We start from the raw sequence: 263759 nt of genomic DNA, 5'->3' as shown, positions 1-263759 counted from the left end.
ATATAGTAGGTGATACATATGATTCATAGACAATATCTGATACATAGATACAGATGTGTGGATGGATGGATGGATGAATTATGGAAATAGCTATGTAGACAGATGATTGATAACATACCTATACAGTAGATAGATACCAGCTAGCTAACTAGCTGCATGACAATGAAAATAGATATACGGGTATCTATTATCAAGGACGGATGAATTCCTTGTTTTAAGCCACCCAGTCTGGTGTAATTGGTTATAGCATTCCTGAACAACTCAGCTCTTAAAAATTTTCTAGTAAAGACAGTCATAGTGAGACATACTTAGATACTTCAACACTGAATCAGCAGATAAAGAATTCGCCTGTAATGCAGGAGATACAGGAGATGTGAGTTTGATCCCTGGGTCAGGATCAATCTCCTGGAGAAGGGCATGGCAACCCACTCCAGTATTGTTGCCTGGAGAATCCCACAGACAGAGGAGCCTGGTGGGGGCTACAGTCCACGGGGTCGCAAAGAGACATGACTGAATCGACTAACACACATGCATGCGTATGCAAGTATGCATTGCTATTTCCAGAATTCTTGCTGTTATTCCCCTCCGGTTTAAAATGGCTATGGTTTGCAAAGCACTTTCAGGCACTATATACCACTGAGACTTCCACAGTGCCCTTGGAAAGGCTGACGCTCCACGCTCCCCAAGAAGGGGCCCCCGGGTTCCATCCGTGGTCAGGGAACTGGGTTCCGCGTGCTGCCACTAAGAGTTTGAGTGCTGCAAGTCAAGATCCCATGTGCCACGGCTAAGACCCCGTGCAGCCAGATACACAAATATTTTTAAAAGAATACAACGAACAAACTGTATTTTGATTTTTACAGTCATAAAAAGGTTGGGAGCAGAGAGCACTGCTAGGGAGAAACCTCATTCAACTTTCCATTATTTAAAAAATAAACACACACACATGGCTTTTTGGAAGAAAAAAAAACAAGGCTATTTTCTCCATTTGGAGAAGGAAATGGCAACCCACTCCAGGATTCTTGCCTGGAGCATCCCATGGACAGAGAAGCCTGGCGGGCTACGGTCTATGGGGTCTCAAAGAGTCAGACAGGACTGAGCAACTGACACATTTTCTCCATTAAGATCTGGCAACGTGATTTTAAAAATAATGATAAAGGAAAACAAATCCAAGAGACTTCCTGTGTACCCTGAAGGTTCCTGCAGTCTCTCTCTCTCTTTTTTTTTATTGCTTTATGGTATATAAGCATCCGCAAAATATGTCAGGATAATTCAATGATACTTTTTCTGGGTCTGGATGAAGGCTGGGAGTTTATGGGCTTCCTCAAGATCTTTTTCTCGATGATTATAAAAATAGATTCTGTGTAAAAGCTTTTTTTTATTATTTTTATTTTTCTTCCTGGACAATGGCAGGAGCCAGAGGTCTATTTTAAATTACTAGTTAAAAGAGGAGCTTAAAAGTACAATTTTCAGGGGACAGGATTACTATCCACCACTATTTCGTTTTCTTTTTGTTGATTCTGGAAAGTGAGACTCTTTGTCAAAGCCGGGATTTAAAACTAATAATTAAAAAAAGAAAAAATAACCGCCGAGATTTTTCCTACAGAAAATACCGCGCTGAGTCCATTTCAAAATGGGGGGGAAAGTGATCTTTCTTGACGTCTTTCCAGCAGAAACCAGGAAAGTGCTCACAAGGCCACCCACCATGAGGCCAGGTTGCTGGAGAGACTAAAAGAATTAGCCAGAAATGACAAATCCCACAGACAGAGGAGCCTGGTGGGCTACAGTCCACAGGGTCGCAAAGACTCGGAAAGGACTTAGCAACTAGGCAAGAATAACAGTGAAACACAGATCTGATCGGGGGTGAGGGGCCTTTGGGGAGGAGAAGACCAAGTTTCTAATGTTTTCACACAGCAAGCTCGCACTCTCCTGAGTTTTTGTAAATCCTTATTCTGTAGTACACGTTGTATAAATAACTATAATAACAAATATAGGGAAAAATGGAAAGCATAAAACACAAAAATTCCCAATCGCACTGGGCTGTGTGTTAGTCGCTCAGTCGTGTGCGACTCTGCAACCCCGTGGGCTGCAGCCCGCCAGGCTCCTCTGTCCATGGGATTGGATTCTCCAGGCAAGGATACTGGAGTGGGTTGCCATGCCCTCTTCCAGGGCATATTCTCAACCCAGGGATCAAACCGGGGTCTCCTGCATTGCAGACAGATTCTTTACCGTGTGAGCTACCAGGGACCAAGGGAAAAAAATACTCTGAACAGGCTCAGATTTTGGTAAATGTATGCAAAAATTATACACACACAAACAGACACACATTGGAAAAGACCCTGATGCTGGGAAAGATTGAAAGCAGAAGGAGAAGAAGGTGACAGAGGATGAGATGGTTGGATTCCATCACTGACTCAGTGGACGTGAGTTTGGGTGAACTCCAGGAGTTGGTGATAGACAGGGAGGCCGGGCGTGCTGTGGTTCATGGGGTCGCAAAGAGTCAGACATGACTGAGCAACAGCAACAATTATTTCATGTATTCACACACAGACACACATATACACACATATGTTCTGTTTATAAACCAAACTATATGGTGTTAGGGCTTCTCGGGTGGCAGGAGGGGTAAAGAACCCACCTGCCAATGCAAGAGACATAAGAGACCTGGGTTTGATCCCTAGAGCAGGAAGATCCCCTGGAGAAAGGAATGGCAACCCACTCCAATATTCTTGCCTGGAGAATCCCATGGACAGAGGAGCCTGGTGGGCCACAGTCCATGGGGTCACAGAGAGTCGGACACGCCTGAAGCAATTCAGCAAGTATGTGTAGTGATCGATGCGTTTCTTTCCCACATTAACAATATGAATGCGTTTCCCCATGTCGTCAGTCAGACTAAGACCCCATTCAATGCACATGCCGTTAAGAGTTGAATCCTCTCTTGGTGGCCATTCATGGTATTTTCCACGTTTGGCCATCTCTGCAAAGGCTCTCCCATAAATCTCTGAATCCCGAGATAGATCACTGCAACCGTGAAGGGTGTGAACATTTTTAAAGTTCTTGCCAAGCATTCTGGAATTGCCTTACAAAACCGTACACGGCTTTCCAATCTCTGCTGCCACTGTACTGGCATAGAAAGATATTGTGTTTCCACATGTTCTGCCCAAGAGCTGCTCCCATTTTTAGAACCCCTAATGTCATATTCAAAGATACCCGTGTATTTTCTGTCTTTCATGCTTCTTCATTAACAAGTCAAAATACATAACCTGTCCATTTCACGACAGAATTATTTATGAGCTTTTGAGCTGTTTACACGATGTCTGAGCAATGACAGTAATTTACGTAACAAGGCATCTGAATGTCCTAAATGCCGCAAATACACAACAAGGCATTAATACTTGTTCTAAGCATCACAAATACTGTTTATTTGTTTTTTTTTAATTTGATTTTATTTTTAAACTTTACATATTGTATTGGTTTTGCCATATATCAAAATGAATCCGCCACAGGTATACATGTGTTCCCCATCCTGAACCCTCCGCCCTCCTCCCTCCCCATACCATCCCTCTGGGTCGTCCCAGTGCACCAGCCCCAAGCAGCCAGTATCGTGCATCGAGCCTGGACTGGCGACTCGCTTCATATATGATATTATACATGTTTCAATGCCATTCTCCCAAATCATCCCACCCTCTCCCTCTCCCACAGAGTCCAAAAGACTGTTCTATACATTGGTGTCTCTTTTGCTGTCTCATATACAGCGTTATTGTTACCATCTTTCTAAATTCCATATATATGCGTTAGTATACTGTATTGGTGTTTTTCCTTCTGTCTTACTTCACTTTGTATAATAGGCTCCAGTTTCATCCACCTCATTAGAACTGATTCAAATGTATTCTTTTTAATGGCTGAGTAATACTCCATTGTGTATATGTACCACTGCTTTCTTATCCATTCATCTGCTGATGGACATCTAGGTTGCTTCCATGTCCTGGCTATTATAAACAGTGCTGCGATGAACATTGGGGTACACATGTCCCTTTCAATTCTGGTTTCCTCAGTGTGTATGCCCAGCAATGGCAGTTCTATTTCCAGTTTTTTAAGGAATCCCCACACTGTTCTCCATAGTGGCTGTACTAGTTTGCATTCCCACCAACAGTGTAAGAGGGTTCCCTTTTCTCCACACCCTCTCTAGCATTTATTGCTTGTAGACTTTTGGATCGCAGCCATTCTGACTGGCGTGAAATGGTACCTCATAGTGGTTTTGATTTGCATTTCTCTGATAATGAGTGATGTTGAGCATCTTTTCATGTGTTTGTTAGCCATCTGTATGTCTTCTTTGGAGAAATGTCTATTTAGTTCTTTGGCCCATTTTTTGATTGGGTCATTTATTTTTCTGGAGTTGAGCTGTAGGAGTTGCTTGTATATTTTCGAGATTAGTTGTTTGTCAGTTGCTTCATTTGCTATTATTTTCTCCCATTCTGAAGGCTGTCTTTTCACCTTGCTAATAGTTTCCTTTCATGTGCAGAAGCTTTTAAGTTTAATTAGGTCCCATTTGTTTATTTTTGCTTTTATTTCCAATATTCTGGGAGGTGGGTCATAGAGGATCCTGCTGTGATGTATGTCGGAGAGTGTTTTGCCTATGTTCTCCTCTAGGAGTTTTATAGTTTCTGGTCTTATGTTGAGATCTTTAATCCATTTTGAGTTTATTTTTGTGTATGGTGTTAGAAAGTGTTCTAGTTTCATTCTTCTACAAGTGGTTGACCAGTTTTCCCAGCACCACTTGTTAAAGAGATTGTCTTTAATCCATTGTATATTCTTGCCTCCTTTGTCAAAGATAAGGTGTCCATATGTGCGTGGGTTTATCTCTGGGCTTTCTATTTTGTTCCATTGATCTATATTTCTGTCTTTGTGCCAGTACCATACTGTCTGGATGACTGTGGCTTTGTAGTAGAGCCTGAAATCAGGCAGGTTGATTCCTCCAGTTCCATTCTTCTTTCTCAAGATTGCTTTGGCTATTTGAGGTTTTTTGTATTTCCATACAAATTGTGAAATTATTTGTTCTAGGTCTGTGAAGAATACCGTTGGTAGCTTGATAGGGATTGCATTGAATCTATAAATTGCTTTGGGTAGTATACTCATTTTCACTATATTGATTCTTCCAATCCATGAACATGGTATATTTCTCCATCTATTAGTGTCCTCTTTGATTTCTTTCACCAGTGTTTTATAGTTTTCTATATATAGGTCTTTAGTTTCTTTAGGTAGATATATTCCTAAGTATTTTATTCTTTCTGTTGCAATGGTGAATGGAATTGTTTCCTTAATTTCTCTTTCTGTTTTCTCATTATTAGTGTATAGGAATGCAAGGGATTTCTGTGTGTTGATTTTATATCCTGCAACTTTACTATATTCACTGATTAGTTCTAGTAATTTTCTGGTGGAGTCTTTAGGGTTTTCTATGTAGAGGATCATGTCATCTACAAACAGTGAGAGTTTTACTTCTTCTTTTCCAATTTGGATTCCTTTTATTTCTTTTTCTGCTCTGATTGCTGTGGCCAAAACTTCCAAAACTCTGTTGAATAGTAATGGTGAAAGTGGGCACCCTTGTCTTGTTCCTGACTTTAGAGGAAATGCTTTCAGTTTTTCACCATTGAGGATAATGTTTGCTGTGGGTTTGTCATATATAGCTTTTATTATGTTGAGGTATGTTCCTTCTATTCCTGCTTTCTGGAGAGTTTTTTTTATCATAAATGGATGTTGAATTTTGTCAAAGGCTTTCTCTGCATCTATTGAGATAATCATATGGTTTTTATTTTTCAATTTGTTAATGTGGTGTATTACATTGATTGATTTGCGGATATTGAAGAATCCTTGCATCCCTGGGATAAAGCCCACTTGGTCATGGTGTATTATCTTTTTAATGTGTTGTTGGATTCTGATTGCTAGAATTTTGTTAAGGATTTTTGCATCTATGTTCATCAGTGATATTGGCCTGTAGTTTTCTTTTCTTGTGGCATCTTTGTCAGGTTTCGGTATTTAGGGTGATGGTGGCCTCATAGAATGAGTTTGGAAGTTTACCTTCCTCTGCAATTTTCTGGAAGAGTTTGAGCAGGATAGGTGTTAGCTCTTCTCTAAATTTTTGGTAGAATTCAGCTGTGAAGCCGTCTGGACCTGGGCTTTTGTTTGCTGGAAGATTTCTGATTACAGTTTCAATTTCTGTGCTTGTGATGGGTCTGTTAAGATTTTCTATTTCTTCCTGGTCCAGTTTTGGAAAGTTGTACTTTTCTAAGAATTTGTCCATTTCTTCCACGTTGTCCATTTTATTGGCATATAATTGCTGATAGTAGTCTCTTATGATCCTTTGTATTTCTGTGTTGTCTGTTGTGATCTCTCCATTTTCATTTCTAATTTTATTGATTTGATTTTTCTTCCTTTGTTTCTTGATGAGTCTGGCTAATGGTTTGTCCATTTTATTTATCCTTTCAAAGAACCAGCTTTTGGCTTTGTTGATTTTTGCTATGGTCTCTTTGTTTCTTTTGCATTTATTTCTGCCCTAATTTTTAAGATTTCTTTCCTTCTACTAACCCTGGGGTTCTTCATTTCTTCCTTTTCTAGTTGCTTTAGATGTAGAGTTAGGTTATTTATTTGACTTTTTTCTTGTTTCTTGAGGTATGCCTGTATTGCTATGAACTTTCCCCTTAGGACTGCTTTTACAGTGTCCCACAGGTTTTGGGTTGTTGTGTTTTCATTTTCATTCGTTTCTATTACTTGTTTTTTTTTTTTTTTAATTCATCATGTTTTCCAGTTTTGTTTGTAGAATGGCAGTTTTTGAAACGACAGCATTTTTAAATTGTAGGTTGAGAAATAAGAAAATATCTCTCATTTTTTTCCTCTTGCATTCATTTTTAAAAAAATTCTTTTGCTATGTTTTGAAAGTGCTTCGTTCTGAGATTAAATATTCTCCTCCGAGCTTTTAAGATATTTTTCACTTTCAAATATAAAAACTGAGAACATTTGTAACTCACTTAGCGCTAAGGTATGAGATGAAAAATCTAATTTTTTTGACCAATTTAACCATTTTTTCTTTTTTTTTTTTTTTTTAGGGTTTCAATCTTTATTTTGTCTCCATAATATTCAGCTGTCAGCATAATTTAACCATTTTTTCTAACACCAGGTATTGATGTGTTATTTCCCCAGCAATCAGAAGTTCTTCTCACATTAAATACACCCGCAGATGTCTGTTCTCTGGCTTATTGTAGAGTGTTTTATACCATATTTTAATGACAGTGCAAACCTCATCTGTTAATATGGCAGTACAAGTCTCTCAATATTTTCCACACTGTCATCTGCATTGTTGTCCAATTTTTCTTGGAGATAAATTTCAAGGACAAAGATTTCACAACAAAAAGTCATCAGCATTTCAATTGGAATTTTTTGAAAATACAGATTAGTTTTCCAATATTTGTGTGTGTGTTTTGAGGTTGAATCTTTCCACAGAAGGACATGAGTTGCACCTTCCATATTTTTAAAAACATTAAAAAATTTTTTTCAATCTTTAAGTTTCTTCCTTTATTAAAGAATTAAAAATTATTTATGAGAGAATTACTAAGGGACTTCCCTGGTGGTACAGTGGCTAAGGATCCACTTTGCAATGCCGGGGATGCCAGTTTGATCGAGGAACTAAGCTCTCACATACTGTGGAGCAGCTAAGCCCGTGTTCCAAAACTAAGCAGCATACTGCAAGGAGAGATACCTTATGCCCCAACTAAAGCCAGATGCAGGCTAATAAACGAAAAAAAAAAATCACTGAGCTAATTCAACAAGTGAGCAGCTAAAAATTTAAGTAGAGTGATGTGTTGATGTTACATGTCTTTGATGTGTTGGTATCCATAGAAGCGGATAGTAAGTATCTTCATATCTACCAGATGGCACCCCACTCCAGTACTCTTGCCTGGAAAATCCCATGGACAGAGGAGCCTGGTAGGCTGCAGTCCATGGGGTCGCTAAGAGTTGGACACGACTGGGTGACTTCACTTTCACTTTTCACTTTCATGCATTGGAGAAGGAAATGGCAACCCACTCCAGTATTCTTGCCTGGAGAATCCCAGGGACGGGGGAGCCTGGTGGACTACCGTCTATGGGGTCGCACAGAGTCAGACATGACTGAGGTGGCTTAGCAGCTGCAGCAGCAGCATATCTACCAGAACCTATTCTTCCTGGAAGTCTCAAACACTTCTGCTAAGTCTTCTCATTGAGGTCTTTTTTTACATACATCGTTTTCAGCGTAGCTACTTCATCGATCAGATGGTCTGTGACAAAATGTAGCTTATTCTCTTCCTCAGTTGTTTGATTTCTTATGTGTGTTTCATGTTCCACTCCACTGGTTGTCCCAGATGGGTGTCAGTGGTAAAGAACCTGCCTGCCAATGCAGGAGACATAAGAGACTCGGGTTTGAGCCCTGGGTCGGGAAGATCCCCTGGAGCATGGCATGCAACCTACTCCAGTATTCTCGTCTGGAGAATCCCATGGACAGAGGAGCCTGGCGGGCTACAGTCCACGGGGTCACAGAGAGACGGACACGCCTGAAGCAACTTCCCACACAGGCAGTACTGGCTATTCATCCCAAAATCGTGGCTGACAACAAAAATTCTTAGGGTTAATAGGAGGATAATGTGCCTGGAGGAGCATTGCCTACGTGGAGCTCAGAATTCTGCTTCTGCTTCTCAATCTGTCTGATGCTCTCAAAAAAGAAACAAGGACTTTTCTACTCAAGAAAATTTGCCTCTGGCCCCACAAAGCAAATATTAAGAAGAATCTTTCTGGAAATATAAATGGCTGATAAGCACAGGAAAAGATGCTCAACTTCGCTAATTATTAGGGAAATGCAAATCAGAACTACAATGAGAGAAAAAGAAAAAAACAGTGAAATATCACCTCACACCAGTCAGAATGGCCATCATTTTTTAAAACAAGGCTACATATAACAAATACTGAAGAGAGTGTGGAGAGAAGGGACCCCTCTTATACTGTTGGTAGGAATGTTAATTGGTGCAGCTGCTATGGTAAACAGTATGAAAAGTGAAAGTGAAATCTCTCAGTCATGTCCGAGTCTTTGCAACCCCGTGGACTGTAGCCCACCAAGCTCCTCTGTCCATGGGATTCTCCAGGCGAGAATAGTGGAGTGGATTGCCATTTCCTTCTCCAGGGGGATCTTCCCAACCTGGGGATTGAACCCAGGTCTCCCACATTGTAGGCAGACGCTTTACTGTCTTGAGCCACCAGAGAAGCCCAGTATGAAGGTTCTGCACACAAAAATAAAAGTGAAAAGAGAACTACCATATGATTCAGCAATCCTATTCCTGGGCATATATCCAGATAAAACTCTTAATGCAAAAGATCCATGCACCCCAATGTTCTTAGCCGCACTATTCGCAATAGCCAAGACGTGGAACCAACCCAAGTGTCCAGCAAGAGAACAATGGATAACAAAGCTGTGGTACATATATGCAATGGACTATTACTCAGCCATGAAAAAGAATAAAAGGATGTGTATCTGCAGCAACACAGATGGAACTAAAGATGGTCATACTGAGCGAAGTAATTCAGACAGAAAAATACAAATACTTATGATATCACTTATATGTGGAATCTAGAATATGACACAAATAAAGTTATCTATGAAACAGATGACTCCCAGAACAGACGTGTGTTTGCCGAAGGGGTGGGAGCTGGAGCATGCAGGGGTTGGGAGTTTGGAATTAGATGGGATCAGAGTCTCTAAGGGAGCCGTCTCTAAAGACCTGATTTTCCAAGATTTCCCCGAGGCCGTGAAACCTCAGCCGTGACCGAGTCACCCACCCAGGACTCTCCACAGACCCTGTGAAAATATAAACAACTGCTTCCTAAGTGGAATTCCCTACATCGAATGCAGAGAGACCACTTTTTCTTTAAACCGCTAGCATGCCACAGTAAACAGAAGCCGCTTCAGGAAGAACAGCCAAGCCTCAGAATTGAGTAATAAAGAATCACTCGTACAAGAGAAGCCTGAGATGAAAGCGCAGGATATATGATTTATAGTGGAATCTACAGTCGAGCCTCTGAACCCACCAATCTCATCAGAAACATTCTCTGGGTCGAAACTTCCCAGGTTCTGTTTTTTCCTCCCATTCCGGGCCTTTTGGTTTCCAGATTATATTATTGTTTCTGTGTAGAAGAGAACGCCAATGGAAAAGAACTCTTAACGAGTTCCACATGGGTTTGAAGAGAAAGTAATAAAAGCAAAACTTGGAATAATTCAGAGCCTCTCACTTCCCACCCAAACCCTGCATATGTGCCTGTTTAGGAACTTGGAAACTTTTCTCTTCCTCTCTGGCTCTTAATGGCTTGGGTTTATAAGGTACAAGGTAGCAATGGGTTTTGCTCTTATCCAGCGTTGTTTATGTTAGCTCCTGCGACTGAAGTGCCGTTTTTATCGCGTTTGCTGTTAAAATAGCTGAGGAGACGGCATGCCCGCATGTTTAGAAACTGAGTTACAAATTCTTAGCTGCAGAGTTCCAACAGTAGTCCGCTTTGCATGGAGTTCTTAGGAGAATTTTGTGTCCTTACGTATACATCAGATTCCCTCATTTGCATCCTCTCATGCTTTGTGAAGATTTACTATTGGTGATCAATTCACAATGTGGGGGCAAGAATGAGTGAGATATACCAGTGACCCCAGGGATGAAATAGACCACCAACTGAGCGTTCATTAAGAGGAGTAGTTGCGTTTTCTTTTTCTTAAAAGACTTTTTATTTTATAGTGGAGTATAGCCAGTTAATAGTGTTTTGATAGTTTCAAGTGGACAGCAAAGGGACTCAGGCATACATATACACAGATCCTTTCTCCCCCAGACTCCTGAAAGAATTTATAATCTTTATTTTACTGAAGTACAGTTGATCTACACTTGTGTGCATTTCTGCCCTGCAGCAAAGTGACTCACTTATGCACATATAAACATCCTCTTTCATATTCTTATCCATGATGGTTTATCATAATGTCGGACGGAGTCCCTTGTGCTTTACAGGAGAACCTTGCTATTTATCCATGCTGCGTATGTTCAGTTCAGTCGCTCAGTTGTGTCTGACTGTGTGACCCCATGGACTGCAGCACGCCAGGCCTCTCTGTCCATCACCAACTCCTGGAGTTTGCTCAAACTCACGTCCATCGAGTCTGTGATGCCATCCAGCCGTCTCATCCTCTGCCGTCCCCTTCTCCTCCCGCCTTCAATCTTTCCCAGCATCAGGCTCTTTTCCAGTGAGTCAGTTCTTTGTATCAAGTGGCCAAAGGATTGGAGTTTCAGCTTCAACAAGTTTGTGTCTCCTAGTCCCAGACTAAAAGTGGGAATCAAATGGGGTGAGAAAAGATTCTTGGAAGAAGGGTCAGTCCCAGAGGGTTGTGATTTGGTCAAGCAGAGATGGGGCTTCCCAGGTGGCTCAGTGGTAAAGAATCCACCAACACAGGAGATGCAAGAGATGCAGGTTCAATCCCCTGAGGGGTAGGAAGATTCCCCGGGAGTGGGAAATGGCAACCCACTCCAGTGTCCTTGCCTGGAGAATCCCATGGACAGAGGACCTTGGCAGTCTATAGTCCATGGGGTTGCAAAGAGTTGGAGACCCCTGAGCGACTAAACACAAGAAGTACAGACGGCGGGCAAACATCCCTGCCAGAACATTATCTTGAGAAAGAGACATGATGTGGATCCTGGGTCTTTGAGAAACAGTGAGTGTTTCAGTTTAGCTTAGAGCTGAGTCTCACGGAGCGTGGGGTGGAAGAGGACTCTGATGGAGCCCTCGTGCTGCGTTTCGGCAAATTGCCCTGATAGGAAGAAGTGCATAGTCGGTATGGAATAGCTGTGGGCTTTTCCGTTTGCTTTAGACTTCATGTCATCAATTATTTGCCAACTAAGAGCCTTCAAGGAAATTAATTGGATGGGGAGGGACTTCCCTGGTGGCCCAGTGGTTAAGACTTCGCTTTCCAATGCAGGGGGTGTGGGTTCAATCCCTGGTCAGGGAGCTAAGATTTCGCTTTCCAATGCAGGGGGTGTGGGTTCAATCCATGGTCCGGGAGCTAAGATCCCACTTGCCTTGTGGCCAAAAAAAACAGGAAACAGAAACGGTATTGTAACAAATTCAATAAAGGCCATTGTAACAAAATTTAATAAACAATTTAAAACAGCCCACATCAAAAAAAAAAATCTTTAAAAAAAAAAGAAAGAACATTAATGTGAACATGATAAATTGGATTGATTCCCATTTGGGAAAAATTAATGGGGTTCACGGGTTTGATCCCTGGGTGGGGAAGATCCCCTGGAGGAGGGCATGGCAACCCACTTCAGTATTCTTGCCAGGAGAATCCCATGGACAGAGGAGCCTGGTGGGCTACATACAGTCCATGGAGTCAGAAAGAGACACCACTGAATCGACTTAGCCTGTACACACAGGCACGTCCTTTAGTAAGAAGGGGGAAGTTGAAAGATGAAGTCGTTATTTCTTTTCCAGATGTTGAACTGAAACCATCAGGCTGATTTCATTAGAAATGAACTGGATTCTATTCACCGTCACCAGATTCAGAAATAATTGCATGTTTTTAAAAAAATGTATCTCTTCTGTTATTTCAAAGTTTAACTTTTTTGACTATTAGATACTTATAGATATGATCTGAAAGATCCACTGGAGAAGGTAGCCACTCCAGTATTCTTGGGCTCCCTTGGTGGCTCAGCTGGTAAAGAATCCACCTGCAATGTGGGAGACCTGGGTTTGATCCCTGGGTTGGGAAGATCCCCTGGAGAAGGGAAAGGCTACCCTCTCCAGGATTCTGGCCTGGAGAATTCCACGGACGGCATAGTCCATGGGGTCACAAAGAGTTGGATATGACTGGGCAACTTTCATTTGAGCTAAAGACACCTAAAGAATAATGGATACACAACAAGGCCTTATTACAGAGCATAGGGAACTATATTTAATACCCTATGGTAAAACATCCTCGAGAAGAAAACATACATATAAACTGAATCACTTTGCCATAGAGTGGAAATGAACAGTGTTACATTTCTACTGTAAAGTAAGCCTGGCATGCTGCAGTCCATGGGGTCGCAAAGAGTCAGACACGACTGAGCGGCTGAGCTAAACTGGAATCAACTGTACTCCACCTTAAAAACATGCCAGTCATATTCATAGACAGAAAGTCAAACAGTGGTTGCCAGGGGCTGAGGGTAGAGAGGAATGGGGATGGATTGTTTAGTGGGTACCAAGTTTCAGCTCAAGAAGATGAAAAGGCTCTTGAGATGGATGGTGGTGATGATTCGGCAATACGAACACACTAAATGTTACTGAACTGTGTGCTTTAAAAAAAAATGCTTAAAATGGTAAATTGTATGCTGCGTTTTAACACAATAAAAATGTTTTCAAGGCCTTGCCTGGCGGTCCAGTGGTTAAGACTCTGCACTTCAAATGCAGGGGGTCGGGCTGAGGGTCTGAGCCCTGCTTGGGGAACAGGATCCTATATGCTTTGTAGTACAGCCAACAAAAAAAAAAGTTTCAGTTATAAAATGGATACATGTGTGCGTGCTCTGTCGCTCAGTCGTGCCTGACTCTTTGCGACTCCATGGACTGTAGCCCTCCAGGCTCCTCTGTCCGTGGGATTCTCCAGGCAAGAAGACTGGAGTGGGTTGCATGCCCTCCTCCAGGCTGGCTGATACATACAGAGGCATAGACCAGAGATTCTTATTTTGATTTCAAGATGCTTTGGGGCAACCCCAAACATGTGCTGCTTGCAGACTGGGGAAAGGTTTATTAGCCTCCTATAAAATCTTTCTCACTTGGCCCGAGTGGAGGCCATAAAGACCCCCACCCAGAAAAACTGTCCGTTGCTACAAAAGCCAGGAATATCCAGAAGCAAAGTCCTGGCTGGCCTGCAAAGCTATGCATCTGGACGTGGGGGGACCCAGAGGGATTGCTCACAGAGGTGGCTACCCGGGAGGACCTTGGCTCTCCACCAAGGACAGCCAGAGACAGAGCCCGCCGCACCCCACCCGGGAGTCAGCAAGAATCACAGACGCAGAAAACAACAACTCTAGAGCACAGAGAACAGGGCAGTGATTCACACGATGCTGCTGTTGCTCCTGACCGTAGAAGCCAGCAAGAGGAAACAGGCAGGAGATGTGAAAGAAAAAAAGGCACAGGTTTCCTTGCAAAACCAGGCAAAAGAGAAAAGACCCCGTTGCAGTTGTTCTGTCACTCCATCACGTGCAACTCTTTGCGACCCCATGGACCGCAGCACGCCAGGCCTCCCTGTCCGTCACCAACTCTCGGAGTGTGCTCAAATTCACATCCATCAGGTTGGTGATGCCGTCCAACCATCTCATCCTCTGTCGCCCCCCTCTCCTCCCGCCCTCAATCTTTCCCAGCATCAGAGTCTTCTCAAATGCGTCAGTTCTTCTCATCAGGTGGCCAGAGTATTGGAGCTTCAGTTTCAGCATCAGTCCTTCCAATGAACACCCAGGACTGATTTCTTTTAGGATGGACTGGTTGGATCTCCTTGCAGTCTAAGGAGCTCTCAAGAATCTTCTCCAACACCACAGTTCAAAAGCATCAATTCTTCGGCGCTCAGCTTTCTTTATGGTCCAACTCCCACATCTGTACACGACTCCTGGAAAGACCCTGTGGGTACACACAGAAGACTCTCAAAGTGCGAATGTTCAATGCGATGAATGGAAATCTCATTAGTCTAAACGTTTCAGCGACTTTCGATGCCATCTCCAAGCCAACAAAGCTGTTGCTGACTGCCAGCCAATTTGCCAGGATAAATAAAGCCGGCTGGACCCCTCCTGGCTTGGAGAACCACTTTTCTGCTAAGGGTGGTGCCTAGGAAAGCTTGGGCTTTGACCAAGAGCTCACTGAAGCCACATGCCTATAGAATGAATCACGCTGAGGCCAGAATCTCTATAAACGCACCGGCAGAGAGAGGAACGGCGTGAATTATGTGGGTGGGCAGCACCAGTGAAGACTGGTAGGTTTGTATTTTCTTTTTCATGGACTGTAACCATGGAAACCCAAAAGGAAGGGTCAGGCAGAACTGCTAAGACTGCCGTCAGTTACGGGAAACCCTCCATTATAATTCGGTTTGGTTTTGTTTTACTCTGAGAGTAACGTGGTGCAAAAATAGCAGAAGTCAGATACGCCAGGGATGCAGAAACATTCAAACCAAGGTCCTGGGGCACAGCGTGGGGAGATTAAGTGCGGCATAAAAGGAATTCTGTCATTAAAGGGCTACCTGGGGCAGGGGGGTGGGGCTTGGCTGGGGCTCCAGTGGTTAAGACTCTGCCTTCCGATGTGAGGGATGTAGATTTGATCCCTGGTAAGGAAGCTAAGATCTCATATACCTCCAAGGAAAAAAAAAAAAAAAACAAGGCATAAAACAGGAGCAATGTGTGCGTGCAGGCTCAGGCGTGTCTGACTCCCTGTGACCCCGTGGACTGTAGCCCCGCCTGGCTCCTCTGTGCATGGCACTCTGCAGACAAAAATATTGGAACGGGTTGCCGTTTCCTCCTCCAGGGGATCTTCCTGACCCAGGGCTCGAACCCGGGTCTCCTGCATTAGCAGGCGGATTCGTTACCACTGAGCCTCCTGGGAAGCCCAAAACAGAAACAATATTGTAATAAATTCAAGAAAGACTTCAAAAAACAATTCACATCCAAAAAAAAAAAAAAATGGGGGAAAAAAGGAATACACTGGCATTATTCAGACAAAAACTTGCATCAAAATCAAACCTATCAAGACTTCAAATATCCTGAGGCTTCCCTGGTGGCTCAGTCAGTAAAGAATCTGCTTACCAGTGCAGGAGACCCAGGTTGGATCCCTGGGTTGGGGAAGATCCCCTGGAGAAGGATATGGCAACCCACTGCGGTATTCTTGCCTGGAGAATCCCCATGGACAGAGAGAGGAGCCTGGTGGGCTACAGTCCACAGGGTCACAGAGTCGGACATGACTGAAGCGACTGAACGTTTTACTTTATGACATTGGGTTTCAATTAACGCAACAAGTGTGCAGGGCTGGAGGTGCATGGTGATGTGTGCAAACATATACAAGCCTAGACAACACAACAAGGGTCTCTGTAGACACTTGGTTGCCGAAGATGTAGTCCCCAGCAGGCAGGTAACTGGCAGAGAGACTGGGAAACAGCAGGTAATAACATGTGAGTGATGCATACGCAGGAAGGAGGAGGGGAAGTTGCATTTGGGGTGGGGGAACTTAGTAAGGTGTCAGGGGCAAAATGACTCTTGGAAGCTGGGGGCTTCTCATTGAAGTAGTCCGTCACCCAGAGAAGGCAGAGAGGGGGTCGGAGGCAAGAGTGTGGTCAGAGAGAGGCAGGGGATGAGGGGGAAAAGCAGACAGACCCGGAGGACTTGCAGACACGAGACGGGGGAAAGCCGCGGGAAACCCACCAAAGCAGACACAGGTCAATGACCCTCTCATCGTTGCTGTTGTAGTTTGGTCGCTCAGTCGTGTCCAACTCTTTGGGACCCCATGGACCGCAGCACGCCAGGCTTCCTTGTCCATCACCAACTCCCGGAGCTTGCTCAAACTCACATCCATCGAGTCGGTGATGTCATTCAACCATCTCATCCTCTGTCGTCCCCTTCTCCTCCTGCCTTCAATCGTTCCCAGCATCAGGGTCTTTTCCAATGAGTCAGCTCTTCCCATCAGGTGGCCAAAGCATTGGAGCTTCAGCTTCAGCATCAGTCCTTCCAAAGAACGCCCAGGACTGATCCCCTTTAGGATGGACTGGTTGGATCTCCTTGCAGTCCAAGGGACTCTCGAGAGTCTTTTCCAACACCACAGTTCAAAAGCATCAGTTCTTTAGCACTCAGCCTTCTTTATGGTCCAACTCTCACATCTGTATGTGACTACTGGAAAAACCACAGCTTTGACTAGATGGATCTTTGTTGGCAAAGTGATGTCTCCACTTTTTAATAGGCTGTCTAGGTTCATCATAGCTTTCCTCCCAAGGAGCAAGCGTCTTTTAATTTCATGGCTGCAGTCACCATCTGCAGTGATTTTGGAGCCCAAAAAAATAGTCTCTCACTGTTTCCACTGTTTCCCCATCTATTTGCCATAAAGGGATGGGACCGGATGCCATGATCTCTGTTTTTTGAAAGTTGAGTTTTCAGCCAGCTTCTTCACTCTCCTCTTTCACCCTCATCAAGAGGCTCTTTAGTTAGTCTTCGCCTTCTGCCGTAAGCGTGGTGTCATCTACGTATCTGAGGTTGCTGTTATTTCTGTGATGATGTAGGTAGATAGATGATAAGACAGAGGCAGATAAGAGTGCTGAGACTCGGATGATATATACAGAGATGATAAAAAGATAGGCGATCGATAGTTGACATTGATAGGTACACATAGAGATAGATGATAGATAAATAGGTGAATATAGGTAGATGATATAGCCAGAGAGACATAGATGGATAAGAGATAGACAGACAGATGTGATCTCTGACGCTAAGTCAGGGATTCTCAGCCTCTGCACTGCTGGCATCTGGGTGCCGGACGACTCTCTGAAGTGGGGCGTCCTGTGCATTGTGGGTGTGGAACAGCATCCCAGGTCTCCCCCCGGGAGCCCCTTCCCGCAGCGGCGACAGCCAAGAGCGTCCACAGATAGTCAAAGGCCTCAGGGACGTGGAAATGCCACGGAACCACTCCTGTTTGACGGCTGCTCTCTGAGACGCCAGAGAACTCTTCCCGCAGCCGTAGACACGCTCCGCCTGACTGTCTCCATTCTATTGCTCAGAACTGCAACCTGGACCGGCTCAACCCCACGGGCTGCATGGAGCTCATCAGAGTCCTCGTGAGGGTTTCACACGCCCACCGTCCTAAGGCTGATACGGGGTGAACTCTCGCCCCTCCTTAAAGCTTTCTGGGTCCCCTATTTTGATTCTGTTTGACCACAGACGGGGCTCAGTGGTCAAGAATCTGCCTGCCAATGCAGGAGATGCCAGTTCGATCCCTGGGTCTGGAAGATCCCCTTGGAAGGAGGAAATGGCAAACCCACTCCAGTATTCTTGTCTGGAGAATCCCCGTGGACAGAGAAGCCTGTTGGGCTACAGTCTACGGGGGTCACAAAGAGTCGGACACGACTGAGCTTGCACGCACGTGACCACAAACACGTCTAAACAGGGCTCGCCTTTGCATGTGTGTCTCTGAGGGGATTAAGAACGCTTTGCCTCACTGCATCGGACAAAGCCCACAAGCAAGACACGGCCGTGCAGCGTGATCCAAGTTCCTTAAGATTTTCAGACTCATTATATAGCTCCTCTCTTTGCCTGCCAGGAGAACAGGCTTTCAGGAGAGCTAAACAAACCCAAGTCCAGATGTTGACTCAGCCCTGAAACTGAACTCCTTTCTGCCAGGATGAAAGAAATGCACAGGATCTGCCTCAACCCTATGGTTAAACCCAGAGGGCAACACCTCTACCAAACCCCTGAGCAATGAGGTCATTGGCGAGTCGGCAGTTTTCCAAGTAACCCACCCTGGGCCACAGAATTGAATGATTCACCAAACTGAATAATAAGGCCAGAGTGAATTCCCGTTACAGTTTAACAGCTTGGCCTTTTTCTTCTCAAATGCCCATGTGTGTGATCTCCATTTTATGGATCTGAATCTGAGTTTTAATAGCAGTCTGATTATTTTTTCGCTTCCCCTGGTGACTCAGCTGGTAAGGAAGCCGCCTGCAATGCAGGAGACCTGGGTTCGATCCCTGGGTTGGGAAGATCCCCCTGGAGAAGGGAAAGGCTCCCCACTCCAGTATTCTGGCCTGGAGAATTCCATGGACTGTATAGTCCATAGGGTCGCAAAGAGTCAGACACGGCTGAGCGACTTACACTTACTCTTTCACAAACGAAGTCTACAATATGGATGTATTGATAATTCAGGGGCTGTGGGTGAGAAACAACCCTTCCTCATTATATCTCTACAAATTTAACTTAAGTGAAGAAGCATCCGTTGAGAATCTACCCAACAGGGAAAAAAATCATTTTTTTTTTACATTGGGTTACTCTGATGCTCCATAAGCTGATAAAAGCAATTGATCCTCAGAAAACTGGTGTGTTGTTTCTTTAAAAGCCCATGATCCCCAGCAGGTCATTATTCCATCAAATTAAATCATTTTTCTACCCCTAATCACATGGCCAATGCTTTTGCTATGCTTTTCTTTTTTTAATGCAAGAAAAAAAATATACTCTCGTATATATTTAGTAGGTAGATAGTCAGGCTTCCCTGACAGCTCAGTCGGTAAAGAATCTGCCTGCAATGCAGGAGACCCTGGTTCGATCCCCTGGATCAGGAAGATCCCCTGGAGAAGAGAAAGGCCACCCACTCCAGTATATTTAGATAGACAGGTAGATATAGATGATTGTTGCTGTTGCTGCTGCTAAGTCGTTTCAGTCGTGTCCGACTCCATGCGACCCCGGAGACGGCAGCCCACCAGGCGCCCCCGTCCCTGGGATTCTCCAGGCAAGAACACTGGAGTGGGTTGCCCTTTCCTTCTCCAATGCGTGAAAGTGAAAAGTGAAAGTGAAGTCGCCCAGTCATGCCCGACTCTTAGCGACCCCATGGACGGCAGCCTACCAGGCTCCTCCGTCCATGGGATTTTCCAGGCAAGAGTACTGGAGTGGGAGGTGATTGGTAGAAAGATATAAATAATAGAAATGTAGGTTGCTAGATACAGATAGTAAATAGGAAGGTAGATACATAGGTAGAAAGATCCAGAAGATACAAAGATAGAAATACATGATAGATAGATAAAAAGATAGATGATAGATCTGTATCCAAACATAGGTAGATACACAGATACAGACAATAGATAGAGATTATGGAAAGATAGAGATAATACATAGATGACAGATATAATGGGGTGTCTCAAATTGCAAAAAAAAAAAATCACATCTCTCTTTATTCTCTGTTTTGAAAACCACAACACGATTTCAATATGGGTTTTGCTTTTTTTTTTTTTTTTTTTAAGAAAAAAATCCAGCTTGTATGTTACAAGCCATTTAGTAGTTGAGGAAGCAAGGAACTTGAATCTGCTTTTACGGACAGGAAGTCTCAGATGGGTTACAGATTCGGCTGTGTCTGAAACAACAAACGAAGCGTGATCTCCAGAGGTGAAGGCGACCACGGGTCGTCAAAAATGCAGCGTGCTCTTCTTCTGTTCGGGGAAACGTCTCTACATGGCCCTGAAAAAATGAACACTGTTCCCTGAGAAAGCATTGCTTCTAATGTTACAGACACACACTTCTAATGTTACAGATCTAATGTTCAGATCTGTAGCATCTGCATGTTACAGATTCAGATACACTAAATCAGAGTATGTGATTTAGTGAAACGTAAGCAAAATAGCTCTCAGGGTACAAAGGAATGGCGTAAAACAAGAAGGGTGTGCAAAGGTTTCAGGTTCTCGGTGCGTGTCCCAAGGAAGTTTGGCCTCCTCTGGGTTATATTTACTCTGCGACGGGTGATTAAAATATCATCTTGCCTGCATAGCTTCCACCTGAATGGGTCCCTCAGGAATCTAATATATGCCCAGCATCAGTACTAGACCACAGACCATCCTGTCTGCTGGTCGCCAGGTTAATCTCATGAATAGCATCCTTTGGATCGCCTTCACGCAGGGATAAACCCTTAATCACCACCCACAGTCAGCAGGAACACCACCTCAACGGAACCCAACCATTAACCCACACCCACCACCGCAGGGTCGAAATCATCTCTGAAGCCTCTTCCATTTCCTCCCAAACAAAGGTGACCCCAGCAAGGTCTATTGTGGTTTAATCGCTCAGTCGTGTCTGACTCTTTAGCGACTCCAGAGACTGTAGCCCATCAGGCTCCTCTGTCCATGGGATTCTCCAGGCAAGAATACCGCAGTGGGTTACTTTGCCCTCCTCCAGGGGGATCTTCCCCACCCAGGAATTGAACCCACAGCGTCTCCTGCAATGGCAGGCGAGTTCTTTACCACTGAGCCACTAGGAATGTGCCCAGCTAACGTTGCCTGCCCCGAATAAAACAGAAACGGGTTCTGAAGGCCACCAGATTTGAGCTTCTCACTTTTTTGTCCTCCCAGACGAGCTTTCACCACGGCCGTTTCATCACAGTGCCTGGGTGGAGGGAGTAGGGCATGGGGAAATCTCCTATGATTCTTTTTCCCGCCCCAACACTACTCTCTGTGAAATCCAACTTATTACAGCATACGCCTGGTATGTCCTGAGGACTCTTCTGGGGGCGGTGTATGTAACCGGCGTGTTGGACAAGCATGATTCACGGGGGTGAAAGCAGAAAGCAATTCTGTTTCATCTCCTAGTATCGCTTTCTGAGCTTCCCAGGTGGCTCAGGGGTAAAGAACCTGCCTGACGATACTGACAATCCGGGGTCGGGAAGATCCCCCTGGAGGAGGGAATGGAGACCCACTCCAGGATTCTCGCCTGGAGCATCCCATGGACAGGGTAGCCTGGCAAGGCTACATCCATGTGGTCGCAGAGAGTCCGACATGACTTAGACTGTACAACAACAACCCTCCCTTTCAAATATATTCGGAGGGTGAGAAGGGGCTTTTTTGGAGACATCTGGAGGGAATCACAGGTGGTCTCCTGACTTTTTCTTGCTGGCCTTTTTTTTTTTTCTCTTGCATCTTCTTCTTTGTCCTAACACCTTCTACAGTCGAATCATATCTTCGCAAGGTCCCAACGCTAAAGACACAGTCATGCCACATCCCAGGCTGTATGCCCGCTCCTGCATACTCACAACCTCACACACACACACACACACGCACACACACACACACACACAGACACACACACGCTGCCGTTCTTATCTGCAAACCAACATACTGCCTGTGACAGACAAATGCCAGCCACTTTAGACGGGATTTGTACTCCAACTTACTCCCCCACGGGATCAAGGGATTTGAGCTGGCTTCCGATGAAATCACAGCCCCGCCTGGTCCTTCAGCTAAAGACAGGGCAATGCCCAGCAGGTGTGAGACCAGAGAGACCCCCCGAGCTGCCCAGGCGCCTGGAGGAATTTGCATCTCAGTCTTTTAAAATCTCTTAAAAGGCACACATCTGAAACCCTGGGGATTCCTCCCATATCCTTAGGGGCTCTGAAGAGTTTTATTTTTTTCCTGCTGGAATCTTCTGTTCTTCATCGTGCAATGTATAAAAATGCCCTTAAAACCCAATCTGTATGTTTACAAGTGTTCGATCTATACATATATTTTTAAATGTTCATTTTGCTTTTTAACTTTTAATTTTGTATTGAGGTATAGCTATGAAAAGCCACTTCCCAGGTGGCTCTAGTGGTAAAGAACCCGCCTACCAACACAGGAGGTATAAGAGATGGGTGTTCGATCTCTTGAGTTGGGACGATCCCCTGGAGAAAGGAATGGCAACTCACTCCAGTATTCTTGCCTGGAGAATCCCATGGACCGAGGAGCCTGGTGGGCTACAGTCCACGGGGTCGCAAAGAGTCAGACACAAACAGAAGTGACTTAGCACGTGTATGCTACACATAGCTGATTAACAGTGTTGGGATAGTTGCAGATGTATGGCGAAGGGACTCAGCCAGGCCTATGAAACCCTCCCCAGAAATGCAAGCGCGCTCTGTCCACAAACCTCACACAACTCTCCCCAACAGGTAGTAACAAATGCAGGTCTTTGCGGGAAACAGAATGTCAGATCAGCCTTCTGTGTCACAAAAATTATCAATGAGTTCACGCCTAAGTATTTCTTCCCTTGGGAATGTTAGGTGTGGGGGAGAAACCTCAGCTTAAACAAGAGCTCTCAACTGCTAGTCTTATGTCTGTGTTTAAGCATCACCGACTCAATGGACATGAGTTTGAGCAAGCTCCGGGAGTTGGTGATGGACAGGGAAGCCTGGCGTGCTGTGGTCCATGGGGTCACAAAGAGTCGGACACGACTGAGCGACTGAACTGAACTGCATTTATTTGTATTGAAATACAGTTGATTTACAATGGTGTGTTAATTTCAGGTGTGCAGCAAAGTGATTCATAATGTAGGTATATATAAAAATGGATATTGTTAATCGCTCAGTCGTGTCCAACTCTTTGCAACCCCCACGGACTGTAGCCCACCAGGCTCCTCTGTCCATGGGATTCTCCAGGCAAGAATACTGGAGTGGGTTGCCATGCCCTTCTCCAGAGGATTGTCCCAACTCAGGAATCAAACCCATGTCTCCTGCATTGGCAGGCAGATTCTTTACCACTGAGCCACCTGGGAAGTCCATTTATCAGTTCAGTCTCTCAGTGGTGTCCGACTCTTTGCGACCCCATGGAGTGCAGCACGCCAGGCCTCCCTGTCCATCACCAACTCCCAGAGCTTGATGAAACTCATGTCCATTGAGTCGGTGATGCCATCCAACCATCTCATCCTCTGTCGTCCCCTTCTCCTCCCGCCTTCAATCTTTCCCAGCATCAGGGTCTTTTCCAATGAGTCAGTTCTACATATAAACTATATATGAGCCCATATATAGTTTATATATATATATATATGTAATTCGTACATGTAAGTATTTTTTTAGACTCTTCTGTCATAGAGGTTCTTACAAGATACATAATATCTGTGCTGTACAGTAACTTCTTGTCGTTTGCCTACTTTGTATCTAGTTTGTGTGTCTGTTAATCCCACAGTCCTGCTTTATCCCCCTCCTTCCCTTTTCGCAACTATAACTCCATTCTCTATGTCTGTGAGTCTGTTTCCGTTTTGTAAGTAAGCTCATTTGCGTCATTCTTTTCTACACTCCACACATAAGCGATATCATATGATGTTCGTCTTTCTTTTTCTGTCTTGCTTCACTCAGTAGGACCGTGTCTATCAATGATCAGAGTCACCTCTCTTCAGTTACTTAAAGCACACGTAGAAACGTCTAGGTTAATCGTATCCTATCCTTAGATATGACACAGACGTCACCCCGTTGAAAGAAGGAGAGAGACACTGAGCGGCACTCAGAGGTCAGGAATCTTGCAATCAGTCGCCCAGACGTCTTTGAACAACGTGGCTGGTTTCCTGGCACCCGGACCTGGAAACTTAGCTCGAGGTTATCAGAGTACAGGAGAGACAAGAGACTCAGCCCGCCTGCCAGCAAGACCACAGACTCTGCAAGGACTCAGCCTGAAGGATGATGCAAAGCGTTTTTTTGTTGTTGTTTTTTTTTAATCGCAAATGTTCACAGAACTGCTTTCAACTTCAGCTAAAGAGAAACCATGCAGGAAACAGGCTTTCCAGCAAAGGAGAAAAGAGCTCCTTTGTGGTAAATGAGGTTCTGTCCAAACGCTGGGCGTCTTTTTCAGAATAAACAAACTTCAAAGGACCTTTCCCTAATGCCAAGGAAAAGCACTGTTGAGAGGCGACATTTCACAACCTGGGTCTGTGATTTAAAATATAAAATAATGCTAATCATTAAGGAAAAAAAAGAAAGACCGTCTTGCCTTCCATTTGGAATCACTCGTATATGTGTAAACATACAAAAAAAAATTAGGATTTTACTAGGAAGAAAACAAGAAGGAATGTGCAGGAAGCAAAGCATTGTCTCCTTAAGGTTAATTGGTTAGATTTATCCATGATGTGTTGGTGGATTTAGTACCTAAGTCAAATGCCAGTCTTTGCGATCCCATGGAGTCCTCTATCCATGGGAGTCTCCAGGAAAGAATACTGGGGTGGGTGGCCATGCCCTCCTCCAGGGCATCTTCCCGACCCCAGGGACTGTACCCAGCTCTCCCACATTGCAGGTGGATTCTTTACCATCTGAACCACCAAGGAAGGCCAGATTCCGCCATAGTCATCTACTTTTCAGGGAACCCCTGGGTATCTTATGAGAATCCAGGGGGATATGTCGTGAGTATTCATTGGAAGGACTGATGCTGAAGCTGAAAACTGCGATACTTTGGCCCCCTGATTCAAAGAACTGACTCATTGGAAAAGACCCTGATGCCGGGAGAGACTGAAGGCAGGAGGAGAAGGGGACGACAGAGGATGAGCTGGTTGGATGGCATCACCGACTCGATGGACTTCATTTTGAGTAAACTCTGGGAGTTGGTGATGGACAGGGAGGCTTGGCGTGCTGCAGTCCATGGGGTCGCAAAGAATCAGACACGACTGACCGCCTAAACTGAACTGAGCTGATGGGGATATACGGCTTTTCTGGGGGAGATCCCCTGGAGGAGGGCATGGCAACCTACTCCAGTTTTCTTGCCTGGAGAATCCCGTGGACAGAGGAGCCTTGCGGGCTACAGTCCCTGGTGTGGTAAAGAGTTGGAGGCGGCTGAGCGACTAACACACAGTTGATTTACAAGCTGTGTTACTCTCCGGTGTACCGGAGCTCATTCTCGGGCACACGTGTGCCGGGCGGGGACCCTCTCTGCGTCCAGAGACGCTCTCTGGCTTGCAGTTCTCCGTGGCCATGGGGGTTGGGACGCTGGGTTCGACTCCCACAGCACCTCTGAGCTGCTGGTGCCGGCGGCCTTGAGGCAGAGAAGGGTACCGCCTAGACCCAAAGCGAGAGATACAGCCAGTGCCTTGGTGAGGTTTCCTGGCCCCGTGAGAACTCAGAAGAGCCAAGAAAGAAAACTTGAGTCCATCTTTTTTTTTGTTTTTAGTTTTATTTATTTTATTTTTGCTTGCACTCTGTTGCAGCGAGCCGGGGACGACTCTCCGGTGGCGGTGGGCGGGCTTCTCACTTCTCTCTTGGGGCTCCCAGGCTCTAGGACACGCGGGCTCAGTAGCTGTGATGCGTGGCTTTGTCGCCCTGCGGCGTGTGGGATCTTCTCGGACCAGGGATTGGACCCACATCCCCTGCATTGGCAGGCAGATTCGTATCCACTGGACCCCCAGGAAAGTCCTCACGTCCATCTGCAAAGATGCTGAGACAAGTCTCTCTAAGGGAGCACGCTGTTTCTATACACAATGGAGTATTACTCAGCCATTAAAAAGAACGCATTTGAATCAGTTCTAATGATGTGGATGGAAGTGGAGCCTGTTATACAGAGCAAAGTCAGTCAGAAAACACCAATACAGGATATTAACGCATATATATGGAATTTAGAAACATGGTAACGATGACCCCATATGCGAGACAGCAAAAGAGACACAGATGTATAGAACAGTCTTTTGGACTCTGTGGGAGAAGGCAAGGGTGGGATGATTTGAGAGAATAGCATTGAAACATGTATATTACCATATGTGAAATAGATTGCCAGTCCAGGTTCCATGCATGAGACAGGGTGCTCAGGGCTGGTGCACTGGGATGACCCTGGGAGATGGGATGGGGAGGGAGGTGGGAGGGGGGTTCAGGATGGGGAACACGTGTACACCCGTGGCTGATTCATGTCAGTCTATGGCAAAAACCACTGCAATATTGTAAAGTAATTGCCTCCAATTAAAATAGTAAGAAAAAAAAATTAAAACCACTGAATCTTGAAAAAAAAGTAAAAAATGAAAATCATCCTCTCTTCTACAGAACTATTCTTCCCCTTCTTTCCATCTCAGTTCACTCTCTCTTCCCAAATGAGCCCTTGCTTGTTGACTGACCTCTTGGACAGATAAGAGGGAAGGATTTCAGAATTTGTCTCCAACAAGTAATGCTTGCTTGATCTTCTGCTGTGCGTTAGTGTTTTTTTTTTTTTTTTTTAACTTATCTGGTTCCAAAGTCTGAGGACAAATGTCTGAAACACTGAATTTATTTTTATCTGCCTACATTACATATTTGGAAGAACACAGCCCTCTGAGTTTCGAGGCAAGAAATGAGGGAGATTTCATCTTCTGAGCTGCCTTGAAGCCAAACGTCAGCTTGCAGCGCTTCAGTTTGTATGTTTCGCTACAATTCTGCTGTTCTGTTGCTCAGTCATGTCCGACTGTTTGTGCCCCCATGAACCGCAGCAGGCCAGGCTTTCCTGTCCATCACCAACTCCCAGAGCTTGCTCAAACTCATGTCCATCAAGTCAGTGATGCCATCCAGCCATCTCATCCTTTGTCGTCCCCTTCTCCTCCCGCCCTCAATCTTTCCCAGCATCAGGGTCTTTTCCAATTAGTTGTCTCTTCACATCAAGTGGCCAAAGTATTGGACTTTCAGCTTCAGCATCAGTCTTCCAGTGAATATTCAGGGTTGATTTCCTTTAGGATGGTCTGGTTTGATGTCCTTGCAGTCCAAGGGACTCCCAAGAGTCTTCCCTAGCACTGCAATTTGAAAGTAACAAATCTCACTATAGTACACTTGCTTAATAGGAAAAGGTGTTTAACATAAAAATTTTTAAAGAGCAGGTCAGCATGTCCTGAATCTTGTTCATAAGCCTGGGGTCACATGGTGGTGAGAAATGGAATATTTGGATGAAAATGGGGGGAAATTTGTTTTTTCAAAGTTAAAAGAATTCTCTACTTGACAATCCCTGTTGAGGGGTAGAAATAGTCACTTTAGACATAATAATACAGGAGCAGTGTTTCATGTGATCAAAAGCCCTCCAATTAATTCCATATCTTTTTTTAACCTCTGTTTTTAGCATTTCTTTAAATTTATTTTTATTGGAGTATACTTGCTTTATGATATTTATTAGTTTATGCTGTACAGCAAAGTGAATCAGCTATAAGTTCAGTTCAGTTCAGTCGCTCAGTCGTGTCCAGCTCTTTGCGACCCCATTGAACCACAGTACGCCAGGCCTCCCTGCAACTCCTGGAGTTCACCCAAACCCATGCCCATAAAGTCGGTGATGCCATCCAACCATCTCATCCTCTGTTGTCCCCTTCTCCTCCTGCCCTCAATCTTTCCCAGCATCAGAGTCTTTTCAAATGAGTCAGTTCTTCGCATCCGGTGGCCAAAGTATTGGAGTTTCAGCTTCAACATCAGTCCTTCCAATGAACATTCAGGACTGATTTCCTTTAGGATGGACTGGTTGGATCTCCTTGCAGTCCAAGGGACTCTCAAGAGTCTTCTCCAACACCACAGTTCAAAAACATCAATTTTTCAGTGCTCAGCTTTCTTTATAGTCCAACTCTCACATCCATACATGGCCACTGGAAAAACCATAGCCTTGACTAGACGGACCTTAGTTGACAAAGTAATGTCTTTTCTTTTTAATATGCTGTCTAGGTTGGCCATAACTTTTCTCCCAAGGAGTAAGTGTCTTTGAATTTCATGGCTGCAATCACCATCTGCAGTGATTTTGGAGCCCCCCAAAAATAAAGTCAGCCACTGTTTCCACTGTTTCCCCATCTATTTGCCATGAAGTGATGGGACCACATGCCATGATCTTAGTTTTCTGAATGTTGAGCTTTAAGCCCACTTTTTCACTATATGAAAAATCAGCTGTGTTTGTATATCTCCCCTTTTTTTGGATGTACATCTTTATTTGTGTCTTGAGACATGGAATGAAAGTGAAAGTCACTTGGTTGTGTCCAACTGTCATCAATCCCATGAACTGCACAGTCCATGGAATTCTCCAGGCCAGAAAACTGGAGTTGGTAGCCTTTTCCTTCTTCAGGGGATCTCCGAAACCCAGGGATGGATCCCAGGTCTCCCACATTGCAGGTGGATTCTCTACCAACTGAGAGCCACCAGAGAAGCCCAAGAATGCTGAAGTGGGTAGCCTATCCCTTTTCCAGCGGATCTTCCTGATCCAGGAATCGAACCAGAGTCTCCTGCATTGCAGGCAGATTCTTTACTAACTGAGCCACCAGGGAAGCCCAAGAAATGGAATATTTCCTGCCACATCAGTAAAGAAAGGACGCTAGAGTCCTCAGCGACTGCAGCCACGGCAGATGGTGCGCTGGAGAGCCCTGAGGACACTCAGGATGTGGACACATGGGCTGCTGGCCCCAGATAGCTGAAATGAATATGAAAGGAATGATCTCAGAAAGTTCAGATTCTTGCGTCTTCCCCATACACAGGAAAGCACTCAATTCCTTAACTTGGGATACCTGGTTTTCTTGAATTCACAGGAACATTTTGACATTCCGACTACCTGCCCTTTGTTGCAAAACTTCTGTGTAACCTGGTGCCCTGCCCACCCCAGACCCCCTCGCCTTCTCAAAGCAGTCTCTCTCATAGCTGTCTGAAACCCCGTCTCCTGGGCTGCCCTCTATATTTTTGCCCCAAATCAAACTCAACTCACAACTCTCATAGTGTGCAATTTTTCTTTTCAACAGTGAAAATAAAATACAGTAGAACAAGACGAGAAAGAATTATTGCAGAAACGCACTCTGGCTTCTGTGATAAGTGGGCAGTCTAGCATAGTCTAGAGACGATGTATCAACAGCTTAATCTAGACATGATGTATTAGCCGGATATGAAGTCAGAACGGTGGCTCCTTCCAAAGATTCTGTTCCAGACAGTGGTGAAACCAGTCCATCCTAAGGGAATTCAACCCTGAACACTCATTGGAAGGACTGATGCTGAAGCTGAAGCTCCAGTACTTTGGCCACCTGATGCAAAGAGCTGACTCATTGGAAAAGACCCTGATGCTGGGAGAGATTGAAGGCGGGAGGAGAAGGGGATGACAGAGGATGAGATGGTTGGATGGCATCACCGACTCGATGGACATGAGTCTGACTTAGCTCCGGGAGTTGGTGATGGACAGGGAGGCCTGGCATGCTGCGGCCCATGGGGTCGGACACGACTGAATGACTGAACTGAATGATGTCTTCGGCGTGAAGTAATGGGGTGTCTGTCTGTGGGAACGCACAGATGTTCCTTCTCAATTCTCTGGATGCCTAAGAACACCTTCCACATATGCAGCAATATCTCAGTTACACCAAGTCTCCTGGTACAAGTTCAGTGACTTGCTTTTTCTCAAACCCAATTCACGGGTGAGCTCGGACACCATGGTCAGCCTCCTCTTTCCCCAACTGCAATAAAGATTCATCTCCCCCACCCCTCCAAAAACAACCTGTTCTCACTCCCTCAAGCTGGGGGCAGGGGTCTCCATTTCCTGTTTCAAATGAACCAAAAGCTCTTTAAAGACAAACCTCACACATGGCTTAAGCCGCCAGCCCAATAACATCCCCTCGTACTGCAAGGAAAATTCCAAACACAGGTTTTCTCTGTCAGGAGAAGCTGTTTGCAACCCATGTCTGCAAAGAAGCATCTCCGTTCGTGATGACATGCTGACTTCATCCATGCACACCATAGGAATGCCGTGAGATGGGATACAGATTCTGTTTTCAGAGCCTCCTGGAGAATGAGGGCTTTTGAGAAGGTCACCATCCTGACCCACTGGCTTGCTGCCTTGAATAACAGTCCCCAACATCAAACATCACAAATGGATGACAAATGCAGGCTAAGAATATAGGTAAAATTCAGATTTGTGTGTGTGCATTCTAAGTTGCTTCAGTCGTGTCCGACTCTTTGCGACCCCATGGGCTGTAGCTCACCAGGCTCCTCTGTCCATGAGATTCTCCAGGCAAGAATAATGCAGTGGGTTGCCATTTCCTCCTCCAGGGGATATTTCTGACCCAGGGATCAAACCTGTGTCTTCTGCTTGGCCGATGGATTCTTTACCGCTGAACCATGCCAAGTCATCTGAAGTACACCTAAGTCTGATGATCTGACTCCAAGAAAAGTTCTTCCCCCTGCAAAGTTATATTTGTGCAAACAAACTCATGTTTTGGGGGTAGAAATAAGACACACAATTTATATCTGCTTATCCTGGTTAAGGTATTTTATATGCACTGTTTTTCAGAAAAGGATCCGTGTGGAGAAAAAACTTGCTACAAACAGACCCTTATTAATAATGTTTTTGAGTATTTGTCTCTTTCTGCTTTTACTTACTGGATTGAGTTGGATAAGATGCATCTACTTCAAATAGCTAGAACCTCAGTACAGGACCTTATTTGGATACAATGTCTCTGCAGAGGTGATGGAGTGAAGGTCTGAGATGAGGTTCCTCCTGGATGGGGGTGGCCCTAAACCCAATGTGAGGGTCCTTATAAGACACACAAGAGGAGAGACAGGGACACAGAGGAGAAGCCACGTGGAGACGGAGGCGGAGACTGCAGGGAGGCGGCCACCAGCCCAGGGATGGACGCCTGGCACCCCCAGGAGCCGGAAGAGGCGGGAAGGACCCTCCCCTGGAGCCTCCGGACGGAGCTCAGCCCTGGGACCCCTTGACCTCAGACATCTGGTCTCCAGGGCTGGGCGACGATGCATTTCCATAGTTTGGATCCACTTGGTCTGTGGTCATTTGAAGGCATGAAACAGAGAGAACAAACGTAGGGACACCAAGAGAGAAGGGGATGAGATGAACTGGCCAATTGGGATTGACATATATACACTGTATGTGTATAGATGATACATTGTGTATGGTAGATATGGGATCATGATACATTGATACCATGTGCAAAATAGATAACTAATGAGAAGCTAGTGTATAGCTCAGGGCTACTCAGTGCTCTGTGGTCACTTAAATGGGAAGGAAATTAAAAAAAAAAAAAAAAAAAACAGAATACATGTATCCATGTGGGCTTCCTACGTGGCGCTGTCCGACTCTCTGCGACCCCATGGACTGTAGCCTGCCGGGCTCCTCTGTCCATAGGATTCTCCAGGCAAGAATATTGGAGTGGGTTGCCATGCATGCCCTCCTCCAGGGAACCTTCCCGACCCAAGGATCAAACTGAGGTCTCCTGCATTGCAGGCAGATTCTTTACCTTCTGAGCCACCAGGGAAGCCCAGTGGTAAAAGAAGCTGCCTGCCAATGCAGGAGATAGAAGAGACGCGGGTTCCATCCCTGGGTCGGGAATATCCCCTGGAAGAGGGCATGGCAACCTCCCCAGTATTCTCTGCCAGAATCCAACTCCAGCACCCAGGGATTCAACCTGAAGAGATGGACAGTGTCAGCGACGAGACAGCCTCTCATTTTTCTATGGACTGCCTGTTTATTTCAAGTTTAAGATTCTCTTTTATACTTTTACAAAAACATTAGGCCAGAGGTTTGACATTTTCAGGTCCCCCCTCTCCCAGATTTGTTATCTCCATAAATCACTGTTGCTCTTCAGAGTTCCTGCTTCAGTGATTCTCTCGGAATCAGCCTTATCATCTATTATCTACTTCCTCTAATGTGTCCTGTAGTTAACTTGTGATTACATTGTAGCTCATGCTACATTCCTCAGTTTACTACTTATCTTCCTAAATCCTGTTTGCCCCTAACATGCTGAGCTCACTATCTCTTAAAAAGGCTTCTGGCTATAGTGTCTCTAAAGATTCCTAACTTCTATAAGCTATAGTAAAATATGCTAACTTTACAACATTCCTTAAATCTTTAACTTCTATTTTAATTATTTCTAAGCCCTAAATTCAGTAAACTCCTTTGCCATAAACATTCTCCTCACAAATAGGCTTCAGATATCAATCCCTCCCATGGCCTCAAGCTATGGCCTATGTGCTCATCCTGGAACACTCTTTTGTAAAAGTCCTTGAACAAATGTTAATGATTAACTTTATGAATTATTTTCTGAGCAATGCTGCAGAAGGCTTTGCGCCTTCTCATGCTCCTCTCAAGAACAATAAGCACCTTAATATTCCCTTTCAGTCAACTCAGCCGAGGAGAAGAAAAGACAAGTCAGAATTACAAGGCCTAACTCCTTCATCCCGGGATCCGTGCCTGCGGAATGAGGAGAGGGGGCTGGGGACCGTGCCTCCATTTTGTCAGTAATGCCTAATGTGGCTCCCGACTGTTCTTGCCTGGGGAATCCCATGGACAGAGGAGCCTGGAGGGCTACGTACAGTCCATGGGGTCACAAAGACACAACTGAAGCTCCTGAGCACACAGGCACACCCATGTGCATACGTATGGCTGATTCACTTTGCTTTACAGCAGCAACTAACACAGCATTGAAAATGAAGCAACGATACTCAAAAAAAAATTTTTTTTTTTTTTTAAGATTTTGCCAAGCTGTGTTCAGAGTTTGTATCCCCACCAGCAACATGCAGGGGCCTCAGTCGCTTTCTAGCTCCCCGGCGCCAGGCCCGTGTATCTGCTTCTGTCACTGTCTCCCTCCCTCCGTCTCAGACTCTGTCTCTCTGCATGTACCCAGACGGACGGCCACGTGAGGACCCAGGGAGACGATGCTACCTGCAAGCCAGGAAGGACCCTGTCCCCAGAAACCAACCGTGATGACACCCTTGACCTCAGAGGGAACAGACTCCAGGAATGGAAAAATCCCAAGTGTCTGGTGAATAAGCCACCCCGTCTGGGTTCTCAGGTCCAGCAGCTGGAGCCGCATCCCGTGCGAGTCTCTAATCCTCTGACACCCACCCTTTCGTCTTCCTCAGTGTCTCATCTTCATCGTCCTCCACACCGTCACCAAGTCCAGGACAGACGATCCACAGCCAGTAGACATGCTTCCATCTTTTCCAGGCCAGGAGAGGTTCATGGAGCTCCTGAGACTTTTTGTGTGTGTGTGTCTTTTAATCTGCAATCATATGGCACATTACTCCCGACTCCGCTCAACTCGCTCAGATGACTTTGGACGAAAGGCTACTCCGTTAATCAGCTCCACGTCCCCTGAAGGTTGTTTTTTATTTCTCTTTCGACGTAGCCTTTTGGGCAAGACTTGCATCATTTTCCATCTCTCCCTGGAATCCACCCCCGCCAACCCAACCTCTCCAGGTCTCAGCTGGCTCACGCCTGTCTCTCAGCTGTGCGTCTACAAAGCCGGGGCGTCTTGGAATCTGGGATCTGAGGACACCAGAGATAATGCCGGAGTCTGCGAGAGCCCTGATGACGTGACTTGGCTGGGTACCGGGCTTGAACTTGATCCAAGAAGCAGTTCATACTCCAGCGACACGCTTGTGCTGGTCTGAAAAGGTCTAAGTGCTTCAGATTCACTCAGCGCGTATCCAGTGCTCCGAGATGCTCTAAACACTCAGGAACTGAGTTTACATTGTTCGTTTCCATCCCTGGGTCGGGAAGATCCCCTGGAGGAGGGCATGGCATCCCACTCCAGTGTTCTTGCCTGGAGAATCCTCATGGACAGAGGAGCCTGGCAGGCTACAGTCCATGGGGTTGCAAAGAGTCAGAGACGACTTATCACACACGCATGTGGTATGTCTCAGCATTGAGGTTAACCTGATGGACTCCAATACCAGGGTGATCCTTCTTCTATACATTGGATTGTTGTATTATCGTTGGGTTGAATTTGTTGTCGTTCAGGGGCTAAGTTGCGTCTGACTCTTTGTGATCCCAAAGACTGCAGCACTCCAGGCTGCCGTGTCCGTTACTTTCTCTCAGAGTTTGCTCAAATTCAACTCCATTGAGTCAATGATATCATCCAACCATCTCATCCTCTCTCAACTCTTTTCTCCTTTTGCCTTCAATCTTTCCCAGCATCAGAATCTTTTCCGGAGAGTCGGCTCTTCACATCAGCTGCCCAAAATATCATTTTCAGCATCAGTCCTTCCAATGAATATTCAGTTGTGATTGATTTCCTTTAGGATTGACTGGTTTGATCTCGTTGCTGTCCAAGAGACTCTCAAGAGTCTTCTCCAGCACACTTTGAAGGCATCAGTTTTGGGAGGCTCAGCCTTCTTTATGGTCCAACTCTCACATCCATACATGATTAGTGGAAAAAGCATAGCTTTGACTATACAGACCTTTGCCAGAAACGTGATGTCTCTGCTTTTTAATACACTGTATAGGTTTGTTATAGCTTTTCTTCCAAGGCCCAAGCGTCTTTTAATTTCATAAAAAATTTAATTTAATAGACTTTTTTAAAAGGTCCATGTCAAAAAATAAAAATACAAAAATACAAAACAGCAGTAATAAGACAATGATGAATTTCTGGGTTGTCACTCAGGTACGAAATCTAAAACCAGACAAACATCAGCAATAAAACAAAAGCAGGGAAATGACGAGGCCAATGACTGGGGTGTTTATCAAGCATGTTCCAGCCACGCACGGGGCTTTCCACTGGGCTCAGTGGTAAAGAATCCACCTGCCAGTACAGGAGACACGGGTTCGATCCTTGTGTTGGGAAGATCCCCTGGAGAAGGGAATGGCAACCCACTCCAGTATCCCTGCCTGGAGAATCCTATGGATGGAGGAGCCCAGTGGGCTACAGTCCACAGGGTCCCAAAAGAGATGGCCATGACTTAGCTATTGAAACCACAAACAATAGCAAGCCACCATGGACAACTGGGTTTAATCCCGCTGTGAGCTTTGGAGAGGCTGTGGGAAACGCCCCAGAAGCCTCCCTGCTGCGGGGTGAGGGAAGTGCAGTGTTGACCACCGAGACCACTCACACAGCTGCAGCCTGCTGTGGCCGGCCTCCAACATGTCCATCTGGCTGTAGCGGTCAGATAAAGACCCCAGAAAAACAGACGCAAGACCTACGGCTGGGAACGGTTGGGTCAGCACATGCTAACTTATCAGGAGAGGAGCGATTACTCACCGCTTAGTAAGAGAAGAGCTTTTGATAAAAAGCGCTGGAATTGCTGGCTTCCTGTATGGAAAAAAGATGAAAACCATCTGGATACACACACACTCATACACTTTCAGATGGACTGAAGTTAACTTCTGCAAGAAAAAAATGTTTGTTTCACTCTTTCTAGTCCAAGGAGATTTTTGTTAAAAAAAAAAAAGAAGACACAAAAATGTGAACCATTAAATATGCTGGCCACCTGATGTGAAGACCTGACTCACTAGAAAAGACCCTGATGCTGGGAAAGATTGAGTGCAGGAGGAGAAGGGGGCAACAGAGGATGAGATGGTTGGATGGCATCGCTGACTGGATAGATATGAGTCTGAGTAAGCTCCAGGAGATGGTGATGGACAGGGAAGCCAGGCATGCTGCCAAGAGTTGGACACGACTTAATGACAGAACAAGAGAGGATGCATTTGACCAAACTTACAGTTCAGTTCAGTTCAGCCGCTCAGTCGTGTCCGACTTCTTTTTATCAAGTTAAAAAGTGAAAGTGTTGGTCATTCCGTCCTGTCCGACTCTTTGTAACCCCCTGGGCTGTAGCCCACCAGGCTCCCCTGTCCATGGGATTCTCCAGGCAAGAATACTGGAGTGGGTTGCCATTTCCGCCTCCAAAGGGGTGTTTCTGACCCAGGGATCAAAACTGCATCTTCTGCATAGGCAGGCAGATTTTTTTTTTTTTTTCTTTCTTTCTTTCTTTTTTTTTTTTTACCATCTGAGTCATTAAGGAAGACCATGAAGATGTCTATATTCATTAAAAAACATTGGGAAGGATTTTCACGCATCAAGAAGAGGCATCATCTCCAAACTCCTTTTACAAAGATCTGCCAAAAAATCTTCAATCCATGAACGTGACATATGAGCAGGACACTTGCTCAGGAATCTGGGGTGAGGCGTGACATGCGCCCCGACACCATCAACGGCCTATTTATATTCCTAAATGGACTGCGGTGGGATGCACAGAGGAGAGTCCAGTGTGGCTGGCCAAGCTTCCTTTCTTCACCTGATGGTACTTCCACTGGGTCTGTCTTCTGTTTCTTTTTACCCCCCCAAATTAAGACTTTTTATTTTGCTTTGAGATATAGCCAGTTAACAATGTTGTGAAAACCTCAGGGGGGACAGAAAAGGGACTCAGCCATACATACACATGTATCCATTCTCCCCCAAACTCCCCTCCCAGCCAGGCTGCCACACGACACTGAGCAGAGTTCCCTGTGCTGGACAGCAGGTCCTCGCTGGTTCTCCATGTTAAATACAGCAGTGTGTCCATGTCCATCCCAAACTCCCTGACTATCCCTTCCCCAATCCTTCCCCCTGGTGACCATAAGGTTATTACAGAGGATTGAGCAGAGTTCCCTGTGCTGGACAGCAGGTCCTTGCTGGCTCTCCATGTTAAATACAGCACTGTGTGCGTGTCCATCCCAAACTCCCAATCTATTCTCAAGAGCAGAGACACATATTTATTGAACCCAAACTCACAGCAGCCTTACGACAGAAAGGAGAAAGGAGACAGAATGGTGTCTACTCCATTGCCGAGGCGACATGGGTTGGTGAGCAGAGAGTGGACAAGACAGAAATGGTCAGTCTGAGGACGGTTTTTCCTGGCCTCAAAGTCCATTCTTCTCTCCGTGTCTGCCCCCGCTTCCTCCTGCTCTGTGTGGGTGCATCCGGTTAGGAAAATATGGCCAGCCTATTGCTGCAAAGGGCTCAAGGATGAACTGTCCATCACCAACTCCCAGAGTCCACCCAAACCCATGTCCATCGAGTCGGTGATGCCATCCTCTGTCGTCCTCTTCTCCTGCCCTCAGTCTTTCCCATTTTAACACGGAGAAGCCATTAACTCGCAGGCAAATCTGATCTGACCCGTTGCCAATGCTGGCAACACCCTGACAAAGATGTCAACCTTTACGAAGCCATGCAGAACTTCAGGTGATTGATGAAATCTGCTGGGCTTCATTTCCTTTCAAATCGTGCTATCATTTTTGAAAGAGGTATGTTGTTTTTCTTCTGACTTCTTCAGGTTGTGATAAAAATCAATCGTATTTGAGGGTAAGTTGATTCCAAACCTGCCCAGGTGGTGCTAGTGGCTAAAAAAAACACCACCACCACCACCACCAACAAAAAAAACTTGTCAGACAATTGAGGAGACATAAGAGAGTGGGGTTTGATCCCTGGGTCGGGAAGATCCCCTGGAGAAGGGCATGGCAACCCGCTCCAGTATTCTTGCCTGGAGAATCCCAAGGACAGAGGAGCCTGGAGGGCTGTAGTCCATGGGGTTGCAAAGAGGCAAACACGAGTGAGCAACAAATACTTTCTGATTCCAAACCACTGTTAACTTTTCAGATGCGCTGTAAAAAAAAAAAAAATTCCTTTCCAAACGTATTCACGGAAAATTCCACGATCCTTTCGGCGTTGAATGTCAAAATGCGGAGTCGGTGATTTAAACAGGGGCGCTGACTTGGTGCCAACACGTAAGCCCTCTCCTCCTCTGGTTGAAAAATAAACAGTCGTATAGAAATGCTTGCTCAGCGTCTATGAACTTGCATATTCCTGGGGAACCACTGTGTTCGGTGAGGTTGGAGGAATTACAGAAACTGCAATAAATTCTTCCTTTAGTCACACAGCTGTGAACGGTCCCAAGGGCACGCTTTCAGGCATAATATACTTTTATAACTTTGAAATCTCACAAGAGGCCTTTGTTGCAAGGGAAACACAGAAGCCAGTACGAATATGAAAGATACATGCTGACTTGGGAATGTGTGCAGCACCTTCGTGAAGGCAAAGAGTGTCCCATGATTTTTTTGTTTTTTAACCACATCCAATATTTTTTGAACTCACGTGCGTGGCTCAGTTGCTCAGTTGTGTCCAACTCTTTGTGACTCCACGGACTGCAGCCTGCCAGGCTCCTCTGTCCATGGGATTCTCCAGGCAAGAATACTTGAATGGGTTATCCTTTCTTCTCCAGGGGATCTTCCCAACCCAGGATGGAACCTGTGTCTCCTTCATCTCCTGCATTGCAGGCAGATTCTTTATACTCAAGTCAACCGGGAAGCCCCTTCTGAATTCATAAAAATAGTCATATCTTAACGGTTTTGCTATGGGGTTGCACAGAGTCGGACACGACTGAAGCGACTTAGCAGCAGCAACGGTTTCGAAATCTCCAAGACTGTCTCAATTCGGGAGTACCATGGCTTCACTCATCTAACAGGTTCCCGCAGGCCAAAATTTCCTGCAGCCTTGGGGAAATTCACCTTTTAGGTAAAACAGGTCGTGTTTATAGAGCCTGCCAAGTCAACACCAGTTCTTTTAAAAGATTATGATTCAGCCGTAAACGTAGCTTGTCACCTACTCACCACGCACTTCGGAACTATTTACCTGGGTCCATAAAAGTGGCTGTGTTGGAATGGATGCTTGCGTCTGTCTCTGCTCTGAAAATTGTGGCTGTTCAGTTGCTCAACCGTGTTTCACTCTTTGCAACCCCATGCACTGCAGCATGCCAGGCTTCCCTGTTCTTCACCATCTCCCAGAGCTTGCTCAAACTCAGGTCCATTGAGTCAGTGATGCCATCCAACCATCTCATCCTCTGTCGCCCCCTTCTCCTCCTGCCCTCAATCTCTCCCAGCATCAGAGTCTTTTGCAATGAGTCAGCTCTTCGCATCAGGTAGCTACAGTACTGGAGATTCAGCTTCAGCAAATTCAGCTCTGCGTGTTAGAGTATGTTTCATATCACTAAGCTGTAGCTTGAGCAGCCACATGGCATGTGGGCTTAGGTGTTCCTGGGAGAACCCATTTCTTGACATCCCAGACCGTGGGTTCAATCCACAGGCTGCCATCCTAGTTCAGCCACCAAACCCCTGCATCTGCAGAAGTCATCTAGGTTTTCATCCGCTGTTTTACTTGGAAAGTCGGAGCCATGGCCATGCCTTATAACTCATTTCCAATTTCACCAAGTGCAAAGCTAAGTCGCTCAGAGAGAAAAACGGGTCTGCACGTGGACCCTGCAAAATGGTTTGCTTCCAGTACAACCAGCTCCTTCGCTCCTAAGCTTTTCAACCGTTCATAAGCGCTTGCCCCAGAAGATGGGAAGCCTGTTAGCAGTGAATTGCCTGTCTTTGTAAAACCTCCCAGCCAGGACAGGATTGAAGCTGACTTGGAAGTAAAGTGGATCTGCCAACTACACATTGGCAGTTGCCGAGGGCATCTTCCATCCACCTCGACAAGGATCCAATCAGCTGCTGCTGTAGCTCCTGACATTCAACACCCCGTGAAAGGAGCTCAGGGTGGACAGCAGACAGGAGACATCTGTGCTCTGGGTTCAAAACTGGCAGGACAGGCCTTCAGAGAGAGATTTTCAGAAGCTGATTTTATGAGCCCAATTCTCAGATCTCCTCTATCTAGACAAGTACGAAAATGATTCATGCTGACATCTGTTTCCCGAGACTAACAACTTAAAAAAAAAAAAAAAAATACGTGCTTGCCTGCATCGATTCCTGGTTCACCAAAGTCACATATATCCTGACCTTCCCCCCCGCCGCCCGCCTCTTTGGAGCAGCCTCTCAGAGCTACCTGACGCGATGTCTCTCAGGCGGCAGTCCTTATGTTGCCCCCAAATAAAACTCAACTCGAAACTCTCACGCAGTGCAGTTTTAAGTTGACAGATCATTAAAAAAAAAAAAAAAAAATTGCCTATGGGGGTGCTACAAGCTTGAGAAATTCACATGTACTTTATAATCCACCGAGGTCAATGTTCAAGCCCTTCCTAATCCCTCCATGAAAAGTTACAGCCGTATCTCATTTTCTTGTACTTCAGCTATTTTTTTTTTTTTTTAAGAAATTGAGGCTTCACGGCAACGCTGAGTTGGGCAAGTCCGTTGACACCATTTTCCCGGCAGCATCTGCTCACTGTGTCCCTGGCCTACGTTTTGGTAATTTGTCCAGTAGTTCAAGCTTTTTTTCATTTTGATCATATGCGTTAAAAAGATCTGCGGTCAGGGAGTTTTGAGGTTTTCCACAACTCGATACAGGCTCAGAGGATGGTTAGCATTTTTTCGTAGTGATATATTTTGCCATGAAGGTGTGTGCATTGATCTTTTTTTTTTTTTTTAAGGAAATAATGCTTCTGCATACTGAATAGGCTACATGCAGTGGTAAAGAATCTGCCTGCCAATGCAGGAGATGCAGGTTAGACCCTGGGTCAGGAAGATCCCCCGGAGGAGCACACGGCAACCCACTCCAGTATCCTTGCCTGGAGAATCCCATGGATATAGGAGCCTGGCAGGCTACAGTCCATGGGGTCACAAGAGTCGGACACGACTGAGCGACTATACAAGGTACTTCAGAGAGGAACTGAGGCAGAGCATATGGGGGAGGGGTTGTGCCCCTCCCCCAAAGCCGCAAGGGATTCCGCTGAATTACACACGGACACTCCCTTTCCTCATTTGATAATGCAAGTGCACTCATGCTCAGTGTAGCAAATACACCTACCAGGTACCCAAACCACCCAAAGCCAGCGCTATTAGGAACTCCTCTGCAGAAACAACCATTTCTTGGCTCCTGAGAGGTAACCCAGCCGTGACCCTGAGTGTGAAGAATTACTTCCCCGCAAAGAATCCGAAGAGGAGCACAGCAGCCTATCTGTCCTTGAACACCCTTCAACGGGAAATCCTTCCAGCCAAAAGGGCTCTTCTCTTGGCAAAGAGTAACCCCCAAGGACATCTCTCTGCCAAACAGAATTCCCATGCAACATGTGTGTTTACTTATTTGTGGGTTTTCTATGTAACAAACTATGAGAAAGCTGATCCTTTTTCCCGTAAGCACGACCTAATACCCTCTAAACAATCACATTTAATTATATACACCATATTTTGGAAGTATCCCATAAACTCCTCTTCTCAGCCTTCCCTTTTAAAAACAAAATTTCCTTGATGGTGAAAAGTTTGTTTTGCCTTTTGCCTAGAAGCAAAACTTTAGTGAAAACTAAAGTATGAAAATAAATATAACTTACATTAATTTTGTGGTTCAGTGACTAAGTTGTGTCCAACTCTTTGCCACTCCGTGAACTACATACATTAATGGACATTCCAACTTCCTTGGTGGCTCAGACTGTAAAGAATCGGCCTGCAATGCAGGGAGACCCGGGTTCAATCCCTAGGACAAGAAGATCCCCTAGTGAAGGAAATGGCAACCCACTCCAGTATTTTTGCTTGGAGAATCCCTTGGGCAGAGGAGCCTGGTGGGCTACAGTCCATGGGATCCCCAGAGTCAGACACGACTTAGCAACTAAACCACCATTTTAAATCGATCAAATTTAAAGCTAATATTTCTAGAATTTTTATGCATCACTTTCAACTTTTTCAGTAGTTTTACTAAAAGCTCCTTAGGACATCTAAGTTGTTTTTTTTTTAATGGATCACCGTTTGTCTTTGGGTCTTATTCGATTTTGCTGGGAAAGCTGAATCACTGCATTGTTTTCCCGAGTATGGAAAACTTGAGTTACTCCCATAACGATGAGATTACTGGCGGATGCTGTCTCCAGAGCAGCTGGTCATCATAAGAACTGCCTCAGGCTCCCCGGGAGGACGAGAAAGACACCAGGTGAGGATGTCGTGAACGGGTCTTCATTTTTGAAATCACAGCGATGCTTCATTCATAGGACGTGAACAGACTCTGGTTAAAAAAAAAAAAAAATTAATAAGAAGAACTCTTAAGTTTACACACACACACAAAAAAGAGCACAGTTTTCTTGCCAATTGCATTAGGTTCCTCTGAAATGGGACGCTGAGTCATCAACCACCAACAAAACCTCCCCAATAATTGACCAGATGAGAACCATAATGATCGGGCTGCTGGCTCCAGAGACAAACCGAGGTTAGGCTCCCCGAGCCTGAGGCTCCCCTAAAATGGAATTCTCCTCGGATCTATGCAATCCTAGAGATTCAAACCAGAAAGGGGAACCACCCAGCTGGCAACCTTGGAACCCCACACTCCTTTGCTCAAGACACAAGAGGGAGGAATTTTCAACCTCCGGCTCTCTTATCGCTCAAAAACCAAGTGAAGCTCTCAAAGCAGAATCCTTGGGGCCATCTGCTTTCCATCAGCCCGAGTGTCAGTTTTTGCAAGCACTATATTTTTTTTTATGAATTTCGGGGTGGGGGGTTGTCTATTGCAAGACCACTGCCTCTGTCAAAGGAGCCCTGGGGCTGGGTCTTCTCTGGTGGTCCAGTGGTTAAGACGTCGCCTTCCACGGCAGGGCGTGCTGGTTCTATCCCCGGTCTGGGAGCTAAGGTCGTCTCTGAGTTGAGCTAGCTCCTCTCCTCCTGGCTTCACAAAGAGGGAAGCGGTTTGCAGCCTGAGGAGTGCAGCTGCCCCGTTTCCATGGAAACAGCGGGGCTGGTCCGTCGCCTCCTCACTCCTGAAGTGCATGTGGCAACGCGCGTCAAAGTCCCCCCCTCCGCCCCGCCGCCCAACCCCGCCCAGGGCCTCCGCCCAGAGACGCCTCTGCAGCTTCTTAAATCCTCCTTCGCTTCCCTCGCGTCTCTCTGATCTCAGGGGCGTTACCCCTCTGCGCTGATTAACCTCGGGCGGTGGTGCTTCGTTTCAAGTCTGCAAAGCAGCTGTCCTGCCGTCAGAGGTGGGGTCCTGTCAGAGGCCTGTCGCCACGTGTGGAGTTTGAGGACCCTGGACGGGAAATCCAGCAGTGTAAACACACCCAGCGTTAGCAAACTGCCGGGCAACCGCATCATCAGAGCCGGCGATCTTAGAGGGATACAAGGTCTCAGGGGAGGAGCTTCGTAAAAGACCATACAGGCTGCGCAAAGCACCCGTTTGTTTCCATACCAGGAGTGTGTGCTCGGTCGCGTCCGATTGTGCGACCCCATGGGCTGTAGCCCCGCCAGGCTCCGCTCTCCCTGGGATTCTCCAGACAAGGATACTGCAGTGGGTTGCCATGCCCTCCTCCAGGGCATCTTCCCGACCCAGGGATCGAACCCGGGCCTCCTGCATTGCACGAGGTTTCTTTACCACCGAGCTATGAAGGGAATTATAGGAGCCCACCGCCCCCCCAACCCCCGCGCCAAACAAAACAAGCTTGATCTATTCCCTGCTCAACCATATTCTCAGGAGCACCCTCTGCCAGGAAATCTTGACTCTCTGGGCCAGCAAAGCATTCCTGGGCCAGAGGGTGGAATGGAAAGTCCCGCATTTCAAACTCTGCTTGTAATAAAACTTGGAAAAAGACGATCCCCACCCACCGTCTCAGTCCGCGGACTGTTTCTCCTGGACTGAGGTGAGCGCAGCGATCAAGGCTCACCGTCTCGGTCATTGATTGTGTTCCCTGGGCAGACGGGACCATCACTCAACATCTCTGCCATCGATTATTCTTCCTGGGATCTTTAGATCTCTGCTCCTATATCTCGGTCATAGCTCTATCCCCATTGTTTTTAAATTTAATTAATTACGCTAATTAATTAATAATTTATTAGCCGTTAATTATCAATCAATATAATATTATAAATAATTATTGAAACTAATGATTTTAAAATTAAAATAATTAAAAAATAATAGATGGATCATATTTACTAATGGCTGCACTGGGTCTTGGTTGCTGCAAATGGGCTTTGAGGCTTCTCATTGCAGTGCCTTCTCTCATGGTGGAGCAAGGACTCTAGGGTATTCGGGCTTCAGTAGTTTCGGGGCCCAGGATTAGTTGCTCCAGGGCATGTGGGATCTTCCCACACAAAGGATCGAACCCGTGTTTCTTGCACTGGCAGGCGGATTCCTATCCATTGAGCCACCAGGGAAGCCCCTACTCCCATTATTAATGTTCAGATCATCCCTGATTTGAGAGATGCCCTCGTAAGGAAACGACCCAATAAATACATCAGTTCAGTTGCTCAGTCGTGCCCGACTCTTTGCAGCACACCAGGCCTCCCTGTCCATCAACAACTCCCCGAGTTTACCCAAACTCATGTTCATGGAGTTGGTGATGCCATCCAACCATCTCATCCTCTGTCGTCCCCTTCTCCTCCTGCCTTCAATCTTTCCCAGCATCAAGGTCTTTTCAAATGAGTCAGCTCTTCACATTAGGTGGCCAAAGTACTGGCATTTCAGCTTCAACATCAGTCCTTCCAATAAACACCCAGGACTGATCTCCTTTAAGATGGACTGGTTGGATCTCCTTGCAGTCCAAGGGACGCTCAAGAATCTTCTCCAACACCACAGTTCAAAAGCATCAATTCATCAGTGCTCAGTTTTCTTTATAGTCCAATTCTCACAATAAATACATACAAAACCTCATTTCTGTGTAGAAAAGTCTTCTGCGAACTCTTGAACAGGTGGCTGTCATCATTTGGAATCAGACCGAGCATCTGTGAGTTTATTGGCTTTTTTTGAAGATGGCTCCATGGGCCAGATGCTTCTTCCCTCGTGGTTTAGGTTGTAAAGAATCTGCCTGCAATGCGGGAGACCCAGGTTCTATCCCTGGGTTGGGAAGGTCCCCTGGAGAAGGAAATGGCAACCCACTCCAGTGTCTTTGCCTGGAGAATCCCATGGACAGAGGAGCCTGGTGGGCTACGTCCATGGGGTCGTGAAGAGTTGGACACGACTGAGCAACTAGCACTCCTTGGGCCAGACACACATGCAGTTGGAAATAAAGTATTTGGAATATGGAAAAATCTCAGAACCAAAAGAGATAGACATCTTTGACTTGAGGAGATAAAGTGACTCACAGAAGAGAACAAAACTTGAAAGCAGGCATTAACATATCTCAGAAGAGACGGTGTGTCATCCGAGGAATGTGGTGAAATAAAACAAAGGAAGATAAATTCAGAGAGACCGAGGTCACAAATCACGCATTACGGTGCCTGCGGGGGATCACGCTGACAGCTGAGGTCAAGCCCACGCTTCTCAGGAGAAGCACCCGTTTTAAAAACAGAGGTCAACGCTCTAATCCTGTGGCATCTCAAGCCAGAAAGCATTCATGCCATTTCAATCGTGTGCCCTGTTTTTTATAAATAGTTTTTTACTTTTACTTTTTAATTGGAGGATGATTGGTTTGCAGTGTTGTGTTGGTCTCTGCTGTACAGCAAAATGAATCAACTGTAAGTACATAGAGATCCCCTCCCTCTTGAGCCGCCCTCCCACGCCCATCCACCACCCTGGTCATCACAGAGCCCCGAGCTGAACTCGCTGTGCTATACAGCGGCTTCCCACTAGCCATCTGTTTTACACGAGGTGGTGTGTATGTATGTCAGTGATACTCTTTCAATACACCCCACTTTCTCCTTTCCCTGGTGGCTCAGATGGTAAAGAATCCGCCTGCAATGCAGTTCGATCCTGGGTTCGATCACTGGGTCGGAGAGATCGCCTGGAGAAGGCAATGGCTACCCACTGCAGTATTCTGGCCTGGAGAATGCCATGGACAGAGGAGCCTGGTGGGCTACAGGTCATGGGGTTGTGAAGAGTTGGACATGACTGAGCGACTAGCAATCCGTGGGCCAGACACACACACACTTGGAAATTAAATATTTGCAAGATGGAAAAATCTCAGAACCTAAAGAGATAGACATCTTTGACAATACTCTACTGTCCTTGGGGTCGCAAAGAGTCAGACACATCTTAGTGATTAAACAACAGCAACATACAATATTTGTTAAAAGTGTAATTTCTCCAAGAGCCTTGGAGTAGTCTTTCGTCGACATTCTATATAAAACGGCACCGTGGTTAGGAACAAATCCCAGTTGTAACTCCATGAAAAATTATTCCCTAAGACGGATAGGATCTATTCAAAAAGAATAGACGGATTCAAAGAGAAAGGAAAATCAGTTGTGAAAACATTAATGGATGAACTAAAAGAGAAAAGAACATCAGATATGAAGACATAGCTCTAATCATTTCCTATGCCTGCCAATGACAAAATCCTTGGCAGGAAACAACCACAGTTATATTTTCATGTTTTCTCTCGATAATCACTTTGAAATGGAGCAATTATAAGTGAATGAGGATAATGCAAACTGTCTTATTTCATTTTTTTTTTCATACTGTCATGTTTCAAGGAAAGAATGAGGTCAGGCTGCAGGGTAACTGAGGTCAAGATACAGTCAGAAGAGTATAAAAACAAACAAACCACCCATTGCTAAAATATGGAATGTATTAGCATCCTTCTCCTTCCTTTTATTCGTTAGCAATAGAGATCAGTACAGGCTTAGGCCAAACCAGCAACTGAGTCATAATTCTGCCTTATTTATTTATTTATTGGCAGAAGGCTTGGTTCTGGGACTAGGGACTCGTAAGCAACATGAAATTCCTAGCACTTAACGAGTCAGTCATTACTGATTATTTACAACATAGCCTCTTATCCTTCAATCAGACTTTCCAGGTGGGATTTCTTCCTTCTCTGAGCAAGACCCACTTTGTGCAATACACAGATAGCATTCCAGGTTACTCCTTTTTCCCCTCTTTTTACATTGAAACTTGTTTCTGCCTGGAAGTTCTTGTAGCCTTTCCTTTCTCCAGGGGATCTTCCCGACCCAGGGATCAAAGCCAGGTCTCCCGCATTGCAGGCAGGTTCTTTACTGGCTGAGCCACCAGGGAAGCCCAAGAATACTGGAGTGGGTAGTCTAATCCCTTCTCCAGGAGATCTTCCTGACCCAGGAATCAAAACCGGGGTCTCCTGCATTGCAGGCGGATTCTTTACCAGCTGAGCCACAAAGGAAGCCCAAGAATACTGGAGTGGGTAGCCTAATCCCTTCTCCAGGAGATCTTCCTGACCCAGGAATCAAAACCAGGGTCTCCTGCATTGCAGGCGGGTTCTTTACTGGCTGAGCCACAAGGGAAGCCCAAGAATACTGGAGTCGGTAGCCTAATCCCTTCTCCGAGATCTTCCTGACCCAGGAATCAAAACCGGGGTCTCCTGCATTGCAGGCGGATTCTTTACCAGCTGAGCCACAAAGGAAGCCCAAGAATACTGGAGTGGGTAGCCTAATCCCTTCTCCAGGAGATCTTCCTGACCCAGGAATCAAAACCAGGGTCTCCTGCATTGCAGGCGGGTTCTTTACTGGCTGAGCCACAAGGGAAGCCCAAGAATACTGGAGTCGGTAGCCTAATCCCTTCTCCGAGATCTTCCTGACCCAGGAATCAAAACCGGGGTCTCCTGCATTGCAGGCGGGTTCTTTACCAGCTGAGCTGTCAGGGAAGCCCTACTTCTTGGCTGTGCTTTATTTCATTGATGAACAGTTAGTTTACAATGTTGTGTTAATTCCTGCTTTACAGAACAATGATTTGGTTCCACACATACGTACATTCTTTCTCAAGCTCCTTTCCATTGTGCTTCATCCCAGGATATTGAATCTAGCTCCCTGTGCTCTCCAGTAGACACGGTGCTTACCCATCCTGTAGACAACAGTTTGCATATGCGAACTCCAAGCTCTCAGTCCATCCCTCTCTGCCCCCTACCTCAACAAGCACCGGTCTGTCCTCTACGTCTCCGAGTCTCCTTCCGTTTCATGAATCAACCCTCAATATTCACAGGAAAGACGGATGCTGAAGCTGAAGCTCAAGCTCCAGAACTTTGGCCACCGGATGTGAAGAACAGACTCATGTGGAGAAGACCCCGATGCTGGGAAAGATGGAAGGTGGGAGGAGAAGGGGACGACAGAGGATGAGATGGTTGGATGGCGTCACTGACTTAACAGACATGACTTTGAGTAAGCTCCAGGAGTCGGTGATGGACACCCCCCTGGCGTGCTGCAGTCCATGGGGTTGCAGGGTGAGACATGACTGAGTGACTGAACAACAGCAGCATATAGATAAAATGTGTGTATAAATATATCTGTGTGTATATATAAATGTGTGTATATATGTGTATATATACACTGTGAGTATACAGATGTGTGTGCGTGTGTATATATATAGTGAATGTATATGTGTGTATGTTTATATAATGTCTGTGTATATATGTATATAATGCATGTGTATATATTTAATGTTTGTATTCAGTTCAGTTCAGTCGCTCAGTCGTGTCTGACTCTTTGTGACCCCATGTACCTCAGCACGCCAGGCCTCCCTGTCCATCACCAACTCCTGGAGTCCACCCAAACCATATCCATCGAGTCAGTGATGTCATCCAACCATCTCATCCTCTGTCGTCCCCTTCTCCTCCCGCCCTCAATCTTTCTCAGCATCAGGGTCTTTTCCAATGAAAAGTATTGGACTTTCAGCTTCAACATCAGTCCTTCCAATGAACACCCAGGACTTATCCCCTTTAGGATGGACTGGTTGGATCTCCTTGCAGTCCAAGTGACTCTCAAGAGTCTTCTCCAACACCACAGTTCAAAAGCATCAATTCTTCGGTGCTCAGCTTTCTTCACAGTCCAACTCTCACATCCACACATGACTACTGGAAAAACCATACCCTTGACTAGACGGACCTTTGTTGGCAAAGTAATGTCTCTGCTTTTGAATATGCTATCTAGGTTGGTCATAACTTTCCTTCCAAGGACTCTTTTAATTTCATGGCTACATTCACCATCTGCAGTGATTTTGGAGCCCAGAAAAATAAAGTCTGACACTGTTTCCATTGTTTCCCCATCTATTTCCCATGAAGTGATGGGACTGGATACAATGATCTTAGTTTCTGAATGTTGAGCTTTAAGCCAAAGTTTTCACTCTCCTCTTTCACTTTCATCAAGAGGCTCTTTAGTTCTTCTTCACTTTCTGCCATAAGGGTGGTGTCATCTGCATATCTGAGGTGATTGATATTTCTCCCAGCAATATTGATTCCAGCTTGTGCTTCTTCCAGCTCAGTGTTTCTCATGATGTACTCTGCATATAAGTTAAATAAGCAGGGTGACAATATACAGCCTTGACGTACTCCTTTTCCTATTTGGAACCAGTCTGTTGTTCCATGTCCAGTTCTAACTGTTGCTTCTTGACCTAATATAGGTTTCTCAAGAGGCCAGTCAGGTGGTCTGGTATTCCCATCTCTTTCAGAATTTTCCACAGTTTATTGTGATCCACACAGTCAAAGGATTTGGCATAATCAATAAAGCAAAAATATATGTTTTTCTGGAACTCTCTTGCTTTTTCCATGATCCAGTGGATGTTGGCAATTTGATCTCTGGTTCCTCTGCCTTTTCTAAAACCAGCTTGAACATCTGGAAGTTCACGGTTCATGTACTGCTGAAGCCTGGCTTGGAGAATTTTGAGCTTTACTTTACTAGCGTGTGAGATGAGTGCAATTGTGCGGTAGTTTGAGCATTCTTTGGCATTGCCTTTCTTTGGGATTGGAATGAAAACTGACCTTTTCCAGTCCTGTGGCCACTGCTGAGTTTCCCAAATTTGCCATTCAGTCATGTCCAACTCTTTGCGACCTCATGGACTGCATATGTGTATAGATGTACTGTGTGTTTGTACATGTGTGTGCATGTGTGTATGTGTGTATAGATATAATGTGTGCATATATAAGTATAATGCACGTGTATATATAGTGTGTATATATTTAACGCGTGTATATGCATGTGTGTGTGTGTGTGTGTGTGTGTGTGTGTGTGTATTATTGTGTGTGTCTGTGTATGCATAGACATGTGTCCATGCTGGCTGACTTTCTTTCATCCGGCTTTCTTTCATCCATCTCTACTTAAAGCATGCTCTGCCTACAAACAGTCTCCCACATCTCCCTCCCCCGCCACAGACAAACGGCAGGCCTGAGCCCCTGTCCTGCAGGCTTTCCTGGGGGATTAAGCCTGTTTCCCTTCCGCACCCCACTCCCAGGGGGCCGCCTCTGAGATCCCGGGAGGTCAGGCAGCTGCAGGAAAGCAGCCCCGAGGCTCTGAGCCTCCCCTGGAGCTCCGTTTGGGCCATTTGGCACTAACCTGCTACAGTTAGGAACACTGCTTTGGGGCCGCTTGACTGAAGCTTGTTTACATACAGAAATCCTCCCCAGCAAGTTTGTCTGCCCTCCGAGAGGCCAGGTCCCCCTCGTCGTAGTTCAGTCACTCAGTCGAGTCTGACTCTGTCTGACCGCCTGAATCGCAGCAAGCCAGGCCTGCCTGTCCATCACCGTCTCCCGGAGCTCACTCAAACTCATGTCCATCGAGTCGGTGATGCCATCCAACCATCTCATCCTCTGTCATCCCCTTCTCCTCCTGCCTTCAACATCTTTTAAGGGGCAGGGTGCCCCTTACTGGGTGTCTTATTCCCTGTTCAGGAAACCAAACCCAAGGTGAATTTCCAAGGCAGGCCCAAACATCTTTCTTCCTTCATGTGCATAATAAAAGGGAAACCATTGCTTGAGAAGAGTCACAGCGGAGCTCAAAGAATAAACTCGGGTGGTGACGCTGGGACCGATTCCCAGCCTGAGGGTGGCCTCTCCAGATGCTTGCCTTCTCTACAAAACCTCAGTCTCTTCATTTGCAAAATGGGATTCGTAACCATGACACCAGCCTCCCAGGCCTCTGTGGCTCACGCCAGCTGGAGCTTCTAAGGGTTTAACCCAGGGCCTGCATTATAAGTGAGCTGGGGCTGTGTGAGTGCTCTGCTCAGTCATGTCCGACTCTCCACAACCCCCGTGGACAGCAGCCCCGGACAGCAAATTAAAAAGCAGAGACGTTGCTTTGCCAACAAACGTCCATCTAGTCAAGGCTATGGTTTTTCCAGTGGTCATGTATGGATGTGAGAGTTGGACCATTCTAGCTGAGTGCCGAAGAATTGATGCTTTTGAACTGTGGTGTTGGAGAAGACTCTTGAGAGTCCCTTGGACTGCAAGGAGATCCAACCAGTCCATCCTAAAGGAGATCAGTCCTGAATGTTCACTGGAAGGACTGATGCTGAAATTCCAATACTTTGGCCACCTGATGCAAAGAGCTGACTCATTGAAAAAGACCCTGATGCTGGGAAAGATTGAGGGCAGGAGGAGAAGGGGACGACAGAGGATGAGATGGTTGGATGGCATCACTTACTCAACAGACATGAGTTTGACTAAGCTCTGGGAGTTGGTGATGGACAGGGAGGCCTGACGTGATGCAGTCCGTGAGGTCGCAAAGAGTCAGACACGACTGAGTGACTGAGCTGACTGATAGAAGTTTCACAGCAGTAATATGTAATTAGGAGATATATTATGCAAATCTATATTATGCAACACACATTGTATAAATACGTGTTATATCTTTTGTATCAGCAGTATGTATATACTTTTGTGTATGTCTGTATTTTCTGTGTTAATAGGAGGATTTACCGTAGGAGGGTGAGCACAATCATTGCCACATGATGAATGCACAGATGGCCTGTGCGGTCAGGCCTGTCTGACTCTTTGCAACCCCATGGACTGTAGACCCGCCAGGCTCCTCTGTCTGTGGAATTTCCCAGGCAAAAAATACAGGAGTATGGTGGCCTCACATTGCCTCCTCACATTAACCTCTCATTATTCAGGCCGTCATCATTTTGTCAAAAAGACAAAATGCCATCCCCTTCTCCTCCTACCTTCAACATTTCCCAGCATCGTATGTGGGCATATGGGACTTCCCAGTTGCCTCCAGTGGTAAAAAGCCTGCTGCCAAGGCAGGAGTCGTAAGAGACTCGAGTTCGATCCTTGGTGGGGAAGATCTCCAGGAGAAGGAAATGGCAACCCACTCCAGTATTCTTGCCTGGAGAATCCCATGGACAGAGGAGCCTGGTGGGTTACAGTCCATGGGGTCGCAAAGAGTCAGACACGACTGAGAGACTGAGCAGATAGATATACACATATATATAAATATATATATAAGATGTCACACATTATATCGGTTATATATGCATACATATTTATGCATCCTATTGCTTATATAGACAATTTATATCACTGTCTATTTGAAATCACCCTTGAGGGTTTTAGCAATTAAATTATGAGAGCATTTAGAATAAGAACATTTTGCAATCTTTGCTGAATATGGCACTTTCCCCAAATCTCATCTCACTTTTATTTTCTTAAGTGATTTATATCTTCTTAATTCACTTTTGAAGCAGCAGTGTTCACCCCTGGGATATAACGTAAGTGAAAATTTAGAACTCTGAATATTTTCAACTTTGATGCTGGCACTAATAAATTTATGAATATCTTTGTCCATACTTTTCCTCATTTATCAAAAAAAAAAAAAGGCTTGTGAGAAAACCAAACATTACATCATTATGTGTTGGAGTTCCTTATTCAAAAATTTTGAGCAGTCATCTTTTGCCTGGCCTCATATCTGGGCTTTATCGTGCCCTGACAAGAAGTAGACGGATTTCTAAGTCATCAGAACTCAGTACATTTGTTGCAGCATTTAAGCATTCATTATGGTGTGGAAGACATAACATCATAATTTATGTCATGTCATTAAGACCATTTTTCCCTACGGGTTCCTTTTCATGGACCTTGATACATCTAGCTCACGGGTCCTATATATGCCGTTAAGAAAAAAAAAAAACACTACCAAAGTTGCAGAAAGAAGATATTGAAATCTTAAAAAGTCAGTTATACGGGCACAGTGGTCCATGATGTCCTTCTCATTTAATTCCTTATAAGGAAACTATTGTTACCATGGAAACATGATTGACACTTAGGGTTCCAGGGGGGCATGGACCCACCCCCCACCCCCAAGGCTCTATTTTTATTCTTCCTCCTTATTCTGAAATATCTCTACTTTCTTTTCTTTTCTTTTGGGGTGCGGGGATTTTCAGAAAAGCATTTGACTGACAGGCATAAGGATAAGCCAGTGAGTCATATACCTCTTGTCGCTGTTCACTCGCTCAGTCGTGTCTGACTCTGCGATCCCATGGACTGCAGCACACCAGGCTTCCCTGTCCATCACCATCTCCCAGAGCTTGCTCAAACTCATGTGCATCGAGTCGGTGATGCCATCCAACCATCTCATCCTCTGTCGTCCCCTTCTCCTCCTGCCCTCAATCTTTTGCAGCATCGGGGTATTTTCAGATAAGTCAGCTCTTCGCATCAGGTGGCCAAAGGACTGGAGCTTCAGCTTTACCACTGGTAATCCCTCCAATGAATCTAGACGATGCGATTCATAGTCCCTCCAATGAATCTCCAGGGTTGATTTTTTTTTTTTTTAATTGACTGGTTTGATCTCCTTGCAGTCCAAGGGACTCTCAAGAGTCGTCTCCAACACCATGGTTCAAAAGCCTCAGTCTCTTTATTCAAACCTATTAGGTTTTGAATCGGCATTCTCTTTAAGAACCAGCAAACTTTTAACCATCAATTACAGACACGCACACATGCACTCCCAAGCTCCACTGTGGCTCCTGTTTCATCAGGGTCAGTTTTCCATTTCACTCTCCCAGGAGTTCATTCACGTTTTCCCTTCCCCCACTTTCCAGGTCTGATCTGTGAGTGGATCGTACACATAATCTGCATAGGTTGGCCAGCTCTAAACAGGTTTACACGCTGAGCAACGTTTCTCTGTAATTCGCCCAGTGCTCCTACTCTGTGGCCTCAGTTTTACTCCTTAAAAACCCACGCCTGCCCCTCGAGTTCACACTGGGAGTCTTTGTTCTGAAAGTAACCCGACTCTCCTGTTCACCACAAGGTATGAACGGATAGAAACCTTCCAAAAACACACAGAGTTTCCAGCCTATAGAATTAAAGACACACACCCTCCCGACATATGGTTTTCATCGAGAGGCCTGAAATAATTCAAACGAGGTCAGCGTTTAAAAAATTAATTAGTGCACCGCCTCTTGGTGAAAAAGCAAAGACTCGTCTCTTTTGCAGCAAACTGAGGCCATGCTCTTTTTTTTTTTTCTTTTCCTCTGTTTGCTTTTCTAGCTGAGCAGATGGTTTGCATTAAAAATGATCCTTGCTACGAAAATGCTTGTCTTTGGTGAGATTCTCCAAAATGAAAGTTGGAGTCTTGGGTGTGAGTACGAAGTAACTCAACCCAGCAAGTCACCACCATCTTTAAAAAAATTTTTTTTTTCCTGTCTTGCCTCTGGGTGACAGCATGTCTGAAGATCCCCAACAGACAGGCTGAGTTGCTCAGTCATATGCCGACTCTTTGTGACCCCCTGGATTGTAACCAACCAGGCTCCTCTGTCCGTGCGATTTCTCAGGCAAGAATGCTGGAGCGGGTTGCCATGCCCTCCTCCAGGGGAGCTTCCCGAGCCGGGGATCGAACCCACGTCTCCTGCATTGGCAGGCGGACTGTTTACCGCTGAGCCACCAGCGAAGTTCTTTGCTCTCTGTATACATGTACTTAAACGTCTGATTTTCTCCTGTTCGTCTGTCTCATGTTAATTTAATTTAGATTGCCTGAAGACCCTGGAAGGGTACAGGGGCAGTGTCTTCCTCCTCCAGTAATTGCGAGGGCTTCCCTGCTGGCCCAGACAGTAAAGAATCCACCTGCAGCGTTGGACACCTGACGTATCAAACACACGAAAACACAGGCAATCATTTCGTCACATTTAAAGAGGTCTCACAACAGATTCACGCCTGTTTTTGCAAGCATTATTGGACTACCCATGTGTTCTTAAAGTGAAAGTGAAGTTGCTCAGTCGTGTCCAATTCTTTGCGACCCCATGAATCGCAGCACGCCAGGCCTCCCTGTCCATCACCAGCTCCCGGAGTTCACTCAGACTCACGTCCATCGAGTCAGTGATGCCATCCAGCCATCGCATCCTCTGTCGTCCCCTTCTCCTCCTGCCCCCAATCCCTCCCAGCATCAGAGTCTTTTCCAATGAGTCAACTGTTCGCATGAGATAGCCAAAGTTTCAGCTTCGGCATCATTCCCTCCAAAGAAATCCTAGGGCTGATCTCCTTCAGAATGGACTGGCTGGATCTCCTTGCAGTCCAAGGGACTCTCAAGAGTCTTCTCCAACACCACAGTTCAAAAGCATCAATTCTTTGGCACTCAGCTTTCTTCACAGTCCAACTCTCACATCCATACACGACCACTGGAAAAACCATAGCCTTGACTAGACGGACCTTTGTTGGCAAAGTAATGTCTCTGCTTTTCAATATGCTGTCTAGGTTGGTCATAACACAGCAACTAAAGATCCCCTGTGTCGCAACTAAGACCTGGCAGATCTAAAACAGATCTTTTAATATATTAAAAATAAATATTTTACTTATTTATTTATGAACACAAACTGCATTCCACAACAGGGACTCTTTGTAACTTCTTTTTTCGACTCGATGATATTTCATAGTTTTTTTTTCAATTTATCACATAAATACCTGCCTGATCATTTTAAACTGCCGTATAATAGTCTATCAAATATATTTATTGTCACAGATTTATCAAATCTCCCATGGGTAAACATTTATAATACTGCTCTTTATTACAATCCTATGAACCTGGCGGCTCAGATGGTAAAGAACCTGCCTGCAATGCAGGAGACCTGGGTTTTGATCCCTGGGTTAGGAAGATCCCCTGGAGGAGGAAACAGCAATCCATCCCAGTATCCTCACCTGGAAAATCCCATGGACAGAAGAGCCTGGTGGGCTACAGTCCACGGGGTTGCAAAGAGTCGGACACGACTGAGTGACCGACACATTTCTGCTTTCCCTGGGTGCGTTGTAAACACACAGATAAATCTCAACCAATTAAATGAACCGTGTGTTATAACCTGGGGTCTGCGAGTCTCATCAAAGATTCACCTTCCTAAGACTTTGGGTTTGATCCAGAGCTCTGTAACTCAAGACTGCCCTTCAGGTTCTCTCAAAGCTATAAAAATCTCTTCGAGGAGCTAGAAGCCCAGTGTTTTATGAACAGGTAGCAGACACTTCCTTAAGCATGAAAAGGAAAAGATCGTTGGCTGCGGCTGTGCATTTCCACAGGTGATGCCTGTTTATGGTTTTGCGTTGATTTGTGTTTCCCAGGTGGTACCAGTGGTAGAAAACCCACCTGTCAATGCAGGAGACATAAGAGACGACGTTTGACCCCTGGGTCGGAAAGATGCCCTGCAGGAGGAAATGGCAACCCACTCCAGTCTTCTTGCCTGGAGAATCCCCATGGACAGAGGAGCCTGGCAGGGCTACAGTCCACGGGGTCGCAAAGAGTCAGACAGGACTGAAGCGACTTACCACGCTCGTAATTGACAAAACAGCTGCGTTTGGAAAGACTGTTGAATAATGACGTGTAACGATCTACCACTGGATCCTTGGGTCAAACCATCTTTTTAACAAACCTAAGGTAAACAGAATCATCATGCACACAAAACATATGCTTGGATGTTCTGAGCAGGAAGCTTGTTTCTGCAAACGTCCCGTCTGTGGACAGCCCGCCTTCTGGGTGGCTAGAATAGCAATGCCACACAGCCAGCAGTTCCTGTAAAGCGCGTCCACTGAGAGGTTTCTCAAGGTTTCCCACATGGCTAGCCAGCACTCAACTCTCAGACTGAAAACCAAGTCCGAGGCAGATGGGCCTGTTATAACGGAGTCAAGCAAGCGATGAAGAGAAAAACAAACCACGTATGTCAAGGCATATATATGAAATCTACGAAATGGTACAGACGAACCTAATTGCCGAGACGCACGCATAGGGAATGAATCTGTGGACCCAGCAGGGGAAGAAGAGGGCAGGATGAATTGAGAGAGAAGCCCTGAGCTCTGTACACGACGGTGTGTAAAACAGACAGCGAGTGGGAGCTGCTGTGTAGACAGGGAGCTCCGCTCTGGGCTCTGTGATGACCCAGAGCGGTGGATGTGGGCGGTGGGACGGAGGCTCAAGAGGGAGGGGATCTATATAGACACATGGCTGATTCACGCTGCTGTACAGCAGACACTAGCACAACATCATAAAGCAATTATCCTCCAATTAACAATTTAAAAAGTAATATATAAAGTAAGGCCTCCTGTGAGAATTTTAGGAAGGGCAAATACCTTTGATCACCCCAGGGTGGGTGATCACCTAGCAGACGGATGAGTCTTTCCATCTCCCTCTTTGATGAGACCTCCACGGACAAAAAGAAGACACTCAGGTGATGACCGACGGGTACCTGAAAAGGTCGTCAACATAGCTCATGACCAGGGAAATGGAAATCAAAACCGCAATGAGGTAACGCTTCCCACCTGTCAGAAGGGCTACTGTCAAGAAACCAACAGATTATATGTGTGGAAGTGGAGACAGCTTCCCACCTGTCAGAAGGGCTACTGTCAAGAAACCAACAGATTATATGTGTGGCAGAAGAGGTGGAGACAAGATAGATTTTTCTTTCTTTCTTTTTTGGCCAGGAGGCATGTGGGATCTTAGTTCCTCCCCGATCAGGGATCGAACACTCACGCTCTTCATTGGAAGGCGAAGTCTTAACCACTGGGCCCCCAGGTAAGTCCCCCCACCCCACCCTATTCTCTTTGAAGAAAGCTTTAAAGACTGTAAAGGGACTGCCTGCAATGCAGGAGACCCAGGTTCAATCCTGGGTCAGGAAGATCCCCTGCAGAAAGAAATGGCAACCCACTCCAGTACTCTTGCCTGGAAAATTCCATAGATGGAGGAGCCTGGTAGGCTACAGTTCAAGGGGTTTCAGAGTTGGACACGACTGAGCAACTTCACTGTCTTTCTTTCTTAAAGAAAAAGTGTGTTCTTCCACGACTGATTTACTGAGGGCATCTTCGCGCCAGACACTTAGCACCTCCCGAGGATGACAGCCTCAGAACTTGGTTTGAGAGGAATAAGCCGCTAAGCATCTCTGCAAACAGACATGTCTGTTATCTTAACCACCGTGGCAGGAATATTGCATCATGCTCTGATGTTGCAAAGCCTCCCCAGAGGTCAGAAGCAGTGAGACACAGGGGTGAACTGTTGGGAAAAAGTGAATAGCCAGATGGCATGGAAAGGGATGGGAAGGACACGTGAGTGTCCCTAATCCCCATGAAACTCTTCAGATAACCACTGGTAACGATAAAGACTTGTGGTAGCCTTGATTGATCGATCTATCCAAATCAATCCTATCTATGTAGCCATCCATACATCATATCTATCCATTCATCCATCATATTGATCTATCTATATCAATTCTATCTATCTAGCCATCCATCCATCATATCTATCTATTTATCCATCATATCTTTCTAGTCACCCATCCATCCATCATATCAATCTATCCATCATTAATCCTGAATATCTATCTATCCATCTATCTAGTCATCCATTCATCATATCTATTTATCTACCTATGTATCCATCAATCCTGACTATCTATCTATCTAGCCATCAATCCACTCATCCATCATATCCCTCTATCATCAAGTCAGAATATCTGTCTACCTAGTCATCCATCCATCATATCTATCTAGCCATCCATCCACCCATCCGTCCATCATATCTATCTATCATCAGTCCTGAATATCTATCTAGCCAGCCATCCATCTACCATCTCTCTATCATATGTATCTATCCATCCAATCCTGAAAATCTATCTACCCATCTATCTAGTAATCCATCCATCATCTATCTAGCCATCCATCCACCCATCCAACCATCATATCTATCTGTCTATCTATCATCAGTCCTGAATATCTATCTATCCATTCATCAATCATATCTATCTATCCATCTACCTATCTAGCCATCCATCCATCCATCCATCATATCTATCTAGCCATCATTAATCCTGAATATCTATCTATCCATCTATCTATCTGGTCATCCATTCATCATATCTATCTGTCTGTCTATCATCAACCCTGAATATCTGTCTACCTAGCCATCCATCCATCTATCTATCATATTTACCTATCATCAGTCCTGAAAATCTATCTACCCATCTATCTAGTAATCCATTCATCCATCATATCTATCTATCCATCCATCCATCCATCCATCAATCCATCACATCTCTCTATGCATCCGTCTGTCTACAGTGTCCGACAAGACACTTCCTAAGCCCTGGAGACAAGGCATCATTTTTGTTCAAGCGAAGGAGATTATCCTAGGATTTAACATCATACTTACATTATTTATAAATAATCTTTCTGGTTACTTCTGTCTTTACAGGACTTAAATGCAGACAAGCTCAAACAAACAAACAAACAAACACACACACACACAAAAAAAGCCTGACAGAAGTAAATTTCTCTTTTTTATATGTTTAAAAATATTCTAGATATCAGTCTTTATGGATGATGTAGCAAGACCGTGTTGATTGGATTCAAATGTCAAAGGTTAGATACTAACCCCCCACCCGACCCCACCCCCCCATTCCTGGGTGGGCCATGAATCCATTAGTAATGAATATGGGACACTCGCTCTATTTCTTTCACGTTGAGCTAACTGAGCTTTCAAAATAGCTCCAAGGCACAAAGCGTAATCGAATCAATCTAATCAGAAAGGTTTTCAAACAAGTCAAGACTGATTTCCACTCTTTGCAGAGGAGCCGCCCCGTTTGCGTAACTCAGCATTTGGCGGCGCGCCGGTGGTGGAATCTGAGAGCTCGCGAACAGACTTTTGATAGCAAAAAATCACAGTTCATGCTGGGAAACACATGGATATCACGAATGCACGTTGACGCCTTTATTTTCCGCAAACATCTGAGAGCGAGAGCGTGGGATTGCAAGACAGGTGAGGAGCTGGCTCCTGTTCCTCTTGGCTTCGCCCTTCCCAGGATGACAACACGAAGACCTATCTGGTTTCTACGTGTAGAAGCATGATCCCTCCCAGGGTGAAAACAGTCTCAGCTCTGTCATCCATCTCAAGTGGTGCTAGTGGTGAAGAACGCACCTGCCGATGCAGGAGACAGGAGTTAGATCCCTAGGCCAGAAAGGTCCCCTGGAAAAGGGACTGGCAACCCACTCCAGTACTCTTGCCTGGAGAAGCCCATGGACAGAGGAGCCTGGCAGGCTACAGTCCATGGGGTCGCAAAGAGTCGGACACAACTCAGCAACTTCGCATCTGTGCTCTTTTTGGTTGCCTGTGGCTATTTCAATCTGAAGTCCCTTTCGGAGATCCTGCACACACATTTGTTATCTGGATTTCTTTCTCCTAACCCTTGATTATGGGCTTCCCAGGTGGCTCAGTGGTAAAGAACCAGCCTGCAGGAGATGAAAGTTCAATCTTGGGTCAGGAAAATCCCCTGGAGGAGGAAATGGCAACCCACTCCGGTTCGCTGGCAGCCCATTCTTGCCTGGGAAATCCCATGGACAGAGCAGTCTGGTGGGCTACAGTCCATGGGGTCACAAAGGGTCAGGCACGACTTAGCAACTGAACGAATGAATTAATGAGAAGGGGTCCCAGAAAACTGAATGGAAGGGCTTTGGAAGAAAGGAAAAACTGAGATTTCCATAAAAATTCACACATCCAGGACAGACCCAACGCATCCCCACAGATCCCCTCACAGATTTCTGAATCACTCTACTGTTTAATTTAGTCAGGATATGACAAGACCCATAACGTTGCTGTGTTTCATTTGATGGCCCAAGGAGTGCTAGAGAGGACTCTTGAGAGCTCCTTGCATAGCAAGGAGTCCAAACCATATTAAAAAGCAGAGACGTTACTTTGCCAACAAAGGTCCGTCTAGTCAAGGCTATGGTTTTTCCAGTAGTCACATATGGATGTGAGAGCTGGACCATAAAGAAAGCTGAGTGCCGAAGAATTGATGTTTTTGAATGGTGGTGTTGGAGAAGACTCTTAAGAGTCTCTTGGACTGCAAGGAGATCCAACCAGCCCATTCTGAAGGAGATATGTCCTGGGTGTTCTTTGGAAGGAATGATGCTAAAGCTGAAACTCCAGTCCTTTAGGCACCTGATGCAAAGAGCTGCCTCATTTGAAAAGACCCTGATGCTGGGGAAGATTGAAGGCGGAAGGAGAAGGGGACAACAGAGGATGAGATGGTTGGATGGCATCACTAACTCGATGGACATGAGTTTGAGCAAACTCTGGGAGATGGTGATGGACAGGGAAGCCTGGTGGGCTGCAGTCCATGGAGTCGCAAAGAATCAGACATAAGTTAGTAACTTAACAACAGCATCAATTTGATGGTGAATCTACAGGGTAAAATCCACCTACAGTGTCTAAGGGAGAGGAAAGAATTCTTCACAACAATGTTGAAAAGTGAAAGTGAAAGTCGCTCAGTAGTGACCTACTCTTTGCGATCCCATGGCCTGTATAGTCCATGGGATTCTCCAGGCCAGAATACTGGAGTGGGTAGCTTTTCCCTTCTCCAGGGGAATCTTCCCAACCCAGGGTTCGAACCCAGGTCTCCTGCACTGCAGGCGGATTCTCTACCAGCTGAGCTATCAGACCCAATTAAAATGCAAGACATTGCCTGTGTGTGCAGAGGACTGGGCTGAACATTTAGCTTATTCAATTAATGCCTGTTTCCTCTGATTTCTCCAACTAGGAACTCTGTCTGCACGAGGCATTTGTCCAAAGTTATTTTGGTTTTCTACATAGGAAATTCAGTCAGGCAGAAGAGCGGAGACAGGAAACTATGAACTGTGTACACAAGCAGCCTTAGTCTTATCTCTTAAATAAGATCACTCATGTAAGGGGAACTTCCCTGGTGGTCTGTTGGTTAAGACTTCACCTTTCAATGCAAGGGATGCCGGTTCAATCCATGGTCGGGGAACAAAGATCCTACATGCCTCGGGGCAACCAAGCCTGTGAGTTGCAATGAAGACCCAATGCAGCCAAATCAACAAGATTAAAAGAAAAAAGATCCCTCATGGAAGGACATTTCTCTCAGGATATCTCAGCTCTGCACACATGTTAATGTGTCTAAGAGCCCAGTGGTTGGACAGAAATAGAGTGGGTATCATGACTGTTGTTGTTTTTTAGTAACTAAGTCATCTCTGACTCTTTGCAACCCCATGGGCTGTAGCCCGCCGGGTCCCTCCGCCCATGGGATTCTCCCAGGCCAGAATACTGGAGTGGGTTGCCATGCCCTCCTCCAGGGGATCTTCCCGACCCAGGGATGGGACCCGCGTCTCCTGAGTTGGCAGGTGGATTCTTTACCACTGAGCCACCAAGGAAACCCAAGTGTAAGGTCATTGGCCCTGAAAGTGAGCAGCAGACTCCAGGGTCTCCTTAAGCCAGGATGAAGTGGATGACAAAGGGTTGTATTTCAAGGCTCTCCTGCATCTCACATCCTGCCTGAACTTGGAACCTCTGAGCTACCCGGCAAAACTCGGATGTTATGACCTCATTCAGGAGGATGTTGGAGTAATTAAATGAGGTCATGTCAATAGAACATCCAACATATGGCCGCCTTTCAGGCACTGCTTTGATCAAAGAAAGGACCGTTTCCTTTCCAAGAAAGGAATTAGGGGTATTACTTTAAAAATTGATTATCAGCCACGAACTGATTCCAACTCAATGACATTCTGGGAACGGCAGAACTATGGAGACTGTAAAAAGATCCGTGCTTGCCAGGGGTTACAGAGGGAAGAGGCAGCAAGAGGTGGACCACAGGGGAATTTTCAATGAAAGTACTCTGATACTCTAGTGTCGTTGCGCAATGCTCCAAACCCACAGAATATACAGACATTTCATCCATTCATCTGTTCAAATGTATCTATCAAAATCATCTGTTTAAGTAAATGCTGGGGAGGGTGTGGAGAAAAGGGAACCCTCTTACACTGTTGGTGGGAATGCAAACTAGTACAGCCACTATGGAGAACAGTGTGGAGATTCCTTAAAAAACTGGAAATAGAACTGCCATATGACCCAGCAATCCCACTGCTGGGCATACACACCAAGGAAACCAGAATTGAAAGAGATACGTGTACCCCAATGTTCATCACAGCACTGTTGATAACAGCCAGGACATGGAAGCAACCTAGATGTCCATCAGCAGACGAATGGATAAGAAAGCTGTGGTACATATACACAATGGAGTATTACTCAGCCATTAGAAAGAATACATTTGAATCAGTTCTAATGAGGTGGATGGAACTGGAGCCTGTGAAGTCAGAAAGAAAAAGACCAATACAGTATATTAATGCCAATATATGGAATTTAGAAAGGAAGACAGCAAAAGAGACAGAGATGTAAAGAACAGACTTTTGGACTGTGGGAGAAGGCAAAGGTGCGATGACTTGAGAGAACAGCATTGAAACATACATATTATCATATGTGAAACAGATCGCCAGTCCAGGTTCGATGCATGAGACAGGGCGCTCAGGGCTGGTGCACTGGGATGACCCTGAGGGATGGGATGGAGAGGGAGGTTGGGAAGGGGGGTTCAGGATGGGGTACAGATGTACACCCATGGAGGATTCATGTGAATGTATGGCAAAAACCACCACGATATTGTAAAGTAATTAGCCTCCAATTAAAATAAATAAATAAATTTTAAAAATCATCTGTTTATTGTATCTATCATCTATGAGTTTTCTATTATATTTATCCAACCAATCATCCATCCATCTTTTCATGCATCCATCTATCTGTTCAAATTCATCTATCATCTATCTATGCATCCGTTTACACGTCTATTATGTGTCTATCTGTGTGTCAACCTATTTATGTGTCTACGTATCTATTATCTATCTATCTCTGTGTCTATGTATCCATCCATTTATGTGTCTATCTATCTATGTAGCCATCTACCTATGTGCGTCTTTGTCTATCTTCCGTCTGTTGAATCTCGGCGCTTGTCCATTCAGCTGCTATAACTAAATGCCACAGACAGGCTGGCTTACAGACTACAGAAATTTATTTTGAGAATTCTGGAGGCTGGAAGTCCAAAATCCAGGATCGAGGACGCGTCCAGTCTGACGAGCGTGCTCTTCTGGTTCACCACCAAGCCCTGCTTGCTGTGACCCCCACTGGTGGGAAAGAGACGGAGCTCTCTGGGGTCTCTTCTCGCAGAAGAGACTGATCTGGGGCATGAGGCCTCCACGGCCGTAGACGAATCACCTCCTCAATGACCTGCTTCCTGATACCATTACCTTGAAGCTTAGGCTTTGCGGATGTGAATTCGCAGGAGAGAGGTGGGAGGTACGATGACTGAGAACAAAGCAGGACCTCACTTATCCATCTCCATATCATCTATCTACCCATCATGTATCTGTCTTTCTATCTAGCTATTTCTCTGTCATCTATTTCTCTGTCTCTCTCTCCATTCATCCACCCTTCCATCCCTCATATCTATCCATTTATCTCTCCTGTCTATCAATCAGCTATCCACTCATCCTTTACCTACCTACCTATTATCTCTATTCTCATCTGCCTTTTTATCTATTCATCCACCCATTCTTCCATTCCACTCATCTATCCATCTAGGTATCCCATCTACCATCCATATCTATCCATCTATCTGTCTCCTCTATCTACATCTCTCTCATCTATTTCTCTGTCTCTCTCCATCGATCCACCCTCCCGTCCCTCATATCTATCCACTGATCTATCCTATTGATCATCTGTCCATCCATCCACCTACCCATCACATCTATCTACCTACCTTTCACTTATTTCTCCATCTTCCATCTGTCTTTCTGTATATTTCGCCATACGTTCTTCCATTCCACTTACTTATCCACTTTTATATCCAATCTAGCATCTAATCTATCTTTCCACATCTCCTCTATCTACATCTCTCTCATCTATTTCTCTGTCTCTCTATCCATTGATCCACCCTCCCATCCGTCTTATCTATCCATTTATCTGTCCTATCCATCTATCGTATCTATCAATCATCTGCCTACCTACCTATCCACCTATCTACCCATCAATCTATCTATCTCATCCGTCTTTTTATCTATTCGTCCAACCGTTCTTCCATTCCACTTATGTATCCCATCTATCTATCATCTGTCTGTCTCTCTCACTCATCTACGTACCTGTAACAGTTTTCTCCACTTTTCCAAGCGAACACACAGAACCACACACAGGAACCTGAATAGCCACCACATTTCCAAACCCAAATGTGCCGAGTAGGATGACCTTGCAAAGAGTTCACGTTCCTTTCCCTTTAGGAAGTGATCAGGGCACTTCAGCATGGGAGCCGGCGAGGGTGTCATTCCATTTGGACTCAACAAACAATTCCATGTAACTCTGCAAAAAGAAAAAAGAAAAAACAGCCAGTGAGACCAGGTTTCATGTACAATGTCACCAGATCTGGGATATGCATTAACCAGAGGCAATGATGACCATAACATTCATCTGGTATAAATAAATTTTGCCACAGATCTTTTTTTGTTTTTTAAAATCTAACTGTAGTTTCATCATCAATTTTTAAAATGACTCTCTCCTGCCTTGGGTAAGGCTCCGGGAGACCTTATGGTTTATGGTATATCCGTCTGATCAGAGTTTTCCCAACATTTTCACAAACTCTGTTAATATTTCAACTCTACAGTAGATGATTAGAGAACTAAAGAGTTTAGTCTCTGAGTTGATCCTGCTCTTTTTTTTTTTTTTAGAACAGTTACTTGGGCTTGTACTGTTTGAAGTGGAATATTTTTTTTTTCCCCATGGGAGTGGAATTTCCACATGGCCTTTGAAAAACTGTTCTGATGCATGACATGAGGGATAATATACACATCCTCAAAAAAAACGGAAGTTGGGTGTATACCAAGCATTTGCAAACTCAGAAATGCATGGCGATCCAGAAGGTTTATTTGACTTTACCGAGAGCCTGCCTGGACAGGCACGTTCCTTTACACACAGAATGCCTCGTGGGTGTGTGAAGCATGGGTTCCTGTGTGCTATCCCTGCTGAAATATTTCATACATCAATCAGATGCACACGAGACAGAACAGGAGTTTCACAGGGCCATTTCAGACACAGCTTCCACTGAGATGCCACTCTTACATATCCAGCCATCCTTTTCCTGCCAATGTCAAATGCTTCGCTCCACATTTTAGAATTCTTTCCCTTACCAAAAAAAAAAAAAAAAAAAAAGCACTTTGCTCTCTTTTATCTCTGAACCAAAAAGCTTTGCTTTTAATGAAAAGAAATCTTAAAAATCACTCTCTCTTTGTTTTTCCCTGCCCTGTTCCACCCAGCGACATTTTCCATTGAGGTAGATGTCTACGTGGCATTCTTCTGTCTCTCTCTCTCTCGGAAATTATATTTCTTTTGCTGCTTCTGAAGCATGAAAGATGTCTGCTGAGTTGGAAGAAAGTAGTGAGATTTTTTAACAACTTTAAACATGCCCCTCCTGGTGGCTCAGACAGTAAGGAATATGCCTGCAGTGCAGGAGACTTGGGTTCGATCCCTGGGTCAGGAAGATCCTCTTGAGAAGGGAATGGCAACCCACTCCAGTACTCTTGCCTGGGGAATCCCATGGACAGAGGAGCCTGGTGGGCTACAGTCTACGGGGTCACTAAGAATTAGGCATGACTGAGTGACTAACACTTTACTTAACACACTGGGACTCAAATCTGTAACAGTCAATTCCTTGTTGCTTATTGTTAAGATTCATGAAGCAAATCTAGGGAATTTTTATTTGGCTAAAATACCAAGTGGTCTGTCAGGAATGACAGTTAATTATCGCTTCCTCTTCAACCTTTAAAAACACACAGAAACCACGCTTAACCTTCTGCCAGGCAAACACCCAGTATGGAAACTGTAGTGGTTTCAATCAGTTCCGTTCAGTTCAGTTGCTCAGTCATGTGTGACCCTTGGACTGCAGCACGCCAGGCCTCCTGTCCATCACCATCTCCCGGAGCTTGCTCAAACTCATGTCCATCAAGTCCGTGATGCCATCCAACCATCTCATCCTCTGTCATCCCCTTCTCCTCGTGCCTTCAATCTTTCCCAGCAACAGGGTCTTTTTAATAAATCGGCTCTTTGCATCAGGTGGCCAAAGAATTGGAGTTTCAGCTTCAATATCAGTCCTTCCAATGAAAATTCAGGGCTGATTTCCTTTGGGATTGAATGGTTGGATCTCCTTGCAGTCCAAGGGATTCTCAAGAGTCTTCTCCAACACTGCAGTTCAAAAGCATCCATTAATCGGCGCTCAGCTTTCATTATAGTCCAACTCTCACATCCATACATGACTACTGGAAAAACCACAGCTTTGACTAGACAGACTTTTGTTGGCAAAGTAACATCTCTGCTTTTAAATACGCTGTCTAGGTTGGTCATAGCCTTTCTTCCAATGGTTTCAATGGTGACTCCTACAAAATAAGTCCAGGTTCTAAGCCCAGAACTTTTGAGAGTAACTTTATTTTGAAGAAAAATATTTTTGCAGATGGAATGAAAAAAAGGATTTTAAAATGAGGTCTTTTGGATGAAGGTGACCTTAAATCCACTGACAGGGTCCTTAATTAAGACACAGGAGAGACGCGGACACAGAGCAGAAGCCACGTGGAGATGGAGGCAGAGACGGGAGGGAGGCGGCCACCAGCCCAGGGATGGACGCCTGGAGCCCCCAGAAGCTGGAAGAGGCAGGAAGGACACCATGACCTCAAACGTCTGTTCTCTAGGACCAGGGGCCGGAGTGAGGGAAGATGAATGCTTGCTGATTTAAGCCCTAAGTTCGTGGTCTTTCGATGCAATGGCCACAGGAAACTTATCATGAGGACCCTTTCTTGCAACTCCTTCCTTCTAAGACTTTAGCAACTCCTATCCGTATCCTTGGTTCCTTGGTGCAGAAACCACTCCGGCAGAGGAGACGGGCTTTGTGGCTGTTTTGAAGTGGGGCTGTGTGGGTTTGGATTTCCTCTGCAACATGCTACTGCCTCTCAAGCAACCTAATCTTGCTTTCCTGATATATCTGGGGAGAGTGAAGGGGGAAGGGGCACGATCGGGGGAGGGCACTTAGAGGAACAAAGGACTGTGTAAAAAATAAATAAGCTACCAGGATATCAAGGATATATTGTCCAGCACAGGGACTGTAGCCTATGTTTTATCATAACTATAAATGGAATATAATCTATAAAAAGGTTGAATCACTACACTGTTTACCTGAAACTAACATAATATGGTAAATCAGCCGTGTTTCAATTTTTTTAAAAGGTACAAACTTCCAGTTACTGGATAAATGAAGTACTAAGGATGTGATGTACAATGTGATACATTTAATGAACGCTGCTGAGCTTATATATGAACGTTTAAGAAAATAAATTCTAAGAGTTATCATCACAAGGAACACTGTATTTTTTCCACCTTATTTTTTATCTGTGAGATGATTGTGAAGTTCACTAAAGTTATTGTGGTAATCTTTTCTTTAAACATGTAATGGAATGAAAACTATGACAAACCTAGATGGGGTATTAAAAAAAAAGCAGAGACATCACTTTGCTGACAAAGGTCCGTATAGTCAAAGCTATGGTTTTTCCAATAGTCATGTGAGAGTTGAACCATAAAGAAGCTGAGCACCGAAGAATTGATGCTTCTGAACTGGGGTGCTGGAGAAGATTCTTGAGAGTTCCCCGGATAGCAAGGAGATCAAGCCAGTCAGTCCTAAAGGAAATCAACCCTGAATACTCATTGGAAGGACTGATGCTGAAGCTGAAGCTCCAATACTTTGGCCACCTGATGCTAAGAGCCAACTCATTGTGAAAGACCCTGATGCTGGGAAAGATTGAAGGAGGAAGGAGACGGGGACGACAGAGGATGAGATGGTTGGATGGCATCACCGACTCGATGGACATGAGTCTGAGTAAACCAGGACTTGGTGAAGGCCAGGGAAGCCTGATGTGCTGCAGTCCATGGGGTTGCAAAGAGCTGGACGTGACTGAGTGACCGAATGATGCCAACAGGGACAGATGTAAATCGTTACAGTGCGTACCTGAAACTCACACTGTGTTATATGCAAATTATACCTCAGTAAAACTGGAAGGAAAAAAGTGATAAGCAGTAAGATCTATAGAAACATCCCTATCAACCACTTTCATGAACTTCCCTCAAGTCATAAAATCAGTCGGAGACACAGCCAGGACTGGCATTCACAGTCCCCCAGAGTCCAGTTAGCCGTGTGTTACAGGACACAGTGGCGGCCTTTGACTTAATATTCAGAAAAGAAATATGGTCCAGATTATACTAGCCACCTGTCTAAGCCAGAAGTTTCGTCCACTTCTCCCCAAGGAAATTCCCCGTGAAAGGACAACCCCCGGATCTGGGAGCTATTTCTCTGCACTTTGCTGGTTGACCATAGGCTTCATCTGATCACATGACTTTCCTACAGCAGCCCCATAAAATACTGAGGCGAGGATTAGCTCCTAACTCAGCCTTGACGTGGTTTCCATTACAACCCTTTATCAAAAGCTCAGAGAAGACCCTTCATGAGAATACAGCTTCTTTGTCAAAGATGGGCCAGAACAAAGAAGAATGGGAATTATTGAAGACCCTTCCTGAAACTGTGACGTCTTTCTCAGAGATGGTCTGCGACAAGGAAGAAAGGGAAATATTGAAAATATCAGAGACCCTTCACGACAGTGAATTTGCTGAAATCAAGTCCTCAGAAGACAGGAGCCAATCTGAACTATCACGGACATATTTATATTTTGTACTTTCGTATTTTCTCCCAATCATTACTTTGGAATGGAGCAATGAGCAGCGGATGAAGATAATGCTTGCTGTCATACTTCTGTTTTCCTGTCACAGTTCAAGTTTTAGGTCAGGTTACAGATAAAAGAAGTCAATGTACAGTCAGAAGAGTAAAAAAAAAAAAAAAAAAACCTAAAGTATGGAATGTATCACCATGTTTCTCATTTCTATTTGTCAGTAATTGAGATCGGTACATACTCAGGTCAAACCAGCAACTGAGCCATAACTCTGACTTATTTTTTGCCAGAAGGCTTGATTCTGGGGCTGAGAACTCAGAAGTAACACATCCCATCCCACCAGCGTGAGGGGCATCTACATGTTATTCTTTAGTGCACACAAAGCACATGGAAGTGAATTTCTTGATTCAAATTCTTCAAAATTGCAGGTGATGCATTGAAAAGAGTTGTCTGTGCCTTGAGAATTCCTCTTTTCAGAAGGAACTTTAAATCTACTTATGATCAGCTGTGTGACCCCCATAAAGCCTGCGGTGGTTCTGGATTTTAAATCACGATCCATAAAGAGAAAGAAAAAAGAAAACTTGGGCTACTTTTAGGAAAAGGAAAGAAATGTATACGTTTAAAAGCTTGTTTCTTCCAGGTTTTTAATCAGTCGTGTTCCCAGCAATATGCGTGCGCCCCCTAGTGGACACACCCATCTAGGATTATTATATATAAGATACATAGAGGATGAGCCGGTTGGATGGCATCACTGACTCAGCGGACGTGAGTCTGAGCAAACTCTGGGAGATACTGAAGGACAGGGAGGCCTGGCGTGCTGCAGTCCATGGGGTCGCAAAGAGTCAGAGACAACTTAGTGACTGAACAATGAATGAAGATATATATAAGATGACTATATGTAATAAAAATATGTTGCCCAATAAGTCAGATTATTAGCTATTGGGGACGGGAAAAAAGAATTTTTTTTACAAGAATATAGATACTTTTAAGAGAAGTTTTTGGTTCACAGCAATATTGAGAGGAAGGTAGAGAGATTTCTCATAGACTATTTGACTCATTTATGCATCGCTTTCCTCAGTGTCAACATTAAAAAAAAATGTTAATAGGGAGTTCCTTGGAGATGTGTCGGGAGCCGCGTTAGGCATTACTGACAAAAAGGAGGCACGGTCCCCAGCCCCCTCTCCTCATCCGCAGGCACGGATCCCGGGATGAAGGAGTTAGGCCTTGTAATTCTGACTTGTCTTTTCCTCTCCTCGGCTGAGTTGACTGAAAAGGAATATTAAGGTGCTTCTTGGTCTTGAGAGGAGCATGAGAAGGCACAAAGCCTTCTGCAATTGTGCTCAGAAAATAATTCATAAAGTTAATCATTGACATTTGTTCAAGGACTTTTACAAAAGAGTGTTCCAGGATGAGCACATAGGCCATAGCTTGAGGCCACGGGAGGGATTGATATCTGAAGCTTTCTTGTGAGGAGAATGTTTATGGCAAAGGAGTTTACTGAATTTAGGGCTTAGAAATAATTAAAATAGTTAGAAGTTAAAGATTTAAGGAATGTTGTAAAGTTAGCATATTTTACTATAGCTTATAGAAGTTAGGAATTTTTAGAGACACTATAGCCAGAAGCCTTTTTAAGAGATAGTGAGCTCTTGAAGTTAGGGGCAAACAGGATTTAGGAAGATAAGTCCTAAACTGAGGAATGTAGCATGAGCTACAATGTAATCACAAGTTAACTACAGGACACATTAGAGGAGGTAGATAATAGATGATAAGGCTGATTCCGAGAGAATCACTGAAGCAGGAACACTGTTTGAAGAGCAACAATGATTTATGGAGATAATAAATCCGGGAGAGGGGGGAACTGAAAATGTCAAACCTCTGGCCTAATGTTTTTGTAAAAGTATAAAAGAGAATCTTAAACTTGGAATAAACAGGCAGTCCATGGAAAAATGAGAGGCTGTCTCACTGGCCGACAGCATCCATCTCTTCGGGCTGAATCCCTGGTTGCTGGAGTTGGACTCTGGCAGAGATCCAGTGGTTAAGATTCTGTGTTTCCACATCACGTGATGTAGGTTCAACCCCTGGTTGAGGAATTAAGATCCCACATGTTACACAGTGTGGCCAGAATAAATGTTTGCCACTATATATGCGTGATGGTGTTTAAGCGGTAAAGAATCCACCTGGATATGCAGGAGACACAGGAGACTCGGGTTCAATCCCTGGGTCAGGAAGATCCCCTGGAGGAGGAAATGGCATCCCACTCCAGCATTCTTGCTTGGAAAACCCCATGAACAGAGGAGCCTGGCGGGCTACAGTCAATAGGATCGCAAGAGTCGGACACGACTTAAGCGACCGAGTATGCACGCACAGACTATAAGTATAGACAGAATTTCATCATTTACACCCTCGCTTTGGTAAAACGGTTAGTCTGTTATCCAGTTTAGAGTGCTTTGACGAATGGCAAAGGTTTCTATCAGTTGAACATGTGATATACCGTCCATTTAAAATTTTTTAAATTGGTATTGGAGTAGAGTTGATTTACAATGTTCTCATAGCTACACTGAGAGTGTTAAGTCGCTCAGTTGTGTCCAACTCTGGGACTGAAATCCACCGGGCTCCTCTGTCCATGGCATTCTCCAGGCAAGAATACTGGAGTGGGTTGCCAATCCCTTCTCCAGGACATTTTCCCCACCTAGGAATCGAACCCAGGTCTCCCACAATGCAAGCAAATGAACACACACGTTCTTCCTGGTGTGCACAAAACTGAATGTGTGCATTTCTTTTTTAGATTCTTTTTCATAGAAATCATTACAAAGAACTGAGTAGAGTCCCCTGGGCTATAGAGTATGTCCTAAGTTGCGTCAGTCGAGTCTGACTTATAGTGCCCCATAGACATTAGTGGACATCAGTCTGTTCTGTCCGTGGGATTCTCTAGGCAAGAATACTGGAGAGGAATGTCTTTTCATTCTCCAGAAATTCTTCCTGACGAAGGAGTTGACTTGGGTCAATTCCTGCCTTGGTCTTCCTGACTCATTTGAAAAGACCCAGATGCCAGGAAAGATTGAAGGTGGGAGGAGAAGGGGATGACAGAGGACGAGATGGTTGGATGGGATCACCGACGCGATGGACATGAGTTTGAGCAATCTCCGGGAGCTGGTGATGGACAGGGAGGCCTGGCGTGCTGCGGTCCGTGGAGTCGCAAAGAGTCGGACATGCTGAGCGACTGAACTGAACTGAACTGAAGGAATTGAACAAAGGTCTCCAGCATTGCAAGCAGATTGCTTACACGATGAGCCGTAAGTGAAAGTGAAGTTGCTCAGTCGTGTCCGACTCTTTGTGACCCCATGGACTATAGCCTACCAGGCTCCTCCATCCATGAGATTTTCCAAGTGAATACAGGAGTGGATTGCCATTTCCTTCTCCAGGAGATCTTCCCGACCCAGGGATTGAACCCAGGCTGCATTGTTGGCAGACGCTTTACCGTCTGAGCCACCAGGGAAGTCTATGAGCCATAAGTGAAGCCCAAAAAGTGTGAGTTGCTGAGACGCGTCACATGCTAACAAAGAACCCCCCAGTTTCTGCCATATTCCTCTCTGAAAGCCCTACTTTCTCTCAGATTTGACTCAAAATCCCTACCTAACGTCAGGTTTCATCTGAGAACCCTTTAGTTCTGGTGAGATTGTTCCCTCACGACCCTCTAGTTTCGGTGAGATTTGCCTCAGGTCCATCCACCTTCGGTCAGTTTTTGCCTCGGGAGACCCTAGTTTCTGTGAGATTTTGGTGCCAGGACTGCAAGGATTCTGTCAGATGTTGCCTCAGGAGCACAAGGTTTATGAAACATGTAACTCAGGATGCCCTAGTTCCTGTCAGATTTAGGCTCAGGAACTCACGTTTGTGTCAGGTCTACCTCAGGAGGTGCTAGTTTTCATCATATTTTGCTTCAGAAAGACTGTCTTTCCATAAGGTTTTACCTCAGAAGTGTCTTCTTCCTGTCAGATTTTACCTCAGAAAGACTGTCTTTCTGTCAAATTTTACCTCAGGAGATCCTTCTTCCCGTCAGATTTTACCTCAGAAAGACTGTCTTTCTGTCAAATTTTACCTCAGGAGATCCTTCTTCCTGTCAGATTTTACCTCAGAAAGACTGTCTTTCTGTCAAATTTTACCTCAGGAGATCCTTCTTCCTGTCAGATTTTACCTTAGAAAGACTGTCTTTCTGTCAAATTTTACCTCAGGAGATCCTTCTTCCTGTCAGATTTTACCTCAGAAAGACTGTCTTTCTGTCAAATTTTACCTCAGGAGATCCTTCTTCCTGTCAGATTTTACCTCAGAAAGACTGTCTTTCTGTCAAATTTTACCTCAGGAGATCCTTCTTCCCGTCAGATTTTACCTCAGAAAGACTGTCTTTCTGTCAAATTTTACCTCAGGAGATCCTTCTTTCTGTCAGATTTTGCCTCCAAACTCTCTGGTTTCTCTCAGATTTTCTTCCTCAGAGTCCCCTGGTTTCTCTCATATTTTGCCTCAGAACCCCTGGGTTTTGCCCAGATTCTGCCTCAGAAACCTCCACTTTCTTTCAGATTTTACCTTTTAATTTAAACTTTGTTTAAAGAGCATAATAAATTTCACGTCTAGAAGAATTTAAGGTGAAAGTACTCGGAGAAAATTCTCTGGACCTGGTACACTGTTAATAGAAGGCAATGGCAACCCACTCCAGTGTTCTTGCCTGGAGAATCCCAGGGATGGCGGAGCCTGGTGGGCGGCCGTCTTCGGGGCTGCACAGAGTCGGACACGACTGAAGCGACTTAGTAGTAGTAGTAAGAACGTACTCTGATTCCTTTTTTTTTCTTTTAACATGAGATTGAATTTCACATTACACTCAATTTACTGCAATGAATATGTTTAGAAGCACTGGTAAAACAGTTTTATCTGTAAATACCTGTATTTATTACATGATGCATCATTAAAGGAAATCAGCTGTGAATATTCATTGGAAGGACTGATGCTGAAGCTGAGGCTCGAATACTTTGGCCACCTTATGGGAAGAGTCAACTCACCGGAAAAGACCCTGATGCTGGGAAATACTGAGGGCAGGAGGAGAAGGAGGCCATTGAAGATGAGATGGTTAGACAGCCTCACGGACTCTTTGGACATGAGTTAAAGCGAGTTCTGGGAGATGGTGGGGGACAGGGAAGCCGGGTGTGTGTTAGTCCACGGATATCGCCAAGAGTCAGACATGACTGAGTAACTGAACATCAACAATGCCCTAAAAGCCAAGGACTTCCCTATTCTCCCAGTAGGATGAAGAAAAGCTAAGGAACACAGACAAGACTTTGCTACCTGATGCCATCATAACTGCAGTGTGTTTCGAAAAGAAATATAACGTAAATACTCTTTTTCCCATAACATGTATACAATCTTGTGCAATGACTTAAATATGATGAAAACCACTTTCCTCGTGTGGAAACGGAGCTAAGACGACTTGCCTCCTCTAAGTTTCGCAAAGTGTTTTAAAGACACATATCCACAGTATCATAGCGTTTCTGGTCTTCTCTGCCTGTTTTGAGAATTTTCATAGTCTCCATGATGCAGAACAAGAAGCTTGCCAAATTCGTCTAAGCTCGGATGTGAAAACAGTGTCTCTGGGTTTAGGGTCTGCGTGTAGACGTTTCTAACAACACCAAGAAAGTGAAGAGAGTGAGGTCAAAAGGGCTGCTTCTAATCATTGTTTGTGGAAGGTATCATCGAGATTCTTGTAACTCCGCAGAAGGCCCTCTCGATCTGTCTTCGTCCTTGAACAAGGACACAATCATACGGGAAAAAAAAGGTAAAATGATGACTTGAGGAAAGATCTGAAACCTGAGGGTTTAAACAGGAAGTGACAGAGGGGCATCGTGTCTGATCCCCAGCGGAATGCCCGAGGCAGCTGAGAGCTCTGTGGTAACAGCGTGTTGCGGGTTGGCACGAAGCAGCCCCTCTCTGCTCACCACGCTGCGGATACGATGTCATCCGCCCTGTCGCAGCCACAGAAGGGGAAGCTGCCGCAGCAGGGCTGCAGCCACGGTTTCCAAAGGGCGTTGAACATGGAGAGCTGCTGGGGGACCGGCGTGAGGGTCCCACGGTGCCGTCTTACGGCCGCTTCGACCTTCTTGACCACGGCGTCAAACAGGGCTTCGTTGTCGGGGTTGAGAGGTCTCGACTCGGAAGGGTCTCTCGAGATGTCGAAGAGCAGAGGAGGGTCGTGGTAGGTGACGTCGCCCGAACACGGACACACTCCACTCCCGTAGCAGGCGCCCGCTCCCTCCGGGGAGAACTTGGGCGTCACGAAATGCACCTTCCACACGGTTGCACCTGCAAGACACAGCCCCACTGGGATGCTGTCTTTGTTATTATTTTAGGATTTTTTTTTTCATTAAAAATCAATAGCTAGTGGCAAGCTGCTATATAGCACAGGGAGCTCAGCTCGGGGCTCTGTCATGACCTAGGGAAGGAGGAAGGCTTAAGAGGGAGGGGAGATATGTAAACGTATGGTTGATTCACTTGTTGTACAGCAGAAACTAACGTAAAATTGCAAAGCAATCACACTCCAACAAAATTATATATATTTATAGCCAATGCTTTTGCTAGCAACTGAAAATCTTTTGCACAGCATCACACAGCAGGGTTGTATTTCTTTGACTGTAAGAACGATGCACAATTTCACGGGCAACTTGAAGACTTTTTATCTCACCCTGAGAGCCTTGGGAGACAATAGTTACGACCTGAATGGCTGCTTTCATCGCAGAAACGATCATTCAAACTAACTCAGTTCGGCTTGGCATGGGCCAATGCAAACTTTTCTAAGGCTTAATAGCACTTGCAGATCTTAAGCTCGCAAAAGTCATTTGGTAAGATCAATCCTTCCTTGTTCTTTCTTCTTTCCTTCTCCCTTTCTTTCTCTCTTACTTCCTTCCTTTTTTCTTCCCTCTCTCCTTCCCTCCTCTTTCTCTGTCTTCCCTTCCTCTTTTTCTTCTTTTCTATCATCTATCTATCCAACTGTCTATTCTATCATACATCTATAGATCTATATAATATATATAATAGTATTTTATATATTTATTTTATATAATATTATATTATATATTTTATTATATATATTTATTTATTATATATAATATATATTTATTATATATATCTATATAATATATATAATATTATATATATAAATATATTTGTGACTCCTGCTTTCTTTTGTTCCCAATTTGCATGGAAAATCTTTTTCCAGCCCTTCACTTTCAGTCTGTATGTGTCCCCTGTTTTGAGGTGGGTCTCTTGTAGACAACATATGTAGGGGTCTTGTTTTTGTATCCATTCAGCCAGTCTTTGTCTTTTGGTTGGGGCATTCAACCCATTTACGTTTAAGGTAATTACTAATAAGTATGATCCCGTCGCCATTTACTTTATTGTTTTGGGTTCGAGTTTATACACTATTTTTGTGTTTCCTGTCTAGAGAATATCCTTTAGTATTTGTTGGAGAGCTGGTTTGGTGGTGCAGAATTCTCCCAGCTTTTGCTTGTCTGAAAAGCTTTTGATTTCTCCTTCATACTTGAATGAGATCCTTGCTTTTTTTTTTTTTTCAGTAGAAACACTAGAAGGGTTATACTTTATTAGTAGAATTAAGTGAAATCTGAAACAGCGTTTCTCAATAAGGCATGGTTCTACCTTTGCATAACATCTTCAGTAATGTATGAAAACATTTTTGGTTATCACATTTGGGGAAAAAGAGGTACTACTTGTATGTAGCAAGTAGAACTCAGGGATGGTGGTCAACATTCTATACCTTCCAGAACAGTATGCTAAGTCACTTCAGTCGTTTCCGACTCTGTGCGACCCCATAGACAGCAGCCCACCAGGCTCCCCCATCCCTGGGATTCTCCAGGCAAGAACACTGGAGTGGGCTGCCATTTCCTTCCCTACAGCAAAGAATTATTCAGCTAAAAGGTCAATAGTGCTGATGTTAGAAACTCTGTACTAAAGTAAAAGAAGTACTGTCCTTAGATAGAGGCGGCAGTCCTGAGCCTGGCCATGCACCTCAGGGGTTTTTAATGTTTCTCATTTCAAAGGCAGGTTTCCTGCATTGCCTGGGAACAGCTGAGACTACTAGCAATAGACTAGTGGAGATCCATTGAGCTTTGCCCAGAAATTGTGTGGGCTCAGTCCCCATTTGTCTCGAGAGTTCTCAGAACCTTCCCATGCAAGGGATCCGTTAAATGTCACAAGGAGCTCTGATACACATGCATATGGAACTGTTTAAGGACTGCACGATTCTAGAAGGAAGGCTTTCACACTTACTGCTTCTGATAACTCACACAGTGTTTCCTTCACAAGACTGTGAAACTATGTTACTACAGTTAAACTTGTAAAACTTCGTAACCACAGTGTTGACTTGTTGGGATGCTCACTCATGTTGAACACACACACACCAAAAGAAAGCAGGAGTCACAATACTCGTATCAGATAAATTAGATAAATTAGACTTTAAAACAAAGGCTGTGAAAAGAGACAAAGAAGGTCACTACATAATGATCAAAGGATCAATCCAAGAAGAAGATATAACAATTATAAATATATATCCACCCAACATGGGAGCACCGCAGTATGTAAGACAAATCCTAACAAGTATGAAAGGAGAAATTAACAATAACACAATAATAGTGGGAGACTTTAATACCCCACTCACACTTATAGATAGATCAACTAAACAGAAAATTAACAAGGAAAAAAAAAAAAAAACATGTATCTATAAAGCTCACTAAAGCAAAGCACAGTAAAATGAGGTATGGCAATAAAAGGCGTTAAATTTATCAAATAAAAAAAATAAATAAATAAAGTGCTGAAAAATTAAAGCTGTCAAAAAAAAAAAAAAAAACAAAGTAGGGGCAGTATTCTTTAACAATGACAATATCATAAAAAACAAAGAAAGGCTGTAAAAGTGTTCCAGATTAAAAGAGACTTTATCAACATGACAATGAAATGCAATATCTGATCCTGGACTAGATCTTGTACTAGAAGGAAAAAGTGCTAAAAAGGACACTGAGGGTCAGTTAACAGTATTAGAATACAGACAGTAGATTTAATAAAAAGTATTTTATCCATGTTAAATCACTGAAGTTGACAACTGTACTATTATAGTTATTAACCGAATATCCCTATTCTTAGGAAATTCAGAAATATGTACTGAAGTATGTGGGATACTTCATGGGAATAAAAACCATGATATCTGCAGCAGGCCTTCCAAGAGTTTAGAAAAAAACTTTTTGGGTGGGGAGCAGACAAATAATAAAGAAATGGGGTGAAATGATAAGAACAAGTGAAAAATCTGGGCAGAGGTTATATGGATATTATTTGTATTATTTTTGGAACTTTTCTTTAAGCTTGACATTAAAAATTAAAAATGTGCAAAAAAAATTAACTAGAGTTTGTAGATATCATTATCAGTCTGGAGAATTCAGTAAGAAATATGCAGATGTCATGACACTGATAAGGAATAGAATGTATTTGTATCTACAACTGAAGTAAAAAAAAAAAAAAAAAGAAAATACTTGTTGCGTAAAGAAAAATCTTGTATAAGCTATAAATTTTTTTATTTAATTTTTTTTAAAAAAGAGACTGCTTACTAAAAAAAAATATATATATATATATATTTGTCTGTCATCTATCCCCTCTCCTTCCTTCCCTCTTTCCTCACTTTCTCCCTTGTCTTCTTTCTCTCTCTCTCTGTCTTGCATGTCATTGCTTAGCAATTCCATTTCCAGAGGCCGGTTTCAAACAGAAAACATAACCACACCCTAATCTCTGATCAACCAGACTTCTACGGAAGTCCTCTGCTAGGCTCTTCTGGGACAGCTGTGTTTTTTGAATTAAATTAGACTAAATACCCTGGCTGAATCCTTCCCCCCTTTTGCTCTTCTCTCTACTTCCTGGGTGAAGCGTAAATGTGATGGCTGGAGGAACAGCAGCCGTTTTGCAGCCATGGGGTCAGAAACATGAGCATGGAAGCTGACGTGACAAAAGTGGTTTAATGGGAACACAAACCACCACCACAGGTCCCTGATAATGGCCGTGAACACTGTGTCAGTCCTCTGCTCTCAATTTCTAGAATCCTTATTAAGAAACAAATGAATCAAATTCTATTTGTTTAACCCTCACTAGTAAAATTTGGGAGGCTTTATTTCTCAGGGTCAGAGGGTGTTTTTTTTGTTGTTCCTTACCACTGAATTCCCTGCACAATGAAATGGCTATCCACTCCAGCACTCTTGCCTGGAAAATCCCATGGACGGAGGAGCCTGATGGGCTACAGTCCAGGGGGTTGCAAAGAGTCGGACACGACTGAGCGACTTCACTTTCAGTTTCACCACTGAACTAACTCTAACTGATCCATAGTCTAAAAGGAAGAGACTTTTCCTTGTTTTTATTTTACACGGAAAACTCATCCACATGGACTCAAAGAACAGATCACAGCACGAAGGATGGATCATACGTGCGAACATCAGTATCTTTTCAGCGAATCGCCAAATCTAGTCAAAAATCTGGAATGTCTCCGCAAGGGCTCTTTTTTTACAGGTGTGAGGAAATCGATGCTGTTTGTCCATTTCTATCTGTTTTGCGTGAACTTACCAGACTAAACATGGAACTCAGGCAATGACTCAGAAGGTGGGAGTTCGTGACTGATGTCTGGGTTCGACCGAAGACGGTAGCTTTTGTTGCTAATTATCTCACTGTCCTCTGTTATGGGAATTCATTTTCTCTCTGTCTCTGCCTGGCTTTCTTCCTCCTTTTGTCATAATTATGCACAAGGGCTTAGAGACACACATGCACAGACATACCTCTAAAATCCTACTGTGATTTCTACCATAGATCTACCTGTAGATCACTTTCTACAGGATGTAGAACGATCGTGACAAGGGATATTCACTGCACAGAGTGCGCCCTCCCCCAGGAGACGAAAGAGACAAGGAGGTGTCCTTGCCGTGTCCCCACATGTTGGTCACCCTCATACTCACAGTCCTTCTGATACCACCTGGCCGTGTGCAGGGAGACCCCGCAGTAGTGGAAGAGGAACTCGTGTTCCGAGCGGGAGACCCTGCCTTCCAAGAGTGGCATGAGGTTCCGGCCGTCAATCACTCTGGGGAGAGAAGCGGAGACGCAGAGAGCGGTGAGAGAGGCATGGTCGAGTCTCGCCATTTTACGACACAAGAGGAGGAGGAGGAAGAGAGAAGCGAGCTGGAAGAACAAGAAAAAGAAGCAGAAGGCAGAGGAGGAGGGGTGGGAAGGGGAGGCAGGAGGGGGCAGGAGCAGACAAGGACTAGGAAAATCCCGTTGAAAACTCAACACGCATTTTCACTTATTTCTCAGTTAATAAAGATGAAGAAGAACTGTAACGCGTTACACAGTTTCTAAGACAGTGGGAGAGGTGAGCAGCTGGAAATATGACTCTGGTCCCTTGTCAGACACCATGAACGAGTCCCATGGATTAGACAATTGAGCGCTTTACACTCATAGTCAGAGCTGTGGTTTTTCCAGGAGTCATGCATGGATGTGAGAGTTGGACCATAAACAAGACTGAGTGCCCAAGAATTGATGCTTTTGAATGGTGAAGCTGGGGAAGACTCTTGAGAGTCCCTTGGACTGCAAGGAGATCCAACCAGTCCATCCTAAAGGAGATCAGTCCTGAATATTCATTGGAAGGACTGATGCAGAAACTGAAGCTCCAAGACTTTGGCCACCTGATGCAAAGAGCCAACTCATTGGAAAAGACCCTGATGCTGGGAAAGATTGAAGGCGGGAGGAGAAGGGGATGACAGAGGATGAGAAGGTTGGATGGCATCACTCACTCAGTAGACATGAGTTTGAGCAAACTCCAGGAGATGGTGAAGGACAGGGAAGCCTGGCGAGCTACAGTCCATGGGGTCACAAAGAGTCAGACACGACTGAGCGACTGAACAACAACACTCATTTGATTCAACAGAAACCCTGCCTCACATAAACAGACATGTTATTCAGTTGCTCAGTCGTGTCTCACTCTTTGCGACCCCGTGGACTGCATCCTTCCAGGCCCTTTTGTTCTCCAATATCTCCTAGAGTTTGCTCAGATTCACGTCCATTGAGTCGATATTTCTACTTCATTTGTTCATTTCAAATCCCATAGAGAAATGCAGCAAACTTCATCACATATAGATTGACACATACCTACTTTTATTTGGGAATTCATGTAGCAAATATTTACTTAATTGTCTATAGACTGCAGGCTTCCCTGGTGGCTCAGATGGTAAAGAATCTGCCTGCAGTGCAGGAGACCTGGGTTCAATCCCTGGGTCGGGAAGATCCCCCAGAGGAGGGCATGACAACCCACTCCAGGATTCTTGCCTAGAGCATCCCATGGACAGAGGAGCCTGGCGGGGCTACAGTCCACGGGGTCCCAAAGAGTCGGACATGACTGAAGTGACCAAGTATCTAGATGCTGCAAGGGATATAAAAATGAAGGAGGCTCAGCTCCCACCCCGAGGGCCACAAGCCAGAGATGGGCCTAAATAAGTACATAATATGAGAGGGAAAGTAAGAACGTGTTCTGAGAGGAAAATGGACAAGCAACGCTACCATGAACTGTGAGGAGAAAGAAGTCATCTGGCCATCATAGCAGCATACTGAGGCTTCAGTAACACACTTCACACACATACACAATTTTCTAATACATTTGCATAGGTGCCGAATATGTGCTTCCCTGGTGACTCAGATGGTAAACAGTCTGCCGGCAAGGCGGGAGACCCAGGTTCAATCCCTGGGTCAGGAAGATCCCCCTAGAGAAGGAAATTGCAACCCACTCCAGTATTCTTGTCTGGAGAACCCGCATGGACAGAGGAGCCCGGCGGGCAAATATATCTCCCTCCACGAGGGGCAAGCATGCTCTTGTACCTGCCCAGTGGCGGAATGCCTCCTCCAATATAAGACAGTGTGGGGAAAATGTCCATGAGGCTTGTAGGTTCGTCGATGACCTTCCCCGCCTCCAGGACTGTTGGCCACCGGAAAATTCCGGGCACCCGGATGCCTCCTTCCCATCCAGCCATGCCTCTGCCTCCTGAAACCAAAGATGAAAAAACGAAGGGGCATTCAACCCCACAGATTCATTCTCTGTGTATCTGAAAATCGCCACTGGCCATGCCAGTGACAAGTTGGAATCAAGATCGTAGGCAGAAAATATCAATAACCTCAGATATGCAGATGACACCACCCTTACGGCAGAAAGCGAAGAGGAACTAAAGAGCATCTTGATGAAAGTGAAAGAGGAGAGTGAAAAAGGCTGGCTTAAAACTTGACATTCAGAAAACGCTTGGGCTCTGTTCCCAAACCCAGTTCAGTTCTGAATCTCAGCATCTATTCAACATGCAGTCTCCAGGCTCTGAAATCTCTTCGCTTCTAAAAGATTTAATCTACGGAGCATTCCTCTCTTTTGCAACCCCATGGACGGTAGCCTGCCAGGTTCCTCTGTCCGTGGAATTCTCGAGGCAAGAATACTGGAGTGGGTTGCCATACCCTTCCGAAGTCACTTAACAACAACAAACCAGTAAGACATATTCGCAGAGAGATATGGAGGCCAAGTTCTTGCTTTCAAGACTTGAAAACTCCAGCTGCGGACTTCTAGCGTCTAGGCAACAAACCCAGTAATGATCATTAAAAAAGAAGCGCCGTCCTGAGAGGTATATTATGAAGTCAGTACTGCTGACGTCATAGAGGGCTAAAAGCAAGACTGTCTTTGAGACAGTCACTGAGGTCGTGGGCCCTTACTCTCAGGAAGCTTTCATGACTCAAGAAATTTTTTTGTTGTAGACTCTTGGGAGTCTCCCCAAACATGCAGTCTTTTCCCATCTAGCTTCCTAAGCTAGTATAATGCACACAAAACTCCGCCAACAATCTTTGCAAAGGAGTTAACACAAAGCAAAGCCAGGTGAGGGCTTCCCAGGTAGCTCAGTGGGTCAATAATCCACCTGCCAATGGAGGAGACCGAGGTTCGATCCCTGGGCTGGGAAGATCCCCTGGAGAAGGGAATGGCAACCCACTGCAGTGTTCTTGCCTGGACAATATCATGGACAGAGGAGCCTTGGCGGGCTACCGTCCATGGGGTCAACAAAGAGAGGAAGGCTCCAGAGATTAAATCTCTTAGAAGCGATGAGATTTCGGAGCGTGGGGGACTGGACATTGCAGAGATGCTGAGACCCAATGGTCAGAGATGATGGAAGCGACTGAACTCGCAGGCACAAAGCCAGGCGGGTCCCGCCCCAGCGCTGCGCGGAGACCACGCCCACCGCGCGCTGCGCGGAGACCACGCCCACCGCGCGCTGCGCGGAGACCACGCCCACCGCGCGCTGCGCGGAGACCACGCCCACCGCGCGCTGCGCGGAGACCACGCCCACCGCGCGCTGCGCGGAGACCACGCCCACCGCGCGCTGCGCGGAGACCACGCCCACCGCGCGCTGCGCGGAGACCACGCCCACCGCGCGCTGCGCGGAGACCACGCCCACCCGCACGCATCACCTCTGTAGCGCCCGTTCCAGCCGCCCAGCTGCCCGCTGCGGTCCTGCGCCTCCAGGCGGCCCCCGTTGTCCGAGGTGAAGTAGACCAGCGTGTGGTTGGCCAGGCGCTCCCGGTCCAGGGCCTCCAGGACCTTTCCTGGTGGAGGGGGGAGACGGAAGCTGTCACGTTTCACTGCACCGACGGTCTTCCGGTGCGTGTCTAGTATTGCGCGTGTAACGCTATGTGGTTCGGTGTAACCGTGCAACACGGTTCCATGTAGCGCTATAACTGTTATCCTACTTTATGTTGTATAATATGCACTAAATCACCATTGTAGACACTCGTATATATAGGATAATACACTATGTGTAATATGGTAGGTCTGCAAGAGATACTATTTGTAATATACCATATATAAGTAATATACCATTATACATTATATACCATATATATGTAATATACCACATATATGATATATATATATTTGTAATATACCGTATATATGATACAGCATAAGATGATATTTTTATATATGTATAATTATTTATTATATATTTATGAAACCATATGACACATGTCAGAGAAGGCAATGGCACCCCACTCCAGTACTCTTGCCTGGAAAATCCCATGGACGGAGGAGCCTGGTGGGCTGCAGTCCACGGGGTCGTGAAGAGTCGGACACGACTGAGCGACTTCCCTTTCACTTTTCACTTTCCACTTTCATGCCTTGGAGAAGGAAATGGCAGCCCACTCCAGTGTTCTTGCCTGGAGAATCCCAAGGACGGGGGAGCCTGGTGGGCTGCCGTCTATGGGGTCGCACAGAGTCGGACACGACTGAAGTGACTTAGCAGCAGCAGCAGCAGCATGACACATGTAATGGATTTATGCTAAGCATATATTTAATACAAATATATATAAGAAGATGATATGTAATGTATTATTATATAATAAGTACGGTGGTGGTGGTTTAGTCACTAAGTCATGTCTGACTCTCTGAGACCCCATGGAGTGCAGCCCACCAGGCTCCTCTCCCCATGGGATTTTCCAGGCAAGAATACTGGAGTGGATTGCCATTTTCTTCTCCAGGAGATCTTCCCAACTCATTCTCCTGCATTGCAGGCAGATTCTTTACCAACTGAGCTCTGAGGGAAGCCCTATAATAGTATAAAAGGTCTATGTGTTATAGCATGTTAAATCACCAATGATAACTAATGCATAATGAACGCTGTAATATATAAAAATTTAATGTTTATTTGTAAATTATACTCTATATACATATGTAATAATAGAGCATATATAGCTTTATTATATAATAAATATAAACAGTTTATACTTCATAATGCACTAAATTAATTATTATAATGACTTGTAATATGGAATTCTCCAGGCAAGAATACTGGAATGGGTAGCTATTTCCTTCTCCAGGGGATCTTCCCGACCCAGGGATCAAGCCTGGGTCTCCTGAATTTCAGGTGGATTCTTTACCACCCGAACCACCAAGAAAGCCTCCAATAAACCATATAGGTGGTTTATAATATATTATTTATGTGTAAATATATTTATATAATTATTCCATATATTTTTGATAATATTCTGAGTATTATATACTATGTTATATCTTATATATAGGGTTTCCCAGGTGGCTCAGTGGTAAAGAATCCATCTGCCAATGCAGGAGTCTCAGGTTTGATCCCTGGGTCAAGAAGATCCCCTGGAGCAGGGAATGGCAACCCACTCCAGCATTCTTGCCTGGAGAATCCCATGGACAGAGGAGCCTGGCGGCCTACAGTCCATGGGGTCGCAGAGAGTCGGACAGGACAGAGTACAAGCAGGAGATATGAGACTGTATAATATCTAATACATAAACATTACGTATTTATTCTCAGCATCAAGGTCTTCCAATGAGTCAGCTCTACAGCACAACATTATTCGTCCCCCGAATGAGTTTTTCAGGAAAGTGCTTCTCTTTAAACCGGAGAACCTGTATTTCACAACAAATATACATCCACATCCCAAAACATGCAGGGGGTTGTACCTTATTTGATGCCATTCACGGAGACTCGTTTTCCTCTAGTCTGTAAATAAGATGCTTCAAAACCAGAGAGTGATCACCTACCCACCATCCAATCCATCTCTTCTACGTTGTCGCCATACAAGCCGAATTTACTGTGCCCGACGAATTTCTCCTTGGTGACCAGAGGCGTGTGGACATGCAGAAAGGAAATGAAAAGCAGAAATGGTCCACGCTTATACCTAAGGGGGTATACGAATAAGAAACAGTATTGATTAAAACAGAGTAATTATGTTTTTTTTCTTTTAAGGGAGCTAAACATATTTCTTTCCCTTTTCAGTGTTCAAATTTTGCAGGACATTTAGCTGTTGGGCTTCCTTGGTGGCCCAGTGGTATGAAGAAGCATGAGTCACTTGGTCGTGCCTGACTCTTTGCGACCACATGGACTGTAGCCCACCAGGCTCGTCTGTCCATGGGATTCTCCAGGCAAGCATACTGGAGTCGGTCGCCATGCCCTCCTCCAGGGGATCTTCCCAACCCAGGGATCGAACTTGGGTCTACTACCTTGACAGGCAGGTTCTTCACCACTTAAGCGCCTCCTGGGAATCCCACCCACAGCAACACCGAAAACCCCGCGCAGCCCAAAATAAATCAAAACATTTTTTTAAATGCATCTTTTTTTAAAAGAAAGTTAACGCATTTATTTTAAGGAGAGAGTTCAGTGTAGCACAAATATCACACACACACAACGGACCTATCACCAAGCGGTACCCAACTTCTCTGGAAAAAAAAAAAAAATCGCGAGTCTCTGACCGGGGTGAGGGGTTGGTGGGGGGCGGGGGTGGGCTTCGAGCCAAAAAGAGACGGCCTACCTGTCGATGAAGGCCAGCGCCTCCTTGAGCATGTGCGAGGCGAGCCTCTCCAGTCTGACCGGCTGCTGAACGATCTCGTGGTTCCGCATGAGCACGCAGTTCCAGCGGCGGGTAAAGCCATAGCTGGAGAACCAGCACACGAAGAAGAGGAGGGCCAGCAGGGCGAAGGCCAGGATCACCGGCCAGGGGACCAGGAACCAGCGGGCGCAGGTGGGGACGAGCAGGAGCAGGGGGATGAGGCCCAGCACCACCGTGGACACCCAGAGCCGGACCCTCACCCAGCGGTGCAGCTCCGGAGTGCGGAACGCCTGGCAGTCGCTCAGGAGTTCGAAGGGCATCCCGTAGAAGTAGTCGAAGCCATGGTTGAGCGGGTGGTAGCAGTGGTCGTCGCGGGACGCACAGCTCAGACCCTGGTGCCACTTTCCTGGGGGGGGGGGGCGCGGTGGAGACACAGAGACGTTGCCATGGCAACAACGGCCTTTGCCTCCTCCCGGGGATCTTCCCGAACCGAGGGATGGAACCCGAGTCTCCTGCATTGGCAGGTGGATTCTTTACCCCAGAGCCACCGGGGGAAGCTTTTACTAACAGGGAGAAGATTCATCATGTAGATTTATTAATTAGCCGACATCTTATTCATTACTTGGTTACAGCAGAGGCGAATTTGACCCCAGATTTGGAGGTGCCCTAGAGTGTTCCCTGAAACATGCTTTCGGAAACTCCATTCACACGATGCTACCAAGAATTTTACAGGAATGAAGTACCTCTGTCATTTATGAAGGATGCAAAGTCATTCCTTTTTTTTTTTTTTTTTTGAGAACATCTCTGATGACTTAATAGTCCTGCAATTCACGTTGAGAATCCTAAGAGCAGTGGCTATACCAAGCAAGCAGGCTTCGCTGGGGGCTCAGACGGTAAAGAATCCGCCTGCAAGGCAGGACATCCAGGTTTGATCCGTGGATTGGGAAGATCCCCTAAAGAAGGGAATGGCAACCCACTCCAGTATTCTTGCCTGGAGAATCCCATGGACAGAGGAGTCTGGTCACAAAGAGTCAGACATGACTGAGCAACTAACACACACACATACCAAGCCAGCAGCCTGTCTCCTAATTCTTTGCTCACAGAGTCTCATCTTAGAGGAATCACTCATCAGACCAGAATTCTTTGGGGTAAAGTTCCTTGGGGTCATCCTGTCTCACTCATCACACACACACACCCCCATGAGGTTGTAGAATGTCAGGCGACCTAAGTCCACAGAGCAAGTATTACCTGAATTTGATCACCGCTCCAGCCTTCGGTTCTCAAGTTCAAGGGGACACCCTTAAACATTGCTACCGGTGCTACCACAAGAGTAGCACCCTTTCTGCAAACTATTCCATTTCAGGAGCAACGAACACTCAGCATACTTACTTTGCCTTCTTGAGATCCTTGGCACAGTTGGTTTTCAATACCAAAGGCCCTAAAAATTGTCTTAAATTCCTTCCCCCCCCCCCCCCACCGACCGTGTATCATCTCAAAGAAGTGCCAACTCCCGTGTACTCAGCCAGCCTCCCTGGGAAGGATGACCACAAGGAAAGGGAACCCGAACGAGCTAGGTTTCAAGGTCAAGGCCATACCTATGAGTCCCGTGCGGTAACCTCGATGCTGCAGGAGCTTGGCGAAGGTCGTCTCGTTGGGGGGCAGCCCGCCCGACCCTCCGAGCCAGACCACATCACGATTCAGGTTGGAGGAGGACGCCATTCCTATGTTCACAGAAACAGACAGCGGGTGAGGACCGCGGTCTCATTGTGGCGACCCCACGGACTGCAGCCGGCCAGGCTCCTCTGTCTATGCAGGCAAGAATCCTGGGAGTGGGTGGCCATGCCCTCCTCCAGGGGATCTTCCCCACCCAGGGATGGAACTCACATCTCCTGTGTCTCCTGCACTGCCGGGTGGATTCTTTACCCACTGAGCCATCAGGGAAGCCACCCAATTCCAAACTAATGATGAAAAAAAAATTAAGTTGGGATCATGACCCTCAACTTGCTTAAGTCTACATGTTGAAACTGTGATTAGGGGTTGGGGGGAGAGGAGGAATGTGAGGCAGGGAAGAGTAGGAACTCATCAAAAGGAATTCATCATTTCCTTTCCATTTTCTCTGCCAGACTTTCTTCTCAACTGGTTCTTCTGATGTTCCAATCTCATCCCCAGAGACTGGACACATCTGCTTTCATGAAAACCCACTTGTCTTTAAAAAAAAAAAAAAAAAATCTCTGCTAGCTTTAAGACACAAGGAGCCTCCTGGGGGCTGTTACTACGAGTTTCTGGAAAAGGGCACGTTCAAGGTCATCTGGAAGTTGCCCACCAGGGGATCAAACCATGTCCCTATATGCACACGGGTAAGCAGGCTTGATGGCCCCTGGCCAAGACACACACCTCTTTCAGATGTCCAGCTATAGGAACACAATTCCCATGTGAATTTAGATTGTTAACATTTCCAAGTGACCTTTGGAGAGTTTGCATGAAGGGTTGCAGGAGACCTCCCTGGCAGTCCAGTGGCTAAGACTCCATGTTTCCCCGTGCAGGGCGGGGATGGGGGGAGTGGTGGCCAGTGGTGGGGGGGACGGTGTGGGGAGAGGGTCACGGGTTCCACCCCTGGTCAGGGAACTGGAACCCCCAGGCCAGAACTAACAATTCACATGTCGCAATGAAAAGCCCCGCCTGCCACAGGGAAGATGCAGGATCCTGCTTGCTGCCCCTAAGACCTGGAGCAATCCAACGCTAAACAAAAAAAGACCCCCCCCTTTTGTTTAAAGAGACCATCCGCTGTCCCTTTCCCGTGCCCCACCTGATCTGACGGGGTAGCGGCCGGTCAGGAAGGCGGCCCTGCTCGGGGTACACATGGAGGCGGCCGCCAAGTGCTGGGTGAGCCTCACGCCCTCGCTGGCCAGCCGGTCGATGTTGGGCGTGCTGTGAATAGATGGGGAAGTTGGCAGGCGAGTTTCTGAATCCCTCCGCCCCACAAAGTGAGCAAGATTCAGAGGCATCCTGTCTGGGAAGTCACCCTGACTCTGTTTCCAGTCCACCTGAAAGACGTCCTTTTTTACACATCAATCCACCGATCTACTCCATCCCTGGTTAGACACAGATGGGAACCAGAGAACCAAACAACGCATCTCCAGGCGAGATGATGACAGTCCAACACAGCGCATCGTCAGATATCATCGGGTGAAAAGCGAAAGTGTGTTAGCCGCTCAGTCGTGTCCGACTCTCGGAGACCAAGTGGACTGCAGCCCACCAGACTCCTCTGTCCGTGGGGTGCTCCAGGCAAGAAGTCTGGAGTGGGTTGCCATTTCCTAGTCCAGGGGATCTTCCCCACCCAGGGATCTCCTGCATTGGCAGGTGGGTTCTTTACTGCTGAGCCGCCCGGGAAGCCCCCACACTAAGCTGCGAATGAAGCCAAAGGCTCTCCTGATGTTTTGCAGCTTTCATAAGACAAAGCCTTCTGCTGTTCTGACGGAAACCTGCTCCCTGAAGGTCATTCTCCTCCAACACAAGAGACGTGGCTGGCGGGGCACGGCCATCCACAGGGACTTTCTTTCTTTTTTCCTTTTCTGTTCCTTTCATTTATTGATTTACCTGATGGTTTCTTTACCTCACTGAGTTATTCCCGTAGCAGCATAAATCTCCCACCCCAAGGTCATCCGCCATCAAGAGGACGATGTTGGGCCTCGAGTTCCTGGTGACGAACATTCCCTGAAGGCTCCCAAAGAAGCACCACAGGGATGCTGACAGCCAGCAGTGCCTGGAAGGGCGGGGGGCGGTGCGGGGGAGAAAAAAAAAAAAAGCTCAAACACAAGCAACTGATGGGGAGGGAGGTGGGAGGGGGGTTCAGGATGGGGAACACATGTACACCCATGGCTGATTCATGTCAATGTATGGCAAAACCCACTACAATATTGTAATTAGCCTCCAATTAAAAAAAATTAATTTAAAAAAAACCCACCCAGAAACCATCAGTTCAATTTTGCTTTGCAGGTAACTTAAAACTTCCCTGGTGGCTCAGACGGTAAAGCGTCTGCCTGCAATGCGGGAGACCCGGGTTCGATTCCTGGGTCGGGAAGATCCCCTGGAGAAGGAAATGGCAATCAACTCCAGCACTCTTGCCTGGAAAATCCCATGGATGGAGGAGCCTGATAGGCTACAGTCCATGGGGTCGCAAAGAGTCGGACACGACTGAGCGACTTCACTTCACTGTAACTTAAAACAGGAACTGAGGCTTCCCCAGTGGCTGAGCGGTAGAGAATCCACCCACAGTGTAGGAGACGCTGGAGATGTGGGTTGGATCCCTGGGTCGGGAAGATCCCCCTGCAGGAGGAAATGGCAACCCACTCCAGTGTTCTGACTGGCTTCCCTGGTGGCTCAGATGGTAAAGAATCTGCTTCCAACGCAGAAGACCCGGATTCAATCCCTGCGTCAAAAAGATCCCCCAGAGAAGGGAATGGCAACCCACTCCAGTGTTCTTGCCTGGAGAATCCCATGGACAGAGTAGCCTGGGGTGGGGGTGGGGGGTGCGTGGCTACAGTCCATGGGGTCGCAGAGTCGGACACGACTGAGCACCTATGCAAAATAGGAATTCATAGGGAGGACCCTGGTGACTTACTGGTTAAGATTCCAGGCTTTCAAGGCCACGGCCTGGGTTTAATCCCTGGTTGGGAAACTGAGATCCTGCAAGCGGTAGGTACAGTGTGATCAAAAGCTAAATAAATAGGAAATAATGGTATTTCTACAGTGTCCCTGGAGCTGCCTTACTCAGAAACCACACAAAAACATTTTAGGCCATGATTTATGTTAATCAGATCTGTGTGTGTGGGTGTACTCTGCGACCCCGTGGGCTGTAGCCCGCCAGGCTCCTCCGTCCATGGGATTCTCTAAGCAAGAACACTGGAGTGCGTTGCCATGCCCTCCTCCAGGGGATCTTCCCGATCCAGGGATCGAACCGGAGTCTCACGCCTCTTCCGCATCGTCAGGGAGATTCTTTACCACTAGCCCCACCTGGGAAGCCCTGAGGTCTTACAGTTTACAAATAAATTTTACATGCATTGTGACATTAAATTCCTCATAATTTTCCAACTGCGTTAGTGACAGGAGGCCTCTGAAATAAGAACAGAGGTTTAAGAAAAAAGCCTAACAACTTAATTTCTTAGTATAAACAAAATGGAAAATCAGAGGTTGATAGCCAGCTCATCAGGCTTGCTTTTCTTTCATGCTCAACTGTATGTTTTAATACACTTTATAACTTCATAACTTTGCTTTCAGCCACACAGATGGGAAAGCAGAGACTGTACTAACTTCTTGGCTCTGAGCCCAGGAATAAATGATGAAAAACTGGTTTTTCAGGGTGAACTGCATGTGTGCACATAACATGACTCTTCCTTTTCCTTCATCAGAAAAGTATGTCTGTAAAAGAAATCAGGTGGGGGAGCTCAGCTGCCAGAAATAATAATAAATGCTAGGAATTCCTCTAACGTTTGAAAAATGAAATTTAACATATCTATATATGCTATTAAATTTTGGACTGTGGAGTCATCCATGTGTTAGCAGCTCAGTTGTGGCCAACTCTCTTCGACCCCGTGGACTGTAGCCCCGCCAGGCTCCTCTGTCTGTGGGATTCTCCAGGCAAAAGTACTGGAGTGGGTTGCCATTTCCTCCTCCAGGGGATCTTCCCGACCCAGGGATCGAACTTGTCTCTCTTACATCTCCTGCATTGGCAGGCGGGTTCTTTACCACGAATGCCACCTGGGAAGCCCCGGACCACAGACGACCCTCCTTAAAAATCCTTAAGGGTGGTTCACAATGTTTGCTGCTCTGCTGTTTCCATCTCTAAAAGGTCTTGCCTCTCACCCCGTGAATTTCCAAACACGCTCTCATTCCTACCAAGTTAGTACGGTGGTGGTGATGGTTTAGCTGCTAAGTCGAGTCCAACTCTTTGCAACCCCCATGGAGTGTAGCCCACCAGGCTCCTCTGTCCATGGGATTTCTCAGGCAAGAACACTGGAGCTTCCCTGGTGGCGCAGACAGTAAAGCGTCTGCCTGCAATGCAGCAGACCCGGGTTTGATCCCTCGGTTGGGAAGATCCCCTGGAGAAGGAAGTGGCAGCCCACTCGAGTATTCTTGCCTGGACAATCCCACGGACAGAGGAGCCTGGTGGACTACAGTCCATGGGGTCACAGAGAGTCGGACATGACTCAGGGACTTAACTTTAACACTGGAGTCGGTTGCCATTTCCCTCTCCAGGGATCAAGCCCACATCTCTTGCATTGGCGGGTGGATATTTTACCGATTGAGCCGCCAGGCAAGCCCCTTAGAAAACCCTTCTATTTGACTCCACCAACCCCTACAGCACCCACCACTCTCCCCACTGCGCTTATCACGTATAAACAGACAAAACATCCACAGGATTGAGGAAGACTTGGACAAAGCACCCTTCTCTCTAGAGACAGAAAATAATGAAGGTTTATAAGTTTTCCTACTTACCAGCCACAGAACGGCTGCTTCATGGCTTCTTACTGTTACCTAGAAGAGAAACAGATAAAGGATGAACTTCTGCAAAGCGGTTATTTTTCTTATAACTAGGCAGTTACGCTCCAAAGTGCAAAGGAGCCTGTTTTGTCTTTTTTACAGCGACCCACTGAAAAGACCCTGATGCTGGGAAAGATTGACGGCGGGAGGAGAAGGGGACGAAAGAGGAGGAGATGGCTGGATGGCATCACCGACTCGACAGACGTGAGTTTGAGAAAACTCCGGGAGATGGTGATGGACAGGGAGGCCTGGCGAGCTGTGATTCATGGGGTCTCAGAGAGTCTCACACGACTTGGTGACGGGATGAAAACAACCGCTGAATTCTTTATACTGAATTGCACACAAATGATGTCGGTGCAGACAGAACATGGCAGCGTCGTGCACGATCCCTTCATTTGCGGCTCACTCCGATGGCATAGTTCCCACCCTTTATGTAGGTGCAACAACCAAAACTCTTCATTCTGAGGGTCCTGAGCAATCAAGGTGAAGGACTACAATAAAACGTCTGATACGCATTTTTAAGGACTGTATTAATTGTCTTCTAGCGTCCTGAGACCTTTGAGAACGAAAAGCAATGTTAAATCAGACCACACTCTCCTGGGTTGTTGGAAGAAGGTGTTGCTGCCCCTTAGATATCTAACCCAGACATTGCATTTTTCATGTGACTGATTTTTTTTTTCAACATTCTAAGCCCTGCGTCTTTTTTCCCCCAACGACTGTGGGCAGGAGGACAAGGGGACCACAGAGGATGAGATGGCTGGATGGCATCACCGACTTGATGGACATGAGTTTGGGAGAACTCTGGGAGTTGGTGATGGACAGGGAGGCCTAGTGTGCTGCAATTCATGGGGTTGCAAAGAGTCAGACGTGACTGAGCGACTGAACTGAACTGAACTGAACTGAACGATAAAGTAAAGATATACTTTCATTAGAGCATATTTTATTGCAATTTCCTGAGGAGTGTAGATGAGGTTTTTTTTGTTTTTGTTTTTTTAAAGTAGCATAGCTTCTTTCTGGTTTTCATTTGCAACTCTAAATTATAGGTTTCAGGGCAAGGGGGAGGATGTGGGCACAAAGATTCAGGTCTAATTTAAATACGTGTGCTCAGTCGTGTCTGACTCTTTGCAACCTCATCGACTGTAGCCCACCAGCATTCTCTGTCCATGGGATTCTCCAAGCAGGAATACTTGTGTGGGTGGCCACGTCCTTCTCCAGGGGATTTTCCCGACCCAACGATCGAACCCAGGTCTCCCGCATTGCAGGCAGATTCTTTACCATCCGAGCCACCAGTTCAGTTTAGTTCAGTCGCTCAGTCGTGTCCGACTCTTTGTGACCCCATGGGCCACATCACGCCAGGCTTCCCTGTCCATCACCAACTCCCAGAGCTTACTCAGACTCATGTCCATTGAGTCGGTGATACCATCCAACCATCTCATCTTCTGTCGTCCCCTTGTCCTCCCACCTTCAATCTTTCCCAGCATCAGGGTCTTTTCAAATGAGTCAGTTTTTTGCATCAGGTGGCCAAAATATTGGAGTTTCAGCTTCAGCATCAGTCCTTCCAATGAACACTCAGGACTAATGTCCTTTAGGATGGACTGGTTGGATCTCCTTGCACTCCAAGGGACTCTCAAGAATCTTCTTGAACACCACAGCCGGGAAGCCCTCTAACTTAAATCATCGGTTCCATTCTAAATACTCTTCACCAGTTAGTAGTAACGACTTCCTTTACGGCTCAGTCACCTTCTGAATGTCACACAATAAAAAGATGAGAAAGACACCCTGTGGTTCGTAGACAAGAACGCCAATAAAAGAACTTTCTCAAGTAACACCAGCAACAAAACCCTTCAATGTGGAGCCTCTAAAATAAAGGTCACCCATGAGCAGGCAACCGCCCAGGAAGTGTTTGTGTGAGACCTACTGTGTGCTCCTCTACGAAGGAAGATGGTTGAGCATGGTGGACCACCCATGCCTCTCACCTTGAAGAGTGCACGGATCACCAGTGTAGACCTGGGGGTTATGGCGGCCAGACTCATTTCCCACAGACCAGCGTGTGGGGCAGCTATAATTAGGGCCGTTTTATGAGAGTCCCAACAATGATACAGCCTGGTATCCCCTTGCCTTGGGATGCTTTAAATTCCCCGTGTCAACGAGGTTCTGTCAGCTGAGCACCCACCCCACAGACCAAATGACAGGTAGTAAAGATTAATGACTCTGCCAAAAAGTTTATAGGGTTTTCTCAACCCCAAGGCATTGCTACACAGGGCTTCCCACTGGGTCCTCAAAATACCTTCCCCGGCTCGCCTCGAGGGGTTAATGATAGCTGCTCTGTTTTATGGGAGAGGGGCCTGGGGAATCACAGGGTTGAAAAGACTTTTGACGAGGCTGGTAAATTGAAGATCAGCGTGCGGTGTGAGGTGTCTGAGGCAATCCTGTGGGTGTCTGTGTGTGTGTGCATCCAATTCCTAGGGCCATCTTGACACCTTTGACCTCCAGTAAGGATCTCCAAAGGATTGATGGTTTTGAACTGTGGTGTTGGAGAAGACCATTGCGAGTCCCTTGGACTGCGAGGAGATCCAACCAGTCCATCCTAAAGGAGATCAGTCCTGAATAACCATTGGGAGGGCTGATGCTGAAGCTGAAACTCCAATCCTTTGGCCACCTGATGTGAAGAGCTGACTCGTTGGAAAAGACCCTGATGCTGGGGAAGATTGAGGACAGGAGGAGAAGGGGACGACAGAGGATGAGATGGTTGGATGGCATCACTGACTCAACGGACATGAGTTTGAGTGAACTCTGGGAGCTGGTGATGGACAGGGAGGCCTGGTGTGCTGCAGTCCATGGGGTCGCAAAGAGTTGGACGTGACTGAGTGACTGAACTGAACAGCATCAAAGACCCAATGTATCGAAAATAAATAAGTAATAAAAAAAAAAAAACAATTATAATCGGTGGTTGTAGGCAACACTGCAAAGTCCTTCCTAATAGGCAAGGAACAAAATCTATTTGTTAAATAGACAGGAAGGAAACTTGTCTTCACGATTTAAGGGAATGTCTGTTGCCTCAAAATACTGTGCTTATCAACTCCAGATTTTAATAAATATGAAAAAGATCCTGTCCAGCAAGAAGCTGCTGCAATTAAGCCTGTATTCCTCACCCCACCCCACCTCGATAGCCTGCTACTTTTTTCAAATTTTAACACAGAATGTTATTAAAGGTAGGTACATGGGCAAGAGGCAATTGGACTTCAGATCTATAAATGCATGAAGCCGACAAGCTGAACATGTCAGTCTCTCAGTTGTGTCTGACTCTTTGCGACCCCATGGACTGTAGCCCACCAGGCTCCTCTGTCCATGTGATTCTCCAGGCAAGAATACTGGAGTGGGTTGCCATGCCCTTCTCCAGGAGACCTTCCCCAACCTAGGGATCGAACCCAGGTCTCCCGCAGGCAGATTCTTTACCATCTGAGCCACCAAGAAAGGCTCAAGCAGCTTGACACATCACACACAAATATAGTCTTATAAAACCATCGTTCTCTTTCAGCAGTCTTTAAAGAGGTGTTCAAAGTCACCTCCTTCATTAAGAGCACCCCTGAAAAAATTACTAAATGCGTAAACTCCATTACAGAAAAATAGGATTGCACCCCTGTATCTACCCACAGGTGAATGACTCAGTCAACTCTGCTGAAGCCAGAAATTCTTAGAATGCGTAGTACTCAGATATTACCTTTTTTTTTTTAAGGAGCAAACCATTCATAGAGATAACAGTATTGATGGATTGAAAGATAAATACGCTGGGTGAAAGAAGTCAGAGAAAGTAGTGTATATTAATGATCCCGTATCTACACACGTTTAAAATTGCAGAAGATGTGAAGGGCAGAGCAAGATGGAGAGAGACAGAGAGGTGGAGAGAGGAAAGAGAGAGACTGAGAGATGGAGACACAAAATTAGAGAGAGAGAGAAGACAGACAGAGAATGTGATGAAACTAACACTCAAGTCTCTCCCCTCTCCCTTGACCAGACAAAAATATGAGCATCCCCCAAGCTGAAGTATCGTAGAGTTAAACTGTTTTACTCACTTGAGACGACTTGTTACCCCCGAAGCTCCTTGCATTTGTGAACGCCGCTCCTGCAAGTCCAAATTCCTCTCTCGGCCCCGAGCTCCTGTCCTCATGATTATAATTAAACACATATTAAGTGCCCAGGCTGGGCTTTGCTCAAATCCGCCAATTAGTTTTATATCTAAACATGACCTGTGGAGACTGCTGCGAACATAGTTATTTACGGAAGCAATCAGGCATCGTTGACCTTCAAGTGGTGCTGCTATTCAGTCCCTTAGTCCTGTCCAACTCTTTGCGACACCATGGGCTGTAGCCCGCAGGGGTCCTCTGTCTGTAGGGATTCGCCAGGCAAGAATACTGGAGGGGGTTGCCATTTCCTCCTCGAGGGGAATCTTCCTGACCCAGGGATCGAACCTCTGTCTTTTTCACTGCAGGAGATTCTTTCCCACTGAGCCACCAGGGAAGCCCTTTGCATGGTACCAAACATACACAGCTAAGAAAGTGGAATTCAGCACACTGAATTTTTTTTTTTTTTTTCGTAAAACTTAAGCAAGGACTCCAGCCAGACGTTCAAAGCAGGGAGGAGAGGGCAGATGTGTAATAAGGAGAGCTTCAGCCTCTTCCGGTCCTCAAGCATCTTGTGGACCTTTCTTGGCTCTGTGGATGCTGAGTGCCCCGGGCTGCAATACATAGACGGTGGTTTCACGGCACCCAGACACCCTTTCTGCTAGGGTCAGCCACACATCCCTCTAGGAATGCCATCACTGCACTTACTCCTGGGCATCTCCAGCCTTGCTCAAAGTCTTATTATGTTGGTGACACAGAGGATGAGATGGTTGGATGGCATCACCGACTCGACAGACATGAGTTTGAGCAAGCTCCGGGAGTTGGTGATGGACAGGGAGTCCTGGGATGTTCGGTCCATGGGGTCGCAAAGAGTCAGACCCGACAGCGACTGAACTGAACCGATGTTGGTGAGAAGCCAGGGGTTAGGGAAAGAAGAGATGCTCATGTGAGGAGGCTTCAAAAGTCTTGATCGTGCTGAATTGCCCAGCTTTTCATACAGGGTCTGTTCCTTCCCTCTTCTGCATTTTCTGTAAAATCTATTTATTTTTAATTGAAAGATAACTGCTTTATAGTTGCATTGGTTTCTACCAGACATCCACATGAATCGGCCATAGGTTTACCAAGGTCCCCTCCCACTTGAACCCCTCCCTCCCACCTCCGTCCCCATCCCACCCCTCTAGGTTGTCCCAGAGCCGGGCTTTGAGTTCCCTGAGTCACACAGCAAATTCCCACTGGCTGTCTATGTTACATATAGTGATGTATGCATTTTCCATGTTACTCTCTCCATACCTCCCACCCTCTCCTTCTCCTCCCAGCCACCCACAGTGGCCCTAAGTCTGTTCTCCGTGTCTACATCTCCATTGCTACCCTGCAAATAGATTCATCAGTACCATCTTTATATATATATACATGTATATGCCATATATACGCATTCAGTTCAGTTCAGTTCAGTTCAGTCGCTCAGTCATGTCCGACTCTTTGCGACCCCATGAATCGAAGCACGCCAGGGCTCCCTGTCCATCACCAAATCCCAGAGTTCACTCAGACTCAATGATAATTGTCTTTCTGTTTCTGACTTACTTTACTCTGTATAATAGGCTCTACGTTCATCCATCTTATTAGGACTGACTCAAATGCGTCCCTGTTCATGGCTGAGTAATATTCCACTGTATACATGTAGCACAGCTTCTTTATCCATTCACTTTCCGATGGACATCTAGGTTGCTTCCATGCCCTGCTGCTGCTGCTAAGTCACTTCAGTCGTGTCCGACTCTGAGCTATCATAAGTAGAACCTTCAGTCTTCTGGATTTTTGACCCTGAGGTAGAAGTTCCTTTTATTTTTATATTGATGTTTGTTTTTCAACTGCTGGGGAGAAAATTTGTATCTGCTGATGAAGATTAGATTTGAGTCCCTTCGTGGGAAAGATGGGCTTCCCTGGTGGCTCAGCTGGTAAAGAGTCCCCTGCAATGTGGGAAATCCCTGGGTTCGATCCCTGGGTTGGGAAGATCCCCTGGAGAAGGGAAAGGCCACCCACTCCAGTATTCTGTCCTAGAGAATTCCATGGACAGCCCATGGAATCGCCAAGAGTCAGACAGGACTGACCGGCTTTCACACTCGCACACTCACTGACACTGGGAAAGATGTCCTGACATGTTTATTTTAAAAAGTAAAAAATGAAAGTGTTAGTCATTCAGCTGTGTCCAACGCTTTGCGACCCCATGGACTGTAGCCCGCCAGGCTCTTCTGTCCATGGGATTCTCCAGGCAAGAATACTGGAGTGGGTTGCCATTTCCTTCTCCAGGGGATCTTCCTGACCCAGGGATTGAACCCAGGTCTCGTGCATTGCAGGCAGATTCTTTAGCATCTGAGCCACCGGAGAAGCCTAAGTTTACAAAAGGAGGGAGTCAAATTCAATCTGTTCTCTCCAGGGAGGTTAAGTGGACAAGCTCAGGTTAAGCACTGCTGTGGGTCACACCATGTACTAGAAATGGAATTTGGGGCAGGTTGCAAACTCTATTTTTATCTGCTCTAAAATATATGTTTTTATCCTCAGCTTATTTTTTTCATTTTTTTTTTTTTTTACTGAAAAATATACCTAACAAAAAACCTCCCAGGAGTCTCAGTGGTAAAGAATCTGCCTGCCAATGCAAGAGACATGGGTTCGATCCCTGGGCCAGGAAGATCCCCTGGAGAAGGAAATGGCGACCCTCTCCAGTATGCTTGCCTGGAGAATCCCCATGGACAGAGGAGCATGGGGGGCTGCAGTCCACGGGGTCACAAAGAGTCAGACACGACTGAGTGACTAAACACCACACCACATATTCCACTACATGGATAGATTTCTAAATTAACTACAAATGCATCAAAGACCTTAAACAGTTGCCTTCAATATACAAAACTCTTACAAGAAAACAGAGGGTTAAATCTTCATGACTTTTGATTCGGTGATTCCCTAGCTATAACATCAAGCCTGAATATTCATTGGAAAGACTGATGCTGAAGCTGAAACTCCAATCCTTTGGCCACCTGATGCGAAGAATTGACTTGTTGGAAAAGACTCTGATGCTGGGAAAGATTGGAGGCTGGAGGAGAAGGGGATGACAGAGGATGAGATGGTTAGATGGCATCACTGACTCGATAGACATGAGTTTGGGTGAACTCCAGGAGTTGGTGATGGACAGGGAGGCCTGGCGTGCTGCAGGCCATGGCGTCGCAGAGTCAGACTCGACTGAGCGACTGAACGGAACTATCTATGACTTTGAAAGCGCAAACAACACAAGAAAGGGGAAATAGGTAGGTTTTGCCTCATCGGAATTAAAAACGGGTATGTCCACAATCAGGACTTTCCTGGTGGCTCAGACGGTAATCAGCAGAGTGCGAAGACAGCCGTCAGCACAAGAGATTTTACTCGCAGCATCCTGCGTGTTGCTATCTCTGAATTTAACGTGCGTTTTACTGCACTTGGCAGCCAGGTGGCAGTCACCATCTATTTCTGCCTAAACTCTCTGCCGACACCTTCCAGAAAGGTCAGGAGAAAGGCTGATCCAGGGGTTTGAATGAGCAACTCAGGGCACGTCCATTCTTGTCGTGACCCCACCTTTTCCAGATTGTGGGGTTGTTTTTTGTTTTTGGTTCCAGAAACCTGTGACCAAAGCGGACCAACCAGCTATAAGGAATTTCAGTCCCCAACCGTCCCAGTTTTCACCCATTCTGGGGTGTGAGAACAGTGACATTGGGCTTCCCAGGCAGCATTCGTGGTAAAGAACCTGCCCGCCAGTGCAGGCAACATAAGAGAGGCGGGTTCGATCCCTGGGTCAGAGGATCCCCTGGAGAAGGTAAGGGCTATCCGCGCCAGTATTCTTGCCTGGAGAATCCCCATGGACAGGGGAGCCTGGTGGGCTGCAGTCCATGGGGTCGCAAAGAGGACATGACTGAGCGTCTGAACAGCAACAAAATAAGTGATTCACTTTGCTGTACAGCAGAAACTAACCCCTCGTGGTCAAGCAACTCTACTCCAATAAAAATTAATTTAAAAAAAGAAATGGATGTTCTGCCACCGTATGGAAAAATGTTTCCCCTAGCCAACAGAAAAGGAAAAAAAAAAAAGGCATGATGCTGAAAAGCAGTTTACACAGATGGTCATGCTATTGAGAGGGTAACAGGCCAGGGGTCTCCAAAGGGAGGAAATAGGCTGCAAGTGTCAGACACTTTTTATCTCTCCCTTAAGGGGCAGGAGGAGACAAAGTTCAAGTGTCAGATTTTTTCTTCCTTCTCTATACAAAATTAAAAGGAGGTTTCTCTTAAAATTCTCTGTTGCCATGCCGACACCTGGTTCCACCGGAACTTAACTTTTCTCCAACCTTGAGCTAAGCAATGCATTTTTTTTATGGAAATGTTTTTCTTAAGATATTCGAATGAAACTATGCCTTTGCTTTGAGATTTGCCTTTCTTCAAAATGATTCCACCTAAGACTTTTTTTTTCTTTTCTCAAACCTTGGGCTGATAATAGCTCAACAAACCAGTTCTGGTGTCAATTGTTCTGTGGCTAAGGGATACCACACCCTGTGCTAAGCTATCTCAAAAATGCATATTGTGGGAGAGCGGTGTGATGAAACTCCTCTTCAGCTTTGAGGTGTCTCTCTTATCTGATTAATAGCTTTCTAAGAGACATAGAATGGCTTGCTAAAAACCAGCAAAGGGTAGGGGGCACTCCTTCTGCCCCTTTCTGATGTCTGTGACAGAAGCTTTGTCTGTCTCTTGTATACTTGAATAAACCTTTAACAAAGAAAAGCTCTGAGCGATCAAGCCTCATCACTGCCCCCGGAATTGAGATCCTCTCGTCCGGAGGCCCAGAATCCCCGCGTGTTTCAGGGCTCAGCAACAACGTTTTCGTTTCAGGTGATCAAGCGTTGTTCGCACGCACAGAAGGAGTTAAAGCCTTCTTGGAGCCGTCCTCTGTCTTGAGGGAAAGCACATGACATTTCAGGACTTGTGCAAGGGGGCATTTTCAAGGCAACCGCCTCCCTGCTTTGGGACAGGGCCCAGCAAACGCCCCCTGTGTCTTGAGCGATGTGCCAGACGCGGTCCAGCCCTGCTTGTGAATGAAAAGGCTCAGTGTTTGCAGCTGTCGGAGATCCCTTGGCAAGCGTTACCATCTTCTCAAGGAGCACAGAAGATTTTCTGTTCGACAGGCAAAAAAAAAAAAAAAGGACGGACGACAGGCCCTCCCGACTGATCTTCTGTGCTATTTTGCAGAGCGTAAGATTTGCTGATTACGCGCACAGCCTAACTTGGTTGAGGCGGGACTACTGTTACTCCGGAGAGTGAATCAGCCGCACATGCGTGGACCGCACGGACCTCCCGGGGTCAGAGCCTGAGATCACGTCCCCGCTGCCCGCTGACCTCGGCTGCCCGGGCTCCCAGACTGTCTTGCAGGTAACCCGCTTTTCTTAATTTGTTCTCCAAGCAGCAGCCAGCCAGGCTGGTGACCCTCAGCCCACACGTGGCTGCCTGGCACCCCTCCGGAGTCTGGCTGTACTTGGCAGGCAAATTTTCTTAAAAAAGAAAAAAGAAAACAAAGATATCCATGTCAGATGTTGCCTCCAGGCAGGGTTTCTGGAAGGACTGCAGAATTAAATAGCGAAAGAGAGGGCTTCCCTGGTGGCTCAGACGGTAAAGATTCTGCCAGACCTGGGTTAGATCCCTGGGTCGGGAAGATCCCCTGGAGGAGGGCATGGCAACCCAGTCCAGAATCATTGCCTGGAGAACTCCATGGGCAGAGGAGTCTGGTGGGCTACAGTCCACGGGGTCGCGAACAGAGGAATGCTCTGCAGAGTAGATCTCAGATGCTAAGAGATTTCGGAGCACAGAGGACTGAGCACTGAAGAGATGCTGAGATTCAAAACCGAAGCGGGTCTGGGAACGGAGCCCGGAGCGTAGTGGAGAAGCGAAGCGTGCTGCCCGGGCTCTGGAGGGTGGCCAGAAAGCCAGGGGCTTGCAATTCCTTCTGCCCTGGAAGCGCATCAAAGGCTAAATTATAGGTATTACTTCACTGAAGGGCTGTCTTTCTCTTTTTCTGTATCTTTTTTTTTTAATGGAGATATAAATAGCAGATAACATTGTGAGAGTCTGCCGTGTACAAAGGGGACAGTTTGATACACGCAAAAGCTAGTGGAGGTGATGGAATTCCAGTTGAGCTATTCCAAATCCTGAAAGATGATGCTGTGAAAGTGCTGCACTCAATATGCCAGCACATTTGGAAAACTCAGCAGTGGCCACAGGACTGGAAAAGGTCAGTTTTCATTCCAATGCTAAAGAAAGGCAATGCCAAAGAATGCTCAAACTACTGCACAATTGCACTCATCTTACATGCTAGTAAAGTATTGCTCAAAATTCTCCAAGCCAGGCTTCAGCAATATGTGAACCGTGAACTTCCTGATGTTCAAGCTGGTTTTAGAAAAGGCAGAGGAACCAGAGATCAAATTACCAACATCCACTGGATCATGGAAAAAGCAAGAGAGTTCCAGGAAAACATCTATTTTTGCTTTATTGACTATGCCAAAGCCTTTGACTGTGTGGATCACAATAAACTGTGGAAAATTCTGAAAGAGATGGGAATACCAGACCACCTGATCTGCCTCTTGAGAAATTGGTATGCAGGTCAGGAAGCAACAGTTAGAACTGGACATGGAACAACAGACTGGTTCCAAATAGGAAAAGGAGTTTGTCAAGGCTGTATATTGTCACCCTGCTTATTTAACTTATATGCAGAGTACATCATGAGAAACGCTGGACTGGAAGAAACACAAACTGGAATCAATATTGCTGGGAGAAATATCAATAACCTCAGATATGCAGATGACACCACCCTTATGGCAGAAAGTGAAGAGGAACTCAAAAGCCTCTTGATGAAAGTGAAAGTGGAGAGTGTAAAAGTTGGCTTAAAGCCCAACATTCAGAAAACAAAGATCATGGCATCCGGTCCCACCACTTCATGGGAAATAGATGGGGAAACAGTGGAAACAGTGTCAGACTTTATTTTTCTGGGCTCCAAAATCACTGCAGATGGTGACTGCAGCCATGAAATTAAAAGACACTTACTCCTTGGAAGGAAAGTTATGACCAACCTAGATAGCATATTCAAAAGCAGAGACATTACTTTGCCAACAAAGGTTCGTCTAGTCAAGGCTATGGTTTTTCCTGTGGTCATGTATGGATGTGAGAGTTGGACTGTGAAGAAGGCTGAGCGCTGAAGAATTGATGCTTTTGAACTGTGGTGTTGGAGAAGACTCTTGAGAGTCCCTTGGACTGCAAGGAGATCCAACCAGTCCATTCTGAAGGAGATCAGCCCTGGGATTTCTTTAGAAGGAATGATGCTAAAGCTGAAAGTCCAGTACTTTGGCCACCTCATGCAAAGAGTTGACTCATTGGAAAAGACTCTGATGCTGGGAGGGATTGGGGGCAGGAGGAGAAGGGGACGACAGAGGATGAGATGACTTGATGGCGTCACTGACTTGATGGACGTGAGTCTCCGGGAGTTGGTGATGGACAAGGAGGCCTGGCGTGCTGCGATTCATGGGGTCGCAAAGAGTCGGACACGACTGATCGACTGATCTGCTCTGATCTGTGTTGCACTATGTTTGCGTCAACAGCGATAGTGTGAGCCAACACTGCTCTAGCGTAGCATAGTCTCCATGGTTTTTTGTGTGTTCAGAACAATTAAGGTCTAGTCGCTTAATAACTTTGACCCTGGTATTACCTCTGGAACGTATTCACCTACAAAGTGTGAGGTTGCCTCCGTAAACATCTTCCGGTTCCCCCCGGGACAGCTCAGCTGGGAGAAGGACGATGCCCCCAGCTCAGAAGCCCACCCCACCACACAGGCCACATAAGCCAATCTGTCCACTCATAAGCAGAGCTCAGGGTCACTGCAAAAGCCATGCCATGTCAAGGGTCACTGACTCCCCCAAGAGCCAAAATTGGGCTTCCCTCATGTCTTTATCAGAGAAGGCAGTGGCACCCCACTCCAGTCCTCTTGCCTGGAGGGTCGAAAGGATGGAGGAGCCTGGTGGGCTGCAGTCCATGGGGTCGCTAAGAGTTGACTGGGCGACTTCACTTTCACTTTTCACTTTCGTGCATTGGAGAAGGAAATGGCAACCCTCTCCAGTGTTCTTGCCTGGAGAATCCCAGGGACGGGGGAGCCTGGTGGGCTGCCGTCTGTGGGGTCACACAGAGTTGGACATGACTGACGTGACTTAGCAGCGTGGCTTTATGGTTCCTCATGGCCACAAAGAGGCTGCCAGGGACCAGCATTTTCATTGCACATAATGTCACCCAGTCACTTGGTGACACTCCGTCTTTATTGGGTATCCAGGGAAAGAAGTAGAAGGTTAGCCCAAGGAGTGATCCTCGCACCAAGGGACATGATTGCCACTCATCTGTACAAAGCATCTCTTGTCACCAGATTAGGTTGTGGACAAACAAATAAACGTGTTCCTCCCTTTTCACGGAAGAGGAAGTGGCAACCCACTCCAGTGTTCTTGCCTGGAGAATCCCAGGGACAGGGGAGCTTGGTGGGCTACAGTCCACAGGGTCGCAAAGAGTCAGACACGACTGAGCTACCAATGCAACACTTCCCTTTTCTTCCTGTTGTTTGCTACAGATAGTAGCATACCACGTGCTATCCTGATGCTGTCTCTCTTTTTTTTAATTCATTTTTTATTGAAGAATGATTGCTTTACAGAAATTTGCTGTTTTCTGTCAAACCTCAACATGAATCAGGCATAGGTATACACATGTCCCCTCCCTTTTGAAACTCCCTCCTATCTCCCTCCCCATCCCAGCCCTCTAGGTTGAACACAGAGCCCCTGTTTGAGTTTCCTGAGCCATACAGCAAATTCCCGTTGGTTGTCTATGTTACATATAGTAAATAAGTTTCCATGAAACCTTTTTCATTAAAAAATAAAAAAATACTGGATATATGGGCTTCCCTGGTGGCTCAGCGGTAAAGAATCCACCTGCCAATGCAGGAGACCCAGGTTTGATCCCTGGGTCTGGAAGATCCCCTGGAGAAAGAAATGGCAACCCACTCTAGGATTCTTGCCTGGAGAATCCTGTGCGCAGAGGAGCTTAGCAGGCTTCGGCCCCTACAGGGTCGCAAAGTGTGGGACACGACTGAGCAACTAAGCAATAACAAAATATTGCATATGTAGATGACGTGGTCCATCCACAGAACCGAATACCATTTAGCCATGTCTCGGGATTCTGACGCAGGCTACAACGTGGGCGAACCATGAGGACATTTGGCTATGTGAGATACGCTGGACAGGAAAGGACAAATATTGTACAGTCCAGTACTCTTGCCTGGAAAATCCCATGGACGGAGGAGCCTGGTGGGCTGCAGTCCATGGGGTCTCGAAGAGTCGGACACGGCTGAGCAACTTCACTTTCATTTTTCACCTTCATGCTTTGGAGAAGGAAATGGCAACCCACTCCAGTGTTCTTGCCTGGAGAATCCCAGGGACGGGGAAGCCCGGTGGGCTGCCGTCTATGGGGTCGCACAGAGTCGGACACGACTGAAGCGACTTAGCAGCAGCAGCAGCACGGATATAAGCAGCCTAGACTCGTCCAATTCATGGAGACAGAAAGCAGGAGGGTGGGCTCCGTGGGCTGGGGGAGCGGGGTGGGCAAGAGGGTGGTTAATGGGGACAGAGTCTCGGTCTGCGGAGATGAACTAGTTCCGAATGTGGGCAGTGGGGACGTCTGCACAAGGGTGTATAGTTGTGCTCACTGCCACGGTGCTCTGCGTGTAACGATGGAGACGGGAAATTCTGAGATGTCTGCTTCTTGCTGTTTAGTCTCCAGGTCCTGTCCGACTCTTTTTCCAACTTCATGCACTGTAGCCCCGCCAGGCTCCTCTTGTCCGTGGGATTCTGCAGGCAAGAATCCTGGAGAGGGTTGCCGTTTCCTCCTCCAGGGGATCGTCCCGAGCCAGGGATGGAACTCAGGTCTCCTGCATTGGCAGGCGGTTTCGTTACTACTAGTGCCTCCTGGGAAGGGATTTCATATTGATATGACATGCTCTTCCATACAAATCTTTTTTATTTTTAATTAGTGTGTGTTTACCACAATTCAAAGGCAATCAGGGCTTCCCTGATGGCTCAGCTGGTAAATAATCCACCTGCAATGCAGGAGACCTGGGTTCGATCCCTGGGGTGGGAAGATGACCTGGAGAAGGGATAAGCTACCTACTCCAGTATTCTTGGGCTTCCCTGGTATCTCAGCTGCTAAAGAATCCGCCTGCAATGCAGGAGACCTGGGTTCTATCTCTGGATTGGGAAGATTCCCCTGGAGAAGGGAAAGCCTACCCACTAAAGTGTTCTGGCCTGGAGAATTCCAGGGACTTATGTATAGTCCATGGGGTCGCAAAGAGTCGGACACGACTGAGCGACTTTCACTTTCACCAGAATTAAAAATAAAAAATATGTATTAGAGATCATGTCGTATCGATGTCTTATCACTTCATTTTGCATCTTCCTTTATCCTGCCTCCTTTATGTCAGGGATCAGAAACCTCTGGTGCCTTCCACCAACTCAGCCTGTCTTTAGAAATCCAGTTTTATTGACGAACAAGCTCAGCTGTCTGGATGGTCGAGGGCCACGTCCCGCTGCAACGGCAGAAAGAAGTGGCAGCGACAAGACCACCTTGGCAGAAAAGCCCAAAATATTAATTATCACGTTCTTGATAAACACGTGTTCTACTTTTTTTTTTTTTTCCTCTCTTTTTCTTTTTTTTTTTTGCTCACACCTCAAGTCTCGCAGGATCTTCGGTCCCTGACCAGGGATTGAAACTGGACCCAGAATTAGCAGCATGGAATCCTAACCACTGGACCACCGGAGGTGGGGGTACATGTTTGTATACTTTTTTTTTTTTTTTAAATGTTATTTATTGATTGGACTGTGGTGGGTCTTCATTACTGCTCAAGGAGTTTTCTCTAGTGCCACCGAGCAGGGGCTCCTCTCTAGCTGTGGTCTGCGGGCTTCTCACTGCAGTGGTTTGTCTTGTTGCCCAGCACGGGCTCCAAGCTTCTGCAGCTGCAGCTCGTGGCCTCAAGAGCACCAGCTCAGTTAGTTGCTGCTCCTCGGCACCTGGGATCTTCCTGGACTAGAGAACCCGTGTCTCCCTCTCCGGCAGGTGGATTCTTTACGACTGGGCCACTGGGAAAGGCCTTACATTCTTTTTTTTTTTTTTTTTTCGAGTCACATCAGGACTCAGACACAAAAGGTAGAAACCCCAAACCAGCTGGTTTATTTTTTCCTGGTCAAGATGAAGGAGAGTTCCACCCAGGACATACCCACTCTAGCCTACTTCCTGCAGTCTGGCCCCAAGGATATTGCTCGGACAGGCTTGCCAGGAGGCTCAGTGGTAACCAACCTGCCTGCAGGGCAAGAGACGCAGGCGTCCTGGGTTCAATCCCTGGGTCGGGAAGATCCCCTTGGAGGAGGGCACGGCCACCCAGAGCAGTATTCTTGCCTGGAGAATCCCAGGGACGGAGGAGCTCGGTGGGCTGCAGTCTGTGGGATTGCAGAGACTGGAGTAGGACAGAGTGAGCACTCACGTTGTTTGCACACTGGCCCCATCTGATCCAAGGACCTACCTCGAGGGCATCCAGGACCTCGTCAAACAACACGCCACCAGCCTGCCTCGGGACTGGAACATCCGCTTCGTCCCGGAGTTTGTGTAAACAGGACCGGTAAACCACAACCTGGGTGAGGTCCGAGGATTCTAGAACCTTCGGGGGAAACGCAGCTTTGCCAGCTGTTGTCGTTCACTCTCTGAGTCAGGTCCGACGCCTGGGACCTCGTGGACTGTAGCCAGGCCAGGCTCCTCTGTCTGTGGGATTCTTCAGGCGAGAAGACTGCAGATGGTTGCCATTTCCTCCTCCAGGGGATCTTCCTGACCCAGCGATCGAACCTGTGTCTCCTCATTACCAGGTGGGTTCTTTAACTACTGAGCCACCAGGGAGAACCTTGCTTCCTTGAGGCTCCATATGTGAGCCTCAAGGTCCATCTGGACCGAACCAGGTTTCCAGCAGCCACGCCTGAATCCAGAACACCTCGGGGAGTTTCACCGCAAGGGAGAAAACGCGGTTTGTTTTGGGGTCTCAAAAGCAATCACCCCCTCTGTCCTGAGCTACATCTAACGAAGTCCACGTTCTGCATTCTGGAGACAGGGTCCAGTGTCTGTAAAGCTTCTTCTGTAGGGAAGAGCACTGCTTTGGTTCTTTGTTTCCAGATTAATTGCTTTACTACTTATGGCTGTGCTGTGTCTTCTTTGCCGTATCCTAGATCACAGGCTCTAGGGCTCACAGACTTCAGTATTTGTGACTCACAGGCTTCCCTGTTCATCCACAAGAGGGATCTTCCCAACCCAGGGATGGAACCGGCGTCCCCTGCTTTGGCAGGTGGATTCTTTACCGCCGAGCCACCAGGGAAGCCCCTGTTTGCTTTTTTTGTTGCTGTTCTTGTTTTGGCCACACTGGCCAGCGTGCGGGATGTTAGTTTCTCCAACCACGAATTGAACCCACGCCCTTTGCACTGGAAGTACAGAGTCTTAACTACTCGATTGCTAGGAAATTCCAGGAAAAGCCATCCTTTGTGGGTTTTTAGTAACTTTCGCAGGGTATTGGCAGAATCAAATTTTTCCCTCTTGTTGTTGAAACTCTTGAGTATACAAGAGTGCCCTATGCTCTGCCTCACAGGATTGCCCCCGTTGCCTTAGGGCAACTCAGCGTCCGAAGCTGACTGGCCTCACAGGACTGCCTGTGTGCTCAGTCGTGTCCGACTCTTTCCTCCTCCAGGGGATCTTCCCGACCCAGGGATTGAACCCACATGCCCTGCATTGCAGGCAGGTTCTTTCTTTCTTTCTTTTTTTAACCACTGAGCCGTTGTATTACTTACAGCATTATTATTATATTACATACTGCATTATCAATAGTTCTGTTTCTACTCCCCATGTTAGTACACACCTCTTTATTTCTTACAGGAAATACAAGGAAGAGAGGCCATGTTACGTCTGGAACACTCTTGGTAAGACAGGGCTGTGGGCGATCGGTCATCTTCTCTGTCTGCCCCTGCGTCTTTTCCGGTCAGTTTTTCAGAATCCCTTGATAGTAAAGTGGTCTTTCTCAGTTAGTCACTGATCAATGCCCCTTGGAGTTCCCTGGGGGCTCAGATGGTAAAGAATTTGCCTGCGATGCAGGAGACCTGGGTTTGATCCCTGGGTGGGGAAGATCCCCTGGAGGCATGGCAACCCACTCCAGTATTCCTGCCTGGAGAATCCCATGGGCAGAGGAGCCTGGTGGGCTACAGTCCCCGGGTTGCAAAGAGTCAGACGCGACTGAGCAGCTGAGTGCATGTTAATAAATGTGCGACAGCACTGCTTCTGCTTTATGTTTTGGGTTTTTGGCCCCCAGGCATGTAGGACCTCAGCTTCCAGCTGCTGCTGCTGCTGAGTCACTTCAGTCGTGTCCGACTCTGTGCGACCCCATGGACGGCAGCCCACCAGGCTCCGCCGTCCCTGGGATTCTCCAGGCAAGAACACTGGAGTGGGTTGCCATTTCCTTCTTAGCTTCCCAATCAGGGATCAAACCTGTCCTCCCTGCATTGGAAGGCAAAATCTTAACTGCTGGACTGCCTGGGAAGAAAAAAAAAAGACAAAAACAAAAAATTCAAATGCCTACATGAGATGTATTCAAACTCTTCTGAAATGGTATTGATACTGTATATTTTAAAAGTGTGAGTTGTTTTAATTAAAAAAAAAAATCAAATGCCTGTGAAAGTGAAAGTCGCTCAGTCGTGTCCGACTCTTTGCAACCCCATGGAGTATACAGTCCATGGAATTCTCCAGGCCAGAATACTGGAGTGGGTGGCCTTTCCCTTCTCCAGGGGATCTTCCCAACCCAGGGATCGAACCCAGGTCTCCGGAATTGCAGGCGGATTCTTTACCAGCTGAGTCACAAGGGAATGTATTTGAGCCACAAGAGATGTATTCAAACTCTTCTGAAATGGGATGATAATATATATTTTTAAAGTGTGAGTTATTTTTAACTATCTGAAATCTGAAATAGGTTGATAATATTTAAACAAATAAAAAAGAGTATGAGTGTTTTTAACTCAAAAAAAAAAAAAAGGAAAAAAATGCCTAAGAGAGGTTTGCAAACTTTTATGAAATGGGATGATAATTTTTCTTTTTAAGAGTGTGAGTTGTTTTTAACTAAAAAAAAAAAAAAGAAAGAAAGGGAAAAAAAGTCAAATGCCTAAGAGATATATTCAAACTCTTGTGAAATGGGATGATAATATACATTTTAAAAAGTGTGAGTTGTCTTTCACTAAAAAAGAAAAAAATTAAATGCCTAAGCGGTATACTCAGGCTCTTCTGAAATGAGATCATAATATTAACAAAGTGTGAGTTTTTTTTAAACTAAAAAAGGAAAAAAAAAAATCAAATGCCTAAAGGATGTATTCAAATTCTTCTGAAATGGGATGATAGTATTTAAAAAAAAAAAGTGTGAGTCATTTTAACTAAAAAAAAAGAAAAATCAAATGCTTAAGACATGTATTCAGGCTCTTCTGAAATTCGAAACTAATATTAAAAAAAAAAGTATGAGTTTCTTTTAACAAAAAAGAAAATGCCTAAGAGATGTATCCAAACTCTTCTGAAATGGGATGATAATTTAATATAACATATATTTAGGGCTTCCCTGGTGGCTCAGCTGGTAAAGAATCCAGCTGCAATGCAGGAGACCCCAGTTCGATTCCTGGGTCGGGAAGAGCCCCTGGCGAAGGGAACAGCTACCCACTCCAGTTTTATTGGGCTTCCCTTGTGGCTCAGCGGGTAAAGAATCTGCCTGCAATGCGGGAGACCTGGGTTCGATCCCTGGGTTGGGAAGATCCCCTGGAGAAGGAAACAGCTACCCACTCCAGTATTCTGGCTTGGAGAATTCCATGGACTGTATAGTCCATGGGGTCGCAAAGAGAAAAAAAAAAGAAGAAAAATCAAATGCTTAAGACACGTAACCAACCTCTTCTGAAATTCAATGCTAATATCTAAAAAAAGTACGAGTTGCTTTGAACAAAAAGAAAATGCGCAAAAGATGTTTTCATCTGAAATGGGATGATAGCATATATATTATATTTAATATAATATATATTTAACTAAAAAAAGAAGAAAAAATATTGAATGCCTGAGAGATGTATTCAAACTCTTCTGAAATGGGATGATAATATATATATTATATTTAAGAAAGTATAATATTTCCTTCTCCAATGCATGAAAGGGAAAAGTGAAAGGGAAGTCGCTCAGTCGTGTCCGACTCTTACCGACCCCATGGACTGCAGCCTACCAGGCTCCTCTGTCCATGGGATTTTCCAGGCAAGAGTACTGGACTGGGGTGGCATTGCCTTCTCTGAATATATATTTAATTAATATATGTTATATCTAATATAATATAGCATTTTTTAAAAAGAAGAAAAAAGAATCAAATGCCAGAGAGATGTATTCAAACTCTTCTGAAATGGGATGATAATATATATATTATATATAATAAAATATAATATACAATTAATTAATATATATTTAATGTAATGTACAGTTTTAAAAAGAAGAAAATAGAATCAAGTGCCTAAGAGCTGTATTCAAACTCTTCTGAAATGGGATGATTATATATATATATATATATATATATATATATATATATATATAATATACATTTAATTAATATGTTATATTTAATGTAATATAACATACAGGTTTAAAAAGAAGAAAAAGGATTCAAATGCCTAAGAGATGTATTCAAACTCTCCTGTAAGGGGATGCCCCTCTCAGAGTCCCCTGAACGAGTGCCCCCAGCTTTCCGGCTCACAGAGGCTGTGTACTTAGATGGAACCCCGCACGCAGCCTTGTCTGGTCCTTGTCTTTCAGGAGCTGGCTGGCTCTCGCACTCGCTGTGCTTCTGGGTGCGAAACCCTCAGCCTGCGGCCCTCCACCTGGTCCCCGGCCAAACATCCTCCTTCTGATGGCGGACGATCTCGGCATTGGAGACGTCGGTTGCTATGGCAACACCACCATCAGGCAAGGACGGGAGAACGGCTTATGGGTGCAGAGGTCCACGATAAGCCATCTGACCTTTGGTGTCGGCAATTCAAACTTGAACAGAGCTGTGTCACATCCATTCTTTGTATTGTGTGGGGCTTCCCAGGTGGCTCAGTGGTAAGGAGTTTGCCTGCCAATGCAGGAAATGCGGGTTCGATCCCTGTGTCGGGAAGATCCCTGGGGGGAGGGCTTGGCAACTCACTCCAGTATTCTTGCCTGGAGAATCCCATGGACAGAGGAGCCTGGTGGGCTACAGTCCGTGGGGTCGCAAAGAGTCAGACACGACTGAGCCACTAAAAACACTTCAGTCTTGCATTCTTCCCACGTCTGCACTCAGGCCGGCTCAAAGGTGTAGAATAGCTGAATCACTCTACTGTACACCAGAGACTAATGTAATATGGTGAATCAATGATACACCCATATAAAAAATTTTAAATTGAAAAAGACTGAGAGTCCTAAGTGAAGAGTCACCCTGGACTCTCAATTCTGGATGTTCTGTTGAGTCCATCTCAGCCTCAGCAGTACAATGTGGAAGCTTTTGATAAACAATGCAGTTGGATGGGATTTCCCTGGTGGCCCAGTGGTTAAGACTCTGCCTTCCAATGCAAGGGACCCGGGTTCGATACCCGCTCTGGGAACTAAGACCCTGCGGGTAGCAAGGTGTGGCCAAACATTGATAAACAGTTTTGCAGTTGATGTTTCTTTGATGGTTCAGAAGACATTTGAAGTTTAGCCCTGTTTTTTTCTTTGTTGTTATTAATTTTCAACGGAGTATAGTTGCTTTACGATGTTGTATTAGTTTCTGCTGTACAGTGAATCACCATATGTATACCTGTATCCCCTCTCTTTTGGCATTTTCTTTCCCATTTAGGTCACCATGGAGCACTGAGCAGAGTTCTCCATGCTGTACTGTAGGTTCTGACTAGTTACCTATTTTATACGTAGTATCATGCTAAGTCGCTTCAGTCATCTCCTGGCGGGCTACAGTCCCCCGGGGTCACAAAGAGTTGGACATGATTGAATGAGCCCGCACAGGAAATCAGGGAGTTATTCACTGGTAATTGCCAGGTTTTCTATCAAGTAGGATGTCACTCTGCCTTACGGAAAGGAAAATAAGCCATGTGTTGGTTTGCTGAGGATTAAGAGAGTTAATGTTTCCTTCCTCAGGACTCCAAACATCGACCGCCTCGCGGCGGATGGCGTGAGGCTCACCCAGCATCTGGCCGCTGCCCCTTTGTGCACCCCGAGTAGGGCAGCATTTTTAACGGGCAGATACCCACTCCGATCAGGTTGGTCCTTCCGTCTGTCTAATCACACTGCACAGGAACACGCTCTCTGTAACTCTTCAGGCATGAATTGTTCGGTACAGGGTCGGGAGAATGCTCCAAGTCCCCCTGTATTTTTTTTTAAGTGTTTTTATTTAATTGTGGTCAAAGTCACATAATATGCAACATCCTATCTTAACCATATTTAACCACACATTTCAAGGGCTTTCCTGGTGGCTCAGACGGTAAAGAATCTGCCTCCAATGCAAGAGACCTGGGTTCGGTCCCTGGGTTGGGGAGATTCCCCTGGAGAAGGGCAGGGCTACCCACTCCAGCAGTTCTGGCCTGGAGAATCCCATGGACTCTACAGTCCGTGTGGTCGCAGAGACTGGGACATGACTGAGCGCCTTTCACCCACAAACTGAAACCGTTGTCTCCATTAAAGACAAAGTTGCCATAACTAGAGAAAAGCCCAACGTCAGCCATGAAGACCCAGAGTAGCCAAAAAATAAAACAGACATAAAAAAAAAAATTTTTTTTAAAGAAACTATACTGGGTGAAAATGCAGAGAAATAAAGCCCATGAGGTCAACTCATGTTGGAAGGTTAAATTTTCCATCGCATATTGAGTCGTGGAGATTTCCACCAAATACTCTGAGTTGAAATAATAAAAGCAGAGACTTCCCTGGTGGTGCAGTGGCTGACTGTGCACCCAACGCAGGGGCCCTGAGTTCAATCCTTGCTCACAAAACTGAGACCCCCACATGCAGAAACTAGGAGTTCACACACACAGTTAACAGATCCTGTGGGCCTGCCTAAGACCCAGCGCAGCCAAGTAGGTAAAAGGAAAATATTAAGTAGGGGACTCAGACCATAAAGAATCTGCCTGCAATGCAGGAGACCCAGGTTCAATCCCTGGGAAGGGAAGATCCCCTGGAGAAGGGACTGACTACCCACTCCAGTATTTTTTCCTTTAAAATCCTATAGACAGAGGAGCCTGCTGTGTTACTTCCATGGCTCACAAAGACTCAGACAGGACTGAGTGACTAACATTTAACAACAGCAGTGATGATACAACTCGATGTCTGACTGTAGCGTCTCTCTGAACACCTTTCATCAAAGGTATGGTTTCCAGTCAAGGTCTCCGTGTTCTTCAGTGGACAGCGGTCTCTGGAGGACTTCCGCCCAGCGAAATAACTTTTGCAAAAATACTGAAAGCTAAAGGCTATACCACTGGACTCATAGGTATGTACACTTTCTAAGGATTAAGCACATTACTATTTGTTTCTTCTGAAGACTTTTATACTGGACTCGGTTTAGACGATCCCAATTTTGTTGGCAGGATCCAAAGAACCATAGTCAGGAGCCCAACAGTATTGGGCACATTATTTTTATAGGGACATTTAATTCACCTATGGGCTTCCCTGACAGCTCAGTTGTAAGGAATCCGCCTGCAATACAGGAGACCCCGGTTCGATCCCGGGTTAGGAAGATCCGCTGGAGAAGGGATAGGCTGCCCACTCCAGTATTCTTGGGCTTCACTTGTGGCTCAGCTGGTAAAGAATCCGCCTGCAATGCGAGAGACCTGGGTTTGATCCCTGGGTTGGGAAGATTCTCCCGGAGAAGGGAATGGCTACCCACTCCAGTATTCTTGCCTGGGGGATTCCATGGACTGTATAGTCCATGGGGTCGCAAAGAGTTGGACACGACGGAGCGACTTTCACTTTCACTTCAACTAAAAAGTTTGCAAATGAAATAGTTGGGAAACACAGTAGAATTTCTCACTGGACATAAAGCTCCACGCATGGTGGAATGGTGCTACCCAGGTTGCTTCATGCGAAGTAGATGTGCCAGAAATATCAGCTGAATGAGATATTTGCCATTTCATGCAAATTTCTGATACGTTATGATTTAAAAGCTTAGAAATTGGGCGGGGTTAGAGTGGGAGTTTGGGATGGACATGGACACACTGCTGTATTTAACAAGGAGAACCAGCAAGGACCTGCTGGACAGCACAGGGAACTCTGCTCAATACTCTGTAATAACCTTATGGTTCCCGGGGGGAAGGATGGGGGAAGGGATAGTCAGGGAGTCTGGGATGGACATGGACACACTGCTGTGTTTAACATGGAGAACCAGCAAGGACCTGCTGTCCAGCACAGGGAACTCTGCTCAATAGTCTGTAATAATCTAAGTGAGGAAAAATTTTGAAAAAGAAGAGAGAACGTGCATATGTATCACTGATTCACTTTGCTCTACATCTGAAACTAACAGAACTCTGTTAATAATACTCCAATATGAAATAAAAACTAAAAAAATAAAAATATAACTGCAAATCATCTGCAAGACAGCATTGGAGGCATCACAGATGTGACAGTAACAAATTTTCAACAGCATGCAAAATCTCTCTAAGGTTCCCACTCAAGCCCACATGGAGTTCTAATCTGTTGCTGTTGCTCAGTCACTCAGTCGTGTCCGACTCTTCGAGACCCCATGGACTGCAGCACACCAGGCCTCCCTGCCCTTCACCATCTCCCAGAGTTTGCTGAAACTCGTGTCCATTGAGTTGGTGATGCCATCCAACCATCTCCTCCTCTGTTGCCCCCTTCTCCTGGCTTCAGTCTTTTCCAGCATCAGGGGTCTTTTCAAATGAGTCCGTTCTTTGCATCAGGTGGCCAAAATATTGGAGCCTCAGCTTCAGCATCAGTCCTTCTAATGAATATTCAGGACTGATTTCCTTTAGGATGGACTGCTTGGATCTCCATCCAGTCCAAGGGGTTCTCAAGAGCCTTCTTCAACACCTCAGTTCAAAAGCATCAATTCTTTGATGCTCAGCTTTCTTTCTGGTCCAACTCTCACATCCATACATGACCACTGGAAAAACCATAGCTTTGACTAGATGGACCTTTGCTGGCTTGGTTATGGAGTTCTCAACTGAGAAACAGCAAGATGCAGGCAACTCATGGGTGTTTCAAAGGACGATCAGACTCTGGGAAGATGGAGATGGTGATTAGCTTTAACGGGCACCAGAAACGCGGGCACAGGAACATCTTGCCTTGACCCAACCTGGCCAGGTTCCTTGGGAAATAACAGCAAACACTTTCCCCTGCCCAGCTGCCTGCATCCTGACCTCATCCCACGATGTGGCAAGCACGTCATACCCACTCACCAAAAGATGAAAGGAACATTGTCACATCTGCACACTTTTTTTTTTTTTTTTTTTGCCTATTTTCCAGGAAAATGGCATTTGGGTCTCAGCTGTGCGTCTCCCGACGATCACTGCCACCACCCGCTCAATCACGGCTTCGACCATTTCTACGGAATGCCGTTCAGCATGATGGCAGACTGCGAGCGCTGGGAACTATCCGAGAAGCGTGCGGTCCTGGAGAGTCGACTCGACGTCTGCTTCCAGCTCGTGGCCTTGGCCACGCTCACACTCACAATCGGGAAACTCACCCACCTGATACCGGGCGCCTCCTGGACTCTGGTCATCTGGTCGGCCGTCGTGTGCCTCCTGCTCTTTGCCACTTCCTGTTTGGTGGGCGCCCTGATCATGCACGCGGACTGCTTTCTGATGCGGAATCACTCCATTGCAGAGCAGCCCATGCGCTCTCAGAGGACGACGCCACTCATGCTCCAGGAGGTCTCATCCTTCGTCAAAAGGTGAGTGCAGAAAGGCGCTTCAGGGTGAAGACGCATCCCGAGTCTCCTTCTTCCAAAATGGGTAGGTTGTTGTTCGGTCACTCAGTCATGTCTGACTCTTCGGGGCCCGATGGACTGCATCAGACCAGGCCTCCCTGTCCATCACCAACTCCTGGAGCTTACTCAAACTCACGTCCATCACGTTGGCAATGCCATCCAACCATCTCATCCTCTGCTGCCCCCTTCCCCTCTTGTTAATAGGTATAAAAAAAAGTGAAACTGTAGTCGCTGAGTCATATCTGACGCTTTACGACCTCATGGACTATAGCCCACCAGGCTCCTTTATCTATGGGATTCTCCAGGCAAGAATACTGGACTGGGTTGCCATTTCCTCCTCCAGGGGATCTTCCCCACCCAGGGATCAAACCCAGGTCTCCTGTGTTGCAAGCAGATTCTTTACCAACTGAGCCACCAGGGAAGCCCGCATGGTGAAATCGTTCTGGCTCAGAAAGACCATTTTGGTAAAATGGAGGCTGAGTGACATTCCCTGGAACCCAACTGGGTCCCGTGAAACAAGTGGCCAAGAAATAAGGCCAGGTGTGTTGTATCGGTTTTCAGACACAAGCAAGGACCTTTCCTCCTTTTTGTGTCCTTTCTGCACGTCCACACCCCTCTGGTCACGACGGAGAACTTCCGCGGGAGGAGTCCCCACGGGCTTTACGGGGACAACACGGAAGAGATGGACTGGATGGTGGGTGAGTAGCTTTTCTTCGTTGCTGTGCGGACACTTTAACGCCTGGTTCATACTCACCTCTGCCCCCGCTCCTTTCTTCTCTATAACCTTCTTTTCCCTCACTTTTAAGTGTTCTCTACATTGTCCTATGTCTCATGCACCCTTGTACTGCTCCTGAAATTTTTTGGAGGCTGAATGGGGCATATACAAAGAGATGTATGACTCTTAGATCAAAGATGCTTTCTGATTGTTCAGTCTCCAAGTCGTGTCCGACTCTTTGCGACCCCACGGACTGCATCACTCCAGGCTCCTCTGTCCGTCACCATCTCCTAGAGTTTGCTCAAATTCATGCCCATTGAGTTGGTGATGATACCTCATCATCTTATCCTTTGCTGCCCTTTTCTCCTTTTGCCTTCAATCTTTCCCCAGCATCAGAGTCTTTTCCAGTGAGTCAGCTCTTCCCATCAGGTGGCCACAGGACTGGAGTTTTAGCATCAGTCCTTCCAATGAATATTCAGGGTTGGCTTCCTTTAGGATGGACTGGTTTGACCTTGCAGTCCAAAGAACCCTGAGAATCTTCTCCAGCACCACAGTTCGAAAGCATCCGTTCTTTTGCGCTCAGCCTTCTTTATGGCCCAAGTCTCACATCCGTACATGACTACTGGAAAAACGACAGCTTTGACTACAGAGACTAGAGTACCACACTTCTATTACTGGTCACTCGCTATGCTTTCATACTAAAGACTCCTTTTCATGCAGCAGTCCAAAAATTTGGTGAAAGACTGTCTTGTGTTTTGACCACCTCAGACACATCTGTTCCTTGCAGGCCAGATCCTTGAGACTTTGGATACAGAAGGGTTGACCAACAGTACCCTCGTTTACTTTACATCGGATCATGGGGGATCCTTAGAGGCTCGGTTTGGAAACAACCAATACGGTGGCTGGAATGGGATATATAAAGGTGAGACTGAAGCATTCCCGGATGTGTCTTCATCTCGTCCCAATAATTCTCAACCCTTCCTCCGGAATGTGAGTTTACAAAAGCAAAGTCATAAAAGTCAGAAGAACTCAAATGATCACCGTGGTGGACAGAATCATGTCCCCAAAGACATCCACATCCTTTATAGACACGTGGTTGATAGACAGAATGATGTCCCCAGAGACGTCCACATACTGACCCCCGAGTGGTGGACAGAATAATGTCTCCCGAGACATTCACATCCTGACCCCAGTATGGTAGAAAACCCACACCCAGATTAATAAGGAAAATAAAATCTGACCGTGTAGGAGCTAAATGTCATCATGTCCTTAAACAGAGAGGGACAGAAAGAGTGATTTGCAATGAACAGAAGGGTCTAGTTACCCAGGGAAGCAACCCCTGATTTTGAATCGCATTCTTTCCTGTTCACGTTTAAACACAGGAGGCAAAGGAATGGCCGGCTGGGAAGGCGGGATCCGGGTCCCGGGGATATTCCGGTGGCCCGGGGTCCTGCCGGCCGGCCGCGTGATCCACGAGCCCACCAGCTTGATGGACATCTTCCCCACTGTGGTGCACCTCGCAGGCGGCCAGGTGCCCCAGGACAGGTAAAGACCGGCCCAGAGAAGGCAATTCCGTGTTGCCTGGAGGCAACATGTGCATCAAACATCACCGTCCCTTTCGTCGGGCCTAAAACACCCATGAGATCAGTACCTGGAAAAGCATTCATCATTAGGGCCTCCAGTATTTGCTTTACGGAGGACACATGTCCTTCTCCTGAGTTAAAAGTGGAGCCTTTTGAGTATAAGGACGATGGTCCCTGAAACGCTCCAGTACATTTACTGACAGTTCGTCACAAGAGTCCTTTTCACGTAGCCTGGTGGGGACTTTTGATGTTTCCGGTTTTTTTTTTTTTTCCACTTTAAATATTACAGAGACTTCCCTGGAAGTCTGGTGGTTGAGACTCCGTACTTCCAATGCAGGGGTTGTGGGTTCAATCCCTAGTCAGGGAACTAAGATCCTGCATGCAGTACAATATGGCACCCCCCAAAATCATAGAAAATTTGGGAGTAAAATAAAGAAAAGAAAATAATTTAAGCTTGCTAACATACAGATGAATACATAATTAATTTATACAATGAAAGTGAAAGGATTAGTCTCCCAGTCATGTGTGACTCTTTGCAACCCCATGTACTGTCCCCCGCCAGGCTCCTCTGTCCATGGGATTTTCCGGGTAGGAATACTGGAGTGGGTTGCCTTGCCCTTCTCCAGGGGATCTTCCCAACCCACGGATCGAGCCCCAGTCTCCTACATTGCAGGCAGAGTCTTTACTGTCTGAGCCACCAAGGAAGCCCCATATTATATGATACCTGTATACTATATGTATTTAGATGTATTTAATATACTTATATATACATATTATATACTTGTATATGTGTGCATGCTAAGTCCCTTCAATTGTGTCTGACTGTTTGCGATGCTATGGACTATAGCCGCCAGGCTCCTGTCTGTCTCCAGGCAAGAACACTGGAGTGGGCTATTCATATATATATATATATATATATTTACGTATTTGTATAAAATATGTCTAAATATATCTCTGTAGATATACATGTACATATCTATGTATATTTAGACATCTTAATGCATGGACAAAAATTTTAATGGCTTTACAGTATTCTTTCAAATAACCTCTTACAGGTGGACATTAGCCTTGTTCCTTAAAAAAAAAAAAAAAGCAAAACCTGGCTTTGTCATTTTACTGTTTGTCGTAATTATCTTTTTAGTAAAAATCCCTACAAGTTGAATTTCTGGGTCATAGCCTGTGCCATTTACAGGTAAATTTCTTGATATATTTTGTAAATGTGTTATATATGGCCTATAGAATATATATGTATATTTGTGTGTATGATATATATTGTATGTTTTTATGTACTAATATATGTTGTTAGTGTGTGTACATATATGTACATATACATACATGTAGTGTGTGTATGTGTGTTAGTCATTCAGTTGTGTCCCACTCTTTGGGACCCCATGGACTGTAGCCCGCCAGGCTCCTCTGTCCATAGGATTTCCCAGGCAAGGATACTGGAGTGGGTTGCCATTCCCTTCTCCGAGGGATCTTCCTGACCCAGGGATTGAACCTACTCCTCCTGCATTGGCAGGGAGGTTCTTTACCATGAGGACCAACTGGGAAGCCCCATATATATCTTGAGTGAAGTGCAAGTCGCTCCGTCGTGTCCGACTCTTTGCAACCCCATGGACTATACAGCCCATGGAATTCTCCAGGCCAGTGGGTAGCCTTTCCCTTCTTCAGGGCATCTTCCCAACCCAGGGATCGAACTCAGGTCTCCTGCACTGCAGGAGGATTCTTTATCAGCTGAGCCACCAGGGAAGCCCCATATATACTGTATATACGCATATGTATTTTATTATATATATTTATGGAATGATTCCAGGTCTTATGGATGATGCACAGCACATATTCTGTGACGAGTTAAAGGTCCAATCTGTATAAAACCAAGCAGCTGTTTCCCAGACATTAGCCCATCCGTGCATTCAGAATAAGGCTGGGCAGACCTTTGTGTCAGCCCCCAGCAGGGGGCGGGGACCCGCCAGGCTCTTCTAAACAAAGGTCCTGCCTGCAGGCAGATGGTATACCAGTTGCCGGCGGGGCTCGCTCAAGGGTCTTGCCCACCTCCCAGCGGCCCCGCCCTGAGTCCTCGCCCCTCGCTCCCACCTGCAGGGTGGTGGACGGCCGGGACCTGCTAGCCCTGCTCCAGGGGACCGCGCGGCACTCGGACCACGAGTTCCTCATGCACTACTGTGAGAGCTTTCTGCACGCCGCCCGGTGGCACCAGCGTGACCGTGAGTCCGCCGCACGCGGGGGCCCGGCTTGGCCTCTGCTCTCCTTTTCTGCTGCCTCACGCCTTTCTTTTATTTCCACGTGATTGTCTTTACTTCCTTCTTGGTGGTATTTTTCTTCCGATCCCAGGAGCATCCTTTAGCTGTCAGTCATCCTGCCCTGGTGGGATGGGAATGCTTGCCTATGGTTTCGTGGTTGTTGAGTCACTAAGTCGTGTCAAACTCTTTGGTGACCCCATGGACTGTGAAGCTCCCCCCAACCCCGCCAGGCTCCTCTGTCCATGGGATTCTCTGGGCAAGAATACTGGAGTGGGTTGCCATGCCCTTCTCCTCCAGGGAATCTTCCCGACCCAGGGATCGAACACGGGTGTCCCGTGTTGCAGCCAGATTTTGTACTGTCTGAGCCACTAGGGAAGCCTACAGCTGTCCCATCCACCCCAAACATGCTCAGAAGACTGGCCACCATCCATCCTTAACCTTCAGTAAGTCCACTAATTGAATCCACTAATTCAGTTAAGTTCACTAATTCTCCCCCTTCCTCCAGGGGGCGCAGTGTGGAAAGTCCACTTCACAACCCCCATCTTCCAGCCAGACGGCGCGGGCGCCTGTTACGGGCAGATAGTGTGCCCCTGCTCGGGGAACAGGGTGACCCACCACGCCCCACCGCTGCTCTTCGACCTGTCCCGAGACCCTTCCGAGGCCCACGCCCTCACGCCGGACACGGAGCCCTCGTTTCACCAGGTGGTGGAGACCGTGGCCCGGGCCGTGGCGGCCCATCGCCAGACGCTCATCCCGGTTCCGCTGCAGCTGGACGCGGCGGACAACACGTGGAAGCCGTGGCTGCAGCCCTGCTGTGGTCGGTTTCCCTTCTGCTGGTGCGATCGGGACGCGGACCCCCGGTAGGAGCCCGCCTGTGATAACCGGCTCACTGGGGTCAAACAAATATAAAACATTGGTGTGAAGTCAAGTTGCCTGCCTGTGTGGGCTTGAATGCTTTCACCTAGAATCCAGGCTTGGGGTTGGTGCAGGGCGGTGGGGTGGCGGGAAGGAAAGGCTGAGATATATGAAGAGTAACATGGAAATTCACATTGCGGCTGCGTCGTGCCAGACTCTTTGCGACCCCATGGACTGTAGCCCCACCAGGCTCCTCTGTCCATGGGATTCTCCAGGCAAGAATACAGGAGCGGGTTGCCAAGCCCTCCTATAGGGGATCTTCCCGACCCAGAGATCCAACCGCGTTGCAGGCGGATTCTTTACTAGCTGAGCCACCAGGGAAGCCTGGAAACTTACACGACCATATGTAAATTACATAAGCAATGGGAATTTGCCATATGACTCAGGGAACTCAAACGGGCTCGGTGACAACCTCGACGGGTGGGATGGGGAGGCAGATGGGAAGGAGGTTCAAGAGGGAGGGGACATATGTATACCTATGGCTGATTCATGTTGAGGTTTAGCAGAAGCCAACCAAATTCTATAAAGCAATTATCCTTCAATTAAAAAGATAAATCAATTAAAAAAAAAGAATCCAGTACTTGTCTTTCTGTTTTGACACTGAGAAAGACAAATATCGTATATTAATGTATATAGGAGAAGGGGATGACAGAGGATGAGATAGTTGGATGGCATCACCGACTCAATGGACATAAGTTTGAGCAAACTCCAGAGCTGGTGATGGACAAGGAGGCCTGGCATGCTGCTGTCCACAGGGTCATAAAGACTTGAACACGACTGAGCGACTGAACTGAATGCACGTACGTGGAATCTAGAAAGGTGGTCCTGACGATCCTAACTGCAGAGCTGCAAAGGAGATGAGACATAAAAGACATTATTGCAGACACAGCGGGGGAAGGACGGGGTGGGACAGACGGATAGGGTAGCCTTGAGACATATGTCCTATCCTTTGTAAGGTAGAGAGCCAGTTGGAATTTGCTGTACGACGTTAGGAAGCCAAAGCTAGCGCTCTGGGGGTAGGATAGGGAGGGAAGTTCAAGACGAAGGGGATATATGTATACCTATGGCTGACTCATGTTGATGTGTGGCAAAAACCCAACACAATACTGGGAAGTAATGACTCTCCAATAAAGTCTAAGACTCCAACGCTAAAATATACAAATGAACTTATCTACTCAACAGAAACCTGGGTCTGATGCCTGGGTCAGGAAGACCCCCTGGAGGAGGAAATGGCAACCCACTCCAGGATTCTTGCCTGGAGAATCCCACAGACAGAGGAGCCTGGTGGGCTACAGTCCACGGGGTCGCAAAGAGTCGGACACGACTGAGCGATGAACTCACACACCCACACACAGAAACAGAGTCACAGGTGTAGAGAACAAACTTATGCTTACCAGCAGGTAAGGGGTGGACAGGACATACTGGGAGATTGGAATGGACACATACAGACTACGATGTATTAAATGGCTTTCTTTTTCTTTTTTGCTATTCAGATATAATAGTATATTTTGAAAGGCAAAAAGAATCTAGATCTAAGTTTTTGGAATTAATATGCACATTCAGAGGAACTGTTGTTAAATGGCTTTCTGTGTGTCATTGGTGGTGAAAAACCTGCCTGCCGATGCAGGAGACGTAAGAGATGCAGGTTCAGTCCCTGGGTGGGGAAGATTCCCTGGAGAAGGAAGTGGCAAGCTACTCCATCCAGTATTGCTGCCTGGAGAACCCCATGGACAGAGGAGCCTGGCGGGCTATACAGTCCACGGGGTCGCAGTGTCGGACACAATCAAAGCAATTTAGCACACATATATTAAACAGATAACCTGTGAAAACCTACACAAGATTGTACATCAACTCTAGTCCAATAACAGAAGACTCTTCAGAGTCCCTTGGACAGCAAGGAGATCCAACCAGTCCATCCTAAAGGAAATCAACCCTGAATATCCATTGGAAGGAGTGATGCTGAAGCTGAAGCTCCAATACTCTGGCCACATGATGCGAAGAGCTGACTCACTGGGAAAGACCCTGGTGCTGGGAAAGACTGAAGGCGGGAGGAGAGGTGGGTGACAGAGGATGACAGGGCTGGATGGATATGAGTTTGAGCAAACTCCGGGAGCTGGTGAAGGGCAGGGAAGCCTGGCCGTTCTGCTGCACCCCCACTTTGGCCCCTGTCTCATGGGAGTGCCCGCCACCAAGAAAGCCACCCAGGAAAACCTGTTTAGAAGCTCAGTTCCCCCTGAGGCCCTAGGACTTTAAGAGGATTCGAGCAGGAGGGGGAACCCACCCCCCAGGTCTCGCCGCTCGGTGGGCGGGACACAGAGCGCACGGGGCAAGGTCCCGCGCACGGGGCAAGGTCCCCCGCTCCGTGCCGCGCTCCGCCATGGCGCCCACAGTGCAGAGGAGACGCGCGGCGCACGCCGCCAGGTGCGCGGGACCCTGGGCCCCGGTCCTTCCCCGATCCTGGGGCTGGGGGCGTGGAAACAGGGGAATAGAGTGGGGAGGGGCGTCTAGGGTGAGCGTGGACCCCCCACCCACCCACCCAGCCAAAGGCCGGCCTGCGCTTGAGCCTCGGAGTCTCCAAAACGCAGCTGGAGGCCTGTTCGCCTTCCTGGACGCCGGCGGGACGAGAGAGCTGGGTTGGGGGCGTCGGGGGACTGCGGGGGACGAGAGGGAGCGGAAGGAAAGGGACCGGGAGTGCGGGTAGGAGGCGGGGAGGAAGGGGAGGCAGGCAGGCCACGCCCCGGTAGAGGTGGTGCAGCCCCTCCCCCGCTCTCCAAAGACTTCCTGTCGCGCCCCAGAGGTCCCGGTCCCCTAGCGCCTCCGCGTCCACACCAGCCACTCACTAGGGCGCGACCCTCCCAGGCTCCCTCTTGGAAAAGCCCACGCCCCGGAGCCTTCTTCCAGCCCTCTCTCGCCGCGCGCCCTCCATCCCCAAATTAAGACACACCCCTGTTCTGCACACTGGCCACCTCCCCACACACCCCACAAGCGTGGCCGTGTGCCTGAAACCCACTAGGATGCAATCGGTCTGCCTTACCTTCTGGACTCTTGGCGAGACTGTAGCCCGCCAGGCTCCTCTGTCCATGGGATTCTCCACTCAAGAAAACTGGACTGGGTTGTCATTTCCTTCTCCAGGGGATCTTCCCGACTCAGGGATCGAACCCAGGTCTCCAAAGGGCAGGCAGATTCTTTACCTTCTGAGCCACCAGGCAAGCCCCCAAAAGAGGTGATAGAATCTTGATTTCTTCCTCTTGCACTGTTTAAAGACAGTCTTACACTGTCGTCAGTAACCCAAAACCGAGTCTGGCAGTTTGGTAGCTCTGAGGGCTTCTTTCTGATACGTAACTTCAAGGGGAAGGGTGTTGCAAGCGTGAACACTAGGTAGGGGGTACATTTAGTATAGAGTCCAAGGGAGAAAAAAAAGTGAATTGTGGCTCCTGCAGAGTTAGGGGGCAGAAAAAACAAACTTTAGTTACAGACACGCAGAGTTCCGAGCAGTTAAAGTGAAAAAAAAAAAATATATACAAAACTAGGAATGATCAGGCCTGCTCACTGTTCACTTTCTATTCTTTATTCTCAGGAAAGGGAAAGAAAAACTCATTCCTCTGTTTTCCTTTTCACCACAACAAATTCCTCCAAGGTTAATCCTACTTTCTGGAGGCAGAAACGCCGCCTCCAGTTTCCGGACTGCTTGGCGCATCGGGGCCCAACAGGGGGATGCTGTTGGCACCGAGGGGCCCTGCTGGGGACTCTGGGTTCCGCTGGAGCTTCTAGCCCCTAGGGCCGCAGGGCTTGGGAGGCGGGGAGAGCCTCGGTAGGTCCACCCCCAGGACCGCCCAAACCTCCCTTAGGCAGTGTAGACGCCCACACGCCGGGGCGGCGCCCGGCACTCGCTGGCGGCGCGCCTTGCAAATCGGAGCAGAGATTGATCAAAACAGTTGCACTGTCTAGGGGACTTTTATCCCCCAGGAGGTCCCCAACCCCGAGCACCGCGGAGACGCAGCCCCCGGTCTCCGGACTGCTTGGCGTATCCGGACGCGATCGGGAAACGTCCACCGGGACGCGATCGGAGAACGTGGATGGCACCGGGGCCCTGCTGGGGACTCGGGGATCCGCTGGAGCGTCTAGCCCCCGAGTGCCTCTGGGTTTTGGGGGGCGGGGAGAGCCTGAGTAAGTCCACCACCCAGGACCGCCCAAACCTCGGTGGCGCGCGCGCACGCGGAGTACGCCGCCAACGCTCGCTGGACGCGGGCTTTTCAAATCCGAGCAGTGATCATTTGATCAAAACAGCTGTGCTGTCTAGGGTACTTAAATCCCCTGCTGCTGCTGCTGCTAAATCGCTTCAGTCGTGTCCGAGTGCGACCCCATAGACGGCAGCCCACCAGGCTCCCCCGTCCCTGGGATTCTCCAGGCAAGAACACTGGAGTGGGTTGCCATTTCCTTCTCCAATGCATGAAAAGTGAAAAGTGAAAGTGAAGTCGCTGAGTCGTGTCCGACTCTTAGAGACCCCATGGACTGCAGCCCACCAGGCTCCTCCATCCATGGGATTTTCCAGGCAAGAGTACTGGAGTGGGGTGCCATTGCCTTCTCCGTTTAATCCCCTATTGATCCTTTAAAAACGTAAGTCCCCTTCTGATCCGACCTGGCCCCGTTTCCCTCCTAGCGGAGCCTGGGCCCCCCTCACCTTGGGTTCCCTCACCCTGGGCCTCCCGACCCTGGGCGGAAGGCAGCTCCGAGGCCCAGGGAAAGGCGTGCCCGGGGTGCAGCGAGAATTAATTACAAAGTAGTGCAAGGTGGGGGCCCTGGGTGAATTCAGTGAAAGAAACTGAATTTGGGTGGATCACGACTTTCAAAAGCAAAAACTAGTGCGTTCAAGTTTTGTGCGGCACGTGGAACGGATTGGTCAAGCCTTTGGGATAAAAATATACAAGGGCTGCTGGCCTTTCTTTGTTAAATCCTCATATAAAGGAAGAGCTTCCCAGGAGGCTCAGTGGTAAAGAATCGCTCTGCCAGTGTAGCTAACACCGGTTCAGTCTCTGGGTGGGGGAGATCCCCTGCAGAAGGAAATGACAATGCATTCTAGTTACTCTTGCCTGGAGAATCCTATGGACAGAGGAGCCTGGTGGGCTCCTGTCAGTGGGGTTGCCGAGAGGCGGACTGGACCTATGGATGGAGCACACGTGCAGTGGAATGGAAATGCCCGCACCTTCTCCGCAACCTGGTTTGAAATGCTGACTTTTTCATTCCAAAGGAGACGTTTATTTCGTTTTTGGCTTTTTTCTTTCTTCTCTTTAGGGACTCTTTAAATCTGTTGCTCATCATGTGTTTGCTTCTGAAGACCTGCGAATTAAAATCAGCAAATACGTCTAAACCAAATATTCTGCTGATAATGGCTGACGATCTGGGCATTGGGGATCTCGGTTGCTATGGAAACGACACACTAAGGTACCAGCTGGGGATAGGGGGAGCGGGGAGGCAGTTCTCGGGGCATGTGTGCGTGTTTGGATGAATGAAGCACACTTCAAATCTGCCCGAAGAAATTAGGAAATTCCTTAAGGCATCAAATTTCCACAGCGAAAGTTATTTTTGGAGCAAAAGTGAGTTATCAACCTTTCTGACTGGAAGAAGAGAGCACAAGGGACTTCGGAGGGAAAGAAGGAGAGTTAGAGGGAAATCTGAGACTAGTAAGGTGAGAAGAATTCCTAAGATCAGGCAAGTGATTCGGAAGCTCCAGTACTTTGGCCACCTGATGCAAACTGCCAACTCACTGGAAGAGACCCTGATGCTGAGAAAAACTATGGGCAGGAGGAGAAGGGGGTGACAGAGGATGAGATGGTTGGATGGCATCACTGACTCGATGGACATGACTTTGAGCAAGCTCCAGAAGATGCTGCTGCAGTCCATGGGGTCTCCAAGCGTCAGACACAACTGAGTATGCACGGAAACCTTTTTTGGAGTGCGTGTGAATGATACCATCAGCCGCCACCTCTGAACAGAAGGTGTAGGAACTGCCTCTGCAGATGTCTGTGTGTGTTAGTCGTTCAGTTGTGTCCGACTGTGACCTCATGGACTGTAGCCCTCCAGGCTCCTCTGTCCATGGGATTTCCCAGGCAAGAATACTGGAGTGGGTTGCCATTTCCTCCCCCAGGGGATCTTCCCTATGCAGGGATTGAACCCGGTTATACCAAACTGCAGGCAGGTTGCTTTACCATCCGAGCCACCAGGGAGGTCTTGCAGGGGGCAAAATGCAATCACCTGTAAAGCAAAGGAAATTCCTCAAATAGAGAACTCATCCATATACCTTTCAGCATGGGGACCTGACTCAGCTCGCTCGACCCATCCTAACGGTGACCTTTGTGTGCTTTGCCCAGGACGCCGAACATCGACCGACTTGCGGAGGAAGGCGTGAGGCTCACCCAGCACCTGGCGGCCGCCCCGCTGTGCACCCCAAGCAGGGCCGCCTTCCTCACAGGGAGACACGCCTTCAGATCAGGTGGGTGTTTTCAGGGCGGCTGGGGAAACGGCTGGCCTCGTCCGCCCATTGACTGTCCTAAAAAATGGGGTGGTGGTCATCTCCCGGAGTTAGCCCAAGTTCATGTCCATTGCATCGGTGAGGAGGCAAACCACTTCAGTATATTTCCCAGTGAGAACCCCATGAACTGCTGTATAAAAAGACAAGGGGACTTTGATACAAATTAAAAAAAAAAGGCTAACACAAAATACAAACAAAAAGAATTAGGTGGTAGGACTTCCCTGGTGGCCCAGTGGTTGACACTCCATGCTCTTCCACTGCACGGGTCATAGGTTCAATCCTTGGTCAGGGAACCAGATTCCACATGCCATAACTAAGACCCTGCACAGCCAAAGATATATATATATCTTAAAAAAAAAAAAAAAGAATCAGGTGATGGGACTTCCCTGGCAGCCCAGTGGTTGGGACTCTTCCTCCAATGCAGGGAGCATGGGTTCAATCCCCGGTCAAGGAACTAGATCCTACTTGACACTACTCAGATCCTGCACAGACAAATAAATATATATTAAAAAAAAAAAAAAAAAGAATCAGGTAGTGGGACTTCCCTGGTGGTTCCGTGATTGAGCTTCCAGTGCAGGGAGCATGGGTTCGATCCCTGGTTTGGGAACTAAGATCCTGAAAATAGCCAAAAAAGAAAAAGAAATCAGGTGTCAATAGTTGATAGATGGTTAAAATACAATCTGCAAATTCACTTTCCTGGAATTATGTAAATATTGTGCTTTGGTGCTGCCAAGTTGCTCAGTCGTCTCCAGAGTCTTTGCGACCCCATGGGCTGTGGCCTGCCAGGCTCCTCTGTCCATGGGATTCTCCTGCCAGGAATACTGGAGTTGGTTGCCATTTCCTTCTCCAGGGGATCTTCCCAACCCAGGGATCGAACCCTCGTCTCCTCCATTGCAGGCAGTTTCTTTACCATCTGAGCCACCAAGAAAGCTCTGTAATTACTGAGAACTCAGAAAGCTCAAAGTCTTCAAGGTAACTGACTGTATTCCATGTTCTTTGTCCAGAATCTTTGAGTCAGTCTCGAGGTCACGTTGCAGTTTCAGATGGTTCCTCACAGGGTCATCCGTGGTGGAGAACCTCAGTCCCCAGCGGAGACCCTCGGCGTACTTACCAGAAGTACGGTAGTTAACGGAAGTACGGTCCTTCCCGGAAGTACGGTAGTTAACGGAAGTAGGGTCCTTCCCGGAAGTACGGTAGTTAACGGAAGTAGGGTCCTTCCCGGAAGTACGGTAGTTAACGGAAGTAGGGTCCTTCCCGGAAGTACGGTAGTTAACGGAAGTACGGTCCTTCCAGGAAGTACGGAAGTTAGCGGAAGTAGGGTCCTTCCCGGAAGTACGGTAGTTAACGGAAGTAGGGTCCTTCCCGGAAGTACGGTAGTTAACGGAAGTACGGTACTTCCGGCTGTTTACCGGAAACCAACATTTCCTCTCGGCTCTGCTCCACTCCGCAGGCATGGACGCCACGGATCGCTACCGGGCCCTGCAGTGGAACGCGGGTTCGGGGGGACTCCCACAGAATGAAACCACATTTGCGAGGATCCTTCAGGGGCAAGGGTACACCACGGGCCTCATCGGTATGTGCTGACGCGTGTTATTTTTCTGCTTTTTTTCCGTGACGGTGAAGGTCAGGGATTGCAAGACCCTATGTTCCTAGAAGGCAATGGCACCCCGCTCCAGTACTCTTGCCTGGAGAATCCCATGGACGGAGGAGCCTGGAAGGCTGCAGTCCATGGGGTCGCTGAGGGTCAGGCACGACTGAGCGGCTTCACTTCCACTTTTCACTTTCATGCATTGGAGAAGGAAAGGGCAACCCACTCCCGTGTTCTTGCCTGGAGCATCCCAGGGACGGGGGAGCCTGGTGGGCTGCCGTCTATGGGGTCGCACAGAGTGGGACACGACTGAAGCGACTTAGCAGCAGCATGTTCCTAGAAAATGTTGAAATATCAGAACCCAGGTTTAGTTCCTGCTTGCTCTCATGTCTCTTGAATGGTTCATCATGTTGGAATTGAAGAGTCTTTTTTTTTTTAACCCAGTAATTTTCTTTTAATAATATTCATCCTTATTTTCTTTTTTTTCTAGACTTCTTTTTTTTTTTTTGAGGTTAGTTGTTTTACAGTGTTGTCTTGGTCTCTGCTTTACAGTGAAGTCAGTCAGCCATGAAGAATGCTCCCTCTTGGGCCTCTTGCTCACCTCACCCCCTCACCCCACCCCCAGGTCATTACAGAGCCGGAGCTGAGCCCCCTGTGCTCTGCAGCAGCTTCCCACTAGCCGTCTGTTTACACATGGTCGAGTATAGATGTCCGTGCTGCTCTCTCAGTTCATCCCTCCATCTCCTTACCCTGCTGTGTCCACAAGTCCTTTCTCCACGCCCTCTTTATTCCTGCCCAGCGAATATCATCTGTTCCGTCTTTCTAAATTCCATGCATACGCGTTAACATAGGATACTTGTTTGTCTCTTTCTGACTTACTGCACTCTGTACAGCAGGTTCTAGGTTAATCCACCCTCACTACCAGTCACTCAAATTCGTTCTTTTCTTTATCGCTGAGTAATATTCTGTTGTATATATGTACCACATCTGTGTCCATTCATCTGTCAGTGGACAGTTAGGTTGTTTCTATGTCTTGGCTCTTGTAAATCGTGCTGCAGTGAACATTGGAGTACATCAGCCTTTTACAATTACGGTTTTCTCAGGGAGTCCTGGTAACTTTACAATCTTTCTCCATTAGCCTCTTTGCTGGAGGAATCCATCTTTTCCTCACGGCACTGGTCAGAATCTTCTAGACATTATATTGGTTTAAATGGCCACACCTCATCTCAAAACTCAGTGTTAACACATGAGATGGTGGGAAGCTTTGGAGGCTGGATCCTTCTGTATGGTTTTATTCTCCACCATCCTCACTGCAGCCTGCTGTTTTTGTTTCCTTAAATGTAAAACGGCAGATTCCTGGGTTGGGATCCAGGACGGAGTCTGATAGGTTCTGAAGATAGCCTGTGAGTCGTGGGGAGACCAAGGGAACAAGGGAATAAGTGTCACTTCTCCACATGGAATTTTTGGCAACTGCCAGGCTCCTCTATCCATGGGATTCTCCAGGAAAGAATACTGGAGTGAGTTGCCTTTTCCTATTCAGGAGATTTCCCAAACCCAAGGTTTAAACCCTCATCTCTTGTCTCTCCTGCAGTGGCAGGCAGATTCTTTACCATTGAGACACCTCGGAAGCCCCTACTGCTTTTTGGGTGTTGTTGTTCAGTCGCTCAGTCGTGTCTGACTCTCTGCGACCCCATGGACTGCAGCACGCCAGGCTTCCCTGTCCTTCACCGTCTCCGGGAGTTTGCTCAAAGTCACGACCACTGAGTCGTGATGAACCTCCAAATTACCCTCAGAAAGTAATTTCAGCCAGAATCCCTTAGACCTATGCTGTTTTTTATGTTTCTTTCTTTCTTTTTTTTTTTAAAGTTCTTGCTTCTATCTTCAGGAAAATGGCATCAAGGTGTAAACTGTGCCTCACGCAATGACCACTGCCATCACCCTCTGCACCATGGCTTTGACTATTTCTACGGCATGCCCTTCACGCTGGTCAATGACTGCCACCCAGACAGGCCCCCTTCACTGGACTCGGGCTTGAGGGCCAGGCTGTGGCTTTACACCCAGATCATGGCCCTGGGCGTGTTGACCATCGTGGCCGGCAAAGCCTGCAGGCTGATCTCCATTTCCTGGAAACTGGTCTTGAGTGTGGCCACCCTGGTCCTGCTGTTTTTCACGTCCTGGTACGCCAGCTTTGGCTTCGTCCGCCGCTGGAACTGCATCCTGATGAGAAACCACGAAGTCACTGAGCAGCCCATGGTTTTGGAAAGAGCTGCGAGCCTCGTGCTCAAGGAAGCTGTTTCCTTTATTGCAAGGTAATGGCGCCGTCCCCTTGGAGATCGGAGGTGAGTTCTGGGTGCATCTGAGTCTGTTTACCACCGGTGGGAATCTGCCAGCTCTATGAATAGACAGATGCGTGTGTGTGTGTGTGTGTGTGTGTCTTAGTCGCTCAGTCGTGTCCGACTCTTTGTGACCCCGTGGACGGTAGCCCACCAGGCTCCTCTGTCCATGGGATTCTCCAGGCAAGAAGACTGGAGTGGGTTGAAATGAGCAGGTGGGTTTGAAGACTTCAACAGTTACACACGGATTGGTTTCCAAAACTCCAGTCTCTTCTTTCTTGTTTTGGGCTCTGTTTTGTTTTTGTTAATATAAATGTTCTCTGTGTGCATGCTCAGTTGCTCAGTTGAGTCCGACTCTTGGCGACCCCCATGGACTGTAGCCCGCCAGGCTCCTCCGTCCATGGGGATTCTCCAGGCAGGCATACTGGAGTGGGTTGCCATGCCCTCGTCCAGGGGATCTTCCCAATCCAGGGATATGAACCCGGGTCTCTTGCACTGGCAGCTGGATTCTTTACCACTCAGCCACTTGGGGTGTCTAGAGTACTGCACAGCAACTTAAAAGAGTAAGGGGGCTGTGTGTGCTGATCCAGAAATGCAGCTGACACGACCCTACGGGGCGTTCCTGGGACAGACCCCTACCCCTGTCCTCTGCTCCAGCTCCTGTCTGAAGTACGTAGAGCATAGTATCTGATGCAGACTTCTTCAGTTGATTTACAGATGCTAAAAGCCCCAACAAACAGAAGATGTTAACTAGTTGATGCCCACGAGCCTTCAGTCTCTACTTTGAAGTCCTGGATCATAGAGATGCTCTTGTAGCCAAAGGATGTTTTTTCTTCTTTCAGAAATAAGCAGGGTCCATTCCTGCTCTTTGTATCTCTGCTGCATGTCCATATCCCCCTGGTGACCACAGAAAGGTTCCTTGGGAAGAGTCGGCATGGCTTGTACGGCGACAACGTTGAGGAGATGGACTGGCTTGTGGGTGAGTCAGCCCCCGGCCAGGCTTCATCTGTTCCCGGCCTTCCCTTGATGGCGGGGTCCCAGGTGGGTGACCTCCCCGGAGCCAGCCTTCAGTAAAGAATCAGAGATGAAGAGGAAGATTCTCCCCCATCATCCACAGATTCCTTCTGCCTTTCCGATTTCTTTTGTCTACTTTTGCACAAAGGCATCCTTCTAAAGTCTGTGATTGAATGCTGTCACGAAGGGACTTCCCAGGTGGGCCGGTGGTTACCACTTCACCTTCCAATGCAGGGGGTGTGGGTTCGATCCCTGGTCGGGGAGCTGAGATCCCACGTGCCTCGTGGCCAAAAAACCAAACATAAAACAGAAACCGTATTGTAGTACATTCAATAAAGAGCTTAAAACTTAAGTGTTAGTCGCTCAGTCGTGTCCGACTCTGCTTCCTGTGGACTGCAGTCTGCCAGGTTCCTCTGTCCATGGGCTTCTCCAGGCAAGAACACTGGAGTGGGTTACCATGCCCTCCTCCAGGGGATCTTCCCGACCCAGGGATCAAACCTGTGTTGCCTGCGTTGGCAGACGGGTGGGTTCTTTTACCACTGAGCCACCTGGGAAACCCTCAGAAAGGAGACATCGTGTTGAACCCTCAGATGCTGTTTCATTTACGTCGCCCTGAAATGCTGTGTCTTTCCTAAAGGGGAGATTCTGAACGCCGTTGAAGAACACGGCCTGAAAAACACGACTCTCACGTACTTCACCTCTGATCACGGGGGACACTTGCAGGCAAGAGATGGACATGTCCAGCTGGGCGGGTGGAATGGAATATACAGAGGTAAGGCCCGTGGGCACTGGGGTTCCAGGGGAAAATCTCTGTACACTGGTCCTTTTAAATACCTGACATGAGGGACTTCCCTGATGGTCCACTGGTTTAAGACTCTGCACTTCCATTGCAGGGGGCATGGGTTCGATCCCTGGTCAAGATCCCACATGCCTTTCAGCATGGCCAAAAAAAAGTTTTTTAATAAAATGAATAAAATAAAATTTGATACGGTCCATCTGAATTATTCTGGAGACGGAAATGGCAGCCCACTCCAGTATTCTCGCCTGGAGAATCCCATGGCCAGAGGAGCTTGTGGGCTACAGTCCATGTGTGCGTGGCCAGTCACTCAGTCGTGTCTGACTCTTTGCGACCCCACGGACTGTAGCCCGGCAGGCTCCTCTGTCCATGGGATGCTCTAGGCAAGGATACTGGAGTGGGTCGCCTTGCCCTCCTCCAGGGGATCTTCCCGACCCAGGGATCAAACCAACATCTCGTACATCCCCTGCATTGGGAGGTGGGTGCTTTACCGCTAGCGCCCGTGGGCTATAGTGATGGGGTGGCCAAGAGTCGGACACCACTGAGCGAGTGAGCGCACACGCTGGATACAGACACGCACAGGTCCATCGGGTGTGTCTCCAGGCTGGTGCGTCTCCTGAGAAGGCAACGGTGTCGTTCCCTTCCAGGTGGCAAAGGCATGGCCGGCTGGGAAGGCGGGATCCGGGTCCCAGGGATATTTCGCTGGCCCGGGGTCCTGCCGGCCGGTCACGTGATCCACGAGCCCACCAGCCTGATGGACGTCTTCCCCACCGTGGTCCAGCTGGCGGGCGGCCAGGTGCCCCAGGACAGGTACACTCCTCCCTGCGTCCTGGGAGAGCCCCCTGCCCTCGTCCAAGTTTTTGGGGAATACATTCCACAATAGGAGAACGTTTAAAACAGTCTCCCATGTAGGGGACAGGCTGATGTGAAATGACCACACCCAGGAAAACAAGGCTAAACGAACTGTTGGGTCCAGTGACTTGTTTTGGGGTTTTTTTTGGCAAGATTTTACATTTTGGCATCACAATCTGGAGATCCAGTCGTCAGAATGCGACATCTCCTATTAATCTTCTGAAATGCAATCTTGCCCACATGTTCGTGCAGCTATGAAAATTGAAAAAAAAATTTTAAGTTTATTTTATTTATTTTTAGGCTGTGCCACACAGCATGTGGACTGGTTCCCCGACCAGGGATTGAACCTGTGTCCTCCATGAACTGAAAGTTCAGAGTCTTAACCTTGCTGCACCACCAGGGAAGTCCCTTGAAAATATGATTTAAAAATGATTATGTACCTCAATACACACCCAAAAAGTCCCTCTCATACATGAGAAAAAATAGAAGTAAATATTTTCATACAAGATTGGATTTTACTTTGTTTAGGATAACCAATAAGGGACTTCCCTAGAGCTCCAGTGGTTAGGAATCCACGTTTCCACTCACAGGGGCCATGGGTTCGATCCCTGCTTGGGGAATGAGGATTCTACCTGTCACAACCCCCGCCCCCCAAAAAAAAGCCTGGAAAAAAGGTTACCAATAAATACTTGTGTATGATGGATAATAATATAAGGTACTTTATCCCCTAGTTCTTACTGCCAAAAAAAAAAAAAGCCATCTTATTAATTTTTAAGTTTAGTAGTATTTTTAGTTCAGCAGGTTTCTCTGGAGAGAGAGAGCCAACAGTACACCTGCAGGTGTGTGTGTGTGTGTGTGTGTGTGTGTGTGTGTGTGTAAGCAATAAGGGCTCCGCTCGTGGCTCGGATGGTAAGGCGCGCCTGCCTGCAATGCAGGAGACGCAGGTTCAGCCCCTGGGTTGGGACGATCCCCTGGAGGAGGACATGGCGACTCACCCCAATATTCTTGCCTGGAAAATCCCATGGACAGAGGAGCCTGGCAGGCTAGAGTCTGTGGGGTCAAAATAAGACATTTATCATAAGGAATTGGCTCACGCAGTGGTAGAGACTGGCAAATTGAAATTTGATGTTGGGAAGGCCGAAAGCCACAAGTTCAGGAGTATTTCTGTATCATTGTGTTGAGGGAGAGTTTTCTCTGCTCCAGCAAAACTCAGATTTGTTGACAGCCTTCAACTGATTTGACCAGGCTCACCCCTTTAAGCCCAGGGTGATCTGCTTTACTCAAAGTCTTGCTGATTGTAGATGTTAACCTCACCTACTATATATAAAATAGATAGCAACAAGGCCTTTCGGTACTGCACAGGGAACTCTGCTCAGTGCTCTGTGATCACCTAAATAGGAAAAGCATTTGAAAAAGAATACATACCTGTTTTACGAATCACTGATTCACTTTGCCATATACGTAAAACTATCATACCGTTGGTCATCAACTATACTGTAATAGAAAGTAAGAATTCAAAACTGTAGACATAAAATGAAAAATATAAATAAAAGGTCTCTGCTGCCCTAGACTTCAGCCTAGGGGCACGGGCAGCCCAGCTGGAATTTAAGAAGACTTGGTGTTAATATCTGCGGTCAGCGTGGTGTGTGTTGTTGTGTCTGGGTGTGTCTGTGTGTTTTCTATTTATGACATGCTACATGCAGTCTAGACAGCCTCGGGGAGACGGGGCGTGTCTGATCCACTGTGTGTTATCTGGGGTCCTGGCAGCCTTGGGGTTTCCAAGGTCCCAGGTCCACAGTGCAGCCCACACAGCCTCAGTCTCAGTCCCTCCTGTGGTCTCTTCCCTGAATCAGGGTCATCGACGGCCGGAGCCTGCTGCCCCTGCTGCGGGGAGATGCTGAGCGCTCGGCACATGAGTTCCTGTTTCATTACTGTGGGCAGTATCTCCACGCCGCCCGCTGGCACGAGAAGGACAGTGAGTTCACGCCTCCCCACGACTCGGCGGGTGCTGCGTCTTAGTCAGGGTCCTCCAGAGAAATGGAACCCAGAGGATGTGTGGGTGCCCGGGTGGATGGCTGGGTGGATGGATGATGGATGGATGATGGATAGATGATAGATGGGTCATGGATAGATGATGGATGGGTGGGTGGATGATGAATGGATGGATGGATAGACAGACTGATGGATGAATGGGTGGATGGATAGATGATGGATGGGTGATGGATAGATGATGGATGAATGGGTGATGGATAGATGATGGATGGATGATGGATGGATAAATGATGGATGGGTGATGGATAGATGATGGATGGGTGATGGATAGATGATAGATGGGTCATGGATAGATGATGGATGGGTGATGGATAGATGATGGATGGGTGGGTGGATGGATAGATGATGGATGGGTGATGGATAGATGATGGATGCATAGATGATGGATGGGTGATGGATAGATGATGGATGGGTGGGTGGATGATGAATGGATGGATGGATAGATAGACTGATGGATGAATGGGTGGATGGATAGATGATGGATGGATGATGGATAGATGAGGGATGGATAGATGATGGATGGGTGATGGATAGATGATAGATGGGTAATGGATAGATGATGGATGGGTGATGGATAGATGATGGATGGGTTGATGGATGATGAATGGATGGATGGATAGATAGACTGATGGATGAATGGGTGGATGGATAGATGATAGATGGGTGATGGATAGATGATGGATGAATGGGTGGATGGATAGATGATGGGTGGGTGATGGATAGATGATGGATGGATAAATGATGGATGGGTGGGTGGATGGATAGATGATGGATGGGTGGGTGGATGAATGGATGGATAGATAGACTGATGGATGAATGGGTGGATAGATGAGTGGGTTGGTTGATGGTTGATGGGTGGATGGATGAATACATAGATGATGGATGCATGGATAGATTGATGGGTGGATGGATGATGGATGGATGTGTGGATGGGTAGATGGATGAGTGAATGGACAGATTAGTAGATGAACAGGTGGATGGGTGGATGGATAGATGGGTGGATAGATGAATGGATATGTAGATGATGGATGGATGGATGGATCGGTGGGTGGATGGATGGTGGGTGGGTGGATGGATAGACCGACTGATGGATGAATGGGTAGATAGATAGGTGGGTGGGTGGGTGGATAGTGGATGGATGAATCGATATATAGATGATGAATGGATGGATGGATGGGTTGATGGATGATGGATGGATGTGTAGAGGGATGGATAAGGGATGGATGCAGGGATACATAGATGATGGGTGGATATAGGTGGATAGGTGGATGAATCCATGGACTGATAAGTGGATAGATGGATAGGTGGATGAATGGATGGATGGATAGAACGGTGGTAGATAAATAGATAACAGATGGAAAAGATGAATTGATAGGCAAATAGAAAAATAGATGTACACAGAGATAATAGATGAATAGGTAGATAATAAATAGTTACATACAGAGGGGCGTCCCTGGTGGCTCAGCTGGTAAAGAATCTGCCTCAGGTGCAGGAGATCTGGGTTCGATCCCTGGGTCAGGAAGATCCCCTGGAGGAAGTCATGGCAGCCAACTCCAGTATCCTTGCCTGGAGAATCCCATGGACAGAGGAGCCTGGCGGGCTGCAGTCCACGGGGTCACAGTCAGACACAGCTGCATATAGAGGACACAGCTCCATAGAGAGGAAGAGATACAGGTAGCTAACAGATGACAGAAGAAGACAGAAAGGTGAGCGATGAGAGGTGCAGTGTCCGCGCCGCTGACGGGGGACGGACTCCATTTGCCCCTAGGCGGAAGGCTCTGGAAGGTGCATTACACCACGCCCGACTTCCACCCCGAGGGCGCAGGGGCCTGCCGCGGCAGCAGCATGTGCCCCTGCTCAGGAGCCGGCGTGACCCACCACGACCCTCCCCTGCTCTTCGACCTGTCCGGGGACCCGTCCGAGGCCCGGCCCCTGTCCCCCGACGCCGGGCCCGTGTACCGCGAGGTGGTGGCCCGCGTGGGCCGGGCGGTCCGGGAGCACCGCCGGTCGGTGCGCCCGGTGCCTGAGCAGCTCTCCTTCCAGAACGTGGCCTGGAAGCCATGGCTGCAGCCCTGCTGCGGGCCCTTCCCGTTCTGCGCATGCTCCCGGGACGCGGACCCCGGGGAGACCTGACCTCGCTGCTCCCCAAGTTACAGCACGGGGGTGGGCGAGGAGGCGGGGAGAACGGGAGCCTTGTGTGCTGTCAGGAATGGAGAACTGCAGCAGCCGCTGTGGGCAACGGGGTGGACGGTCCTCCAGCCACCAAAAAATGGAACGACCCTAGGATGCAGCAATGCCAGCCCTGTGTGTGTGTGTGTGTGTGTGTGTATGTGTGTGTGTCTCGCTCAGTCATGTCCAACTCTATGAGACCCCATGGACTGCAGCCCTCCAGGCTCCTCTGTCCATGGGATTCTCCAGACAAGGATACTGCAGTGGGTTGCCATTTCCTCCACCAGGGGAATCTTCCCGACCTGGAGATCAAACCCACATCTCCTGCATTGGCAGGCAGGTTCTTTACCACGGAGCCACTTGTGAAGCCTAGACACACACACACACACACACACACACACACTGGAATATTACTTGGCCATAAAAACGAAATCTTGTCACTTGCAGCAACGGGCTGCCCTGGTGTCTCTGCCTGCAATGAGGGAGAGCTGAGTTCAGTCCCTGGGTGGGCAAGACCCCCTGGAGGAGGGCAATGACAACCCACTCCAGGATTCTTACCTGGAGAATCCCATGGATGGAGGGGCTTGCTGGGCTACAGTCCACGGGTCGCAAAGAGTCCTACACGACTGAGACACTGGGCAGACAACAGGTGAACCCTGAGGGCGTTATGCTAAGTGGACTAAGTCAGGCAGAGAAAGACAATGTGATCTCACATCTGTGTGGAAGTAAAAACAATAAAGTTTTAGATGCAGAGAGCAGACTGGTGTGTCACAAACTGTGGGGGTGGGGTGGTGATGGGGAGACACTTCCATCTATAAGATGCTTATACATCTTATATATATATATATATATGAGGTTGAAAACCTCCGAACTGTCATGCCACCTATAAAACCAACGATTCAAACGGGAATGCTTCTAATTTAGAGGTTCCACCTGGCTTTGTTGAACACTGTTTTAAGTTTATGCATTTTCACCTTCTTTGGGTCTTTTTCTTCTTTTCCTCTGTTACAACTTTCTGACGCACTCCTTGTGAATTACATTCATTTTGCGTCAGACCTTCACCCCCACCACCCTTTGCGGGAAAACAGGCTTTAACTCCCGCAGCTTTTAAATGTTACACATTAACGTGGTGATCTGTTGTAAAAGTGGCTCTGAGAATAAACAAGCATTTTCTCAGCAGACTGGTGCCTGGCAGGAAAGTGGGGAAAGACCCCCCCCTCCAGGAGAAGGGGGCTTCCCCTGCAGACCCCAAGTGCAAAGAAACAGCCTTGAGCCCCAGGAGTGTGGAAAGCTCGGAGGGGTCTCCCAGGACTTGGGGCCCGGAGCTGAGGCACGGCTGAATTGAACAAACTCGGTCTTTGTGTCCAGGGCGCCTGTAAGTCTGGTCTTTAACTCTGGACAAAGGGATTTACTGTGATCAGGTCAAAGTTCAGGAGTGTCCCTGAGGACCCAAGAGTCTACTTCTTAAGAATTTCCATGGTAACAACTGGCCCAACCGGTTAGGCGGGCTGTCGCAAAGGGGCGACTGCGGAGGCTTGGCCGGCCCCTCCCCTCCAGTGTCTGTGCGTGTGTTTGTATCTCCAGCGGGATATGTATTCTGTTCAGTCGCTCAGTCGTGTCCGACTCTTGGCGACCCCAGGGACTGCAGCACACCAGGCCTCCCTGTCCATCACCAACTCCCGGAGTTTACTCAAACTCATGTCCATCAAGTCGGTGATGCCATCCAACCGTCTTATCCTCTGTCGGCCCCTTCTCCTCCTGCCTTCAGTCTTTCCCAGCACCAGGGTCTTTTCCAACGAGTCAGTTCTCATCAACACACAGCACAAGCGTTCCGAGAGGTCTCTATCAACATGTGTCTTTCTGCCTGTGGATGTCCACTGGTCTCAGCGCTGTTTGTGGGAAAGACCACCCTTTCTCTGGGCCTTGCTTCTGCACCTGGGTGAACCCTTGCCTTCACGTATGGGGAACAGTGATGTCAGAGGTGAATGGTCTCCAAGTCAGGCATTTACGACTAGCCTCCTGTTTGCATTTCGTGGGGCCGGAAGACACGGGCTTCAGGCTGCAAACTTAAAACCTGTGTCCTGTGTGCAGTTCCCGAGACACGGAGATAGGCTGGGCTCCAGTGGAGGGATGTACAGTTGGCCTCAGAAACGGGGCAACTCGCCAGTGTTTGGCCCTTGTAAACATCTCAAGGGAAGAGTCAAGGCAAGGGCACAGAGGGACGAAACCCCGTGTGACTAAAGGGTTAAGGGATGTCCGTTCGCCCCTCTTTGGGGACCAGCGAAATACTACACATGCTCAGGAAGTCTCCTTTGGGGGGCTGGGGTCCAAAGTCAGGCTATGGGGCCAGACCATAATGAGTCTTGCTCCTCCCAGAAGCCTTCACTTCTCAATCCATCTTGCCTGAGGGGTGCGTGTGCCCACTGCAGGGGAGGGTCCCGGGGTAGGTCAGGTGTGGGAAAATAAACCAGGTAATCGACCTGAAGGAAGACAAAGGCTCGGAACAACTGCCTTATAAAAATACCTTAACTCGGTCCTGGGCTCCTCCTCTCTGGGAGGGGGACGCCCACCCCTCTGTCTCCCCTTGAGCGTCTCTGTCTTGCTTCTGTCGTAACTAAACGAAGCATTTCTCTGTGTACTCTGTCACTTGCCATGCTGTATTTGCAATAACAAGATTTTTATACCTGCATTTACAGTTTCTACCTCCGAGATAAATGCATTTTTCACTGGGGGCAACGTTTCAGGGAGAAACAGCTCTTAGCCTCCTGGCCCTTTGCGGGTGTGTTGGCTAGGATTCCTGGTTCTCATCCAGGATGCCCATCCCTGGGCAGGGAATTAAGATCTCGCTTGCCTTGGGTGCGTGCTCAAGTCACTTCACTCGTGTCTGACTCTGTGTGACCCCATGGACCCTCCAGGCTCCTCTGTCCATGGGGATTGTTCAGGCAAGAGTACTGGAGTGGGTTGCCATGCCCTCCCGCAAGGGATCTTCCTGACCTGGGGATCAAACCCATGTCTCCTGTGGCTCCTGCGTTGAAGGCAGATTTTTGAGCGCTGGTCCCCTGGGAAAACCCACTGCTGCCTTGATGAGATCAATAATAGATGCCCACTCTCAGGGTATTGAAAGATTAAATGATTGGGACATCATGCACTTAATCTGCAATACTGGGAGTTTTCTAGACTGGTCTTTGACCACTACTGAAGCCTGGAAAGTCTATAAAAGGTCTCCTGGAGAAGGACATGGTCTTGATGAAAAGCTGAGATCTAGACAAGCTTACAGAGAGTGTGTGTATTAGTTCTGGACTGATTACAACAAATGACCACAAACCAGGGGACTTAAAACAACAGACATCCATCTTCCCCCAGCCCTGGAGACCAGACGTCTGAGGTCAAGGGTCCCAGGGCAGAGCACCCTGCAGAGTCTCCAGGGGAGGATCCTTCCCACCTCTTCCAGCTTCTGGGGGCTCCAGGCGTCAGTCCCTGGGCTGGTGGCCGCCTCCCTCCCGTCTCTGCCTCCATCTCCACATGGCTTCTCCGCTGTGTCCCTGTCTCTTTTCTGTCTTACCTAAGCACACCTTATACAAGGCTTTGAAAACAAACCAGTACCAGGGTTTTCTCAAAACTTGTTTTCCTACCATTTTCTTTTCTTGTCTCAAGCTGCCATGGTTATATTTTTACAAACATCTTGCAGAGACTCCTGGTTCCTTGAACAGTAAACAATCAAAAAATAGTTCTTGGATGAATTAGTACATGACTCATTCCAAGAACTTAAAAGGAAAAGGTCATGGGGGAGGGTAAAAATGTCCTTGAGAAATTGCTCTAAAAGGGCACGTCTTTCAACATTTGCTACAAACTACTCAGCCAGAGAAATATTTGTGAGCCGTTGTTGATACCAAGGAGTGGCTTTCCAGAAATACTATTTGGTATGACAAGCAGCAATAGGTTGTCAGAGTTGTTAACTAGCCCCACCCAGAAATCTGTACATGCATGTGGCAGACTGGAGTTGGAGGGACCCACTGGAGGAAAAGATGTGTGACTTTTTTTCTTTCTTCCCTTAGCTTTATTTTTTTGGCTGTGCCCTGCAACATGGGGGATCTTAGTTCCCCACTCAGGGATTGAACCCATGCCTCCCTGCAGTGGAAGAGAGGAATCTTAATCAGTGGACGACCAGGGAAGTTCCTTTTCCCAGATTCATAGAGGTGTAACTGACATACTCCATGGTGTAAATTTACGGTTGCAACACAAAGATCTCAAATACGTATAAAGGGGTGGCGCTACTGGTAAGGAATCCACCTGCCAATTCAGGAGACGTGGGTTGGATCCCTGAGTCAGAAAGATCCGCTGGAGGAGGGCGTGGCAACCCATTCCAGTATTCTTGCCTGGAGAGTCCCATGGCTGGCATGTCACCAAAGGGTCATCACCAAACGTTAGCTGACACCGCCATCGTATCAGCTACCCTCTCTTTTCGGTGATGAGAAATTTTTAAATCTACTCTCTCATTAGCTTTGATCACCATGCTGTATGTTAATTCACCTTGTTCTATGTTCTGAATGTCCATCCTCACCCACAGGCCGTGTCTACATGACACCAAATCCCACCTTTGTTTCTACCATTAGCAACGTATTCTTGGGTCAGCCCACCGCTACGTTTTCTTAAGTTAAAAAATTATTTTTATTTTTGGTGTTTAGTTTCTACCGTACAGCAAAGTCAATCAGCTATACGAGTCCCTTGGACTGCAGGGAGATACAACCAGTCCATCCTAAAGGAAATCAACCCTGAATATTCACTGGAAGGACGGATGCTGAAGCTGACGCTCTAATACTTTGGCCACCTAATGGGAAGAGCCGACTCACTGGAAAAGACCCTGACACTAGGAAAGATTGAGATCAGAAGAGGGAGACAGAGGATGAGATGGTTGGATGGCATCACCGACTCAACAGACATGAGTTGAAGCAAACTCTGGGAGATGGTGAAGGACAGGGAAGCCTGTCATGCTGCAATCCATGGGGTCACAGAGACTCAGACACGACTTCGTGACTGAGCAATGAATACATGTATCCCCTGTTCTTTTGGATTTCCTTCCCATTTAGGTTACTATCAATTCTGAAAAACCCATTTGGTTATTTTAATTGATAGTAAGACAAACGAAGCCAGTCACATTCCTATAAATGGCGTTCTGAAGACTCAGAACACATCCAAAAACCCAAGAAGGAGACCGCGTTGCCGTCCTAGGATTTTAATTGCCATGCGCTAGCCTTCATCCAGACGGACAGACTTCATAATATGGGAGAGAGATCCGAGTTGAGTCTAGACTTGAAGCCAGTGAGCTGTCGGAGCATTCGTACGGAGGGTCCTCTTCGGAGAAGCTGGACTCCGATGTTCACCATCCGGGGTTCTCCTCTCATGGACATAGAATTGGCCTTTTGTATCTTACAGTCCAACATCATGTTTCCCCAAAACAAGCCTAAGGGATTACTGTGATGGTTGGCAACCATCACCTTCCCCCCACCCAGCCCACCCAAGGAGTTCGTCCCCACGGCTCTTTGGTAGTAGCCCCTGAAGCATCATATGTAGGAGACCAACCAAGACGCCAGATCATTCATCCACAGAGAAGAAATAAAAGCCCCTCCATAGCGGGCGCCTCTCACAGCAAACGCTACAACAAACCCCAGAAGTCCACTCGGATCCCACGTGGATTTAAACAAAGCCCTCTCAACCTTCTTACAAACCCATGTCACAATTTTCAATAGGACGTACTCAGCCATTCAGTGATGTCTGACTCTGCGACCTCATGGACTGTAGCCCCCCAGGCTGCTCTGTCCACGGGATTCTCCAGGCAATAACACTGGAGTGGGTTGCCAGTTCCTCCTCCCAAGGATCTGCCCGAGCCAGGGATCAAACCTGAGACCTCCTGCAGATTCTTTACCACTCAGCCACCTGGGGAAGCTATAAATAAACCACTCAAACATTTAAAACCCACATCTTGTCTTTAGTACAGCGACCCATGTCTGGCTTTAATCATCTTTGTGGTGGCCAGCATCTCCTCCTCTTAGGACAGCAGCTGACACCTGGCTTTAATTATCCTTGCGGTGGCCACAAACACTGACTCCCTGAGAGGGTCTGACACACTGCATTCATTTCCAGAACTTGGATGCTTCTGAAGTAAGGCTTTCCCGTGGAATTACAGCGTCTAGGGTCACAAAACAGAGGATTGTCCCCACATAGCTGAGTTGCATTGGCTCACCGAGGCCCGCGAGTGCAGCTGTGAGGTGAGGTAGTGAGACCCAGCCAAGGGCAGTCCAGTGTCCTCGACCCCGCGCGGATTCGCCTCCAGAGAAACAGCCTCCCCAGATCCACTCGCCATGAGCACATGACCCTTGGGCGTAAACCCTGGGTGCTTATTCCTGCGTGCTCAGTGCCACGTGGCAGCCTGGATGGGAGGGGAGTTTGGGGGAGAATGGATACCCCTATGTATCAGGCTGAGTCCCTTCACTGTCCATCTGAAACCATCATAACATTGTTGGTCGGCTACATCCTAATACAAAATAAAAAGTTCAAAATGGAAAAAAAGAAAAAAAACTGGAGTGGGTTGCCATTTCCTTCTCCAGGGGATCTTCCGGACCCAGGGATCGAACCCATATCTCCTGCGTTAGCAGGAGAGTTCTTTACCACTAGCGCCATCTGGGACGTCTTCTACACCAGTAGGTAAACCAGTTTGGAAGAGGTCATCTCTCCCAAGCCAGCTAGAATCTCCTTCCAAATATTTCTGACGTGTCGCCACGGGGACTATGTCAAGACACTTTGAAGTCCCCCTGAGTATTTCTGCAGAAGAGAAAGCACAGCCGTGGTGTCTGTCAGCCACTCTTGGCAAAATTCACACCACAGTCACACTCAAGACATCCGAACGTTGACCCCATCTTCAAGAAAAGGACTTAATCATTCTGGAAGGTTCTCAGGGAGCTCAGTACCTTTCTGAGTGCTATTCGTTTGAAGCTCTGCAGTGCTTCAAGCTAATCCTACAGAGGACGGACGTGGTTTTATCAGTCCAGGAGAAAATCCTGAGCTCCTTCAAGCAAGTCCAGAGACCCAGGGTTGACCAGAAAGCTATACTCATGTTCTCTTTCACTGCTGTTGTTCACTTGTTCAGTCGTGTCTGACTCTTTGCGACCCCATGGACTGCAGCACACCAGGCCTCCCTGTCCATCACCAACTCCTGGAGTTTACCCAAACTCATGTCCATCGAGTCAGTGATGGCATCCAACCATCTCATCCTCTGTCATCCCCTTCTCCTCCTGCCTTCAATCTTTCCCAGCATCAGGGTCTTTTCCAATGAGTCAGCTCTTCCCATTAGGTGGCCAAAGTATTAGAGCTTCAGCTTCAGCATCAGTCTTTCCAATGAATATTCAGGACTGATTTCCTTTAGGATGGACTGGTTGGATCTCCTTGCAGTCCAAGGGACTCTCAAGAGTCTTCTCCAACACCATCATTCAATGCATCAATTTGGCGCTCAGCCTTCTTTATGGTCCAACTCTCACATCCACACATGACTACTGGAAAAACCATAGCTTTGACTTAGACGGACTTTTGTGGGCAAAGTGATGTCTCTGCTTTTTAATACGCTGTCTAGGTTGGTCAAAGCTGTTCTTCCAAGGAGAAAGTGTGTTTTAATTTCATGGCTGCAGGCACCATCCTCAGTGATTTGCTAACAAGACATAAAGGAGACAGGACGTCCCTGGGGAAGCCTGAGAGGCATGGGGAGCTTGGGTCACACGGGGCTTCAAGCTGGGTTTTGGATGGACCACGGGGTGGGCAGAAGGCACTCAGGTGGGTTGACCGTAAACAGAGGCACGTGGGTGAAGAGCTCCTCCTCGGAACGTTGGGACGTTGATGGAACAGGACCGCTCATCAGAACAGTGTGGTCACTGCAGGAAGCGGTCCAGCTTTTCCTGAATGCGGGCGAAGGCGTCCTTCCCCAGGTAATCCATCCGTCCCTCCTCCCACTTCCTCCGCTCCTCCTCGGGACTCAGGACCTTGAGCTTCTCTTCGATGGAGATCTGGGAGACGGAAATGGTCAGGTCCACCTGGGGAAAGACAAGCCCACAGGGAGACGCTTGTGAGCCAGGAAGAGGGGTTCTCACCAGACCCCAGACCTGCTGGTGCCTGAAACTTGGACACCCAACCTCCAGAGCTGCGAGAAGTAACATTTCATGTTATTCAGAAGCCACCCAGACTGTGGTCTTTTTTTGTTACAGCGGCCTCTGCAGACAAAGGCACAACAAAAAACATCAATACCAATTTTATCCTCTGCCCAGCCATGAGTCAGCTCTTGAGCTAGATTTCCTCCGACTATTATCAACCCTGAATATTCACTGGGAACGACTGATGCTGAAGCTGAAGGTCCGATACTTTGGCCATCTGATGTGAAGAGCCGACTCATAAGAAAACACCCTGATGCTGGGAAAGACTGAGGGCAGGAGGAGAAGGGGGCAACAGAGGATGAGATGGTTGGATGGCATCACTGAGTGGACATCACTCGATGGACCTGAGTTTGGGCAAACGCTGTGAAATGGTGAAGGACACCCCTTTTCTTCACTATTGTCGGTCGTCACTGCAAGGAAACCCCTGGCGTGCTGCAGGGTGTGCACACGACTTAGCGACTGAACAACAGCACCAGCAACAAAAGTGTTACTACATCGTATTAGAGACATGAGCCATCCACTTCCTTAAATGCATCATCAGAGCGACTGAAATGTAAGACCAGAGCATCCGTAAGAGGTAGACTTAGGAAGAAAGCATCTTTCATTTACTTCTGCAAGAAGAAATCCATGCATGCTTGATTAGATCAAAACACCCCCCCCCCCACCCCTCAAATTTCCCAGGTTTTATGTCTATGCATCACCTCCCAAGCTCAGGGTGCAGAAAACACAGCCCAGCCCCTGCAGAACAGCGTTGCAAGAGAAAACGGGCGGGATGATCAGAGCTGAGGACAGGAAAGCGGGTGTACTGCCCGCCAAGGGCAAAGGCCAGAGAAAAGCCAGGTGAATCCGAGACAGCGGGAGATGAAGGTTCTCATCTCAACAAGCAAGGCTGAAACCGCGGTAAGGCCCGTGCGTGTACACAGCTGGCTGCTGCAAGAGCCCACAGCGCCCATCATGGGAGCTGCACGAGGTGAACGGTCGGGACAGGGGACACCACCTCCAGAGCGTCCTGGGGACTGGGGTCCCTGCTGACATCCGCAGGGGGCTCCCGGCTGGGTTCCAAGGCGTCCTCGGGTGGGGCACCTCCCGCCTTCTCCGCCCGCCGCTGCAAACAGAATCATTGCATCGTTAGTCTGCAGGGGGCTTCCCAGAACCACAGCCTGAACCAGAACGACAGAGAACTCTTTCTCCTTAGGATCAAACAAATGGTTTGTGCAAAAAAAAGAAAAAAAAAAGTAAGCAATTTAGGGCAACCACCCCGCCCCAGTGGTCCAGTGGGTAGTATGGCAGTGGTTTAGTCAATCATTCGTGTTCTGCTCTTTGCGACCCCATGGACTGTAGCCTGCCAGGCTCCTCTGTCCATGGAATTCTCCAGGTGAGAATACTGGAGTGGGTTGCCGTTCCCTTCTCCAGGGGATCTTCCCGACCCAAGGATCCAACCTGTGTCTCCTGCATTGCAGGCGGATTCTTTACCCACCGAGCCCCGGTTCACTGGTTGGAACTCCTCAATTTCGCTGCCGAGGGCCCTGGCTCAATTTCTGATGGGGAAACTCAAATCTCACAAGCTGCACAGCACAGTCAATAAACAACAAAAAAATTTTTTTAAGTCATTTGGTGTGATTTACTACTCTGAACTTCTCCCTGTTACTTTTTGCAAAAGGTGAGAGGCTGACATTTGTTATGTGATGTAAGGGTTAATCTTTCAAATGAGGAGATTGGGATTGACATATATACACTATTGATGCTATATATAAAATAGATAACTAAGAAGGACCTGCTGACCAGCACAGGGCACTCTACTCAATACGCTATAATAACCTTAGGGTTCCCAGGGGGAAGGATGGGGAAGGGATAGTCAGGGAGTCTGGGATGGACATGGACACACTGCTGTGTTTAACATGGAGAACCAGCAAGGACCTGCTGGACAGCACAGGGACCTCTGCTCAGTACTCTGTAATGACCTACCTGGCCAAAGAATCTGAAATAGGTCCGTGTATATGTATGGGCTTCCCTGGAGGCTCAGTGGTAAAGAATCTGCCTGCCAACGCAGGAGACATAAAAGACTCGGGTTTCATCCCTGGGTCGGGAAGATCCCGTGGAGGAAGGCATGGCAGCCCACTCCAGTATTCTTGCCTGGAGAATCCCATGGACAGAGGAGCCTGGTGGGCTGCAGTCCATGGGGTCGCAAAGAGTCGGGGGCACGACTGAACGTCTAACACTTTTCTATTTCTTCCTAAAGCAAGATAGAAGAGAACCTCAGGGATTCAGGCGGGCAAAAACCCAGGTGTCTTATCCACCTGGAAAGTAAAGCGATTCATGACCACCACCAGGGGGAAACCATTCAGAAATGTCACGGGATAGAGGAGAAACACGTGGGGCGTCTCCTTTGGTGGCCGACCGACATAGGCAAACAGAGAAACAGGCGCCGTTTAAGAAGATTGTAAAGTAAAAAAAAATAATAATAATAAAAAAAATTTTTTAAAAAGAAAAAAAGTCTGCCCCTGCAGGCGCTGTGTGTTTGATCCCTGCTGAGGGAACTCAGATCCCCTGTGTTGCGTGGTACAGCCATTTCAAAAAAAAAAAAGGAAGCGAGTTATACCGAACTGGTTTGGATCTCTGAGAGGTCTGCAAACTGGGGGGAGGGTGCTGAAAACACGTTGCGTCGCACTTCAGCTCGAGTCTCTATTTCCCGCCAACCTACCGTCTAAAAACAAAAAAAAAAGCAAAGTTAGGACAATACTTCATGCAGATAACGAAAAATGCCTCATCTGCGTTCGTCTGCCTCCACGAGTACAAACACAGCTGGACTAGAAGCCGGTCAAGGAGGTTCAAACCGGTCCATCCTAAAGGAAGTCAGTCCTGAATATTCATTGGAAGGACTGAGGCTGAAGTTGAAACTCCAATCCTTTGGCCACCTAATAAGAAGAGCTGACTCATTGGAAAAGGCCCTGATGCTGGGAAAGATTGAAGGCAGGAGAAGGGGACAACAGAGGATGAGATGGCTGGGTGGCATCACCGACTCAGACTGGGTGGTCAGGTGGCAGACAGTTTTTCTCCCGTGTCCCCACAGGTCGGGTGAAGGTCCCGTCCCATGAGGACCTCTTCTGATTTCAGCTGGAACGCCACAGGAAGACAAAACCCACAGAAAACCATGCAAGCGGCTCTTCTTGACTCTACCCGGGGTGGCACATGGCGAAGACCATCCCAGCCGGCAGGAGACAACTGAACACGTCACGAGCATCATTGGGTGGCTTCAGCGTGGAAGCGAAAACTGTTTCTCAAGGAGCCGCTTTGGAAGGGCATGGAGCAGAGGAACGGCAGGAATCCTGGGTCATTAGATGACTTCGTTGGCTGGCCGTGACGCAGACCAGAAGCTGACCTGCGTGTACTGGGGCTGGGACTTCCGTGGGGGCTCAACAGTAAAGAATCTGCCAGGAATGCAGCAGCTGCAGGAGACCTGGTTTCCATCCCTGGGTGAGGAAGGTCCCCTGGAGGAGGGCACGGCTACACACTCCAGTATTCTTGGGCTTCCCTGGTGGCTCAGACTGTAAAGAATCCCCCTGCAATGCAGCCATGTGGCTTCAATCCTTGGGTCGGGAAGATCCCCTGGAGGAGGGCATGGTGACCCATTCCAGTATTCTTGCCTGCAGAATCCCATGGACAGAGGAGCCTGGCGGGCTACAGTCCACGGGGTCGCAGAAAGTCGGCCATACAAAGGCTGCTGAAATAAGCATTCCAGACCTGTCTCTTGCATATTTACAGGATTTAAGAAAATAACCTCTCTCTCTTTTTTGGGGGGAGGGCAGTGAGGGGTTGCCAATTTGGGTTCCAAATTCCCTAAAGAACCCAGCGTGGGTCATTCACTCAATGGTCAGTAGATGGCAGCAAAGCAGAAAAATTAATTGCAAAGACGTCTGCTGTGTTGTTCGGTCCCTAAGTTGCGTCTGACTCTTTGTGACCCCATGGACTGCAGCCTGCGAGGCTCCTCTATCCATGGGATTCTCCAGGCAAGAATACCGGAGTGGGTTGCTATTCCCTTCTCCAGAAAGATGATCTTGGAGTGTAAAATAATGAAATATAGGCACATACACGGTAAAAAGGACACCTTCCTTATAGCTCAGCTGGTTAAGAATCTGCCTGCAATGCAGGAGACCCGGATTCAATCCCTGGGTTGGGAAGATCTGCTGGAGAAGGGAACGGCTAAACACTCCAGTATTCTTGGGCTTCCCTGGTGGCTCAGCTGGTAAAGAATCCGCCTGCAATGCGGGAGACCCGGGTTCCATCCCTGGGTCGGGCAGACACCCTGGAGAAAGTAAAGGCCGTGCACTCCAGCATTCTGGCCTGGAGAATTCCATGGACTGTGAAGTCCGTGGGGTCTCAAAGTGTCGGACACGACTGAGCAAATTTCACTTTCATGTCTTCTTGGGACCTCAATGTTTAGTTAGGTCTTCTGCCCACTTCTTCCCCCAAAGTTTATTTTTTAAACATTTTTTATTTTATTTACTTTCGGACTCGACTGAGTGACATTCACGTATAGAAGGGCCATGACTTTCTCAATTTTAGACACACGTGCCCATCGGAAAATGGTCAATACAGACTTTCTTTCTTGTGTTTTGTTTTTTCTCCGGCCACGCCTCACAACATGCAGGATCTCCCCACCCAGGGATTGAACCCAGGGTCCTCTGCACTGAAACCAGGGAGTCCTAACCACTAGACCATCAGGGAAGTCCTGATAGACACTTCCTTAAATGCTAATCTCTTCCAGAAACACACCCCGAAATAATGTTTCACCAGCTATCTGTGCATCTGTTACTCTGCTCAACTTGACTCATAAAACTAACCATTGCAGTTGGAAAGTTTTTTATTTATTAATTTTATTTATTTACATTAATATATTAATATAACATATATTCATATTAATTTATACTCATTTGAATAAAATTATTTCTATTTTATTTATGTTTATAATATATCGATATGACTATATTAATGTTTTATAATTAATATATTGTTTAGTTACATTGATCAATTATACTATATTATTTATATAAATTATGTTTGTATAGATTAATTTGTTAATCATATTAATATATCGATTAATACTATATTGAATTATAATATAAATATATTATTTATATTTATCTATATTTACATTAGGAGAAGGCAATGGCACTCCACTCCAGTACTCTTGCCTGGAAAATCCCATGGACGGAGGAGCCTGGTGCGCTGCAGTCCATGGGGTCGCTGAGGGTCGGACACGACTGAGCGACTTCACGTTCACTTTTCACTTTGATGCATTGGAGAGGGAAATGTCAGCCCACTCCAGTGTTCTTGCCTGGAGAATCCCAGGGACGGGGGAGCCTGGTGGGCTGCCGTCTATGGGGTCACGAAGAGTCGGACACGACTGACGCGACTTAGCAGTAGCAGCAGTATATTTACATTACTTTATATTGTATTTGTTTTTATTTATAAATATAAAATTATTATATTTTATTTCTAATTATGTTAATACATTAATATAATACATTTATATTAATACTTATATTTATTATTTAAAGTATATAATCATTTATATAATTATTTCCTTTCATTTATTTATTTCTGAGAGATTCCCCATAGAGTCTGACTGTCAAACACTTAACGCGATTTAAATGTTTGCCAACTCTTATCAAAAACCAGGACGCAAAGGACCTCCTGTATGGCAGAGGTTATTATATTCAGTATGTTGTAATGTAACCTGTCATGGAAAACAATCTGAAAAAAAATAAATGACTGAAGCACTCTGCTGGACACGCGAGACTCACCACAGTGTGGTAAATCGAGTACACTTCAGTTTTTCTTATTTTAAATTCCCATTGCGGGGGTGGCTCCTGCTGGCAGAGCAGGGAGGCGGTTCTACAGGAACCTAAGGGCTTAATCCACAGAGTGTTCACATTCCTGCAAGGCGGACGCTTTCTGCTTAACCCACATGAGGCGTTTCCTGGGCCCAGAGGCAGGTGCTGGGAAAACCCCAGGGTACAGCAGAAGAAATGAAAAAAAAAAAAAAAAATTAGAAATAAGCTCACTTCCCAGCCACCTCCATGGTGCAAACCGGTGTCTTTTTCTTTTTTTCAATTTGTTTGGGTGGTTATGAATTCACAACTCAAAAATTGCTAATGCACGGAAGTTGCCTGCCCATCACTGATCCCATGTTAAAGTTACAGAAGAGAAACGTCCCATAGAAACGTCGGCTAAAATCGAAACGTCCATTGTCTTACCATAAGCGAGAAACAGACCCCGGAAAGCTATTCGCGAGATACCGGAAAGGACAACGTCCTTTCCATGGGGCCCCCAAATCCCACCCCCATCAGTGAAGTCATGCTAAGTCTCGCGAGAGACAGAGGGGCTTGAAAATGGCTTTTATGTGGCAGCCTGGATGGGAGGGGAGTTTGGGGGAGAATGGATGCATGTATGTGAATGCCTGAGTCCCCACCCTCTGCCGCTGAAACCATGACAGCATTGTTACGGGGCTTCCCAGGCGGCTGTCGTAAAGAACCCGTCTGCCAGTGCAGGAGACTTAAGAGACGCGGGTTCGATCCCTGGCTCGGGACGATCCCCTGCAGGAGGGCAAGGCAACCCACTGCAGTCTTCTTGCCTGGAGAATCCCGCGGACAGAGGAGCCTGGCGGGCTACAGCCCATGGGGTTGCAGAGAGTCGGCCATGACGGACCGGCTGGACAACAACAGCCTCACCACCCTTTTGTGAGACAGCGGTATTATTATTATCACTCAGATGAGCTGACAGGCGCCCAGAGAGGTTGGCACAACTTGTCTGAGCTCACACAGCTCGGGCTGGAGGAGCCAGACTCTGATCTCACACTTTGGGGCTGAGGCCAGAGATTAATCAGGACCGGCTTCCAGTACCACCTGCATAGACAAGCTAGATGCACTCCTCGGACGTGACTGGGTGACAGACCCTTTCACACTGGTGCCAGAGCAACCTGAAGACGGGTTCCTCCCATCCTCCTCCCCACGCCCCACGTCCGGGGGTTCCAGGGAGCATCCCCCATCTCCATGGTAACCAGTGAGACTGAGCCTTCATTGCCCGTGCGTAGAGCAAATGGACTGACCTCTTCGGAAGGGCACGCTGCCCGAGTAGGGATGTCTTCCTCCACCCCCATGATCCTCTCCGAGGCGTCAGCAGAGCAAGCCTGCCTGGGCCCCTCTGCTGGATTCGCACACGACCCCTCTGCCGCGGCCGCTGCACTGGAACACGGCACCCCAGCGCCTCCGAGGTGAGCCTGCGTGAAAACGTTCACACTCAGCAAAGTTGCCCGTGTTGTTCAGTCGCTCAGTCGTGTCCCACTCTCTGCGACCCCGTGGACCGCAGCACGCCAGGCCTCCCTGTCATTCACCATCTCCCAGAGCTTGCTCAAACTCATGTCCATCGAGTGGGCGATGCCATCCAACCATCTCATCCTCTGTCGCCCCCTTCTCCTCCCACCTTCAGTCTTTCCCAGCATCAGGGTCTTTCCCAATGAGGCAGTTCTTCCCATCAGGTGGCCAAAGTATCAGAGCTTCAGCTTCAGCATCAGTCTTTCCAATGAATATTCAGGACTGATCTCCTTTAGGATGGACTGGTTGGATCTCCTTGCAGTCCAAGGGACTCCTGACCTTTCTGCCAATCTCACTAACATCCACATTCACATTATTGCTCTAGGTAAGAAGGACCCCATGGCACAGGCTCCCCACATGGCTCTCAATGTTTCATTTCTTAGAACCACCTGAATCTGCTTTATCTTTCTTCATATACAACCCAGTACCCAGCAGCAAAGAACTCGCCTGCAATGCAAGAGACGTGGGTTCCAACCCTGGGTTGGGAAGATCCCTCGGAGAAGGGAATAGCAACCCATTCCAGTATTCTTGCCTGGAGAATCTCACGGACAGAGGAGCCTGGTGGGCTACAGTCCATGGGGTCGCAAAGAGTCTGACAGAACTGAGCGACTCCATTAAAAAAAAAAAAGACAGCCTAAGCAGACTGCTTGGCAGAAAGGAACAGCACTTTGCTATCAGCGACAAGGTCTGAATAAACTCCTATTTGATTGTCTCCGATGGTCAGAGAAAGTTTTTTTTTTTTTTTTTTCTTCTCCTCAATCTTTTGGCCACAATGCACAGCATGGGGAGTCTTAGTTCCCCGACCAGGGATCAAACCCCTGCTCTCTGCATTGGAAGGTGAATGGACCTTCTTAACCACTGGACCATCTGAGATGTTGCAAGAAAGTTTTGGTTCTGACTGCAAAATAGCACCCAGCTCCACCAAAAAAAAACTGCAGTAAAAACACTAAAAAGTGAATTCTTTTCAAGGTCCCAATGCATGTATTTGCAGACACTGGACTACACTGTACCAGTAAATGTTCCCGTTAAAAACAAACCGAGAAATATAATTTACTGGGACCTTACCTTAAAAGGTCTTTTGTCTACCTGTTGAAATTCACTGCAGAAACTCCAGTACGGAGAGCGTGCAGCATTATAGTTTAAAAAAAAAAATCAAATGGGTGCCCATTCCAGAACCTGAAAAGCCCTCTTCAGACACCACCTTCAACGGCCTCTTCAATCAAGGACAGCAAGTGGAGAATGCCCGCTCCAATGACATCTATAATCAGTCATTTCCAGCCACTTAATCAATGAGTGGCTCTTTCCCTGATGAAGCCGGCTAATTTAAATGATTATTTCTGCGTCAGTTTGGTAAACCGCAGCCACAGTTCTGCTCATGAAACATTCACGATTTTGCACCAAAAAAAAAGAAAAAAAATGCCCGCCTCTTTCAGCATCTTCCTACATGAAATACAGGGCATGCATACAGATGACAGTGGTGCAGGATCTAAAGCTTTGGCAGGTCCTTAACCTCCAACTATGGCCTTTATTTCTTGGGGTGAAATAACGCATCTTTCCTCGTCTAATTCCTTTCTGGTGTGCGTCGGCATTATTTAATATCTTCTAATTCCCTCATTTTTAAATAAACATGTCTATAAACGGTGAACTATTCCTGAACTTCCCTGGGGGTGCAGTGGTTAAGACTCTGGGCTTCCCGTGAGTGGGGACTCCGGTTTGATCCCTGGGCAGAGAACTAGATAACCACATGCCCCAGTGAAGACCTGGTGCGACCACATACATAAATATTTTTTAAAATTGAACTTAAAAATTCTTATTTCTTCCATGACTGTAGTCCTTGACAGATTTTTTTGTTCTCTTCTAAAGGGAAAGGTTTTTATATTTTTCTTTGTTTTTCCCCCAAACTGTCTTGAGATATAATTAATATATAATATTGTGTAAGTTTTAGGTATATAACATGGTATTTGATACAATTATATTATGCAAATTGTTTACCACTTGATGTTTTTTGGGGGGGATGTAATTTACTTTATTGGAATGGAGAACTGTCCAAGAGCCAACACCCTAATTTAACTGAAAACTATTTGTGAGGTCGTAGAACTATGTTATAATTTGAAGTCCAACTTCTTCTTCTCAGAAAGAGGCTCATAGTTAAAATAAGAAAATAAGTATTTGGATATTAGAAACAAAAATGCATTTACAGTTGTCAAATTTTTAATGGACTTGATCAGCACAAAAGTGGCCGATAGGTTAAAGACGCAACATCCTTCAAGTACCTCTTTGAAAGTGCCTTTCTTGGAAATAAAAATGTAGTGTATTATAAAAAACAAAAATTTACCTAGAAAATCTGCCTCTGAAACATTGACAGATTTTTTTTTTTTTTAATGTAACTTGGTGATTGCTTATAATAGCCTATATCTTGGAGAACGAAATGGCAACCCACTCCAGTATCCTTGCCTGGAAAATCCCATGGACGGAGGAGCCTGCCAGGCTACAGTCCATGGGGTCGTAGAGAGTCAGACACGACTGAGCGACTCACACACATCCTATATCTGTCTTTAAAAAAAAAAAAATTAACAATGAGAAGAGATTCAGCACAAGAACGTGGGGAGTCTGCCTTTGAAGAAAATGCCCAAGTGTAGATCATAGAGAACTGATCCCCGGTTTCTGTCTGTTTCTAATCCCCGGTTTCAACTCTGGGGTTTCAGGACCTTACCGTGTGACCTGGGGGCGCGTGGTGGTCCTTGTTCCGGATATCTTCACAAAGGGGCAAGATGCTACGGTGGTAAATTCCCCACCACTGGTTAAGGAAGGACGTCTGATGCTGGTCGGCCCGCCCGGAGCCCTCCTCCAAAACGGAGCCCGTCTGGGGATTGTACTTGCAGTTCCAAGGCTTTGAGGACCCCAGAAAGTGGACCACCTTCGCACTGGAGCCAAATCTGAGGAAGAAACACAGACAAAAATTAATAAAGTTAAAAAAAAAAACAGAAAGCCAGTGATCACCGCAGGACTCGTCACAGACAGTAAGATGCACCTCGACGGCTCAGGGATGATCCTCTCGTGACAGCCACTTAGACTTGCATTGAAAAAGAAAAATTGTTTACAGTCAGTCCACGTTGGCAGTCTTTCATATTTCTGTAGACCAAGAAACATAATCAGAACCCACTGGGATGCTCCCCACAACAGAAAGAATAAATCAGGAGTCTTAGAAAGGTGGGTGGTTTCGTAGCCCAAATCATCTCACCCTGAAAACGATGACAGATTTTTTAAAAAATAGATTTCATAGCAGAGAATGAAAGCTGCAGACCTGAAAACTGGCATCTTGGGCAAGACGGGAAATTTTCCCCTCTTCATTTTTGTCTTTTTATGGTTATCACGCGAAGAGTTGACTCATTGGAAAAGACTCTGATGCTGGGAGTGATTGGGGGTAGGAGGAGAAGGGGACGACAGAGGATGAGATGGCTGGATGGCATCACTGACTCGATGGACGTTGAGTCTGAGTGGACTCCGGGAGTTGGTGATGGACAGGGAGGCCTGGCGTGCTGCGATTCATGGGGTCGCAAAGAGTTGGACACGACTGAGCGACTGAACTGAACTGAACTGATTGTTATCGCCACTCGCACCAACCTCACAGCTTTGAAAACATTTTTTTCTTAATTCATTGCTTTCTTATGAAATTTTGATATCATATTCTCCCCAGAGATCTGTGTGTTCTGTATGGCCCACTGTGCCCACTCTGGGACTCTCCTGATGGTCCAGGAGTTAGTATTTTGCATTCTAACGCAGGAAGTGTGGGTGCCATCCCTGGTTATTTAGCGTCTAACTCTTTGCGACTCCATGGACTGTAGCCCGTCGGGCTCCTCTGTCCATGGGATTCTCCAGGCACGGAGACTGGAGTGGGTTGCCATTCCCTTCTCCAGGGGATCTTCCCAACCCAGGGGTGGAACATGCATCTCCGGCACTGGCAGGCACATCCTTTACCGTGTGAGTCACCAGGGAAGCCCTTATACTCATAATTCATATTGAGGTTTCACAGAAAACAATAAAAATCTGAAAGCAGTTATCCTTCAATAAAAAAATGAATTAATAAAAATATATACTCTACATAATAACTACATTTTCAAAAAATTTGTAGTTATAGGTATACCTTTCATATTTTATAAGAAAATCTAACTGAAACTATATATAAAACCTATTATTTTTAAAATGTGTAAAAAGGGACACATCTGTGACATTTTTTCATAAAGTATAACTACTTATGAAACTCACTGTTTAAAAGCAGGACTGTAGGTGTACGTGGTGTTGCTGCTCAAGTTATAGATGAAGGGCAAGTGCTTCTGGATGTCGGCGGTGGACCAGTTACTGAAGAAACTGTTCAGCAAGCCTTGGTCTGCCCCTAGAGAGTTACAGCATAGCCAAAGAAGTGAATAACGAATGGTGTAGTTTTCGCCCCCTGCACTGGGAGCTTGACGTCTTAGCCACCGGACCAGCAGGCAAGTCCCTCACTCCCCATCTGTAACTTGCTATTCACAGATTCAAGGTGGCGGGGAGGAAGTGCCGGTGGGTCAAAGGGATGGCCACAGCCCCACTCCGGTCCACAAACGTCCAGCTGCCCCTCAACGTACCATCAAAGCTGCCGTGGTCGGTGGCGTGCTGTAACAGGAGGCTGTGCGTCTCCAGCGAGGGTTGGAAGACAAACACCCCGCTATTGAAGCAATCCGGCCACCCGGGATCCGGGGCCGCAGAAAACTCCCTCCTGTCGAACAGCTCATCGATGTTGGACAGCACCTGGGGAGACAGAGCGTGGGGCCCCCCCGTACGACGTGACGGGAGAGAACCAGTCTGACTCCATATTGAATCTGTGTCTGTGACTTGAACTTCTGTGCTCAACTGCTTCTGCTACAAGTTCATCACTAAAGGGATGAAGCAGACGGCTTCCCAGGTGGCTTGGGGGGAAACAACCGATCTGCCAATGCAGCAGACGCAGGAGACGTGACATGGGTTCGATCCCCTGGGTTGGGAAGATCCCCTGGAGAAGGAAATGGCAACCCACTCCAGTCGTCTTGCCTGGAGAATCCCATGGACAGAGGAGCCTGGGGTTGCAGTTCATGGGGTCACAAAGAGTCAGACAGGACTGAGCACACATATCCCTAAAGGGATGTTGCACTTGAGCTTAAATGCTACACAATGGCCCATCTCTTGTCTCCAGGAACTGCCTGCCTCCAATGGAATGAGCCTTAAGCTAAAATTCCTTTGTTTAGCTCCCAGGAAATATCCAGACAAGGACAAGTTGATCACAAAAGGGAATTTGCCTGGAAGCTTCTGGTTGCTTAGTCACCAAGTCGTGCCCAACTCTTTGAGCCCCCGTAGACTGTAGCCCACCAGGCTCCTCTGTCCATGGGGTTCTCCAGGCAAGAATACTGGAGTGGGTTGCCATGCTCTTCTCCAGGGGATCTTCCCAAGAGATTGAACCACGTCTTCTGTTACCCGAACATTCCTGATGGAAGTGTTTTGGTATTCACTTACTTAACAAATCACCATCCACAGGCATTACTTTCTGCAAAAATTCCCCGGTCAGTCGTGTATTAACATACAAGTGAGAAATGCAACAGGAACTTCATGATGAACCAGACAATGGTCTGTGATGGGACAGTTATACCGAATTTTTGAGTGACCCTCTTCTTTGAAGCTTATATTCCAAAGAGAAGAATGTGTGTATCAGATTGCTCCCTGGTTTCATTTCAGGAGACACCATTGAAGCAACACCATCTATTAAGCAAAATTATCATCTCCAGGTTCTTAAGATCCTCTGTGGAACACTTAAACATTTAACTAATTGTATTTATTCTCTTTCATCTAGCAAATGTAACCAGTAAGCCTGGAAATCCATGAACATAGTGGTTTGCAAGTCAGTACATTGATGCGTTAGTCGCTCAGTTGTGCCAGACTCTTTGCAACCCCATGGACTGTAGCCCACCAGGCTCTTCTGTCCATGGGATTCTCCAGGCAAGAGTACTGGAGTGGGTTGTCATTTCCTCCTCCAGGGGATCTTCCCAACCCAGGGATCGAACCTGGGTCTCCTGCACTGCAGGAATATTCTTTACCGTCTGAGTCGCCAGGGAAGCCCCAGTATATTGATGATATGCTCTTAACTGTATTGCTCTTAATTGTATTTATTCTCTTCTATCCAGCAAACATGACCTACGAGACTGGAAATCCACAAACACGGAGGTTTGCAAGTCAATAGCATATCAGCCTGCGAGAGCTTGACCACTAACAGTACTCCTCTCCAGCACACCTATTGGCTTTATAAATTGTGCTCTGTTTGGGAAAAAAAAATATTACTCTGATTGTTCCTCTATTCTGATTTTCCTCTCCACGCCTCCATCTTTCTAGACCACCTTTGCACAACCAGGACAACCCAGAATGGATCTCCAACACTCCAATCTCATTTCACATTTCGACGTTCCAATGGCTATTTGTGAAAGTACCTGACCTTGGCTCCAACACCGAGGGTCACTACCCCAGATGACTACAGTGGAGATGCTATAGCCTAAGAAGCCAGGTTTCCAGTCCCACCAGGACTGTATAATTCACGGTACAATCAAAGAAGAGTATTTTTCCAATATTTTATTTTGTGCAGATGACATAATGAAATCACTCGTCCTAGGGAAGGGACGGGCCTTCAACTAACCCAGTGTTCTCAGCAACACTATTGGGTGTCTTCTACCCGATGTTGACTGACTAAATGTTGGTAGTAGAGATGAACATTACCCGGTGGGTGTCAGGAAGCATTTAACAGGAGGCTTCCTGTGTGCTGCTTTCGATCTGTCGGGAATCCTCTGTTCCTTATTAATTCCTGAATATTCAGGAATTAAGAGGGGAGGCAAGCCTCTCCTGGGACTAAGAAATCCAGGCATTTCCTTCGTTAGTTTTTCCATACAGTGATAAGCACCCTCTTCCTTCTTATGAACCATATGGTACAAGTGGTTATTTACAACTCTCTCTTTCATATGGGTGACCTCATGTTTTCTTGATAACTTGTAAGTTTTGATTTTATCTCTGCTGAAAATAGCTATCGTGTAAGACAGTATAAGTGAAGTAAAGTCCCTCAGTCGTGTCTGACTCTTTGCAATCCCATGGACTGTAGCCTAACAGGCTCCTCCATCCATGGGATTCTCCAGGCAAGAATACTGGAGTGGGTTGCCATTTCCTTCTCCAGGGGATCTTCCCGACCCAGGGATCGAACCTGGGTCTCCCGCATTGCAGGCAGATGTTTTAACCTCTGAGCCACCGGGGAAGACAGTATAAATACATACACAATGTTGAATAAAACACCTTTGCTCCATCAGAGCTCTGGTCTCCACGTCTTTCTTTCTCTCTCTCTTTCTCTCCCTCTCTTTTTCAGGCTGATCCCCTGGAGCTCAGAGGCTCTCTGAGTTCACTTTCCTGCCCGGGCTTCTAAGACCCTCTCGAGAAGGTGCTCTGCGCCTTCCCCACATTGAGAGGGCGCCTGAGGGCTTTGTGAACAGAGCAAGCCCCGTGTCAGGGGATTTATTGGCTTTCTGTGTAAACCAAGGAATATCAGCCTCCTTCCATCCTTTACTTCCTTATCGTCGACTCCGGACCACCAGGTTCCGGTCCATTAAAGGAGCTCAACAGGTGGGGACCCACCAGCACGGGCTAGCAGCCTGCTGATGGAGAGAGGGGCGTGATCTTTGAGTGGGCGGCTCCTCGCCAGGCAGAAGGTCTGGACCTCCCCCTCCTGCACACTCACCAGTGTGTCTGCATCCAGGAAGACGCATTTGCTGTAACGGGTGAGCGTCCAGCAGTGGAGCTTGGTGAGGGTGATCCCGAGGTCAGGTCTCTTCAGAAAGGCCAGGTGGACGTAGTCCGCACTGTCTATTAGGTTCACCTCGATGACCTCATCGAACACCCTTGAGAGGATAACCCTGGGAAAAGACAGGCCGAGTTCTAGGAGACCAGGAGACCGTTTCACACAAGATACTCTGTCCCTTGGTGCTCACATTTCATTTTGTGGGAGTATATGCTGAAGTGTTTTTCTCTAAAAGGTTCTGGAGGGATAAAAATCTTTGTACAAATATATGTGCTCAGTCGTGTCCCTCTCTTGGCGACACCATGGACTGCAGCCCATCAGGCTCCTCTGTCCATGGGATTCTCCACCGAGGATACTGGAGTGGGTTGCCATTTTCTCCTCCAGGGGATCTTCCAAACCCAGGGATCGAACCTACATTGCTTATGTCTCCTCCAATGGCAGGCAGCTTCTTTACAACTAATGCCAACCAGGAAGTTGGGGGAAAAAAACAAGATTTTTTTCTGCAAGCATTTTACCTCAGAAAGACTGTCTTTCTGTCAAATTTTACCTCAGAAGTTCCTTCTTCCTGCCAGATTTCATCTCAGAAACTCCTTCTGTCAGATTTTTATCTCAGATCCTCCTATTGGCTGTCAGATTTTTGCCTAAGAAACCCCTACTTTATGTCAGATTTCACCACAGAGACCTCTAGCTTCTGTCAGATTTTACCTTACAATGTTCATCTTTCTGTCAGATCTCACCCCAGAAGGTTCATGTTTCTGTCAGATTTTACCCCTGAACCCACTATGTCCTGTCAGATTTTCCTCAGAACCCCATCGTTTCTGTCAGATTTTATGTCAGAACCCCTGAGTGTCTGTCAGAATTTGCCTCAGAACCCCCTCGTTTCTATCAGATTTTACCTTAGAATGTTCATCTTTCTGTCAGATCTCACCCCAGAAGTTCCATGTTTCTGTCAGATTGTACCCCTGAACCCTCTGTGTCCTGCCAGATTTTACCTCAGAACCTCGTGTGTCAGATTTTACCTCAGAACCCCTTAGTTTACGTCAGATTTTATGTCAGAACCCCTGAGTGTCTGTCAGAATTTGCCTCAGAACCCCCTCGTTTCTATCAGATTTTACCTTAGAATGTTCATCTTTCTGTCAGATCTCACCCCAGAAGTTCCATGTTTCTGTCAGATTGTACCCCTGAACCCTCTGTGTCCTGCCAGATTTTACCTCAGAACCTCGTGTGTCAGATTTTACCTCAGAACCCCTTAGTTTCTGTCAGATTTTATGTCAGAACCCCTGAGTGTCTGTCAGAATTTGCCTCAGAACCCCCTCGTTTCTATCACATTTTACCTTAGAATGTTCATCTTTCTGTCAGATCTCACCCCAGAAGTTCCATGTTTCTGTCAGATTGTACCCCTGAACCCTCTGTGTCCTGCCAGATTTTACCTCAGAACCTCGTGTGTCAGATTTTACCTCAGAATCCCTTAGTTTCTGTCAGATTTTATGTCAGAACCCCTGAGTGTCTGTCAGAATTTGCCTCAGAACCCCCTAGTTTCTATCAGATTTTCCCTTCCAACGTTCATCTTTCTGTCACATAATAGCTCAGGTACATGCCCCACCCCAGTCTGTCAGATTTTGCCTCAGTCTCTCAGCTATATTTCAATAAAAATGTAAGGAAAATAAAAATGCTTTAACTTAGCTCACGATGTGGGCTTCCCAGATGTCTCAATGGTAAAGAACCCACCTGCTTATGCAGAAGACACCGGTTCCATCCCGAGGTTGGGAAGGTCGCCTGGAGGAGGCAATGGCTACCCACTCCAGTGTTCTTGCCTGGAGAATCCCATGGACAGAGGAGCCTGGCAGGTTACAGTCCACGGGGGTCGCAGAGATTGTCACACGACTTAAGGAGTGTGCATGCATGTGGACTAGTGGGACGGTCGCTCCTCAAGTCCCCCACGCCCCCCCGCCCCCGAATCAATGACGTGGATCCCCATATTTGAGGCAAGGAGCTGCTCTACACACGCGTGGCGTTGCGTGTCAGGATTCTGAAACAGGACCCCTTCCTCTAGTAACAACCGCAAGCCCTTCTGCAAGCATCCCAGCCCCACCACGCGTGCGCCGGTCCGAGCTCACGGACCACGGCCCAGAACCTCCCCCAGCTTCTACGGTCTGCAGAGCCGGGTGTGCGTGCGCGAGTCTTACCTGAGCGGGTTGGACACCTGAGGCGTGACGAGCACCACCAGCCTCCGGGTGGCCCTGTGCTCCCGCAGCGACTGCCCCAGCACCAGGGCCCCCTGGCAGTAGACGTCGTTGGTGGCCAGCGTGACAAACGCCTGGTCGGACACTGTGGACGGGGACAGCCGGGTTACGTTCCCGCCCGGCCTCGGGGCTCAGCGGTGCGGCTGAGCGCCACCTCTGACTCTCTCGAGCTTCACGACCGGGACTGGACAAGACTTTCCCAGCTGGCGCCAGTGGTGAAGAACCCGCCTGCCCATTCAGCAGACGTGAGAGACGCGGGTTCGATCCCTGGGTGGGGAAGATCCCCTGGAGGAGGGCGTGGCCACCCACTCCAGAGTTCTTGCCCAGAGAATCCCATGGACGGAGGACAGTCCACGGGGTCGTGAAGAGTCAGGCACGACTGAGGCGACTTAGCATGCATGCGTGCATATTCCAAAATACGCTTCAGGGACATTTCACGTGCATTCTTTCATTGAAAAATTAAAAAAGAAAATTCTTCAAAAAGAAAAGAAAACCCACGTGGACGCAGGAAACACTAAATATGAGACTAAGTCAAGCAAAGTGTGATTAAAATTTCCTGGTGCTGATGAACAGATCTAAGTTTATACACTGTATCTGTTTATATACACCAGGAAATTTTAATCATATACTCTGCTTATATACAAACAGACACTGCATATAAAATAAACAAGTAACAAAGACCTACTGTACAGCACAGGGAACTCTATATCTTCTAATAACCTATAATGGAAAAGAATTAAAAAAAAAAAAAGAATACGGAGGGACTTCCCTAGTAGTCTAGCAGTTAAGACTATGTTCTTCGCTTTGCAGGGGACATGGCTTCAATCCCTGGTCTGGGGATCTAAGATCTCACATGCAATGCCCCTATCTCCAAAATAAAAAAAAAAAAATACACACATATATAAAAATTAAAATATACGAATATATACATATATGTATAAAAACATCTATAACCAAGTATATGTAGATATAGACATATACACAATATATAAATGAATATATGCTCAGCCATGTCCAATTCTTGCGACCCCATGGACTGTAGCCCACCAGGCTCCTCTGTCCCTGGGATTCTCGAGGCAAGAATACTGGAGTGGGTTGCCATTTCCTTCTCCAGGGGATCTTCCTGACTCAGGAATCAAGCCCAGGTCTCCTGCACTGGCAGGCAGATTCTTTACCACTAGCACCACCTGGAAAGCCCAACAAGAATTTTCCACTTTCGTGCATATTTATAACTGAATCACTTTGCTGAAAACAACACGATATTGTAAATTAACCATCCTTCAGTTAAAACAATAAAATATCCTTTTGCTCCAGAACGACACACGTGCCTAGCTCAGACTGCTTATTTGATTCTCCATTCAAGTCTCAAAAACTCACCCAAAACTTTTAGGTCTCGGGTGAACACAAAGCCAAGGTAGAAACAACACTCGGATTGATCCGAGTTACCACGAGGATTCCCCCCCACTTTGCCAAAAGAACCGGGCTCTCAAAAGGGAACCGCCAGACCCATTAGTTAAATCGCACACACCCCAGTCGTTGGCAAGACTTCAACTCAAGGGTGTATGAAGCCAAGGAGACGGGCTTCAGAAGAGAAAGGAAGACTGTTTCATTCACCAAAAATCCCGTTTCCCCAGGGTCTCCGCAGCAGGGAAAGAAACTCCAACAGCTGATGAGACTGACTGCAGTTCCAAGTTCGAAGAACGCGTGATGTGGATGTTCACAAGGAATTTTAAACAGCTTGATTCTGATTTCGCCAGGACGAAACCAAGGGGATCAGGAGATCCGGGCCTTGGCTCCCGAGCTGGCCACAGAAATTAACATTCGCAGCGTTTGGTCTGGGGCTGGAACACACACAGCTCAGTTCTCAAAGGCCAGATGGCGCTCCCCTGGGGCCCCCGCGCCCTCCCCGCCTCCAAAGACAAAGTCACCCCGGAAAGAATCGCAGGACCCAGCATTCCTGGGCCCGTTTTCCTGTTTTAACCTTGACATTCTGCTGGGGTGAGTGCCCACCTGCCCAAGGGCCTCCTGTCTACCCCTGGCTGGGGTTCTTCTTGGATTAAGGAGAAGATGAGGATTCCTGGCATCTCGGCCATGAGTTATTACTGACAGGGAAAACTCAGAATGCGTCTGCAGCTCCAGAGATGGCTGTCTATCTAATCATCTACCTAGCTATCATCATCTATTAACATTAATAACATCTGTCTAGGAAATGGCACCCCACTCCAGTAGTCTTGCCTGGAAAAATCCCATGGACGGAGGAGTCTGGTGGGCTACAGTCCAGGGGGTCGCAAAGAGTCGGACACGACTGAAGGACTTTACTTTCTTTACCTTTCTTTGTCCATCTATATATCTACTTACTTACGTATCTTGATACCCATGTATCCTCTATGCATCTTATCATTATCTATTAATATTAATGACATCTATCTATCCACGTATTTATCATCTACTTAGCTATCACCTATATTTATGTATGCTCTGTGCATCTATTATTATCTATTAATATTAACAACATCTATCTATCCATCTATTTAGGGCTTGGCAGGTGGTGCTGGTGGTAAAGAACCCGCCTGCCAATGCAGGAGACATAAGAGACATGGGTTCGATCCCTGGGTGGGGAAGATCCCCTGGAGGAGGGCATGGCAACCCCCTCCAGTATTCTTGCCTGCAGAATTCCACGGACAGAGGAGCCTAGCCGGCTACAGTCCGTGGGGTGGCAAAGAGTTGGACATGACTGAGCCACTGAGCACGTACGCAGCCACGCTGAAAGGCCGAGTTTCCACTTGACGGGATGTGAGGGTGGGGACGTCTGGCATGGAACACAAACAGGACTGGTGGCTGTCCTCCAACCCCAGGACGAAAAAGAAAAAAAAATACATCTCCCAAAGTCTACTTCACCCTGCAGACAGCGGCAGCTGCTGGTTTTATGAGGGGTCGGGAAGAAATGTTTACTCCGATTCCTCGCCTCCTTCCCCTTCCACCCACCTAACAACCACTCCCCCAAAATAACACCCCTGGCTTCCTTGGCGGGGTGGGGGGGCCCTCCTCTTTCACTCAAAGGCGCGTTTTGTTCCCGGCTGAGAGCGCTGAATCCCCAGTGGGGTCTCTCCAGCACGCTGCCCAGCCCGACGGCCATGTGTCCGAACGTCCCTCCTGAATGCTACCATTTATACAGACCCTCGCCGGTTTCCAGAAAACGCGTATTTTTTTTTTTTTGGAGAGCTCCAAGCCGCTCCCTGGAACACACATCAACAGAACCTTGCAGCCTACAGCAGGAAATCGGCCCAAACAACTTTGCCTCTCTAAGGCACAGAGGTGGGAAACAGTTGAGAAGCCGCCTGGCGACTTATTACCAAATCGCTCCTCTGAATAAAAAGCAACCTGAAACTTTTTTTTGTTGTTGTTAATGCTCTCATGAATGATCAGGCCTGACTTGGGTGCAAGTAGAGATTGTCTTCATGATAAAAAGAACAACAAAAAAAAAAACAGGAACAGGCGGGAATTTCCCAGCAGGCAAGTGGTTAGGTGTGGCTCCCCAGGTGGCTCAGTGGTAAGGAATTCGCCTGCCAATGCAGGAGATGGGGGTTCAATCCCTGGTCCGGGAAGATCCCCTGGAGAAGGGAATGGCAACCCACTCTGGTATTCTTGCCTGGAGAATCCCCATGGACAGAGGAGCCTGGCAGGGCTACGGTCCATGGGAGCAAAGAGTTGGTTACGACTCAGACACTTGGCATGTATGCGGGGAAGCAGTTAGGATGTCAAGCTCTCCCTGCTGGGGGCCCAGATTCCACTCGTAGTCAGCAAGGCAAAATCCCACATGCCGGGTGAGCTGGCCAAACCAGCCCTCTTCCCCAGACACACAAAAAAACCCAAACAAACAGAACAGGACAGACATCTTTCCCATGGGTGAAGGCTACATTTTATCATCCCATTTCTAAGCCTCTGAGGTCCACTGTCCCAAATGGATGTCCCTGCCAGCCCGAGGGCAGGCGGAGAGGATGCAGTTGAAGCCCTTGGGAGTCAGGGCTCACCACAGTCCCAGCCATCCCACCAAAGGCAGCCTGCTGCCCTGCAGCGGGGATTAACCCCAGATCTTTATACGGGAATAAGCAACTCTGTCTCTGGTCTGATCTTGCTGAGGACCAAAGACGCTCTGTGTTCCCAGAGTTTTACGACCGCGAACTTCCCATGGTTTTGCACGTCGGTAAGCCTCTCACACAGTTCCGTGCCTGCCAAGAAAATGGTCCGCCCAACCTCCAAGGGCTAAGCTTTCACAGAAGGAAAATTACCAAATCTCAGTGCCCCTTGACCATCTGTTTTTGAGGGCAGGAGGAGAAGGGGGCGACCCAGGACGAGCCCCTTGGATGGCAGCACAGACTCAACGGATGTGAATTTGAGCAAACTCGGGCAGATGGTGATGGACAGGGAGGCCTGGCGCGCTGCAGTTCGTGGAGTCGCCAAGAGTCAGACACGACTGAGCCACTGAACAACAGCCACACAGGTCCCTAAAGCTCAGCCCTTCCCAGCCGCTGAGACCCACTGTCCCGCCAGTCGCACCAAAGGTCACCAAGCTCTCCAGCCCCCGGGGTGAGCGAGGGGCTGGGCGGATACAGCATGGTGGGCGCTGAAGAGTTTGGGGACCACTTTGTGCGGGCACAGCGGGGAGGTGGGGGTCCCCCCGCCCCCAGCGCAGTCCATCTCACCCAGGCTACGGAGGCTGGCCGCCAGGAGGGTTCTCCGCTTACCAGGCATGGTGTGGGCGCAGCGCGCGATGGGCACCACGTGGCCGAGGGCGCCCAGGCGCGGCGGGCTGCCTCTCTCCCGGGCTCCAGCCGCCCAGCCGAGCGGAGGCGTCGGCTGCGTCTCCAGGGGCCCCACCCGCTCCGAGTTCAAGGCCTGCGGAGACAGCTGGGCGTTCCGGATACCCGCACCGCCCCAGGCCCCGGCCCCTCCCGAGTCAGCCCACGTCTCCGCCGCGCGCAGGGGCAGCCGCGGGCCCTCCCGCCGCCGGGGCGCCCCCGGGTGTCCTCAGGGTCCCCCCGCCGCGCCCGGCACAGGCTCCAGGCGCCCCCCGCCCGCACACACCCCCATCCACGGCCGAGACTTCAGCGGCCTCGCTGCGCCCCCCACCCGATCACTCCTTTCACCGCGTGTCTAGCCCTGCGCCCCGCGCCTCTCTGAGTCTCTGCGCTCCAGCAGCCCAAGTGCGCCCCAAATCCGCTCCCGGGTGCCCCCTCCCCTCGGGCGCCCAGGCTGCCACCACGCCTCCGGAAGCTTCCTACACCTCCCACCCCCGAGCCTTCCACACCCCCGCGGCCCGCTCCTCCTCCGAGCTCCGGGAGCTCCGGTCTCCGCCGCGCCCAGGCCGCCCCCACGTGATGCGCTGGGGCAGCCCCGGCCCAGGCCTGCGCCCCCCTCCCCGGCCCCGGATCGCCGGCGGCGCCCCCCACCTTCTCCACGCTCCCGTAGTTGCTGGCCCGGGTGGGCGGGGCGGCGCGCGGCCCAAAGATGGGCGGCTCTCCAGACGGTCAGCTCCGCCCCCGGGCGGGGGTCTCCTGCACGGCCCGCCCCAGCCGCGCGCCGGGCCTGGTGCCCCGGCTGAGGCCCCCGGGAAGGGAGTGCCTGGAGGCGGGCACCTCGGACTCCCCGCCCCGCTCCCTCGGGCCCCTCCCCGCGGAATCCAGGCGTCTGGGGCGTCCTGGCTCTAAAACCTCTAACCTTTAACACGCCGCCCCCAAAGTCAATGTTTGCACTGGCCTCAGGGCCCCAGGCCAGCGCGCGGCCCGGGGCAGAGGCCACGCTGGAAACGTGATCGTACGGCGGGAACGTGTGGTGAGCGGAGGAGGAGTGCGCGCGGGGCGTGGACAGTGCGTGGGTGCGTGCGGCGTGCACGGTGCTTGGGCGCAGGAGGGAGGGACTGATCAGACTCGGTGATGGAGAGAAGCGTAATGCGGGCGGATGAACCTGAGTAGACGAAGGGGAGAACACAGTTATGAGTGAATGCATGCCCGAGAGAATGAATGAATGAGTTCCCGCGTGCAGGCCTGAGTGAATGAATGGATGAGCTCCCGAGTGCGTCCCTGAGTGAATGAATGAGTGAGTTCCATGTGTGCCCGAGTGAATGAATGAATGAGCACCCGTGTGTGTGCCTGAGTGAATGAATGAATGAGTTCTTGTGTGCGAGCCCAAGTGAATGAATGAATGAGTTCCCGTGTGCGTGCCTGAGTGAATGAGTGAATGAGCTCCCTGTGCGTGCCCGAGTGAATGAGTGAATGAGCTCCCGAGTGTGTACCTGAATGAATGAATGAGTTCCTGTGTGCATGCCTGCCTGCCTGAATGAATGAATGAATGCCTGCAAGAATGGGTGAGTCTGTGAATTCGTGAAGGAGCGCTGGTCTGCTGGAGTGGGTGAATGAGTGAATTAATAATTCACGGATGCCTGAGTGCATGCATTAACGAAGCAAGCACACAGGAGGGAGGAAGCAGATTGCTTTGGCCCAGAGGGAAAGAGAGGGTTAAAGAAGCCACATTCCGGGCTGGGGAAGGGGTTGCGGGGTGGTTCCTGGCACTTTCTCCTGCCTTGGGGGAGAAAATGAGACCCTTCCAGGCCAAATGCAAACGCAGTCCCGGAGAAGGCAGATTCCTTCCTGCCTCATCCCTGAACCCACCCTTTCATTACTGTTCAGAAAGCATCCTAGGAATTCCACGCTCTACCCAACCCTCGGGAAGTCCAGGAAACACCACGAGGCGGGCTGATAGGTTTGGAGGAAGTAGATATCACCCCCTCCCACCCGCAGGAGCTGGACACCCTAACCTGTGCTGCACTCCAAGTCCTCCTCCCCCAGCTTTTGCTTCTGCGGGTCACAGCATCTTCCAGGGCGTTCTGACAAACAGTCCCAGGTCTCGTTACACCCCTAGCCTCAGGAAACTGCGTGTTGGGGTCTTCCCTCTGGTACCAAGCTTCCCTCCCCCTGGTGGGTTCTGATTGCTGACTTGTGGGCTTGGGATGGCTGGAGCACCCTGTGGCTAGAGAGCGGGGGAAGTAGGTGGGAGCCAGAGAAGCAACTGAGGGAAACTGGAGAAATGTTTGTGTCTGTTCTTTTTTCCAGTTCTCATGTTTATTTCATATTACCTGCGAGGGTACTGAGTGGTTTCAGTCATGTCTGACTCTCTGCAACCCCGTGGACTGTAGCCCGCCAGGCTCCTCTGTCCATGGGATTCTCCAGGCAAGAATACTGGAGTGGGTTGCCATGCCCTCCTCCAGGGGATCTTCCTGACCCAGGGATTGAACCCCCGTTTCCTCCATGGCAGGCAGATTGTTTACCGTCTAAACCACCAGGGAAGCCCAGTGTGTAGAATCAATCTCAGTTTCACATTTTACCCCACTCTGGATTTCTGCTTTGCAAATATGTTCATCTCTGCCATTTTTCTGGATTCCACATATATGCATCAACATATGATATCTGTCTTTCTGACTTCACTCTGTATAGACCATCTCTGGGTGCACCCACATCTCTGCAAATGGCACAATTTCATTCCTTATTATGGCAGAGGTATTTAGTCCATCCAAAAGGAAATTAACCCTGAATATTCACTGGAAGGACTGATGCTGAAGCTGAAGCTCCAATCCTTTGGCCATCTGATGGGAAGCACTGACTGACTCACTGGATAAGACCCTGATGCTGGGAAAGATTGGGGGCAGGAGGAGAAGGGGACGACAGAGGATGCAATGGTTGGATGGCATCACCGACTCAATGGATATGAGTTTGAGTAAACTCCAGGAGTTGGTGATGGACAGGGAGGCCTGGCGTACTGTGGTTCATGGGGTCTCAAAGAGTCGGGCACGACTGAGCGACTGAACAACAACAGCAAACAGAGCCGAAGGCGGTCAGCCACAGGCCATCCTCCCGGATCTCCGGGCAAAAGCTAGGTCCATTTTTAAACCAAGAGCAGACATCCTGCCGTGGGCGCAACTGGGTTCCTTTGGGGGTGGGGGGCGCTAGCCAGGAAGCCAGGTGACCTGTGGGCGCCGTGAGCCCAAGGCGGTCTCTGCTCTCGGGTGCCTCACAAAGGATGTTTGTCTATTGCAAAACTGAGCCTGCCTTCTCCCAAGACGTTGTTTGGAGAAAATGAGTCTTTGGTTGCTACATCAGATGCAATGTTGTTAGCAAGTTACAGGGCCCTTTGTGAGACATAGTTCAAGCCCACAAGCTAGAAAAGTATGCCAACCGGCTGGATTGCTTGCCACATTTTTGTGACTAAAGCCTTGTGAGGAATCTTGAAAGGCAAGCAAGACAATGAGAACAGATTCTGCAGTATATCTATAAATGCATCCTTCTGTGTGCATCACGATTGCAATAATATATCCACATTTTAGGGCTTCCCCGGTGGGTCAGTAGTAAAGAATCCACCCGCAATGCAGACTCAGGAGACGCAGGTTCAATCCCTGGGTCGGGAAGACCCCCTGGAGGAGGGCATGGCAACGCTCCAGTCTTCTTGCCTGGAGAATCCCATGGACAGAGGAGCCTGGCAGGGTTACAGTCCATGGGGTCGCAGAGATTCAGACTCGACTGAGCGACTTTCACTTCACTGCTGTTTGCCACTCATGGTTCTAGGAGTTACAGATACATCCATGTTTTTCCAAATGTATATTCTAGTCGGGGAGGTGGGGAGAAGCCAGGCAATAAACAATTGAAAGTCACACTTTATACGGTGTTGGAAGTGGATATGGGAGACAGAGAGAGAGAACAAAAGTCTGAGCAGAGGAGGTGGGCAAGAAAGTGCCCTTGGCTATGATTGCAATGGTCTCATCTCTAATTAATGCCCCTCTGGTTTATAGCCAAAGGTGAGAGAGCCAGCTGGTGCCCCCAGCCCTCCACTCCAGTGGCAAAATGTTCTCTGCTTGTCAGTCCAACTTGTTCAGTCACTCAGTCGTGTACGTCTCTTTGAGACCCTACAGACTGCGGCCTGCCAGGCCTCCCTGTCCATCTCCAACTCCCGGAGTTTGCTCAAACTCATGTCCATCGAGTCGGTGATGCCATCCAACCATCTCATCCTCTGTCGTCCCCTTCTCCTCCCGCCTTCAATCTTTCCCAGCATCAGGGTCTTATCCAATGAGTCAGCTCTTCCCATCAGGTGGCCAAAGGATTGGAACTTCAGCTTCAACATCAGTTCTTCCAATGAACATCCAGGACTGATCTCCTTTAGGATGGACTGGTTGGATCTCCTTGCAGTCCAAGGGACTCTCAAGAGTCTTCTCCAACACCACGGTTCAAAAGCATCACATCCAAGCACTGCTTTTATTTTCGGCTGAGGGGAGTTTGGGGCATCTGTCCAACCATGGACCATTTATGGAGCCCCAGCTATTTGTGGACAGGCAGCTATCTTTGCCGCACACCTGTTCTAGAAGGGCGGGGAGGGAGGTGGCCAGGATAAAGGAGAGACGGCTGCAAAGCGCAGATGTGCTCACAGCTCTGCTGGATTCCGGGGAACGCGCTGCGTTTATATTTGGAACTCCTGGGGACAAGCCTCCGTTAGGAAGGCGGGGCTTGGGTGGACGCCAACCCACACCCACTGAAGCCTGTCAACACCCAGGCCCAGAATAGTACGCGATATGAAATCAGACAAGCTAATTCTACTATTCCCTCTGGAGTCTGACCTGCAAATAAGCACTCACGGGAGGGGACTGGCTCTTGGACACCTTGATCCTTTTTTCACTTTTTGCTGCATCTTCTGTGCTAGGAAATCTCGGGAGACTTTTCACCAGTGAGAGTGGGCTTCTTGTGGCTCAGACAGAACTTGCGTTTGAGCACATTGTGACTCCAAGAAAAGCAAAAGGGTTGCCCAGTGCTTAGCGATCTCTAATGGAGAGGACGCAGGTTCGATCCCTGGTCAGGGAACTAAGACGCTACATGCCGTGGAACAACCAGACGGCCCGAGTGCCACAGCTAGAGAAAGGCTGAGCACTGCAACAAAGACTCACAGCAGCCAAAAGTTGAAAAAATATATATTTTTTAATTTCAAAGAAATAAAGCAGAAAAGGCACTGAATTACCCCACCAAGACTAACGCTTATTCTAAAACCACATGGCAGGTGATGACTGTTTCCAGATGTATGGTCTTCCCAGGTGGCTCCGCGGTAAAGAATTTGCCTGCAATGTAGGAGACTCAGGAGACACAGGTTTGATCCCTGGGTCGGGATGATCCCCTGGAGGAGGAAACGGCAACCCACTCCAGTATTCTTGCCTGGAGAATCTCATGGACAGAGGAACCTGGCGGGCTACAGTCCATGGGGTCTCAAAGAGTTGAACACGACTGAATGGCTAATACTTTCACTTTCAAAGGAGTTTTTATAAGAAGCCAGACGGTTAATGCTGTTTGCAGTGAAATGTATGGGCCTAGAGAGTGTCATGCTGAGTGACGTGAGTCAGACAGAGAAGGAGAAATAGCATATGACATCCCTTACACGTGGAATCTGAAAAGATATGATACAAATGAACTTACTTAGAAAACAGAAACAGACTCAGAGACTTAGAGAGTGAACTTATGGTTGAGGCGTGGTAAGGATGGGGAAAGAGATAGTCAGGGAGTTTGGGGTGGACATGGACACACTGCTGTATTTAACATGGAGAACCAGCAAGGACCTGCTGGACAGCACAGGGAACTCTGCTCAATTTCATGTGGCAGCCTGGATGGAAGGGGAGTTTGGGGAGAATGGATACATGTATATGTATATAGTTGAGTCTCATTGCTGTCCGCCTGAAACTATCACAACATTGTTTGTTAATTAGCTATACTCTAATACAAAAGTTTTTTTTAAAAAATAATGAAGCTAATGTTTTTTTTGGAGGGGGGGATAAAAGAAGCTAGAGGGTACAAAGAAACAGAATTAAACAACAAAATGTTAAGAAACATTTGCTGAAAGTAAAGATAATTCTGCTACACATGGTGGCTCCTTCAATGTGAAATACCGAAGATGCTGGAAATCTTGAACGTGGGTCACAAGAAGTTTAAAGGAAATTGACTTCTGAGCACAGATAAAGGAGTCCTCCAAACCTACGCAAGAAACAGCCACCAAATCTACACTAAATTACCCGAAGGAAGATAAAAGAACAGATGCACACACATATCCTCTGAAACAGTCCTCAAAATGAACAAGACCCGCGGCAGTCAGAAGAAAACACAATTTGGAAGTGAGATTCTATCACGTCAGCAGAAACATATGGTCACTAAGACAGCTGCTCTGTCCCAGATATATACGTGTGTATACAATGTGCTGTCACAGAATATTCAATGTCTAGTGAATTTTCCGTGGAAAGAAAGAGGAAAGTCTCGCCAGAGCCACTGTATGGATCAACTGTGCTCGTGGCATGCCACACGCCTACAGAATCCAAGCAAAAATACTCACAGAAAAATTCACAAAGAATTCTTCCCCCCAGCTTTACTGAGACATAATGTACACGTAGCATTGTAGAAGGTTAAGGTGTACATTGGGACGATGATACATTTCAGGGGGACGAGGATACATTTCAGTGGGATGATGATACATTTCAGTGGGATGACCATCGCAGCTATGCTTCAGTGGGATGACCGTGGCGGCTACTTTTCAGTGGGATTATCACGGTAGCCTTGTCTGACGCCTCCACCGTGTGACATAATTCTTTCTTTCTGAGGTGAGACTATTTAAAATCTTTCAAAATATAGGATACAGTTCCTTGGTGGCTCCAGGGGTAAAGAATCCGCCTGCCCATGCAGGAGACTGCAGTTCAAATCCCTGGGTTGGGAAGATCCCCTGGAGAAGGAGATGGCAGCCCACTCCAGTGTTCTTGCCTGGAAATTTCAATGGACTGGGGCCCCTGGAGGGCTACAACCCATGGGGCTGCAAAGAGCTGCACACAACTTAGCGGCTGAACAACCACAGCCTCACCACTGTTTTGGAAGACAGATGCCAGAAATCAGTTTCCTTGAAACTTCTTGTGATCCACGTTCAAGATTTCCAAAACACTCGTTTTTCAGATGAGATGACGGACACCCAGAGAGGTTGCCCAACTTGCCTAGCGTCACACAGCTTGACCTGGAGAAGCCAGACTGTGATCTCACGCTTTGGGCCTGAGTCCAGAGTTTAATCATGCCTGGCTTCCCGTACCACCTGTACAGACAAGCTAGATGCATTCCTCATTCTCGCGTTTAAATTAGAAAAAAAAATCCCTCACCACTATGTACCCCAAATATATTCATCTCTGTATGACTTTTTAAGGATGCCTTTAACAGAATCCCACAAACTGGGCAGATGAAATAAGAAATATGTATCTTCTCCCAGTTTCAGAGTCTGGAAGTCCAAGTCCAAGCGGTGGGCAGGCGGGCCTGCCCTCTGAAGGTTATACGGGGCTCTGTCCCGGCTTGCGATAGCTCTTTGCCTTGTGGCTGGGCCACTCCAAGCCACTCAGGTTCCTTTCCTGGTGTCTCTCTGTGTGTCTCTGAATTTCCCCTCTTATACAGACACAGCTCATATTGCCTCAGAAGCCATCCTCCTGTTCTGACTCATCGTCTTAACTGATCACAACTGTCCCCGATCTTTTGACACATAAGGTTCCACTCTGAGATGCCAAGGGTCAGGACATCAGTGCATGAATTTTGATACCTGTGTGTGTGTGTGTGTGTATGAGAGAGAGAGAGACTTGCTTTCCCCGCATTAGGAGCTGGAGGCGGGTCAGCAGCCCTTGCATACAGTGGTTTATCCTTGGAGAAACGGTGTTCTCTTCTCTCTTCTGTTTCACTGTAGCTGGTTTACAATGCTGTGTTCGTTTCCGGTGTCGTCTTCCCTGGTGGCTCAGTTGGTAAACAATCAAATGCCAATGCAGGAGACCCAGGTTCCATCACTGATCAGGAAGATCCCCCGGAGGAGGGCGTGGCAACCCACTCCAGTATTCTTGCCTGGGGAATCCCATGGACAGAGGAGTGTGGTGGGCTCCGGTCCCTGAGGTCACAAAGAGCCCGATATGACTGACCAACTGACACATAAGGGAATTTCAGTTATTCATGGAGATATACATATATTCTTTTCCAGTATCATTTATTACCACATTTTGAGTAGAGTTCCCTGTGCTATCAAGTAAGACCTTGCTGTTTATCTATTCTACATATGGTATCGCGTATCTCTTCATCCCAAACTCCTTATTTATGCCTCCACGCTCTCCCCTTTGGTGACCAGGAGTTCGTTTTGTATGTCCATGAGTCTATCCCTGTTTTGTAAATAAGTTCATTTGTATCCGTTTTCTTAGATTCCACACGTCAGCAATATCATAGGGTATTTTGTGTTCTGCAGACTTACTTCACTTGCGGCAATACTCTCCAGGCCCACCCATGTTGCTGCAAATACCATGGGTTCATTCTTGTTCACGGCCGAGTAATATTCCATCTGTACACATGTACCACATTGTCTTAAGCCATTCCTCCATCGATGGGCTCTTAGGCGTCCCGTGCCTTGGCTACTGGAGATACTGCTGCAGTGAACACCGGGGTGCAGGTATCTAAGGGGGAGCACCCACACATGAATATCTAGGATTTCCGTGCATCATCTTTCTGCGTTCCAGACTCTAATGACCATCTTCCTCTCTGGTTCCGATACTCAAACCCTAAACGTTCTATCAGCGTTGATCTCAGTCCATCAGACTACACTAGTCTGCCCAAACTACCCATTCTCTCCTCTCCCCTAAAGAATGACTGAAACCCAAGCAAGCAGCTGGTCTACTTTTTAGATGCTGAGGGTAGACAGTTAGTCCAGGACAAAGAAAAGTATACACCAAGCAAAGCGCTGACATTGTGTTAAGAACTGGTACCCACAGAGGATCCAAGACCAAAAATAATACAAAAAGGTCTCGACATTTCAAAATCTCTATCCCACGTTCTGAAAAAAAAAAAAAAAGTAGAAACCATACAATTTCATGGCAAAAAAAAAAAAAAAACAAACAAAACCCCAAGATCTCTCCCCAAGTTTCCACATCATGGGCCTTGCACTTAAATTTCCAGAAATCCAGCCTCATCCTCTGCAGGTGATAATACTTTGGTGAGCTGAGATAAAGTTAAATGCTGCCCCTAGGGTAGAAACACATTCATTCCTGATTCACAGGCGGTGGTGAACTGGTCCGGATTCCTGACGTTAACTAAAGGTGCTGAGTTTCCCTGATGGCTCAAATGGTAAAGCATATGCCTGCAAAGTGGGAGACCCAGGCTGGATCCCTGGGTCAGGAAAGATCCCCTGGAGGAGGGCATGGTAACCTACTCCAGGATTCTCACCCGGAGAATCCCCATGGACAGAGCAGCCTGGTGGGCTACACTCCAGGGGGTCGCAAAGAGTCAGTTGCCACTGAGTGACTAACACTTTCACTTTTGCAAGGAAGCTGTAGCATGAGCTAAGCTTGTCTCCCCAGCTTGCTAGAAACCCAAGCAGCATCCATCCTTTGGAAGTCTTCCACGGCAGCCCCACCCGAGACCCCCATCTATTCTCCTGGCTCCTGTGTTCTCTGACCACGTCAGTGGCCCGTGGTCTCAGCAGGACATACTCCAGAGCTCAGACCAGAGTCGGAACCTCTCAGCTCGCATGGCTGATGGAACCCACAGATCAAGCAATCTCTTTACAATCCAAGATCCAGCTGTCCACCTCGTTCCCATGGGTGTATCTGAGGAATTAGGAACCCCCTTCTTTGTGGGGCAGCACGTCTATTGCAAACAGAAGAGAAGACCCTCCAGGGCAGCGAGTGAAGCCAAGAATGAAAAGGAACGTTCCACAGAATCGACAGGGTTGTCATCTGAAGAGAGGTTTTCTCAGAGTGGTGGGTGGATTTTGAAGACCTCAGATGGTCCGTGGTTCTGCAAGGAAACATTGAAAGCAAGACGTCATACTTATAAAAAAAAAAAAAAAAAAAAACAAACAAACCATACACACACTTCAGTGGACTGATCTTCAAGCACTGTTAATTTTTTTCACTGTACAGGCGGCAGAGGATGAGATGGTTGGATGGCATCACTGACTCAATGGACATGAGTCTCAGTAAACTCTGGGAGTTGGTGATGGACAGGGAAGCCTGGCATGCTGCAGCCCACGGGGTCGCAAAGAGTCGGACACAACTGAGTGACTCAACAACAACATCTGTGATGAGGCATGTGGTCCAGAATGTAAGTGGTTTTATTTTTTTCAGAAACTCTTGCTTCCCCCCTCCCAAACTTTCAGGCTGGGGTGTTGTATAGACCAAGGCGCTTCCTGGCCAGGGTGTAAGTCAAAACCACCTAACCACCAGCAGAGGGAGGCAGAGGGCAGCTACTGAGATGTTGAAGTTTCCCAAATCCAGAACAAAAACACGATTGGTATAGACTTCTGTTTCATAGCTTCCCTCAGGGGCAGTGGAAACCTCACTCTGGCAAAACCCAGATAGATCCCGACATGAGTGGTCTCAGGACCAAAGCTTGAGAGAATCTAGATTAACGTCTGAGCTGTTGCTTCTTCTGCAAGAAAGCGTCTCTGCCCCAGCCACCTCTTTAGCGACGTCTCTAGGAATTTCCTGGATCAGCAGCCAGGATCTCTGCTCCCAAGGGCAGCTCCCTGCGCTTGTAATTCTGCAAACCCAGGAGCTTGGACCCAAAGTTGAAGCAGAAGCCCTACCTCGCACCCCACCACCCCCTGCATAAACTCATTTCCCTGGAGGTCGTGTGTGTGTGCGGGGTCGTTCAGTAACGTCTGACTCTTTGCGACCCCGTGGACTGCAGCCCAGCAGGCTCCTCTGTCCATGAGGTTTTCCAGGCAAGGAGACTGGAGTGGGTTCCCGTTTAGCTGGTTCTTTTTAATCCCCTCCCCTCCGTCTAACCGCTGCCCTCTACCATCTCCCCACTGGGAACGACTAACTTGTTGTCTGTATCTGTGAGTCTGCCTCTTTTTCATTCATTCACGTATCTATATATCTTTTTAAAATCGGGCTTTACCAGTTAAGGCAGACACAATTGGGGGCGGGGGCGGGGACGGGGGCGGGGGGAGGACTTGCCGTTTGTCCTGAGAGAGTTTCTCCTCTGGTTATAGTACCTGACCGCCAGCCCGATCAGCGTCACCACCACCATGGAGACGATGGGAGATACAATTTTCGCTATCATGTTGCCTGTGGGAATGCAAGGGAACAAGACGGTCTCAGGAAAAACAGCGCCAGCGTGTATTCCCAGCAACTCCCCACTCACCTCCGCCCCTGGCCCTCCCCGCCCTCCTATTCACGGGAAAAAGATGGAATTCATCGAAGAAGCCCAAGGGAGGCATCCTGCTTTATGTAAGGGGCACTTACTAACCACATCTGATCAGTCTGGGGCATCCAACGGTTTTGTACAGAAAATATATATATATTTAATTTAATGGGTGTGTTTGGATGAATTTGTATCTTTGGGGACAGAAAAGCTTGACTCATGTTCTTCAGTCGCTCAGTCATATCCGACTCTGTGTGACCATGGACCGCAGCATGCAAGGCCTCCCTGTCCATCACCATCTCCCAGAGTTTGCTCAGACTCATGTCCATTGAGTGGGTGATGCCACCCAACCATCTCATCCTGTGTCGTCCCGTTCTCCTCCTGCCTTCCATCTTTCCCAGCATCAGGGTCTTTTCCAGTGAGTCAGCTCTTCGCATCAAGTGGCCAAAGTATTGGAGTTTCAGCTTCAACATCAGTCTTTCCAATGAATATTCAGGACTGATTTCCTTTAGGATGGACTGGTTGGGTCTCCTTACAGTCCAGGGAAATGCGTGTAGAAAGTTCAGAGCAGCCCAGGGGTCACCCGGTCAGTTACCCCTGTAGCCCCCACATCCGTTCCATTCCATACTCTGGCCCCACAGATAATACAGTTCCTGGGGCTCCGTTCAGTCAAAGCTAGCACAACACCTCTGTCTCCTGTCCTGCCCGACGCCCACACATCCGTAGACTGTACCTTGGAGATGTCCCATCCAGGAGCAGTCATTCTGTCTTCCAGCCCACCCCAATCTTGGGTGAGTCCTCTGTCCTGGCGAAAGTGAAAAAGTCTTAGCCGCTTCATTTGTGTCCAACTCTCTGTGACTCCACGGACTGTAGCCCCATCAGGCTTCCTCTGTCCATGGGATTCTCCAGGCCAGAATACTGGAGTGGGTAGCCTTTCCCTTCTCCAACGGATCTTCCCAACAATGGAATCAAACCAGGGTCTCCTGCATTGCAGACAGATTCTTTACCAGCTAAGCCACCAGGGAAGACTGAGAATACCGGAGTGGGTAGCCCTTCCATTCTCCAGGGAATCTTCCCAACTCAGGAATCGAACTCTGGTCTCCTGTATTGCAGGCGGATTCTTTACCAACTGAGCTATCAGGGAAGCCCCCTGTCTTGCCACGGACTCCATGAATCTGTGTGTCAGACCTGAATCTTGTCTGGGGAGCACCTCTCCTCCCCTACCTCCAGTCCACGAGAAGGAAAGCATCCGTGGCCTTCACAAACGTCCCGTAAACACCCAGGCCCCCGGGGAAACGGCAATACGTCCTGCAAACGGCAATACCATGGCCCCGCCCGGGTCCTGGGCCTGATGGGTTAGAAAGACAGCTCTGTCCCTTCTTTCTCCCCCAAAGCCTTGGGGTCGGCCGTGCGGCTCCAGCATCGCCCTGCACTCATGTCAGCCTCCAGATCCCCAAGAGGCTGGCCTCCGCCGTCCCAGCGACACACGGCATACCCTCGCTGGCCGGACCCCAGGCCTGCCCCGCGGACCCGTGATGGGGCGGGCGGGGCCCCGCTGGGGGCTTCTCAGGGAGTGAAGGCCGTGTTTGCTCTGCTGCTCTCCTTTGAGGCTTGAGGTCAGCTGTGGTCAACGAAATGGGCACCGGCGGTGGGCAGCAGGAGCTCCAAGCACAGCAGCCGCCCTCGCAGAGCCTCAGGCGTCTTTCAGCTCCGAGTTGGTCCCCAGAGCATCAGGCATCTGTCAGCTCCAAGTCGGTCGCCAGAGCCCCAGACATCTTCCAGCTCCAAGTTGGTCCCCACAGCTCCAGGCATCTTTCAGCTCTGAGTCGGTCCCCAGAGCATCAGGCATCTTGCAGCTCCGAGTCGGTCCCCACAGCTCCAGGCATCTTTCAGCTCTGAGTCGGTCCCCAGAGCATCAGGCATCTTGCAGCTCCGAGTCAGTCCCCAGAGCATCAGGCATCTTGCAGCTCCGAGTCAGTCCCCACGTCTCCTTCTCTGACCCCCGTGGGACAGACCCCGCCTGGAAGGAGCTTCTGCACGCCCACACACAGAGAGAAGGTGGTCCCTGAAAGCCCTCCGTGGAAACAATACCTCGCCTGCCCGGGCCCCTCTGCAGCCACATGGGGAGCCCGCCCCTCAGAAGGCCGGGAGCCCCGCCCCTGGGCCGTACCTTGCTGGTTGCCTGCTGTGGAGTGGCCGGCTCCACCTGGAAGGGGACAAGCGCACAGTCACATGGTATTCGGAAGAGCTGGTCACGGGCTGCCTACTGCTGGGAGGCGGGCATTACACGTCCAAGCAGGGGAGGGGACGGGGGTGAGGCTGTCACCTCAGGGTGTAGGGATACACACAAAGGCGTACACAAGAAGCATGCACACACACCCATATACACACACGCGCACATACACACCCACACCCACACCCATATACACATATGCACACACACCCATATACACACATGCACACACACACCCATATACACACACGCGCACACACACCCATATACACACATGCACACACACACACCCATATACACACATGCACACACACACACCCATATACACACATGCACACACACACACCCATATACACATACGCGCACACACACTCATATACACACACGCACACACACACACCCATATACACACACGCGCACACACACCCATATACACACATGCACACACACGCACACACCCACCCCCATATACACACACGCGCACCCACACACCCACCCCCATATACACACACGTGCACACACACACACACACCCATATACACACACACGCACACACACACCCATATACACACACGCACACACACACACCCATATACACACACGCGCACACACACCGATATACACACATGCACACACACCCACACACCCACCCCCATATACACACACGCGCACACACACACACACACCCATATACACACATGCACACACACACACACCCATATACACACACACGCACACACACACACCCATATACACACACGCGCACACACACACACCCATATACACACACGCGCACACACACACACCCATATACACACACGCGCACACACACACCCATATACACACACGCACACACACCCACCCCCATATACACACACGCGCACACACAGATATACACACATGCACACACACCCGCACACCCACCCCCATATACACACACGTGCACACACACACACACCCATATACACACATGTGCGCACACATATCACACACACACAATACACACCCATATACACATATGCGCACAAACACCCCCCCCACACACAATATCCCCCACACACAACACACACCCATATACACGTGTGCACAAACATCCCCACACATACACCCATATACACACATGCACACACACACAACATCCCACACACACAACACACACCCATATACATGTGTGTTCATACATGCAATACACATACATCCCATACACACACACAACGCATTGACACACCCATATGCACGAATGTACATACATGCAACACCACACACAACACACACCCATATACACACATGCACACATATCCCACATACAACACACACTTATACACACATGCACACACCACACCCATATACACACATGTACATACACTCAACACACACAACACCCCACAACACACATCCATACACATACACACAGCCCACACACATGAACATACATGCAACCCCCCACACATACATGCACACACACAAAACACACCACCACACATGCAACAACCCACATACATACAGACACGCACATACAACACACGGACACACCCATATGCATACATGCACATCTGCGTATACACATATGCACACATGTACAACACAAGCACACGTCCACACACACACATCGGCACAGCCGTGTGTGCACACAGGCAGGCGTGCACACTAGCATCACAGGCACTGTGCCTGTGTGGACATGACCGTGGACACACACGTGCATATCTCCACATGTGTGTGCGCAGTACACGCCCGCACATGTACACATGAAGACACAAGAGCTGCACATATTTCCACATGCACACATCCGCCCTGACCCGCACACCCACAGCACACACACAGGCACGTGTGTCTGAAATTCATACTCACACATGCACAGACACACAGCATGAAGGCACATGTGAACGTATGTCCACATGCATAAAAGCAAGCGCCCTCCCAGCCACACGCACACACATGCATGTGCAGGGACACACACATGCCACACGCGTGTGCACAGGCAGTAACATGTGTGAGCGAGCCTTCATTTCTTGGACGGATTGCGACCCGCGTCCCATGCAAACCCCTCCCCAGCTTCGGTGCGCAGTGAGGACGCCGATCAGAAACCCAGGCGGTCAGGCAGCGCCCACGCGGGGGTTAGCTCCTCAGCAGGAGAGCTTCTCCTGCTTTGGCTTTTATGAAAGACCTCCTTTACCATAATTAATGCCAGGGAAGCGGAGTCTGTTGCGCCCTCCTTGCCCTGCAGGAAAGAAAGGCCACGTGAAGAGGAAGGTAAGGCCCAGAAATGCCGGAGACATCCCCAAAGGAAGTTTCAAGAAAGACAGGACCCTGAAGCAGAGGCTGTGACATCCGGGCAAAAGCCCCACCCGGATTGTCCCCGAGCCAGAGGAAGAGACAAGCGTACCCCGGGACATTCGCTGGCTGCACCGAGTCGGGCTGAGCTCACCTTGCAAGTTCAGCAGGTCTGCTAATGCCAGGGGCACGCTGACCCCCAGCTGCGAGAGAGGGGGCTTGCCTGAGCTCAAAACCCCACTTCCTGGTGCTGCCAGGGAAAAGTCCAGTCCCCAAGGCCAAGAAGCATGCCCCAAGGGCAGTAAACAGCCATCTCAGTGACTGAGCAATAAAAGGACCTTTCTCCACACCTTCTTATGTCCAGAGGGCAATTTTTTTTTTCCGGTTTTTAGCTGCATGCAGGATATGCAGGATGTTAATTCCCTGACCAGGCACCAATCTCAGGTCCTGCCAGTGAGAGCCCACCGCCCTAATGACTGGACCACCAGGGACGTCCCCAGGGAGTAATTTTTAAAAAGCGATTCCCTGGGTGCTCAACATGGTAAAGAATCCGCCTGCAATGCAGGAGCCAGGTTCGATCCCTGGGTCAGAAAGATTCCCCTGGAGGAGGGCATGGCAACCGACTGCAGTATTCTTGCCTGGAGAATCCCACGGACAGAGGAGCCTGGAGGGCTACAGTCCACGGGGCAGCAAAGAGTTAGAGACGACTTAGCGACTAAACAGCACCAACATCTACATTGACAAAGTATCACGTGACTACTTTGTACAATGTTTCATGTGGATTCTATCTCAGTTTAGAAACATGGATCCAGTGCCTTTTGCTTTTCGGGCTCAATTAGCTCCCAAGTTCACTTTACAGCACCAGAGACCCTCTGGAGACTTCTAGATCCACCCCTCGCTTTGAGAAAAGCTCGGTATAGACAAGAATGGATTTATCCCAGGGTAAATTCCTTTCTTTCTTGGCATGATGTACTATCTACATAAAGAATCCGCAATTCCTGGGCTGTTCTCTGCTAAGGAGCTTGTTGCCCGGGGCTCTGTGTCTTGTTTCCTGGACAGAGGGTTGTGGGGTCAGCCCCTGGAACCTGGATGAAACCAAGCTGATGGTCAGCAGTGAAGCAGCCCACACCCAAGACCCAGGAGGAAGCTCTAATGGGAGCCCCGGCAAAGCCCACCCAGCCCCGCCAGCCCCACGGGCCCCAGCGCTGCATGAAGCGAGCCTGTTACCGTAGCCGTCGTGCCCCGGCTGGAACCCGCCACCGCCGCCTCCTGCAGGAGAGAAGAGGGATGTGACAGCCATTCGCAGCGTGGACCTTGGGGTCCAGCAGGCATCCGCCTGGCTGGCACCAAAGCCAGACCCAATAGTCACCCCCAAAAGAGTGCTTGTTGTCCAGTGGCTCAGTCTTGTCCGACTCTTTCGACCCCATGGACCGCAGCACGCCAGGCCTCCCTGTCCATCACCAACTCCTGGAGCTTGCTCAAAGTCATGTCCATCGAGTCGGTGATGCCACCCACCCCTCTCATCCCCTGTGGCCCCCTTCTCCTCCTGCCCTCAATCTCTCCCAGCATCAGGGTCTTGTCCAGTGAGTCGTCTGGAGCCCTATATAGTGGAAAACCTCAGGACCTTCCAGAAAATGCTCTAAGGAGTCCCTCCCCCGGAGGCATGGCTTCTGGATGGAAAAACTCATGCCACAGACAGCCCTTCAGAAAGCTGTGTGTTTTCAGAGATTACTCATGCCCCCCCACCTATGCCGATCTAGGGCTTCAAGGTAACACAGGCTTACCCCCACCTCAAGGGACGCAGTTCTATCATGCTAGAAGTCAACTGCATCACATTAAACATACATTTTTTGGGGGGAAGATACACAGAGACACTTCTGCAAAGGCTGGTATAGACACAACATCTGTGTAAAGATAGGTGTGTGTGCGTGACAGGCACTCATTCGTGTCCGACTCTCTGTGACCCCGTGGACTACAGCCTGGTAGGCTCCTCAGTCCGTGGGATTCTCCAGGCAAGAATCCTGCAGTGGGTTGTCATGTCCTCGTCCAGGGGATCTTCCCGACCCAGGGATGGAACTCAGGTCTACTGCACTGCAGGCGGATTCTCTACTCCTGAGCCCCCTGGGAAGCCCAAAGATAGCAACTTAGGACTATAGCTGGATGTAGATAAAGAACAGATATGGATGCAGGTAGAGGAGTAGACAGATATAGATACTGAAATAGAGAAAGATACAGATACAGATGCTGGTATAGCTATAGACAGATATCGATATACAAATAGGTACAGATATAGATATATAGGTGGGCTTCCTTGATAGCTCAATTGGTAAAGGATCCGCCTGCAATGTAGGAGACCCCGGTTTGATTCTTGGTTCAGGAAGATCTGCTAGAGAAGGGATAGGCTACCCACTCCAGTATTCTTGGGCTTCCCTGGTGGCTCAGCTGGTGAAGAATGTGCCTGAAATGCGGGAGACCTGGGATCGATCCCTGGGTTAGGAAGATCCCCTGGAGGAGGGCATGGCAACGCATTTCAGTATTTTTTCCTGGACAAGAATGCTTGCCTGGGATACTCTGTCCAGCATCAAATGGACAGAAAGGAGCCTGGTGGGCTAGAGTCCATGGGGTTGCTAAGAGTTGGATACGACTGAGTGACTGAGCACAGCACAGATATACATGTGCATATATACAGACATAGATGTACATATACCTGTAGGTAAACATATATATATATAAATATATATTCAGATATACATACAGGTAAACATAGAGATAGATCGATGTACATGTAGATATAGATAAAGATATAGATAGATATACATGCAGCTATACATATAAATATATATACAGATATAGATACAGATATGCATATAGATAAACATAGATATACATATAAATACATATAGATACACATATAGATCCAGGTAACATATAGCTGTAGATAGAAATATATATGCAGGTATGGATATATTTCTGCATATAGATAAATATAGATATAGGTACATATACATACAGATACACATGGATCGAGGTCTAGATACAGATATAGACAGAGATGCACATAGATACAGATATAGCTACGCCCTGACCCGCACACCCACAGCGCACACACACGTGCAAATTCATACTCACGCATGCACAGACACACAGTGCGAAGGCACATGTGAACATATGTCCACATGTATAAAAGCAAGCGCCCTCCCAGCCACACACGCACACATCCACGTGCAGGCACACACACATGCCACACACGTGTGCACAGGCAGTAACACGCATGAGCAAGCCTTCATTTCTTGGACGGATTGTGTCCCGCATCCCATGCAAACCCCTCCCCAGCTTCGGTGCCCATTGAGGATGCCGATCAGACCCAGGCGGTCAGGCAGTGCCCACGCGGGGGTTAGCTCCTCAGAAGGAGAGCTTCTCCTGGTTTGCTTTATGAAAAACCTCCTTTACCATAATTAATGCCAGGTAAGCCGGGTATGTTGCGCCCTCCTCGCCCTGCAGGAAAGAAAGGCCACGTGAAGAGGAAGGGAAGGCCCGGAAATGCCGGAGACATCCCCAAAGTAAGCTTCGAGAAAGACAGGACCCCGAAGCAGAGGCTGTGACAGCCGGGCAAAAGCCCCACCCAGATTGTCCCCAAGCCAGAGGAAGAGACAAGCGTACCCCGGACATTCCCTGGCCGCACCGAGTCGGGCTGAGCTCACCTTGCAAGTTCAGCAGGTCTGCTAATGCCAGGGGCACGTTGACCCCCAGCTGCAGAGAGAGGGGGCTTGCCTGAGTGCAAAACCCCACTTCTCAGCGCGTCCAGGGAGAAGTCCGGTCCCCAAGGCCAGGAAGCATGCCCCACAGGCAGCAGACAGTCATCTAGCGACTGAGAAATAAAGGACCTTTCTCCACACCTTCTTCTGTCCAGAGGGCAATTTGTTTGTTTGTTTGTTTTTTCGTGTTTTTGGCTGCATGCAGGATACGCAGGATTTTAATTCCCTGACCAGGCACTGATCTCAGATCCTGCCAGTGAGAGCCCACCGTCCTAATGACTGGATCACCAGGGAAGTCCCCAGGGAGTAATTTTTTAAAAGCGATTCCCTGGGTGCTCAACATGGTAAAGAATCCTCCTGCAATGCAGGAGACCCAGGTTCGATCCCTGGGTCAGAAAGATTCCCCTGGAGGAGGGCATGGCAACCCACTCCAGTCTTCTTGCCTGGAGATTCCCATGGACAGAGGAGCCTGGAGGGCTACAGTCCATGGGGCAGCAAAGAGTTAGAGACGACTTAGCAACTAAACAGCACCAACAACTATATTGACAAAGTATCACAAGACTACTTTGTACAATGTTTCATGGGGATTCTATCTCAGTTTAGAAACATGGATCCAGTGCCTTTTGCTTTTCTGGCTCAATTAGCTCCCAAGTTCACTTTACAGCACCAGAGACCCTCTGGAGATTTCTAGATCCACCCCTTGCTTTGCGAAAAGCTCGGTATAGACAAGAATGGAGTTTCTTACTCCCGCGGTAAATTCCTTTCTTTCTTGGCATGATGTACTATCTACATAAAGAATCCACAATTCCTGGGCTGTTCTCTGCCTAATGAGCTTGCAGCCCGGGGCTCTGTGTCTTGTTACCTGGACAGAGGGGTGTGGGGTCAGCCCCTGGACACCTGGACGAAACCAAGCTGACGGTCAGCAGTGAAGCAGCCCACACCCGAGACCCAGGAGGAAGCTCTAATGGGAGCCCCGGCAAAGCCCACCCAGCCCCGCCAGCCCCACGGGCCCCAGCGCTGCATGAAGCGAGCCTGTTACCGTAGCCGTCGTGCCCCGGCTGGAACCCGCCACCGCCGCCTCCTGCAGGAGAGAAGAGGGATGTGACAGCCATTCGCAGCGTGGACCTTGGGGTCCAGCAGGCATCCGCCTGGCTGGCACCAAAGCCGGACCCAACAGTCACCCCCAAAAGAGTGCTTGCTCTCCAGTGGCTCAGTCATGTCCGACTCTTTGCAACCCCATGGACCGCAGCACGCCAGGCTTCCCTGTCCATCACCAACTCCCGGAGCTTGCTCAAACTCATGTCCATCGAGTTGGTGATGCCACCCACCCATCTCATTCCCTGTCGCCCCCTTCTCCTGCCCTCAATCTCTCCCAGCATCAGGGTCTTGTCCACTGAGTCGTCTGGAGCCCTATGTAGTGGAAAAGCTCAGGACCTTCCAGAAAATGCTCTAAGGAGTCCCTCCCCTGGAGGCATGGCTTCTGGATGGAAAAACTCATGCCACAGAGAGCCCTTCAAAAAGCGGTGTGTTTTCAGAGATTACTCATGCCCCCCACCTATGCCGATCTAGGGCTTCAAGGTAACACAGGCTTACCCCCACCTCAAGGGACGCAGTTCTATCATGCTAGAAGTCAACTGCATCACATTAAACATACATTTTGGGGGGGGAAGATACACAGAGACGCTTCTGCAAAGGTTGGTATAGACACAACATCTGTGTAAATAGAGGTGTGTGTGCGTGACAGTCACTCATTCGTGTCCGACTCTCTGTGACCCCGTGGACTACAGCCTGGTAGGCTCCTCAGTCTGTGGGATTCTCCATGCAAGAATCCTGGAGTGGGTTGTCATGTCCTCGTCCAGGGGATCTTCCCGACCCAGGGATGGAACTCAGGTCTACTGCACTGCAGGCGGATTCTCTACTCCTGAGCCCCCTGGGAAGCCCAAAGATAGCAACTTAGGACTATAGCTAGATATAGATAAAGAACAGATATGGATGCAGGTAGAGGAGTAGACAGATATAGATACAGAGATAGATGAAGAACAGATATGGATGCAGGTAGAGGAGTAGACAGATATCGATATACAAATAGGTACAGATATAGATATATAGGTGGGCTTCCTTGATAGCTCAATTGGTAAAGGATCCGCCTGCAATGTAGGAGACCCTGGTTTGATTCTTGGTTCAGGAAGATCTGCTGGAGAAGGGATAGGCTACCCACTTCAGTATTCTTGGGCTTCCCTGGTGGCTCAGCTGGTGAAGAATCTGCCTGAAATGCGGGAGACCTGGGATCGATCCCTGGGTTAGAAAGATCCCCTGGAGGAGGGCATGGCAACGCATTTCAGTATTTTTTCCTGGACAAGAATGCTTGCCTGGGATACTCTGTCCAGCATCAAATGGACAGAAAGGAGCCTGGTGGGCTAGAGTCCATGGGGTTGCTAAGAGTTGGATACGACTGAGTGACTGAGCACAGCACAGATATACATGTGCATATATACAGACATAGATGTACATATACCTGTAGGTAAACATATATATATATAAATATATATTCAGATATACATACAGGTAAACATAGAGATAGATCGATGTACATGTAGATATAGATAAAGATATAGATAGATATACATGCAGCTATACATATAAATATACAGATATAGATATAGATATGCATATAGATAGATATAGATATAAATACATACAGATACACATATAGATCCAGGTAACATATAGATGTAGATAGAAATATATATGCAGGTATGGATATATTTCTGCATATAGATAAATATAGATATAGGTACATATACATACAGATACACATGGATCGAGGTCTAGATACAGATATAGACAGAGATGCACATAGATACAGATATAGCTACGCCCTGACCCGCACACCCACAGCGCGCACACACGTGCAAATTCATACTCACGCATGCACAGACACACAGTGCGAAGGCACATGTGAACATATGTCCACATGTATAAAAGCAAGTGCCCTCCCAGCCACACACGCACACATCCACGTGCAGGCACACACACATGCCACACACGTGTGCACAGGCAGTAACACGCATGAGCGAGCCTTCATTTCTTGGACGGATTGTGTCCCGCGTCCCATGCAAACCCCTCCCCAGCTTCGGTGCCCATTGAGGACGCCGATCAGAGACCCAGGCGGTCAGGCAGCGGCCACGCGGGGGTTAGCTCCTCAGCAGGAGAGCTTCTCCTGGTCTGGCTTTTATGAAAGACCTCCTTTACCATAATTAATGCCAGGTAAGCCGGGTATGTTGCGCCCTCCTCGCCCTGCAGGAAAGAAAGGCCACGTGAAGAGGAAGGTAAGGCCCGGAATCACTGGAGACATCCCCAAAGGAAGCTTTGAGCAAGACAGGACCTTGAAGCAGAGGCTGTGACATCTGGGCAAAAGCCCCACCCAGATTGTCCCCGAGCCAGAGGAAGAGACAAGTGTACCCCGGACATTCGCTGGCTGCACCGAGGCGGGCTGAGCTCACCTTGCAAGTTCAGCAGGTCTGCTAATGCCAGGGGCACGTTGACCCCCAGCTACAGAGAGAGGGGGCTTGCCTGAGCACAAAACCCCACTTCTCAGCGTGTCCAGGGAAAAGTCCAGTCCCCAAGGCCAGGAAGCATGCTTCACAGGCATCACACCATCATCTTAGCAACTGAGCAATAAAGGACTTTCTCCACACCTTCTTCTGTCCAGAGGGCAATTTGCTTTTTCTTTCTGTTTTTAGCTGCATGCAGGATATGCAGGATTTTAATTCCCTGACCAGTCACTGATCTCAGATCCTGCCAGTGAGAGCCCATCATCCTAGTGAGTGGATCACCAGGGAAGTCCCCAAGGAGTAATTTTTAAAAAGCGATTCCCTGGGGTCTCAACATGGTAAAGAATCTGCCTGCAATGCAGGAGACCCAGGTTCGATCCCTGGTACAGAAAGATTCCCCTGGAGGAGGGCATGGCAACCGACGGCAGTATTCTTGCCTGGAGTATCCCACGGACAGAGGAGCCTGGAGGGCTACAGTCCACGGGGTCGCAAAGAGTCAGAGACGACTTAGCGACTAAACAGCACCAACATCTACATTGACAAAGTATCACATGACTACTTTGTACAATGTTTCATGGGGATTCTATCTCAGTTTAGAAACATGGATCCAGTGCCTTTTGCTTTTCTGGCTCAATTAGCTCCCAAGTTCACTTTACAGCACCAGAGACCCTCTGGAGATTTCTAGATCCAGCCCTCGCTTTGAGAAAAGCTCGGTATAGACGAGAATGGAGTTTCTTACTCCCGTGGAAAATTCCTTTCTTTCTTGGGATGATGCACTATTCACTTAAGAATCCACAATTCCTGGGCTGTTCTCTGCCTAATGAGCTTGCAGCCCGGGGCTCTGTGTCTTGTTTCCTGGATAGAGGGGTGTGGGGTCAGCCCCTGGACACCTGGACGAAACCAAGCTGACGGTCAGCAGTGAAGCAGCCCACACCCGAGACCCAGGAGGAAGCTCTAATGGGAGCCCCGGCAAAGCCCACCCAGCCCCGCCAGCCCCACGGGCCCCAGCGCTGCATGAAGCGAGCCTGTTACCGTAGCCGTCGTGCCCCGGCTGGAACCCGCCACCGCCGCCTCCTGCAGGAGAGAAGAGGGATGTGACAGCCATTCGCAGCGTGGACCTTGGGGTCCAGCAGGCATCCGCCTGGCTGGCACCAAAGCCGGACCCAACAGTCACCCCATAAAGACTGCTTGCTGTCCAGTGGCTCAGTCGTGTCCAACTCTTTGCGACCCCATGGACCGCAGCACGCCAGGCTTCCCTGTCCATCACCAACTCCCAGAGCTTGCTCAAACTCATGTCCATCGAGTCGGTGATGCCACCCACCCATCTCATCCCCTGTCTCCCCCTTCTCCTGCCCTCAATCTTTCCCAGCATCAGGGTCTTGTCCATTGAGTCGTCTGGAGCCCTGTGTGGTGGAAAAGCTCAGGACCTTCCAGAAAATGCTCTAAGGAGTCCCTCCCCAAAAGGCATGGCTTCTGGATGGAAAAACTCATGCCACAGAGAGCCCTTCAGAAAGCTGTGTGTTTTCAGAGATTACGCATGCCTCCCCCCATGCCGATCTAGGGCTTCAAGGTAACACAGGCTTACCCCCACCTCAAGGGACCCAGGTCTATCATGCTAGATGTCAAGTGGATCACATTAAATATACATTTTGGGGGGGGAAGATACACAGAGACACTTCTGCAAAGGTTGGTATAGACACAACATCTGTGTAAATAGAGGTGTGTGTGCATGACAGGCACTCATTCGTGTCCGACTCTCTGTGACCCCGTGGAGTACAGCCTGGTAGGCTCCTCAGTCAATGGGATTCTCCAGGCAAGAATCCTGGAGTGGGTTGTCATGTCCTCGTCCAGGGGATCTTCCCGACCCAGGGATGGAACTCAGGTCTACTGCACTGCAGGCGGATTCTCTACTCCTGAGCCCCCTGGGAAGCCCAAAGATAGCAACTTAGGACTATAGGTAGATATAGATAAAGATACAGATATGGATGCAGGTAGAGGAGTAGACAGATATAGATACAGAGATAGAGAAAGATACAGATATGGATGCAGGTAGAGGAGTAGACAGATATAGATACAGAGATAGAGAAAGATACAGATACAGATGCTGGTATAGCTGTAGACAGATATCGATATACAAATAGGTACAGATATAGATATATAGGTGGGCTTCCTTGATATCTCAATTGGTAAAGGATCCGCCTGCAATGTAGGAGACCCCGGTTTGATTCTTGGTTCGGGAAGATCCGCTGGAGAAGGGATAGGCTACCCACTTCAGTATTCTTGGGCTTTCCTGGTGGCTCAGCTGGTGAAGAATCTGCCTGCAATGCGGGAGACTTGGGATCGATTCCTGGGTTGGGAAGATCCCCTGGAGGAGGGCATGGCAACGCATTTCAGTATTTTTTCCTGGACAAGAATGGTTGCCTGGGATACTCTGTCCAGCATCAAATGGACAGAAAGGAGCCTGGTGGGCTAGAGTCCATGGGGTTGCAAAGAGTTGGACACGACTGAGTGACTGAGCACAGCACAGATATACATGTGCATATATACAGACATAGATGTACATATACCTGTAGGTAAACATATATATATAAATATATATTCAGATATACATACAGGTAAACATAGAGATAGATCGATGTACATGTAGATATAGATAAAGATATAGATAGATATACATGCAGCTATAGATATAAATATATATACAGATATAGATATAGATATGCTTATAGACAAACATATGTATATAAATATATATTCAGATATACATACAGATAAACATAGAGATAGATCAATGTACATATAGGTATAGATATAGATAGATATGCATACAGCTATAGATATAAATATATATAGACATAGATATACGTATGCATAGAGATCAACATAGGTATAGATACAGATTCATATAGATACACATGGATAAAGTTATAGATACAGATATAGATAGATGTGCATCTAGATACAAATATAGCTATACATAGAGATATGTGTCTACAGACAGACACCTGTACACAGACATGTACATAAGTCCGCATGTCAGTGGAGGTATGTGTATGTGTATACACACACATGTGCACACACACATATTTACATGGAGACGACCCCCACTTCTAAGCAGCATCGGCCCTATGGCCGGTTCCGTCCACCTTGCAGACCGCAGGAGTGGACAGCTTCAGGGATGCGCCTCCCTCCCGCCCCTCAGAGGTTGGAGGGGAGAGTCCACAGCCCACCACCTTCCTCGCGGGGGCTGGGGCGGAGTCATGGAAGCCCGCACGTACCTGCGGGACGCCTGGGCGGGTAGCGGCCGCCGTCGATGAGGTCCGAGTCGCTCAGGAAGCCTGTGGACAGAGCAGAGGGTGGTCAGAGCCCGCGGTCTGGGGAGCCCCCTGCACACCCAAGCCCACGTATCGGGGCGCATGGACAGCTTATGCAGAGGGAGGGTTCCACAATTGGAGAACCTGTGCCGAAAGATCCACGAGCCGAAACCAAGACCTGATACAGCCAACATAAAAATAAATATAGGATTCTAAAAAGAATTGCTAAAAAAAAAAGGTTCTGCATATTTTAAATGCAACCCGTCTTTCACCATCGAGGACCAAATTCTCCAAAACATATTCCGGAAGGCATTTCAGTCCTTCCAAAGATGCTTCTGAAAGTCATCTTACTCCTGAGGACTCACCTCCACTGTTACCAGGCTGCGGGCGAGGAGGCGGTGGCTTTGTCCTTGGGTAGATATCTGTCGGGAAACATGTGATTTTAGGAAAAGAGGGACAGCTTCCAGCGACGAACCATTCACACAACACAAGAGGCCGGTATACAAAACGACGTTCTGGCTAATTCATGTTTGCTGTTTATCGCTTCCACGGAATCTCTGGTGCTCAGAATCCCCAAGCATAAAGCTCTTTTTAAGCATTAGTTTTTATTGGAGTATAATTGCATCCCTGGTGGCTCAGACGGTAAAGCATATGCCTGCAATGAAGGAGACCCAGGTTTGATCCCTGGGCTGGGAAGATCTCCTGGAGGAGGGCATGGCAACCCACTCCAGTATTCTGGCCTGGGGAATCCCATGGACGGAGGAGCCTAGCAGGCTACATTCCACGGGGTCACAGAGAGCCGGACACGACTGAGTGACGAACACACACACACACAGTTACTTCACCGTGTTGAGCTCGTTTCTGCTGTATGGCAAAATGAATCTACTATGCGTATGTGCTAAATCCTTTCAGTCATGTCCGACTCTTTGCGACCCCATGGACTGTAGCCCGCCAGGCTCCTCTGTCCTTGGGGATTCTCCAGGCAGGAATACTAGAGTGGGTTGCCACGCCCTCCTCCAGGGGATTGTTCTGGACCCAGGGATCGAACCCTCATCTCTTAAGTCTTCTGTGTTGGCAGGCGGGTTCTTTACCCGCCTGGGAAGCCCATGTAACTTACAGGAAATAGAAATTCATTACTCAGGGGCACCACCATCATTTTAAAGGCACGAGATTCTAGCAGGCTTTAAAAACAAAAGCCGGAAAGCAACCTTCCTCTGTTCTGAAATGTGCCAGCTGCTGGAGTCCTGAGTCACACACCCCCAAACCTGAGGCTGGCCCCCGCATGCTGCCGGGTAGATGAGTCTCCTGGGCAGTGACTCATCTTACGGGATGGCCGGCATCTATGATTCTCTGGGGCCCACAGGCGGGAAGCCCATGAAAATATGTTCAACTCATGTTTCCCAAAAACACTGGAGCAAGAAACATCCCCCCACTAGACAAGCAGAGACATCACTTTGCCGACAAAAGTCTATATACTCAAAGCTCTGGTTCTTCTAATGGTCATGTAAGGGTGTGAGAGTTGGACCATAAAGAAGGCTGAGCGCCAATGAATTGATGCTTTTGAACTTTGGTGTTGGAGAAGACTCTTGAGAGTCCCTTGGACTGCAAGGAGATCCAACCAGTCCATCCTAAAGGAGATTGGTCCTGAATAGTCATTGGAAGGACTGATGCTGAAGCTGAAACTCCAATACTTTGTCCACCTGATGCAAAGAGCTGATTTGTTGGAAAAGACCCTGATGCTGGGAAAGATTGAGGACACGAGGAGAAGGGGATGACAGAGGATGAGATGGTTGGATGGCATCACCGACTCAATGGACATGAGTTTGAGAAAGCTCCAGGAGTTGGTGATGGACAGGGAGGCCTGGCGTGCTGCAGTCTGCGGGGTTGCAAAGGGTCAGACACAATTTAGCAACAGAACAATGACAAAGGCTTCATTCAGCCTCCATGACCTTCCCTGAGTTCCAGTGGGCAGGTTCAAAGCTGTTTTGAAATGAATGACCATTCTTACCTCCACCGTTGTTGGGATTTCCAGGCTGTGGCTGGTAGGGGGGCCTCGGGTTGGGGTAGATACCTATTGGGGAAAACGACATTGCATGTTAAGAAGAGAAAAATGTCCTTCCATCAGAAGCAGCTTATAAAACAAGAATATAAGCTTGACAATAGATTTTATATTTTATTCACAGTTGGTGCTCATGAAATAATTACCATTGATCAGCTTAAAACGACTTAGACACTAGAAGCTGAACCTGAACATTTAGAAGTTGAAAAGACTACATACACACACTTACAAAACTGTCTAGCATTTATAAGGTATGTAAAAAGCAAACAAAAACTGCTTATTCCCTGAAGGCTTGGGTTTGATCCCTGAGTTGGGAAGGTCCCCTAGAGGAGGAAATGGCAGCCCACTCCAGTATTCTTGCCTGGAGACTCCCATGGACAGAGGAGTCTGGTGGGCTACAGTACATGCGGTCGCAAAGAGTTGGACACGACTGAGTGACTAGCACACACACAGGGAAATTCTACGTGCAGCTTTCTGAGGAAATGCAAGACTGTTTTCTGTGGAGGCTGCACAATTTTCTATCCCTACTGGGAACATGTAAACGTTCCAAAGTCCCCACACCGCCATCAACACTTGTTATCATCCATATTTCAATTTTAGCCATCCCAAGGGGAATAACAGCTCACTGTGATTTTGCGATCCATTTCGTGAAGGACTTGGGCTTTAAACATCTGTCCATCAGTCACACCCTCCACGACCCTATCGTTGCTGTGATTTAGTCGCTCAGTCTGACCCTTTGCAACACTATAGACTGTAGCCCGCCAGGCTCCTCCGTCCATGGGATTCTCCAGGCCAGAACACTGGAGTGGGTTGCCGTTTCCTCATCCAGGGCATCTTCCTGACCCTGGGGGTGGAACTCTCGTCTCCTGCACTGGCAGGCGGATTCTTCACCACGGAGCATCCTGGGAAGATGTGATAAACTCCTTCCAAAACCTCAGCTTGCAGTGGGGCAGCCTGGTTTCTGTCCACTCACCTGAATCAGGTAGTCACTCACCTGAGCTTGGCTTCTTGGTGGGCTCTGTGGACAGAGAACATATGTGCAATAAGCCCTGAGGGGTTTTGTGAGGCTCAAAGAAACAATCATTAAAGTCCCAATTTAAAAAAAAAAAATGAAAATCTCAAGGCACTAACAAAGATAGGATCAGTTCAGTTCAGTCGCTCAGTCGTGTCCGACTCTTTGCGACCCCACGCCAGGTACCAACACAAATTCCATTCCGTGTTCGAGGGGGAGGGGGACTCAAAGGACAAAAGGTCCCTTCACATACAAGCCCAGCATTGGCCCCTGGAGCAAATGCAAGCCCACCAGTGTTCCTTTTCTCGTTAGGAAGTTGTCCTTAGGAAGGAATCCCGGCCCCACCCAACCCGGAGCCTTCCAGTAGCTGAGGCAGGCTGCCAGAAGCACTTACTGGGGTCATCGAGAGCATCAGCCAAATCAAAGTCCCCATTCTCACCTGCAAGAACACACAGGGGATCAGTCACAGCGGGATGGAACTGGCCACCCGGCTTTCCTTTGCCCCAGCTGCCCAGATATCTCCCCCCTGCCCAACCCCACTCCCACCACCCCGAGCTCAGCAGAGAAGAGGAGTTCCACCCCTCTCTCCAGCTCCCCAGTAGTGTGTCTGTCCAAACAACCTCCTATTCCTAGCTTTCCCGGCAGGCTCTGCCCACAGCAAAAGAGATCCGTGAAGGAAGATAACTGTACCCTCATCCTTTTTTAAATCAAACTATAGTTGATTTCTGGGCTTCCCTGGTAGCTCAGCTGGTAAAGAATCTGCCTGAGATGAAGGAGACCCCGGTTTGATCCCTGGGTCCAGAAGATTCCCCCGGAGAAGGAAACAGCAACCCACTCCAGTATTCTAGCCTGGAGAACCCCCTGGACAGAGAAGCCTGGTGGGCTACGGTCCACGGGGTCGCAAAGAGTTGGACACAAGTGAGGAGAAGGGGCCGACGGAGGGTAAGATGGTTGGATGGCATCAGCGACTTGATGGACATGAGTTTGAGTAAACTCTGGGAGTTGGTGACGGACAGGGAAGCCTGCAGTGCTGCAGTCCATGGGGTTACAAAGAGTTGGACCCAACTGAGTGACTGAACTGAACCAAACTGAACTGAGTGACTAATACTTTCACAGTTGATTTACGATGTTGTTAGCTTCCCTGGTGGCTCGGATGGTAAAGAGTCAGCCTGCGAGGCAGCAGACCTGGGTTTGATCCCTGGGGACAGTGTACAGAAAACTGATTCAGTTATACATATATATAAATTATTTTTCTATACACATACATGTATCTGTTCTTTTTTCACACACTGTTCAATTATAGGTTATTGAAGTGAAAGTGTTAGTCCCTCGGTTGTGTCTGACTCTTTACGACCCCATAGACTATAGCCCACCAGGTTCCTCTGTCCATGGGGATTCTCCAGGCAAGAATATTGGAGTGGGTGGTCATGCCCTTCTCCAGGGGATCTTCCAGACCCAGGGATCAAACCCAGTCTCCTGCCTTGCAGGCTGTCTCTTTACCATCTGAGCCACCAAGGAAGCCCATGCAATCAGCCCCTGACAGCTTATAAGCGTCTCTCACCAGGCTCGTCCCTGAAGCTCGAGGCAAACCCCTCAACAATCTTCTCAAACCGGAGCGTCCAGCCACTCCCTGTTCTGAGCCTCTGCTACTTATCTCGTCCTAGTCTCTCCCTAATCCATTGCACAACAGACTGGGCAGCAACTGGGCATTTTCCAAAAAGGGCATCTGGCTGCGTCTGGGGACTAGAAGCCTCCAGAGCCAGGCTGCTGGCAGTAGGAAGCCAGGGTGCGCCCCCTCTCCCACTGGCTCTGGAAACAAACCAACTGCCCCACCCCATTCCGTGTCCACTTCTCATTCCAGTGATCTCCTTCCATTTGCAGATGTTTCTCATGATAAACAATGCTGAGTGCCAAAGAACAGATGCTTTTCAACTGTGGTGTTGGAGACGACTCCTGAGAGTCCCTTGGTCAGCAAGGAGATCCAACCAGTCCATCCTAAGGGATATCAGTCCTGGGTGTTCAATGGAAGGAGTGATGTTGAAGCTGAAACTCCAATATTTTGGCCACCTGAGGCAAAGAACTGACTCACTGGAAAAGACACTGATGCTGGGAAAGATTGAAGGCGGGAGGAGAAGGGGACGACAGAGGATGAGATGGTTGGATGGCATCACCAACTCAATGGACATGAGTTTGAGTAAACTCTGGGAGTTGATGATGGACAGGGAGGCCTGGTGTGCTACAGTCCATGGGGTCGCAGATAGTCGGACAGGACTGAGCGAACGAATAACATCTGACGATGACTCAAGGTCACGGGGGAAGTGGCCTCTGGTTGTCATGGGTGAGGCGCTCTTTGCAGAGCCCTGCGTATGACTCACAGACAAGGCGGATTCCACCCAGGGGCCCCCCGCCCCCTTGGCATGGAGCCGATCGTGTCCTGCAGGCCTGGCTGGAGTCTACCATCCTCCCTCTGGTCTCCGGAGGGGCTGCAGCCAAGAACCTACCTCCTCGACCCGCTGCCAAGCGCATCGCGGTCTAGCCCCGCCCCGTCATGATTTAGTCCCGCCCCCACCACGGTCTAGCCCGGTCCCACTGTGGTTTAGCCCCACCCCCGCCATTGTGTAGCCCCGCCTCCACCACTTTCTAGCCCCGCCCCGTCACAGTCTAGCCCCGCCCGGTACGTCCTAGCCCTGCCCCTGCCACGTTCTAGTCCCGCCCTGTCACGTTCTAGTCCCACCCCGTCACAGTCTAACTCCACCCCATCCTGGTCTAGCCCCTCCCATCACGGTCTAGCCCCACCCCTGCCATTGTGTAGCCCCGCCTTCACATCTTTCAAGCCCCGCCCCGTCACAGTCTAGCCCCGCCCCTGCCACGTTCTAGTCCCGCCCCATCACGGTCTGTCCACGGTCTAGGCCTGCCCCCGCCACTCTATAGCCCCGCCCCATTACTATAGCTCCGCCCTCCGAGGTTCACGTCACTCCGAAGATACCGATTCCAGGGGCTCAATGTCAGGGGGGATGGGGTGTGGGAGACGCAGCTCTCCCGGAGCAGTTATTTCCACCAGCTTTGTTTTTCCCCTCAGAGCCTGAGGACGGGGCTTGGAACACAAGATCTGTTTCCCATCTGGTTCCTTTAGAAGGCCCGGCAGTTTCTAATCAACCCCACATGTGCTCTGGGCTCACCACGCGGGTCCCCATGGCTGACCTCCTGGAAACCTGGGTTTAAAAGGACTCGGGCTGGTGGGTGGGAGGTCTTAGCGTCAAACCCCATACCCCCTTACCCTCCGAAAAGAGCTATTTAGGACGGATTTAATATATATATATATGTATATATTTTTATTTATGGCTGTGCCAGATAGTTGGCACATGGGATCTAGTTCTCTGACCAGGGATGGGACTGGGGCCCCTTGCATTGGCAGCTTAGAGTCTTAGCCACTGGACCGCCAGGGACGTCCCAGAGGGATTTTCAAGACAAAACTAGCCTGGGTTGGGAAAAATCCCCTGGGAAAAGTGGATGGCTCCCCACTTTAGTATTTTTGCCTGGGCAACCACATTGACAGAGGAGTCTGGCGGGCTACGGTCCATAGCCCGTAGTCACAAAGAGTCTCAAAAAGTCTCAAAGAGTCAGACACAACTGAGAGACTTAGCATGCAACAGATGGATAGATGATTGATGATAATTCGATTCATGGATCATAGGGAATAGATGATAATTAGAAAGATGAGAGATACACTTAGATGTTAGAAAAATAGGTATAGGATTGATAATAATTATATAGAGAAATAGAAGATAGGATATGTAAAAATAGATGATAGATACAGTGATAATACACTGCTAAGCTGACAAGAGCATTGACAGACACACGGATAGATACGACAGGTACACAGGTAAATGCCGTCTCTAGCGCTCAGGCAGGATTTCTCAACCTCAGCAGCGGTGACATTTGAACCTGGATGACAGTCAGCCTGCTCTGTAGGGAGTCTTGTGCATCAGAAAACATTGAGCTGCATCCCTTCTCCAGGGGATCTTCCCAACCCAGGGATTGAACCCAGGTCTCCCCACATTGCAGGCGGATCTTTCACCGTCTGAGCCACCAGGGAAGCCCAAGAATACTGGAGTGGGCAGCCTATCCCTTCTCCAGCAGATCTTTCCAACCCAGGAATCGAACCCAGGTCTCCCGCCCTGCAGGCGGATTCTTTACCAACTGAGCTACGGGGGAAGCCCAAGGCCCCAGTGGTGACAACCAAAAATGACTCGAGACAGGGCCAAGTGTTGCCCAGGGGGCAGTGTCACCATGGTTGAGTATGGCTGGCCGCATGAAGCAACACCTGGAGCTGTGATTTCTGCACCTCCTGGGTGAGAGACGCGTCAGTACTACGGGAACCACAGAACAGACATTCTCCCTCTGGCAGAGATCCTTGAGGCTCAACCCGTTGGTTAATCAGATGGCCGGGAGCTCAGACATCACCTCTCAAAGGGCATCCTGACTCCATGAGCATGGCCAGGGTGTTTCCCACAATGCAGCTGCCCTGTCATGGTTTGTCCAGTAGTCATGTAGAGACGTGAGAATTGGACTATAAAGCAAGCTGAGCGCTTGAATCGATGCTTTCGAACTGTGGTGTTGGAGAAAACTCTTGAGAGTCCCTTGGACTGCAAGGAGATCCAACCAGTCCATCCTAAAGGAGATCAACCCTGAATATTCATGGGAAGGACTGACGCTGAAGCTGAAGCGCCAATCCTTTGGCCACCTGATGCAAAAAACTGACTCACTGGAAAAGCCCCTGATGTTGGGAAAAATGGAAGGCGGGAGAAGGGGACGACAGAGGATGAGGTGGTTGGATGACATCACCGACTCGATGGACGTGGGTTTGGGTGAACTCTGAGAGTTGGTGATGGACGGGGAGGCCTGGCGTGCCGCAGTCCACAGACTCTCAAAGAGTCGGACATGACTGAAAACAACAAGAACCACAGTCACTCCAGCGCCTCACCCACCTACCTAATGAAGCTCTTGCACAGCTGCAATTGGAGTGGTGCCTTCATTTATTTCTCTTTGGCTGCCCCGAAGAGCTTCAAGATCTCAGTTCCCTGACCAGAGATTGAACTGTGAGCTGCGGCAGTGAAAGCCCGGAATTCTAACCCCTGAGCCACGTGACGAGCTGAAGGCATCTGCCATCCAGTGACTCCCGACAGATCAGACCAACTGGGCCGGTTAGGAGGCTGAGTCGCCTGTAGCCGCAGGTGAGCCCAGAGTTTGGTGTCACTGCCAAGGGAATAAAGGCTCAGACAGGTTTTGCTGGCTCCGCTGCTGGGCGGGACTGCAGAAAGACAGAGCTTGGCCTCAACGCTCTTCCTTTAGCCCTGGTGTCGGTTCACAGAGAACTCACATCTCCCTGCACACAAAAGCTCCCGACCTCGTTTCTGCATGCCCCACGTGCGGGAAGACGCTCAGACCGTGCGGATTCGTGGAAGGGTCTCTAGGAAGACCTTGGGCTCTGGGTGCCGGGATGGCTCACAAAACCACACCTGTTTCAATACCCGTCCTCAAACAGGTCACACAGGATGTGCCACAAGAGTTACATCCAAACCAAATCTCTGCACTCCTAACCTAGTCATTTATGCACGGGAGAGTCGGACGATAAAGAAGGCTGAGCGCCGAAGAAGTGATGCTTTTGAACGGTGGTGTTGGAGTGCCGGGAGCCACCACGGGAGATCCCACGCATGAGAAAGGTCATGCAGAAGACACCTGACAGGCAAAGGCGGATCAGGCCTCAAGGGACCCCCTGAATCTGCTCGAGCACCCACCCCAAAACCAAAGTCTGTCTTACTATTTTGTGCCTCTCACCAACTCTTCTGACATTAACAGGGGGCTATCTCCGACCACCTTTCTCTGGAAAAAGTCAACGTAGGGCTTTAGTTAATGGGCATGAAAGGAATATTTCTATTTTAACCCCTCCGATGGCTTTCTAGCTTGCCCGACGGGTTTATCCGTACTCTTGCAATTAACACACATGATTGTTCACAACTCCCCAACCTTGAAAGGCACGGGAAGCCAAAGCATTCTAAAGGTCCTAATGAGCATAAAGTCCTTTAAGGGATGAGAAAGTATTAGGGTAGTACTGGTAAAGGGCTTCATTGTTCGGCCAATGCTTGCTGCCAAGTGCCCGTGTCCCTTATCCATTGTGCACCTGGGAGTGCATTGGTTAACATAGTTGGAATGTAAGAAAAACAAGCAGCAGCCTTGGAATTAACCACCTCAGACCTTTGAGCTAATTGGTTCTTTCTTTGTTGTGACTCACTGCACCTTTGCTCCGTGAGAATGTAACTGTGTTTAGTACTTTCTGAGCCTGGGAGAAATAAAGAAGAAACACTTTAAGGGAAATTAAGTTTTCTGGCCGAGCAGCCTTTATCAAAAAAGGGTCACAAAACGCCCACAGGCCTCCAAGGCCAGAAGATAACGTACACAACATTGTTTGTGGGAAAGCTATGCAGGAAAAATCCTGGTTTCGATAAAGACAAAAGAGATGTAATGTTTGGGCTGACTCTGTGTGACTTTGCATCTTTCATTTCCCGCTATGTACAAGTCAAGGTATAAAAGTTCCTTTTGAAAATAAAGTTATGGGCCTCGCTCACCGAAGCTTGGTCTCCCTGTGTCGTTCTTTTATCCTTTTCCTTCCTTTTCTCTCTCTGTTCTTCTTTCAGGATGACTCCTTGGAACACAGGAGCTTTATTGGCTTTCTGTGTTTATCAAGGAAGATCAAGCCCTGCTCTCCGCTTTGTTATCCTTATCGCCTAAGCCGTCATCCTGAGGGTACCCCTGGATCCTGCTGGGGCTGGACCCCGGTAAGAAGACTCTTGAGAGTCCCTTGGACTGCAAGGAGATCCAACCAGTCCATCCTAAAGGAGATCAGTCCTGGGTGTTCATTGGAAGGACTGATGTTGAAGCTGAAGCTCCAATCCTTTGGCTCCTGATGCAAAGAACTGACTCATTGGAAAAGATCCTGATGCTGGGAAAGATTGAAGGCGGGAGGACAAGGGGACGACAGAGGATGAGATGGTTGGATGGCATCATCGACTCAATGGACATGAGTCTCAGCAAACTCTGGGAGTTTGTGATGGACAGGGAGGCCTGGTTTGCTGCAGTCCATGGGGTCAAAAAAGACTCAGACACCACTGAGCAACCGAACAGCAATGAGTGACATTGAAAGAAAATCTTTTAATTTCTAACCTACAACACTACTTACTCTTCAGCCCCTCCCAATCCTCAATGCCTTAGAATTTCAATATCCAAAGGACCAAATATGTGTCTCCAGTTGCTATTAAATCTTGCCCTTCATGGGTTAATTATAGTTTCCTGAGTGAGGCCCCTCCCTGCCTCTGTTCCTCAACATGCCAAGATGGGGAAGAGCCTGTATTGGAGTTTCGGGCGTAAACAACTCGCGTGCTTTTAATTTGCCAACCGGAGGGCTGACATTGAGGAAAAACATATCTAAAAAACGTGAACCGAGGCTGTCCCTGCAAAACCCCGTCTCTGGCGACAGTGACTCGTCCCACTGAACCCAGCCGCATCTCAGCTCCTTGGTCGCCCTACAGAACTACACGAGCCACTCGGACTGTTGATAGAAAGCGCAGAAGTAAAGAAAATCTCAACCCACCCCAGGGACACGGATCACTTTTTCCATGCGTGCCACACCCAGAGATCAAAATCCGAGAACCGGGGAAAAAAAAAAAAAAAAAAAAACCACAGCTGGCTTCTAAGTGTGTTCCCAGCCCTACAGATCTGGGTCCGTTCCCCCCAGAACCCCGAACGTGGTACCCGGTCCCCTGGTTTGCTGTCCAGTGCCATCAGATCGGAGTCTGTTTTTCTTTTCTACACTCTGGCAGTTTGCAGCCGTTTCCTGGGAGGAAGTGGTTTGGGACGGAGTGTTTATTTTTTTCAGCAAGCAGATAGAAATGCACACCTGAGCATCTCTTTCTCTGGGAGCCAGCCCTCCCTTACCTCGGACATGCAGCAGAACACACAGGAGCGTGAGGCAGGAGAGACCCCGCCATGCCTCCATCCTTGGTCTCCAGCGAGTGGGCAGGTGGGCGAGCTGGGCGATCTGGCCACCCCACCCTCGACGGGCGACGCCGTGCTGACTTCTGTTGTCGAGAGGAAAACAGGAAAGAAAAGAAAAAAAAGGATGAACCAGCCTCTCTGCCTCTACAGCCTCTCTGCGGGCTAGTGATGAGCAGGGCGGTGCCGAACCTCCCAGCCGGAAGCCCGCCCGTGGGGACCAGCTCTTACATGCCTGCTGCGGGGAAGGCACCTCCCTCAGCTACGCCGGCCAAACACCCTACGAAGGTGGGGAAATAGGCGACCGCCTGATGCCACTGGGCATCTTGGGTTGTAGGGAAGCTGGCACACTGGCTTGGCAGCTCTGCGCCCTGCAGGCGTGGGAAGAGCCCCAGGATCAAAGGTGCCAAGCTCGTGTGTAAGCAAGAGCTGCCTCGCCCCACAGACAGGGGTCATTCCCAAGACCCTCGTGCAGGGAGACGCCAGACCCAAAGCCTAGAGCAGCGCAGAGAGTGAGACATGTGTCTCAGTCGCTCAGCCGTGTCCGACGGTAGCTCGCCAGGCTCCTCTGTCCTTGGGGATTCTCCAGGCAAGAATACAGGAGTGGGTCGTCTTGCCCTCCTCCAGGGGATCTTCCCAATCTGAGAACCGAACCCAGGTCTCCCTCATTGCAAGCAGATTCTTTACCGTCTGAGCCACCAGGGAAGCCCCCGTTTAATCTCTGCATTTTTTTTTTTTTGCAACTTGCAGACCCTGTGCCCTTAAAGAGTCACACTGCGCCCCTGAATCTCAGTTATCGATGCAGGTGGAGGGGCAGTGAGGGTCAGCAGCGGGGATGATGGGGAGCCAGACAACCCGACTTCACTTGCTCTGTCCCCTGATCAGTGGTAAAGAACGAACCTGCCATGCAGGAGACGTGGGTTCAATCCCTGGGTCGGGAAGATCCCCTGGAGAAGGACATAGCAAGCCACTCCAGTTTTCTTGCCTGGAGAATCTCATGGACAGAGGAGCCTGGAGGGCCTGCAGTCCGTGGTGTAGCAGAGAATCAGACACGACTGAGCTACTGAAGGACAACAAAACGCACTGTGGGCCTTGGAGGTGGTTATAGACGGGGGCAAATTCCTTCTTTTTTTTCCTTCAGTTGAAGTATAGAGTTGGTTGACAATGTGGTTTTAATTTCAGGCGTGCAGCAAAGTGATTCAGTTATACAAGTATGTTTATATTCTTTCCCAGATTCTTTCCCATCCTACATTATTTTACTGAATGTAGTTCCTTGTGGTCTATATTAGGACCTTGTCGCTGACCTGCAGGGGGAAAAAAAGAAAAATGCATTCTCTTTGAGAGCGACTCTGGGAACCCAAAACCAGGTAGTCTGGTGGTCACGGAGAGGCAGACGATTTTGAGGATTTTCAAGTCGAAGCACGGGCATCAGATGAGGTGAACACGGCCATCACTGTTTTGTTACCTCGGAAGAGCGACTCAATGGGTCTCGGACGTGATTTGGCAAAGAATTAACTGCTCTGCCCCGCCTGCCTGCCCAGGTGGAAGTGAAGTGAAGTCGCTCAGTCGCGTCCGACTCTTTGTGACCCTATGGACTGTAGCCCGCCAGGTTCCTCCGTCCATAGGATTTTCCAGGCAAGCGTACTGGAGTGGGTTGCCATTTCCTCCTCCAGGAGATCTTCCCGACCAAGGGATTGAACCCAGGTCTCCTGCCTTGCAGGCAGACGCTTTACCATCTGAGCCACCCGTCTGGCAATGCAGAAAACATATAAGAGACGCGGGTTCGATCCCTGGGTGTGGAAGATGCCCCTGGAGGAGGCCATGGCAACCTACTCCAGTATTCTTGCTGGAGCATCCTCCGGGCTTCAGAAGAAATTCCTTCAAACCAGACAGAGGCCCTGGTTGCACGACACTGCGAAAGCCATCAGACGGGAGACCGACAAGCCAGCTCTGGCTTCGAGGTTGGGCTTGGCCAGCGCACCAAGTGGCAGGGAGGACCCCCCCACCACCACGCTCCCACCCACCACTGTCCCACCCCAAGTATGTCGGAGGAGGACCCACATCCACCGAGGGGTGTGCAGAGCAGCATCAGGCCCCATGAAGTGGGCTGGAAGGAGGGACAGCAGGGGGAATTTAAAATTAAAAAAAATTCCCCAAACGCATCTGCTGCAAGCCCCCTCCAGGCTGACTTGGAGGAAGCGTGGGGTCTCAGATGGGAAAGATATGCTCGGTTAAGGGGGGAGGTGCTGTGTATGCCAGGAGGTTCGGGGACTTCCTGACGTGCTAGCACCCCCGAGACCTGGAAGCCCGCTGGTGGAGATGGGGTGCGTTAGGGAGCTCCCAGGAGCCTCCAGGGTGTGACGTGGGCAGGGGAGCATCCCCAGATTAACTTGCTGCCAGTAGAGCTCAGGGCATGCTCGGGAGAAGGTGGGTCGTAAGGAGGGACAGGGACCTAGGGTGACGTGTGATGAGAGCAGGAGACTCAGCAGCAGGTGGCCCTTGGTCCCCAGGAGGGCCTGCCTAAGCCCAGAGCCGAGCCTGACCGTGAGTGCACAACGGTGCGTCCGGCCGTTCCTGGGGAATATCGCAGGCAAGAGAATGCCGGATGCAGGAACCAGTTCTCAGGTCTGGGCGGCAGGAGAGGAAAGCGTTGAGCTGAGACAGGACTCTTGGGAAATCCTCGCAGATGGCAGTGTGAGTCACTCAGTCGTGTGCGACTCTGTACGACCCTATGGACTGCAGCTCACCAGGCTCCTCTGTCCATGGGATGCTCCAGGCAAGGACACTGGAGTGGGTTGCCATTTCCTCCTCCAGGGGATCTTCCTGACCCAGGGATGAAACCCAGGTCTCTTATGTCTCCTTCATTGGCAAGTGGGTTCTTTACCACCCGCGCCACCTGGGAAGCCCTAATACCAGTATGGTTGGTGCTTTTTCTAGGTATGACAACAAGCCCAGAAACCAAGTTCACTACACAAAAATAATAAATGTGAATGGGGGAAACATCACTTCAGAGTTAAAAGGTGAGGCATAAAGTGAAAAAGCACATTTGCTACTTATGTCAAGTCAAACCTTTAATATGTGAAGAGTTCCTACAAATCAATAACAAAATAACACATACAGGCAAACAGCATATTCATTTCCTTCAAAAACAGAACGTCAATGGGTCTCCCGCACACAGATTCTCAATCTCACTTGTGTTAAGATAAATGCAGCATAAATACAGTTGACGGGATATCATTCTTCAGACACTGGCACCGATCGGAAAGCTTGCTCAGCAGTGGGGAAACAAATCTGACATCACTGGGGTGTATCGTGAATTTGCAGAACTTCTGTAGGGGGTGTTTGGGCAATGTCCATAAAAATTAAATATACACATGCTTTTTTTTTTCCCCCCTCACAAAGCCAACTTCAGGCATTAATGTAACACACACATTGCACTTCCATGGAGCCACAAAACTCTGCTTCCAAAGCTATTCACTGCAGCATCTCATAGCAAAACCTTGACCACAGTTTACACGGGTTGATCAAATCCATTATGACCAAGACTTGTAACAAATCCTTTGCCGGTATGTCCTCAAATAAAATCTTGACATCAATTTCAAAACCTGTTGGACTGCGATTTCTTTATACAGGACTTCCTAAATGAGTTTTAAAAGCAATCATTACGCAAGCATTTAATCATCAAACCACCCAATTTAAACTCAATTTTTCAAAAGGCCCCACCTTTGATAAAGTCCTATTTTAATCTCAACAAGACATTGAGCTGAATCTACAACCATGTACATACACCGTCCATAATAAAAGCCTAGGTGACTTCTTTCTTACAGGTAGAGGTTCAGGAATGAGTCACAATTTCCTAAACCTAACCACTTCACCAGTCTGTTGTTTAATGAGACGTTTATGCTTATCCTATGATTGTGATGCTTACAAAAATGTTGACATTATTCATAGAGTTACAAAAAGACTTTACACATTTTTTTATAAAGCAAATCAAAGCACAGACTCTGGTGACTCATTGGGGGTGAATGTGGACACTCTCTGCTCCCTTTGTAACCCGGTGACCTGAGCTAGTTAGCAAGAGGACCCAAGCGTATTGATTAATCCAGGCCTCAGCTCTTGACAACTGGTCGACCCCTTCCATTGACTGAAGACATTTATTTGTGTTCTGTCCTGTAGAACCGAGATGTCATGTCCACCCTTATACATACCCGGGCCACAGGTATTCCTCATATGAAGTGATGAATGGATATGGTAAATACTTAATCTTCATTTTTTAAAATCATTTCATACATGCAAAAATTATCATAGTGTCCAAGACAGAGCAAGTTCAATAGACTGGTGGCGGTCTCTGGTAATACCTTGAGAAGGAAACTCCCAATGCTTTTCAACAATGACGGGAGGAGGGGTCGTGGAGAGAGGGGGGTTGAGCCTTCAGTAGGGAGATGGCTCAGTTGCAAACCACCCCACAAAAGAACTGAAAGAGTCTCTCTGAGCTTCCAAGCAGGAAAGACCCAGAATTCATGACCCATATGGGGTTGGCCAAAAAGTCAATTCTGAACTTTTTGTGAGATGTTTCAGAAAAACCCAAAGGAACTTTTGCACGGAGAAGGAAATGGCAACCCACTCCAGGATTCTTGCCTGGAGAATCCCATGGACTGAGGAGCGAGGCGGGGCTACAGTCCACGGGGTTGCAGAGAGTCGGACGCGACAAGAGTGACCAGTCAATACCTTGATGGCAGCCGCTTCCCAGGTCGGGTGGTTTGTGAGGGCCGCCCGCACAGGTGTGCTGACATCATACCTTTGAATCCACGTTGACTGATGTGGGGCACACAACGGTTCTTCACACCATCATCAGTAATGAGATTACGTCTTCACTCGGGTAAATGCTGCTACCCTGGATAACTACCCTAAGAGCTTTATGTGAGCAGGCCTGCGCTACGAGAAAATTAGGGAAACAACCTCATATTTCTGGAGAGGGAAGTCTATGGGTGGGATCCAGCCCATCTGCAACATCAAGGCTTCCACGCTTTCCGAGATAAACACAAAAACCCAAGCAAAGCCCTTGTATGGGGTTGGCCAAAAGGTTCGTTCAACGAACACGTTGCTCCCTGCAGCTGCAGATGAAAACGAACATGTCTTTTATTTTTACTTAAAACCAAATGAACGTTTTGGCCAACTCAGCACATAAAAGCCTGTATTTTGGAAGCCGTGCGGCGTATGCCTTGTTGTGAGTGGAGGAACTGCTTTTAAAGGTGGAGAAGTTATTGCTAATAGCCAAGAGAAGAGCAAGCACTCAGTCCACACTCTAAGATGTTAGAAAATACAGGAGACTGTCTCTCACAAAACAGTGTGGCCCCCCCAGTTAAACCAAGCTCTCCCGTGGAGGCTGATAAATGTGTTACAAAGATCATAAAAAACAAATTCCTGGCCATTTACCTACACGGAAGACGCAAGAAAGAATCTGACGCAGGGCAGAAGGGCTGCTAACAAGTATTTTCCCCACGATGTCATCAACTGGAGGAGGAAATGGCAACCCACTCTGGTATTCTTGCCTGCGAAATCCCATGGACAGAGGAGCCTGGCGGGCTACAGTCCATGGGGCCGCAAAGAGTCGGACGCGACTTAGCAAGTAAAGCGCCACCACCAATGTGAGCAAAGAAGGGAAAGAAAAGACAAAAGCAAATGCCAGAAATAAGAGCTAGTGCTTAGGGTGATCTCCGTCTTACAGAAAAGGGAATTGGGAATCCACGTCACTACTGTCAGTAAATTTCCAACAGCCTTCTTTAAAAGGCACCTCCCGGCAAGACATTTACGTAAATAGGACTTGATTTCTAAAATTTCTTTTTATTAGTCTGGTGTAGGGAAAAAAAAAAAAATTCACGAGAAATGAAAGAACTCTTGAGGAAACTCGCTTGAGGCTTAACGCCCACTCCGTTAAAGAGTCAATGGTCAGGAGAGGTTTCAGACACATTCCATTTACTGGCAGTTTGTAAATGGTCCAGAGTTTCTGCTCGGGGAATCTCGGTGGCATAGGAACGATGATGGTCGGGAACTTGGCAACCTGGATGGGACTTGGCATTTCAGTCGGTTGGACGTTCCTGCACTCATGGGAAAACCCCCTCAGGGTCGTGGAGAAGGCGAGTGTGATTTCCCACTCCCGTGGATGGAAAACTCACCACAAGTCAAGTTTCACCCACCCAGCACGGCGGAGGGGGACGTGGTGGAGAGGGGAGTGGGGAATAAAGCATCCCAGCGTTAAAACGAGGAATCCAACTTGAGGGAAGGCACGGACAAGCCGGGGCGAGGTCCCAGTGGGTCGTCTCTGCTCCTCCAGCCCATCTCTGGAGCGGCTCGGCAGGCAAGCTTGCAAGCCCGCTGCGAGTTACTTGGCTGCCAAACGTCTTTATTTCTCCAGAAGAGTCTGTTGAACTGCAGAGAACAAAGACACAAGAACAGATTTTTTTTTTCTTTTCAAGGCGTCTCCAGGCGCCCTCCCCTCCCCAACACCCTCTGAGTGGGAGGGCAGGGCAGCAGTTGGAAGAGGTGAAATAGCCATGGTGGGGACGCAGGTGGGCATGACAGTTGGTGATGATGGCGGATGACACTCCCAGCCTGTCTCACCTGCTGGCTCAGCGGTGGTGCGATGGTTCTCCATATTCACCTGTCCTTCTTCGGCTGAAAGCAAGAACAAAACGGGCCCGAGTTGGGGCGGGGGGCGGCAGTGAATACAAAGACAACACACCCCGTCATCATTCTCAGGGTGAATCGGCATCGCCCCACTCAGCTGCCTACCCTGCCCCTCCCGGAAAGCAGAGGAACCGCCCCGGTCATCATGGTGTGAAGGGCCCCTCGTTGGGGTTCCTGCCTGTTTGCTCCTTTGCTTTTCTGAGTCTGTCTTTTTGTTTCCAAATTTCTATTCCTCGATTTCGCACACACACATCAACACCAAGAGGATCAACATGCTTGCCACCCACCCCCAACCGTCCCCAGAAAGGATCTGTGAGCATAGCATCCTTTGAATTCAAGTGTGAGGAGACAGAATTCGAAATACAGGAGAGGGAGAGGGGATGGAGAAGGGACAGCCTGGGAGTTTGAGGTCAGCAGATGCCAACTCTTATATACAAGATGAATGAAGAACAAAGTCAGACTATAGAGCCCAGGGAGCGTCTATTGAATACCGTGGGATAAAGCAGCACCAAAAAATAAAATATAACAGAGGAACGTACATATGACTGAGTCACTTGGCAACACAACACTGTCAATCAACGATGCTTCGATATAATGCAAAGCGAACAAAAAAACACACATGATATTCCCAGCCAAAACACATTTATTTGTATCAGAGTCGGTTCAAATGAGGTGGATGAACTCTGCCATACAGAGTGAAGTAAGACAGAAAGAGAAAGCTAACTACCGTATATTAATGCATATAGTGTTAGTCGCTCAGTCGAGTCTGACTCTTTGCGACCCCATGGACTGTAGTCCTGCCAAGGCTCCTCTGTCCATGGGATTCTCCAGGTAAGAATACTGGAGTGGTTGCCATTTCCTTCTCCAGGGGGGATCTTCCCCACCCAGGGATTGAACCCAGGTCTCCCGCATTGCAGGCAGATTCTTTACCATCTGAGCCACCAGGGAAGCCTTTGTTGATGTACAGCAGAGAGCAACGCAGTATTGTAAGGCAATTATCCTCCAACTAAAAATAAACTCTTTAAAATAGTTAAGGTGGAAGAAAGTGAATAATAACAATAAAGCTTGTTTAAGTCGAATGCAATGCAGGAGATGTGGGTTTGATCCGTGGGTCAGGAAGATCCCCTGGAGGAGGAAAAGGCAACCCACTCCAGTATTGTTGCCTGGAGAATCCCCGTGGATAGACGAGCCTGGTGGGTTACAGTTGATGAGGTCACAAAGAGTTGGACACAGCTGAACAACAGATCGTGCGTGCATGCTAACTAGGACGCAGGCTTCATTTCATCAAAACCAAGATTACTCCCTTCAAAGACACAGACGGCCGCGGGAATGACCAGGGTGAAAGCCATCAGGGTGACTGGTAGAGGGTGACGGGCCCACGAGAAGAGCATTGAGAGACACCCCGTTGCGGGGTTCTCAAGCCACCCCCCGTTACTAATCCCAAATCCTGCAACTCGGCCTCCAGACCAGTACCGGCCGTTCCACCCTGGGAAGGGACACGACCCTGACCCTCAGCACAAGGCTGGAAAAAGAAAACTCGTATTTACACGCAAGAAGGAGATGGTCTGATGCGAAAAAAGGGAAAGAAAGATCCGGCGTTGACTTCCGTGTTTATGGAGGGGTGCGAAGATGCACGAATTCTAGGCGGTCATAGACCCTGTCCGTCGTGGACTTCTGCACTGACATTTCAGAAATTTTAAGTCAGGGTGGGGAAGGAGGTTAAGGGGAGGGTGTGAGGGAGGCTCAAGAGGGAGGCAATATAAAAAAAAAAAAAAAAAAGAGGGAGGCAATATATGTATACATATGGCTGATTCACACTGCTGTACAGCAGATACTAACATGAAAAATGTAAAGTGATTATCTTCCAATTAAAAATAACTTTTAAAAAAATCAATTGAGGATGGTGAGATTTTTCAGGTTATTCCTAAGCATGTGGGTTCTCCTTTTTTCACTGAGAACCGTGAAATTCATGTAATTGGCAAAAACCAATTAGAGAAAGAGTTGGGGGAAAAAAAAAAAAAAACACTTCATGGAAATGGGCTGTAAAAATCCAGGCGCTACGGAGTCATAAAGTTACAAATTCCATCATTAGTGTGAAAGATCATATCCTATGCCTTAGGGCTGGCTTTGCCCCGGGGAGGGGAGGGGGGTCTCTGCAGACAGGATGGTCCACCCAACGGGCAAGGATGGAAGGTGATTGACAAAGCCGTTTTTGTTCACGGAAGCCCCCCAGCCCCGGTGATCGGTTTCCACTTTAAAAGGGACCACGTCTGCATTTGTCTTCACTTCTTCTACATTCGAAGGCAAACTGCGCCTTCGAATATAGCATCCCAAGCTTCTGTGCTTCGACAAGGCAGAAAACATAGAGACTTCACAGTACAGCCAGCGGGGTCACGGAGAAACATCCCTGGGGAAATGTCTTAGTAGCAAGGAGGAAAAAAAAAAAAAGGGACAGACAAGGTTTGCTTTTCGAGACAGATGCAGATCAGAAAGGATCATCTCCACGCCCCTGCCCAGGATTCTCCACGCGTCCCCTAGATCTTCGACTCATCTGCAAAGGAAGACCGGAAAAGGACAATGAAAAAAAAAAATAAAAAGAAAATCAGAATCAACCGGAAATAAATGTCTGAGAGCTTGGCTTCGGATGCAAGAGCCCACAGGTGCATGTAGCAGCAAGCTGTTAAGAGATACGCCTGTCTGCTGGGCTCAGAAGTTAAGGAGACGGGTTGATACGGCAAGAGCATCACTGGAGTGGATGCTGGGGTTAAGGGGGAGGGGGATGGTGGGGGGACGGGGAGGGGAGGCAGGAAAAGAAAGAAAGAAAAAGGAAGACAGACCAAGAGGAAGGGAGAAAGGGAGAGACAGAAAGGAAGCAATGCAGAGAAAGAAGAAAGGACGGATCGGTAGGCAGACAGAGGAAGGCTGGAAGAAGGAGGCCAGGACAAGAGGGGAGAATGGGGGGGGCACGTGCCCATGGCTCATTGTCACCCAAGCCTCCAGAATCCCCTGCTACCAGGGGCACCAAGGGAGCAGCCAGGAGATGCACCGTGAGCAAACAAGCTGTCAGCCACCCACCACGTCCAGCAACAGAACAGCCACACACCAGGGCCCACCGTGGTGGCCACGTCCTTCCAAAACCGAAACTACAGACTCGCAGCTCCACGTGGGTGCCACACGACTCACAAGGAACACCCCAGAAAAGACAACTCTCCTAGAACGGCCCCGTGTGCAGAGAACGCCGAAAAAGGGTCCCCTGGGGTCTTCCCACGCCCGATGGACCGGGTTTCGACGTTTCCATACCATCACGGTTCATGAAATACACGTAACTTGGTAACAGGCAGTAAACTCGTTCTGGAAGGCCTGTGTTCCACGCGGAGCGTCTTACCCACCGAGCCAGAAAGATGCCTCACCGCTCTGCATTCGACTCTGGTGTTCATATGAGAATGTGTGTGTGCCAGCTGCTCACATACATTCCGTTTTTTTTTTTCAGAAAAGCCTGGGGCTCGTACCCCAGTGGTCACTTTCCCTATGGAGCGCCTTCCTCGTCTCCCCGCTTGAGTGCCAAGCTCTGAGTTTAAGCGTCTTCAGACAAGGGGAAAATGTAATTGAAGAGAAACACCGGGACTTCCCTGGTGGTCTCATGGCCAAGACCCTGCCCTCCCAATGCAGGGCGCCTGGGTTCAATCCCTGACCAGGGAATTAGATCCTACACGCCAAACCACGACCTCCTACAGCCAAGTAAAATAAAAAAGGAAGAGGAAACACTGTTTCGCTTCCATCGAAGGCTTCCTCTTTGAAGCTCTTTTTGCTAGTTCTAGGAGAAGGAAATGGCAACCCACTCCAGTGTCTTGCCTGGAGAATCCCAGGGATGGGGAAGCCTGGTGGGCTGCCGTCTATGGGGTCGCACAGAGTCGGACACGACTGAAGTGACTTAGCAGCAGCAGCAGCGGGAGAAACAAAAGAAAAAAAAATATCTATATATTTGGCTTCTGTTCCCCTCTAGCCTCACCTAGATTCTAACTGTAGATCTTTTACCAGTACCTCCTGGAACTCGGTCATCTGTCCATTTGGGCTTTGCTGGATGCTCACCCTTCTGCCAACGTAGCACACCTTCTTGACAGCGGCCAGATGGAGGGCTCCCACTCCCACATGGGAAATAAGATGCCATCAGGCAACCCTTACCCTCCTCTGGCAAACAGAGGGCTATAAAAAGAGCCGCTTACTTTAGATTTCCGCATCCAAATGCCCGCGTCAGACTGTCAATTTTGGGCTACAAACCGTGTCTGCGGGCCTGAAATGCTGGAAGACGGAGGGTCAAACCCCAACCCTCGGGGGTGACTGTGCCTCCGTCAGCATCAACTCAAGTCTCCTTGGGAGTTTCCCAAGATCCCTCAGGAGGCAGGCCCTTAGGCAGACAACATCAGTTGGCAGACGGCTGAGTAAAGACTCAGGATCTTACATAGGATGAGAAGTTCAAATACCTCAAGTCTCCTCCCGGGAAGAGGGGTAACCACAGCCCACGGGGCTGCCCATAAACCATATCACGACCCGCTCCTCTAGTGGTTCTGAAAGCAAGACCTAGACAAGAACTTCCAGAGACCCACAAAGGTCAGTTGTGTTCAAAGCAGTAGAGTTCGCTGATATCAACACAAATCCCAAGTTAACAGGACTTGAGGACAAGGGCCCAAATGCCAGTGATGGAGTTCCCATCACCACACTGCTGACTGTGGCATTCTCCACATTCCCGCTACAAACTGTCTGGGCCGTCCAACTGTTTTGAGTACCCCCTGGTACCAGGTTCCAGCAAAAAGGGGACCACTTGCCCGGTGTTTCCACTGTGATTCCCTTGGGTTGAGAAAATAATATGGTGGCCCCATGGCTATGGCTGTTATCCTAAAGACGACGAGGTGTGTGAGTCGCTCAGTCGCGTCCGATTCTCTGTGACCCCATGCTCCAGTCCATGGGGATTCTCCAGGCAAGAATACTGGAGTGGGTTGCCATTCCCTTCTCTGGGATCTTTCCAACCCAGGGATCAAACCCGCCCAGGTGACCTGGGCATCACCAAAAGTCTAAAGCACAGACCATCGCCTCTCCTGTCCTCGTTACATAAAAACCTCCCAAAGTGGCATGGTTAGTAACTTGCACAAGCTCACACGGCTAGACGCAGGAAGCGCCCAAATCGAAGCGGCAAAGTCAGATCCCGGTTTTCTATCGTGTTAGGAACTCTCAGCCACTGTCCCCACGGTTCGTGCCAACCGGAGCTCTGCTTCTCTTTTAGCTTTTTTTTAATATACGGTACCCAGACCCCACGGAAAGGAGGTGGCGGTGAGCGCCCTCACCGTTCTCTTTGAAGCACAGCTTTTTCTTCTGGTAGGCGATGAAGCTGGAGATGGCTCCTCCCAAGGCCACCACGATAGCACCCACGATGCCCGGGATCACGCCTGGCGATTCTTCTGTGGGGAGAAGCACAGAGCGCCGCGATGGGCAGGAGGGAACGCTCACGGGTGAGACCACGGAGTGGGGGTAGGGGGGCGGGCTGGTGGCCCCGCCTAGAGGAAGCCAAACCAAAGTAATGGAAGTAATTTATAAATCAATTAGGCCCCGAGGACTGAGCCAGAATGTCAGCTTCCGCCTACAGGGCATTTGTTGCCTCTGACTGTCCAACGTATAACCATCCTCTCCCACGCTGCCGGCAACTTCCGCGATGTGGGTGTTACAAACCCCGTCGTGCTGGACAGAAACGATGCGACCACTGCTGATGGTTTCAGAGGCTGCCTTCTTTGTTTTGAGGACGCCTTTTCAAGTTCCAGCAACAGCTAGCAGAGCTTGTGATGTATCCACCCACCCGGCTAATAGGAGTCCCTAGCGGGAAACATTGTTGCTGCGGTACAAATTCCACAGCTTGATTTACACAACATCCTCTGGGCAAGCTGCCCAAAGCAGAGGGATTCCAGGACTCGGCGACGCCCAGTTTGGGTGGGAAAGCGGGGAATACGGAAAGAACACGTGGAGAAGGCTCTCTGGAAGGCTGCCACCGACAGCAACAGACTTGATCATCACATGCAGGTTTTTCCAGCTAACGGGTGTGTGCACGCTCGTGTGTGTGTACGGATATGCACGTGTACATGTCTGTGTGTGCATCCCAGAGCATGCACACTGCAGAGGGGCATACTGCACCAGTGCCCAGAGGTGCGTGAGTGCACACATGTTCAGTGTGCTAGTGCACGAGTGGTGCGGGCAAGTGCTCACGAGTGCACACGTGTGTCTGCGTGCATGAGTATGTACTGAACGAGCACTGCACACGTACCTGGGCGCGTGTGCCTTGCATCTGAGCCTGAGTGTGTGTGCACAGTCTGTCTGCTTTGAGCTCTGTGTCCAGGTACCCCCCAGCCTGGTTGATTCTCCCCCATCACGTGGGCTCTTCGGCAGTGCTGAGCGCCCCCCAGCCCACCCCACCCTCCTAAGAGGCCGCCTCCTACCCCCAGGCTGACCCCCTGGGACCCACGTTCTAAACTATCATAAACTAGCAGACCCATCATTCTAAACGATCAGAAGACACACACCATCTTCAGAATTAGGCATCAGGTGTGATCCTATCTAACTGCCAAGAAAATTCATACGATTAAAACTTGTAAATAACATCAGAAAATGCTCCTGGAACTAGTTAGGGAAAAGTCTGACGATATGGAAGGAAGTCTGTGACAAGCTTAAACAGCGTATTAAAAAGCAAACATCACTTTGCGGACAAAGATCTGTATACTCAAAGCCATGGTTTTTCCAGTAGTCATGTATGGATGTGAGAGTTGGACCATCAAGAAAGCTGAGCACCGAAGAATGGATGCTTTTGAACTGTAGTGCTGGAGAAGACTCTTGACAGTCCCTTGGACTGCAAGGAGATCCAACCAGTCCATTCTAAAGGAGATCAGTCCTGGGTGTTCACTGGAAGGACTGATGCTAAAGCTGAAACTCCAATACTTTGGCCACCTGATACAAAGACCCGACTCACTGGAAAAGACTCGGATGCTTGGAAACACTGAATGCAGGAGGAGAAGGGAACGACAGAGGATGAGATGGCTGGATGGCATCACCGACTCGATGGACCTGAGTTTGAGTAAGCTCCGGGAGTCGGTGATGGACAGGGAGGCCTGGCGTGCTGCAGTCCACGGGGTCACGGAGAGCCGGACACGACTTGGCGGCTGAGCAACATTATGACGCAGTATGACTTAAAGACCGACAGTTTCACTTAACATTGCTTGCATTTAAACTGATATAAAATACTATAGAATAATCACCTTCACTGTGTTAGAAGATGGACGCTATTCCTATTTTTCCGTATGAAAAATTAAACAAATAAATCAGTTCAGCCAGTCACTCAGTCTTGACTGACTCTTTGCGACCCCACGGACTGCACCACGCCAGGCCTCCCTGTCCATCAGCATCTCGCAGAGTTTACTCAAACTCAACATCCACTGAGTCGGTGATGCCATCAAACAAATACATAAATGTACAAAGTATACAAACAAATAATATATTTCAATGAACAAAAAAAGTCCACTCAAAATGGGAAGTTTCAACAGCTCTTCAACTCAGAAAACTGATGGCAGTCTAATGACTCTGAGAACACGAAGATGGGTGAGAAAAAGCAGAAAGCATCAAGGAAAAACAAAGAGCTTTTACTGAACCTCATCTTTCTCCAGATTGATTCTCGGTATTAAAAATCCCATTGAATACTTCTGAGCTTTCATTAAAACCTGGTAAGTCAAGTCAGCAAACTAAACATCAAATCCAAAACAAAACAAAACAAAAATATCTTTTTGCATACTGCTTTCCAGGACTGGAAAACTGGAATTCCCTTGCACTGAGCGTTCACTGTACGATCACGCCACCCCTGGAATGACTTCCTTTCGGCCGACACAGGGATCACCGAAGCCTGAAACACACATAAGGAACCACAGGAGCCCCAGGGTCTCACCGTTAGACTCAGGCTGATTGGGGTCTGGCTGAGGTTTTGACTTTGGTGAGTCGGGTGACGCTCCGCCACCTGCGAAAGAGGACAGTTGCACTTGTGAGCACTCTGAGGTCAAGAAAGCAGAACATGTGTTTGCATGTGTGGGTGCTGAGTCACTCAGTCGTGTCCGACTCTTCTGCGACCCCGTGGACTGTAGCCCCGCCAGGCTCCTCTGTCCAGGGGATTCTCCGGGCAAGAATACTGGAGTGGCTTGCCATGCCCTCCTCCAGGGGATCTTCCCGACCCGGAGATCAAACCCACGTCTCTTACGTCTGCTGACTTGGCAGGCAGGTTTGCTTTTTTTTTTTTTTTTTTTTTACCACTAGCACGACCTTCGAAGCAGTTGCATACAGATAGTTAAGTGGGAAATGCAAGTGTGCCCTTTGTCACGGCCGGGGACACCTCGTCGTGCTGGGGATCCCCGTACACACAGCCACCTGTGGATTTCTGTCCGTCGGCATCCAGCTATCATCTTTCACTTCGTGTATCTCCCATAGAAAATAAAGCAGATGGCTGGGCCAGTTGCAGAACGTGTGGGGGTCCAGTGCGAAGTGAAAAATGCATTTTGCATGTCCTTGCTCCAGACTGTACCAGGAATTACCGTGAGAAATGAAAGCGTGGCCTCTGTTTGTTCAAACCAAAACACAGGCCCTCGTGAGCGTGGGGTCCTGTGTGTTCACACATGCCTGTGAGGCCCAGCCCTACCAATGGTATTCAAAGTGCCTTATACACCCCAAAGACTCTAAGAGTTCTAAAACAAAAGTAGGCGTACAGATAAAAGCCAAAAACTCAAGCACACAGACCATACACCTATTCCTCAGGGTTTCCTGGCGAAAACTAATTCGACGTTTTTAAGACAGACGCACTCCTTTGAAATGATAAATAATCAATTCAGACAGGTAGGACATTTAAGACAGCCTACTTACCATTTCCTCCACCATCAAGGGCATCGTTTAAATCCCAGTTCTCATTCTCTAAAGGAGAAAGATAGTGAATGAATACTGAAGTTCTGCGTGAAATCAAGACCAGAAATGACTTTCTATACAGACAGTATCGAGTATCAGTCTGACCAAAGACTCAATAGGAAAACCAAACTCCGACCGTTTTCACATTCTTCTTCTCGGGTCAAGAAGAAAAAATAAAAGGAAAAACTAAATCAAAATAATGAAAGCAACTTATAAATCCATTATGCCCCATGGGCCGAGTTGGAATTCCACATTCTGCCTGCACACAATTCTTTCCCATTGACTGTCCACCCTATAACCAACCCTCCCAAGTTGCCAACGACTTCCGCAATACAGATGTTACAATGTAAGCAGGATATCTGTGGCCAAATCTGGGCTAGTGCGCACTGAAAGAGGGATTCAACTGACCCAGCTGTGCTCCGTAAAAGGATGTTTTATGCCCATAAAATAAAAGACTCCTGATGGTTTCAGATGCTGCCTTCTTCAAGACTCTTTTTCGAGTCCCAGACACATCTGGGAGAGCTTGTGCATCTACCCAACTTACTGAGTTATTATGAGATGCTAGTGGGGAAGTGTTCCTGCCCCAGGGAGCCCGTGATGATACAAATTCCATTGTTCAAATTATCCACCATCCTCTGGGCAAGCTGCCCGCAACAGAGAGGGGTTTCCAGGACTGGACCATGCAGAGTTTCAGTGGGAAACGGGGAATACGAAAAGAACACGTGGAGAAGGCTCTCTGGAATGTTGCCAGCAACAGCAGCAGACTTGATCGTCTTTCCATCGATGTGTATGCGTGTGTGTGCATGCTCGTGTGTGTGTACGGATGAGTGGCTCCTCTGTCTGTGGGATTCTCCACGCAAGAATACTAGAGTGGACTGCCACGCCCTCCTCCGGGGGATCGTGCCGACCCAGGAATGGAACCCAGGTCTCCCGCATTACAGGCAGATTCTTCACCATCGGAGCCACCAGGGAACCCCAGGAATACTGGAGGCGGGTAGCCTATCCCTTCTCTAGGGGATCTTTAAGATCCAGTAATCGAACTGGGGTCTCTTGCATTGCAGACAGATTCTTTACCAGCTGAGCTTCTAGGGAAGCCCATGTTTTCCCATATTGATTCTCTATATTTAAAATCTTACACTGTTTTTCTCGTTTTTATTTCCATTGCAATCTTGGAAGTAAAATCAGCAAACTACACATCAAATCCAAAAAAAGAAAAATCTTTTTGAATACTGCTTTCCAGGACTGGAAAACTGGAATTCCCTTGCACAGAGCGTTCACTGTAGGATCACGCTAACTCTGGAATGACCTCCTTTCAGCTGACACAGAGGTCACCGAACTCTGAAACACATACAGGAGCCACAGGAGCCCCACGGTCTTACCAGAAGTGCCAGGCTGCTTGGGCTTTGGCTGAGGTTTTGGCTTCGGTGGGTTGGGTGACACTCGGTCTGTGAAAGAGGACAGTTGCAGTTATGAGCACTTTGAGGTCAAAAAAACAGAACATGCGTTTGCACGAGTGGGTGCTAAGTCACTCCAGTCGTGTCCAACTCTCTGCGACCCCATGGACTGGGGCCCGCCAGGCTCCTCTGTCCGTGCGATTCTCCAGGCAAGGACCCTGGAGTAGGGTGCCACGCCCTCCTCCAGTGAATCTCCCAGACCCGGGGATCAAACCCCCGTCTCTTGTGTCTGCTGCACAGGCAGGCGGGTTCTTTACCACTAAGTACCATCTGGGAAGAACTCGCACACAGATGGTTAACTGGACTGTGGGAAATGGAAGTGTGCCCTTTGTCAGAGCCGGGGACACCTTGTCATGGTGGGGATACGTACGCGCAGCCAGCTGCGGATTTCTGTCCGTCAGCATCCAGCTGTAATACTTAACTTCCAGCAGCAAATAAAGGAGATGGCTGGGCCCACTACAGAATTTGTGGGGTCCAGTCCAAAGTGAGAATGCATTTTGCATGTCCTTGCTCAAACTATGCTACCATTTTCAGCGGCCACACAGCATTCGTTCGACCAAGGATCGAAGACCTACTCGGCGTGACCCCACGAACCCACGAGGCCAGCCCTGCCAAGGGTGTTTTCATTTTCTCTCATGTCACCTCAGACACCATCAGAGGTCTAAATCAAAAGAAGACACGCAGACAAAAGCCAAAAGCTCAAAACCAACAAACAACAACACCGTTTCCTTAGGCTTTTCCGGGTGCAAACCCATTTGATTTAGTTAGAAGAGAAAAAGCCTCCTTGAAATGATAAAATAACCAGGTTAGACCCACAGGAGATTAAAGACAAGACTACTTACCGTTTCCTCCACCACCAATGGCATCGTTTAAATCGAAGCCATCGTTCCCTAAAGGAGAAAAAAACTGTGTCAACAGAACTTAAAATGCATGAAATGAAGAGCAGAAAATGGCTTTCGACGCAGATAGTACAGAGTATCAGTCTGTATCAACCGCAATACCAAACTCCTGACCGTTTTCACACCCTTCTTCTCTTCAAGGAAAAGAACAAAAGGAAAGATCAAAATCATGAAGGGTATCTATAAATCAATTATGGCCCCCATGGACCGAGCTGGAATTCCGACCTCTGTCTGCAGACGATTCTTTCCCTGTCGACTGTCCACCCTGAAACCAACTCTCCCAAGATGCCCGTGACTTCGGCAACGTAGATGTTATAATACAACAGCAGAAACCTGTGTCCTGATTCGGGTTCACACCCAGTGAAAAAGTGATTCGGCTGACCCAGGCGTGCTCGATAAAATGATGTGACGTTTTAGAGGGTTGGAGATTTTAGAGGTGGCCTTCTCTGTCTTAAGGACTCAAGTCCCAGAGACACACCCAGGAGAGCTTCTGTGCCCACCCAACACAAGGTTCGGAGCCATCGTGAGTCATAAGTAGGAAACACCATCAACGTTCCAGGGAGCTCGTGATGGTACACATTTCTGCTGTTCAACAGTGACTCAGCCAGCGTGTTCTGCACACGCGGGTGGATCCAACTCAGTAATATGAGCAACGCTATCCTTTACTCAACAACACTTCCCTGGTAGCTCAGATGGTAAAGAAGTGGCCCACAATGCGGGAGACCCGGGTTCGATCCCTGGGTCAGGAAGATCCCCTGGAGAAGGCAATGGCAACCCGCTCCAGCATTCTTGCCTGGACAGTCCCACGGATGGAGGAGCCTGGCGGGCTACACAGTTCACGGGCTTGCAGAGAGCCAGACACGACGGAGCAACTAACACTTTCACCTTTTCAGGTGAGAAACCCAATAATTAAACTGAGCTATTATATATACATATATATATTAAAATAGGCGATAAGAGCTCGGTTAACTTAGGGCATTAATTGCATGCTGGGTGGCTAACTCCCAGTGAATCTATGCGTGCGTGCGTGCGTGCGTGTGTGCACTAAGTCACTTCAGTTGTGTCCACCTCCGTGCGACCCCATGGACTGTACCCTACCAGGCTCCTCTGTCCGTGGGATTCTTCAGGCAAGAATACTGGACTGGAGTCGGTTGCCATGCCCTCTACCATGGGATCTTCCCGACCCTCGGCTCGAACCTGCGTCTCTCACGTCTCCTGCATTGGCAGGCGGGTTCTTTACCACCAGCGCCACTTGGGAAGCCGCCCCCACACCCCACTGTATCTGATCCTTGCGCGGTTCTGTCATTGGCCTGAATCTTGAGATTTTTCCAGAAAGGGTGAGTGACATCAGGTATGCTCCTCGTGGACACTGAGATCTGACTCTGCTCACGGGTTATAAGAGGGTCCCAGCTTCTAAAATTGCTCCTCCCAAGAGATGAGTATTGAAACCCAGTAAGAGACACTCGGCATAAAGAGACGCTTCCCACGGGACCCCCAGAGCACCTCGCCAAAGTGTCAGCGTCTGCTCGCTTACGGCCACTGCTGGACGTGAGACCTCACAGCATGGTTCAAATAAAAACCAGGCCGTATCCATTGCGGGCATCTAGCCGTCTGCATCTCCCCCAGATCCTGGCGAAAGTGGGGTGCACGACTGTGCTGTGTTTATGGACGCTGAGCACCTCTGCTTCTTACCGGGTGCTGGTTTTGGTGTAACAGTGGGTTTCTTGTCATCTGTGGGAGAGAAAAGACATTTCAGTCAGAAACCTGGCGGCTGGGAAACACACTCAGCCCTCCACGCACTCCTGTTTCCTTAAAAAGAGTCAGAGAGGGGGGTCTTCCGTTGGTGGATCCAGGGCTTAAGGATCCCCCTGCTAACGCAGGGGACACGGATTCAACCTCTGATCCGGGAAGATCCCACAAGGCCAGTAAGCCCACGCTCCCACAACTCTTGAATCAATTCAAGATCCAACTCTTGAATCCTGCACGGCCTAGAGCCCTTCCTCTGTAACAAGCGGAGCCTCCACAATGAGAAGCCCGTGTACCCCAATGAGAGAGTAACCCCCACTCGCCAAAACTAGAGAAAGTCCACGCTCAGCCACAAGGACCCAGAGGAGCCAAATAAATACATTTAAGAGAAGAAAAAAAAAAAAGAGTCAGAAAATGTCTGAAGCATCATGTTTTCCAGACAGCTCAGCCAGCGGCCAAGGAGTAAAAGAGGAAGCCCGGAGAACAGCTGTTTAGCAGCAGGACACGGGGCAGAGCTCGGGGCCTTTGCAGGAGCAGGGGAGCAGCCTTTAGCAACCCCTGGCTAAAAGGCTGTTCGTGTTTCTTAGGCAGAGCAATCTTTTGGCCACCTGGGACTCCCACCGAGGCTGACCCTCTGGGCACCAAGGCAGAGTGGGGCTGAGATCATCTGGACCATGGACACCTCCAGGGCATCTCTTCCCAGCAGCCAAGCAGGAGAAGGCTTCCACCATCAAGAATAAGACTATCCCCCCACCCACAACCGTTGGCTTTTGGGAACGCTGCTGCTCTCATGGGTTTCACTGAGGCCTCCGCATCGGACCCCAGGAGTTAAAAAAAGATGTCCTGGGATGGATCCTGGGCCCCCAAATTCAACGGGAGCCTCAGAATCTGACCTTTACAAACAGGGTCTTTGCAAGTAATGTTGGTGGTGGGGGGTGGTCACAGTGCGTTAGCACAGACCCTTATAGACGAGGGCCCTTATGAAAAGGAGACTGGGAGACACAGAGGTGCTGATGCCAAGTGGCCGCGTGAGAGGAGACGGAGATGGTGAGATGCAGCCACAGGATGAGATATGGAGTCAGTGTGACCCTGGGGGAGCAGCCCACGGGGGACCAGCCCACGGGAGACCAGACCACAGAAGACCAGCTCACAAAAGTCCAGCCCACAAGAGACCAGGCCATGGGAAGCCACCAGGACAGATCAGCCTATAGGAGACCAGTTGATGGGAAATCAGCCCATGAGAAATCATCCCACAGAGGACCAGCCCCCAGGAAACCAGCCCACGGGGGACAAGCCCATGGGAGACCAGCCCACAGGGAACCAGTCGCTGGAAAACCAGCCCACGAGGGACCAGTCCACAGGAAACCAGCCCACGAGGGACCAGTCCACAGGAAACCAGCCCACGGGGGACAAGCCCACAGGAGACCAGTCCACGGAAAACCAGCCTACGAAGGACAAGCCCACAGGAAACAGCCCACGGAAAACCAGCCCATGGGGGACCAGTCCACGGAAAACCAGCCCACAAGGGACAAGCCCACAGACCAGCCCACGGGGGTCCAGTCCACGGAAAACCAGCCCACGAGGGACCAGCCCCCAGGAGACCAGTCCACGGAAAACCAGCCCACAAAGGACAAGCCCACAGGAAACAAGCCCATGGAAAACCAGCCCATGAGGGACCAGTCCACAGGGAATCAGCCCACGGAAAACCAGCCCACGAGGGACCAGCCCCCAGGAAACCAGCCCACGGTGGGGCCAGTCCACGGAAAATCAGCCCACGAGGGATGAGCCCACCGGAGACCAGCCCATAGAAAACCAGCCCACGGGGGACCAGTCCACAGGGAATCAGCCCATGAGAGATCAGTCCACAGGAAATCAGCTCAGCGAGGACCAGCCCACGGGGGACCACCCACTTCTCCAAGCGCCTGGCAATCCTGTGTGGCCTCCTGACCTCCACGGAGTATGGAAGTTACTGCACCAAAAAAAGGATTAACGTATCCCGATGAGAGCATCTCCATTTTCCTCAACAATTGTGAGTCTGGTGATCGCCATTAAGACGTGTTTCAAAAGATTTACTATGTTCCAAGTCTATAAAATGCTTGCAATATTACTTACCATCAAGGGCGTGTGATAAATCGAAATCCTCTGGAAAAAAAAAAAAAAAAAGAGTCCAGTTAGTTACTAAAAATTAAATTGGGAATTTAAGAAAACAATAAAAAAAGGGGCATGGTTTTGGAAGGTGGATCACGTGTTGAGTTCTCTTTTGCAATATTCACCCTCAAGCCTAAAAGTAAGAACATGTCAGCTTATCTTTTAGACTGTCGACGATCTCAGTGTTTAGCAACAACTAAACTAGCAGGAAACCAGGATAATTCTGCACGTGAGTTATTCTAAAAAAAGCAGGTCTTTCGAAACCGACAAGGAACAACTTCCAGGACTGAGCTGGGTACCCATTCCCTTCTCCAGGGGGTTCTTCACGCCCCAGGGATCCAACCCGCGTCTCCTGCATTGGCAGGTGGATTCTTCACCGCCTGAGTTACCGGAGAAGCCCAGTTTCCAACACACGACGGAGAAAACGTGGAGAGGAAAACCCTTCGAATAGCAACCTATCCATAACTAAACAACCCAAACGTACTTCCTGTAGAAACACCAGACGATCCAGGAAAGCATAACTTTTCCTTTTCTTTCTTAACTGCTGCCGAGAAGGCGGAAACTGCCTTTATTCCACGGTTCTTCGATCCAGTTGCTGACTGCTTTATTGAAACGATGTCAATACTATTTCTATTCCCAATTAATGATGAATTGAAGAAAAGCAAAGGGAATTCTGCTGAGTGTCCGGTCAGCAGAAAGGACAATGGTGGCCGACTAAAGGATCACTGTTCCGCTCAGTCCAGTCGCTCAGTCGTGTCCAACTCTTTGCGACCCCATGGACAGCAGCACGCCAGGCCTCCCTGTCCATCACCAACTGCCAGAGTTTACCCAAACTCATGTCCATCGCGTCGGTGATGCCATCCAACCATCTCATCCTCCGTCGCCCCCTTCTCCTCCCGCCTTCAATCTTTCCCAGCTTCAGGGTCTTTGCAAACGTGCTCAAATCAAAGATAACACACAGCTCCCCCAACCTCAGGAACTGCCGGGCATCTAACAAGCTGCCTTCATCCCCGGGAAGCTCCAGACGGTCACGATATGTTCCGTCCTGTGGAATGTCACACAGAAAGACTAGAACCCCCTCCCTCTCTTGTGTGTATGTGGACGGGCGTGCAGCTGTGTGTGTTGAGTGACTGAGTGTGTGTGTGTGTGTGTGTGTGAGTGTCTGTGCCCATTTACAGAGTGGCTTGGGCTTCCCTGGTGGCTCAGATGGTAAAGAATCTGCCTGCAATGCAGGAGACCTGGGTTCCATCCCTGTATCAGGAAGAGGGCATGGCAACACTCCAGTATTCTTGCCTGGAGAATCCCACGGACGGAGGAGCCTGGCGGGACTACAGTCCATGGGGTCGCGAAGAGTCAGACACGACTGAGCGACTTTCACTCACTTGGGACCCACGGGGGTTGGTGTGTAGGTGTGTGGTTTGGGCTGTTTGCATGTGTGTATGCGTACAGGTATGTGTGCTTGCCTTGTGCGTGTGCCCAAGTGTGTGTCTAAGTGCAGTGTGGGTGTGTGGATTTGTGGTGTGTGTACAGGCGGGGTTTCCTATGCCGATGTGTGCAGTTTGGGTGTGTGCACATGTGCAAGTGTAGAGTTTGGGGCAGTGTGTCTCTGTGTGTGATTTTTCTTCCCATAAGAACAGGCAGGCAGATCCTATTTGTAAAAAAAGAAGGCAATAATGTCATTTGCGGCCACATGAGTGGACCTGGAGACGATTATACTCAGTGAAGTCAGTCAGACAGAGAAAGCCAGATATCATGTATCACTGACGTGTAGGATGTAAAAAAATATTATACCAGTGAGGCTATTTATAAAACCAAAACACGTTCAGAGACACAGAGAAGAAACTTGTGGTTCCCAAAAGGCAGAAGTGGTGATGGCGCAATGAATAAGGAGTTTAAGACTCAGACGCACACACGCCTACATCTGGGGCTTGCGAGGCGGCTCGGACAGTAAAGAACCCGTCTGCCAACGTAGGCGACACAGGCTCGATCCCTGGGTCGGGAAGACCCCCTTGGAGGAGGGCAGGGCGACCCACTCCAGTGTTCCTGCCTGGAGAATCCCACGGACAGAGGAGCCTGGCAGGGTTATAGTCCACGGGGTCGCAGAGAGCAGGACACGACTGAGCGACAGATGCATATGTGTGCATATGTGTGCTCTGCAGGTACACTCTCACGGGTGCGTATATGTGTGTGTCTGTGCCCGCGCGTGAATACGTATTGAACAAGTGCTGTGTCTGTGTGTGTGTGAATACGTATTGAACCAGTGCACGCGCCTTCTGTCTGAGTGGCTGTGCACACACTGCCTCCCTGCTTAGCGGTCCTCACTGCAGACTCTGGTACCCACCCAGCCGGGATGGTTCTCTACCCATCACCTGGGCAGCGTCTCCACAATGACCAGGGCCCCGCTCTCCCCAGAGGCTGCCTCCTGTGTCCCCACCCCGACTTCGAGAAGCTGACGGCTCCCCTGAGTGCCTCCCACCTCGGCGGGGAGTTGGGGGGGGTGCCCACACACAGACCCACCCCCAGCCCCACCCCAGCGGTCGTGGAGGCGGGGTGGACTGTCCACACGGCCAGAAGCCGAGTGCCCGCTGCAGACCTCGGAGGCAGAGACCTTCAAGGTGGTTCGCTCGCTGCGGAGCGTGGCAGGACCCCAGCCCCTGGGCCGGAAGCCTTCGAAGCGTCTGTGGTTTGCAGGCGGTGCCCCCTCAAGCCTCCAGATATGCTGGAGGAGGGGACGGGGGGGGGCACCCCATGACTCAGATGGGGCGAGGCAGGCCCCGGAGGGGACACGGGCCATGAATCATCACCCAGCATCCTCCCCATCGCGCTCGGCCAGCTGGTCTCCTTCCTTCCGTCATCCCATCCTCCCGAGACCCCGGGCGTCCCCAAGGCCTGCATGCTGGGCTCCTCATGGGGGGCACCACCTGGGGCTTCACCTGCCGCAAAAACCATGAGTCCGTGCCCCTAATAACCACTGAGCCTCCGGGTGCCCAGCACCGAGCTCGAGGCCATGGTCCAGCTTCTCTGGAGTCCCACCAGGGTGATACTTGGACACGCCCCAACGGGAGGACAGGAAGACCATAAACACCGAGTCACAGCAATGATCAGTCTCCCCGTGGGCGCGGGACACCGAACCACCTCCATGGCGGCATCTCCTGGCTGTCCGAGGGACCCCTCTTAGAGAGCCCTTCTCTAGCACCACCGCGGTCAAGTTTTGTTCTCCGGCGCTCAGCCCTCTTTCTGCATGGTGTAGACGCCGCGGGCGTGATTACAATGGATTAGATCCATCAGTGGTTACAGAGGTGAAGCATAAGCTGGAGAGAAGTTTTGGGGGGCAGGTGAGATCTCGGGGAAAGCCAGCATCAGCCTTCGCAGAGGCGGACAGGAAAGCTTGCTTCCTGCAGCCGGACAGAGTGCGCAGTCCACACCCCAGGCAACGCTCACCTTCTTCCCCAGCCCTGAGTCCCCTTATCTTGTAGGAATGCAGAGATGACAAGCCACGGCCTGGTGATAAGCTTATAAGGAGTCTTGGCTGGTCTATTCACCTTATGTATAATCTATGTATCATTTATGTGTGATCATTCATCTAAGATCTATCCCCTGCAGAAGGGAAAAGCTACCCACTCCCAGGATTCTGGCCTGGGGAGTTCCTTGGACTGAAAAGTCCATGGGGGTCCCAAAGAGGCGGACACGACTGAGCGACTTTCACTTTCAAGATCTCAGTTTAGTTCTTTGCGACCCCATGGACGGCAGCACGCCAGGCCTCCCTGTCCATCACCAACTCCCGGAGTCTACTCAAACTCATGTCCATCGAGTCACAGATGCCATCCAGCTATCTCATCCTCTGTTGTCCCCTTCTTATCCCACCTTCAATCTTTCCCAGCATCAGGGTCTTTTCCAATGAGTCAACTCTTTGCATGAGGTGGCCAAAGTACTGGAGTTTCAGCTTTAGCATCAGTCGTTCCAAAAGAGACCCAGGGCTGATCTCCTTTAGAATGGACTGGTTGGATCTCCTTGCAGTCCAAGGGGCTCTCAAGAGTCTTCTCCAACACCACAGTTCAAAAGCATCAATTCTTCGGTGCTCAGCTTTCTCTATAGTCCAACTCTCACATCCATACATGACCACTGGAAAACTTCAAGATCTATCCATCTATATTCATCCATCCATCCAACTGTCCAATCCTCACATCCATCCATCTAACTGCATAATCATTCCATCTACCGGCCTTATCTATTATCTATCATGTGTCTAGCTAGGCATGCATCCTGTCCATCATCTATAAATCTATAACCCATCGTCCATCCATCAATCATCAATCCCATCTACCAAGGGCTGGCTCAGTCCAGCCAGGCCCTGAGTGCTGTGCTAAGTCGTTCTAGTCGTGTCCAACTTTTTGCAACCCCATGGACTGTAGCCCGCCAGGCTCCTCTGTCAATGGGGATTCTCCAGGCAAGAAGACTGGAGTGGGTTGCCACGCCCTCCTCCAGGGGATCTTCCTTACCCAGGGATCGAACCCGGGTCTCCCGCATTGCAGGCAGATTCTTTACCAGCTGAGCCAACAGGGAAGCCCCAGTAAGCCTAGCAGTCCTTAACTCAGTCCTCAGCACAGTGGCAGGGGTGGGGTGGGGTCGGGGCTGCCCCCATGGGTCAGGCAAGCACCCCATCCCCGTGACCTCACCCCCTATGACCCTCCCGCCCAGTCTCAGATCCACCCAGGCCCTTTCTCTTCCTCCTACATTGTGTGACCCCTTGTTCGAGCACTGAAGCCTTCACCTCCCTGGCTCCCTTTGTCCAGCAAGGCTTCATTCTGTGCCCAAGATGAGGGCATCTTGATCCTCCATGGAGCACTGACCTCTAAGACAAGATAGCCGGCCACAGCAGATGGTGACGGGCAATACTGGAATTCTCGACCTGCAGAGAGAAATCTGCACACCTCCCCGCCCGCCCCAGAGGCAGCAGCATCTGCTTGCTGTCTGTCTATCCCTGATGAGGTTCACCGCGCCCTTGCGGTCACACCACCACGAGGCTTCTGGTCGGTTTGCAAAGGGGTAGAGCGCGATCAGACAAGGCTGGGGGTGGGGTGGGGGTGTGGGGTGTGGGTGGTGGGTGGGAGAAGGGGAGGGACGCTGAGAAAAAGAAGTGGTCACAATGTTCTGGCTACGCGGTCTGGGGATGACTAATACCTTCCAAGCTCTGGAATGCAACCCTCCTGACTTTAGCCGCGTGCTCAAGGAAGGGCGGTGAACAAGCGGAATTCACCCTAACTCTCTGCAGACACTGGAGAATCAGTGATTGACACGCGTATGTTCCTCCTGGCGGATTCTTCACCGTTCTGGGTCGGGTTTTTTTGTAGGTCTTTCCTCCCTCCTGTGGGTACTGCCCTATGGAAGTCCCTTTAGTATTTGCTGGAAAGCTGGTTTGCTGGTGTTAAACTCTTTTCAGTGTCTGCTTATCTGTAAACCTTTTGACTTCCCCGTCAACGTTGAATGAGATCCTTGCCAGGTAATCTTGGTTGTAGATTACTTTTTTTTACTTCAGTACTTTAAAGATATCCTGCCATTCCCTTCTGGCCTGCAGAGTTTCTGCTGAAAGATTAGCTGTTAGACAAACTCAGAGGTGGGATTCAAGAGTCAGGGGACATGTATGCCTGTGCGTGCTAAGTCGTGTCCGAATCTTTGTGACCCCACTGGACTGTAGCCCACCAGGCTCCTCTGTCCATGGGATGCTGCAGGCTAGGATACTGGAGTGGGTTGCCATCCCCTCCTCCAGGGGATCTTCCCCACCCAGGTACTGAACCCAGGTCTGTTAACATTTGGCAGGTGGGTTTGTTTTTTTTTTCACCACTAGCATCACCTGGGGAATCCCAGACACATGTACCCTTATGGGGATGACAGAGGATGAGATGGTTGGATGGCATCACTGATTCAATGGACATGAGTTTGGGTGAACTCCGGGAGTTGGTGATGGACAGGGAGGGCTGGCGTGCTGCAGTGCATGGGGTCGCAAAGAGTCGAACACGAATGAGCGACTGAACTGAAGTGATGGTTAATTCATGTTGCTGCATGACAGAAATCAAGCCAATATGTAAAGCAATCATCAATTAAAAATATATTTTTTTAAGTAATCTTTTTTTCCTCTCAAAAGCACCCTAAGGAGTCATTACTTGACTCTTTGAAAAGTCGCTGACGTCCTAACTGGCTCTTCTGGAAAATAAAGAGATTCTATCAAACAGTTTCACAGGCAGAACGCAAAGCGGAAAGAACAGAGGCTTCAGACTGGCAAACGCATGTCAAAGTCCCCAGCCTGCGACCCTCAGGAACAAACAGGTTTCACTAGGAAGCCAGGTCCACCCAGAGGCACGAACAGGCCTGAAACCACACCGGGGCTTACTTAGCAATGCGTGGGCAGAAGCAAGCTGCTGTTTGCTCCTCTGACTTGTTTGATGATTTTCTTCTTTGATTGCTCTCAACTCACAGCACATCGGAGGTCTCGAACCCCCCACCCCACCACCCCATGGAGAAACACTGGGGAATTAAAAAAAAAAAAAAGAGGAACTTTTTGGTTTCCTGTTTACAGGACTTTAAAAAAAATAATTTGAGTTAGCCAAACGGTGGGGGCACCGAGTCATTCTAAGACAAAGCTGAAACTCACACACCCATACGGCAACTCCCAAAACTGTTATACGAACTTGGCAAAGAATAAGAACAGGAAATTGAAAAAAAAACCAAAAGGAACTGCTGTTTCCCTACATGAAGAGATACAACTTCAGCTGTCAAAGGCAGGGGCAGACCTGGTTTTCCTGTGTTTTCCTTTACACTTATTTATTTATTTTAACAAATGAAGGGTTTGGGGCAATCCCGCTCCAACGCCACCAAATTTACAGGCTCTGTTTTCACCATAACTTGGGCTCACTTCCTGGCTGTGTGCCATATTTTGCTGATTCCTGCGACCTTTCAAACTTTTTCATTACGATTATATGTGCAGTCATGTCACCTGGTCCCAACCCTTCATAGAAAATAGATGGGGAAACAATGGAAAGAGTCAGAGACTTTCTCTTAGGTGCGGGGCGGAGGGGGGGGTGGGCTCCAAAATCACAGCAGACGCTGACTGCGGCCATGAAATTAAGAGACGCTTGCTTCTTGGAAGAAAAGCTGTGACCCACCTAGACAGCATATTAAAAAGCAGAGACATTACTTTGCCAACAAAGGTCCGTCTAGTCAAGGCTATGGTTTTTCCAGTGGGCATGTACGGATGTGAGAGTTGGACCATAAAGAATGCTGAGCGCCAAAGAAGTGATGCTTTTGAACTGTGGTGCTGGAGAAGACTCTTGAGAGTCCCTTGGACTGCAAGGACATCCAACCAGTCCATCCTAAAGGAGATGAGCCCTGGGTGTTCGATGGAAGGACTGATGCTGAAGCTGGAACTCCAGTACTTTGGCCACCTCATGAGAAGAGTTGACTCAATGGAAAAGACTCTGATGCTGGGAGGGATTGGGGGCAGGAGGAGAAGGGGACGACAGAGGATGAGATGGTTGGATGGCATCACCCACTCAATGGACATGAGCTTGAGCAAGCTCTGGGAGTTGGCGATGGACAGGGAGGCCTGGGGTGCCATGCTCCATGGGGTCGCAGCGAGTCAGACACAACAAACCATTTGCGTGTCCCGTACAACCAGGCCATTCTCCCAGGAGGACACGCGCATAAAAAACTACTCACAACTGTTGAGTGTGCTAGAAGCTTGTGTGTGTGTGTGTGTGTGTCTTTGTCCCATATGGTTTTAAGGGTGATTATAAATTAGGATTGGGACTTCCTTGGTGGTTCAGTGGTTAAGAATCCACCTGTCAATGCAGGAGAACAGAGGTTCGATCCCCTGTCCGGGAAGATCCCAAATGTGTCAGAGCAACCAAGTCCAGGCACTGCAGCTACCGAGCCTGGACTCCAGAGTCTGGGAGCCGCAGTCCGGGAAGCCCCATGCCCAGACCCGCTGCTCTGCAACTGGAGAGTAACCCACACTCGCCACATCAAGAGACAGACCCTTTGCAACAGTGCTCAGTCCTGTCTGACTCTTGGCGACCCTGTGGACTGCAGCCCCCCAGGCTCCTCTGTCCATGGGATTCTCCAGGCAAGAAGACTGGAGTGGGTTGCCATGCCCTTCTCCAGGGGATCTTCCCGACCCAGGGATCGAACCCAGGTCTCTTGCGTCTCTTGCACTGGTAGGTGGATTCTTTACGGCTGAGCCATCCGGGAAGTCTAACAAAGACCCAGTGCAGCCAAAAAGAAAATTAAAAAAAAAAAAAAAATCCACAAAGCTCCGTTGGAAACAGGTATAGACGTCTCTTCCCTCACTCTTTTCATTATGATTACACATGCAGTCATGGCATCCGGTCCCAACCCTTCCCAGCGAACAGATGGGGAAAAATGGAAACAGTGACAGACTTCGTTTTCTTGCGCTCCAAAATCACGGTGGACGGTGACTGCAGCCATGAAATTAAAAGACACTCGCTCCTTGGAAGAAAAGCTATGACCAACCTAGACAGCGTATTGAAAAGCAGAGACGTTACTTTGCCAACAAAGGTCTGTCTAGCCAAGGCCAAAGTCCTTTCTCTGCCCTTTTCAAAGGTGGGTAAATATTTTGCATGGCTAAAGGAACCTGTTTTGACAACCTGTACAGAAGGGATGACATTCACTTAGCTGCTTTTACTTTTTTTATATATATATTTTTTTTTTATTTGGCGACACCAGGTGCTTGCTGGGGCCCCCCGGTGACTCAGAGGGTAAAGACTTTGCCTGCAGTTCAGGAGACCCGGGTTTGATCCCTGGGTCTTCTTTGCAGCATGCAGAAATAATTCCCCGACTAGGAATCTAAACCAAGCCCTCTGTATTGGCAGCTCAAAGTCTTAGCCACTGGGCCACCAGGGAAGTCCATGAAGGGTTAGTTGCTCAGTCGTGTCCGACTCTTCTGTGACCCCATAAACTGTAGCCCTCCAGGTTCCTCCATCCATGTGATTCTCCAGGCAAGAATACTGGAGTGGGTTGCCATGCCCTCCTCCAGGGGATCTATCTGGCCCAGGAATCGAACCCGGGTCTCCTGCATTGGCAGGCAGATGGACTCTTTACCATCTGAGCCCCTAGGGAAGCCTGTTATATACCCACAAAAGGACTTCCGGAGATCCATAAACACACAATGCCTTATTAATCATAAGAATTGGTGCAGGAAGACTTGCCTGGCCGTCTGGGGGGTTAAGACTCTAGGCTTCCGTGTATGTGGAATCTAGGAAAAAATGGTAGAGACGCACCCCTCTCTCTGCAGGGCAGGAACAGAGAAGCAGACGTGGAGGATGGATTGGGTGGACAGAACGGGGGAAGGAGAAGGCGGGATGAACGAGCAGAGCAGCTCGGACATGTGCATACTACCACAGGTAGGAGAGAGAGCTGGTGGGCAGATGCCGTATGCGGGGTTCTCCGGCGGCTCACTGCAGTGCAGCCTCATGGGGGCTAGAAAAACTCTCGCGAGCAGGTGTGACTCACACAGCAACAGACAGCAAAACGCTTTCACGAAGAACTTTTTACTGAAGCAAACCAAGCAGGTTTTAAGGCAGGAAAGAGAGAAACAGGAAATCCAATCCGGGCCCTCCCCACCAAGCTATCAAGTATTCCAACAAGTCCCCACGGATCAGGCTGAATGTCTTCTAAAGCCTCCTCGAGAAAAGCACAAGCTCTTGAACGTGTTTTCAACTGAAAGCCGCTTTTGCGACGCCTTGGAGTGCAGCCCACCAGGCTCCTCTGTCCATGGGATTCTCCAGGCCAGAGTACCGGAGTGGGTTGCCATGCCCTCCTCCAGGGGAATCTTCTCGACCCAGGGATCCAAACGGGGTCTCCTGCATGGCATGCGGATTCTTTAGCAGCTGAGCCGCCAGGGAAGGCACACAGTTTAAAAGTTCACACATTAATTAGCAAACCCTCCCTAAACCAAACAGCAGTCGGGAGCCAGGGCTTAAAAAATGCAACCTTCATAGCCTGAGCTGGAAATTTCCACATCAACATTTTTTTAGGTCCTTGGGGTGCCGAAGTCTGGTTCCTAAACCGTGCCTACCACCGATCCAACCAGTCCTGAAGACTGGACACAGCCCACGTCTCTGTCTCCTTAAAAAACAACCATATATAAAGGAGAGAAAGCAACCGTTAATTGGACAAACAGGTTTTTTTTTTTTAAGCCACACCCAGCAACTTTCCTTTTAAAAGGACAGATTAGACTGGAAACCAGGATCTCAACTTCCATTTTAAGACGAGAAAGGAAAATGCAGGCAACAGGCAGGCAGGCTGGGTGTGGAGGGTGGTCGGCCTGGGCGTCCTTTATTTTCTTTTATTTTTCCAAGGTTTTTGCCAATTATCTCCTGGGCCACATGGTTGATCAGTTCGCGTCTCTTGGATGCGGAGCCCTCCACCCGAGCGGCGCGCTCATCAAGTCCCCGCGGCCCTAAGACACACACACACACACACACACACACACAACTTGATGGTTTCCAGGCCTCCGAGTTCTTCCTGCCTCCCTCCCCCTCTCCCGGGTTTCAGGCTCCCGGGCCGACTCCAAATTTAGGCCGGGGCCGTAGGGCGTGGCTCCGGGGAAGCGGCCGTCACCAGGCCGGGCCCGCGAGCAGCCGGGCCCGGGGGCGGCCGCAGGGGCGCACCGGTGCGCCCCGGAACGAAAGGGGAACCCGGACGGGGCGGGAGGTGGGGGTCTCGGGGAGGGGGTCTGAGGCCGCCGCCAATGCCCATTGGGTGCCTCCAACTTGAAGACTTTGTGGATTTGAAAGCAAACAAACAACAAAAAAAAAAACTTTGAGAGGGTCCGCCTCCAAAGGCGCACGGGGAGAAAGCGAGCGGAAAGAGGGAGCCTGCCTCCTTGGGGCGTCCGGCCACCGCTGGCACGGCGGATCCTTGTCGTGGGGAGCAGAGCCCCGCGCGCCCCGCTCCAGCCACACAAAGTAAGCCTCCCACCGAGGCGCGTCTCCAGGCATCGTGCGCCCCCACCAGGCAGGTGAGCCCAGGCACCGCCGCCCCCAGGTACCCTCCCCAAGTGCGCCCCCCGAAGTGCGTGCCAAACGATGCCCAGCCCCCACGGACCGCCTCTTAAGGTTCGGCGCCCCCGCCCCCCTTTCCTGGCGTCCCAACGCGGGTCGCCAAGTCCGATCCGCGCGCCCCTGGTCGTGGTCGGGTGGGGGTTGGTGGGTGCCCACCGGCCGGCGCTCACTCACCCTGGGTGGACACCAGGCTTCCAAGCAGGGCGAAGAGGAGCAGCGTTAGGGCGGCCCGACGCGCCATGGTGCGCCCCTAGCCGCGCAGGGAGCGTCCCGGGAGTGTCGCGCGCGCGCGGGCTGGGGCGCCGGCGGCGGCGGGTGGGCAGGACAACCCCACCCGCCCCCACCTCCGGGGCGGGGCAGGCAGGCGGGCGGAACCCGGGTGGGGTGCAGCGCGATCGCCCCGCCCCGGCCCGAACTCTCCCCGCCCGCGGGCGCCACCCCAAACCCTGGGCCCCCGGGGAGCGAGCCGCCGGGGAGGGGCGCGCGGGCTGGAACCCAACCCTCTCCGGCTCGGGCCGGGTCTCCCCGCCCCGCTTCCACTCCTCTCTTCTTGGGAACCCCTAGACAGACTCCATTCTCCTCCCCTTCTCTGTTAATCGTGCTCCTCTCTGCCTTGGACGCCGCAGCCCGCGGGCCCGCGTCCAGCCTGGACCAGCACACTGCAGAGCGTGGGTGAGGCTTTTAAGGGCGCAGGGCGAGGCCCCTGGGGCTTCCCAGGTGGCCTTAGCGGTAAAGAACCCGCCTACCTCTGCAGGAGACGTGGGTTCGATCCCTGGGTCGGGAAGATCCCTTGGAGGAGGGCATGGCAACCCACTCCAGTGTTTTTGCCTGGAGAATCCCATGGACAGAGGAGCCTGGTGGGGCTACAGCCCATGGGGTCACACAGAGTCGGACAGGACTTGATGCTTACTTCCCAGACTGGCCAAGAACCTCCTTTGCAGGTTCTTTGCACTCCCTAAACATCTTCTCCCCAAAGGCAGGAATGGGGAGGTGCAGGCCACCTCGACTTCTTACCCATTCGAAGCAGCTGGCTGGCGCCCAGGTTGGGGGTGGGGAGCGACCTTTCTGGGGACAGTCGCCAGCCACAGCCGCAGCATGGCCCTTTGGCCCTGTCCCAGGCTTAGGTGGGTGCTAAGAAGCTTCAGTCGTGTCCGACTCTCTGCCACCCCATGGACTGTGGCCCGCCAGGCTCCCCTGCCCGTGGGATGCTCCTGGCAAGGATACTGGAGTGGGTGGCCATGCCCTCCTCCAGGGGAATCTTCCCGACCTAGGGATCGAACCCACGTCTCCTGCATTGGCAGGTTCTTTACCACTGGCACCACCTGGGGAAGTGAAGCTCTGAGCTTGAAATGCTCTCTGCCTGCCTTCAGGGCCCTGGAACAGCGGGTTAGACCGAGAAATAGCCCTGAGTCACAGTTCCATCATTCCACCCTGCCCCCCAGCTCAGACCCTCCCCATCACACACCTTTCCACTCAGGATGACTCAGAACCCTCCTCCCATTCCACCCCACCCGCTACACACACACACACACACACACACACACACACACACGCACGCACACCGCTGCCTGCTGCTACCTTCTGCCCGTACACACAGCAGACATGTGTTCCCCTGGGTGGGACACACACCTGGCTGGAGAGATGCAGTGACCCACACACACCCCAGGGCTCCTCGACAGCTAGACAAACACACTTCCAAGGCGTGGAGAACAGTGGTTCTTTTTTCTTGGCCAACGGAAACCCCAACACACACAAGATTGCAGTTACATAATGTAATCATGTGGGGGGGGAGGGGACAGAAAAACGGCCTGTGAAAGTGTTACTTTTGTGGATTGACTGCTCCCCCCCACCCCACCTCCCCTCTCCTGCAATGCATGCATGCTAAGTCCCTTCAGTCTTGTCTGACTCTGTGACCCCAGGGACTGCTGCCGCTGTTAAGTCGCTTCAGCCGTGTCCGACTCTGTAGCCCACCAGACTTCTCTGTTCATGGGACTCTCCAGGCAAGAATACTGGAGTGGGTTGCCATGCCCTTCTCCAGGGCATCTTCCCGACCCAGGCATCGAACCTGCCTCTCCTATGTTGGCAGGCGAGTTCTTTACCACTGAGCCGCCTGGGAAGGCCAGAGAGACCCGCACCTCCTTGCAAACTTCTCTCTGCATCTTTTTCTGCCTCTCACTTTTCAGGCTTTTCACTCTGCCAGTTATCGCAGTCTTGAGGCCAGTAGAGGGTGTGCACCTTGGGCGGTTGTAAAGAAGAGGACTTCTGGGACCCTTCTTAGGGAGGAAACGGATGCTGGAGCTGCTGCAGCCATTTTGGCACCTTGAGGTAAGTCAGACTCTCAGTGAAGAAACCATGTGCTTCCTGCCAAATTCCAAAGACCCTTCCCTGGGAACTTTCCACTTCATCCCATGTACCTTCAAAAGAAACACCCTACCTGGGTGTTTCTCCAACCTCTGACAACTGCACTGCACCATGGCTGACATGTTTCTCTTTTTGGAAGCTTCTGGAAGCTGGGCGCATTTGATCACTGAGCGACTGAGTCCCCATCCTCAGCCATCATCTTTGGCAGCATTGCTCTCTGGATGGCAGGCTTGGAGTTTTTTTTTTTTTTCTTTATGTCTCTCCAGAGAGACATTCTGAAGACTTCTCTGATTCATTATGATGACTTTGCTTTTCTTTTTCCAGTGCTGCTTTCCTTGGTTCCAAACAAAAAAATTTCCATAACATCATGCAGATGCTTTGGCTCCAAGAGGCCCTAACTTCCAGAATGAAAATTAAGTTAGTTGAAAAATCTTCCTGACTTGTACCCAAACACCACGGAACTGGAGTGAAGTTCATTAGCCAGACCGGGAGTGGGACCAAGCACATTTGGGAACAGGCGAGCAACGGGTCTCATCAGGTCAATGCATTCAGCTAACGCTGTCCTTCAGTTGCTAAGTCTTTGACTACATGTATTGCTTGAAGCTTCAGCTTCAGCAACAGTCCTTCCAATGAATATTCAGGACTGATCTCCTTTAGGACGGACTGGTTGGAACTCCTTGCAGTCCAAGGGACTCTCAAGAGGCTTCTCCAACACCACAGTTCAAAAGCATCAATTCTTCATTGCTCAGCTGTCTTTATCATCCAACTCCTGTGAATAATCTCTTTCTCTGCTGCAGATCTCAGCACTGCGGTGTTTGCTTTTGCTGATCGTGTTCAGGATCTAAGTCGTGTTCAATTCTTTGTGACCTCATGGACTATAGCCTGTGAGGGTCATCGGTCCTTGACTTTCTCCCGGAGTTTGCTTCCAATTCATGTCCACCGAGTCAGTGATGCCATCCAGCCATCTCATCCTCTGTCATCCCCTTCTCCTCCCGCCTTCAGTCTTTCCCAGCATCTGGGTTTTTTTTTTTTTCCAATGAGTCGGCTCTTTGCATTGGGTGCGCAAAGTATTTTTTTTTTTCCAATGAGTCGGCTCTTTGCATCGGGTGCGCAAAGTATTGGCTCTTTGGTTTCAGTCCTTCCGGTGAGTATTCAGGGTTGATTTCCTTTAGGATTGACTGCTTGCTGGGAGTCAAGCAAATGAAGCTACTCCAGTAACAGCTTCGATATATACATACCGGTCGGACCACAGGACGTGACCAAGGTTGGACCATTTTTGATGGATACAAAAGGCAATTCTACATTTTACCGTTACCCTCGGTGTCTCCTAGTCTTATTCTGGGACCTAATCTATTTCTTCAGTTTTTTAACGGCTAGTTCATCTGACTTTGGTCCATTTGTAATCGGCCGTCCCAGCCAGACCTTTGTGTATATGTTTGCATGTTAAGTGACTTCAGTCGTGTCCGACTTTTTGCAACCCCATGGACTGTAACCCACCAGGCTCCTCTGTCCATGGGATTCTCCAGGCAAGAACACTGGAGTCGGTTGCCATGCCCTCCTCCAGGGGATCTTTGCAACCCAGGGATGAAACCTGGGTCTCTTTTGTCTCTTCCTTTGCCAGGCGGGTTCTTTACCACTAGCGCCGCCTGGGAAGCCCATATATATATATATATAAAAGCTGTAAAACACACGTGTGCACACAGGTTAAACAACAGACGCTTATTCCCACAGCCCTGGAGGCTGGAAGTCTGAGATCTCGCAGTGGGCAGATTCTGTGTCCGGTGGGGCCAGTTTCCTGGCTGGTGGGTGACCACCTTCCTTCTGTGACCTCACCTGTTGGAGACACAACTCTGGTGTCTCTTCAATTCAGTTCAGTTCAGTTGCTCAGTCGTGCCCGACTCTCTGTGACCCCGTGGACTGCAGCACGCCAGGCCTCCCTGTCCATCACCAACTCCCGGAGTTCACTCAACCTCACATCCATCGAGTCGGTGTTGCCATCCAACCATCTCATCCTCTGTTGTCCCCTTCTCCCGCCTTCAATCTTTCCCAGCATCAGGGTCTTTTCAAATGAGGCAGCTCTTTGCATCAGGTGGACAAAGGATTGGAGTTTCAGCTTCAACATCAGTCCTTCCAATGAACATCCAGGACTGATCTCCTTTAAAATGGACTGGTTGCATCTCCTTGCAGTCCAAGGGACTCTCAAGAGTCTTCCCCAACACCACAGTCCCAAAGCATCAATTCTTTGGCGCTCAGCTTTCTTTATAGTCCAACTTTCACATCCATACATGGCTACTGGAAAAACCGTAGCCTTGACTAGGCAGACCTTTGTTGGCAAATTAACATCTCTGCTTTTTAATATGCTGTCTAGGTTGGTCATAACTTTTCTCCCAAGGAGTAAGCGTCTCTTAATTTCTTGGCTGCAGTCACCATCTGCAGTGATTTTGGAGCCCAAGTAAATGAAGTCAGCCACCAGATGCCATAATCTTAGTTTTCTGAATGTTGAGCTTTAAGCCAACTTTTTCACTCTCCTCTTTCACTTTCAAGAGGCTCTTTAGTTCTTCACTTTCTGCCATAAGGGTGGTGTCATCTGCATTTCTGAGGTTATTGATATTTCTTCTGGCAATCTTGATTCCAGCTTGTGCTTCCTCCAGTCCAGCGTTTCTCATGATGTACTCTGCATAGAAGTTAAATAAGCAGGGTGACAATATACAGTCTTGACGTACTCCTTTTCCTATTTGGAACCAGTCTGTTGTTCCATGTCCAGTTCTAACTGTTACTTCCTGACCTGCATGCAGGTTTCTCAACAGGCAGGTCAGGTGGCCTGGTATTCCCATCTCTTTCAGAATTTTCCATAGTTTATTGTGATCCACACTCTCAAAGGTCACTCTTCCTCTTATAAGGACATTAATCCTATCCCGGGGACCGGCCTATAATCTCCTTAAACCCGGCCTCCTCGTCTAACCCCGCCTCCTCGTCTAACTACATCTCCTAATACGGTCACCTTTGGAATCAGGGCTTTCATATGTGAATTCTGGGAAAGACACACACTCATTCACTCCATGACAACCTCCATCTATCGAGAGTATTCTTTACAACAGCAGAATAGTAAAAAGATAAAAACAGACACACACACACACACACACAAAGCAGCTATCGGAACTGCAGGAAATCAGTCTATACTTGGAAACTGCAGCCGTTTGAAAGCTTCTCAGAAGATCGTTTAATGGTTTGCAAATACTTGTAAATCCCTAAAGGCACAGCCTAAGCCAATGCATATTCTACAGAAACTCTCCCGAGAGGACGGAGAGAAAATAGCGAAGGCAAATGAAACCTTTCCTTGATTAGTTAGTATATGCTGAGAAAGGTTTTAGTATCTGTTTTTTAAATTTTCTGCACTGTATTATTTTTGAACAGGATGTAAACATATTACAGGCTTCCCTCATAGCTGAGTAGGCAAAGAATCTGCCTGCAAATGCAGGAGACCTGGGTTCCATCCGTAGGTCGGGAAGATCCCCTGGAGGAGGGAATGGCAACCCACTCCAGTATTGTTGTCTGGAGAATCCCATGGACGGAGGAGCCTGGTGGGCTACAGTCCATGGGGTCCCAGAGAGTCGGACACGACTTAGTGACTAAACAACAACAATAGAATAGAATTAAATAAAACGAAATAAAGTACAGCATTAGTAGAACAACAGAATAGAATAGAATAAATAGAATAAAACAGCATTAATAGAAGAGAAACGTTAAAAACTAGAAAAATAAAGTGTATAAAATAGGTTCTTTGTTTCCCGAGACAAAGAGAACCTAATCTGTCAATGTCTGCAGCAGACAGCTGGCTGGGAAGCGTTCCTTAATAGTCACACATGGAGATCTCTCTCCGTATTTGTCCTGAAATTCCCTTTCCCAACTCAACATCCCCTGGCCTGAGAACAATCAGGAGGCTCCCACACATCTTTGAAGGGTCCCCAAGTTGCAACCAACTGATGACCTAAGAAAGCAAATCCCACAAAAGTGAGAACCACAGCCGTAGATTTTTTCATTTTCCAAGGGATGGATTAGATTAAAAAAAAACACACAACAAACATGGATCGTTCAGCATCTGGAAGACATTTGGAGTCACCAGTCACGTCAAAATCACGAGTCCTTCATCGTCTGGAGCTAGTCTGCCTGCTCCGATCAGGACGTCCCTGGGCAGTGACACCTTCAAGGGAAAAAAAAAAAACCCACCAGCCAAGTCAAGGAGTTGGGGGGACAGGGCTGGGGGACTTCGAGATTTAGTTTATCCACAGTGAGGGCAAAGGTGGAGAAGGGCGTGGCAACCCACTGCAGCGTTCTCACCTGGAGAATCCCCCGGACAGAGGAGCCTGGAGGGCTACAGTCCACGGGGTCACAAAGAGTCGGACACGACCAAGTGACTGAACTCAACAGCAAGGAGGGGTCTCGGAACCTCAGACCCAGTAACTGCTCAGTCGGAAGCCCCGGCATCCGCTGGGACTTGCACTGAGATCAGGAGTTAGGGGGACTGTCTTGCAGGACCCGGCCGACCGTCAGCTTGGCTCCTGCAGCTCTCCTGGGCTCCCTTCCGCATTTTACAGCTCCGTCATCCCGGTGTCTGGGTGCCTCACTTGGGAGACCCTGGCGACTGCTCCCAGAGGCTGGCGTTGCTGGAATGCTGCGTCCTTCTGGGCAGTCAGCTGGATGGGCCTGAACGCCCTGTGAACTGCCGTCACCTTGGCGGCTGTGGGCATGTCTGCTGACCTCCCCAGGAGTGACTCATCACCCAGAAGTCCCCACTGGCAGGTCCTGACCCCACACGTAGTCCTCCCTGGAGATCGAGCCTCAGTGTCTGCTTCTGGGGGGTGTCCAACCCCACACACCCCCTGTCTTCCTCGCTTGGAGAACCCTGATGTTTTTCTTCTACATTAATGCAAATATTTATTGACATCTCAAATGGGGTTAGGTACAATATATATTTTTTTTAATTTTAGTTTTAATTGGAGTTTAATTGCTTTACAGGATCCTGCTGGCTTCTGCCGTTGCGGCTGTTCAGTTGCTCAGTCATGTCCGGCTCTTTGTGGCCCCATGGACTGTAGCCTGCCCGGCTCCTCTGTCCGTGGGATTCTTCAGGCAAGAATACTGGAGTGGGTTGCCATGCCCTTCTCCAGGGGATCTTCCTGACTCTGGGATGGAACCTGGGTCTCCCTCATTGCAGGCAGAGTCTTTACCGTCTGAGCCACCAGGGAAGGTGTGAAAGTTGAAAGTCGCTCTGTTGTGTCCGACTCTCTGCGACCCCGTCGACTATACAGTCCATGGAATTCTCCAGACCAGAACACTGGAGTGGGTAGCCTTTCCCTCCTCCAAGGGATCTTCCCAACCCAAGGATAGAACCCAAGTCTCCTGCATTGCAGGTGGATTCTTTACCAGCTGAGCCACCAGGGAAGCCCATCCTTCACTATATATAGAAAATAATCAACAAGGACCTAATGTGGGCTTTCCAGGTGGTACGAGCAATAAAGAACCCGCCTGCCAACTGAGGAGACGTAAGAGACTCGGGTTTGATCCCTGGGTTGGGAAGATCCCCTGGAGAAGGGCATGTCAACCCACTCCAGTATTCTTGCCTGGAGAATCCCCTGGACAGAGGAGCCTGCCGTCTACAGTCCATGGGGTCACAGAGAGTCGGACACAGCTGAAGCGACTGAGCACGTACGCAAGGAGCTACTGTATATCATACGCACGTCGAGTCAATGATCTGTAATAAGCTACATGGTAAAAGAATCTTAAAAAAAAAAATAGATTCATGTGTACCTATAACTGAGTCACTTTTCTGTACAGCAGAAACTAACAGCATTGTCAATCAACTACACTCCAATAGACTATAAATATTTTTTTAAGGAAAGTTTAAAACTGTAAATTAAGTCAGCGTGCCTCAGGGGAAAATGCTAGTTTCGTCACTCCGATCCTGGCGTGAAAATAACATATTGATTGCTCTAAGAGGAACACCCTTCTCTTAGGGTCGGGACAAACGGAGATTATACTGCAGGGCTTTGTTTGCTTCAGAACTAAGTGGAAAGCAAAACAAAGCTTACAAAAGCAGCAGAGAGACAAACAAACAAAAAAGAAGGTAAAAAAGGACACGCCCAGCGGCCTCCCCACCGCCCCCACCCTGGCAGACACCCAGTATCCGCGCGTGGCTCAGCAGCGAGACTGACTGCTGAGTCCTCTGGTTTGAGCTGTTTTGTTTTCGCCTTCTCCATGGAGACTTCCTGCGGCCCTAAATCTGGCTTTTCTGTAACCGCAAAGAACAAAGTCTTGAAGATCAGTTAAGATTTCCGGCACTGCAGCAAGTTCTGTAAAGTGAGGGGATGGCACTCAAACAGCTTAGATCGGGTAGCACATTCATATTGTGAAAGCTACTTGTCATTGCCATGGATATTTTGAAAAAACGCAACACACGCCCCGGAGATGAAAAAATAATATGTGTGTTCCGCCCTCTGTAGCAGTTCTGTCTCTCTCTCTCATACCGTCTTTTAAGTCTCTGCCCACCGCAGAGACATGTATCTGTAGCTACAGGTTTCCCAAATAGATGAGATGTTGTTGTTCAGTCGCTCAGTCGTGTCCGACTCTTTGCAACCCCATGGACCACAGCACACCAGGCCTCCCTGTCCATCACCAACTCCTGGAGTCCACCCAAAATCATGTCCATTGAGTCGCTGATGCCATCCAACCATCTCATCCTCTGTCATCCCCTTCTCCTCCTGCCCTCAATCTTTCCCAGCATCAGGGTCTTTTCCAATGAGTCGGCTCTTCCCATCAGGTGACCAAAGTATTGGAGTTTCAGCTTCAGCAACAGTCCTTCCAATGAATATTCAGGACTGATCTCCTTTAGGATGGACTGGTTGGATGTCCTTGCAAGCCAAGGGACTCTCAAGAGTCTTCTCCAGTTCAAAAGTCTCTCACCGTTCAAAAGCATGACTTCTTTGGCGCTCAGCTTTCTTTACGGTCCAACTCTCACATCCATATGTGAGCACTGGAAAAAGGGTATCTTTGAGTCTACAGACCTTGGTCGGCAAAGTGATGTCTCTGCTTTTGAATCCGCTATCCTGGTCATAGCTTTCCTTCCAAGGAGCAAACAGTCTGTGATTGTAACTGCTGACCTATCTACAAGCAAACTCAATAGTGCTGTGTTCTGTGGCTTGTGTCTCTAAGTTAACGGGCACCATGGGGAAAAAGAGAATACACACGCTTTTCTGAAAAAGTGGGTCCCCTGGCCCGTGGACTGTCTCTCTTTGTTCATGGTGGGGTGATACCCTGGGGACAGACTAGAGGCCAACACACCCCTGTGTCCACTGGATGATGGAAAAAAAGAGCTGCGACACTCCAGAACTAGGGCATGAAAATGCAGTTTCCCGGGGCAGGGGCAATGCCATCCCAGCCCCTCCCCTTTCAACTCTCCCAGAGCCTCCTGGCGTCAGTGGCCCATTCAGCTGCCCTGCCAGCCACTGGGCAAACTCAGTGGGCATGGCTCCAAATGCCCAGCTTCTAGGAGACACCAAACTCTTTGAATTCTTTTTCAGGGACAGTTAGGGCATGTCTGTGGACATCCTGAGAGCAGCATAGACAACCAGCTCCCCACCACCACACCCACCCCACTTCGGCAATCAAAGGTCGAGAAGTCGTGTGCCCGGTGGCTGGGTTGGGGTTTGGAAGGGAATGTACAAGTGTGTGTTTGCAGACAGGAATGTAAAGGCCCAGGAATTTGAGTGACTCGTGCAAAAATGTCATGCCGTAGGCTGAGCCCGGCAGGGTGGGAGGGGGAAACCCCACGCAGGAGACAGCGCCTCATCAGCAAGGCCAGGATCTGTGTCTCAGGAAGTGGTTGCAGCCGGCAGGGGTGACTCACTGGCAGGAAGAAGAGAATGCAATGGGCGATGACCCGGGAGGCATTTGCGTGGTGGTTCGGCTCCCCTGGTGGCTCAGCTGGTTAAGAATCTGTCTGCAGTGTGGGAGACCTGGGTTCCATTCCTGGGTTGGGAAGATCTGCTGGAGAAGGGAAAGGCTATCCATTCCAGTATTCTTGGGCTTCCCGGGTGGCTCAGCTGCTAAAGAATCTGCCTGCAATGTGGGAGACCTGGGTTCGATCCCTGGGTTGGGAAGATCCCCTGGAGGAGGAAATGGCAACCCACTCCTGTATTCTTGTCTGGAGAATCTCATGGACAGAGGAGCCTGGTGGGCTGCAGTCCTCGGGGTCGCAGAGAGTCAGAGATGACCGAGCGGATAACAGTCCCACCTCTGATTCTTCAAGGACCTTTTAAACTGTGTGTGTGGGGGGGCGCTCCCCACACAGCCCTGACAGAGGAACCTGAGCCCATTCCGGAGCTTTTCAGTGTCAACCAAAGAGGCAGAGCGGGGCCGCGGGCAGGAAGGGGCTCCCAAGGAGACTCAGGCTGCCCTAGTGGACGCCGACGGGACACAGAGGAGGGGGACCCCACAAGCTGCCGGTTGATAAAGGGAAGGGAGGTAGAACTGAGTAGATCCGTTCACAGATCTGGGGAAGGTCACCCCACATAAGAGACCGCTGGGCTCAGTGCCCAGGGCTGCTTTACATCAGGACTAGATTTTTTTCTGGACACAGCGGGGACTTCGAATCCCGTGGAAGAGACAGCAGAGGACCAAATCTTCAAAAGAATATAAGGCATCTCTGTGTGGTGAGCTTTCTTTACAGTCCAACTCTCACATCCATACATGACTCCTGGAAAAACCAGAGCTTTGACTAGAAGGACCTTTGTCGGCTAAGTGATGTCTCTGCTTTTTAATATGCTGTCTAGCTTGGTCATAGCTTTTCTTCTAAGGAGCAACTGAAAGCTGAATGCCAAAGAATGGATGCTTTTGAACTCTTGTGTTGAAGACTCTCGAGAGTCCCTTGGACTGCAAGGAGATCCAACCCGTCCACCTTAAAGGAAATCAGTCCTGAATATTCGTTGGAAGGACTGATGCTGAAGGTGAAACTTCAGTATTTTGGCCACCTGATGCAAAGAGCTGACTCATTTGAAAAGACCCTGATGCTGGGAAAGATTGAGGGCAGGAGAAGAAGGGGACGACAGAGGATGAGATGGTTGGATGGCATCACTGACTTGATGGACACGAGTTTGAGCAAGCTCCGGGAGTTGGTGATGGACAGGGAGGCCTGGCGTGCTGCTGTCCATGGGGTCGCAGAGTCGGACACGACTGAGCGGCTGAACTGAACTGAGGTGACGAGCACTTGTTGAGCTGTCGGGGGCTCTGTTTGCTTCCTGGGGGCTCCGGCAGAGGCCCAGGTGTTGATCCAAGCCGTTCCCCAGAGGGGAAGTGAGGGTTTGCATTGACCATTGAAGAGGAAGCAGGATTCATGGCTCAAAGAGGGTGGACGTGTGTTAGTCGATCGGTCGTGTCCAACTCTCTGTGACCCCAGGGACTAGCCCGCCAGGCTCCTCTGTACATGGGATTCTCCAGGCCAGGATACTGGAGTGGGTTGCCATTTCCTCCTCCAGGGGGTCTTCCCAACCCAGAGGTGGAACCTAGGTCTCCTGCGTTGCAGGCAGATTCTTTACTAGCTGAGCTGCCAGGGAAGCCCTCAAGAGGATGCTGTGTGTTGTGACCAGCTCAGGGTGCAGAAAAAGAGGACTCCAGGGCTGCTTTCGGATTGGGACCGCCCAATCCGAAAGCAGCCCTGGAGTGTCCCCAGGCATCACGCTTCCGTTCTCCTCTTCTGGCGACCCCCTCAGAGGCTTGCTCCCCGAGGCATCCCCCTCCTTGCCCCGGGCCTGCCGCCGCCCTGTGCCCTGGGCTTGCACTCTTTTATAAAAAGATTATTTTTGGATGGACGGGGTCTTGGCTGCTGCAAGCAGGCATCCTCGCATTGTGGCAGGCGGGGGCTGCCCTGCAGCCGTGGTCTGAGGGCTGCTCCTTGCCGTGGCTTCTCTTGCAGAGCACGGGCCCCCGGGGACCCGTGGTGTCTTCCCTATGCAGGGATTGAACCCAGGTCTCCCACACTGCGGGCAGGTTCTTTTCCGCCTGAGCCACCAGGGAGGCCCCGCCAGGCTGTGGTAGGCAGTTTCTTCTCCACTGGGACCACATGGGAAGTCCCGGGCTTTGCTCTTAAGCTGCTTCTACTGGGGATCACCTTACTAATAGCCTTTCTGCAGGCATCAAAGTGCAAAGGTCTTTTCTCCATCTTAAAAGTAGTCTGCTCATTACAAGCAGAAAAACTAAAAGAATACAGGAAAAGGAAAAGAAAACATGGTTGCCCTTGAAGGAAAGCAGAGGTCTTTCTCACAGTCATCTTCTTGAGCCTAAACTTCCCCATGCACGCAGAATTAGATAAGACCCTATTGTCATTAAAAGATTTGCATAGAATGTCTTGGCTGGAGTGGACTTGCTGATAGTTCGTCCTTCCTTGGGTGTCCCCGGTGGCTCAGATGGTAAAGACTCTGCCTGCAAATGCAGAAGACCTGGGTTCGATCCCTGGGTGGGGAAGATCCCCTGGAGGAGGAAACGGCAACCCACTCCAGTCTTCTCGCCTGGAGGATCCCATGAGCAGAGGAGCCTGGCGGGCTGCAGTCCGTGGGGTCACAAAGAGTTCGACATGACTGAGCACGCAGGTGGTCCCGTGAGGCCAGTCAGCTTTGGCCCTGAGTATAGCCAAGAGTTCCGTCTCCAAGTTTCACACATTCCAGCCCTGAGCTTGCAATGCAGAGGCTGTTGCAGTGAAAAGGAGATTAAAAAAAAAAGGAATGAGTTTTTTTTTTTTTTTTTTCTTTCTCTTTCCTAAGAACAAAGAAGTGAAAGAAAACTGAGGAGGCCTGGACATTTCTAGTATCGGGTTTTTTGGTTGCTGTTGTTACTTAGCTGCTCCTAAGTCTGCACATCTGTATCTAAGTTTCCTTTTATGCCCTCTGAGTCTGCAGCTCCTACACCTCACATGTAGTTTTCCTTTGACTCTGTGCTAAGTACTTCCTGTATCTGGTGTTTACCCTTAAAACACCCTTCCTCTTGCAGTTATACAGCAGAAAGAGGGCGGCAGGGTCAGCGGACTGCCGGAGTCAGTTAGCAGGTTACTGATGCCAGCTTATGACTGTCTTGGCGAGAACGCAAAGAGGAAGAAATGAAGACCTTTGTTCCTCATCACCGACTCCTGACTGCAAGCCCTTGTCTTGTATAAGCCCCTAGACACCTCATCTGTCCTAAAGGAAATCAGTCCTGACGCTGATGCTGAAGCTGAAACTTCAATCCTTTGGCCACCTGATGCGAAGAACTGTCTCACTGGAAAAGACCCCGATGCTGGGAAAGACTGAAGGCGGGAGGAGAAGGGGACGACAGAGGATGAGATGGCTGGATGGCATCACTGACTCGATGGACATGAGTCTGAGTGAACTCTGGGAGTTGGTGAAGGACAGGGAGGCCTGGTGTGCTGCAGTCCATGGGGTCACAGAGAGTTGGACACGACTGAGCGACTGAACAAGACTCCCCATCAAGGGGCAGGGAACAGTCCTTGAGGCATGAGTATACTGGGTTCCCCTCTCTGCCAGCTGAGAATAAAAGCCCCCTTTCTATTTCTTCCAACCTCTGTCTCCGTATTTTTCATTCGGCTTCAGTGGGCAGAGAAAGTGAAGATTCTGGCCAGCAGTGAAGCTTGTACAAGACCCCCCGACACATCAGAATTTCAGGGCAGGAGGAGACCTCTGACTTTGGTGAGTTTTTTTTTTTTTTTTTCTTTTTTCAGATTCTTGGATCACGCAGGCAAGGCTGGGAGCCACCGCGGCCAGGGTGAGTCCTCAAAAATCATTGTCAGATCTGCAAGATGAATGGAAGCGGGCGGAGCGCTCAGCTGTGCCTTCCGAACACGCCCTGCTCCTTCCCAGAAGTGCCTGTGTCATTTGGTCTTTAAGAAAGCAGAAGACTCCCCGGGTGCCCCGCCCAGGGCCCTCCGGTTTCGCTGGAAACTACCTGACAATTCAATCAATGCAGACTATGTGGACATGTCCATGCCAGACTCCCTGACTATCCCTTCCCCCATCCTTCCCCCTGCTGAACATAAGGTGATTACAGAGTGTTGAGCAGAGTCCCCTGCGCTGGACAGCAGGTCCTTGCTGGTTCTCCATGTTAAACACAGCAGTGAGTCCATGTCCATCCCAGACTCCCTGACTATCCCTTCCCCATCGTAACCCTAATTTCTTTCTCTAAGTCTGTGAGTCTCTTTGTGTTTTGCAAGGAAGTTCATTTGTATCGTTTATTTTTAGATTCCACATATAAAGGGAAAGTGAAAGCAAAAGTTGTTCACTCGATTCTAGCTCTTTGCGATCCCATGGACTGTAGCCCACCAGGCTCCTCTGTCCATGGGATTCTCCAGGCAGGAATACTGGAGTGAGTTGCCATGCCCTCCTCCAGGGGATCTTCACCACCCAGGGGTTGAACCCACATCTCCTGCATTGCAGGGGGATTCTTCACCGTTTAAGCCGTCAGGGAAGCCCAGATTCCACATATAAGTGGTGTTCTACAATACTTTTCTTAGAAGAGCATTTTTAAAGCCCTTAAATGAGTGTGCGGTCTTTTACCCAGCTCCTCCACAAACTTGAAGCATCCGTGTCAAAATTTAATTCTACGTTAAGGGAATAAGGAAGCTCTCTGAGGTCTCTTTGGATTTTCAGCTACCCCTTGGTAGAGAGGTGTCCTATTTCAATTGCATATTTCACTGGTAAGAGAAAACTTTTCTGAAACACTTCAAGCCCCTGAAGCCACCGCTGAATCTGAGTCTTAGCACTCAGTTAAAAGTATGATCTGAAGAATTAAAGAATACAATGAGATCAATAGCGAGCCATCCTGACCACAGGTAAGCTAAGCCTTCTTCTCTGTCTCTCTCTGCTCCCCGACTATCAGTATGTATTCCAAGTTTGCATTTTTAATATCACAGAAATCACCACGATATTTTCAAGGGGCTAATGGGAAGTCATTATGTATGACTTTATGTATGTATGACATTATGTATGGATGTGAGAGTTGGACTGTGAAGAAAGCTGAGTACCAAAGAATTGATGCTTTTGAACTGTGGTGTTGGAGAAGACTCTTGAGAGTCCCTTGGACTGCAAGGAGATCCAACCAGTCCATTCTAAAGGAGATCGGTCCCGGGTGTTCTTTGGAAGGAATGATGCTAAAGCTGAAACTCCCAATACTTTGGCCACCTCATGCGAAGAGTTGACTCATTGGAAAAGACCCCGATGCTGGGAGGGATTGGGGGCAGGAGGAGAAGGGGACGACAGAGGATGAGATGGCTGGATGGCATCACCGACTCGATGGACGTGAGTCTGAGTGAACTCCGGGAGTTGGTGATGGACAGGGAGGCCTGGCGTGCTGCGATTCATGGGGTCGCAAAGAGTCGGATACGACCGAGCGACTGAACTGAACTGAATGAGAAGTCAAGAGGTTCTTTATGTTTAGTATAAAAGAGAGCTTTGTGTGCCTCCCCCGGGAACGTAATTAGCAGGAACCTGGGCGAATTAAAGAGTCACGTTTCCTTTCCATTTTCCTTCGGATTCTTCTGTTTGTGTGGAGCACTGACTGATTAAAATATTTAAAGCCCTGGTCATGGAGAGATTCACTTTCCCGGAAAAAAAAAAAAGTGAAAAAGCTAAAGCACAAACAGAGGAGGAAGGCTGCTCCTGGGCACATATGCAGAGAATAAGGATTTTCCTGGTGGTGAGGGGCTAAGACTCTGAGGTCTGAACGCCCGGGTTCCGTCTCTGGTCAGGGAACTGGTTCGCGTGGGCCGCAACTCACCCCTGGTGCAGCGAAATGAACATGTACATATTTAAGAGCACACGAACATAAATGTTCTGAGAGTCCGCCAACCTCTTCCGGGGACCCAATCTCTGATTTACGTGGCTCTCCAAAGCCCACCTCTTCAAAGCATCTTAGAGAAAACTTAGTCGCTCGGTCCTGTCCAACTCTCTGCAACCCCGTGGATTGTAGCCCGCCAGGCTCCTCTGTCCATGGGATGCTCCAGGCAGGAATACTGGAGGGGGTTGCCATTTCCTCCTCCAGGGGGTCTTCCCGACCCAGGGATGGAAACCGGGTCTCCCACATTGCAGGCAGATTGTTTACCGCTTGAGCCCCTAAAGCCCATAAAGTCACCGCCTCCACAGTCAAAACTTTCCGTATCAATTAATTTCATCTACCACGAGCACATGCTAAATGCCAGTTTTCGTTCCTGATCGCCAAGTCTCACCCACAACGCATGATCTGTGCAACATCACCAGTTACTGTGTCTTTCTCCCCTGTGAAAATGCTTCTTGAAAAATAAACGAGCAGTTCTTTGAAACTCATCACGAGAGAGGCCACACTTCGAAAACGTCCTTTTTCACCCCCTCCTGCTCCCCTCACCCCAGCACCCAGGCTGGGCTAGAGCCAGTTTGGACGTGTGGGGGCCGTTGATGACTTTCTACCATTTTGCTGTAATTGACAGCGAGCCCGATTTTCCTAGTTGATGGGCACACAGAACTTGGACGATGCAGCGGTCGGGGGTGAAAAGTGCAAGGGTCAGTCGCTCAGTCGGTTCTGACTCTTTGCGACCCCAGGGACTGTAGCCCACCAGCCTCCTCTGTCCATGGGATTCTCCAGGCAAGAAGACTGGAGTGGGTTGTCATTTCCTTCTCCAGGGGATCTTCCCCACCCAGGGGATCAAACCCCGGTCTCCTGCATTGGCAGGCGGATTTGTTACCACTGAGCCACCAGGGAAGCCTGCGTTTGGGGGTGGGGGGAACTTTCTCTGGAAAACCAACGCTAGATCCTCCGTGATCCTAGACAGATCCAGGCAACAGCCATCACGGTCGAAGGCATTCTGGGTTTTGACAGGGGCACCATTTCCCTCCCTGGGACTCTATAAATGAAGAAAGAGACTCTTCACCCTGCGGTTGGAGGTAGGCGAAGGACAAGGTGTGGGACTAAAGTGGTCCTGCTGACAAAGCTCCACCACATGCTTCTCACGATGCGCCCACTTCCAGCCACTGCTGCTGTTGTTCAGCTGCTAAGTCGTGAGTGTCTGCTCTTTGCAAACCTGTCCATTCACCCATCCATACATCCGTCCACAAACTCTTCCATCCATCTACCCACCCATTCATTCATACATCCATCCACCTATCCATCCATCATCCATCCATCATCAATCCATCCATCATCCATCCACCAATCCATCCACCATCCATCCATCACCCATCCATCATCTATCCATCATCCACCCATCCATCCATCCATCCATCCATCACCCATCCATGCATCCATCCACCCATCCACCCATGGACACTTAGCTTGCCTCCACAGTTACAGCGGTCGCCCACAGTTCTTCTATAAACACCAACCACACCAGTGCACACATCTTCACGTGGACACGTTTTCACGGCTCCTGTGTGTCTGCAGCTAGGAGAGGCGTTGCCGGGTTCCATGGTAAGCCTAGCTGAATCTTCCGAGGAGCTGCCAAGCTGCTGCATATCGGCCCCCCTTTCACTTCAACTTAAGTGCCCTTAAATCCCACTCCTGGACTCAGCCACCCTGGGACTTGTAACCCCGCAAATTACCATGGTGCCTTCACTCCTGGGAGGCTCGCCAGAATGTGGGTTATGCTCGGCTTCGGACGACTTGAAAAGTGGGCCGTCCGAGCCTGCCCTCCGAGCGTCACCTTCCTAGCCCCCTACATACGCTGCCAGCATCCCTGGTGATGAGTGTGGGATGCTGGAAATCTGTGCCAAGACCGGGAAGCAGGGAAACCCAGAGGCCATGCTGGGACACGGGCACTGGGGGGTCTTCCCAGCTGTCGCTAGTGGTGAAGAACCCGCTTCCCAATGCAGGAAACATCAACTATGCAGGTTCGATCCCTGGGTCAGGAAGATCCCCTGGAGAAGGGAACGGCTACCTATTCCAGTATTCTTGCCTGGAGAATCCCATGGACAGAGAAGCCTGGAGGAGCTACAGTCCATGGGGTCCCAAAGAGTCGGACACGACTGAGCAACTAAACAGCGGCAAAATGAGATGAGCAATCTCAAAACCCCCAACAGAATGGGAACATCCTGCACTTCAGTCTCCCAGGGCTCCCAGGACAGCAGGTGCCCAGCATCCCAGGGCCAGCTCGTCCTGTGGACTCAGGGCTGGACCAGGCTTTGGGAAACTGGCTGGAAATTGACCAGGAAGGCAGTGCAATGCCCCAATCTGGCCACTAGGTGGTGTCATAAGACCGTGTCGCTGTTGTGGTTCGGTTCTAGGTCGTGTCCGACTCTGCGACCTCCTGGACTGCAGCACGCCAGGCCTCCCCGTCCATCACCAACTCCCGGAGCTTGCTCAAACTCATGTCCATCAAGTCGGTAATGCCATCCAACCATCCCATCCTCTTTCGTTCCCTTCTCTTCCCGCCTTCAATCTTTCCCTGCATCAGGGTCTTTCCCAATGTAGTCAGGTCTTTGCATCAAGTGGCCAAAGGATTGGAGCTTCAGCATCAGTCCTTCAGGCCTGATCTCCTTTAGGATGGACTGGTTGGATCTCCTTGCAGTCCAAGGGACTCTCAAGAGTCTTCTCCCCAACCAGGACCACCGCCATCCCCAGAGGCAGCCCAGCAGGGTTGTCACAAGCCAGCCCCAGCCAAACCCTGGGAGGCGGGCGTCCCACAAGGTCACAGGGTATTTCAAGAATAACAAAATCTAACATAGACTCACAGACGTGGAAAACAGGAAAATGAAGGAGAGATAAATTAAGAGAGAAATTAAGAGTGGCTCAGTGGTAAAGAGTCCGCCTGCCAATGCAGGAGACCTGGGTTCAATCCCTGGGTGGGGAAGATCCCCTCGAGAAGGGAATGGCAACCCACTCCAGTATTCTGGCCTGGAGAATACCCATGGACAGAGGAGCGAGGCGGGGCTACAGTCCACGGGGTTGCAAAGCGTAGACACGACCGAGCAACTAAACAATAGTAAAATGAGATGAGCACTCTCGAAAACCCCAACAGAACCGGCAGTTTCAGTCTCCCAGGGGGTCCCAGGACGGTAGGTGACACGCGCCCAGCATCCCAGGGCCAGGTCGTCCTGTGGACCCAGGGCTGGACCAGGCTTTGGGAAACTGTGGGTAGAAATTGACCAGGAGGGCAGTGCAATACCCGATGTGACCACTAGGTGGCGCCATAAGACCGCATCATTGTTGCTGTCCACTCCTAGGTCGTGTCCGACTCTGCGACCCCATGGACTGCAGCGCGCCAGGCCTCCCTGTCCATCACCAACTCCCGGAGTTTACTCAGACTCATGTCCATCGAGTTGGTGATGCCATCCAACCATCTCCTCCTTGTCACCCCCTTCTCCTCCTGCCCTCAATCTTTGCCAGCATCAGGGTCTTTTCCAGTGAGTCAGCTCTTCCCATCAGGTGGCCAAAGCATTGGAGTTTCAGCTTCAGCATCCGTCCTTCCAATGAATATTCAGGACTGATGTCCTGTGAGATTCATAATCTGACGCAGCCATAGTCCAAGGACCATTGCTGTCCCCAGAGGAAATCTAGCCAGGCTGTTGAAAGCCAGCCTGAGCCCAAGCCTGGGAGGCGGGTGTCCCACAAAGTCAGAGGGGGATTAAACACTGAAATATCTGAACTAGACTCCCAGACATGGAGAGCGGCAAAGTGGAGGAGATATCCCTTAAGAGTTTGGGATTAACGTGTACACACTACTGGTAAAGAATCTCTCTGCAACGCAATAGATGCAGGAGACCTGAGTTCGATCCCTGGGTCAGGAAGATCCCCTGGAGGAGGGCATGGCAACCCACGCCAGTACTCTTGCCTGGAGAATCCCATAGGCAGAGGGGCCTGGTGGGGCTACAGTCCATGGGGTCACAAAGAGTTGGACACGACTGAGCCACTAAACCACCAGCACCAGGATCCCCCCAAGTGTGAGCTCAGACCATCTCTTAGCCAAGCTGATTTTACCAAAGAGGCCTGTGGGTAGCCTGGCATTAATTTTGCATCACTCCCTGTTGATCTCCAAAAGACTTCTTTATGCACGTGTGGTCAGAGAGGGGTCTCCTGACTTAAGAGAAGGAGAAATCAGGGACCTGGCCTGGCCCCAGCCTCCTGCCTTCATTGTTCTGCTGGTTTCATCTTGGAGTCTATATCTGCAGGGAGTGAGTCTCCAGCTGTTTTATCCTGGGATGGGAGAGGAGGGTCCCATCTGTTTCCTGCCTCGCTCTGTGCTCCTAGGCTTCCTCCATCTCTTTGGAATGATGGAGGTGATGGTGGTGAGCTTGTCTCACATGTGAGCCTTTTCTTACAAGCCATCTAACTTTGCTAGGACTTCCCCCAGTTTTCAGTCTGCTGGAGAACTACTGCATATATCTATTGTAGGAATTAATGGATTCCACCCCCTCACACACACCTGGAACAGG

The 263759-nt window shown here is 48.5% G+C and overlaps 6 protein-coding genes and 1 long non-coding RNA gene across 30 annotated transcripts; 3 read left to right on the top strand and 4 right to left on the bottom strand.

Moving 5' to 3' along the window:
* Window positions 1-74715: 74715 nt before the first annotated feature.
* ARSH (arylsulfatase family member H) lies at window positions 74716-128306 on the bottom strand. Of its 2 annotated transcripts, XM_059884025.1 has the most exons (12): window positions 127572-128306; window positions 97899-97983; window positions 93781-93819; window positions 90899-91048; window positions 90092-90213; window positions 88881-89006; window positions 87268-87691; window positions 86501-86637; window positions 84406-84540; window positions 82789-82951; window positions 80880-81001; window positions 74716-76188 (listed from the first exon to the last, which is right to left on the bottom strand). In XM_059884025.1, the coding sequence occupies exons 3-12, from the start codon at window positions 93801-93803 to the stop codon at window positions 75821-75823; spliced, it is 1770 nt and encodes a 589-aa protein (XP_059740008.1). In that variant the 5' UTR covers window positions 93804-93819; window positions 97899-97983; window positions 127572-128306; the 3' UTR covers window positions 74716-75820. The 2 variants fall into 2 exon arrangements, with proteins under 2 accessions (XP_059740008.1, XP_059740007.1); XM_059884024.1 differs by lacking the exon at window positions 97899-97983.
* On the top strand, window positions 103211-124553 carry ARSL (arylsulfatase L). 11 transcript variants are annotated; one of them, XM_059883977.1, is made up of 13 exons: window positions 103213-103384; window positions 108761-108846; window positions 109598-109941; window positions 110993-111036; window positions 113930-114079; window positions 115268-115389; window positions 116487-116609; window positions 118601-119027; window positions 119625-119761; window positions 120566-120700; window positions 121161-121323; window positions 123465-123586; window positions 124137-124550. In XM_059883977.1, the coding sequence occupies exons 4-13, from the start codon at window positions 111014-111016 to the stop codon at window positions 124484-124486; spliced, it is 1752 nt and encodes a 583-aa protein (XP_059739960.1). In that variant the 5' UTR covers window positions 103213-103384; window positions 108761-108846; window positions 109598-109941; window positions 110993-111013; the 3' UTR covers window positions 124487-124550.
* LOC516494 (arylsulfatase D) lies at window positions 126895-142623 on the top strand. Its single transcript, XM_024988470.2, has 10 exons — window positions 126895-126958; window positions 129830-129979; window positions 130906-131027; window positions 132517-132639; window positions 134540-134963; window positions 135830-135966; window positions 136639-136773; window positions 137445-137607; window positions 139503-139624; window positions 141470-142623. The coding sequence occupies exons 1-10, from the start codon at window positions 126915-126917 to the stop codon at window positions 141832-141834; spliced, it is 1785 nt and encodes a 594-aa protein (XP_024844238.2). The 5' UTR covers window positions 126895-126914; the 3' UTR covers window positions 141835-142623.
* Window positions 142624-147087: 4464 nt separating this feature from the next.
* On the bottom strand, window positions 147088-173524 carry GYG2 (glycogenin 2). Of its 10 annotated transcripts, none has more exons than XM_005228482.4 (11): window positions 173234-173524; window positions 172261-172411; window positions 167459-167600; window positions 165213-165387; window positions 162061-162223; window positions 161705-161831; window positions 160152-160374; window positions 157174-157344; window positions 152665-152769; window positions 151063-151170; window positions 147088-149948 (listed from the first exon to the last, which is right to left on the bottom strand). In XM_005228482.4, exons 1-11 carry the CDS (start codon window positions 173519-173521, stop codon window positions 149787-149789), a joined length of 1815 nt encoding a protein of 604 aa, XP_005228539.3. In that variant the 5' UTR covers window positions 173522-173524; the 3' UTR covers window positions 147088-149786. The 10 variants fall into 10 exon arrangements, with proteins under 10 accessions (XP_005228539.3, XP_005228537.3, XP_024844223.2 ...); XM_005228480.4 differs by lacking the exon at window positions 173234-173524 and adding an exon at window positions 172966-173140; XM_024988455.2 differs by lacking the exon at window positions 173234-173524 and adding an exon at window positions 172824-172998.
* A 3985-nt stretch (window positions 173525-177509) lies between these two features.
* Window positions 177510-210142, bottom strand: XG (Xg glycoprotein). 3 transcript variants are annotated; one of them, XM_059884021.1, is made up of 15 exons: window positions 209926-210142; window positions 202328-202372; window positions 201916-201939; window positions 200871-200933; window positions 199228-199284; window positions 198827-198886; window positions 196581-196622; window positions 195247-195291; window positions 193034-193075; window positions 191690-191734; window positions 189467-189508; window positions 188142-188186; window positions 185906-185941; window positions 183549-183659; window positions 177510-182382 (listed from the first exon to the last, which is right to left on the bottom strand). In XM_059884021.1, exons 1-15 carry the CDS (start codon window positions 209984-209986, stop codon window positions 182366-182368), a joined length of 735 nt encoding a protein of 244 aa, XP_059740004.1. In that variant the 5' UTR covers window positions 209987-210142; the 3' UTR covers window positions 177510-182365. The 3 variants fall into 3 exon arrangements, with proteins under 3 accessions (XP_059740004.1, XP_059740005.1, XP_059740006.1); XM_059884022.1 differs by lacking the exon at window positions 188142-188186; XM_059884023.1 differs by lacking the exon at window positions 202328-202372.
* Window positions 210143-213032: 2890 nt separating this feature from the next.
* CD99 (CD99 molecule) lies at window positions 213033-243287 on the bottom strand. Its single transcript, NM_001244214.1, is given in 10 exon segments — window positions 213033-216411; window positions 216604-216657; window positions 222009-222122; window positions 224642-224710; window positions 225604-225651; window positions 227022-227087; window positions 227939-227986; window positions 229688-229726; window positions 231854-231883; window positions 243142-243287. Coding segments are annotated over 10 exon segments (561 nt in total). The 5' UTR covers window positions 243209-243287; the 3' UTR covers window positions 213033-216385.
* Window positions 242617-260255, top strand: LOC104970645 (uncharacterized). Of its 2 annotated transcripts, none has more exons than XR_009493646.1 (3): window positions 242617-242924; window positions 245151-245292; window positions 257087-260255. It is a non-coding gene; the product is annotated as an uncharacterized lncRNA (long non-coding RNA). The 2 variants fall into 2 exon arrangements; XR_009493645.1 differs by having other exon boundaries at window positions 256363-260249.
* The last annotated feature ends 3504 nt before the right edge of the window (window positions 260256-263759 follow it).

Source organism: Bos taurus, chromosome Y (assembly GCF_002263795.3).
Source record: "Bos taurus isolate L1 Dominette 01449 registration number 42190680 breed Hereford chromosome Y, ARS-UCD2.0, whole genome shotgun sequence".
In the NCBI taxonomy this organism is placed as follows: domain Eukaryota; kingdom Metazoa; phylum Chordata; class Mammalia; order Artiodactyla; family Bovidae; genus Bos; species Bos taurus.
Note: the sequence above shows the minus strand (reverse complement) of the source record. Positions and strands in the feature narration are given on the sequence as shown.

What these genes read in the sequence shown, in the direction of transcription:
- ARSH (XM_059884025.1), bottom strand. Translation starts at nt 93,803, where the DNA reads ATGAAGCAGCCGTTCTGTGGCTG. An exon ending in GGCATTCCGCCACTGGGCAG is followed by an intron (nt 81,002 to 82,788) that starts GTACAAGAGCAT and finishes TTCTCTCCCCAG; the next exon opens with AGTGATTGACGGCCGGAACC. An exon ending in CAGGTGGTATCAGAAGGACT is followed by an intron (nt 76,189 to 80,879) that starts GTGAGTATGAGG and finishes TGTGTCTTGCAG; the next exon opens with GTGCAACCGTGTGGAAGGTG.
- ARSL (XM_059883975.1), top strand. Translation starts at nt 111,014, where the DNA reads ATGTTACGTCTGGAACACTCTTG. An exon ending in CAGATACCCACTCCGATCAG is followed by an intron (nt 115,390 to 116,486) that starts GTTGGTCCTTCC and finishes CTTTCATCAAAG; the next exon opens with GTATGGTTTCCAGTCAAGGT. An exon ending in AGAGATGGACTGGATGGTGG is followed by an intron (nt 119,762 to 120,565) that starts GTGAGTAGCTTT and finishes TGTTCCTTGCAG; the next exon opens with GCCAGATCCTTGAGACTTTG.
- LOC516494 (XM_024988470.2), top strand. Translation starts at nt 126,915, where the DNA reads ATGGCGCCCACAGTGCAGAGGAGACGCGCGGCGCACGCCGCCAG. An exon ending in GAGACACGCCTTCAGATCAG is followed by an intron (nt 131,028 to 132,516) that starts GTGGGTGTTTTC and finishes TCCACTCCGCAG; the next exon opens with GCATGGACGCCACGGATCGC. An exon ending in GTGGAATGGAATATACAGAG is followed by an intron (nt 136,774 to 137,444) that starts GTAAGGCCCGTG and finishes GTTCCCTTCCAG; the next exon opens with GTGGCAAAGGCATGGCCGGC.
- GYG2 (XM_024988448.2), bottom strand. Translation starts at nt 173,521, where the DNA reads ATGCATTCACTCATAACTGTGTTCTCCCCTTCGTCTACTCAGGTTCAT. An exon ending in ACTACGGGAGCGTGGAGAAG is followed by an intron (nt 167,601 to 172,965) that starts GTGGGGGGCGCC and finishes CCCCGTCCACAG; the next exon opens with TGTCCGACCAGGCGTTTGTC. An exon ending in GTCCCCAGGACGCTCTGGAG is followed by an intron (nt 149,949 to 151,062) that starts GTGGTGTCCCCT and finishes GTCTTTCCCCAG; the next exon opens with GTGGACCTGACCATTTCCGT.
- XG (XM_059884021.1), bottom strand. Translation starts at nt 209,986, where the DNA reads ATGGAGGCATGGCGGGGTCTCTCCTGCCTCACGCTCCTGTGTGTTCTG. An exon ending in CACCAAGAAGCCAAGCTCAG is followed by an intron (nt 200,934 to 201,915) that starts GTGAGTGACTAC and finishes TTTCCCCAATAG; the next exon opens with GTATCTACCCCAACCCGAGG. An exon ending in CTTCCCTGGCATTAATTATG is followed by an intron (nt 185,942 to 188,141) that starts GTAAAGGAGGTC and finishes GTCCCCTTCCAG; the next exon opens with GTGGAGCCGGCCACTCCACA.